Source organism: Pelophylax lessonae (genome assembly GCF_965119305.1).
Source record: "Pelophylax lessonae genome assembly, chromosome: 2".
In the NCBI taxonomy this organism is placed as follows: domain Eukaryota; kingdom Metazoa; phylum Chordata; class Amphibia; order Anura; family Ranidae; genus Pelophylax; species Pelophylax lessonae.
Genome location: NC_138769.1, coordinates 241,279,372 through 241,560,560, shown reverse-complemented (window position 1 = coordinate 241,560,560; position 281,189 = coordinate 241,279,372). Strand labels below are relative to the sequence as shown.

Here is a 281,189-nt window from a genome sequence, read left to right as displayed (position 1 = left end):
AAATTCATCAATTGTTAAACATAAAATGCATCCAAAATCTATACAATCAAAAGTGCATAAGTCTCTCTCTTTCTCTCTCTCTCTCTCTCTCTCTCTCTCTCTCTCTCTCGTCAAAAAACAAGCTGCATCCACTTAAAGTGGGACTAAACTCCCATCTATGACCATCACGGACTTTTACCCATAGGTCAGCCTATAATAAGGCTTATCTATAGGTACTGTAAATATCTCCTAAACGTGAACCATTTAGGAGATATTTACTGTACATGCAGGTGGTGACATCACAGGCGCATGCGTTCTGAAGGAACGATGGCTACCGTGCGCATTATGACATTACCTTTTATGGTAGTAAAAAACCCCAGAGGTTTACTACCACTTTAGGACCTCCAATAATGGTGATTCCAGTGCAGTAGATGATATGTAATGCATCTAGTGTGTAAAACCTCCCCCACTATGCACTCACCAGAAAGCTAATGAGTAGGGTTGAGCGAACACGGACTGTATTATTCGGGTCCGTACCGGATAATTGGATTTTTGTTACCTGGACATGGACCCGAAAACTTTACTGTATATTCGGGTTTAAAATCCGTGTTCGGTAATTTTATTTCCTGTTTTTTATGTAATGGCGCGGTTTTAATGGCGCGGTTTCAACAGCCAATCAACAAGCGTTTAACTGGTGTGCCATAGAAGCCATCACAGCCGTGCCTACTAATGGCATGGCTGTGATTGGCCAGCTGAAGCATGTGACCCAGGTCTTTATAAGCTAGAGACACAGCGCGGTGCGTGTCAGTCTGTTCTAGTGTAGGAAGAGAGCACACACAACGGTGCTGGCTGCTGCTGATTAGGGACAGAGACAGGAAAAAAAACAATTGTGGCTGTTAGAAAAGAATGTAGGGACAGGTCGGAGTGTAGGCAGGGAAAGATAGAAAAGCATTTTAGGGACAGGCTGGAGAGAGTAGGCAGGGAGAGATTAGGAGACACAGGACAGAACAATCGTCCGTTAGCGATCTACATTGATTTTGCTGTGTGGGGGGTGGTGCAGTGAACAATCTTTTTGCCCTCACTTGAGCCCACTGAGGAGGAGGAGGGAGAAAAAAAAATATTTTTATCAGTCTGTTGTGTGCAGCATTCAGCGATATTTTACTACACAGTGCTGTTCTAATCTGCTATTTAAAAATTACAAATTTAAAGGGGAATTTTTTTTTTCCTTCATAGCCTGCTGCTGACCGTAACATAAAACATAAGACACTGCTGTGTTCACATCTGCTATTGAAAAATCACCAATTAAAGTGAAAAATATTTATTCATTTTTTCATTCATACGTTACTGTGACATACAGCCTTTACACACAGTGCTGTTCTAATCTGCTATTTAAAAATTACAAATTTAAAGGGGAATTTTTTTTTTTTTTTTTTTTACATTTTTTCCTTCATAGCCTGCTGACCGTGAGATAAAACATAAGACACTGCTGTGTTCACATCTGCTATTCAAAAATCAACAATTTAAGTGAAAAATAAAAAATATTTAATTCATACGTTCCTGTGAGATACACCGGTTGTATACTGTTGTTCTATTCCGCTATTTAATAAACACCCTTTTGGGGGTAAAAAAAATTAAATTGCGGCATAGTCTGTATCGGTACGTGTGAGATAAACCTTTTAAATTTGTTAGGCGCATCTCCTTCCACCGCCGAGGATTGCAGGGCGCTTCAGTTTGCCTCCTGTTCCGAACTCCTCCTACTTTTACTCCTCTTCCTTATCCTCATCCTCCCTTTAGGGTACAAAAAATTGTAATCGGGGCCTAGTCTGTGTTTGTACGTGTGAGATACACCGTTTTATATACTTTTTTCTATTCCGCTATTCAATATACACCCTTTTGGGGTGAAAAAAATTAAATTTCGGCATAGTCTGTATCGGTACGTGTGAGATACACCTTTTAAATTTGTTTGGCGCATCTCCTTCCACCGCCGAGGATTGCAGGGCGCTTCAGTTTGCCTCCTGTTCCGAACTCCTCCTACTTTTACTCCTCTTCCTTATCCTCATCCTCCCTTTAGGGTACTAAAAATTGTAATCGGGGCCTAGTCTGTGTTTGTACGTGTGAGATACACCGTTTTATATACTTTTTTCTATTCCGCTATTCAATATACACCCTTTTGGGGTGAAAAAAATTAAATTGCGGCATAGTCTGTATCGGTACGTGTGAGATACACCTTTTAAATTTGTTTGGCGCATCTCCTTCCACCGCTGAGGATTGCAGGGCGCTTCAGTTTGCCTCCTGTTACGAACTCCTCCTACTTTTACTCCTCTTCCTCATCCTCATCCTCATCCTCCCTTTAGGGTACAAAAAATTGTAATCGGGGCCTAGTCTGTGTTTGTACGTGTGAGATACACCATTTTATATACTTTTTTCTATTCTGCTATTCAATATACACCCTTTTGGGGGTGAAAAAAATTTAATTGCGGCATACTTTGCATATTTGACTGTGAGATACCCCCGTGGGATACTGTTGTTGTTTTGTTCTGCTATTCAATTAACACCTTTCTAGGGCAAGATCATAAATTACAGAAATATGAGGAGAACGTCAAATAGGGGGCCGTGGCCTGGGTCATGGTGCTGCTGGTAGAGCTCCTGTTGCAAGGAGAGGATGTGGTCGATCTGTGCCAGCTACTCGCACAAGTGAAACACCTTCCTCAAGTGTGAGTAGGCGACAGGACCTGCAGCAGTATTTGGTAGGGCATCATGCGCCTCTACAAGTGTTGAGCCAAGAACAAGTACAGGCTATAGTAGATTGGGTTGCTGACAGTGCCTCCAGTTCCTTCACATTGTCTCCCACCCAGTCTACTGCAGAAAGGTCAGAGTTGGCACCTGCAGCCGATGTCCAACCGTCTTTCATCTCACCCCCTTGCAAATCAGGCAAGCAGTCTGAGCCCCAAGTCATGCAGCAGTCTCTTCTTCTTTTTGATGACTCTGTCAGCAGGGTTTCCCAGGGCCATCCACCTAGCCCTGCCCCAGAAGTGGAAGAGATTGAGTGCAGTGATGCCCAACCACTTATTTCTCAAGATGAGTACATGGAAGGACCATCGCAGCACGTCTCCGATGATGACGAAACGCAGGTGCCAACTGCAGCAGCACTCAGAATTGTGGAGACCGACAAGGAGGGCAGGGGTGAAGACTGGGTGGAAGATGATGTGGAGGACGATGAGGTCCTCGACCCCACATGAAATGAAGGTCATGCAGGTTACCTGAGTAGTTTGGAGGAAGAGGCGGTGGTCGCACAGGGCCACCAGCACAGCAGAAGAGGGAGCAGGGTGCAGAAGCGGAGCGGCCGTGCCCTAGACACTACGCCTGCTACTGCCCAATGCAGCAAGGGACCGAGCGCACCAAAGCCAGGTCAAAGGAGTTCTCTAGCGTTGAAGTTCTTCAGACAATGTGCTGATGACAGGACACGAGTGGTTTGCACGCTGTGCAATCAGAGCCTGAAGCGAGGCAAAGACCTTCTCAACCTGAGCACAACCTGCATGATCAGGCATCTCAGTGCAAAGCACGAGCTGTAGTGGAGTAGACACCTTCAAAACCAAGAAAGGTCTCTGGCTCTTCCTGCTTCCACTTCTGCTGCAGTCTCTGCCTCTTTCATCCACCTCTGTAGTGATACCAGCACCTGCCACCCCGCCAAACAGAGGATCTGTCAGCAACACCACCACCTGGGTCACCAACAATCTCCACAATGTCCCGTGGAAGCGTTCAGCTTTCCGTCTCCCAAACACTTCAGAGAAGTACCCCCCTACCCACCCGCGATCCCTGGCCCTGAATGACAGCATTTCAAAATTCTTGGCCTTTGAAATGCTGTCATTACGTCTGGTGGAGACGCACAGTTTTAAAAGCCTTGTGTCGGTGGCTGTCCCACAGTACGTCGTGCCCAGCCGCCACTACTTTTCCAGGCAAGCCATCCCTTCCCTGCACAACCAAGTGGGGGAAAAAATCAGGTGTGCACTGCGCAACGCCATCTCTGGCAAGGTCCACCTAACTACCGATACGTGGACCAGTAAGCACGGTCAGGGGCGTTATATCTCCCTAACGGCACACTGGGTAAATGCAGTGGGTGGCTGGGCCTGAGGCGGATAGCAATTTGGCGCATGTCCTTCCACCACCGAGGATTGCAGGGCGCTTCAGTTTGCCTCCTGTTCCTAACTCCTCCTACTCCGCTTCCTCATCCTCTACCGCCTCCTCATCCGGTCAGCGTAACACCTTCACCACCAACTTCAGCACAGCCAGGGGTAAACGACAGCAGGCAGTTTTAAAACTTGACTGTTTGGGGGAAAAAAACACACAACGCGCAGGAGTTGTGGAGGAGCATGAAACAGCAGACCGATGAGTGGTTGCTACCAGCGAGCCTCAAGCCCGGCCTGGTGGTGTGCGATAACGGGCGAAATCTCATAGCAGCTCTGGGCCTAGCCGGTTTGACGCACATCCCTTGCCTGGCACATGTGCTGAATTTGGTGGTGCAGAGGTTCCTTAAAAATTACCCCGATATGTCAGTGCTGCTGCAGAAAGTGCGGGCCGTCTGTGCGCAATTTAAGCGTTTTCACCCTGCTGCTGCTCGCCTGTCAGCGCTGCAGCGTAACTTCGGCCTTCCCGCTCACCGCCTCATATGTGACGTGCCCACAAGGTGAAACTCCACCTTGCACATGCTGGAAAGACTGTGCGAGCAGCAGCAGGCCATAGTGGAGTTTCAGGTGCAGCACGCACGCGTGAGTCGCTCTGCGGAACAGCACCACTTCACCACCAATAACTGGGCCTCCATGCGAGACCTGTGTGCCTTGTTGCGCTGTTTTGAGTGCTCCACCAACATGGCCAGTGCCGATGACGCCGTTGTCAGCTTAACTATCCCACTTCTATGCCTCCTTGAAAAAACGATTCGGGCGATGATGGAAGAGGATGTGGCACAGGAGGAGGAGGAGGAAGAGGGATCATTTCCAAGGCTTTCAGGGCAGTCATTCACAAGTGGCTCCGAGGGTGGGTTCCTGCACCCACAAACGCCAGGTACACAATTGTCCAGCAGGGGCACAGTTCTGGAGGATGAGGAGGAGGAGATGGAGGAGGAGATGGAACCATGTTCACAGCAGGGTGGCACCCAGGCCAGCTCATGGCCATCACTGGTGCGTGGCTGGGGGGATACAGAGGACACAGACAATACACCTCCCACAGAGGACAGCCTTTCATTGCCTCTGGGCAGCCTGGCACACATGAGCGATTACATGCTGCAGTGTCTCCACAACGACCGCCGAGTTGCCCACATTCTAACTTGTGCTGATTACTGGGTGGCCACGCTGCTGGATCCCCGTTACAAGGACAACGTACCGTCCTTAATTCACTCACAGGAGCGTGATCGCAAGATGCGTGAGTACAAGCGCACGCTGGTAGACGCGATGCTGCTGGCATTCCCACCTAACAGCAGGGCCACAGTGGAAGCACAAGGCCAAGGCAGAGGAGGAGGAGGAGGAGGAAGAGGTCGCCAACGCAACCAGGGCACCGCCAGTACCTCAGAAGGCAGGGTTAGCATGGCCGAAATGTGGAAAAGCTTTGTCAGCACGCCACAACAAACAGCAGCACCAGCAGCTCATATGGAATGTCTTAGCAGGAGGCAGCATTTCACCAACATGGTGGAGCAGTATGTGTGCACACGCCTACATGTAGTGAATGACGGGTCTGCCCCCTTCAACTTCTGGGTCTCCAAATTGGGCACATGGCCTGAGCTTGCCCTTTACGCCTTGGAGGTGCTGGCGTGCCCTGCAGCCAGTTTATTATTTGAACGTGTATTTAGCACGGCTGGGGGCGTTATCACAGACAAGCGCAGCCGCCTGTCCAGAGCCAATGTGGACAAGCTCACATTCATTAAAATGAACCAGGCATGGATCCCACAGGACTTGTCCGTACCTTGTGCAGAATAGAGATGGATACCGGCCTTACCCAGCCATTGTTATATTTTTGATCTTTCTCACTCTTTTGGGGTGTACCCTAATTTAAAATGACTAAAAAAAAGCAGTGTTGGCTACCTCGTCCCCCTCCACCGCCACTTCCACCTACACCGCCACATCCACCGCCACCTCAACCTCCCTCCTACTCCATATGGGCCTCGTCCTTCACAGATGTAAGAAAATTGTTTTATTTTTCAGTTTTTTTTGTTGTTTTAAGTTATTTCCCTATCCACATTTGTTTGCAGAGCACTTGCCATGCTCTTAACTACATTTTGCTGCCATTTGCAGCACTCTAGCCCTTTCCATTGGTTTTTTAGAGCCATTTTAGTGACTGAAAGTTCGGGTCCCCATTGACTTCAATGGGGTTCGATGTCCGGGTCAAGTTCGGAAAAAGTCCGGATCACGGACCCGGACTTTTTTTTCAAGTTCGGCCGGACCCACCGAACACGGACATCCAGGTGTCCGCTCAACTCTACTAATGAGCGTTAGCATATCATGTCACATCAACCTCACAGAGTCTCCAGGCTTGATCCTCAATATAGAAAATATGAATCCAAAGCGGAGTCCTGTGTAAAGAATGCTCACCACATGGAGCCCAAGGATTAGGTACATAGTGTAGTATTTATTTGCTCAAAGGATCAGCTGAAAAACAAGCATTAACTTCCTCATGGAACAGACAAAGAAATGCGGCCAGACTTTATAAAATGACCGCCAATCTGGGACCCAGAAACAGCAGCATGATGTCAGCACATAAGGCTCCACCCAACACATTTCATACGCATGCACGTCCTCAGTTCTTAATGCTCTTTATTTTATGTGCTGCACTGTTTCTGATTTACTTAACCACTTGCCTACAGTGCACTTTCACCCCCTTCCTGCCCAGACCGATTTTCAGCTTTCAGCGCTCTCACACTTTGAATGACAAGTACTCAGTCATGCAACACTGTACCCATAAAAAAATTTGTGTCCTTTTCTTCACACAAATAGAGCTTTCTTTTGATAGTATTTAATCACTACTGGGGTTTTTTTTGTGCTATAAATAAAAAAAGACTGAAAATATTATGAAAAAAATTTTTTCTTTGTTTCTGTCATAAAATTTTGCAAATTAGTAATTTTTCTTCACAAATTTTGGCCAAAATTTATACTGCTACTTATCTTTGGTAAAAATAACCCAAATTAGTATATCTCAAACTTCCCAGTACGAGGTACTCAATGGGAAGGGGAAAAGAGATAAAGGGATTTTGCTCTGGATTTAGGATACCCGGATATATTGGTTACGAATAAACATCAAATATAAGTAAAATAGTTTTTATTCCATAAAAAATTAATTACATGAACAAAACACCATGCACAAAACAGACAAATACAGTAAACATTACGACAAATTGACTGGGATACATTTAACGTGATTGAAACTGTGGAATGTAGTTGGCGTATTTCCACAGTGGAGTCTCTACATGTTTCGCGGACTATGCCGCTTCTTCAGGAGAAACAATACAAGGTAAAAACCGATTCTATATAAATAGAACAAAAGAACATGAGTCATGATAAAACAACAAAACAAAAATATTGTGATTTTTAAGACAGAAAATATGTTGAACAAAATATATTGGGGAGCATAGAATTCTACCTGCGGTCACCATGGGGCGAGATAAACCAATGGGGGCGGCAAATATTATATATATATATTTTCAGGAAGAAGGAAAAATATAATCAAATTCTTGGTGCAGAGCTGAAGGGAAGAGGGGTAGGGAAAGGGGGAAGGGAAAGGAAAAACTGGGGGGAAAAAAGGGGGGAGGGGAGAAAAAGGGGAGGGGGGAGAGGGAGGGGGAAAGAAGAAGGGGGGGGGGGAAGGGGGGAAGGAGAAGGGGGGGAGAGGGAAAAAGGAGGGAAAGGGAAAGGGGAAAGGGGGAGGGAGAAGGACAATAGGTAATGTACGAAGAGAAGACAAAAACTGAGGGGGGAGGGGGGGGGAAATGTTTTTCATACACATGTTTAAGTCTCCCATATCCGCCGGTGAGACATTGTTGATGATCCTGCCGCCCCCATTGGTTTATCTCGCCCCATGGTGACCGCAGGTAAAATTCTATGCTCCCCAATATATTTTGTTCAACATATTTTCTGTCTTAAAAATCACAATATTTTTGTTTTGTTGTTTTATCATGACTCATGTTCTTTTGTTCTATTTATATAGAATCGGTTTTTACCTTGTATTGTTTCTCCTGAAGAAGCGGCATAGTCCGCGAAACATGTAGAGACTCCACTGTGGAAATACGCCAACTACATTCCACAGTTTCAATCACGTTAAATGTATCCCAGTCAATTTGTCGTAATGTTTACTGTATTTGTCTGTTTTGTGCATGGTGTTTTGTTCATGTAATTAATTTTTTATGGAATAAAAACTATTTTACTTATATTTGATGTTTATTCGTAACCAATATAACCGGGTATCCTAAATCCAGAGCAAAATCCCTTTATCCCTTTTCCCCTTCCCATTGAGTACCTCGTACTGGGGAGTTTGAGGTCTCTCTTACCCCCTTTTCCCCATTTCTTGATATAGTCTAACATCTGGAAGTTGATACCAATACTGTTCTATTTATAACAGGCTTTTTCAAAAAACCAAATAAGTATATATTATTTGGTCTTTGTGAAAGTTATAGAGTCCACAAGTTATGGCACTAATCATTGAAAATTGATCACACTTGACCACACCTGATGTACTGAAGGCCTATCTCATTTCTTGAGACATTAAAAAGTCAGGAAAGTACAAATACCTCCCAAATGACCCCTTTTTGGAAAGTAGACATTCCAAGGTATTTAATAAGGGGCATGGTGAGTTTTTTGAAGTTGTAATTTTTTCCCACAATTCTTTGCAAAATGAAGATTTTTTTTTTTTTTTTTTTTTTTTTACAAATTGACGTATTAACAGGTTATTTCTCTCACACAGCATATGTATACTTGCAACTACACCCCAAAACACATTCTACTACTCCTCCTGAGTATAGCGATACCTCATTTTGTGAGACTTTTTCACAGCCTAGCCACATACAGAGACCTAATATCCAAAAATCACCATGCAGCATTCTAGGAGCATAAATTACACATATAATTTCCTGACAACCTATCGCAATTTTGAAGGCCCTGGAGCACCAGGACAATGGAAACTCCCATAAAATTACCCCATTTTGGAAAGCAAACACCCCAACCTTTAATTTTTGAGGCATTGTGAAAGGGTCATTTTTTTCCACAAGTTTTTGGAAACCATGGAAAGAAAATTAAAATGCATTTTCTTTACACAAAGTTGTCCATTTATGAAATATATTTCCAACACATAGCATGTACATAGCAAAAATTGCACCCCAAATGCATTCTGCTACTTCTCTTGATTATGTCAATACCACATGTGTGACACTTTTTCACAGCCTGGCCACATACAGAGGCCTAACATCCAAGTAGCACTGTCCGGCATTCTAGGAGCACAAATTACACATATAATTTCCTGACAACCTATCGCACTTTTGAAGGCCCTGGAGCACCAGGACAATGGAAATGTATGCAATATTTCTAAAACATAGCATGTACAAAAAATTGCACCCCAAAATACATTCTGCTATTCCTCCTGAGTATGGCGATACCACATGTGTAACACTTTTACACAGCTTAGCCACATACAGAGGCCCAACATCCAAGTAGCACTTTACACAAAGTTGTCCATTTATCCACTTTAAGACTGGGCCTATTTTTGACACTTGGTGTTTACAAGCTAAAATCATTTTTTTTTTGCTAGAAAACTAGAACCCCCCAACATAATATAGTTTTTTTTTTAGCAGAGACCCTAGGGAATAAAATGGAGATCGTTGCAATATTTTTATTATCACACCATATTTGCGCAGCAGTCTTCAAAAATGCAATTTTTTTGGAAAAAAACACTTTTTTTAATTAAAAAATAAGAAAACAGTAAATTTAGCCCAATATTTTTCCAGAATGTGAAAGATAATGTTACGCCGAGTAATTAGATACCCAACATGTCATGCTTCAAAATTGCGCACGCTCACAGAATGGCGCCAAATATTGGTACTTAAAAATCCCCATAGACAACATTTTAAAAATGTCTACAGGTTACCAGTTTAGAGTTACAGAGGAGGTCTAGCACTCAAATTATTGCTCTCGCTCTAACGATCGCGGCGATACCTCACATGTGTGGTTTGAACACCGTTTACATATGTGGGTGGGACTTGCGTATGCTTCGCTTCTGCGCGCGAGCTAACGGGGACAGGGCGCTTTAATTTTTTTTTCCTCCTATTTATTTTATTTATTATTTTTTTATTTTTACACAGTTTTTAAAAAAAAATATTTTGATCATTTTTATTCCTATTACAAGGAATGTAAACATCCCTTGTAATAGAAATAGGCATGACAGGTCCTCTTTATTGTGAGATCTGGGGTCAAAAAGACCTCACACCTCACAACTACACTAAAAAAGAAAAAAAAAATGTTGAAAAAGAGAAAAAAAAAAAGCGGCCCTTTAAACTGGTTGCTAGGCAACGACTTTTGACGTAGCTCCAGTCCTCCAAGACCATAGAGTCGAGTGAGGGCCATCTTGCCCTCACTCGACTGCCTGTCTCTGAGGATCCGGGACCGGATAGTTTTCCCCACTGCCGGCACCTCTTCCCCTGCACCATAAGGGTAATTCCGCGGCGAATCTGCCACTGGAACCACCCTTATCTGAAAGCCGACCGCCCGCCGTTTAAAAAAATACCGGGGTTATGGCAGCTATCTGCTGCCATAACCCCAGTATTTAGCTTTTACCGAGTCCATCTCCGATCCGCTACTATTAGCGATTTCAAATTCTGAAATCGGATTCAGAATTGGATTCGGATACTGATGAAAGCTCCCCGGTGCTCTCATTAGTCATGGAGAGGACCTGAAGGGCCTCCTCGCTGCTGTACATCCTTTTTGACATGCTGGTTGTGATGGGCTGTGCGACGGGTGACGGTTGACTGCGTATGATCACTGATGGGTGGCAGGTGACTGATAGGTGGCAGGTGACGGTCACTGATAGGGTGACAGGTGACGATGACTGATGGGTTGACAGGTGACGATGACTGATGGGTTGACAGGTGACGAGGACTGATGGGGTGACAGAGGACAAAGACTGATAGGGTGACAGAGGACGATGACTGATGGGGTGACAGGTGACGATCACTGATGGGGTGACAGATGACGATGACTGATAGGTTGACAGATGACGATGACTGATGGGTTGACAGGTGACGAGGACTGATGGGGTGACAGGTGACGATGACTGATGGGGTGACAGAGGACGATGACTGATGGGGTGACAGGTGACGATCACTGATGGGGTGGCAGGTGACGATGATTGATGGGGTGACAGATGACGATCACTGATGGGGTGACAAGTGACGATGATTGATGGGGTGACAGATGACGATCACTGATGGGGTGACAAGTGACGGTGATTGATAGGGTGACAGATGTTGATGACTGATGGGGTGACAGGTGACAGTGATTGATGGGGTGACAGGTGACGGGCGATGGTCACCGATGGGTGACAGGTGACGGGCGATGGTGCACGGCGGTACTGATGGCAGTCTCTGGTGACAGGTGCACTTTAGGCTACGTTCACATGTGAGCGTAGCGATCATGGGTAGAATCACCGTGATTCTGCCTGCGATCTGGAAATCATTGCAAATCGCGGGGCGCCTGTGCGTTGCCCATGATTTGCAATAGCACCCCAAGCGCTGTGCGATGTTGCCGCGATTTCCGCCTGCCGAATCGCGGTAACATCGCGCAAACAATGCATGACGCCCCAAAGAAGCTCTTGTACCTTTTTTGGGCATCATGCGCTGTTTGCGCGATGTTACCGCGATTCGGCAGGTGGAAATCGCGGCAACATCGCACAGCGTTTGGGATGCTATTGCAAATCACGGGCAACGCACAGGCGCCCCGCGATTTGCAATGATTTCCGGATCGCGGGCAGAATCGCGGTGATTCTGCCCGCGATTGCTACGCTCACATGTGAACGTAGCCTTATGGGTGGCAATTTCTGGGCACTGATGAGGTGACTGTTGGGTGACAGGTGCAATTGGGGGGGGCTGAGGACTGTGTGGGGACCTTTATTGCTGTGATTTTACTTTTACAGGTGTACAGAGCACTAACTCACTGTTTCTGGCTCTGCTCTCCTCACACTTGAAACTGTGTGAGGGGAGAAGAGCTAGTAACAGTGAGTTACTGCTCTGTGTTTACATTTGTGATAGGCTGTGAATTGATTCACAGCCGATCACATAGTAAACAGCCACTGTCAGTGACTGTTTACTACCGCCGGTGACTAGCTATGTTCCTAGGGAACACAGAACCACCGACATGACCGCGATGCGCGCTCCCGATCGCGCATGCGCGGTCCCCTCCTGGGCTCCTCTATTGTGATCGGCTGTGTGATTAGATCACAGCCGATCACGTGGGAAACAGCCATGCCCATTGGCTGTTTCCCCCCTGCCGGTGCCCAGAACAATGGTCACACCGCTCCGCCGTCATTTGACGGTGGGCGGGCGTAAAGTGGTTAAAAAAATACTATATAACTGCCATACAATTATCACACAGATCTTCATCTCTTTGTTTTAGAAAAACATTTTATGAGTTTTCTAACTAAAAGTATACAGTAAATCCACCTGAAATTTGACAGTACTCTTTGTGACTAAAGCATCTCTATGCGTTGTGCAATACACTTATGGAATTTGCCACATATTCATGTTAAGTGTTTAGCAAATTAGCAGTACACTGTAATTGGAGTTTACAAAACTCTCTTTTAATCCTAGAACCAGTGCCAGCCAGGGTTCCTCATGCACAAGTCATCTCTGACTAGTAGATTTTTGGAAAATATGAAGGCAAACCTAATATAGTATGAGCAGGAATTTATGACGAAAGGAAATCTGATGGTCCTATCATATGATTGCAGTGTACTGGCAATGGAAACGACTGCAACCACACCATTATACTAACCACAGTAATGGAAAACATGGCCAAGAAGGTTAATCCATATTTCCAAGATGTGCAACCATTAACTCTTTCTTTCTAATAACCTTCATTATCACTTTATAAAGACCATAAACTATTTTATGAAATACTAAATACATTTTAAATTATATCACCTAGCTAGTTCATGGTTCCAGAGACTCCTTGTTGACCATTATTATTAGGAACGAGCAAATCTGTCTAGGTTTGATTAACAAAGAGTTCAGCAAATACTGTTTGACATTCCATGAACCCAAACTCAGCAATGTCTATGGTAGGTGAATCCTGTCCATTTTTAAGGCTATTAGACAAACTGCTATCTAAAAGGCATAGGGAGCAAGGCACTACCATGGGGGACATGACTTTGAGGATAACATTGAAAATACACAATTTCTTCAAATAGCATGTTGGGGGTTAATTTACCACTTGACCCCTGGAAGATCTACTCCCCCCCCCCTCCTTTAATGACCAAGCCATTATTTGCGATATGGCACTGCTTTACTTTAAAGGAGTTGTAAAGGCAGAAGGTTTTGATCTTCGTGCAAAGAATGCATGATAAAAAGCCTACTGTTTTTGCCTAGCAGCCACCCCAGCACCCCTAATACTTACCTGAGCCCCATCCCTATCTAGCAATGTCCACAAGTCTCTTGGGTGTCCAGGGCTCACCCTCTTGATAGGCTAAGACACTATTGGGACCCGCTGATGTCAATCAAAGTCAGTTAGCGATTCAGCAAAGAGGGGGTGGAGCCAAATGGCAGATCCGTGTCTAAATGGACACATGGAGCTTCAGCAAGACTCGGGTGCCCCCATAGCAAGTTGCTTGCTGTGGGGGCACTCTACATGAGGGAGGGGCCAGGAGCAGCGAAGAGGGACCTGATAAGAGGAGGATCAGAGCTGCTCTGTGCAAAACCAACTGCACAGAGCAGTTAAGTATACCATATTTATTATTTAAAAAAAAAGAAAAAACAAGACTTTACAATCACTTTAACTGACAATTGTGCAGTTGTACGACGCTGTATCCCAATAAAATGCATGTCCTTTTTTTCCCACAAAAGCACAGAGTTTTCTTTTGGTGGTAGTTGATTACCTCTGTGGTTTTTAACCACAAGTTTTTAAGGCAATTTAAAAAAAAAATGTACTTCCTGCTTTAAAACATATCAAATAAAATGTAAAAACTCCTATTTTTCTTTTTTCAATCAATTTAGGCTAATATGTATTCTACTACATATCCCAATAAGCATATATAGATTGGTTTGTGCAAAATTTACAGCATCTACAAACTATAGGATATATTTATGGAATTTTTCATTATTTATTTATTTTACTAGTAATGGCAGTGATCAGCGACTTATAGCAGTACTGCGATATTGCGGTGAACGAATCGGACACTAACTGACACTTTTGACACTTTTTGGGACCAGTGACACTAATACAGTGATCAGTGCTAAAAATATGCACTGTCACTGTACTAATGACAATTGCTGGGAAGGGGTTAACATCAGGGGCGATCAAAGGGGTATGTACTGTGTGGGAGGTGCTTTTACTAGGGGAAGGCATTGATTCATGTTCCTGCTTTGCAGGAACACAGGGCCCATGCGTTCCGTACTGCCTTGTACATAGGGTACATAGGGTGCAATGAATGTGAGTAATATAATTTGAGGTGTTTTAGGTGAACACTGATCTTGCACTTTTTTCTTTCAAACAATGCATATCCCAGAAAAGAAAATCAGGAACAAGTAAATGTTGCCCTATCATCATGAAATAAAAATCAAGAGATCCTAAAATAAATTTAAAAAAAAAATTGACACCTTTTTATAGGAAATAATTGCAGAAAAAATACAGTATACCCTAAAAAAATAACCTAACCACAAAAGTCCACTTTTTTAAGGGAAGCTTGCCTACAAAAGAAAGCAGCACCTAAAATACTCCCAAAATACCACCCCTTGAAACAAAGACCCATTTTTTTAAAACACCTAGAGCAAAATAATATTGCTATGGACAGGACAGCAACTAAAAGTGACTGCTACCTCAAATCAACCACAAAATAATTTGATTTCTCAAGAAATTAGCAATCAAAATAAAAGGACAGTTTTTCCCAAAAAAGATAATTGAGTGCTAGTGCTCCTCCAGTGAAGGGGTTAGCCACTTGTCGTCTACTGCTATTTTTGTGGGAAGAATACCCTTTTTCTCAATGATTCAAACAGTAAAAAAAAAAACGGAGACATTAAACATATATAACTGTTGCATTAAAATCCAGGAGATGAAATAATTGTTAGTCATTAAAAAAGTCAGTGACACCACCGACGGTATTCTTCACAATTTATCATAGAAAAACACGCTGTCGCAAAAAATACAAGTCTTTCTAGGCCATGCAAGGCCTTTACGATAGTGATAGGGTTGTTTCTTTCGTTTCAACATGCTTCTATAACAAATTGTAAAAAACATGCTTTTTGGAGTGTTGGTGACTAGGGATGATCGAACGGTTCGGGTCGACCATCGGTTCGACCCGAACATTGACTGTTCGAAATTCGGCCGAATTCCGAACTTTTTGCGGAAAAAGTTCGGAATTCAACAACCAGAACCGACCAAAATGCAATGGGACAGGAACTGGGCTTTAAAAGCCCGTGATTGGACCAGAACCATCAGTAAAAGCCAATTGAGGGGGCAGGAGAATGCTAGGAATGGATTGGAGTGACTAGGGGGTCCAGAGGCCAATCATTAGTGAATACGCCCCCCAGTATATAAGATAGCCCCTCCAAATCTCTAGCATTTTAATACAGGGCTGTGGAAGAGAGTGGAAGCAGTTCTGTTACTTCTGCTCTCAAAGTGTCATTTAGCAATTATTAGTGTGAGGAAAGGGATATCTAGTGTAGTTAGGGTACTATTTTCCACTATAGTTAGATTTAATAATCTAGTTTCTGTAGGGAAAGTGTTAAGTGCCAGGGTGACCGTAGTGTAGTGTAGGGTTAACTGACTCTGACTGCTATGGCAGGGTGACAAAACCCTTCCATGTCAGGGTGACTGCTATAGAGAAAAGATTGTTTCTCTTAGAACACTTACAGAACAGGATGGTGGCTTCGCCCCTGTCACCCGACTTTTTGTTGCAGGCGTTTATAGGGCTTTTTTGAGGACATGTTTGGAGTCAGGCATGACATCTGAACTTCTGTGTAGGGGTATATATACACACACACATGTATGTATATATACACATACACATATATAGGTGTGAAAATATCAGAAACCTATGCTTGCGCTAATGAAATAATTAACAGGCATATGTCTCCGTTCCTATAACACCTATATATGTGTATGTGTATAAATACATATAAGTGTTTGTGTATATATACCCCTATACAGAATTTCAGATGTTTTGCCTGCCTCCAAAGACCCCCCAAAAATGCCCAAAAAAAACCGGCTGCTGCAAAAACACACCTGGGCGTTTTTTTGGGCTTTTTTTGGGCGTCTTTGGAGGCAGGCATAACATCAGAACTTCTGTGTAGGGGTATATACACACACACACACATGTATGTATATATACACATACACATATATAGGTGTGAAAGTAGCAGAAACCTATGCTTGCGCTAATGAAATAATTAACAGGCATATGGCTTCTCTGCTATAACACCTATATGTGTGTATGTGTATACATATAAGTGTGTGTGTATATATACCCCTATACAGAAGTTCAGATGTTATGCCTGCCTCCAAAGACCCCCAAAAAATGCCCAAAAAAACACCTGCAAAAACACACCTTTTTGGCGCAGGCGTTTTTTTGGGCGTCTTTGGAGGCAGGCATAACATCTGAACTTCTGTATAGGGGTATATATACACACACACTTATATGTATTTATACACATACACACATATAGGTGTGATAGGAGCGGAGACATATGCCTGTTAATTATTTCATTAGCGCAAGCATAGGTTTCTGCTACTTTCACACCTATTTATGTGTATGTGTATATATACATACATGTGTGTGTGTATATATACCCCTACACAGAAGTTCTGATGTTATGCCTGCCTCCAAAGACGCCCAAAAAATGCCCAAAAAAAACACCTGCTACAAAAAGGCCCAGGTGTGTTTTTTGCAGCAGGCGTTTTTTTTGGGCATTTTTTGGGGGTCTTTGGAGGCAGGCATAACATCTTAACTTTTGTATAGGGGTATATATACACACACACTTATATGTATTTATACACATACACACATATAGGTATTATAGCAGAGAAGCCATATGCATGTTAATTATTTCATTAGCGCAGGCATAGGTTTCTGCTACTTTCACACCTATATATGTGTATGTGTATGTGTATATATACATACATGTGTGTGTGTATATATACCCCTACACAGAAGTTCTGATGTCATGCCTGACTCCAAACATGTCCTCAAAAAAGCCTAATAAAATGCCTGCAACAAAAAGCCGGGTGTAAAAGTAGCGAAGCTACTAACCTGTTCTATATTAATTCTAATACAAACAAACTCTTTTTTTTTCTGGTTCTGGACATGCTACAGAGCTGAAACTTCACAGGTACACTTTTTAGACCCCCCCAGACACTAAATCCAAAGAAATCTCTTTTTTTTCAATATTTTTTTTTAATAATTGGCTCTCTATCAAAAATGACAAATTTTAAGAACTTTTTTTTGTGTGATTAATAGACCCTGGGGCATGCCCCAGAACTCTAGGCACTTTTTAGGGGCATTTATTGGGTTTTAGGGCTTCAAAATGGTGTTTTTTTATTACCGAAGTTCGTGTCCCATTGATTTCAATGGGGTTCTGAAATCCCGGCCGAACATTCGGGAAGTTTGGGTGTTCTGGTCGAACCGAACTTTTGAAAAGTTCGATCATCCCTATTGGTGACCTATAAATGACTAATGCATAATAATTAGTTAGGTAGCCTCGTTGAAAAAAAGGCACAAGTTCATCAAATTTAACCATTAAAATGTAAAAAAAAATTGAAAACCTTCATAAACACAATCCTATACAAAAAATAAAAATTTCTACACCCAATTAGTAAAAATATTGAATTTAGCTATCTGTTTGGTCATTGCAAGTTGTTGGTAAAACAATGTTGAATGGATGAAAAAAAAAAAACAATGGATGGTAATTTGTTTACCTAGAGGTATTAGTCTTTGGATCAACCTCCTAGGGTTGTAACAAGGTGCAAGGCTGTAAGGGTTGGACCTGTTGCCCAAACATAAGTTGTTTTCTCCTTTACCTGTCAACTACATGCGCATATTATATTCTGTACTGAATACAATAACATTTCACTTTTGCCTCCTAGATAGATAGATAGATAGATAGATAGATAGATAGATAGATAGATAGATAGATAGATAGATAGATAGATAGATAGATAGATAGATAGATAGATAGATAGATAGAAAGTTGGGAGCATGAAATTGTTCCAAATGTCTTGGTATGCTGACGCCTTAAGAATTCCCTTCACTGGAGCTAAGGGGCCAAGCCCAGTCCCTGGGAAAAAAAAAAAAAAAAAGCTAGATAGACAGGTGGATAGATAGACAGACAGATAGACAGACAGACAAAAAGTATTGGGAAGCCTGCCATTACACGCACATGAAATTTAATGGCATCCCAGTCTTAGTCCGTAGGGTTCAATATTAGGTTGGCCCACCCTTTGCAGCTATAACAGCTTCATCTCTTCTGAGAAGGCTGTCCACAAGGTTCAGGAGTGTGTCTATGGGAATGTTTGACCATTCTTCCAGAAGGGCATTATTGAGGTCAGGCATTGATGTGGATGTGAAGGCTTGGCTCGAAGTCTCTGCTCTAATTCATCCCAAAGGTGTTCTATCGGGTTGAGGTCAGGCCAGTCAAGTTCCTCCACCCCAAACTCACTCAGCCATGTCTTCATGGACCTTGCTTTTTGCACTGGTCCAAATAATTTGGTGGGGGGGGGGGGGTTCCCAGGGACTGGGCTTGGCCCCTTAGTTCCAGTGAAGGGAACTCTTAAGGCGTCAGCATACCAAGACATTTTGAACAATTTCATGCTCCCAACTTTGTGGAAACAGTTTGGGGATGGCCCCTTCCTGTTCCAACATGACTGCGCACCAGTGCAAATACAAGGTCCATAAAGACAAGGATGAGCGAGTTTGAGGTGAAGGAAGTTGATTAGCCTGCACCTCAAATCTATAGAACACCTTTGGGATGAATTAGAGCAGAGACTGTGAGCCAGGCCTTCTCGTCCAACATCAGGGCCTTACCTCACAAATGCGTTTCTGGAAGGATGGTCAAACATTTCCATAGACACGCTCCTAAACCTTGTGGATAAGCATCCCAGAAGAGTTGAAGCTGTTATAGCTTCAAAGGGTGGGCCAACTCAATATTGAACCATATGGACCAAGACTGGGATGCCATTAAGGGTCATGTGCGTGTGAAGGCAGGTGTCCCAATACTTTTGACCAGTGCTTTTTTTTCAGATGTAACTTGGTAGAGCTCTGTTCCACCACCTCTGGCTCAGGCCCTCTGCTCCCTGCTCACCATTATAATGGTAAACACAGCAGTCTGGCTTCTGTGTTTACAAGTGACAGCTTGTCTCCCAATGGCTCTCACAGATCTGATCTCCTGAGTGGACAAGGGAGATGCAGGTGCAGAGCAGATCGCGACTCTCTCCCCCGCAATTAAGAGAGGCAGAGTCACCTACAGTGTGTGGGGAGGTACAAGAACTGGCTGGATGCTTCAATTTAATACAGCAACACAAGTAAGATATGTGGAATAAGGAAATTTAGTTGCCTATTTAAGAATACATAATCAGGGTACCTACGTCCTACAGGATATAGAGAGAGAAAGTGTTGAGGCATATATGGACTTTCATGCTTCTCACAAATATTATATTAAAGGTTTTTATTTAAAAACATATTTAAAAAATATATACATATTAGTCTAAAAACATCAGCACTAACATTTTTTCATGTATATTTGCTCAATGAAAGTTAATTCACATATGGGATGACCAAAAGTCATATCCATTAACCACTTAAGCCCCGGAAGATTTTACCCCCTTCCTGACCAGGGCCTATTTTGCGATTCGGCACTGCGTGACTTTAACGGACAATTGCGCGGTCGTGCGACGCTGTACCCAAATGAAATTGACGTCCTTTTTTTTCCCACAAACAGAGCTTTCTTTTGGTGGTATTTGATTACCTGTGCCATCATGCGCTATAAACAAAAAAAGAGCGACAATTTTGCAAAAATAACAATATTTTTCACATTTTTTTTATATGAAATTCCCCAAAAAAAATGTAAAAATCAAAATGTTTTAACATTTTAGGCCAATTTGTTTTCTGCTACATATGTTTGGTAAACTATTGATTGTGGGAAATATTCCCAAAGTGTATAATAAACTTTTTTAGTTTTTATAAACATTTTTTCTTTTTGTTCTATCTGGTACCTAAAAAATCCCATCAGCCCTCAACACCTTTTTTCCCACTTCTCTTGTTTCCCTTCTCTCTTTCCTTCTTTCCCAGTTTTCATTTTTTTCCCCTCTCTTCCCTTCCCTTTCCCCCCCCCCTCCTCCCTCTCTTTTTCTTCTCCCCTTTCTCTCCCCTTTCTCCCTTCCCTCTCTCTCCCCCATTTTTGTTCCCCTTCCCTCTCCCCTCCCCCTTTTTCTTTCCTAGTTTCTTTTTTCCTTGTTCCTCATCTATTTTTCCGTCTACATTCTTGTTTCCATCCAAACCCATGCCCTCACACCTTGGGCTTGTGCTTTGGATACACTTTGGGAATATTTCCCACAATCAATAGTATACATTCTAGGGATGTGGTACCTTCTCTCCTTTTTTTGATTTATTACAAACATATTCTCGATATGTTTGGTAAAAAAAAATCGCAAAAAGCGTATTTTTATTGGTTTGCGCAAAAGTTATTGCGTTTACTAACTAAGGGAAAGATTTTTGTCATTTTTGTTGTTTTTTTTTTTAACGAGTAATGGCGGCGATCTGCGATTTTTTTTTTTTTTTTAGCGGGACTGCGACATTGCGGTGGACAGATTGGACCCTTGACTGACATTTTTGACACTTTTGCATAGCAGGACCGTATGATCTCTGCACTTACACAGGGGAGAATGACAGGTGGCTTTGTTTACATTAGCCGCCTGCCTTTCTCCCGCTGTACCAGACGATTGCTAGTGAGCGGTGGACATCGGGTCCGCCGCTTACACGCGCAGGGGGGTCTGTGAACGAGCGGGGGCGGGAGCGCACCTCCAGCAGCGCACGCTCGCCCCCTAGAGCCTCACAGGCTATCCTGTGAGGGGCTGACTGCCGAAGTAAATAGTCGTGCGGCGGTCGGCAAGAGGTTAACAATTGGGGTTGATACCATCTAGATGCTGAACGGTAAAAAATGTTTTGCGGAACAAGATTCACCGCTTCTTCAGGAGCTTATCACATACATATATAGATATACAATATAGAATTCTAGATGGTATATGGGATGACCAAAAGTCATATCCATCAGCAATTGTGGTTGATACCATCTAGAATTCTATATTGCAGCATTATGATGTCAATCTGTGCTCTCTTTATGTGTGATATAAGCTCCTGAAGAAGATGTGAATCTTGTTCCATGAAACATGTTGAGTGTCCAACATCCAGATGGTATCAACCACAATTGCTAATGGATATGACTTTTGGTCATCCTATGTGAACTAACTTTCATTGAGCAAATAGACACGAAAACATGTTTGTGCTGATGTTTTTAGACTAATATGTATACGTTTTTTTTAAATATAATATTGAATAAAAACCTTTTTATACAATATTTGTGTGAAGCTTGTGCTCGGTACCATGAATGTCCATATATGCCTCAACACATACTCTCTCTAAGATATGTGGAAGATGGTGGAGCTTTTAAGGAGGTAGGGAGAAGATGGTGGCAGAGGAAGAGGGGTTGCATGCAGAAGTCAGAGCTGAAGAGGGGTAAAAGTGAGATGTGGATAGGGGATACACAAATAAGCAACTGCGGAAGAAGGCTAAACTCTGCACTTTATGTGTAGTACACCCCTAATTTCTGCACTCTGTATGTGTCAGGAACGCACTAGACATTCTTCTATGACATTGCAGAGGCACACTGGAGTGCGCAGGTGTGAACTCTCTTATGCCCATTTAGCGGCAAACAAGCGTTCGCCAGTGCGCATGTGTATGCGCGACAGCCCGTGCCCACGGCCACACGGCCATGCGCATGCAATAACCATTATGTTTGGTGCCCAAGTGGCCTATTTAAGGGTAGCAGATACAGTTGTTCTTTGTTGGCTTGTCTGCAGCTTCCCCTGTATTCCTGATCCTGAAACCTGCTGTATCACGATTATCTCCTTATTGACCTCCTGGCTTGTCTCTTACTACGCTTGTCTGCTGCCCGCCCTGACCTCAGCTAGTCCTATGACTACTCACCTGCCTTATCCTTATCTGCTTATCCTCCATCGAATATGGACTTGCTCACCTCCTGGTGGGGCGGCACTGAGGACCATGACCTGGTGTCATACACGCAGCAAAATACATCCTCACCATCAAAGGCTCTGGTGAAAACTGGTTGGCACTTAGATTCCGCACCTCAGGCTAGCCTGTGTCTTCTGCCAAGGAAACTTGTCTGTGTTCCTTCCTCTGGATCCTGTGAGGCCACCCTCTGCACGTCAGGCTTGCTACCAGCTCCCTGACAGTATGCAGCGCACCCCTGAACTCTGCACTGTGTACGCAGCGCACCCCTGAACTCTGCACTGTGTACGCAGCGCACCCCTGAACTCTGCACTCTGTACGTAATGGTATTTAAAGCCTCTTCAAGACCCTTGCACAGTTAATGAGATTTCCCCACATCCACAATTTGATGCAGTTTTGAGAGTGTGTGTCTGGGGGGAAGGTTGGTTTTCGGGTCGTGATTGAGTTCCTGCACCGATTTTCTAAGAAAAGAAAAATGCCCTGCTTTTGGCAATATAGTGTAGATAGATAGATAGATAATATTTTCTGACATTGTTACAAATAAACTACTGTAAAATAATTTGCATAATAAAAGCCCACTGGAAGGTGATATTACTAAAATCCATGTTACTCATACTTTGGCAATCACAATGCTATTCTATAATTCTTTGGCACTTTTCTGAATGATTTGAACACTACTACTTACAGGTCTGGGGAAAGCCCCAAGTTCCAGACATACTGACATGTATTCCCCCCGTGTATAACTGTCTGGAGAAAACAGGTCATCATAATTCAGCATGCCAAGAGACATAGAGGTGGATTTACTAAGGCATCTTTTTTTTTTTTTTTTTTAAGAGAGCTGAGAAGATGAGAGAAGCAGGAGCTAGGCTGATTAATAGGCCTAATCCTATTTTTGTCTGTCACTGAAATAAAATAAAGATATCTAACTATTAGCTTGAAGAATCTTCGGCACATTATTGAAAGAAGCCATTGTTTTCAGTTTGTGTAAATTACAATTAGTACAAAAACAATGAAAAAAAAGCCATGATCCTGAATGGTATCCTTCTAAACAGTATAATGCTACAAAAAAGTGCTCTTCATGTGTAAAAATGAACCAAATAAATTAGAGTCTTTGATCCATTCTAACCCATTAAATTCCAGCTGTCTTGCTAAGTGCACAAACCACTTAAAGCGGAGTTCCATCCAAGAGTGGAACTTAAGCTCTTTTCCTTCCTCCCCCCCTCTGGTGCCACATTTGGCACCTTTCAGGGAGGATGGGGGAACGGGTACCTGTTTTTGACAGGTACCCTTCACCACTTCCGGGATATGGCGGCGCTGTCCCTCGGAAGTTTGGCCCCCTCCTCCATCCCCCGCCACCGAGCCAATAGGAATGCACAGTATGTGTAGCTGCTGACTTTTAATTTTTGAAAGGGGTGGAGGGGAGGGCGGAACTCCACTTTAAGGTCTGCCCTATGACAGTTTTACTGCTACTGGACAGCACCGTCTGCGACAGATCCCGTATATACGTGATCTGGCTCTGCCGAGAAGCAGCCACGATTGCCCACCGCCGGCAGTTCGCTTGTGCTGTGATTATACAGAGCGGGAGGTGATCGGCGGGTTCCCGCAGACTCAATGTCCGCCGGCACCCGTTGATTGTCAGGACAGAGGTAGAACGGCGATCTGCCTAAGTAAATAAGATAGGTCACCATTTTGTCAGGAGGGAAGGCATGGATCCTGTGCCTCTGCAAAGCAGGGACATGGATCCATGCCTTTCCCTAGTAAAAGCACCTCCAACAGTACACAGAAACACTGGCTAGGCATACAGTTGACCCTTTTATCGCCCCTGATGTTAACCCCTTCCCAGCCAGTGGTATTAATACAGTGACATTGTATATTTTTTAGCACTGATCACTGTGTTAGTGTCACTGGTCCCCAAAAAGTTTCAAAAGTACCTGTCAGTGTCAAAATGTCTGCCGCAATATTGCAGCCCTGCTATAAGTCGCTAATCGCTGCCATTACTAGTAAAAAAAATGAATAAATAAATAAATAAAAATATCCCCTAGTTGTAGGTGTTATAACTTTTGCGCAAACCAATCAATATACGCTTATCCCCTCCTTTTTACTTTTTTTTTTCATTACCACTACCAATCAATTTTTTTTTGTCCCGCAACCCACACCATCCCTGGAGTTGTTGTTTAATGTGTAAGACATATGTATTATGGATCATAACTTTTACCTGTTTTAGGAGGTTGTGGGTTCCCACTTCCCTCTCAAGCCTAATATTTGGTGCTTTTTCGTATACTATCTACTTTTATGTATAGCTATTTTCCTGTACCGGCCCATTATTTTTACTAGCCTGGTCTCTACTATATACGTGCTATGTCCCCTGTAGGGTGTTTATTTATCATATGCACGTTTACACTTGGTAGCTTACCATAGTTTTTTTTTAATTGTTTTTTTTTTTTTTGTTTGTTTTTGCCATCTTTGCTGGTACGTGAGTACCAATTTTGTATTACTATTTTATATGTTAAAAATTGTTTGCAATGAATTTAGATTGAACACAAAAAGAATGCAGCAAAAAGTGTGTATTTCTCCTGTGTTGATTCCCACTAGGCTATTGAAAAAATAAAGAAAAAACGGAGTGGCCCCGCCCAAGTCCATACCAGACTCTTTAGGTCTGGTATAGATTTGGAGGGGAACTCCATGCCAAAATTTTAAATAAAAACGGCGTAGGGTCCCCCCCAAAATCCATACAGGCCCTTATATGGGCATGCAGCCCTGCAGGTCAGGGAAGGGGGGGTGGACAAGAGAGCGAGCTCTGCCCCCCCCACCCCAAAGCACCTTGTCCCCATATTGATGGGGATAAGGGTCTCTCCCTGACAACCCTAAACTATGGATGTCAGGGCCTGCGGGCATGGGGCTTATCAGAATTTAACAAGGGGGTCCCCAGATCCCACCCCCCCTAAAGTCTATGGGTATCGGATACATAGTCCCCCTACCCATTCACCCAAAAAGTGTCAAAAAGTAATAAACACAAGAGACAGTTTTTGTCTAATCCTTTATTAAAAAATTAAAAAATAGTGTCCCTCGATGTAAATCTATCCTCAATCACGCCGCCCGTCAGATCCGAAAAATAAAAAACATTCTCGCCTTTTGGGAGGCCTCCCGCTGAATGCCTCCTCTGTGCTTTGACATTTCTTATATAGGTATGAGAGGGGGCCACCTGGCCACATCACCCAGTGGCACCACCCCCTTCTGACATCACATGCCCAACATGCGCCACTACGTGACGTCCCCTGTCCCAAAGCACCCACCCCACCATATTGAGGGCATGTGGACTGGTATATTTCAGGAGGGGGATGGGTGCTAGCTCGACCCCCCCTTTCCTGACTTCTCAGGCTGCATGCCCGGATAAGGGTCTCGTATGGGTTTTGGGGGGACCCTACTCCACTTTTTTTTTTTTTTTTTGGCGTGGGGTTACCCTCCAAATACATACCAGACCCGAAGCGGGGAAACCCATTGACAGCTGATGACTCATTGGTTGTTCTCGGCCCCACTCCTTAACAACCAACTTACACTGCACCCTGATTGGGCAAAGCTTTGCCCAATCAGGGCACAGAATGCAACACCCGGCAAAACAAGTGAACACCCGGCAAACACCCTGCAAATTTGGGTGTTCGGCGAACGGTTCTTCATTAGGGAAGTACCACAATCATACATCTGTGGATTGACATAGGATCCCCAGAAGACATCCACTAAGGCCCTTTAAATGGCTAGGAGAGAGAATGATAACTGCACCCAAAATGTAACGAAGCCAAACGGAGACATACATCAAATCAATTACTTGAAAAATATGTGGACAGATCTCTCTCTCAGACAGCGCCAATGGCACTTCAGAGGAAGTACCCCTAGAATATTTAATTGAATGACAAACACATCATTTGTTGCAAAGGCATGCTATTTTAGAGATAAGTAAAAGCACAAAACTTTCCCCGAGATAATTCTTTGCCCTCTTTTATTAATATATTAATACAATCAGGGCTTTTTTCCAGCAGGAATGCGGGGGAACTCAGTTTTGTTACCTTCAGCACTGAATGTATTTTATGGCATGGAGTGCTGGGGGGTCTATTTATGCTGCCTTCTGGGAGATATATTGTTGCTGGTGGGGATCTATTTTTGTGTGGTCTATTGTTTCTGGGTAGGTCTATTACTGCTGGCGGGGGGTATCATGTTGCTGGGGGGGTCAAGTGTTGCTGGGAGGGATCTACCATTGAGGTCAATTGCTGTTGGCTACTGGTTAGTCTATTGATGCTTGCTGCTGGGAGATCTGTTTTTTACTTCTGGGGGTCTATTGTTGCTTGGGTGGTAACTTGTTGCGAGGGGGGTCTATTGTTGCTGGGATGGAGTCTGTAAAATTCCATAAAAATTACTTAGTAGCACAAAATAATACTTAGTTTTGTATTCACTAAAAGGGGTGGTACAGGCAGGTGGGTAGGGGGTGGAACCATGGAGCAGTGTTCAGACATGGGTAGGGAGCAGAGATTAGGGATGAGTCAAAAGGGGGGAGTTCCTGCACCTATTCTCTGAAAAAAATAGCCCTGGATATAATGGAGATTTATAGGACTTCACCACTGTGGTTTCTATGCAGGGTATGTCAGTGTACATTAATATTTTCCCTTTTAGCATCTTCCATAGTTCAACGAATATGAGACATGTGTGCTGAAGACATTTCCTTATAAGTATCCCAGAAAACCAGTGAATCTCACTATCAGCCAAAATTAACAGCAATTTACAAGTCAAATAGAAATTTATAAATTACTTCCAGCGAAACCACAGTTATGTTTATTTTGTGAAAACTTCAAATCTGCTCGTAAAGAAAATGATCACTCACCCAATGTAAGTGAACACACATGCATGATGATAATAAACAAAATACTGTGCAGAGCAGCAAAAATAAAACATAACTGTTTTTCAAGCACCATCTCTCAAAGCAGTAAGAGGTAGGATGTACATATACTAATGAACTGGCTGAAATTTGCTTGGTGTGTGGTCCCGTAGGCACTCCCCCCCCCCCGACATTTGAAAAATCTCAGGATCAAGATAGAAAATTGTTGGCCAAGTAAGTTTAGATGCAGTCACTGTTTGGGTGTTCTGACAGCTGCCGGCTCTGGCTTTTAAAATAAAATAGCCACAGAGGGAGATTTGTCCATCTGTGAATATGCAGGCTGAATGAAAAAAATCTATTTGTGTATGGCCAGACTTACTGCTATTTAAATATTCTAAATTACCGGAGCAGAAGAAACATTCAACTTTTGGCCATAGCAACCAATCATGCTTTTAATGTTGTATTATTATCTGAACTTTAGGAATGGCAACTGGAATCTAATGGCATGATTGTGCGCTGTGAGCCCCCAAAACATGTTCATTGTTTTATTGTGATATTACTAAAGAGCCAATAAAACTTTTTTGGCTTTTTACACCGTTGGCCTTCTGTATTTTTATGCTGCGGTTGCAATTACTTTAAGCTGCCTTGGGTTGGTTTAGTCCCTATAACATGCTAATCCGGTTGTTTTTTTTTTTTAATTCTATCTTGCATTAGTTTGGATATTCATAGTGAACAGAGCTTCACCGTATTAACTAACATTCACTAGCAGGTGAACAGCCTCCACTACTTTAGCAAACTGATCCCAATGTTCCATTTGCTGGCATAGAAAATGGAGTAATTTCTTATAGCAACTCATTAAGATAATTTCCTCTCTTGTATAAATGAGCCCCACTGTAATAAAAAATAAAAATATACATGCAGTGTAATGGCAAAAAAAAAATTCACTTAGAAAATTTAATTTTGAATGAAAGGAACAGTCAATCCAAAAATGATAGTTCAGTTGTATGTATAGTCTTAATTAAATTCCTGCAAGTTTCCCCCTTGGAAACCCCAACAACAGATCCTCCAACAGATCACAACAACATATGTGATCCTGTAAGTAGTTGTGAGATGACTGCTTCTCTGATCTATGACCTTCGGGTGCACCCTTTGTCATAATCGGGGGCACAGCTACATACCTTTTTAGCAGTGGGTATGCTTGCTGATCCATGACCCTATTCTCTTGACAGTCCATCATCCACTCCTGTGCCACATGGCCCATGGTCTCCATTTCTCCCCTAATCTTTACCGCATGGGGTTACCTGCACAAGAATAAATAAGTAGTTTATGTATTATTTAACCACTTGCCGACTGCACTAGAGCAAAATGATGGCTACAGCGTGGTAAGCCAGTTATGGGAGGGCATTTTATGACATCCTTCCCTGATCACGGGTGGCGAGCTCTGTGATCGCTGGGTCCGGAGGATCGGGGTAAAGAGCCAATCACAGTGGATTTTTTTAAAACCTGATCAGCTGTGTCCAATTACAGCTGATAATGATGTAAACACACTTGCCGTTTATTGACATTCCTTTCCTCATGCTGTAACAGCGTGAGGAGAGGAGAAAGCCAGTAACCAGCTAGTGTGAAAGGGGACAGCTACACTAATAATCAGGGCACTGATAATCAGTGCAGCCACAACAGTGCCCACCAGTGCTGCCTATCAGTGCCAAACAGTGCCCATCAGTGATGCCAATTGATGCTGCAAATTAGTTTTGCCTATCAGTGCAGCCTATCAGTGCCACCTATTAGTGCCCATCAGTGCCCTTCAGTGCTGCCTATTAGTGCCCATCAGTGCTGCCTATCAGCGCAGCCTCATCAGTGCCCACCAGTCCTGCTCGACAGTGCAGAAAAATTACCTGCCCAGTAAGGATACGATCATCGGCATCCGCATCCTAGAACACAGTGAGAAAAGCTGATGTTGTTCCTCCCATTGTTTAATGTTAGAAACTGAAAGTGACAAGGGTTTTGTCACTCCCGATTTCGGTCTCATGTAAACAAGCCATTATCAGCTTGTGAAAGCATCTCATCAAACTGATCTTGGTTTGCTCAGATGCTCTGGAGGGCAGAGGAGAGATCTGCAGTCTAATAGACTCCAGACCAGAGATGTATAGTAACTAAGTAGAACTAACTCACTACTGTACTTAAGTACCGAAAGGCGGTATCTGTACTTTCCTAGAGTAGAATTTTTTTTCTCCTACTTCCACTTTTACTTCACTACATTTTTTCGATGATTTCAATACTTCTACTCCGATATTTTTTTTTTTGTGCTGCATAGTTACTCGTTACTATTATAAAAATTACTACTGCCAGAACAGTAGATGACAGGTTTCATGAAGCTCAAAACATGTGTATTATCAGTGCATAAGAAAATAAAAGCTACTGTATGTATAAATAAAAGCTGCATTTGAAATAATAAAAAACAATATGATGTTCAAACTTTTGACTTCTTTCTTTAATAACTACATAACACAGTACTTGTACTTCTACTTTCAGTACTTGAGTAGCATTTTTTTTTTCAAAACTACTTGTACTTTTACTTTCAGTACTTGAGTAGCAAATTTTTTTAAAAAACTACTTGCAATACTTAAGTACAAAAAATGGTAAATACTTTAGTACTTCTACTCAAGTCACTTTTTGATCAAGCACTTGTACTTTTACTCAAGTATGGGTTTTGAGTACTTTATACAACACTGCTCCAGACTGCTCCATAAAAGAGACCTGTCATGTCCCTTACTATCACAAGGGATATTTTTATAATATTTAAGAAAATAAAAATGAAAGAAAATAAAAAAAGATACAGTGTAAACATGTTTCAATAAAATAAATAATAAAATAAACTAAAAAATTAGAGCTCCCCTGTGCTAACGCGCAAATGCGAATGGGCACGTACGTCCCACACGCATATGTACACGGTGATCGCATCACACATGTGAGGTATTACTGTGATCCTTTGAACGAGGGAAAAAATTTTCTGTGTAGCTCTAAAGTGATAACCTGTAAGGCATCATCTATTGAGATTTTTAGGTACTGTAAAAAACAGAATATACTGCGCTTAATCAGACGAACAAAATCAGACCACGATAACAGCTGCCAGCATAAAGAAGTTGTTGTACCCCAACCTCAGACAGAATTAAAACAAAGTATGCAGCGCTTGATACAGTGATCATAAAAATCAATCAATGTTACTACTGATGATATTACATAATTATAGAGAGTCCATAGAAGAAAGGAGTCCAATAGGAGGTCCAAGATGCGGGTGAGAAGATCAGAATGGATAGCCTCCACCAAACACCAGTAACAGTGGCCTCTTACCAGAAATGTGTGATCCCCATTACAGGGATCTCAGTACACATTGACAGGAAGTCATCTCTTTTCACACTAGGTCAGACCAAATATCACCTCCACAGGAAATGCCTCTAGGTGTATAAAGCCAATCCTCTCATGGACATATTAATATCACCATCGGCACATGTAAGAAGAAAAAACTCCTCATGGTGCAGTATAGCTTAACACAGGTAATATTTAATGGAAAAAGCCAATAAAACACTCACATTTAAGGTATATAAGCCAGGCATCAAGGTAAATATCCTGAGGGGATCTTGCAAGTAGAATGTGTGATAGCTATAGCCAGATGTAATCCTAGTCTCCCAGCAAAGGAAGGAGGACGCTGCAAGGATGTTACAGGGCAAACGAGGCCAGTCCCCAACCAGTTTCGTCAGAGCATGACTGATGATGTAATAACAATATTTTTCACATTTTTTTATATGAAATTCCCCCCAAAAAAAAGTAAAAATCAAAATTTTTTAACATTTTTGGCCAATTTGTTTTATGCTACATATGTTTGGTATGTATGTATCGCAAAAAGCGTATTTTGATTGGTTTGCACAAAAGTTATCGCGTTTACTAAAGGGAAAGATTTTTGTTGTTTTTTTTTTTAACGCGTAATGGCGGCGATCTGTGATTTTTTTTGTGGTACGTCCTACGTCGCTCTGCCTGTGAGGGGCTGACCGCCGACGTAAATAGTCGTGCGGCTGTCGGCAAGAGGTTAAACAAAGTATAGCATCAAGTCAAATAAACTCCTGAGATATTGATATGGTCAGTTAAGTAGCACAGGGGCTTGTTAATCAGTTTCAACTGCTTTGGTGTTGATGAAATGCAAAACAGGTGCATTAGATGGGCAACAATGAGATGACCCCCAAAACAAGAATGGTTTTACAGGTGTAGGCCAATGACATTTTTTTCCCTACTCATCTTTTCCGACTGTTTTTTACTAGTTTTGCATTTGGTTAGGGTCAGTGTCACTACTGGTAGCACGGGGTGATACCTGGACCCTATAGAGGTTGCACAGGCAGTCCAACTCCTCTAGGATGGCGCATCAATATGTGCCATTGCCAGAAGGTTTGCTGTGTCTCCCAGCACACTCTCAAGAGCATGAAGAAGATTCCAGGAGACAGGCAGTTACTCTAAGAGAGCTGAACAGGACTGTAGAGGGTCCTTAATCCATCAGCAGGACCGGTATCTGCTCCTTCATGCAAGGAGGAACAGGATGAGCACTGCCAGAGCCCTACAAAATTACCTCTAGCAAGTCACTGGTGTAAATGTCTCTGACCAAACAATCAGAAACAGACTTCATGAGGGTGGCCTGAGGGCACCGATGCCCTCTAGTGGGCCCTGTACTCACTGCCCAGCACTATGGAGCTCGAATGGCATTTGACTCTGAACACCAGAATTGGCAGGTGTACCACTGGCGCCCTGTGCTTTTCACAGATGAGCGCAGGTTCACCCTGAGCATGTGATAGACATGAAAGGGTCTGCAGAAGCCGTGGAGAACATTATGCTGCCTGTAACATTGTTTAGCATAACCGGTTTGGTGGTGGGTCAGTGATGGTCTGGAGAGGCATATCCATGGCGAGATGCACAGGCCTCTACAGGCTAGACAATGCCACCCTTACAGCCATTAGGTATCAGGATGAAATCCTTGAACCCAATGTCAGACCCTACACTGGTGCAGGGGGTTCTTGGTTCCTCCTCATGCACGACAATGCCTGGCTTCATGTGGCGTGAGAATGCAGCCAGTTCCTGGAAGATGAAGGAATTAATACCATTAATGGCCCCCATGCTCACCTGACCTAAATCCAATAGAACACCCCTGGGACATTATGTTTTAGTCCATCCAATGCCACCAAATCGCACCTCGGTCTGTTCAGGAGCTCAATGATGCCCTGGTACAGATCTGGGAGGAAATACCCCAAGACACCATCCGTCGTCTCATTAGGAGCATGCCGCAATGTTGCCAGGCATGCATACAAGCATGGGGGCCATACAAACTACTGAGGACCATTTTGAGTTGCTGCAATAAAATTTCAGCAAAATAGACTAGCTTGCTGCATAATTTTTTCATTTTGATTCTCGGGGTGTCTTTGAACTCAGCCCACTGTAGGTTGATCATTTTCATTTCCATCAAACGATGAGGCATCCTTTCATTCCTAACTCATTACCCAATCTATATCAGTATAGATATCCAGGATGATATTTTTCCCTATTGAGATCTGATGTGTTCTCAAAGTGTTCCTTTCATTTTTTGGAGCAGTGTGTAAAGCCTTTATCTCCAAGGGAAAAAAATGTTGCTGTAACTGTTTATAAAGGGTTAGCTGAAGTTTGCCTTTAATATGTTAGTCAAATCCGTCTAAATCTTCTAGTGTATTTAACAATACCCTTTCCAGAAATGAACAAAGCTGCTGTTCGAGGGTGTCTCCATTGCTCCTCCATCCACCCTAAGACAAGAAGCAGTTGATTTAACCACTTAAGCCCCGGAGGATTTGGCTGCCCAAAGACCAGGCCCTATTTTGTGATTCGGCACTGTGTGGCTTTAACGGACAATTGCGCGGTCGTGCAATGCTGTACCCAAATTAAATTGACGTCCTTTTTTTCCCACAAACAGAGCTTTCTTTTGGTGGTATTTGATCACCTGTGCGATTTTTACTTTTTGCGCTATAAACAAAAAAAAGAGTGACAATTTTGAAAAAATAACAATATTTTTCAAATTTTTTTTATATGAAATTCCAAAAAAAAAAAAAAAGTAAAAATCTAAATTTTTTATTTTAGGCCAATTTGTTTTCTGCTACATATGTTTGGTAAAAATTGCAATAAGCGTATTTTGATTGGTTTGTGCAAAAGTTATTGCGTTTACTAACTAAGGGAAAGATTTTTGTCATTTTTGGTGCTTTTTTTTTTAACGAGTAATGGTGGCGACCTGCGATTTTTTTTGTGAGACTGCGACATTGCGGCGGACAGATCGGACCCTTGACTGACATTTTTGACACTTTTGGGGGTACCAGTGACATTACTACAGTAATCAGTGCTATACATATGCACTGTTACTGTAAAAATGACACTGGCAGGGAAGGGGTTAACTTTATTGGTGATGCAGGGGTTAAGTGTGTCCCTAGGGGTGTGCGTCTAACTGTAAAGGGGTGTGGCTAGTGATGTAACCACAGAGCCATACGATCCTACATAGCAGGATCGTATGATCTCTGCAGTCAGAGCAGGGAGAATGACAGGCGGCTTTGTTTACATCAGCCTCCTACCTTTCTCCCTCTCCACGGGGAGATCGCGAGTGACCGGCAGACATCGGGTCCACCGGTCACACACGCGGACTTGTTAGGGAACGAGCGGGAGCGGAAGCGCGCCTCCAGCGGCATGCACTCGCTCCCTAGAGGCTCTCAGGCTAGCGGCGTAGTACTACGGCACTTTGCCTGTACGGGGCTGACCGCCGCAGTAAATAGTCGTGCGGCGGTTGGCAAGTGCTTAATAAAACTGGAGAGTGCACAATCTGGCACAGCTCTGCATAGTAACCAATCAGCTTCCAGATTATTTTGTCAAAGCTTAATTTGAACAACCTGAAATTGGAAGCTGATTGGCTGCCCTGCACAGCTGCACCAGATTTTGCACTCTCCATTTTTATTAAATCAACCCCGAAGTGTGTTATTGGCTGGATCACCAAGTGAAAAGAGAATAAAAAAAACATAAACATTAAAAGGAATGCAGCCACCACATTTAGAGTGATACTAAACTCTGGTTTTAGAAAAAGTCTATTTAAATAAACTGTATATTCTTAACTCAAAAAGTCAACTTCTATCGCTTTCAGCCTCCTTCAAATCTCCGTATTTCTTTCTTTTTTTGCTGCTGTCATGCGACTTCCTGTTAGAGCATGGATGCTCAACCTGCGGTTCTCTAGCTGTTGAGGAACTACAAGTCCCATTGTGTCTCTGCCTTTGGGGTTTATGGTAGTAACTGTCTGCCTTGCAATGCCTCATGGGAATCATAGTTTCGCAACAGCTGGAGGGCCACAGGTTGTTCACCCATGTGTTAGAGGTAGCTAAGTTCATTCTTCATGGTCCCACTGGATGTAGGAATGTAGCCATCCTCTCTTGCTCACACCCCAAGATGAACTAGGGACTACGTGATTTGTGGTGTGCATAGAGTAGTGCACATGACCACAACTAACATGTACTGCTTGTTCCAAACAAATAAAAGTATGGGGGAAAGGAGAACTTCTGGAACTCACAGAGAACATTACAAGCAGGCAGACAAGCAAAGAAATTATTTCAAGAAAAATAGATTACAGGGCCATTAACCGCTTCTGGCCGCCTACTGCATATATACTACAGCAGGGAGGCCCGACTGCGCAAAACTACGTACATGTACGTGATTTTGTGCATGAGGTCTGGGACGCTCACACGTGCCGCCGGCGACCCGCTTCTGCTGTGATTGGGCACAGCGGGAGTCAATCAGCGGGTTCAGTGACCGGAATGGCCACCAGGACCCACAGATCATTCAGAGGAGAAGCAGATCGCCTTTCTGTGAGAGAGGAAAATGGAGATTTTGTGTTTCTGCTAAGCAGAAACAGATCTCTGTTTTCCTCCAGTCACAGCATTCCCCACACAGTTAGAAAGCATTCCCTAGGAGCACACTTAACCCTTTGATCACCCCTGATGTTAACCCCTTCCCTGCCACTGTTATTTATACAGTGACAGTGCATTTTTTAGCACTGTCACTGGTCCCCAAAAAGTGTCACTTAGATCAGACTTGTCTGCTACAATGTTGCAGTCCTTGCTAAAAATCGCTGATCACCACCATTACTAGTAAAAAAAATAAATAAATCAATAAAAATTCCATAAATCTATCCCATAGATTGTAGACGTAATAACTTTTGTGCAAACCAATCAATATACGCTAACTGGGATTTTATTTGACTAAAAACATGTAGAAGAATACATATCGGCCTTAATTGAGAAAGAAATTCATTTTTTTTACATTTACATTTATTGGATGCGTTTTATAGCAGAAAGTAAAAAATATTGTTTCTCTTTTGTTCACTGATGGACACAGCTTCATGTCTTCTAGACCCTTGGGCTTATCCTGCTCTCTCTTCAGGAGTAGAACTAGCAGAAAGTAAAAAATATTGTTTTTCTTTTCAAAATTGTCAGTCATTTTTTTGATTATAGGGCAAATAATTAAAACCGCAGAGTTGATCAAATACCACCAAAAGAAAGCTCTATTTGTGGAGGAAAAAAGGACAACAATTTTATTTGGGTAAAGAGTCCCGTGCCTGCACAATTGTCAGTAAAGGAACGCAGTGCCGTATCACAAAAAATGGCCTGGTCATGAAGGGAGTAGAACCTTCTGAAGCCGTGGTTAAGTACTGGATGCATATAGATTTTTTTTTAAGCAAAGGTATATTGTTTAATGTCACTTTAAAGGGATTTTAAAGGTAAATAAAAAAAAAAATATATATATATATAAGAAACATGTCTATACTTACCTGGAATAGCACAGAGCAACCCCAAACCTCTATCTTTTGGGTCCCCCATTGGCGTTCCTAGCCCCTCCCCTCTGTTCAGTGCCCCCATGGAAAGCTGATGATCGGTCAACTGAAATATATATATATTTTTCTATATTTTTATATTTTTGTGGGGGGGTGGCAATAATACTGAATTAACCATTTCCGGACCACTCCGCCGCAGTTTTACTACAGCGGGGCGGCCCTCCTGCGCAAAACGAAGTAGACCTGCGTCGCCTGCAGCTAGGGGGTGAGCGTGCGCTGCCGCCAGTGTGCTCCCGCCCCCGGCGCGCTCCCTCCCCCACTCGGCAGCGGGGACCCCGATACAAGCGGAAGATGGCTCAAATTGCCGCCTGACACCCGCAATCGTTCCCTGCTAAGAGAGAAGAATGGTCAGCTGTTGTAAACACAGCCGATAGTTCTTCTCCCCGAAATGATCATAGAGCCCCTGTGATCCTTCTATATAGGATTACAGGTCTCTATGATCATTTCACAAGCCCCCCCCCCCCCCCCCCCCCCCCACAGTTAGAATCACTCCCCTAGGCTCACATTTAACCCCTTGATCACCCACAATGCCTGCCAGTGTCATTATTACAGTAACAGTGCATACTTTTAGCACTGATTACTGTAGTAATGTTACTGGTCCCCCCAAAAGTGTCAAACAAATGTCAGTCAGTCAATTTGCAGATCGCCGCCATTACTAGTAAAAAAAAAAAAAACAATAAAAAATGACATAAATCTCTCCCGTAGTTAGTAGACGTGATAACTTTTGTGCAAACCAATCAAAAAACGCTTATTGCTATCTTTGCTTACCAAAAATCTGTAGCAGAATACAAATTGGCCTAAAATGGGAAAAAAATTTGATTTTCTTTTTTTTTTTTTTTTTGGGGAATGTTTTATAGCAGAATGTGAAATATATATATATATATATATATATATATATATATATATATATATATATATATATTCAGAATTGTCACAATTTTTGTTTATAGCGAAAAAAAATTAAAATCGTACAGGTGATCAAATGCCACCAAAAGAAAGCTCTATTTGTGGGGAAAAAAGGACATCACTTTTATTTGGGTACAGCTTCGCATGACCACACACTTATCAGTTAAAGTAACACAGGGCCAAATCGCAAAAAATTGCCCGGTCATTAAGGGGGGAAATCTTCCGGTCCAGAAATGGTTAAAGCAACGCAGTGCCGTATCACAAGAAATGGCCTGGTCAGGGCGGGAGGTAAAACCTTCCAAAGCTGAAGTGGTTAAGTAGCGGATGCATATATATATTTTTTTTTTTTTGAAGCAAAGATATTATTTACTTTAAAGTGATTTTAAAGGTAAATAAAAAATAAATAAATAAGAAACATGTCTATAGTTACCTGCTCTGTGCAATGGAATTGCACAGAGCAGCTGTGGGTACCCCGCCGTAGCTCCTGGCCCCTCCCCTCTGTTCAGAAATATTTTTTTGGGGTGGGGGGCGGCATTAATACTGAATTAATGATGTCATAAACAGATCATGCACCGTTTAAAAGCTGGATCAATAATGTATTTGCATGTTAACAGCACTACAAATCAATATTAAAGTAGTCCCTTCTTTTAAACTCTACTATATGTAAAAATAGATTTAGAATGTAGTCAACGCCCACTAATTGTCAGAAAGAAAACTCTGAGCATATCAAAGTTTGCTGGATTTTTTTAGGCAGTTAAAGCAGCTTTCAGTAATCTAGCTGTTAGTAAAGGGAAGGATTTTTTCTTTTTTTTTTCTTTTTAGCAATGTTCATGTCAAATAGGAAGGCACTAAGACCATGTAGACAGTGGCAGCGTAAAATCTGAGCACTGACTATAACTGAATGCATGTGTCTTCCTCTTACTATCTGTGTGTCTGTATCACAGCAGCAGGTGGTAGTATACGTCTGCAACCCTTTGCAAAGGTAGCTCAGCCTATCCTCACCCATTGCAGAGGCACTTTTTTTTTTTTTTTTTAAGGGGGGAGTTTCAGCAAAGCTTGGGATCTGCTACCTCTCAAGTCAATTCAGGAATTCATCAAACTTTACCCTGTCCAGCAAGACACAGAGAAGCAACTCAGACCATCCTTTTCTCTCCTCTTCATCCCAAGCTCCGCAAGGCAGATATCCTCAGCATCATCCTTCTCAACCTCTGGGTTTCCCTTCTGCGTCAGCCAGCTAAGTTCTCTTCACTTTAAGAATTTTTTTGCATCATTTAGAACTTTTTTTTTGCTACTGTCTTTGCAGCACTATTTCCCAGATCTACCTATATATTGTATTTCTTTGATGCATAGTTGCAAAAAAAAAGGAAAGTGAAAAAAAAAAATGATATGTTAAAGAAAAATATGTAAAGGTATAAAGATTTTGGGGATTATTTTTTTTTTAGAAAGCAAACTTTTTGAAATCATTTCATGGAGTAAAGCACTTACCTGCATGATACTCTGGATTATTAAGTGACCTAGACTCCTTTCTGCAAAGCAAGTTGGGGGAGACATAGTAACTATGATGGGTTTAACTCACCCAGGACAAAACCATAGGAGTCACGCTAAATCTTCCTTAACTTCCAACTTGAAGCATTGTCATAGAACTGTGACTTCATCAGAAAATGTCCAAACGAACTATCGGATGTATATTGCATATCTTCTCATTCTACTTATTCTGACCCCAAGAGTGGACTCTTCCTGGTGGTAAGTCATCTGCTTATTACCTTCCTGCGTCTGTCATTTACCCAATGTATTTATACCTTTCTGCGTCTGTCATTTACCCAATGTATTTATACCTTTCTGCGTCTGTCATTTAACCAATGTATTTAAACAGTTAAAAGGCACGCAAGAAAAAGAGATTCCTTCTCTTTCGTTGTTTTTTTTAAAATACCTCGAAGGGATTAGATTTTAAAGATTACAGTTTTTTTTTTTTTCTTCAGTTTCCCTGAATAAACTTTCTCCTTAGATTTGCCACAGTTTAAATGCAGTACCTGCAATCAATCTCTTATACTCAGCAATCCGGCACATTGACAAGCGAGCCTTTGTAGTTTTAGAAAATTATCACATTGTTTTATTTTCACAGATGTCCTACCCCCAAGTACAATTACTACAGAGAGTCGGATGCTGCTTTCTATCATCCACTCTAGCAAATAACTGCGCTGAGATCACAGAAATGTGGCCAGGGAGATATTGTGTGGTGTGAAAGGCTTTGCAAGTATATTTTGGCTGTAACAATGATGTGGTGTAGATATTTGGTAAGGCAGCTGTTTGTTTTAAAGTTGATCTACTGGCATTCTTCGACAACGTGTGACTTGTAATAAGGTATTCAAGACATGCTGTAAAGGAGTTAAACTGATACACTGCAATTTGTATATTGAACCCACTGATCTGCGGGCAAGATAAAAGCTAGACAATAAGGTTGACCCCCTCAGGGCTTAGCAAATTCCTTAAGTCCAGACATTAAAATATTCATGCTACATTCTGAACATAGCTGATTCGCATGGCCATTTCTGGCACAGTCATGGCGTAAGACGTGAACTTGCAAAATAAGTATGTTTTTTTTTTTTTGCACGAATAGAGATTTTACTTAAAAATTAATAAAAATGACATTAACCCTCAACTTTGCAGAATACAACAGTCTAATTTGTGCATTGCACAATTGTTTCTAAAATTCATTTTTCATCTATTTATCATCCCGTTGTGTGTGTGTTTTATGTATATATACCCAATATTTTTTTATGTTCTTATGTTAAAGGTTAATTACTAAAGTATTTATATACTTTATTCTTTTTTTTTTTTTTTTAATTTTCTTATGTTATAGGTAAATTTCTAAAGAAGTAGTTTATTCTGGTTTAGCCATCTTGAAAGATCCAATCAAGTGGAGAGGAATGTCTTATCTATTACATTCCTTGCATGTGATTGGCTGTTTGAAATGAATGAATATAGGTTCATTGGCAGTATAGAAAAAAAAAACCCTTAATACATCCTCAGTTTATTTAGTTTGAGTTGCTTTTCAATGAGGATTGTAAGTTAATGTGTGAGCAATGGTGGCCATGCACACTTTAATTTTATTATCCAACTGATGTGTGATTCCATCAATATTGATGGAATCACACATCAGTTGTGTGATTCCATCAATATTGACAAATGTTCAAAAAGGCATAACTTCCCTTCCAATCAGATTCGATCAAACGATTGATCAGCCAGGGCAAAAAATGATCAATCACGTTGCATCAATAGCAGCACTAAGATGCTTTATTTATGAATTTCAGACATATTTTAATTGATCAGGTTATCAGATTATCGATGACATTGATAGATTACAAAAGTCAGTTATCAATGTAATCGATAACTTATGATCGTTTCTTCCTATCGATGGAAATCTACTTCCCAACGTTTACCAACTGAGAGGATTATCAGCTAGAAATAGATTATTCCTATCAGAAGAGATTGATCAGAAATTAAATCAATCTATCATCAAGGAGTGTATGGCCACCTTAAGTGAAAAAGACTATCTTCCTAATTTCTATGTCCATAACACAAACTTGTGATTTCTTCTTTTTTTTTTTTTATTGTTTCCGTCATGCTTATTGAGAAAACAGTTGTCAAGCTGGTGATTTTTTTTCTTGCTGAAGATCCGAAAATATTTAAAAAGTCAGCAGTAAGAATAAAAGTAAACATGTAGCCTAAAACATTCAGATGACTTGAGTCACAGCGAGTCAGATGTAGGCAGCTGTAAATCAGAGCAGAAGAAGAAACTATAGGTCAGAGAAAAGCTACTTTAGTCAGCTGCACAAAAATATATTGTGCATTCGTTTTTGGGTGAAAATGTATGATGTTCCTTTTAAAGCTCTTTGCATTGGTTGATTAATTAAAAATTTCTTAATTTAAGATAAATCATAAACTGTAAAGGTGACTCCTCTGTATGGCGCCAGCATCTTCTGCAGCTCTTTTATAATATATACCTGTCCAATATCTAAAAAACACATAAAAAAAAATGAAACAATAAAAATGTGCACCCAGCTCCATAGAGTTTACAATAAAGTAAAACAATATAAAACATGATAGGCAGGCACATGTTCCATAAAGTGATTTGGTTGTCAATTAGTATGTAACAATTGCATCTGCCATTTGCTTAGCCTGCTGATCCTACCTAAATCATTTCTGCAAAAAAGACAAAAAAAGTTAGTAAAGAACAAATTTCCCTTAAAATTGAAATATACACATTTGTCAAAATATGTCATCTCTTTTTAGGGGCTAGGATGATGCTTTAAATGTTTTCCAAAATGTTAAAAGGAACAACTTTATATGTCAGATTTTACATAACACAAACCCACTTAAAAAGTCTAATGTATTGTTTCTCTTTATTAGACTCTAGATGAACAATCCACATATTTAATATTAGAGGTCGTAAAATATAATACCAGAATACTGCCGGAGACTCATAGCCAAGAGCTTATACAAATCCTAGTCTGCCCTGTGCTGCACAATCCACAGTATGAATGTTTAGCTGCTATTGTGTATGCACAGCTAATAATAACATATATTAATTGACATCAGATAAGAATGTTCCTCCCATACTTAGTAAATAAATGTTCTATGGCTGGGATCTTTTTTTTTCTTCCCAAAGCTTGTACATGACTTTGGCATTCTCAGTTACCGATTTTGAATGCCAAGGTGTGCAGAAAACCTTTTAATATAACAAATGGTTGGGTTAGGTAATTGTTACTAGGAAAATATAAGTTTTTATTGTTGAATATTGTGTGCTTTGGTAAGTTTCAGCAAAAACTTCATCTATGTAGTATTATTACTATTATAGGAAATATCATTAGAGAAAGAATAGAGGTTACTAAGATATAGCAAGAATTTCATACCTATACAGTAAACAGGAAAGGACATCAGACCCAAATGGTTAACGCACTGATTTACAATATCTATGGGCTATTTAATAATAGAATTGCAGCGAAACAGGGCTTGCATTTCATTGTTATAACCAAACTGAAAGCTGATTCGTCCCTATGGGTTACTACATTAGACATCACCCAGGCTCCTGGAACTAACTTATTGAGTAAGATGGATCATTTTTCTTTACATTTTGAGATGTTTGTCAGCATGAGCAACATAGTTAAAAGATTTTTAATCCACCATGTTAAATGTCTAAATATATGGCCATTACCTAAACAATTCCTGTACTACATGTACAGACAATATTGTATTGTGCAGGCAAGAAGATAAAGTCATACTTGTCTAGTCACACCATCAACCGTAAGAGGAAGATTTACTAAAACTGGAGCACTCAGAATCTGTTGCAGCTATGCATGGTAGCCAATCAGCTTCTAACTTCAGCTTGTTCAATTAAACTTTGACAATAAAACCTAGAAGCTGATGCATAGCTGCACCATTTTTGCACCCTCCAGTTTTAGTAAATCAACCCCATAGTGTCATCGAACTGTGGATTTGGCAAATGCACATACAGCCATCAAATAGTTGTCTTAACTGAGTGGCTTAGAGCCAAATTAAACATTTTAAAACTTGTTGCTATACAACCCAAGCGCTCACTCTATCGGGAATTGTAGGCGTGCTGCTCTCCTCAGATGGGGAAACTCCAAATACTAAAAGCAAAAAAGAAAGGAGGCGCAAACATCTAGTGCATTACCCTTTGACACCTTTTGGAAAATGTAGTATATATATATATATATATATATATATATATATATAAAACTTGGGGTTGCATGTGGCCCCTGAAAGCAAGTCTAGTGAAAATTGCAATTACTGTGCCTTCTTGCGACACAACAACACTAGAAGAGGTCTTCCAACATGTTCCAACAAGATTTGTTGAAATCTACAAACTTTTATTGCTAAAGATAGCCATAAATGGTATGCTATCTCACTTAATAGGAAATCAGCTTTTAGCTTAAGCTAGAGGTTCCTTAGCCTTTGCTTCACGAAGCATGTTGTGAGATACACCATGATATGTCAGAAAAAAAACTACAATGGCTATTGGTTAGCATTTATTTGGCCTAACCTGCTAGGAAAATGAAACTAATCCACAAATTTAAGTGCCAACTGGTTATCTCCCAAGTACAGGAATACCTTATTTCTGATTTGCCAATTTAGCGTTCCTTCTAGATAAGGAAATCACTGGAATCACTATTGACCATTTAGCAGGACCTTGTTCGACCCCCCCGCAAATGTGTATAGAATTAAATAGACATGCAAGAGCAGAGTAGCATCTTTACCACTAGTAAGAGGAGTTGAACTTCACATATTTTGGTGAAGTTTAATATGTTTGAAACTGCCCACAAAAAGCTCAATGAAATCTGTGCCATTGTGGTCATTGGCACTGTGCTCAAGTTCCTTTTTCTCCTGGCAGATCCAGCACTATTGGTGGCTATAATGGCACAGATCTCATACATTCTTTGTGTAGTTGTTCATGCCTCTATCAGAGCCAAAAAAAGTGTGAATTACAGTTTTCTTTAAATGAGTTTCCTGTATTTTTTTTAATCTTACATAGTTGTCAAGAAATGCAAAAATTTGGAAAACATTAAACCGCAATGACATGCGTATATAACAAAAATGTTTTTCCTTGAGTAAATAAAATGAGGGAAATTAGCACTGCATTTGTTACCCAAGGAAGTTAAAGTAACAAGCCTAAAATTAGCTGTAATTGGTTTATCTACACTGTGCGGTTACAAGTTACTTAGCTGACCATGCATGGCCCAATAAACATCCAATGATGTAACTGATCTGACCAGAGGATCGGGGGAAGGATTGGGTCATGCATAGGTTTTAAAACTGGAATAATAAATGATTACCAAATATAAAGTTGCTTGTTATTTCACATAGAGATTTTTCAACAATTTGCACCTCCCTATAAAGAAAAGTGGACGGGACAGGTGCACCATTTGCAGATGTACATCAGCTACGTGTGGAAATATGTGTTGGGTTCCAGTATATGGATTATACAAGAGAAGGCAGGCAGATGTTTCAACTCTTGTTGCTATTGGTAAAACAGCTCTCCTCCGAACTTTGAATTATGTCCAGTATGTGTTGAACGCACTCATTAGCTAAATACCTGTATATAGACATTTTTTGTTGACAGGTTCAGGCCTAATTATATCTGTCACATAATTATAATATTGATTGACAAGAAAAAAAAGGAAAATGATTCATATAAAACAGTTTGTAGTTTAATCATGCTATTAATATTTCAATACTTTGATGCTGTTTTCACAAACACACAGGGGATTTGCCAGTTTTGATAACCCAAACGCGTTAGTCAGACTCTTTGGCAACTTTCTTTTAATAGATTACCACTCTTGCGTGACTTTGTTCTACAAACTCATTTATATGCTAAGACATAGGATTTGACATAGCTACAGTATACTTTACATTTGCTTGGGATTTTATTATGAACTGAAAATGTTAGTGACAAAGATCAGGAATACTTTTCATAAAAATATGATTTACCTTGTACTAACATGTACACAGAAGGTATGTAAAGATGAAAAACCTTTAAAGCGCCATTCCCCTCAGTTTATTTGGATGTAAGCCTGTGAATGCTGCTGGATTTTCTTTGTCACTTACTTATCATAATAAGGAATGAGCTTAAGGTTCGGGTTGAATGTGAGTTTGATCCAAACCCAGCCTGTCTGCAGTAGACTGGCCAGAGTTCGTCAATTTGCCCACCCAAACCTCCAGCTGAATGTTTGTGAATAATTATCAGCAGAAAGTCTTTCATAAGGCAGATGAAGTACTACCACTGCTTAATTACATGACAGATCCCCAAGCACCGCTGAAATATAAACAGCATCAGGGATCCTATGTGACATCACTGACCAAATATGGTTTGACAATACGTGGTCAATGACTTCACATGGGATCCCTGCTACTGAGTTTACATTGCAAGAGCATTGGGGATCAGTCTTTGCAAAGGAAGTAATGGCAGGGCAGCATCTTCATCTGTATGTTGTTGCGGCAGAGTGTCTACAACATAGGGCATTGCCCATCATGATTGACATGAATCTACCTCACTGGACAAAGTCATTGATATTGGATTGTTGTTTTTTTTGTTTTGTTTTGTTTTTTATAAAGGACTTTTTTTGCGCTGTGGTTGTTCTTAATTAATCCTTCAAACTTTTGTACCCATTCATGTTGGGGAGGCAGATATATAGGGGCCCCCCTGATTTAAAGGGGGCCTTGAGATTCCAAAACTTTCCCTCTTCAGATCATTACATCTCTTTTGGGAATCAAAATGTGGGGATGGTGCCCAATATGGGTATACCATGCCTTGCAAAGAGGAAAGACTCTGCTGCCCTCCAGTGTTGTTCTTAAGTACTCCTGTGGTTGTTCTTAATTACTCCTTCAAACATTTGTACCCATTCATGATGGGGAAACAGATAAAGAGGGACCCCCTTGTTTTAAAGGGGGCCTTGAGATTCCAAAACTTTCCTTCTTCAGATCTTTAAATTCCTTTTGGAGACAAAATGTGGGGATGGTGCCCAATATGGGTATACCATGCCTTGCAAAAAGGAAAGACTCTGCTGCCTTCCAATGTTGAGGTCATGTAGTCTATATAGTTCAGGTAAGCTCCCCTCCCCCTGTATCTGGCCCAGTATCTGGCCATCCAGGCTTCATGCTTGGATAGGAATCTTTTGAGAATTGTTAGGGGGACCACCATGCCATTTTTGTGAAAGGACAGTAAACATTGTTTGCAAAACAATCCTACTGCCCCCTAAGAACAAAATGGCTTTGACCCACATACAATTCAAAACAGAAACTTATCCAGGCGTGCAGCCTGGATGTCCAGGTAAGAACAGGGAGCATGAAATTTAAATCCAACCCTAACCTCATGGCATATTCCTGGTGCTGCTAGAATGTAAACACAGCTGTGAGGTTCTTGGGTGACGTCATTGGCCAAATATAGCCATAACTATATTTGGTCCGTGACATCACCCAGAATCTCCACCTATTTGTTTACAAACAGAAGCCAGCAGGAACCTGTCATTTAGAGGTGGTAGAGATAATAAATGACAGATCCCCTAGTTTGTTGGCAAACAGCAATGCTAAAGTACATCCTACTGCAGCTGCAATTTCATGTACAGATTTAGGGCATCCCCAAAGCTGTGTTTTTTTTAAGTGTACTTTTAATGTTGCTCTTTAAGCACATTTCAAGTCTTCAATATTTAAATTTTTGCCATGGTACATGTCATCCTTGGCATTGCCCATCTATCCATGCAATATTGTAACAAAAGCTGGCAAAATGGCAGTGAAACAGGCCAGAAAAAAAAAAACAAGGTTTAGTTTCTATAAACTTCGATTGAGTTTTGCTCTGTATTTGGGTATAGCAGACTTATTGCTGGGTTCCTCAAATCTCTTGCAAACTGAACTTTGTCCAGTTCGCTCATCCCTAATTATAAGATATAAGAAGGCGAGCGTAGCAGGAAATTTTCATACTTCAGGTCTTTCTAAAAATTGTAAAGCTAAGCCAAACAGGCATAGATTTATATATGAATTAGTATTTTGGTTTGAGTATTACTTGCAGAAATCATACTATACAGGGGTTAATGTTTGAGCAATATAATTATCATAGACTTTCCAGCATGGAGAGCTGAGGCATTTCTAACCCCTGGCACTGAAGGTGCATGCCCCACTCTTCTGTCAAGTGCCCCGGGCATGGGACTTGCACCTTGCATAATTATATATGCAGACTACAAAACATAATAATTAAAGCCCAAGAACACTGTTTTGGTATCTTTAGCGCTTGCATGATTTCATTCTAATGTTTGTTCCCGAAACCAACACTAGAGGTCTTGCTATTTCACAAGGTTACCAAAACAGAGCTCTGTGATCTACAAAGTTGGGAGGAAATGATGACATGGGGGAGCAAGTGTGGGATGAGGTAGACTGTCAGTTATGTGTGATTGGAGCCAGAATAGAGTGTGGCTTGTCGTTTTTTTTTTGGCACAGTAGTTGATTAATATTCATCTACACATAATTACATATGGAGATTCAGTTTTTGAGTTGTTAAAATGTATATGTAGTATAATAGGCTTAGATTTTGTGGCTTCAGAGACTATTATTGAGTATTATTATTTGTCATTTAACTATGAGCAACCATAAATGTTAAAATTTAACGGGGGGCTCCAATTAGTTTTATAATCAGAAAGGATTGCAAGAGGTAGGTTTATTGTGATAATTACCCTTGCCTTCCACAATAAACTGAATAAGTGGTCCTCATAGATGTCCATTGCGCTGATTACTTTAGTTTAAATAATGTATAGACACTGGAAGCAGTCAGCTAATGGTACTGTTGAACTTTGGATTTTCATAGTACTATATTTTATCTCAGAAAAACAAAGATTATTGAACATTTTAAAATCCCTCAGTCCTTTCCATTGATAGGTCCTTTAGTTCTCCTTCAAATGTATTTTTTTTAAAGAAATATTGCTCATATTTCTGGTTTAAAGACATTATTAATGAATGGTAGTGTTGGCAATTTGCCAGTTGTCAATTTATGATAAGTTGGCAATTTGTCAAGCTGGTAATACACATTAAAAATTTTCTTGTTCAACCTTGTGGACTGTACAAGAAAAATTACTTATTTTCCCCATCTGTGCTTAACAACATGGATGGAGGAATCTGCAGTTCGGGCTATTGTTTTCGGGCAGCCAGCACTCGTGACTGTCAGAACACCCAAACAGTGCCTACATCATTTAGCCCAAAGCATGTAGATAAATAGGGATCACTTAGAAGCTATGGTATAGAGTTCTTTGGCTATGTGTGTAGAGTAAGTGTCCTGTGCATTCCACACCTTGTTAGGATTTTAGCAATTATATAGTCTGAGCAAAAATGGTTAATGTCTAACAGTCCATTATTGTTAATTTGATCTGTTTGTGTGTATGTGTGAAACCAACCTTTAAGAATGCGAATATGATCAAGATTAAAATCAGAATGAGACTTAAAGCCCAATTCTTCCTAATTTTTTGACAGGGTGTGAGGAATCATAAAAACTTCTTATACTGTACATATATTTTCATTGTTGTCTATAAACCAACTGGACAAATTTCTCTCATATGATCAGGGAAGTGATATTTAAGTCTGAAAATCAAGATGCCACACCAAAGTGTATACTATATCACACATTTGGAATAAAACATCATTTTGGACACTATCACTTTGGTGTGATGTTTAAAATGTAAGACCTATTCCAAGGTTACTGTACCAGTTCCTTGGTTTATGAAAGCAGTCCACTTATTACCTAGACACCCTGTTGGGATATCAATAGCACATTTTTGTCAATAATCCTAAAGTAGAGCACCATCAATCTATCACTTCAAGCATATGACCAGGGTACACTGGGCTAGGGGGCATTTGCCCCTCGGGCCAGTACAAATAATGTATGTTGGGCTGGTGGTCTTAAGTGAACATTCTCCTCCAGTCAGATGCCAATTAGAGTAGGGCTTGTAATCAGTGGCAGCTACTGGGCATTATAAAACTATCGGATAATTCTTTTTTTTTTGTTCAACCAGCGGGTTATACCAAAAAAAATAAAAAATTACACGATTCCCCAAGCCACACATTCAATACCAATGGGAAAATGATCAGTAGATCAACTTGTGTAAAACCAGCTAACCCATACCTGGATCGACATTCGGCTAACCTCTGCTGAACTGGATGAATTTAGGTCCATGTATGGTCAACTTTATTCAGGCCTTCAATCAAAGCTACCAGAAGAAATTTCCCATTACTGCCTGCCACCCTGTGAGTACGACAGAAAGTGAGGAGAATCTCTGTATCATGAGTATAGCTCACAGCTAGAGAAGGTTTTCACTAGAGTTTAAAGGCTTAAAGTGAATCTGTCAGGTCTGAGAGAAGATTAATGTTGTAGAGCATGCTGAGCCACTGCAGGAGTTCCTTTCACTTTTTAAAGTTGTGCTGCCATTGCTGAGCAATCAGCAACAGGAATAACAGCAGTTTTGAAAACTTTTACTTACAGTCTAAGTCCAGGCAGAAACACACTAACTCTAAAATGCAAATATCTCTGTACTTACCTATTCTGCAGCTGATCTGGTCTGGTTTCCAGCGACAGAAGCTGTGTGCAGGAGAGGACTGACAACAGCTGTGAAATAGCTGGGAAGTGACGTCACCCAGAGTTACTATGGGGCTTACATTGTCGGCTGCCTCTCCTGCACCCGCCTCCATGCTGAAGCCGCCGCCGCTAAGAGCTGATGCTGGGACCTGATCAGATTGGCTGCAGAATAGGTAAGTACAGAGATGTTTGCTTTACAGGACAGGGTTAGATAGATTAGGTTTAGAATGTGGCAGAGAGCAGGTTTAGCGTTAGTTAGGGTTTGCCTGAACTTCCACTTTAAAGTTTTTTTAAAGGCTCAAGGTTTTTTACCTTCATGTATTCTATGCATGAAGGTAAAAAACCTTAAATGTGTAGCAGCGCCCCAATACTTACCTGAACCCCATCAATGTGCACAAGAACCTCAGCTCTCTAGAGACTCTCCCTCCTCATTAGTTGACGCAGCAGCGGGAGCCATTGACTTCTGCTGTTGTCAATCACATCCAGTGAGCCAATAAGGAGAGAGAGAGGGTGGGGCCAAGCTATGTGTGTGAATGGACATGCAGATCAGCAGCTCGGAAGCAAACCTGCTTGGGTGCACCCAGAGCAAGCTGCTTGCTGTGGGGGCACTCGGCAGGAGAGGAAGCCAGGAGCACCGGCAGGGAAACCCCAGAAGAGGACAATCCGAGCTGCTCTGTGCAAAACCACTGCACAGAGCAGGTAAGTATGACAAATTTGTTATTTAAAAAAAAAAAACAAGCCTCTCATATCACTTTAAGGCTGAATTCATGCCTTTGCATTGCAGTAAAGTAGTTTTTTTATGAAAGCATTGCAAGTTATGGTGCGTTACCTTGTAAAAATAATACAGCTGTATTTTTTATGCCTTTTGGCAGGAGAACATGAGCATTAAGAGACGTGTGTTAACACACACATAGGTGTGAATGGGCCCTAAATGTTTAGCTATTTTAAAAGAACAACCAATCTAATCCATAGTACCCACGTACAGGCTGCTTTTAGGTGAGACCAGTTCATGCTGCACTTTGCATTTGTTTGTAGTACATATTTATTATAACTCACACTAAATACAGACAATTTCATGTTTACAACCTTTCTTTACAATAGTGGAGCAGCTTATATCCTGTCCAACAGCAGACACTCTCAGAAATGACATTTCTGTACTTACCCTTTTCAATGACAGCATGCAGTGACAGCACAGCTTACAAAGAACAGAATGGAAGAATAGAAAAAACGTCCCATTGTATCCTAGAAACAGAGCTGTTTAGTCAAGTATCAGACATGCCTAAAGAGGATCTTCACTTTACAAAAATAAAATTTAGAAACTACAAATGCACATTTAACAACTTCTGGACAGAAGGATTTTCCCCCTTAATGACCAGGCCATTTTCTGCCATTTAGCACTGCATTACTTTAAGGGACAATTGTGCAGTTGTGCGACGCTGTACCCAAATAAAATGAATGTCCTTTTTTCCCACAAATAGAGCTTTCTTTTGGTGGCACTTGATCCTCTGTGCGATTTTTATTTTTTGCGCTATAAACAAAAAAAGACCGACAATTCTGTGAAAAAAAAAAAACAATATTTTTCACTTTCTGCTATAAAACATTCCCAATAAAAAAAAAATAAAAATCAAACGTTTTCATCAATTTGTATTCTGCTACATATTTTTGGTAAAAAAAATCCCAATAAGTGTATTTTGATTGGTTTGCGCAAAAGTTATTGTGTCTACAAACTAGGGGAAAGATTTGTGTCATTTTTCTTTTTCTTTTTTCACTAGTAATGGCGGCGATCAGCAATTTTTAGCAGATCGAACAAATCGGACCCCTAACTGACGTTTTTGACACTTTTGGGGGGACCAGTGACATTACTACAGTAATCAGTGCTAAAAATATGCACTGTTATTGTAATATTGATACTGGCAGGGAAGGAATGAACCCAGGGGCGATCAAAGGGTTAAATGTGGCCTAGGGGGTGTTTTCTAACTGTGGGGGGATGGGCTTGTGAAATCAACACAGAGACCTGTGTTCCTAAATAGGAGAATCATAGGAGCCCTGTATTAATTTCCCAAGAGAACAACGGTCTGCTGTGTTTACAACATCCATTCTCTCTTCACGGGGATCGATCGCGGGTGCCTGGTGGCCCCCGTGGATCAGCTTCCCCGCTGGTGAGTGGGTGTGTTCCCGTGAACCGCCATACAGGTACAGCGATTTGCGGGAACCTGCCTCCCTATAACTGCTGCAGCTGGTCAGCCAGTCCATTCGATCCAGCGCTGTCTTACTAGCACCCGAAAACATCACCACTCATGAGGCTCCCACACAGCCATCTTAGATTTGGGAGGCGGCTGTCACTTCCTAATGATTCACCGCCAACTCCCCATTACAAGTGTGTGAGATGTGTAACGTAATAGAGGGGGGACTGTTTGAAGGAGGCTATGGGAAAATTGTGAGTGAAGATCTACTCTAAACCCAATATCAAAAATGTAATATATTGCAGTGTTCTTGGATGTGATGGCTGCTTTAGTTCTCTTCCGGCTTTTGTTCTTTTTTTTTTTCGGTCATCCTGTTAATAACACATTTATGTCCTAGGGTGACAAGGCTTATTTACTGTACTGTATGTATGGAGAAGCAGCATTGTTACCATGGAATAGTTTGTTGGAACTACAGAACAACTCCCCCCCCCCCTTTCCCATGTCCTCTTTTCCATAACAAAGTTGGTGGTGTTCTGCACTGGTTTTTAGATTTCAGACAAGATCAAGAGTTGATCAAGATCAAGATCAAGAGTTATTTTTGGCACTTGTTGAATTACAGCACAGTAAGTATACACTTATAGAATAACCAGTGAAGGGATTTCCTGAGGACGTCATTGATGTCCGCCTGTCTACACTTCCTTGCTAGCCAGTGATGTCACTTCCGGCGACTCTGGGGAACGCACGCTGGCCAGCTTCTGGGAGCGTTCGGAGAGGGTTGAGCTTACCACTTGGTTGAGGAAAGGGGATGCAATCTGTAACGTGGTCTGAGCTGGTGCCAGCCAGGGCACTCTCTAAGTAAGCACAACCATTGATGTGTGTGTGGTGGCATATATATGATTTAATAAAACAGTGTTGCACTATTATCAGGTGTTTCTGTTTTGCCTCCATATAATTAACATCGGCCATCCGAGAGGTGATAGAGAGGTACAGACCTATCCAGGTGTTCAGACTGCTGATAAGGCTGTATGGTCCCTGGGGCTTCTGGTGAGCAGATTTATGAGCTATATCACGAGGTGGAGCACTTGAATGAAAATAAGAAGGCACGGTGTGGGTGGCAGCATCTATAGAGCACTATTTCATCTAACCAATTATTTTTTCTTCTGTATATGGACTGTTACTTTTCACATTTATTATTAATATTTTTGATGCTGGTCATACAGCAATAGTGGATTGTTTTAATTGTGTTCACTTGATTGGCAGATTTGCATGATATTTATTTTACGGTACACTTGGCTTAGTCACTACCTAACAGCGCCCACTTTAAATTTATTTTTCAAGTATACACTTATAGCCAGTAATACTGTATACAGGCAGTCCCCAGGTTACAAACATCCGACAGAGGGAGACAACAGGAAGTGAGAGGAAATCTACATCTAGGAAGGGAAATTCCCTCCTGTAAGTGTTCTCATGAGAAAAAGGTGTCTCCACTGAAGCTTTATCACCAGTCCATGTTTCCACAATAATCCAAAATTTTCGAAATCCAATTGTAATAGGTAAAATCTTCTGAACAGACAGCAACATAAACATCACAGGGGTGGTAATCCTTCCCTATGCTATCCAAAAAATGTAAAAAAACATTTTTTGCCTGGAGCTACACTTAAAAAATGTACCTGTTCTGACTTACAAACAAATTCAACTTAAAGCAGAGTTCCACCCAAAAGTGGAACTTCCGCTCTTTTGCTTCCTCCCCCCCTCCGGTGCCACATTTGGCACCTTTCAAGGGGGAGGGGGGAATGGGTACCTGTTTTTGACAAGTACCCTTCCCCACTTCCGGGGGGGCCGAGGGGCCGTGGCGCCGTCCCTCGGAAGTTTGGCCCCCTCCTCCTCCCCCCGCCGCCGGGCCAATCCAAATGCGCAGCGCGCTTCGCGCATGCACAGTAGGGACCTGCCCATGAAGCTGCAAGGCTTCACTGCCAGGTCCCCTTACTGGCAATGGCGGCGGCAGCACCCGACAGCCAATGGAAACATCGAAACTGGACTCCATGACAGGTAAGTGTCCTAATATTAAAAGTTAGCATCTATAGTATGTGTAGTTGCTGACTTTTAATTTTTGGAGGGGGTGGAGGGGGAGGCGGAACTCTGCTTTAAGAACAAACCTACAGACCCTATCTTGTTTGCAACCCGGGGACTGCCTGTAGTAATATAGCACTTTTGGGATTCCCTGTCCTTTATAGTTACCAATCTGCACCATGCAGTTTAAACTGAGAAATTAATATTCAGGTGCAAATAGCTACATATATACAACTCATGTGAAACCAGGAAAGTGTTGCTACTTATTAACCCTTTCCTATTGCAAACTGTTGCTTATAACATGGGGATTCATAGTCGGTAACTATGTTTACCCACTGGTGCTGTCCACTCTCCTAAACACAATGATTTCAATGCTATTTAACAGACATAAAGAAAGCCTATAAAAGATGAAAGTTAGGTTTACATACACTTTAATTAAAACTTCCTGCAGTGGAGGACTGGCCATTTACACAGGAGCTGATGTTTGAATACTTCCACATGTGCCTGATTGCAGAGGTATTTTTTATGAATTACAGTGAATGTTTTTTTGTGTGGATATGCAAACATTGCCTAATGAAAATCTTTTTTGATCTTACTTTTAAAAAATATTATGGTTATTACCTGATGCACATGATTGGATAATGTAGGCAAACAGTATTATTCTATCAACAGTTACACTTATTTCTTGATTAAAACACTCTGCTTTAAAGTGGTTGTAAAGCCAGAAGGTTTTTTTATGTTAATGCATTCTGTGCATTAAGTTAAAAAGCCTTCTGTGTGCAGCAGCCCCCCCCCCCCCCCTCAGCCTCCCCAAAACTTACCTGAGGTCCCTCTAGATCCAGCAATGTTGCAGGAGTGTCTCAGCTGCGCTATGTATTGTGGTAATAGGTGTGAGTCAGAATGTTTTGCAAGAAACCAGCCCTGTATATACATATGAAAGACCAAAAGAGAGGGGGGAAGAAGTTATTCTAGCCCTACATAAATTGGACTTTTAAATGGTGACTCTCAAATGAAATAACAACCATTAAAAAGTACAAAAATGCATTTATTTAATATCCACAATCATGTACAAAAAACCTCATAGCATGTAAGGCCATAAACAAACAAGAGCATTATACATACAGTGACATCAATAATGTATAACGGATAAAAGTGCATGATGTGCCAACATGTTTCGCGGCATAAATATTCTGCTTCCTCAGGGCTCCTGCCATCCGTATACACTTCACAAACATCTAATATGTATATATAGAAAGAAACAAAAAAATAATACACATATACAGTAAAGAAAATATACACACTATATATGCATAGAAATAAATCAAAATAAATTAAACAATTCGATATGTACATGGGAGGTGGAGAGAAAAAAAAGGGGGGGGGAATGTAAAAATTAAAAAATTAAATTAGTGTCTCAGTTGCCCGGGACTCCCCTCATCATTGGCTGAGACAGCAGCGAGGCGCCAATGGCTCCCGCTGCTGTCAATCAATGTCAGTCAGCCAATGAGGAGGGAAAGGGGGCGGGGCTGCGGCTCTGTGTCTGAATGGACACACAAAGCTGTGGCCTGGCTCGGGTGACCCCTTAGTAAGCGGCTTGCTGTGGGGGCAGGAGGGAGGAGCCAAGAGCACCGAAGAGGGACCCGAATAAAGGAGGATTTGGGCTGCCCTGTGGAAAACCCCTGCACAGAGCAGGTAAGTATAACATGTTTATTATTATTTTTAACTAAAAATCAAGACTTTAGTATCGCTTTAGGACTCTACCATACCATGCAATCTGGATTACTGCTGTTTATAAACCAGAACAAGCAGTATAATATCTTGACTGAAGAGAAAAAAAATTGTGAAAATATAGAAAAGAATGATATGGACATGAGGAGTTTATGGCCTGAAGTGCTTTTTGACCTTCTTAGTATTAAGAGGTCAGCATATTCTGGTGAGTCATCCATTCTTATGGGCACCAGCACTGGAGTACAAGCATTCTTTTTTTACACTAATGCACATAGAGGAACATATTTATTTTGAACAAACGTTTATTGATTTATATAGATCTTTGGACTTGTGATTTAGTTTGCACAACATATGAGGCTTATAATGAATGCTTAAAGCAAAAGCACAAGGTGGCACTTTATCAAGTTTTTTTTTTTTTTATTGCACAGGAATATTATAATATGTTTTTTAGTTGTATTTATTGCACAGTGCACTTTAGAGTGTTCTAAGTACATGGGGTTTTTCATATAATTCATTTAACACATTATTTAGCATTGCTTTATCTATCTTTGCTAGTTAAATAAAATGAGCATCCACATGTAAGCTAAATTCCCATAGAACTGCTAAACAGAGTTGAAAAAGCCATCTTAAAGCAGAACTAAACCCACCAATTTAACTTTTTCCCAAAACAGTTACATTCAAGTCAGCTCTCAATTGAACTGTAAAGCCATCGAATGGCTGGTGTCAGAGCAGATCACATGTGCAGTACCATGGCAAATTGAGAACAAACAGAGGCTAAGATGGCAGCTACCTTGGCTGTAAATGATAGAAGGGTTTAGTTCAGCCTTTCCTGCCAAAGAACTTTTTCAGCCACGCAGCCAGACAACCAGGTCATAAAATTTGATGACCACACTTTTCTTCTCATATTTATCAGAAATCTTGGCTAGTGACCTCCACCACCACCTGGTAATTGGATTGTGAATAAGCATCAGCACATTGTTGAAGACATTAGTCTGCCTACTCTGCTCTCTCCTCTTATGAGCAAGCTATGATTGCACCATGAAATACAGTAGAATCTGATTAGTTCAGGCTTCTGGAACTGCCTCTCCCAGCTTATGTCATATGGTGCAGGGGATTTCAGTACACTGATACTAAAGATAGATTTAAGTACTTAAATCAACTGTAATAAAATATACAGTATATTTACTTTTTACGAATGAATACATAGCCGGAAAAAGCTAAGTAAGTGCTTCTGTTGTCTTGTTATCATTCTTATATAATCCATTGAAGAGAAAGGGTTATACTTTCCCTTCATTGCCTAGCTTCATTGGCCATCGGTAGACTGGAGCTCTTTTGTGTGGTGTGGTGTGGTGTGGCTTGTGAAGGTCAAGGATCTTGCTGTGTTGTCTGGCAGAGGTATCAGATTTGGAAACTATAATTTGTTTTAGCAGCTAGCCTGAAGTGCAGCTGTAAAAAATAATTTGTTTAAAATTTGTCAGCAATAAGCTTTAAACCAAACCTGACAGCGGTTTAGACATTAATGGCTGTGTGTTGAGTTATTTTGAGGGTACAGCAAATTTACACTGTTATACAAACTGTACACTCACTACTTTATATTGTAGCAAAGTGTCATTTCTTCAGTGTTGTCACATGAAAAGATAGAATAAAATATTTACAAAAATGTGAGGGGTGTACTCACTTTGTGAGATACTGTACATTACACTAATCTAATTGGGTGCTGTCAGCCCATAGCAGGCATATCTAGGTGTCTTTATCAATATAGGTACCCTAGCTGTCAGTACTGGATTAGGTAAGCATCAAAAAAATTCTAGTTTGCTTTGAAGCAATCCTGTGTGTAGGCAGGCGCAGTCTATTTTCTCCACTGTAGGTGGCACTCTTCCATAGTGGCAATGCACATAGGGGAGGAAGTCGAGAGGAGCCTCACTCATCTATGATCTCCTTGGTCACAGAGAGGCATCATCCCATTGGACGCTGGTGTCCTATGTGGCTTTGGTGGCCATTTTGGGTCAGGCAAAGTCTATTTAGGTCCCTGGCTCCTGGGATTTGCGCACATTTCACATGTGGATAGAGTAGGGACCGGTCACCTGTCTGTCAGGGACAGTTCTTAGCATCAGGGGGAGGTTCCAGATGAGTAGGGAAAGTGCAGGGACATGCCATTCTTCCTGGAAGCCTCCCCAATTGGGTACAGACCAGCGAGGCCACATTCTTCCCCTTAAGACAGAGGCTGTCGGCACACCTAAGACTTACTGCTACTACTCATCGCTGTACATCCTGTGATTGTGCTCAGCATGGTTATCTTTCTGCAAGGCTTGTTGTGCATTACTGAACTTCAACTTCAATACAGTTTTGTTTTCTGCAACTGGGCTCTAAATGTGTTCACTGCCGCCGCACCATGCTGCACCTGCCCACAAGTGCTCTTACCATGTAGGGCAAAATACTGGTTCATTTTAATGTCCCCAAAAGTGCATATTTATCTTTCCTTTACTCCCCCACTACTCCTGTTGGACCACTGGGAGTAAAGAAAATACCATGTACTTTCAGATATAGAGTAGTATGAGACTAATTCTCTTTCCTCTCACTATACAGCCTCCGAGAACAAGGAAATTAATATCTGTGTAAGCTCATAATCTAGGACTTGGGCTCTCCAGCTTTTGTGGAGCTACATGTTCCATAAGGCATTGCAAGGTAATCATTGCATGCATGACCCCCAGAGGTGTGATGGATGGGAAAACTGGCAGTTACTACCAGAGACAGAGGCATGATGGGACTTGTAGTTTCACAACAGCTGAAGAGCCACCGTTGCCCACCCCTTTCCTAATCTTCCTAGTTGGGGTTTACCCCCTCCCCCATATGACAGCACAAGGTCAATTACTAAGCCCCAGCACCAAGGAAAGTGAGTAAGTCATATGTTCCTCCATACCTGGAGGTAGCAACTATTTTCTTCTCCCCTAGTGGCTGAATGGAGTAGCAGAGGATTTAAGCAAAGGTGAGTATTTTCTGCTGGGGAGTAGGACAGTAAAGCAAACCTTAGCTTTCAATAACTTCCACATAATGAAGAATTCCAGGTACAGATACTTTTACGTGGTTAAATTGGTCAAGCTTGGGTAAATGTGATTTTGCATATTCTGAATTGCAATTTGTTTCAAATTTGCCAGCAATTAGGCTTTAAACCAAACCTGACATGCATTACACTAATCTAATTTGGTGCTATCATGTGGGATCCCTGTAGATCCTGGAAATCACCAAAGTAGATTCTTCTATGACAGTGATCTCCACTAGGTTTCAGGTTCCCTTGCCGAGCAGCTGCCTTGCTATTGTGAACATAGGTCAGCCACTCAGCACTATTCAGAGATCGTTTTGCACTTTCTCAGTGAATGCAAGCCATTCTCTGATTAGAGGATGTGGAAAGGTGGGGCAGTGATTTCAGGCTCTCCTCCTCGTCCAATTATAGAATGTTTTGTATTCATTGATAAAACGAGAAGCATGTTCTGAGTTGCGCCTGTGCCAAGCAGCCAACCTCCTGTGTTCATAATGCAGCAGGGCAGCTGCTCGGTACGGGACCTGGATACAAGTGGAGATCACTGTAATGGTGTCCACTACAGTGATTTCCAACTTCTAGAGGGATCCCACATAGTATATGTATAGTTATAGTACATTGGTTCAGGATGGATCAATATAATTACTTAAAGATATCCATACCTGAAATTCTTCTTTAACGTTCATTAATAGGAATCTAAGTAATTTTGTTGTAACCTCTTCTAGTGTCCTTTTAGAGTCAAAACAGTCAATATTGTAGCTTGAAGAATTAACTTTTGTGACGCAGTATGAAATGATATGTAGAAAATGTTGTTTTGGAATGTAGATGGGAAACTGTCATTAGATAATGAGTCACTGGGAGGAATTCATCAGGCAAACAACACTTCCAGTTTGTGTATACATACACATTTTTCATATTTCTTGGTTTCCTTTTTAATTGTGCCATACGCCAACTTTTGATTTTGTCTGAAAATCTGTCCTCCCACGCTCTGTTCCAGGATGTATCTTCCTTACTACGTCTGTGTAATAGTGTCCCTTGCCCAAACCCTATGTTACACAAGTGCACATGGAACTGTTTAAAAGGTCAAATCCTTTTAGAAGCTAAGTAGTATTGTAATAATGTTGACATGACATATTTAAGGGTTCAGTGCTTTAAAGGCAAAATAAGGCATGGTTCATGAACTTGTTTTCTGAACACAAGTGTATTTGCCCAATTATTTAAACTATGCTTTTTTGGAGTTAATTTGCACAGTTAAATAAACACTTTAAAACTACAATACATTAATTAACTCACAGCCTAATTGTTCAGTAAATGTAATAACAGCTGAACAGATTGCACAATTTTCCCACTTAAAGGCCTCCGATAAACACTGTTTGTAGCCAAAACAGCCTTCTAACATAACCCCATTTTAGGGTCAAAATCTACAACCCTTTCCATGAAAACAAACATGTTCTTTGAGCTCTAACTGTTATTCACACATGCAGAGATTTGACTCTTTCCTTGTGAATGATATTCCCTACTTCCTACCTGTTATATGATGTAAAAGAAGCATCTCCCATTCTGCTATACTGTACACTCATGATGTATTCATGGGGAAGACAAATGCACAAAATTGCTATAGATTTTGGGTACCAGACTGCAAATTTGATATGCGTTGGAGTCCTTCTTTATGACATCTATACACATAAGCTGCTTGTCATTAGATATTTAACTGCTTGCCAACTGGGGTAATTTTTAATTCCACAAACACTTTATTTGAAGGAAAGTGCAGATACATGGGCCCAAGAGTATACAAAGGTGCAGCAAATACAGTCATCAGTAACATCCATTTGTGAAAATAACACTCCTCATAATAAAAGCATGTAAAGTTCTTTAATTTTCAAAAGGGGTGAACACTGAACACCTCACCTCTATGGCCAGGATTTTGAAGGTAATGGAAGAAACCAAGACCAGGCAGAACCATAGACTGTGTGAATTGAGCTGAAGTCTTGAAACAAGTGGGAGAGGCAGAAAGAAGCATAGAAGCTAAGGTTGGAGTGGCTCACAAGTGGGGAGAACAAAAGTATGTATCCTCATTGATGGATACGTGCATCTAAAGGGCTGACAAGCCAACTGTCGGCCTGGGTAGGACTATTAACTTGACCCTAGAAGGAAAGGGGGAAGAAGAGAGAGAGAAAAAAGAAAAAGGGGAGGTAAGGGGAAAAAGGGAGAGGAGTAGGGAAAGAAGCCTGGCCAGGAGATGGAGACTCGCCCCCATCCCACACCAGTACCAGTAGCTGTCCCTGCAAGAGTCTGAAAACCCTGGAGCGAGACATGTTGGTGCGGAAAGAACAGGCTCCATAGCCTATACAAGCTAGTTAGTTAGTGTCCATTATACTTAGGGCAATTTTTACATTTTTTTGGACACATAATAAAATCTGCATTTTTTTGCTAGAAAATTACTTAGATTTCCCCATACTTGCTGTTAGTCTACAAATGTGAAGGACAAAATGTGAATGAAGGAAAAAAAGCAGCTGTCTCTGTATTCCCCTAAATAGAGTTAGTATATCATATGATAAAGGAAAAGGAATTGGAAGCACTCCAGGCTGAGTCAAAATCCAGATTTATTTACTGGACATACAAATATGACAATCGTGACAAGGTAGATGCGTTTCACACACTGACTGTGTGCTTAATCATTACTTAGTATATCATATACCTAGGTTTTTTGTAATTTGGTCTTTAACCCTTTCAGGGCAGAGGGTAAAACAAATCCCAACGTCTGAACACAATTTTGCAACTTTGACACATGTTAGTAAAACTGTACATATCATTGCAACTACTTTGTGTATCCAGGTAGATTCAACCTTGTTTTTCCATGACAAGTTGGGCTTTCATTTGGTGGTAAATGGTAACAGATATCTCCCAATTTTTTATTTATTTTTTATCAAAGGACTATCGGCCCAAAATATTTTTTTTTTTTTATTTAGCGGTATATTTCTTACTATTACAATAACTTCCACCAAAGCACAACCTCAAATACATTCTCCTGCTCCTGAGGATCACAGCAATACCACATATGTGTGATTTTTTTTTTTTTTTTTTGTACCTGTAGAAGGGCTCAGAAACAATAGTGCATATTTTGCTGTGTTTTTTTTTTTTTTAAATTTACCTAAAACACCCTAACACTAAGTGACACTGATACTAGCTTTAGAAATGCATTTTTTTAAAATCGTACCCAAAATATACTGACCCTAACCTTTGACCCTGATTTCAACCTTTGAAATTTACCTTGACCCTAACACTACCCCGACACTGACCTAGATAAAACCTTGACACAAACACAGGTATGCATATATGCTGTCTCACAGAAGAAGAACCACTTCAGTGAGGCCGCATATATGTGTACAGTCGACGGCAAGGCTATAATCTAAAAGGACTATTAGGTTAAAATAGGCCTTTACCCATTTACATGGCTTATTATGGGAGCTTCAATCAACATTTGTTCATGCAATGTCAATAAACAAAATATACATGTATTTAACTACTTCAGCTCCGGAAGATTTTACCCCCTTTATGACCAGGCCATTTTATGCTATCCGGCACTGCTCTACTTTAACTTGGGATTGTGCGGTCATGCAACGCTGTACCCAAACAAAATGTATATCATTTTTTTCACACAAATAGAGCTTTCTTTTGGTGGTATTTTTCACCACTGGGTTTTTTATTGTTTGTGCTAGAAACAAAAAAATACTGAAAATTTTGAAAAATAAACAATATATTTTACTTTCTATATTTTACTTTCTGCTTTAAAATATATCCAATAAAAAAAAAGATTTGTTCATAAATTTTGGCTAAAATGTATTTTGATTTGAATAAATCCAGGTAAGTATATCCTGATTGGTTTCCGTGAAAGTTATTGTGCCTAAAAAACTATGGTGTATATATATATATTGGAATATATATATTTTTTTATAATGGAGGTGATCAATTACTTATAATGGGACTGCAATATTGCAGCAGACAATCTGACATTAACTGACGCGGGGGGGGGGGGGCTGGCTTTACCAGTGCCAGTATTACAGTGATCAGTGCCAAAAATATACATTAGCGCTGTACTAATGACACTGGCTGGGAAGGGGCTAACATCTAGGGAGATCAAGGGGTAAATATGTGCCAAACTATGTGTAATGTGTGTAACAGGGCCACTGATAGGGGGGGACCACCAGCCCTCTTGTAGGGGGCCCGACCACACAGGGGGGCCCACACAGAGAGGGGGATTAGTGATGGACAACAAATACAGAAATCTTCCTCCAGCACCTGAATCTGATCTGTCCCTCTCCCTGCTATCAGCTTTTATCTGTTGAAAAAGAGACAGTTGTCCCTCACTAATCCCCCTCCCTTGTGTGTGCCCCCCCTCCCAGCATTTGTCTCTGCTCAGGAGTTTATTTGTAAATTGTAACTTTGTTTCTCTCTCTCTGTCTCTCTGATCACTGAGCTCCAACTACCCAGCCTGTATATTTTTCTCATCTCATCTTTTTTATTTAACATAGATTTTTTTTTTAGATTTAGCAGGAATTATGCGAGTTATGTTATATTTGTGTCTGTTAATAGTGATTTTGTTGTAATTTTAGCTAAATATATCTTTAATATTTTCTTGGGGGGGGCCCTGCCAGGTAGTCTGTACAAGGTAGTCTGTAAAAGGCTGATTTATAACAGCAGCCCTGGTGTGTAACATACAAGGCGGGTGGCAAATGGTAAAATCAGGTGTGACAATGCGGGGCCCTGCCACTGTGAAATTGGTTGTAGAAAAGACACAGGGTTTGCATGTATGCTGAGTGCAGAGTATGAAATATGGATTATGAGGAGAGAAAACTGTTCTTACTACTTCCTCTGAATTTTGGTATTCCTGGACTGAGCTCCATAATTTAGAGATTCTGAAGTGCTTTGGGAGGGAAGAAATCTCCAACTCAGTGACCTGGTCTTGATGAAGACCAGCAGGGTCCAGATGCACAAATCATTATAATGATAGGTTTAGGCATAGTTCAGGGCTCCCAATAGGAAACAGGTGTGAACACAGTGCGAACACAGTGGTATTGTGTAGGGTGGTCTGGGGGACCAGTCAAGAACCAAGGTTAGGGCCTAGGCAGCAGGGCTGCTAAAGGGGGAGTCGGGTGGCTTGGCATTTTTTGTTACTTGTGTCTGCTGGTAAAATCCCCTGCATAGGCAACCATTTTATGGCTCTTACTTTAAGTTTGTTTAAAAAAACTGGGCTGGCAAGCCTTAAAACCACAGTTTAGACTGGCATAGACTTACTACAAAATGCTACTACCACTAAGCTACACAACCCCCAATATCACACAAGTCATATTATTATAAATATATGTTTAGGAAGCCAACTTTAGGACTGGTTCTCCCTCTGCAACAGGAACAGTACAGACTGGTGTAGTCTAAAAATAAGAGGCCATTAGTTATCATTTGCAAATGCTGACAAATCTGTATTAAATACATTTGCCTTTTTGGATCTTTTTTGATAGCCTGACTGAGTATTTGGCTTCAATATTTTTTTCAGGACAATATTATGAGGTTTTCAAATTGGGAAGTTCAGTTATAAGTCCTTATCCACTGTCCGAGCCTCATACCAACTAAATTTAATAACTTAAATTTTCCTTCTGGAGTCCATGCCTTCAGAATTCTTAGTCTGACAATCAGCAGTCATCACCTAGAAGAGGGGGGGTTCCCATTGTATTATTTACAAAATAATCCCCCCAAAAAATCCAGTGTTGTAAATTCAGTGTCGATCACAATGAAATCATGAGGATGGCCATCAAAAGAAAAAAACGTTCAATGTGCCAACCTCACTGCTCATGCCACACATGACAGTTCTCGGGAACTGTCATAGGGTATATATACAAGGGGTAGGGATGTGGTGACATCACTGACCAAATATGAGGATTTTCAGCCATGTGATTGTAAATAAAGTCGGTGATGTCACTAGTCGTAAGGACTTAGAGTGTCTGCACCCGCCAACATCCTTAACCTGCTAACATTCTTAACCATTGACAGCTGGAAGCTGTCATGTATATTAGCAATACTAACACCGCTACTTCAGCTACTTCCACTACTTCCACTTTCTCCAAATGCCCGAACAGCCAAGGTTGGGTCTGAACTTGTGTTTAGAGCAAACCTTAGGCTCATCCCTATTTATAAATATATGTTGTCAATGATGTCAGCCAGCATCTCCAACTAGTATGTTGCCATTCAGCAGCTGGGTTATTGTGTCTGTGGGTATTCAAGACATATTGCTCAACATGATTGATGATGTATCTACGTTGCTGGATAGCATGATTGATGTTGGATCGTATCAAACTTTTAAAAGTGTCTGTGTGTTTATTTATTTACTGATTAATATATCACATTTGTGTGTTTTTCTAAATGGTCAAGCTGAAAGTTTGTGTTTTTTGTTAGACGAGCCCTGTATACATGATCCCTTGTGTCAAGCAGCGATGGCTGCAAGGGAGAAAAGAAAGTGAAAGACAATAGCAGAAAATTCCAGGAGCAGTGATATCACCCATAGGCTCCCATGTCCCAGCCATTGTCAGGGCTCCCTTGTCTCCCCTGCAGCCATCGTTGGTTGACACAGAGGAACTGAATAATATGACCAAAGCAGAGCAGGCTGAAAGGTAATTATGTACATATTTTTTTACACAGGTTAGTCAGCATGGGTTTAAGCAGGGGAGGAGACATTTTTGAGACTAGTTAGGTTTAGGCCAGAATTCTACTTTAACCACCTCCTGACGGCCATATTGTAAAATGATGAGTGAAAGGTGGCTCTCTAGTTCTGAGAAGAAGTCATATGACATCGTCCCACTCTTGCCATGCTTGGGGGTGTGCAGCTCAGTGATCAGTGGTGCGCTTTGTCCCTGGGACACAGCACATCACCGTTCTCGATAAAGAGCCGATGAAGAGGCTCTTTACCCATGTGATCAGTTGTGTCCAATCACAGCTGATTACATGTAAACAAGGAAACACTGACAGTGTGTTGTGAGAAGAGAGCCGATCAGCAGCAATTCCTCACAGGGGAGATCTTCACAGATCAGGGTACTGATCACAAGTGCTCTGATTATCAGTGCAGCCCCAACAGTGCCCAACAGTGATACCAGTCAGTGCCCAGCAGTGATGCCAATCAGTGCTCAGCAGTGATTTTAGTCAGCGCTTCCTTTCAGTGTCCATCAGTGCCTGCCTATCAGTGCCACCAATCAGTGCCCATCAGTGCCGCCTATCTGTGCCACTTATCAGTGCCCATAAATGCCACCTATGAGTGCCCATCAGTGCCACTTATCAGTGCAGCATATCAGTGTAGCCTAGCAGTTTCCATCAGTGCTGCATATTAGTGCCACTTCATCAGTGCCCATTAGAGCCATGTCATCAGCCCACATCAGTGAAGGAGAAAAATTACTTATTTTCAAAATGATATAACAGATACTAAGAAAGACTTTTTTTATTTAGAATTTTTGGCTTTTTCATTTTTTTAACAAAAAATAAAGAACCCAGTTGTGATTAAATACCACCAAAAGAAAGCTCTGTCTGTCTCAAAAAAATGAGAAAAGCTTTGTTTGGGTACAGTGTTGCATGACTGCGCAATTGTCATTCAAAAAGCAACAGCGCTGAAAGCTGAAAATTGGTCTGGGCAGGAAGGGGGTAAAAGTGTCCAGTAGGCAAGTAGTTAAATAAATATAGATTGTCCCCTGATCCAATGTCAATCCAATGTCAATCATGTTATCCAGTGAAGTAGATCCATCATACAATGAACAACCATCCACAGGCATGGCAATCCATGCCACAACAATCTTCTCACTAGGCCCTCCCATCGCAAATGACAGTTCCTTGTCTGGCTGCTGAATGTCTAATTGGCTGGGGATGCTAGTTGACGTGATTGACCAAAATGGTCATGACCATATTTAGTCAATGATGTCTTCTGGAATACCTGGTCACTAAATGAATAACCTCTAGGTGAAGCAGTAAGAGATTCAGGTGGGTGTGTGAAGTGGCCAAATCTAGCCCTGGTTTGCTAAACTTCAAATAGCTAGAGTTTGGTCCGAATTAGTTTGTCATTTTATGCTCAGCTGGCACACCCTTAATGACAACTATCCTGTGTACAGCTCTATTTCCATATGGCATGGTTTCACAATCTGATAACCAACATAATATTTAACAGGAAGTAATTAAAATTTGTTTGTTATACCAAATATTATATAGATCAGAGCTATTCCATATATGAGGTCTAATGTGTCTTATTAGCCTAAAGCATGTAGGCAGACACATGTGAGAGTGGATAAATCACTTCTGGTTCCATAAAGATGCACTCGAAGCTGGATGCTCAGTAATGTGTCACCCCCCTCCCTGCACTCTTTTTTGTAGAGCCAAATGCTAGGTATTCAGTCTTTACAGTGCAGTAATGATATATCAATCTAGTTCCTGTGCAGTACTGAATGCTCTGTAGTGGCAAAACAAAGTGACAACAAAAGAAGAGAACACCCAGGATAAAGTGTGGTCCACATAAATCTCCATATCTTTGACATATTTCATCACATTGATGCAATTTTTTCAAACGGTCTGTGGTGACTCTTTCATTGGCTGAACTGTTTTTTGGATATTTTGGAGAATTTGTTTATGCTTTGACATTGCTTGAATACATGTATGTGGGAACAACTATTCTTGCAAAGGATATATTCTATTAGTCACTGCTTTAAGTGGCCTATATATTATAGCCTATAAATTTTGTCGCCCTCTCCCCCCCACCCCACATCAGGGTCCCCACAGAGCACCCCCCCCCCCCTGGCCTGGGCTGGGACTCCGGAGCAGGGGGACTCACTGGTGGTGACTGGTCTGGCTCTGAAGTGGGAAATATTCTTGGGGGGGGGGGGCAATTGAGGGCGCAGATGTCCAAAAAGAGCGTACTGGTATGCTAAGGTGCACGGAGAGGGGACGGTATGCTCAAGAGCCATATTTGGAAGTGGCGGTACTGAGTACCAGTGCATACCGGCCCACTTAAAGCACTGCTATTAGTGATTATATTCTTGAAAAACTATACATAATGGTACTTAAATAGATGTGGACTTCATTGACAAGAGTAGACTAGTTCACAATTGCTTTTATAAGGCGGTCCATACAAAGGACTGCTTTCCAATTTGCCATTCTTTAGTAAAAACTTTTTGTACCTTTTTGCCAAAATGTTAGCAGTACATGTGAAGTTTATTCCTTACATATCCCAAGTATTGGGACGCCTACCTTTACCTGCACATGAACTTTATTGGCATACCAGTCTTAGTCCGTAGGGTTTATTAGTTAGTTGGCCCACCCTTTGCAGCTATAACAGCTTTAACTCTTCTGGGAAGGCTGTTCACAAGGTTTAGGTTTATGTCTATGGAAATGTTTGACCATTGTTCCAGAAGATTTGTAAGGTCAGGCACTGATGTTGGATGAGAAGGCCTGGCTCGCAGTCCTTGCTCTAATTCATCTCAAAGGTGTTCTATCGGGTTGAGGTCAGGACTTTGTACAGCCCAGTCAAACTCCAAACTCACTCATCCATGTCTTTATGGACCTTGTTTTGTGCATTGGTCAAAATTTTTTGGTGGAGAGAGGATTATGATGTGGGGTTGTTTTTTAGGGGTTGGGCTTGGCCCCTTAGTTCCAGTGAAGGGAACTCTCAAGGCGTCAACATACCAAGACATTTTGGGCAATTTCATGCTCCCAACTTTGTGGAAACAGTGTGGGGATGTCCCCTTCTTGTTCCAACATGACTACACACCAGTGCACAAAGCAAGGTCCATAAAGACATGGAGGAGTGAGTTTTGGAGGAACTTGACTAGCCTGCACAGAGTCCTGACCTCAACCCGACAGAACACCTTTGGGATTAACTAGAGCTGAGACCTTCTCATTCACATCAGTGCCTGACCTCACAAATGTGCTACTGGAAGAATGGTCAAACATTTCCTTAGAAACACTCCTAAACCTTGTGGACAGTCTTCCCAGAGAAGTTGAAGCTGTTATAGCTGCAATGGGTGGGCCAACTCGATAATGAACTTTATGGACTAAGATACGGATGCCATTAAAGGTTATGTGCATGTAAAGGCAGGTGTCCCAATTCTTTTGGTAATATAGTGAGTGTGTATATATATATATATATATATATATATATATTTGGCTATTTTTGTTGCCTTAAAATCCCATTAGGTACTATATTTGGTTCAATCTAAAATAAAGTACTGTATATAGATTTGTCCCAGTGCTAAGTCCAAATGATTCACTTGGTTTAATATGAAAAGATCGCTCGTGTTATTAGTGTGTGCATAGAAATATGTTCTTTAATTAATGGTTATTGAGAAACGATTGACAAACACTGCATTGTTATAAAATTCTTTAAGGAAGATAAATGCCATTCAGAGAAAACGTTGTATTTTCTTAATGATTGCGTCACTTCCCTGCTATTTCACCTTGTCTAATCAGGGAGCGTTTGCATTCATTGAGCAAAGTGTTCTCTGAATGGCACCCAGGACCCGAATCCTACTGGCAATGACTTTAGCAGTGATTTCCAGCTTGGTCAGGTATGGCACAAAGCTCCAAGCTGGACCAATATAACATTGCAAAAAATCCATACATAAACTTTTAAGATTTAGGACTGCTAGTAAAAATATACACAATTAGTTAAAATATTGTTCAATTTTAAAATGGAAACAAGGAACAATTTTAAGTGCATGTATGGCCAAAAACATTGAGCGAGGCAAGAATTAAAACCCAAATTGGTTAATTTTTTGCTTTATCTTTTACACTGTGGAGATTTCCCTTTGCTTTCTGTCCTTGAAACGCAACGAAAATTAAAAAAAAACCTTACCTTATCTTAAGTGTATTCCCATCTTAGACAGCTGACACCAATTTTGTCTACATCATTTGTCCTCTCCTCTTGCTCTGATGACTACTCTACCATTTTGGATTTCCCTTTACTTTCTGTTTCAATGGCAGTGGTCACCAGGACAAATAGAGGCATGAATTTCCACAGCAGGGACACAAACAGCAACTAAATCTTAACAGAAGTTTAATCACTTCTGGACCGGAAGGTTTTACCCCCTTAATGACCAGGCCATTTTTTCGTGATACGGCACTGCGTTACTTAATTTTTTCATCATTTTAGGCCAATATGTATTCTGCTACGTATTTTTGGTAAAAAAAAATCCCAATAAGTGTATATTGATTGGTTTGGCAAAAGTTATCGCGTCTACAAACTAGGGAAAATGTAATTTTTTATGTCATTTTTTTTTTTATTTTTATTTTTTTTTACTAATAATGGCAGCGATCAACTGCGACATTGTGGCAGACAGATCGGACACCTAACTGACATTTTTGACACTTTTGGGAGGACCAGTGACATTACTACAGTAATCAGTGCTAAAAATATCCACTGTTTCTATACTAATAACATTGGCAGGAAAGGGGTTAACACCAGGGGCAATCAAAGAGTTAAATGTGTCCCTAGGGGGTGCTTTCTAACTGTGTGGGGGTGGACTTGCTGGATGAACACAGAGACCAGTGTTCCTAAATAGGAGGAACACAGGATCCCTGTGTCCATCACTGACAGAACAGCGGTTTGCCATGTTTACATCGGCAGACCACCATTCTGTCTCCACAGGGAGTGATCGCAGGTGTGTCCGCTGGACCCGCTGATTGGCTCCCCCTCTGGCCAATCGGCACGTGCCCACCCCCAGTAGCTATCTTATGAAGCGACGTACAGGTACGTCGTTTCGCTGAACAGAGCCGACCTGCCGCTGTATAACAAGTGGTTAAACTCAATCTATCCAAAACTAAAATAAAATTGTGGCGGTATCACTATATCTCACTGCCTTGTAATTCCTAATCCCCAATAGTTGAAGAATCCCCAATTTGCCAAATAAGAAATCGCTGGTATCGCTGAATAGTTCCACACATGAGCCAAAGCTGAATGCTGGAACAAGACTTTACTGGAAGCAACAATAGCCGTTCAAAAGAAAAACAATTTCTTTTATGCCCTGCTCCCATGCAAGGGAGACACCCACAACAAATATACATTAACCAATAACACAAAGGTTACAACCCACATAAAATCCTCCCCTCTGCCTGTGATATAATTATGATACACAATGGTTAACATAATTATCACAGGCAGGAAAAATGCAGTTTACCCACATGCTGTAACTTTAAAAATATACATCCAATCTTTATACAAATACATATTTACCAACAATCCATTCAGGGGAACGACATATTAAAAAAATGGCACGAATCAGACCAGGGGTTCAAAAGTTAGTAAAAGTCTCTTTGGCCTGGCTGTACTCATGGCTTTTCTGCCCAAAACCGGTTCTACGCAGTCTTTTGTCCTGGAGACAATTGAGAAGTGATCCACTTATCTCCCAAGGACAGAGGCAAGACTCCAGTAGCCACATGGTAGCAAAAGACAGCAAAATACATGAAACTATATAACTATGCAGCTATTGCATAAAACAGGTACATTCAACATATCCCCAGATAGCTTAGATCTGAGCGCACATTATTACTGAATGGCGTTCAGATCACATGCATACAGATTCAACAGCAGGGGAAAAACAAGTGTTTCAACATGGGACCATAATCACATGGTAAGAGGCTGGCAAGTAGTCCTCTCCAAGTACTCGTGGCAAACTCAAAAGAGGGGAGTTTGTCACAGACATATAAACGAATACTCAATATAGTCTTTTAAGCAGGGAGAGGAAACATGCAAACAGACATAGAAGGGCATCCTTCACAAAAATGTTTAGACATTAAGAGCCGGTTCACACTACCACGACTCAAAGTCGCCCCGACTTTGGGCGACTTCGAAGTCGCCCCTGCAGCACAACTTCATCGTGGCTTGCAAACGACTTCTCACAATAGAAGTCAATGCAAGACGCTTCGACTTCGCCCAAAAGTAGTGCAGAAACCATTTTCTAAGTCGGAGCGACTTGAGTCGCTCTGATTAGAACTGTTCCATTGCACAGCATGGAGCGCTACTTGTCAGATGACCAAGTCGCCTGACAAGTCGGAGTAGTGTGAACCGGCTCTAAGACTATCAGTGATTTTGGTCAAATGGCTTTTATTGCTTATTTTTCTATTTACATAAATTGTAGGAGTCTGTGTTCTTGAAAGTGGAAGAGTAAAACACATTTCTAGTACAAAGCAGTGCAACACTGTTTTGACAAGTGATTAATGTGAACAATTACTACCAAGGAGTCAATGTGTTTTGCCCCTTGAACCACTGGGACAATGACTTTTAGACTGGGCTCTTCAAATACTCATTGCACATAAATGTGCACAAATGTGACATAACCAAGAATAATTTAAGCCTATCATTTAGATCAGGCATGTCCAACCTGCGGCCCGGTACCGCAGACAATGCGGCCCACCCAAGGCCGGCGCTACCACTAGGCAGCGCACCTCATCCTCTACCCGGCTGTCTAGCTGTCTGTGGGGGCGCAGCCGCAATCGGCCCCATGTAGGCAGCGTGAGAGCCAGGGACTCAGGAGAAGAGCTGCACCATGGCACCACCTCCTTGACCCCGCCCCCCTGAAGAGACGAGAAAGAGCGGGCGCAGCATACCCTGCGCTTCCAGAGCATGGACTGCTCCAGCTTTCCCTTTGCTCTCAAACGTGAGGCCTGGAGCCGGAGGACAGGCTGACTGGGGGCACAAAGGTGTGATACAAGATGAGCAGGAGGCGCAGGCTACTGCGGGAGCTGCTGGAAGTGGAAGAAAAACAAGAAGACAGACTGGCATCATGGCATGGAAGGTACTGTCTGTCATCATACACAGACCTGGCCGGCAGATCTGCAAACAGACACTCTGGGACAATGGGGAGGGACTGCAGCTAGGAACAGGGCTAGGGGTCTCTGACATCTCCCCCTCACTCCCCTCTCTCAGCCCTCCCTCTCCCAGCCCCCCCCCCCACTCTCAGCCCCCCTCTCGCAGCCTCCCCCCCCTCTGCCCCCTGCTGTCCCCTCCTCTGCCCCACCTCTTTTCCCCCTCTCTGCCCCCCCTCTGTCCCCCCCTCTCTGCCCCCCCTCTCTCAGCCCTCCCCTCTCTCTCAGCCCTCCCTTTCTCTAAACCCCCCACTTCCCCCCTCCTCTTTCAGCCCTCTCTATCAGCCCTCAACCCCCTCCCCCTCTCAGTTCTCCCTCTCTCTCTCTCTCTCTCTCTCTCTCGGGCCTCTCTCTCTCTCAGCAGTACCCACCAACATTACCTGGCAGAAGAAACTGGCAGCATTACCCACCAGCAGTAACCGCCAGCACTACCTGCCAGCAGTAACCCCCAGCACTACCCACCAGCGGTAACCGCCAGCAGTACCCGCCAGCACTACCTGCCAGCAGTAACCGCCAGCACAACCCACCAGCTTTACCCACCAGCGGTAACCACCAGCATTACCCGCCAGCATTACCCGCCAGCAGTAACCGTCAGCATTACCCACCAGCACTACCTGCCAGCAGTAACGGCCAGCACTATCCACCAGCATTACTCACCAGCAGTACCCAAAAGCACTACCCACCAGCTTTACCCACCAGCAGTAACCACCAGCAGTAACCACCAGCAGTAACCGTCAGCATTAACCGCCAGCAGTCTGCAAAATAAGTAGAGAGGTATGTGCATTAGGGTGTGTGAATTGTTGCAATATGCTTTTTAATAACTAGTTGTGTTTTTTCATAATATGTCATGTCCTTGTTCATACATGTATGAATAAGAACATTACATTTTCTGGCTGCCTATGTCACATGTGCTAGGGGTGCAACTAGCCCCCAGCACATAACTGTGACTATCCCAGCATGTGCAGTGTTTCTGACTCCTACCACCATGACCACTTCAAATCACTGAAGTGCTCATGGTGGCTGGAGTGTAAACTTCTGTATACTGATTCCATTTTATTTGATCATCCTCTAGTGGTGTCAAATTAGTGCGGGGGGGGGGAGGGGGTGGTGCAGGAAGGGCGCTGCAGCATTTTATTACATATATACCTTAACTATAGTATATATTTTATATGCGGCCCGAGAAAATTTCTCTACGCTCAATGTGGCCCAGAGAAGCCAAAAGGTTGGACACCCATAATTTAGATGGAGACCGGAGACATCACTACAAGGCATTCTGTGATTGGATGAGGGAATGGGCATATGAAGGGGTGCAATGTTCCCCCATCCAATCACAGAATGCCCTCTATTCCATATAAATAAAGAATACTTTCCCCTTGGAACAGGGAGGTTTGAATGAGAAGATGTATTCTTAAATGTTATGGATTACTACGGTTTGCAGTAAAATTAAGAATTCTTGATTGAATAAGGCATTATATGCTTTCAAATAAAATCAAGGTCACACAGGATGACCATTAACGTCACAGGGGTAAATGACATACAGAATCGAGGCGCCACAGTTATATTTCATTAGATGTAAAACAGATAACGTCAGTCGTATCACATCCGTCCCTAGGAAAATGCCACATAGAATGCCCATGATTCACAAGAGAAAACACCATGGAGAATTCCATCAGTCACAGGACACATAACTGAGATAATTCCATTAGTCACAGAGAATGCCACTACTCACAGGCTAAAAAAGCCACACAGAATGTCATCTGTCTCAAGAGAGAAGGCCACACCAAATATCATTTGTCACAGGGGAAAAAGCCACATAGAATGCCATTTATTCACATTAGGAGCATCAAATATGGCAGTTGACTGTTTTTCTGTACACCAGTTATGATAGCAAAGAAATTCCATTCCCTTAATGCATTTTACATTCAACAACAATAACAAATACCATTCAATTTGTTGTAAACCACAAAATATAAATACTATTATATTTAATGTCATTGGAAGAGGCCTTAAAACATGATACCAGAAGAACTTCGTAAGAAGGGCTGAAATATAAATGTGTTCCTGGGACATGTTTTACAGCAGAGCTGCCTTTAAACAAATAATTTATTTCATAGCGGAAGGGAAGTAAAAACAGCTGGCAGATGGAATCCATCACGTCAGATAGAACGGTGCTGCTGCCAAGCTCATCGTACGTAGGTTGCGTGATACAACACTACCAAGGTAGAGTCAACAGTCATTTTGATAATACATTGTTGATCTCTGGGGAACTTAATACAGATAGAAATTGGAAAAAAGATATCTGCCAAACTAAACCTACAATAAATAGCTATGGAGTGTGTAAATTTTTCAGAGCTACATAATTCTGCTAGTTGACAGAGTTTTTGTGATTATTTTACGTGCATACAAAAATAGATTGTTTATTCAATTGTAGGAAATATTTTAAGGTATTACGTTTGCGTCACTGAATATCAGACTGCATTGTTAGGCTTTATGAAAAGCTGTATGATTTACCCACGCAGACATATTTGCCAACATAGTTAGAATTTTCCACTGAAGGTTTTCCATTCCTCTGGAACTTCACTAGTGATTCAGGATGACAAAGTTAAATAATTGTAACACTCAATTCGTAAATACCAGTAATTGCTTATTACAGGTATGGCACCAATGAAACCAAAATGTCTTCTAAAGGTGTTCTTTTATCTGCAGGTTACTTTGATAGTTTTTTTTTTTATGTCCTCATTGATTTTAAATGTAATTTACGCATATATTATGAATAAAAACACTTATGGGGTCTCAGGTCACAGTAGTGAGAATAACTATAGCCATCTCCCATATGGCAACAAGGATACTTTCTCTAACTTAAAATGGTACTTGAACCAAAAATTGTTTTCCCCCCTCCAGTCTATACCTGAAATGCAACCTTTTTTTGGGGGGGATGGGAGTGAATTGGTACCTTTTTTTCCTTTTTTAATGGCACCCACTTTCACTTCCTTAATCCTTGTATAGGAGCAAATTACGGGCACCTTGGGCAGCCCCTCACCTCCCGCGCCAGGTCATATGCCAGCTCCCACATCCAAGATAGTGGATCCAAAGCCTGGTGAAGAATCGGCTCTGTAGGTAGGTCTTGTTTATTAACCACTTCCCGACCACCCGCCGCCATTTTACTGCGCGAGGGTGGCTCTCCTGCGCACACCGACGTAGGTCTACGTCGGTCATGCGTGGGAAGCTAGGGGGCCCACTCGGCAGTGGGGAAGCCGATGCAAGGGTCAGGTGGCTCCGATTGCCTCTTGACACCCGCGATCACTTCCCGCTGAGAGAGTAGGACGGTCGGTTGTTGTAAACACAGCTGACCGTCCTTCTCTCTGAAATGATCACAGAGCTCATTTGATCCTTCTATATAGGATTACATTGCATAAGCCACGCCCCCCCATAGTTAGAATCACTCCCCTAGACTCACATTTAACCCATTAATGACCCATAGGGTTAACCCCTTCCCTGCCAGTGTCATTATTACAGTTATCATATTTTTAGCACTGATTACTGTAGTAATGTCACTGGTACCCCCAAAAGTGTAAAAAATGTCAGTTAGGGGTCCGATCTGTCCGCCGCAATGTCGCAGTACCACAAAAAAACGCAGATCGCTGCCATTACTAGTAAAAAAAAACAATGAAAATGACATAAATCTTTCCCGTAGTTGGTAGACGCGATAACTTTTGCGCAAACCAATCAAAGTATGCTTATTGCGATTTTTTTTTACCAAAAATATGTAGCAGAAAATAAATTGACCTAAAATGTTAAAAAATGTTGTTTTTTAATTTTTTTTTTTATTTTTGAGAATATCATATAGCAGAATGTGAAAAATATTGTTTTTTAATTAATATATGTAGTGTGCATTGCCGCAACGCAATAGTGTGAATGGTCCCCAACTGAATTACATTTGGTTTGCTCTAGCACTACGTACCATAAAATGTTTTTTCTCTTTAATAAAATACTTGTTTTCTCCTTTTATTTTATTTTTTTCATCCTTGGCTTCATACCAGTGATTCTGATTTCCTACTGCCTCTGGGCAACCACCTTCTGTCTTCAAGCGTGCACTTATCTTATGGCTGCACAGCATTTCTTGGGGTGGGTTTTCTGATGGTGACAACAGTGCACGATGACTGCATATTATGTGTTGTATGGCCACATGTAGTCTCCATCAGAAGCACTTGTGGCAGGGTGACAAAAAAGGAGCACAACTGGTAGACAGGGACAGAGTGTTGTCAACCTATATCAGAGAGTGCTTAATCAAGGTACCTTCATAGCAGGATCACCAGGTATTATTTTAATAAAAGCTGAGATATTTAAAACATTTCCATAATTATTCTCATTTTGTTCGTATTTATCCATCTACAGTCAGGTACATGAATATTGGGACATCAACACAACTCTCTTTTTGCTCTATACACAACCACAATGGATTTGAAATGAAACAAACAAGATGTGCTTTAACTGCAGACTTTCAGCTTTAATTTGAGGGTATTTACATCCAAATCAGGTGAAAGTTGTAGGAATTACAACAGTTTGTATATGTGCCTCCCACTTTTTAACCACTTGCCGACCGGTCACGTTGACCGTACTGCGGCAAAGTGGTTCGTTATCGTCCAGCGACGTAATACTACGTCGCTGGACTCCTCCCCCTGTAGGCGTTTTCATTCACAGCGGGAGTCGGGCCAGGGGAGGAGCGGCGGCGATTGCGATTGCCGCTGCTCTTCCCCGGTCGTCGGGGAATCTAGTTTGGAGATCCGCCCGCCTGTGTAAACAGAGCGGGCGGATCTCCTCAGTGACAGGGAGTGACAGATCGCATTGTTCAGCATTGCTGAACATCCGATCTGTCCCAGACTCACTCAGTCACCTCCCCCCACACACGTCAGTAAGCACCAGGCATACATTAACCCCTCCCTCTCCAATAAAATTAACCCCTTCCCTGCCAGTGTCATTTTTACAGTAACAGTGCATATATATAGCACTGATTACTGCAGTAATGTCACTGGTAACCCCAAAAGTGTCAAAAATGTCAGTCAAGGGTCCGATCTGTCCGCTGCAATGTCGCAGTTCCACAAAAAAATCGCAGATCGCCGCCATTACTCGTTAAAAAAAAAACACCAAAAATGACAGAAATCTTTCCCTTAGTTAGTAAACGCAATAACTTTTGTGCAAACCAATCAAAATACACTTATTGTGATTTTTTTTTTACCAAACATAGGTAGCAGAAAACAAATTGGCCAAAAATGTAAAAAAATTTTGATTTTTACATTTTTTGGGGGGGAATTTCATATAATAAAATGTTAAAAATATTGTTATTTTTTTCAAAACTAAAAAAAAAAAAAAAATAACACTCTTTTTTTGTTTATAGCGCAAAAAGTAAAAATCGCACAGGTGATCAAATACCACCAAAAGAAAGCTCTGTTTGTGGGACATAATTTTCGTTTGGGTACGGCGTCGCACGACCGCGCAATTGTCAGTTAAATTCGCACAGCGCCGAATCGCAAAAAGTGGCCTGGACGTAAGACAGCAAAATCCTCCGGTGGTAAAGTGGTTAAGGGGCCAAAAGTAATGGGACAATTGGCTGCTCAGCTGTTCCATGGCCAGGTGTATGTTATTCCCTCATTATCCCATTTACAAGGAGCAGATCAAAGGTCCAGAGTTAATTTCAATTGTGCATTTTGCATTTGGGATCTGTTGCTGTCAACTCTCAATATGAGATCCAAAGAGCTGTCACTATCAGTGAAGCAAGCCATCATTAGGCTGAAAAAAACAAAACTAACCCATCAGAGATTATAGCAAAAACATTATGTGTGGCAAAATCAACTGTTTGGAACATCCTTAAAAAAAAAAGAACGCAGCTCAGCAACACCAAGAGACCCGGAAGACCACGGAAAACAACTGTGGTGGATGACTGAAGAATTCTTTCCCTGGTGAAGAAAACACCCTTCACAACAGTTGACCAGATCAAAAACACTCTCCAGGAGGTAGGTGTATGTGTGTCAAAGTCAACAATCAACAGAAGACTTCACCAGAGTGAATACAGAGGGTTCACCACAAGATGTAAACCATTGGTGAGTCTCAAAAACAGGAAGGCCAGATTAGAGTTTGCCAAACAACATCTAAAAAAGCCTTCACAGTTCTGGAACAACATCCTATGGACAGATGAGACCAAGATCAACTTGTACCAGAGTGATGGGAAGAGAAGAGCATGGAGAAGGAAAGGAATCGCTCGTGATCCAAAGCATACCACCTCATCAGTGAAGCATGGTGGTGGTAGTGTCATAGCGTGGGCATGTATGGCTGCCAATGGAACTGGTTCTCTTGTATTTATTGATGATGTGAATTCTGACAAAAGCAGCAGTATGAATTCTGAAGTGTTTCTGGCAATATTATCTGCTCATATTCAGCGAAATGCTTCAGAACTCATTGGACGGCGCTTCACAGTGCAGATGGACAATGACCCGAAGCATACTGCGAAAGCAACCAAAGAGTTTTTTAAGGGAAAGAAGTGGAATGTTATGCAATGGCCAAGTCAATCACCTGATCTGAATCCAATTGAGCATGCATTTCACTTGCTGAAGACAAAACTGAAGGGAAAATGCCCTAAGAACAAGCAGGAACTGAAGACAGTTGCAGTAGAGGCCTGGCAGAGCATCACAAGGGATGAAACCCAGCGTCTGGTGATGTCTATGCATTCCAGACTTCAGGCTGTAATTGACTGCAAAGGATTTGCAACTAAGTATTAAAAAGTGAAAGTTTGATTTATGATTGTTAATCTTTCCCATTACTTTTGGTCCCTTAAAAAGTGGGAGGCACATATACAAACGGTTGTAATTCCTACACCGCTCACCTGATTTGGATGTAAATACCCTCAAATTAAAGCTGAAAGTCTGCAGTTAAAGTGCATATTGTTTGTTTCATTTCAAATCCATTGTGGTGGTGTATAGAGCCAAAAAGCTCTAAAAGAATTGTGTCGATGGCCCAATATTTATGGACCTGACTGTATAGTCATGTCATTCAATACTTTTGGCCCTTTTTACTTTGAATTCCTTTAAAAATAGATAGGACTATGCAGAAATAGGTGAATACCTGTACCTGTTTCTTTACTGGTGGACATTGGTGTAAATGTCAACTTAATGAATAAAGAGTATGAGGGAAGAGCGTAAGGGGTATATTATGCTGATATGTAGGTTAACCTATTAGGGACCTGCCACTATAAAATGTATATATGGCCAGTCTGCTTCCCTATGTCCCTGCAGGACATATAAGTACATACTCTGGGAACTAAGCTCTTGCGTGTACAGTACCTACATGTGCACAGTCTTGTGACTGCACTGTCATTTCCAAAAAAGTGGCAAAAAAATCAGACCTCTTTGAGGTGTCTACTTTCCAAAAAAGGCTTATCTCAGAGGTTTTCGTAATGTCCTGACATTTTTATTTGCTCATTTTTAATACAGAGTGTTGGGGGAAATTGTGTGGTCTTCTTACCATTATAAAGTAAACTATAAAGTAAATAAAAAATAAATAAAAATAATATAATTTATAATAATTAATTTAATAATAATGAACAATTCATTTGGATACCATGTTGCATGAATTGTCAGTCAAATTATCACAGCACTGAAAAGTGAAAAATGAGCTGGTAATGAAAGAGCTGAAACATGCCGGTACTAAGGCAATTAAGGAACCTTGTAAAAAAATGTCTATAGCAAGGGTCAGGACACCTGATATGCACATGTTTGTTTTAGTAATATGTTATGTCCTTACGCTGGTGCGTTATCGCTGTGTCTTTTGGCACAGGGAAAGCAGAAACGTTTCTCTAGTTTGAGCCAAATGGATATAGACAACATGCAGGCTTACTTCTTATATTAGTGGCCTCTGCATTTAAATGTCACAGGACTAGTCTAAAATGAGGCACATTCCTTATCTCTGTACCCAAATATAATATTTCCTTGTTTTTGATGAATGAATCAAGGATAAGTATGACAGCTATTACCTACTCACATTCATGACCAAGTCACCAATGGCAGCTGTGCACAGCCCATATACCATGTGATCAATGTGCCACAGTAAACAATAGTCATAAATGGAATCCATTCATGACATCAATATTTACTTGTGTGCGTGATATGTGATTGGTCACCAGGGATCAAATGATACCTGGGCCAATTACAGCACCATGTACCAAGTGGCAGCTGTTGGCCAATCGCAGCATCACAGTAATAAATAATGAGTCATGGTCATGGATAAAAGCCATTCATGACAGTTCAAATGATTGCTGTTACAGTGATCATTACTGTAACAAGCAATCATAGTAAAAAAAAAAAAAAAATCCCTAATCACTACGGTCACACTGAACTGGAAAAAAAGAAAAACAAGACAGTATCTTTGATCACCGCCACACCAATCATATGGTGACGCTGTACTGCACTGGTGGAATGTAAAAAGAATTGTGAAAAGAAAACAAATTTCATTTAAAGTGGTTCTAAGGGCTCAAGGTTTTTTTAAGTATGAAGGTAAAAAACCTCCTCTGTGTAGACCTGAATTTCCGGTCTACGCCTTAGCAACACGTCACTTCCGGTGCGGTGGAACGCACGCCGTAACCACGGAGCGTCCAAGCGGCACCAAACAACTAGGAAGGACGAGACCTTTGTACTACATGCCTTACTATTAGCTACGAAATGTGAGTTTGTATTTTAGAATTTGCACAATAAACACTTTCTTAATCGGATTTACACTATTGTGAGCATCCTTTCTCCATTACATGCATCGGGGTATTTGCATCTTTGGAGACATACCTGGCTTGGAGAAGTGTGGCAGTTGGTTCCTTACTAGGACATAAGCTCTGTCGACCTTTATAGCTGTACAGCATAGGGGTCATTTTTGTCCGGTAAGTGAATACCCAAAGGGGGAGGACCGGCACTTGCTCACTGCACCGAAACGATTGCATGATTGTGCACTTTCTTCCGGGCACTCCAGCACTTTCGTGGGACCAATTTGGGACTGTTTACATCTAACCATCTATTGAGATCTTAATGAACTATTTTATCTGGACTGGCATCTTATCTATTATTGTCTTTATCTATATGCTTTCTACATATCAGCTTTTTTGCACATTTTTGCAATATTGCACGGTGCACTTTAAGAGTTTTATATTGTAGAAAATTATTTTTTGTGTATTATTCACATTCAATACTGTTTTGCGCTGTGTATATATATATTTTTTTGCACTTGAGAATTTTGGGTTCACCATAATTTATGAACAGCTGCATTTTGGTTTTTACCATTGCTATTATGTAATTTTAGCATACCACTTATCTTTGCGCTGTATTTGCACTGCACTCTGTGTGTAAATAGACACTCAGAGCTGCGGCTCAGGAACAAGCCGGCTTGGGCAGGAGGGTGGAGCCAGGAGTGCCGGTGAGGGACCCGAGAAGAGGATATGGGCTGCTCTGTGCAAAACCACTGCACAGAGCAGGTAATTTTAACATGTTTGTTATTTAAACAAAAAAGAAACATTGCCCAAAAGACTTCAATGAGAGGCACACCAGCATAAAAAAGGGGAAAATGTGTGTATAAAATATACAAAAAGGTTTTATTTATCTAGACCAATGGTTCTCTCACTCTTTTTTTTTATCGTTTTGCTTTTTAATTTACCTGTTATATCTAGATCCTTCTCTGTGCATCCCCTGAAGAAGTGAACTGTGACCTCATGAAACGCGTAGAGAAACTTTCTGCACAGAGCTTTACTTCTTGATGGTAAATGTCTTATTTCTCTGTTCTGTTGTCGTCTACTCTTGCATTCTACATGACTTGGCAATAGTAAATGACTTTGTTTTTAAATGTTTGTTACACCGTTGGTCTAGATAAATAAAACCTTTTTGTATATTTTATATACACATTTGCCCTTTTTTAATTTGTGTGCCTCTTATTAAAGTCCCTTGGGCAATGTTTCTTTTTGTTTTCGTACAATACTGGACTGAGAAACACCCCTTCCCCCCTTACATGCCAGCTCTCTTCTTTGTATGTTTTTTTTTTTTTTTAAGAAAGCCTTTAGAATCAGTTTCCTCATGTTATTTCTAAATTTTCCAAATAATAGTGACAAAAAAATGACAACTTCAAAAAACATGCCATGCCTCTTACTAACTTGGACTGTCTACTTTCCAAAAAGGAATCATTTGGGGGTTATTTATACTGTCCTCGCATTTTAGGGCATCAAGAAATGAGATAGGCAGTTAGTACATCAGGACTGATCAATTTTCAATATATATATATATATATATATATATATATATATATATATATATATATATATATATATATATATCATAGTTTGTAGACAATACCTTTCACACAGACTAAATAATATACATTGATTTGGGTTATTTTTACCAAAGAAATGTAGCAGAGGACATTTTGACCTACATTTATGAATATGTCAAGAAAGGAGTTCCCCTGAGATTGTGGGACTATATGGGTGACCTTAACATCCAATAAGTGGTACAACCGTATATAAAAACATATAATTTTATTGAATCAACAGCATATAAAAAACAATGTCATGATGAGACATACATATATACAAAATGAAAAACATAGCATGATAAAAAGAGAAATCACGGCTAACGACAATAAGTCAAAATTCAAAGTGACTGTATGAATACATGAATTCCAGAAGAGACCCAACGCTTTTCAAGCATACCCTTCTTCAGGGGTCTGCTGGAACCACTTCATTCCTGTCACCAGGGTCACTTTATAATGACAAAGGATGGCGAGAACAAAAATGTCACTCTGTATGTGACAAGGCATAGAAGAATACCGAAAGAGGCAAGGAAGTGGTAGAATATTTGTGTGTATATACGATTTCTCTGGTGTTAATGGTGTTTCACCAGAAAGGTGGACAATGTTGCCAAATTGGTCCCACAAGGATCCGAGAAAGAGGAACCAACACTGGATCTTTAGTATAGTAGTGCATAGATCTCCATATGATAGGAGAGTATGGGCAGCTTTATCCACTTATGCGGTGCTGAGGTGGAATATGTTCTCGGATACTCTCTCTGTAAGTATGGAAGACGGAGTCCTGCTTCTACCGGCATGGCAAGCTGAATAAAGATTATTTGTTTACAACAATTTATAAAAGAAACATGGGTTTTTTTCAACATTTTTGTTATTTTTTTTATTTATATAGCAAAAAATAAAAAAACCCGGTGGTGATCAAATATCACCAAAAGATAGCTCTATTTGTGTGAAAGAAAATGATAAAAATGTAATTTGGGTACAGCGTATCAGGACCAAGTCACACAGTGTTGAATAGCAAAAAATGCCCTGGTTAAGAAGGGGGTAAAACCTTCCAGAGTGCGACGTAATGTTTTATGTAAACTTTAGCAGCCAATAGTGTCTCTACAGTTACCAGATTTTAACTTTATTTTTTTTTTTTTTGTCTTGATACTTTTTAAACTTTATAGTTTTTTTTATTATTCAGATCAAAAATGATCAAAAATTATAGTTTACTGGTTGCAATAAACAAAGTTCATTAAATAAATCTAATAATCCTTGAAATCTAAACTTTTAACTTTATTTATTTATTTGTTTTTTTGTCTTGATATTTTTTAAACTTTATAATTTTTTTATTATTCAGACCAAAAATGATAGTTTACTAGTTGCATTAAACAAAGTTCATTAAATAAATTTAATAATCCTTGAAATCTAAACTTTTAACTTTATTTATTTATTTATTTTTGTCTTGATACTTTTTAAACTTTATAGTTTTTTTATTATTCAGATCAAAAATTATAGTTTACTGGTTGCTATAAAAAAAGTTCATTAAATAAATCTAATAATCCTTGAAATCTAAACTTTTAACTTTATTTATTTATTTGTTTTTTTGTCTTGATATTTTTTAAACTTTATAATTTTTTTATTATTCAGTATTCAGACCAAAAATGATAGTTTACTGGTTGCATTAAACAAAGTTCATTAAATAAATCTAATAATCCTTGAAATCTAAAATCTTGAAGCTCGTAAAAATCATATCTTGTTGACAAATACGTGAAGACTGAGCATGTTTAGTAGTCTTGCAGCCCTTAAAAAAAAAAAAAAAAACAATGCACTGAATTGCTGTAGACAGTTGGATCACAGATAAACACGTTCACACTTTGCTTTTTCACTGCCTTATAAAATAGGCCTGAATGCAACCTAATGGCCGGATGCCAATGGGAAATCCTCTTAACCACAGCTCTTGTAGTCTTGGCCAAGAAGTTCATCATGAATCCATGTAATAATGATCATAATGAATGCAGCCCAGTGGAGTGGCGTTAGTTTTGCAGTTGAGCTACTGGCTTAAATGCCAAGGCTTCCTATTTTTAATTGAGCTTTAGAAAAGTATGAATCATTTGATCATTGCTTCATGCCTTTAGAGCCAAAAGACAGGGACAGCAGGGTTCAGCCACCCACAAAGTAAACTGAGATTCTAACTCAGCCTATTCCTGTATTAGGAAAGTGTGCCAAAGTAGTTATCTGTTTAGTATTATTCCAGCAGTCAGAATTACTCAACTAGAAACTCACACATCTAGGGGATTAATATACCAGTCTCTTTCCAGCTAATGTTCAGCTATTTATCTCAGCATGATGATATTGGCAGGACATGCTGGGACTTGTTGTTAACAGCAAATCAGGACATGTACTGCATGACATACACCACAAGAGTCATAAATATATCATCGCCTGTTGCATGCACTAAAACGCAATAGTTAGTGTACGTTTGTGAATGATTCTCTAGTGATTACCAACTGTAGATAAGAGGGAATTGTAATGGTTAAAGGGCTTTTAAGCATTTATGTAGGATTGGAAACCTGTTTTATGACCCATTTACACAAGCATAGTATCATGGATGGGTCACCCCTCCACCACCACAATCTTTATTTCTCCACAACCATTAAATCTCCATACCCTGCAATGCTGCTACAGGTTAAGGTAAAGAAATATAGCAAGCTAATAGTAAGCTGGAAGAATTCTTTCTGAAAATTCTAGTTGCCGTAGTGCACTTTTAGACAGGCAGTAATGCTTAGTGATTCACAGTGAATTGTCTTTCAGAGGGCAGCACAGCAGAATTATAGCAGCAATTTTTTTTAATTGTCGAAAAGCAATTTTAAATTGTAGAACAGTGCTGCAGTGGGCTTGCAGCTGTGGCGTGACCCCATTGGTCGCAACGAGTGAGTTTGACAGACGGTGCCACCTGTCAAACATTTGCAGCCTTAGTTAAAAGTGCCTGAGCATTTGCACAGCCCTGTCAGGCAATAATGATATAATTCCGGTGGGCAGGTGGGGGGGGGGGGGCATGACAGTAAAACCATTGCTTACAGTGGTGATCGAAAGTTTGGGCACCCCAGGTAAAAGTTTGTATTAATGTGCATAAAGAAACCAAGGAAAGATGGAAAAATCTCCAAAAGGCATCAAATTACAGATTAGACATTCTTATAATATGTCAACAAAAGTTAGATTTTATTTCCATCATTGTCACTTTAAAAATTACAGAAAACAAAAAAAAAATTGTGTATGCAAAAGTTTGGGCACCCTGCAGAATTTATAGCCTGCACTGCCCCCTTTGCAAGGCAGAGACCTGCCAGTGTCATGGATTGTTCTCAATCATCGTCTGGGAAGACCAGGTGATGTCAATCTCAAAGGTTTTAAATGCCCAGACTCATCTGACCTTGCCCCAACAATCAGCACCATGGGATCTTCTAAGCAGTTGTCTAGAAAACTGAAACTGAAAATAGTTGACGCTCACAAAGCTAGAGAAGGCTATAAGAAGATAGCAAAGCATTTTCAGATGTCAATATCCTCTGTTCGGAATGTAATTAAGAAATGGCAGTCATCAGGAACAGTGGAAGTTAAAGCAAGATCTGGAAGACCAAGAAGAATATCAAACCAGGACTGTTTTCTGTTATTTTGAAAGTGTAAATGATGGAAATAAAATCTAACTTTTGTTGACATATTATAAGAATGTCTAATCTGTAATTTGAAGCCTTTTGGAGATTTTTCCATCTTTCCTTGGCTTCTTTATGTACATTAATACAAATTTTTGCCTGGGGTGCCCAAACTTTCAATCACCACTGTAGCTGCCTGTTTTTACTGCCTACCGGCTGCCAGTGTGAAAGAGCCCTTATGCATAAGACACACAGGCTGAATGTCAGATGGCATCAGCTGGTTCAATAGAAACCAGCTAATATTTGGCCCGAGTACACTGCAGTGAGTCCAACAGAAGCCGGCCATTACGCCGGCTTCTGTTGAAGGGGCATGACCAGAAAAGGTCTGCCGACCAGCTCCCCGTCAGCGCTCTCAGCCAATGACTGAGAGCGCTGACCGGAGTTCTGGCGGGGGGGGGGGGTGTCCCCCTGACAGAACACGGTAGAACAGCAGGGTAGATCGCTGTACTAACGTTGGATAGTTAGTACAGTGACTCCTCCTGAGCTGTCAGTTTTTTCCCTCCTGGGTTGAACAATAAAAAAAAAAACTAAGAGTGTGTACTAGGCTTAACTGTTATGCTGAAGCTCTGTCTTCCGCTAAATCTGGGGGGAATTTACTAAAACTGGAGCAGATAGAAATTGGTGCACAGAAACCAATCGGCTTCCAGCTTCAGCTTTTTCGTTTAAGATTTGAAAATTAAATCTAGAAGCTGATTGGTTGTCATGCACAACTGCTCCATATTCTGTCTATTCCAGTCTTAGTAAATTCCCTGCGCTGAATCAAAAACAAGCTTGCAAACCAGGAAAGGCAGGGAAAATTTAGAAATCGTCATCTGCAAACTTATCCTGGCTCACACACTTGAAATATTGAAGCCACTGCGATAGCCTGACAGTAGCATTCTCAAGAGTGGTAACCGTCATTCTCTCATGACAGGCTTCCCTAACATTTGAGATCTTAGTTTTCTATGATAGCACTAGACCAGACTTACCTAATACTTCATTTGCAATGTTATCCAATAACTTATAGCAAACAATGAGATATTATTAATGATTTGCAAGGTTACTTACAAAAAAAATCCAATCGAAAAGCCTTTTTCACTTACCTAAATCCATGGTCTCATTATGCTCTGGGTCCTGAGTCTTCTGTCATCTGTATTAAAGAGAGGGAGGATCCTCCTCCGGGTGTCCATGTCATTGCCTGGTTGACATGACACTTCCTTTTGAGTATCAAAGAAATATGGCAACTGGCCAGCATAGACAGCAGCACTGGATCACCTGTCATCATGACTTAAATGAGTAGAAGGTATTTCTTTTTTTTTAAGCTGTTAAATTAGTATTAAAAAAATTAATTACAAAACAAATATTTAAAAAAATGGGATATTAAAATGTTGGGGTCAAGAAAGAATTGTTGGGGCAAACTGGTGAAAGCCCATAATGCTTGCTGTGCATTCCTTTTTTTGTTTTAAGCGTTGTCGTTTCCAAAGCACATTACAGAAACATAGAAGAGTGGCAGCAGAAAAAAGATCAAGTGGTCCATCAAGTCTGACAATTTTTTTTTTTTATTTATACATGTTTCTGTTTTTGTGGGGGTTTTCTTATTAACTTTTTTTTTCTGAGTATAGATCTATGTTTGTACCAAGCACGTTTGAATCCACTTAGTGTTGACTGACTCACTACCTCTGCTGGAAGTCTATTCCAAGCATCAACTACTCTTACAGTTATATAATACTTTCTAAGATTAGTTTTGAACTTTCCTTTTGCTAGTTTGAAGTCATGTCCCCGTGTTCTTGATCTTGGATTTATATAGGAAATACTGCCCTTGATGACCTTATTCACCTCCTTGATGTATAGGTTTCAAATATGTCTCCCCTTTCCCTTCTTTTCTCCACATGTTAACATACTAAGTTCCTGAAGTTTCTCCTGATATGTTTTATGCCTCAGACCTTTCACCTTTTTTCTTACCTGTCTCTGGACCCGTTCTATCTTATCAATATATTTTTCTAAGTTAGGTCTCCAGAACTGGACACAGTATTCTAAATGAGGTCTCACTAAAGATCTATATAGGGGAATCAGGACCTCCTTTCTCCTGCTGATGACCTCTCTAGTGAGTCTCTTCTAGACTTCTATTCACTTTTCCCACTGCCTGACCACACTCTTTGCTTATTTTGCAATCATCTGAAGTTCTGGCCTACTGTACCCCCAATATTGTACTCTGCAGGGGAAATAATTTTTCCCTAGGTGCATCATTTTACATTTAGAAACACAGAATTTCCGTTTTCACTGTTTTGACCAATTTTCCCGCATTGCCAAATCATTTTCCATGTTACAAACACCTCCAGGGATATCAGCCTTATTGCACACCTTTGTGTCAATTGGAAAAGACATAGCTTACACATCAACCTTTTAGTTCTATCACTTACATATAGATTAACCACTTAAGCCCCGGAAGATTTTATCCCCTTCCTGACCAGGGCCTATTTTGCGATTCGGCACTGCGTTATTTTAACCGACAATTGCGCGGTCGTGCCACGCTGTACCTAAACGAATTTGACATCCTTTTTTTCCCACAAACAGAGCTTTGCTTTGGTGGTATTTGATCACCTGCGCGATTTTTTGATCATGCACTATAAACAAAAAAAGAGCGTCAATTTTGCAAAAATAACAATATTTTTCACATTTTTTTATATGAAATTCCCCCCATAAAAATGTAAAAATCAACATTTTTTAACATTTTAGGCCAATTTGTTTTATGCTACATATGTTTGGTAAAAAAAATCGCAAAAAACGTGTTTTGATTGGTTTGCGCAAAAGTTATTGCATTTACTAACTAAGGGAAAGATTTTTGTCATTTTTGTTGTTTTTTTTTTTAACGAGTAATGGCGGCGATCTGCGATTTTTTTTGCGGGACTGCGACATTGCGGCGGACAGATCGGACCCTTGACTGACATTTTTGACACTTTTGGGGTTGCCAGTGACATTACTACAGTAATCAGTGCTATACATATGCACTGTTACTGTAAAAATGACACTGGCAGGGAAGGAGTTTAGAAAGAGTTGAGAAACTTTATTTGAGAAGGAGGGGTTAAGTGTGTCCCTAGGGGCGTGCTTCTAACTGTGATTGGATGTGGCTTGAGGTGTAAGAACAGAGATCAACGGTCCTACATAGCAGAACCTTATGATCTCCATTCTTACACAGGGGAGAATGACAGGCGGCTGTGTTTACATTAGCCGCCTGCCTTTCTCCCGCTGTAATGAACAATCGCGAGTGCCCGGCGGACATCGGGTCCGCCGGGCACACCCGCGGGGGGGTCCGTGAGGGAGCGGGAGGGCGCCTCCCTAGAGACTCACAGGCTAGCGACGTAGACTTGCGTCGCTTTGCCTGTGAGGGGCTGACTGCCGACGTAAATCGTCGTTAGGCAGTCGGCAAGTGGTTAAATAGAACAGAACCTAGTACAAAGCCTTGTGGTACACCACTAGTGACTGGCCTCTGTTCCAAATGAACCCCATTCCCAAACAAACTCTGTCTATTCTTTAGCCAACTGCACATTCTCTAAACCACCCAAGGGTTACATCCTTGTTTCTACAAATTTTTATTAGATTATTATGTGGAACTGTTTCAGATTATTTGCTAAAATCTAGATAGGCAATGTCCACAGAACCATCCTGGTCCAAAACCTTAGTGATATAGTTATTCAAATTTCAATTAGAATAATCTGACATCAGTGAAGCCATGCTGCTTTAGGTCCAGCAAGTTGTGTGTTTTTAAGTGAGCAATGACTCTTCTTTTTAGGAGTGATTCTATTAACTTCTCTACAACAGATGTTGTTGGTTAAACTGGATGTACTTATGTCTTTTTTTTTCAACTAGAATAACTATCTATGTATCAGATGTTAAGCTCACTGACCTGTAATTGCCAGCATCTACCTTGCTACCCTTACAAGGTACAATGTTAGCTGTCTGCCAGTCATGGGGAACTCACCCTTTGAGGATCAATGGATTAAAAAGTTCCACTAATGGCCAAACGACTATACCTTGAAGTTCTCTTAGAACTCTAGGATGAATACTATCAGGACCCCATGCTTTATTAAGCTTTAACAAAGCCAGTTCCTCTGCTACCTCTGTCTCCAGAAATCCTAAAATGTTCCTATCCTTACTAGACTATGGGAAGAAAGTGGATGACCTTGAGGAAACCTACACAATACATGGGGAATATATAAACTCCATGCAGAACCCAGGACGTCAGTGCATCAAGGCAGGGTTTCTAACCCCAAAGCCACTCTTTCATATGTAAGGCTGCAGCACAGTTGAGTACTGTCTATGATATTTTTTTCTTATAGTTCACTGTTTAGGATAATACAAACAAACAGAATATTTCCCAGCACACTTGCCTGCTACCAACTGGGATAAGCCTTAATGTGCAACTTCACTTTTGTAAACTTTGCAGGGAACATAACACATTTTGTTGCAGATAACTACTTTTTTCTGCTCTAAAGTAATAGCAGTTTATTTCACTTTGCAGGTTGAGTCTGAATTTTTTTTGAGGGGGGGGGTCCACATAACCCCCTGGTGTAATCTTAGTGTTCTGATGAGAAAACATGCAGTGTCAGCATTCCTTTAGAAATACTTACTATTGGGGAGTGACTCAACAAAAACCAAAATATTCCTGTTGCAAGGGGTGCCTAAAATTTGATTTATATCTTAAAGCAGACTTCTGGGAAAATCAATGAGCCAATCAAACAAGTAGGGAACCATGCTTCTGGAGGAATTTTGTACATCAGCAGAACACCTCCAGGTCGCTGTATTGCATTACATTTTACAGAAAAGTATGGCGACCAGGGATTGAAATTGGAATGTAATTTTATTAACTTTACATTTCAATGCAATTGTATATGCCTTATTTTTTTTTATTTGCTATATTTTTTCACGAAAGTGGAGTAATTAATTTAGGCAAATTTACTAAAGGATTTTGGAATCATCACTCAATAAACTGAGTAATATAATCATGTGAAAAGGTATTTTTTATTTTTTTTTTTTTTGGGTCTATACATGACTGGGTATTTAACCGCTTGCTGACCGCCGCGTGACTATTTACGTCGGCAGTCAGCCCCTCAAAGGCAAAGCGACGTAGGGCTACGTCGCTAGCCTGTGAGGGTCTAGGGAGCGAGCGCGCCGCCGGAGGCGCACTCCCGCTCCCGCGCGGTCATGGACCCCCCCGCGCGTGTGCCCACGTGTCACTCGCGATAGTCCGTTAGAGCAGGAGAAAGGCAGGCGGCTAATGTAAACAAGCCGCCTGTCATTCTCCCCTGTGTAAGAATAGTGATCATACGGTTCTACTATGTAGGACCGTTGATCACTGTTCCTACACCTCAAGCCACAGCCAATCACAGTTAGAATCGCGCCCCTAGGGACACACATAACCCCTCCCTCTCAAAAAAAGTTAACCCCTTCACTGCCAGTGTCATTTTACAGTAACAGCGCATATGTATAGCACTGATTACTGTAGTAATGTCACTGGTAACCCCAGAAGTGTCAAAAATGTCAGTCAAGGGTCCGATCTGTCCGCCGCAATGTCACAGTCCCGTAACAAAAATCGCAGATCGCCGCCATTACGCGTTAAAAAAAAAACAACAAAAATGACAAAAATCTTTCCCTTAGTTAGTAAATGCAATAACTTTTGCGCAAACCAATAAAAATACGCTTTTTGCGAATTTTTTTTACCAAACATAGGTAGCATAAAACAAATTGGCCTAAAATGTTAAAACATTTAGATTTTTACTTATTTTGGGGGGGGGAATTTCATATAAAAAATGTGAAAAATATTGTTATTTTTGCAAAATTTATGCTCTTTTTATTTGTTAATAGAGCAAAAAGTAAAAATCGCACAGGTCATCAAATACCACCAAAAGAAAGCTCTGTTTGTGGGGGAAAAAAAGCCGTCAAATTTGTTTAGGTACAGCGTTGCACGCCCACGCAATTGTCCGTTAAATTCACGCAGTGTCGAATCGCAAAATAGGCCCTGGTCAGGAAGGGGGTAAAATCTTCCGGGGCTTAAGTGATTAAAGAAAACATGGTTTAAAATGTATTTACTGGATTCACTGGACTTATTCAGTACAGTAGCCAAGCATTTTTGCAATGTAACTCTGAAGTGGTTATTAAAAATTTAAAATTCAAGATGGTTAATACTGTAATAAAACTAAGTATAAAACCTGCATCTTCAAGAAAAAGGTGTCTGCCATATAGATTGTATAAGTACAGACTTGTAAAATCTTAATTGCTGTATGGCATAGCTTTCTTTCAAAATATAATGCTACCTTTCCTCTCACTACTTCTTCTACTCCCATGTCCCCATCCTTACACTCCATTCCTGTTTTCTCATGCTGCTGCTTTCTAGCTCACTTGCTTATCACATGTAATGCCAGGATTATCTAGTTCTCATGGTTAGCAAATTGAATTCTTGGCTTCTTCAGGTATAATAAATAAAATATCTGTCTTTAGAAAACATGCCATACCCTACAAAGATTTATTTTCTTACCAAGATGTCATAGTTCTTAGCTTGGACTTATTTGATAGCCAAGCATCTTGGCAATTTATCTCTTGAGTAGTTGCTAATAATGGAGCCAAGATGGTTAATAATGTATTAAAACAATGTGTAAAACCTGTATATTCATGACCTGTGTCTTCCATACATACGGGTAGAGACTTGTGAAATCATGAATGCAATTTTTGGCATATTGAACTTTTTTTTCAATATTCATCTCTACCTTTTCTTTCACTAATTCTACTACTCCCATGTCCGAGTACTACACTCCCTTCCTGTTTTTTCATGCTGATGCTTTCTAGCTCACATACTCATAAAATGTCAGGATGATCTTTTTGTAAAGGTTAGCAAACAGAATTCTTGGCTTTTTCGGGTATAATAAATACATATAATATTTTTAATTAATAAAAATGTTTTATTGTACATTGAGAGACACAGGAATATACTGATTTTTAAATATGTTTCTATATTCAGCTGTCTACAGGAGGTGGGCACTAACAACAGAAACAAATGTTGTAAGCCCACTATAATTTCCACCCCTAACCGTCATGTCTCCATTTTTTTTTGCAACTGTCTTAGGACGTTGGACACTTTTTCCTCAGATCTGCTAAGGAAAAATCAAAATAAATGTTGCAATTTTTCTACTGATTTAGTTTCATCTATCAATCTGCATAGTTCTCTGCAGTTGTTTATTATGCTGCTTGAGTTGGTCTCTACACAGCACCCAGACTGGCTAATCTTTGGCCCTGCCTTTAAGACTATCTCTGAACCTTCTTAGACCAAAGATTTGGAGCCTGCCTAGAATGTGAGCTTTGGAGGATGGGCTCTGCATGTGGCATTCTCTGAACCATGGTTCCCATGTCAGTTAGCTGCAGAGCTCTCTCCGGGTTCAGAGCAGTTAGCACAGACTCTGAAGTCACCAGGTCTCTAAAGACTCTATAGAGAGTGCACAAATATACTGGAATGTGACCTTCAGGTGTTGGGCTCTGCCGCAGAGTGCTCTCCAGTGTTTCAGCAGTGGTACAACCCCTCAGTTGTACCCAATATCCACCTCACTCTGATACTTTGGTAAGTGGCATCTGTGCTATAAACTCTATATTGCGCTTTTTCCAGACCTGTGTGTATTAGTCAGTTCGTTGCAGAATACTATCATATATACTCGAGTATAAGCCGAGATTTTCAGTATGTTTTTTCATGCTGAAAGTGCCCCCCTCGGCTTATACTCGAGTCACTGTCTTTTTTGTCTTTTTAAAAATGGCGCCGCCCGGCGCCAACGTGCCACATGCCCGGGAATAACCGATTGTGTTCGAGCTTTCCCGAGCATCGGCGGCGCATTTGCGGTGACGTAGTATTGGTGCCGGGCGGTGTGATTTTTAAATCCAAGGCACCTCACCGAAAGGTAAGGGAGACTCCTCCGCAGCCCCTGCATTTCCTCATGCAGTGCTGCAGGCATGGAACAGGACATTCTGCTGTACCATGCCCGCAGCACTGCATCTCCTGTGCCATGCCTGTACATTCTGTGCCATGCCTTTACCTACTGTTCCATGCCTGTACATACTGTGCCATGCCTGTACATACTGTGCCATGCCTATACCATCACCTGTGCTATGCCTATACCATCTCCTGTATCATGACCTGTGCCATGCCTGTACCATGACCTGTACCATGCCTGTACCATGACCTGTGCAATGCCTGTACCATGACCTGTGCCATGCCTGTGCCATGACCTGTACCATGCCTGTACCATGACCTGTACCATGCCTGTACCATGACCTGTGCAATGCCTGTACCATGACCTGTGCCATGCCTGTGCCATGACCTGTACCATGCCTGTACCATGACCTGTACCATGCCTGAACTATGACCTGTGCAATGCCTGTACCATGACCTGTGCCATGCCTGTGCCATGACCTGTGCCATGCCTATACCATGACCTGTGCCATCTCCTGTACCATGCCCGCAGTCCCTGTTTTGTGTCTCGTGGTTGTCCAGTTGGGTCCAGTAGCTGCTGCATTTCCCACCCTAGGCTTATACTCGAGTCAATACGTTTTCCCACTTTTTTGTGGTAAAATTAGGAGCCTCGGCTTATATTCGGGTCGACTTATACTAGAGTATATACGGTATATAAAATTTGAAACTACTGGACAACCTACAGTGTAACCCAGCACACACAAGCACGCTGTGAGTCATGTGAAACACATCTACCCTCCATTTGCTGTACCTTGCATCCTATTTTTCAATAAAGCCTTTCATCATGAAGCCATCGTTTGGTGTGTGGCCACTTTTCTTGTATTCCTGTTTGGGGTGGCGATCCGAGGTCCTGCACCCATGGTTGGCTGTGGAGTTCCAACTGCCTGAGTGGTGTGCATCTTTTCTTCTATGATCTTTTGTATGCCTGCTTACCCTAACTTGAAAAGAAAAGTTAGTTGTATGTGTCAAGAAATTGAACCCTGCTGGCAAAGTATTGCAAAGTTAATTTTGCTGCTTTCAAATATGTTTTTCAATGCCATAATCAGTTACACGGTATAGTAAGTGTCACTCACATAATCACAGTGTATTCAGGGCTGTCTCTTTGACACCTTCATTATCATACCCTTGATCTCTCTTGTTTTTGCTATTTACCAGTACCCAATAGTAGTTGCCAATAATTCCTTACACTTCTTCCCACTCTTTGTGCAACCAACACTCAATGTCCCAGAGCTGATAGCTTGCCAGAAACCTACAGGAAAGCAGCAAAAGTCAGCTAGGGTCAGGTCAGGCAAGGACATCATAACCATGTTAGTGATTGAAGGTCAATGCTCTGTAACTGTTCATGTTCAAGAGACAAATACCAACTGGCGTGTATTTTTTCCTGATGAAAGTGTCTATCCACACTTATGTCCTTTGACTTTCCGGCAACATTGAAAAAAATATTTCAATGTCACTTGATCAAGTATTTAAGGCATTCCCATTCCCACACATAGGGGTCTATTTATAAAGGAATCCTCATGCCAAAGGCACAGCCATTTGTATTGTATTGCTTTTTTTTTTAGAAGATTCATCCTATTTGTAATTCAGCAGAAGGATATTTATTGATGGGTGAAGCTTGTTAAAAATTATGGCTGCATTTTCTAATAATGATTGACTTTTAAATGGTAGCCTTTTCATTATCAAAAAGAGGTTACCCTGTTCAACTAACCAATTCAGAGAGGATCCACCCATCATTTTCAAAAAAGTTTTATCCATCTGCAGCCATATAAAATGTAATACAGAGATTCCAAAAACAAATAAGATTTACCCAACATATTTAAAGTCAAACAAAAGTTGCCCATTAGGGGGCCACATGTGACATAACAGAGAGATTCCAATAACAAGCAAGAGTCAACCACCACATTTGAATTCAAACAAGATTCTGCAAAATTACCCAAAGGGTGAATATTCTTTGAAAATGCCCAAAAATATGAATTTCCAGCACACATTCACTGTGCGAATCACACAACGAATCCTTTATAAATAAATACCATGATGTTACATGTTAACCTCCCTGGCGGTATTCCGAGTTTGGCTCGGGGTGGAATTTCACTGCCATTAACAGTAACCCTGAGCCACACTCGGGGTACCACCAGGGAGCATCACTGGATCCTTAAAGAGAGGGTACTTACCTTGTACTGGGATCCCGCGATGTGTCCCTGCAGCATACGGCGGCCAGATCTTCCGCCGATGCTGTGAGCCCCAGCTTCCGCCTCCTGTGAGCGTCATGTTGCAGGGGTGGAACTGGCGGCAAATTCAAAAAGTTAAAAACACAAACACACTGATATATTGTAATCCTATTAGATTAAATTACTAAAATAAAATAAATGGACCTTAGCTTGCCCCCAGGTGCTTTCCCCAGTGCCCTTCCTGCATTTTTCCTGTACTTTGTGTCTGGAAACTGCAGAGCGACCATGGCATCAAAAAAGCACACCGCCACCTCAAAAGCGGTATATGACCTGCTGGAAAACAGCGACAGCGATACAGAATTGCTTGCAGAATGGAGTGATAGTGATTCGTGGGGAAGTTTGTCATCGGACGCAGAAAGCGATTTCAGTGTTGATCCTGCGACTGTGCCCAGCGATGTGCGGACTTGGTGCTCGATTGACTGCGGTGCGGAGCACGTAGCGCCCCCAAGGTTCCCGTTTACTGTAGCACCTGGTATCAAAGGGGATGTTGAGGATGACAACCCCTTGGCATACCTCCAACTCTTTTTGACCGATGAGGTTATTGAAAAGATTGTTATGGAAACAAATCGGTACCAGGAGCAACAACCTACTGCGCATCGGCGGTTTTCAAGGAGCAGAATGTGGGAACCAGTGACCAAAGAGGACATATAGAAGTTTCTGGGCCTAATTATTCTGCAGGGAGTGGTGGGGAAACCCCTGCAGAAGTGGTATTGGACCACCAACAAATTACTGGCCACTCCTTTTTTTGGCACGGTCATGTCTGAATACAAATTTTCGCTCATTATGAAATATTTGCACTTTGCAAATAATGATGAATTTAATGAGACTTCTCATCCAGCTCCAAAACTCAAAAAGATTTGGGATGTTTCTCAAATTATTCTGAAAAATTTCCAGCAGTCCTATGTACCAGATAGAGACATTTGTATTGACGAAAGTCTAATGGCCTACAAAGGAAGAATCAGCTGGATACAGTATATAGCATCAAAGAGAGCACGATTTGGCATAAAATCATTCATGCTATGTGAATCCAGCACTGGTTACATATGGAATTCGGTCCTATACACCGGGAAAGGAACCAAATTCAACCAAGGATTCAGCACTTATGGGATGGCAACTGCTTCGGTTCTTACATTAATTGAGCCATTGCTGAATCAGGGGTACTGTGAAACCACAGACAATTTTTATACGTCTCCAGAACTCTACGAGTTCCTTCTTCAAAACAAGATGGATGCATATGGGACCGTTAAAACTAACCGGCGTGACATGCCGCCAACCTTTGCCAATAAAAAGCTCAAGGCAGGAGAAATAGTTGCCTGGTAGAAAGGCAAAATGATGGCACTGAGATGGCGCGACAAAAAAGATGTGTGCCTAATGAGTACCATTCACAACACCTCTACTCTCATGGTACACACAAAAGGTGGAAAAGAACTAATGAAACCACAACTGGTGATGGATTACAATAACACCATGGGAGGTGTGGACAGAGCTGACCAGGCCATGACTTTTTATCCGGCAATGCGGAAACAACAAAAAAAATATTACAAAAAAATCTTCAGGCATCTTCTTGAACAATGTTTGTGGAACGCATTCATTCTACTAAAAAAAAAAGAGTGACAGGCATGTGGTTCATGTTTGGCTGTAAATAGATCCGGACGTCGTGCTGCTATTGTTATGAACCCCGAACGCCTGGCTGGTCATCACTTTATGGACTACATTCCACCAACACAAAAGAAGTCTGCACCCACAAGGATGTGTGTGGTTTGCTGCTCCAAACGTGACGACACTGGAAGGAAAATCCATAAAGAAACGCAATACTATTGTCCTGATTGTGACGTTGGACTTTGTGCTGTACCCAGTTTTAAAATTTTCCATACCCGAGACGTTTACTGAAGCAATATGATGACTACTAATATTGCATCCTTGTTTGGCCAAAAAAAAATTCAGTGTTTTTGATTATGTTATTTACTATAATTTATTGAATTAAAAGTATTATTATTATTATATTATTATTTGTCATTATTTATAGTTATTTATTAGATTATAATTTATGGTTTTGTGTTTCAAACTTTATCATACCCGAGACGTTATAAAGAAGAACGCACAGTAAAAAAAAATCATATGTAAATAGTTGGTTTGGGCTGCTCATCCTAAAGAATTACATGCAAAATAATGGTACCGCTTTCAGCACCTAAAATCTGAAATAATCATGCCGCCAGGGAGGTTAAAGTAGGACTAAGGGCAAAACATTTTTTATTTTGGATAGAGTAAAGTAGAGTTATAACTCCTGACAGGTATTTTTTGCCATCTGTGTCCCATATGGGAGATTTCCCTTCACTTCCTATCCCATAGCCAAAACAAGAAGTAACAGGAAATCTCTCCAAATTGAGGACTCCCTTATTGTCATCGGAAATAGTGTCCAAATTTAAAGATTTCCTCTCTATTCCTGTCCTGGGGACAACCCAAAATGTGGGAATTTTTTTTTTACTTTTATGATAACGGTAAACAGGAAAAGTGAAGAGGATTAATCTCCCTAACACGAACACAGATGGCAATAAAATTCAGACAAGTGTGCTAGTCCTTCTCCACTCTAGGCAAAACTAAACAAAAAGTTTTGCCTATAGGTGTATTCTGTAGAACTGACTTTGTTGCTGTCCTGAAGGCAGGACTATGGTACCTTACTTTTTTTGCAGCTGCTTGGGGGGGGGGTACAAATAGTGGTGGCAAAGATTGGGAAAATAAACATAGAAAGTCTGTGTGCATGTAAAGATAATGCAAACCCAGTACCTTATTGCAGAAGTTGCTGTTAACACCAACCCTATACTCCCTGTGGCATTTCTAGTAAAAAATAACCAATGTCAAATACATGGGAAGAGACTGTAGAATTTTTGTTGCAAATCACAGGTCCCTCTTTGCAGGCTGTGCAATAAGTACCTGTCTGGGCAGTGTAAATGTATTGCCCTCAGAGTGTCTGGTCATACTAGCAAGCACTGAAATTAACCCTGTAACACATTTTTCCTCAGGCAATAATTTTAAAGAGTGTCTCCTCAACTAAAAACCTACAGCTGTTTGTATTTTTGCAATAAAAAATAAAACATACACAGTTTAAGGATACTTGTATTAGGTTTATAGAGTAATTGGGGTGAATTTACTAAAGGAAAATAGGTTTTCACTTTGCAAGGGAAGTTCCCCTTGCAGGACATATTACCCCAGAGCTTAGTTAATGTGGTAAAGGTTCACTTTGCAAAAAATACTCAATCATGTCCGAGGAGAATACAATATAGATATAGCACCCTACAAAGTTGGATGCAAGGTAAAGTATAGTGGGCCCTGGCTGCTTAAAAGTAGGGCCATGATTTTCAGCTAGGCTGTCATGTCTCTCAGGTGTAGCTGTTGAGACTGGGGAGTCTCCCCACTGTGCTCCATGAGAGGGTTCTCATTGGGCAGTGGAGGAAACCCAGCCAACGGTGCACTCAGGCCTGTATCTATCCCAGAAAGGCAAATTCTGCCGCACAGCATTCTGGGAGTGGGTATAGGTTTGAGGGGAACGCATGACGCAGCATCTTTGGTGGGAAGCAGAGTCCCAGGAGGGAGAGTACGGCTGTCTCTCCTCCTGTCAGTAGGATTGGGTGTCCCAGGTGGCTTGCCTGAGGTGACAGAGGGCTGAGCTGAGCTGCAGAGAGGATCCGGTCTGCTGAGGACCAGCGGAGTTGAGAGGGGTCCAGTTTCAGGAAAGCATTCCAAGTTTGTGAGTACTGCAAACTGCCCCCTGGGAGTCTGCCTAGAGAGAGAGGGGACCACTCCGGTGAAGGTCGTGGGGATCCAGGAGCTAGCTAGCTGGTGCAGAAGTAAAAGTAAAGGGGTGCCAGTGTTGACCCTGAAGAGAAGCAGAGAGGGTGCCAGTGTGTGGGCCCTGAAGTGCAGAGAGGGTGCCTAGTGAGAGGACCCTGAAGTGTACAGGGGGTGCCTAGTGAGAGGACCCTGAAGTGTAGAGGGGGTGCCTAGGGAGAGGACCCTGAAGTGTAAAGGGGGCGCCAGCGGTTGGGCACAGAAGTGTTAAAGTGTACAGCGTGCAGTGTACAGTGTTGAGAGTTGCAGCAACACAAGCAGTTACAGGAGCTACCTCAGTCAGGATGGACTGGAGGGAGCTGTATGCAGGACATTTGAGCTACCCAGAGTGTCAGAAGTCAAGTCTAAGTACAGTCCAGGACTTTTGAGCTGATCAGAGTGTCAGAAGTCAAGTTTAAGTACAGTTCAGCAAGTCAGTGTTTTTTCAAGTGCCAACAAGCGTTGGTCCGCATCCAGCCGGCGTCAAGACAGCCATGAAAGGCATTTTTCCACAAAGTGTCCCATTTGTACCTAGTTGAGCCAGAGGAATATCCCACTCATTCCCTTCTCCCATCCCCAATATCAAATAAACAAAACAAACCAAAGATGCCGGAATGGTCATTGTCTCCAATCTCACACTTGGGTAGTCAGCTTGAATGGGCTGAAGGTGTTACCGGTAACCATGGCAGACCCACATCAGGCCCAATGCCTGAAAAACCTGCTAAATTAAAATACAGCATTTTTGCACATGATTGAATGACTGCAGAGCTTCACCTCATTCACTAAGCTCTGGGGCATTTTTAATTTTTTTTATTTTTTGCAAAGTGCAGCTAAACTTGCAGACTTAACAGCCTTTGGTAAATCAACCCTGTTTGTTCAAGGGTACTACTAATTATGTCATAATGGCTGGTATTGCTACAACAACTTTTTTTTTTAACTTAGTAAGACTTTAGCACTTGCTTTCTTTCTGTAGTTATGGAGGGGGTGGGAAGGGCTTAGAATTTACTGATAAAAAGACTGGTGAGCTACTGAGGACAGAATAGTTAACTGGAAAGTGAAGGTTAAAAGGTAATTCCATGAACTGATGCCCCCCCTCCCCCTTACGGGACAACTTCTGTCCACAGATCTGGTCCTAGTATTGTAATGACTAGGCTGCCATACTTTATGTTAAGATCAATGACAGTAGGGAGGTGGGCTATCAAAATGTGTCTTTTGATCTGTAGCTAGATACAAAAATAGGGTTGATAAAGAAATATGCCAAACCCAGCCTGAAGTCCCTTCCCCAAATTAATTCATGGAAGAAAGAAAAACAGTGTCCCTGGGGAATTTTATTGGACCAGGCTGGAAAAAGTAGTATAGTAAGGAATTACAAAAGAAGTAGATAAAAAGTAGCATTTATTGATCAATTTAAAATAGACATATAATAACAATTCACATATATGATAAAAATACTAGAGAACATGATAATGTAAACACGTTCAAGTGGTATTACACATATCCCGGTGAGGGGTGTAGATCATAGGTTCTTGGAACAGGTGTGTGTATCCAACATGTTTCGGAATTTGAAAATTCCTTCTTCAGGGAAAATGTACACAGACCATACAATCACCACATCAACATCTAGAAAGTATATAGAACAAATATAAGTGTTACAGTGAAGTATGTACATGTGCTAGGGCCATCTTTCCATCAATATAGGGAATTCAATAATTCAAAAAATTCAAAACATTCATTTGATTCATTCAAAGGAATATATCCACAAAGGTTCACAGTAATTAAAGAGAGTGTGTATATATATGCAGAATGCATCAACTTACCCAAACGGCAGGATGCATGTACATAAATCTTTGCGCAAATGAGCCAAAAAATGGAGCGAGTATCTGTACAACCATTCAGCAAGACCCGTTAGTCTAGCCCACTTGTATTGCACCGGTGGAAGAGAAGAAGAAAATATATAGAGAGGGCCACTTGGTGTGTTACAGCGTACAAGGGAGCATAGGCCCCCACACGTCAAAGTGGTCCTAGGGATCCCCACTGTTAGTCTTGTCTCACTCAGGAAGCCGTATCCATGCAGTGGTCACAAGGAGCGCATAGAGGGGAATGGTTTAACACCTGGGGTATAATAATAAAAGGAAAAGAAATTACTATGGATCGCTGCAAATGAAAAATAGAGCGCATCCAGTTGTATGAGGGAAAGAAAAAGCGGTAGTTTTTGACTTACCCAAAGAAAGGGGGATATAGTCCTGTATAGACAGCACAGATTTCTTTATCCAACTGCAATGACCCAAAGGTAATGGGGCATGCTCCTCAGAGTGCATTTATATGCTACTCAAGGTGGTAGTTACCTAATTAGGAAAGTGGATATGTCTGTGTGGGGAGGTGTCGGTGGGTGTATCCACCGTCCATGTCCCCATAGGTCTTAAGTAGAGTGATATCCTGTTGTATCGATCCCGGGGTAAATCCCCCCTCTCTGTGGAAAACAGGGGGAGGATGGGTGAATCCATTCCGAGGAGCGCTCCCCCGATCAATCCGGCGTCGGGCGCCGCCGCGCATAGATGACGCAGCGACGTCCGATGTCACATGACCGCCGGCACGATGGAAGAATTCCCACGAGTGGGCGTGGACAAAGGGCGCGTAGCATCAATGAAGGCGCCAGAGTCCCTCCACGTCCCAGACAAGCCGCCCAAACTACAGGCCCCAGCATGCATTGCGGGGGCCTTTGCGTGCCAGGGAACACTGCGTGGCCGGCCAATGGGAGAGAAATCAACAAAAGTGGGTGTAAATAATAAAACATACGAAATAGACACACGGTATACTGAGTTCTTTTGGGGCCAGATACTGAGTTAAATGAATGGCTGTAAGTTTATTACTATACTGAATATCCCATGAAGAGGGATGGAAGGATGGACACCTATGACACAGGACAATAGTACAATGCTTCACAAATGATTGTATGCAAATACAAAGTATTTAGAAAATTCCTATATTGGATATACATAAATCAAAATATATATTCGATATCTACGATTGGTCATTCAGCATTTGCACATCTTAAGCATCTAGTTCATATTATATTACAGATCCAGGCAACACAATATATAAATATAACATTTCATGACGGAGAAAAGAAGAGGGAAAGATGAGGAAGAGCATAGAGGAGGATGTAATGTACATATAGAGGGAGCCAAGGGATTTTTAGTTTCAAACAGCAATGCGGCAAGATATGAAAAATCTAATATTTAGGGATTATCCTATAGATCCCATTCAAAGACACCCAAACTAAATCCAGGAAGAAAGGGTTTGAAATGAAAGGCTTCATTGAGCCCTGGAGGAAAAATCGCATTGAGGTCTGAAATCCACCGCAGCTCGCGTTGGAGGAGGACCTTGTTCAAGTCTCCACCACGGGGGCTAGGGTGTATTCTATCCAATGCCAGAAAGGTAACAAAAGGGGTGTTGGTCTTTTTGTTTAATGCCGAGGATGTGTCGGTTGATCCGTTTTCCAAATTTTTGGACGGTCTTCCCGACATAATAACATCCACAGTCACAGGATAATAAATATACAACCGCTGAGGTTTGACAATTAACATAGTGTCTTGGACGGAAATTCCATCCGTTGGGAAGTATTATCTTTTTCCTAATATCAATGTATCGACACTGGGCACAGGACCCACAAGGAAAGGTACCTAGATAGGTACAAGGATCACTCCTAGTCTGGCCCCGATATTCACTACTTACCAAAAAATCATTCAAAGAGGGAGCTCTTTTGAAAGTAATTTGGGGTGTTTCAGAGATAAAGGCGCTAATGGTGGGATCGGATGTGAGGACGTGCCAATATTTTTTGAGAATTTTTCTAATATGGTGTTGTCCCTGGGAGTACTTTGTAATGATCCTAGTGGTATCATTGGATCCCTTGTCCCTTTTGTGGAAAAGAAGGTCCTGGCGTGATCGGGATTTGGCCTTATTGAAGGCCCGTTTTAGACACTTAGGACTGTACCCCCTTAACAAGAGTCTCTGTTGTATGTTAGAGGCTTCCTTGAAAAAGGAGTTCTCATTAGTACATATGCGCCTTGCCCTTAGGTATTGCGTATGTGGGATTAAGTCCACAAGTGGCTTTGGATTCGAGCTAGATGCGTGTAGGATGGTATTGCCGGAGGTGGATTTCCGGAATAGTTCACACGACAGCATATCACTGTCCCCCCTGGATATCTTGACATCGAGGAAGGTCACAGAGATGCTGTCGTGTTCCATTGTAAACTCGAGATTTAGATCATTATGATTCATATAATCAAGGCATTCCAGTAAAAGGGAAAGTGGGCCATCCCATATCAAAAAGATATCATCGATGTAGCGGTACCACATGGGTATGTGGTCCGCATTCATCGAAAACTCCTCAGTTAAGAAGAGGTCACGCTCCCACTCCCCCAGGTACAGATTGGCATATGCCGGGGCACAACAAGTGCCCATGGCAACGCCCTGCACCTGGAGGTAGTGGGAGCCTGCAAAACTGAAAAATTGTGTTGTAAAATGAAATCCAATGAGGATGGAATGGAATGATCTGTTGTTATCATTGCTAAGACCCTCCGGATTGTTGCTAATCCTAATGTATGAGATATGGAGCTATAAAGCGCCTCTACATCTATAGTTACCAGGAAAGCATGTGGTGATATATGGATGTTTTCCAATATACGTAATAGATGGATAGTATCCTGGATGTAGGATGGGAGGTCAGTTACAAGGGGTCTCAAGTGTTGGTCTACGAGTCTGCTAAGGTTCTCGGTAATTGCTCCATTGCCTGAAATTATAGGTCTTCCTGTTGGGTTGGATACACTCTTGTGGACCTTAGGAAGGGCGTAGAACGTGGGAATACGTGGGTGGCTAGTTCTAACAAAGTCCCATGTCATCTTGGGGATGACATTATTATAATAGGCCTCATCTACTAAGGTGTAGAATGCCATGTTAAATCTTTCAACCACGGATTTACTGATTGGTCTATACCAATCCGCGTTTTTAAGAATACGTAAACACATAGAGATATATTGGCTATTATCCATGAGGACAATATTTCCACCTTTATCAGATGGTTTTATTGTCAACTCGTGATTATTACGAAGATTATTTAAAGCCTTTTTCTCTTCCGCGGAAAGATTACCATGGATTCTGATATACATAGGGTCAGATTTCAAGGTTCTTATCTCCCTGGATGTGAGTTTTAGAAACGTGGCTATGGCATGATTCGAACTAGGTGAAGGGTAGATATTAGAAGGTTTTTTGAGAAGTTTTTGTTCGACCACAAAAGGGGGTGTGGGAAGATCGGGGTCCTCCACCTGTGACAGTAGCATCTCTATGTCAATTCTGTCAATGAGATCTAGGGGTTCATTTTCCTCTAGGAAGGCCTCCAAGTTGGTCAGTGCCTGCCGTTCACTTGGAGTTTGTGCAGTGTCAAAGGTTTTCTTAGAGTAAATACTCTTGAGTAAGAGTTTACGAGTGAACAAGTGTATGTCCTTAATGGTCTCAAATTTGTCAAGACGTGAATCAGGACAAAAAGTGAGACCCTTTTGATCTGTAGCTATGTCCCAAATACATAACAGTATATGTGGATGCCAGAATCTTGTTTTCTTGTTTTTTGAGCAAAAAGGCTGCATCATTCACAGAGAAAACAGAATTAGGATATTGTAAAAAATATCAAATATTTGTGCAGCGCTACCCCCGCAGGAATATTGGGTCCCTTGCTCTTTCTCTTGCCCTAGGCGGAACCTCACTCCTGCTGACACCACCAGAATATTTTGACTGAAAACTGCCAGCAGTCTCGCAAAGAAGGCACACACTGACTTTTAGTAAATGAGCAGACTGCATTGGCAGACCAAGCAAAAAAGGGTTACACAGAAGATCAGTAGTTCAGTGTTAACGTATGGAAAACAGTGCAATACAAATGCAATGCACTAAACCCAGGTACCTTTAATGCTAGACTCAGCATGTACTGCAGTACCCAGAGCATAAACAAGAGCTCTCAGACTCAGAGATTATGCCCCAAGTGACTGTGGAGGACTAACAATAGGTACTACAGGCTAGTTCACTTGAGGGCTCTCAGGCAAGGGGGCTAGGCTTAGGCATGTGAGTTTAATAAACTGCCAGAAAACCCATTCTGCCCCCCAAGTATGTAGCCAGGTCGGAACAGTTCTTTAAAATTAGCTTCTGCCTGCACAGTTGGGGCCCTTTATCTCCTTTAAGAAGGCTAGCTGAAAGAGCAATGTGGGGGGAGGGATTGGGAGGAAATAGCACTGCGGGATTATTCAGCAAGTGGGAGTATACAAGTAGTAATCAAAGTTAGCAGTCTGGGGTATTGGCAGCTTTGGCATTCTGTTACTGGCATTAATAGCTGCTGCTCTCAGGCGAAAGTGACAACAAGTGTGTTTAGACTATAAGGACAGAAGTGTCAATAAAAGATAAGGGCCCTTCCTTGGGCTGGAGTTCAAAACAGGGATTAGCTGTTGGTTATGGTTGTTGCACAGGTTAGGGACTTATTCACCAGATCCCTCTGTGGCAGTCCACGTTCGACAATGAGCTGTCTGTTTGGTGGGAGGCCCCCTTAAGCAGCGATACAGCAACAGCACTCAGGATGACTGCAGCTTGATCAGCTACTCTGGATGATGGATGGTTTGTTTTTTTGATTGTCCCTTCCCCTTTTTGGTGCATGTGGGCCTTTTAGTTGTGACCCTAGCTCCACTGTGTTCAATGTCCTCCTTCGAGGCTACAATTCCCAGACTGCTCTGGGCACTTGTGTTAAATTACAGTTAGGCAAAGTAGCAGACACTGCCACCTTGTGGGCCAATAGAGTTCTGCATCTCCCTAACAGTACCCAATGTTACATTTGTATTTTGTGCTACTTTATCAAAGGCCCCCGGACTGAATGGTTGAGATGTTGCTGTTGAAAGTTTCTTATTCTGCAGTGGTGCTGCAAAGTGCTTGTGCATACTTATCTGACGTAAGAAGAATCATCTGGTTGTGCGATTGTGTTAAAAAACTGATTGAAAAAAAAGACATTTGGGGTCTCTTTATTAATGTTTTATAGGAAATAGTTGAGTCTTGGGTGAAAACATTGAAAAATAGACCCCAAAGTCTTTGATCGATTTTTTTTTAACAAAATCTCACCACCAAATGATATGTCTTACACCAGATAAGATGTAAATAGACCCCATCACATAAAAACAATTTCTAGATGTATGTATTTATCGTTCCAATTGCCTGTTCTTTGAAATATTCGGATCCACTGACCAACAAAATTTCTCTTTAATATGATATTCACATTTTTAATGCTTTGTAATTTAAAAATCAGAGCCGAGTCTACTTTCATGTAAAGAAGTTTATTTTATTACATTCAGGTCCATTAGAAACATTTTTTAAATGTTGCCTTTAGCTAATTCTATGAATAAAGTGGTTAAAGCTAGTTTGCTTTTCCCAGTTTTGTCAGAGGATCGCACAGGTCTCCTCTAAAGTGAGCTTTTTAGTAATCTGCACTTTCCATCCTCATCTGACCTTGTGTTTCTGCCAGCATTCCAAACACAGAAGAAATCACTGATGGACTGTTTAAGCAACTTAACTTATTTTAGAGTGTAATATTAAAGCAGAGCTTGAATTATATATATATCAAAATACATTTAATCACAATATGCATAAAAAAAAAAACACTTGCATCTAAATAGCCTCCTCTCTGTAGCTGAAATATCGCTTTAGGTTAAAAAATTTTTTTTTTGCGGTTTCTTCTTTCTGGCGAAAAAACAATAGTCTTTTAGCACACAAAATAATTATAACTATATGCTTGTTAATATTACAAAAATAACACAATGTTGTTATTTAATTGATTAAATGCATAGTACTCGTGTTTCCATTTTAAAAAGTTGCAGCTTACAGTGAAAAAACACGCCACGGTAATGGCCACATCTTCAGGATGCATACTGGTCTCATCTGGATAGTTTCCTTGAGATGATTTATATGATTTATTTATATTTATATGTGCTTCATATGAAGCAAAGCTATTAGTATATGATGACCAATTGAATAGGTGATGTATGGTAAATATCCTTGGGATAGCACTTCGATGTCAAGTAACATTATCAATTGCCATGGACCAGCTCTATAGAATCTAATATTAGGCCCTGTTCACACTAGTATGGTTTTGCCATGCTCAAAGACACCATTCTAGAGCAAAAAAGTACAGTGTTTTTAAAAGTCAAGTATACTGTATCTTCAAAAGTGCACAAAAATGACGTGGAAACGCACAAGAAATGCCCCCCAAAAGCACTGCAGTGTGTTTTTGGTGCATTGTATGAGTCGCGTGTCAATTTTTTCTCAGATGCTGATTGTTAAAGAGCCGGCACCCACCAGCATCATAACAACTAGTCACTCATCCCCAATGTCAGACATTTTTTAAAAAAAAATTTAATACAGAACTTTTCAAAAACTGTGTTTTTATTTACAACTGACTTTTTTTGTCATAGTAGTGGTTCTAAGAACTCCTTACTCATTCACATGTGGCGGGGGATATGGGGGCCCTCCCATTTTTAAAGGGCCTCCAGATTCTTATAAGCCCCCCAAACACCACAACCACTGGGCCAGGGTTGTGGGGAGGGGGCCCTTTTCCTCATCAACACGGGGACAAGGGGCTTTGCCAGGGGTTGTCCCCTGTCTCCTTTATTTTAAGAGCTTGTGGTCTGGTATGGTTTATGTTGGGGAGGGGGGGGTTGTCCTCCCCTTTCTAGCCTGCAAGGCTGCAATGCTCTTATTATAGTCTGTTTCGATTTTTGGGGGACCTTCTGCCATCCAATTTTTTTGATGCCTTGGCGTGGGGTCCCCCTTAAAATGCATACCAGAACCAAAGGAGCTTGTAAGCTTGTATGAATTATGGGGGGAAGGTTCACACCATTTTTTTTTTTTTATTATTTTACATGACAGTTCCTCTATTTACATTTTGCCGTCAGCCAGGAATCTCCGGCAAGTGCCGGCTCCTAACAATCAATGACCAGGGATGAAAACGCACACGAAATCTAAAACACATATGCGTTGCGTGTTAAAACATATGTGATTTTGAAAAACCCATAATGTGTTTTTAAGCGCACCATTGTGAACACGGCCTTATTGTTTATATGAATGAATCCAAGTCTGCTTATCTTGGACAAGGTCCTGAATCTGCCAGTATGTTTTGGAACAAACCGCTTGCTACTCAGCCATTTGAAGTTTTAAGGGTTTACAGTATATTTGCTTGAAGAGAGCTTTGCTATATGCATTATAGGTATTGGACCTTGTGACGTTGAACTGTGCTATTAAGCAAGAGGCAGTGAATATGTCATATTGCAAAAACCTAGCAGCTTCTCTGGCATCAGTGTTTAACTGCACAGTCATATGAACAATCTAAACAGGAGGATTGGCAGAACTGTTTGGCTTTATTCCCTGTGTTTGCCATATGTGATTGCATGCTTGCTTGCTTGCTTGATATTTTCAGTGGAATGTCACCCTTGCCTGCGGCATATATGCAAATTCTCTAAAGATTGGAATAATCTTTTTAGGGACTCTGTGCCTTGCTTTGCTTTTACATGTTAGCCACGTGGTATCCATTTAATTAGGAACACATCTATAATTACCAGCTTAAAATAGTCTCTAAACTTATAGCTTTTAATGAGTGACTTGAAACTATACTAGTTTATATAGGACAAGTGTAGTCAACCTCCAACACGGGTGCCACTAGTGGCATGCAAAGCCTCTTTTGCCAGCATGTGACCCCCTCCCCATCAGCAGAGCACAACAGGGAAGTGCCAGTGAGACAGCTTCTGCCGCACTAATGCATTCCAATTTCAGATTTCCCTGCACCACAGCTGCACTGAGGGGGAGGCACTGTGCCCCCACACATTGTACAAGATGGGAAGCACTGCTTGGTTCTCTAACTTTTCTGTAGCTGCGATCGTCAGCTCTTGTGAGGGAAAGGAGATTGGGTGAAGTTCTCCTAGGGGAGTGGTCCCTGTTTCAAGGAGGAAGAGGACTGTGATTGGCCAGTACTAAAGCCAATCACAGTCCTGCTAGCCTGCCTACCATCTGGAGAAAGATGACTTGCTTGGTTGCCACTACCAATCTCAGAAAGAAGGGATTTCACTGTGATTGAGAAAGCCACAATCAGGTGATAGTTTGTGGAATTACTGTCGAGCTTCAGGAATATTTGTTGAAATAAATGTGTGTGTGTGTGTGTGTGTGTGTGTAACTTAGTACTAACCCTTCAACTCTGCATCATCTACTACAACCGACCTCTGCATCACCTACTCCCAATCCCTGAACTCTGCCTCACTTACTCCTGAACTCTGCATCACTTGCTCCTGAACCTTTGCATCACTTACTACTGAGCTCCTGCGCTCTGTGTCCATTTAAGCCACAGCCAGTATTCCACACAATGAAAACCACACCCAATTTTTGCTGCAGCGCTGTGGGGGCCCAACTTATGATCTTGCACACAGGCTCACTGCTTTCAGAAAATGGCCCTGACCTAAACTCATCACTGGGCATCCATTTCAGATGCTTGTATGTGACATCACATACAAGCACCTGGGCCGGATGCAAGAGGCAGATCAGCGGGCATGAGCATGCAAGGACAGGTAGCTGTGTCTCATTTCTGCTTTCTTGCACCGCTCTGCATATCGCACATATCATAGATGAGATAAGGCTACAACAGTAGGGCAGATGAGCAGGTGGGTACAGCAGTGAGAACAGATGAGAGGGAGGTTTAGCAGGGGCACAGAAGAGCAGGGGGTGCTGTGGTGGGAAAGATGAGCAGGGGGTTACAGTGGTGGGACAAATGAACAGGGTGGTTCAATGTTGGGGCAAGTGAGAAGGGGGTTCAGCAGTGAGACAGAAGAGCATGGGGGAACAGCAATGGGGTAGAGGTGTAGGGGGGTATTTTGGTGGGGCAGATGAGAAAGGAGGAACATTCTTGGGACAGATGAGCAGGGGTTTACAGTGGCGGGGCAGAAGAGCAGGGGGGGGGTACAGAGGTAGGACAGATGTTCAGAAGGGCAGAGAAGAGGGTTACAATGGTGGGGCATATGAGCAGGGGGTTACAGTGGTGGGACAGATAAGCAGATGGGTTTAGTGTTAAGACAGATGAGAAGGGGTTCAGCGGTGAGACAGATAATCAGGGGGGTGCAGCAGTGGAGCAGATGTGCAAGGAGGTACAGTGGTGGGGCAGATGAGAAAGGGGGTATATTGATGGGGCCGATGAGCAGGAGGTTACAGTGGTGGGAAAAAAGAGTAAAGGGGTACAGAGGTGGGGCAGATGTTCAGAGGATTACAGTGGTGGGGCAGATGTGCAGGGCCGCTGATAGGGGGGACCACCAGCCCTCTTGTAGGGGGCCCGAGCACACAGGGGGGCCCACACAGAGAGGGGGATTAGTGATGGACAACAAATACAGAAATCTTCCTCCAGCACCTGAATCTGATCTGTCCCTCTCCCTGCTATCAGCTTTTATCTGTTGAGAAAGAGACAGTTGTCCCTCACTAATCCCCCCTCCCTTGTGTGCCCCCCCCCCCAGCACTTATCTCTGCTCAGGAGTTTATTTGTAAATTGTAACTTTGTTACTCTCTCTGTCTCTCTGATCACTGAGCTCCAACTGCCCAGCCTGTATATTTTTCTCATCTCATCTTCTATTTTATTTAACATAGTTTTTTTTTTTAGATTTAGGAGGAATTATGCGAGTTATGTTATAATTGTGTCTGATAATAGTGATTTTGTTGTAATTTTAGCTGAATATATCTGTAATATTTTCTTGGGGGGGGGGCTGCCAGGTAGTCTGTAGGGGGGTACAGTAGTAAAACATATGAGCAGGGCGGTATATTGATTTGAGGTGTGAAGGTGCGAGAATTGGAGCTGATCTGAGGACTAGAGGTGCAGGAATTGAGGCTGATCTGAGGCATGCAGGATGTTAATTTCTCACTTTTACCTCTGTTGGTTACAATATTTACTTTATAAAAAATTATTTTCGTGATTGAGAGTGTTGAGTTGACATTTTTTTTTTTATTAAAACCGGTACTCTCAATTTCTTTGAAAACATTTTTTGGCACACTGTGTTTAAAAGGTTGCCTACCCCTGATATAGGGACTGATACTATTAAATATTATTCTTGCTAAGCTTTATATATGAGGAGAGTTAATATCTCTTGGACTGGCAGAATTGAATGGGTACCCATGATTTAATATCATATTATGCTTTTCCTGGAAGATGTGTCAGAAATTGTTCCTTAAAAAATGTGTTTCATTTTTTGGCTTAACTGCTCTGAATTTGATCAATTTAATAAAGACGTATTTGGATTATTGGCAAGTTGTAATTGTTTTGTCTTCTAAGCAGTCTATATAGTTGTTCTGCTTTAGCTATTTAAAAGAACACCTAAAGCCTTTTGTATGTTCAATTCCTATTTAATCTATGTAGACTACTCTATCCAGAGTGGCTAACATTTCTGGCCAAATTGTCTTAGGAGAAAATCAATAGGCTGGAATGAATTTTACCCTTCTAACCAAGACTAATGGCACCCGCAGTACTAATACTTCTAACTCCTGCCACGAAATTGGAATCACAAGAGTGGCTGAAAAAATTAACTATAGAGTCAGGTAAACAGATCACTTATACAATGTCAGTCCGGGAAATAACTAGCCATTTAATATGAAAAATAGAAACATTTATTGAAGAAGATACAAGATTAAAAAAGCATTGTACATAGGACAATGATGCCTCAGTCCCCTTCAAATTAGGCACCTTTGGACCTTGCACAGTTCTCCCAGCCATAGCTGGAGTAACCCTATCATAGCTGTAGACCCACGATTCATCTCCAGTTATGACTTTCTTGAGGAAATATGGTTTATTGGTAGTGGTTTGAAGCAAGTCATGAGCAACTGCAGCACAATGTTTCTTCTACTCCGGTAGCAGAAGCAGCAGAATCAATTTTGCTACTACACATTTCAGCAGAAGCCGTGGAAGGAATTTTGCCGCAACACGTTTTTTGTCAAGATCCTGCGTCAAAATCTCAAACACAGTCGTTTTTGGAATCCCCAGATCAACTTCTAGTTCTCTTGCACTCTCAGTCACCGATCTTGGTTAATTGAAGCCCATACAGGTTAAACATTCTAAGGTGTTCTGCTTGTTGCAGGCCTTGCAGAGCAGATCACTTTCAACTGATTTTTAAGCATTTGTGCCACACTTTTATTTGTGCTGCACTAATTGCATTGTCCCTGAAAGCCTTCTGAATCATCCAAATAATTTCCATGGTGAAATGTTCAAGCTTAAAGTGGTTCTAAATATAGCACTGCCCCCGCAAGGACTGCTTGATATTCACTCTGTGGACTTCCCCTGGTTACCAGCACACGGCCATAAGCAAAGGCAATTCTATAGTTTTCTTGGCTCACACTCAAATAATCAGTCCAGGTGTATTTGGTTGTTTTGTTGTTTATTGTAGAATGGGGATAGGAAAAAGGAATAGTGGGATACTCCAATCTTAACTATTCACAGTGTTTGGGGACTCCAATCTTCTGTCTTCTGCTACTTTGCAAGAGGTAAGAAACAGCCAGGCTGTTAATTCATCCTGCCACTTTGGATGAATCTGAATTAAGTAACTTATCTTTAGGACAACTTGGTGAACAACTAGTTATCTTCAGGACACTCTCCCTAGTATCTGCTTGCTTCCACTGCTGACACTCGTCCACTGACTGTCCTACAAGCAGTAAGTCCCAGGGTCTCCGGTGTCAGTCAGCTTCCCTGGACCTCTGGGTTCAGTTCCTCTCCGCCGCACCTCTGGCCCTCAGGACGACCTCCTGCGACCACATGGCACCTCTACAGAGGAGGAGACAGCCGCCTCTCCAGCCAAAGTCCCCGCAGCACATGTACTCCTGGCCTTTGTACAGTATCCCAGAATGCACCGAGTCAACCTGCCCTCTGCCTATCCTCAGGACTGTATTAAAAGCCTATGCACCCATTCGTCAGGGTTCCTCCCACTGTTAAACATGCCTCCCTATTGGACCAGCATGAAACACTCTCCAGCCTGAATGAATGGCATACTGAGCACCATAAACAACTGTCATATCATTTTTTTTTTCCTAATACATTACAGTTTTTACTTTTGACACCTTTTTTGTGGATCTCAGTATTGCTGATCTTAGGTAGGCTTGGCCCTTTCCTGTCCACACATATTTGCTCCAGCATCAACTGTACATCACTGTGCCAAACAGCTTCTAATAGTGGCAACAGCACACCATTCCTGATCAATGTCGGCTGGCATGAAGTGCTTGAACAAATACATTCATAGCAAGATCACCTGGTATTCTTTTGAAGCCCAACTTTAAATGTGAAAACCTTTCCTGCAGTGGGACTGTCCCCATACTACAAGTGCTTGTTCAGCTCTAGGGGGCATTGACAAGATTATTTACTTAACTGATGCTCCACTCCTCCACACTGCTAGACCAGTCCCGCGGTGTCTTCTTTCCCATGCTCAAGTGGTCCAAGGTCCTGAAGTCATCAAGACCAATGCAGGCTCCACAGTCCTGTACTGGACATGACACAGAGGGAAAGTCCACCATTGGAGCATGGGGGAACAAAGAATCTGGTAAGTAAAGGTACTTTTACTCTCCCCTAGAATTAATATAGAAGTCGACTAGGGTAGCACCGATACCGGTATCGGTGTTGGTGCCAATATTAAGTATTTTCACGGGTACTCGTACTCATGCAAATGCTCCGACACCTAAAGCTAATACCTTTGCAGTGAGATTTGAGCCAATACAAAATGAATGGGCTCAAATCGCACTGCAAAGAATCGTATGTGATTTGAACAGGAATGCGGTGCAATTCTTGTCTGAATCACATGCGTTTTCCCACACCGCACCTGTGTGAACCCAGGCTTGTCATAGTGACCTCAGCCTGGGTTCATTCCTGTCTGCATGTGATTTGGACAGAAATTACACTGCATTCCTGTTCAAATCACATGTGATTCTTTGCAGTGTGATTTGCGCCCATTTATTTTGTGTGGGCTTAAATCGCACTGCGGTACTTAAGTGTAGAATAATCCAATTTTCCAGAGTTGGGCTTTAATGAAAGCTGCAAATGTAAAAATATTAAAATTAGATTTTGATATTACATGATTGTTAAGGCTTCTATGGAACAACAGAAAAAAAACCCCTAGAGATGAGACTTTTAAGGGCATAGAGTAATACAGTATAAAAAAAGGAAAAATATTTATTCACAAATATGCATAACAGACACAGTAAATATAATCACCATGCAGAAATACAAAGGACAATAGCAGTTGTACATGAGTATCCCAAAATCTGTTGGATAACATTGAAGAAACCACGCGTTTCGAGATATCGGAAAGTTTTCTCTTCATCAGGGGCGAAGGGTTATGGGTACAGTGGCATCTATTATTCAAAATATACATATATCTCATTAATTAACAATGTATCAAATAGTTTTATTGAGAACATCAGAAAAATATACATACTGCCCCGTAGGGGGTGTACAATCAAGTCAGAAACCACATGTAGTTAAAAACCATACATTGGACTGATTTATTCTGGTGCTTGTACACAGGAAGCCACCCAGGGGGAGGCCTGAATCAACACACGAGAAAATGCTCCCCCAAAAGGGCCAAGTTGGAACCTATGTGTAATTTGTGTTTAATAATTAGTAAAGGGCTATGTGCATGTTGTCTTGCAAGAAAAAAGGCTTCTATGAGACTTTAGTGATTGATTGTTAAAAAATCATTATATATTTTCACATTCTTCTGCAAAAGTTACATAATGCTTCCTATTTATGGGTCTAACTAAATCTGGTCGTAGATAATTTATTTTATTTTTTTTCATTCAGCCAACAGACTGACAAAAAAAAAAATATGCCTCCATCCACACAAACCAGTTGGATCCCGGGACATTTTATTCTGACAGCAGGACCTGGTGCTGTCAGAATATACTGATTAGTGGCTGCAGCCACTGATAGGCAAATGTTTTCCAACTTGTTTTCTCCACAAAAGCTAATCAAATGATCAACTTCTGTCGGACAGGAATGGCCACACACTGATCAAAATTCATCTGGAAGAATTTAAATCCATCTAACGCCACCATAGGAGATCTATCTTATGTGAAAGGGTGTAGGAGAGATGTGCTAGCTAGACACAAACTGCACTATTAGGTTTTGCTTGACCTTGGCAGTAACTATTTAGAAACCAGTGCTATAATGTTCACATGGTACCAGTTAGAACCCTGCTAAGTAATCAAAGTTTATTTAAATTTTGACCTAATTTTTCTAAAGGTCTTGTACTTGCATTTTGCTGTTCTGGCATTGAGCAGGTAGAAGCTCTAAGAGTAGTATTAGCAAACCTCTCCCAGTATCTATCCAACACTCCCACACTGCATATATTACAAGAAACACAGAGGTTGCTGGCTGTATCATCCTTATGACACGTGGAGCTTGCAGAGAAGAATACAGTTATTTCTTCCTAGATAACTGTGACTCCTGGCCAAGAACTCTTGACAGATATGGAAAATCTCACATCTGTTCCAAAAATTTTCTTCGGAAAATCATCTGCACTATTCTTTATAAATATTCATTCATGTCTGTGTTCCATTAGTTAGAGCTCATTAGCTGCTTAGAGGTTTTTCACATAAATAGAGGAGCAAACAAAATAGCATGAACTTGGACTCAAGCAAAATCACAACTGTATACTAATAGTCACACACTTTTGGTGGTTTTACCCAAAAAGTTTACACCATTTTTAAATTATCAAGACATTTGGCTAGCTTTCCTATTCTCTGTCTTGTATGTCTTGCCAGAACCTGTCTGGAAGAGTCTGTAGGGAACAGTGATCTCCATTTTCTGAGTGCATTCAGAACTGGACACTTTTTCTCAGTGTTCTTCAGTGTCCTCATCATTCACAGGCACTGACACTCACAATGTGCACTGGAGGCTCATCACCATCCTTACATCACAAATATATTACATTTGTTAGCTGTCATCATTCACCACAGCTGTCAATAATCCTTTTTTCACTTCTTACGCAATTCTAAAAATGAGGATGACCATCATCAGTCCTATTCGTGGTCAATATTGAAGTTGGCAACGTTCAATACATGCTGTCACTTATTCTCTTCTTTTTTTTTTTTTTGTTGGCATCACAGATAAAGTCATTTTTAATTCCTGTTAGCGGCCAAAGGTCACAGCTAGGAAACAAACATAGAGTTATAGGGACAGAGTTAGGATATACAAGATGAGTTTCCTAATGTTTCTGTGTGTGGCACCATGACTAAGCAAGAAGAGTCCATCACCAAATGATCCACCTGATTAATATTTCATTATTTTAGGGAGATGAACATTATTTGTGCATTTTTTTCTAAACATTCTAATAAGTCTCGGTTCACACTACCGCGACTTGTCAGGCGACTGGTCAGCCTGACAAGTCGCGGTCCATTCTGTGCTATGGGAACCATTCTAATAGGAGCGACTCAAGTCGCTCCGACTTATAAAATAGTTCCTGTACTACTTCGGGGCAACATCGGAGCAACTTGCATTGACTTCCATAATGTGAAGTCCGTGCAAGTCGCGCCAAAGTCGCGGTGCACGCGACTTCACAGGTCGCCCCCGAAGTCGGATCGCCATAGTGTGAACCGACACTAACTCTTCAAATCCATATGTATATGTTTTAACCCTAAACTGCTTTTCCAAAAAAGAAATAAAATAATTGCAGTGATACTAAACATTTCATTTACATAATCTATTCTATTTATGTATATAGATGATGTCACTGTATTTTTTTTATTTAAAAAAATATAAGTACCTTTTTTAATAAGCGATCTACACCGATCATGTGATGTTTCCCCAGCTCTTTCTCATTTGCAGGGAAAGATTGGAGGGAGGAACTTCTAGTCCTCTGTGTGAGCTGATCACATGACCAAAAAAATAAATAAATCAGCTTCTGAAATAAATATTAAAAGGAATAATTCATATCAATAAATTGCTTTAAATTGTCACACAATTATATATTTGAAATGTAAATCTTTATTTTTTATGGGTAATAATATAATGTGGGTGGAATTATATATGATTGACATTATCTCGCTCCCATTGTGTTTAGCAGATTAGAAGGCTTTAAGGAGAAGGGAGGGAGTGGGCTGTCATTTATATCATGTGTGTATGCCCACATGTATGACTTTATAATCACATGGGCTGTTCAGATGAGAACAGAAAGGAAATGGCCAGCATAGAAGCCCACTGATAATAGAGCATGCGCACTAGCTGTGGCAACCACCCTTTCATCGCATTGCAAGCTGCAGCGGGGACACAGAAAGGAGGGAGCGACAGCATTGTGTTTAGCAGATTGGAAGGCATTAAGGAGAAGGGAGGGAGTGGGCTGTCATTTATCCAGTGTGTATAGGCCCACATGTATGACTTTATAATAATGTGGGCTGTTCAGATGAGAACAGAAAGGAAATGCCGAGCATAGAAGCCCACTGATAATAGAGCATGCGCACTAGCTGTGGCAACCACCCTTCCAGACAGAAGGGAGGGACAGCAATTGGCAAGATTAACCAGGTTTCTTGCAGAATACAAAAGACAAATCCTATAGTGGATGAGTGAATATGAACAGTATGTAATACAGCATATATTGACATTTTTTATTGATGTGGGTTTAACAACACGTTAAGCACACATATGGATGCCTATGGTCTAATTATGAAGCAGTATAAAATAATTTCACCAAACATTCACTGATAAGGAATGAATCAGTTTTATTTATAACACATGGGCATGGGGATTTACCTGCAGTGAATGTTTGGTGAATGTCAGATCCACTGCTTTAAAAAGTGCTCCTGCTGAACTGGCCAAGATTTGAACCATGTATAGGCAGGCTGAGTATACCAAGTTGATTGATCGATCTGCTATAGCCGCTAGCAACAATCACTGTCTTCTCCCAGCAGAAACAGCTTCCCCTGCCCTCAACCCCACTCCTGCCCGAATAATACAGCAGGAGGGATTCCCCTGTCAGCACTGTCTGTGTTGATGGGGTAATCCTGGTTGCAGGAAAGAAATTTGCACCGTCCATGTCCTGCCTAAATCTGGTCAGATCTGTTTTAATTTGGAGCATGGGTGCTCAACCTGTGGCCCTCCAGCTTTCGTGGAACTACAAGTTCCATCATTTGGAAGTCATGCTTGTAGCTGTCAGCCTTGCAATGCCTCATGGGACGTGTAGTTCAGCAACAGCTGGAGGGCCACAGGTTGAACACCCATGATTTAGAGCAAACAGAGTATAGTATTCAGTTACACTTTGCAAGGTCATATGACTGGGCTCTTTCCACATTTTTTATTTTTGTAAGAAAATTTATTTATTTTTCCACCATTTTATGAGCATATGGCATGACTGTTCTTGATAAATGTGCAAGGTATGTTTTTTTTTTTCTTTATTGAGCAGTGGTATGACCATAATATAGCTGCTTTTCAAATGTGCTCTTGTGAATCTCTTTGGTTGAATTCCCCCTTAGGATGCATGAATGGAGTAACTAAATACCAAATGTTTGTTTGTCCATGAGATGGCAACAAACCTTGGTACCCAAAATTGTCCATAATTAACATTCTAAAGGGCTTTACAGGACATCAGTTTAGAGTTAACTATGAATGATGGCCTTAAAATTAGTGCTCTCACTCTGGCATGTACAGCGATACCTAATGCGTAACTCAATCATCATTTTCATATATAGATGCATCCGGCACGTGTTTACATTTGTATGTGCTTGTACTTTGGGCCTGGGCTTTAAATATTTTTGGTGCTTTTCCTATTAATTTAGTGTACCTTTAATTTTTTAGACCCCTAATGTCACCTCCGCAAACCAATTAAGCTAATCAATCAGTTTCCTAGACCATAGCAGGCAGGGAATGAAAGCTCTGAAATGGGAATCGACAAGAAGCTTATTGCTTTTGGCTTCATTTAGTGCAGGAATGATCCAGTAGCAGCTGTCAGAACACAGCAGTCCAGCAGAGGGATTCATCCATCCTTAATGTATAGCATGGATGGAGGAACCTGTTATATTTCTTTTGTTCAGGCTGTGTAATGCCAGCTTTTGTACAGCAAGTTTATAGCACAAAACAAACACAAAAATCTGCTTTATGAGCCACTAACTAAACATATTTTAGTTGCTGGTTAATAGGGTGCCCCCCTATTGGGTTTCACAAACAAACAGCAAATGTACCTTTTTTTAGTATACTTTCAGATTAAAAGGCCTTTGGATGGCTGAGACTAGTTAGTGAGCTCTGGTAACCGATAAGCCATGGACCCAGAACTGAAGGCCCACTCAAAACTCTACAAAGCCTCCAGGCTCCAGAACCCACGATAACTTAGAAGATATGAGAAAACAAAAAATGTGTTTTCTACTTACCAGATGAAGATTCTGGTGCCTGCCACATGTGCAGCTGAGAAACATATATTCAATCCACAACCCCGTCAGCCAGTGCCTTACATGCCCTCCCTCTCTATTTAGACCCGTGGGAAGGAGCCCATTTTTCCAACCAACTCTGGATGTGTAGCACTCCAAAAGCAACTTCTTTCTAGGTCTCTGGCAACAATTTGTTGATGATTCCTGATGAGTAAACTGGGCAAAGTTCAGCAAATAACATGCCACGGGGATGCCTTACACCTGTATGAGAAGTGGCACACCTGTAGGAAGTACTCCTGTAAAAAAATCTGATTAAAAAAGACGTTTCCGATTCTTAGCCTGCTTATGCTTGTACAAAGGCGGCCAGGGGATCCTGGGTGATATCATTGACCAAACATGATCATAACAATATTCAGTCAATGATGTTTGCCAGGTTTCCCGGCACTGCCATATTCATTCTAACAGTGCCAGGCAACTGCCATTTACAAAGGGAGTCCAGTAAGAGAGGACAACAGTGGTGCAAGGCTTTTTTGTGACTGTAAAAGGATCATTATTACTGGACAAAGTAATTGAAAAAGTCACGGGAAAAGTCATGTCCTATGATATATATCTGACATCAATGACTTTTTAAAGCTGTTTTTGTTTTTTTTTTACTATTTAACTGCAGTACACTATATTCAGTCACGTAGGGGGGGGGGGGGGGGGGGCAGATATCTTAGGTCCATTTGTTTTCAAGAGTGTTTTCAAATATCTTTAGATCCTTAGGCCCTCCTAGGCTGAACCCTACATTACCAGGGACAGGGTAGCTTGCAGGGGACCTCCCAATGTGGCCTGGTATGATTTAGTAAAAGAGAACCTCCAGAGGTCTGCCCCCACACTACTTAAATGAGCAAGGGGTACAGTGTACCCATTGTGATTCCTCAACCTCAACAGATGGGGGGGCTATAAAAAGTAGGGGGGGCATTACACTCACCTCCTCCCTGATCTAGCTCAAGTTCACAGTCACTAGCCCTTCCAAGTTCAGTTTGGAATGCTAGCATGGCCTTAAAGAGCTAGGTGATGTGTTGCTCGGCCTTTGAGTAATGTGTCACTATGCCTAAGCTAGGCTTCCCAGCTATTAGTCTTCATCATGCCTGCAGTGTTCAGAATCCTCCAGTGTTCAGTGTTTTCCAGTGGACATGTAACAAGCCAAAAAAAATTCTGTTCAGCAGGGGTAGGGTCTTAAAATACAAAATATTTTTAAAAACATGCTTGGGTATGCTTTCAACCACCACACGAAGCTGTACAATAGTACAAAGTGCTCCTTAAATAAGTCCGATAAAAAAATCAGATAAATGCAATAGAAAAAGTTACCACCTCTAAATGACAGTTCCCCACTGGCATCATTCTGACCATATTTGGTCAAGAACATCACCCAGGATCCCCTGCTGCTCTGTTTACATCACTGCAGCAGCCAGAGAACTGTCATTGAGTGGAGGGGCAACATTGTTGTTGCTGTGGGTTGTCATGTCAGTGGACATTGCTCACTGTGATTGACAATGGATCTACAGTGCCTTGCAAAATTATTCACACCCCTTGAAATGTTCCCCTTTTTGTCATGTTACAACCAAAAACATTCTTTTAAAACATTCTTTACAAATACATTTGTGAAAAGTGTGGTGTGCATTTGTATTCATCCCCCCCCCCCTTTACTCTGATCCCCCTAACTAAAATCTAGTGGAACCAATTGCCTTCAGAAGTCACTTAATTAGTAAATAGAATTCACCTGTGTGTAATGTAATCTCAATATAAATAGAGCTGTTCTGTGAAGCCCTCAGATGTTTGTTGGAGAACCTTAGCGAACAAACAGCATCATGAAGGCCAAAGAAAACACACCAGACAGGTCAGGGATAATGTTGTAGAGAAGTTTAAAGCAGGGTTGATTATAAAAAAAATATCCCAAGCTTTGAACATCTCACGGAGCACTGTTCAATCCAACATCCGAAAATGGAAAGAGTATGACACAACTGCAAACCTACCAAGACATGGCCATCCCCCTAAACTGACAGGCTGGACAAGGAGAGCATTTATCAGAGAAGCAGCCAAGAGTTCCATGGTAACTCTGGAGGAGCTGCAGAGATCCACAGCTCAGGTGGGAGAATCTGTGCTCAGGACAACTATTAGTTGTGCACTCCACAAATCTAGCCTTTATGAAAGAGTGGCAAGAAGAAAGCCATTGTTGAAAGAAAGCCATAAGAAGTCCCATTTGCAGTTTGAGAGAAGCCATGTGGGGGACACAGCAAACATGCGAAAGAAGGTGCTCTGGTCAGATGAGGGCAAAATTTACGTTTTTTTGGCCTAAAAAGAAAACGCTATGTGTGGAGAAAAACTAACATTGCACATCACCCTGAACACACCATCCCCACCGTGAAACATGGTGGTGGCAGCATCATGTTATTGGGATGCTTTTCTTCAGCAGGGACAGGGAAGCTGGTCAGAGTTGATGGGAAGAGGGATGGAACCAAATACAGTGCAATCTTAGAAGAAAACCTGTTAGAGTATGCAAAAGACTTGAAACTAGGGCGGAGGTTCACCTTCCAGCAGGACAACGACCCTAAACATACAGCCATAGCTACATTGGAATGGGTTAGATCAAAGCATATTCATGCGTTAGAATGGCCTAGTCAAAATCCAGACCTAAATCCAATTGAGAATCTGTATCAAGTCTTGCAAATTGCTGTTCACAGATGCTCTTCATCCAAATCTGACAGAGCTTGAGCTATTTTCCAAAGAAGAATGGGCAAAAATGTCACTCTCTGGATGTGCAAAGCTAGTAGAGACATCCCCAAAAAGACTTGCAGCTGTAATTGCAGTGAAAGGTGGTTCTACAAAGTATTAACTCAGGGGGGTGAATACAAATGCACGCCACACCTTTCACATATTTATTTGTAAAACATTTTGAAACCCATTTATCATTTTCCTTCCACTTCACAATTATGTGCCATTTTGTGTTGGTCTATAACATAAAATCCCAATAAAATACATTTACGCTTTTGGTTGTAACATGACAAAATGTGGGAAATTTCAAGGGGTATGAATACTTTTTCAAGGCACTGTATATTGATGGATGATGTGATTGACATTGGATATACATCGGCGGACAATATAAAAAAAATAAATAAATAAACGAATAACTTTCTCTATGGTTTTCTGTTGTTTTTTATACTATCTATATTTTTTAGTGAATGATAATTAGGGGTACTATATACCCTTTGCTTATTCACATGGGGTCAGGGGTGGATAATATCTAATTATATCCCAATCAAACATTAAAAAATGGGTTCACCTTCTGGAGTATGTTGCACATTTCACCTAGGTCTGTCCCTGATACCCCTTTGACCCCCCCCCCCCCTTATAACAGTGGGAAGAGGATCTTCATCCCATACCCACTGTTGCTTTTCAAAAACATTGCAGCTGTTTGGGGCTCCACCCACACAGTCACGCCATTTGTTCACAGCAGTCTGTGAATGAATTAACTACAAGCCCCATTTTCCACAGTGGCACCAACGCTGTATCTAGGCCCAGGCCTAGGGCGGCACTTTCCAGGGAGGGCATCACCAAAAGATGCCCCTGGGTCTTATAAGGGTGGACTGGGTCGGGAGTAAAATCTGTCTGGCGCAAAAGCTCCATATCATACATGGGAGGTCAGTGTATATATAATATTTGGGGGTCACTGTATATATAATACAATGGGGGTCAATGTATATATAATACAATGAGGGTCAGTGTGTATATATAATACATGGGGGTCAGTGTGTATATATAATACATGGGGGTCAGTGTATATATAATATATGGGGGGTCAGTGTATATATAATACATGGGGTGGTGGGGAGGCAGTGAATAATAAATGGGGGGTCAGGGGGCCGTCCACCAGTCTGCCTGGCTGCAAGGAGAACTGGGGGCTTCAATAATAATAACAGATGAAGGGGTGTATCTTAAACAGGAAGGGGTGAGACAAATTTAGATGGGGGGCGCCCAATTTTAGTCTTGCTTAGGGCAGCACAAAACCAAAATACACCACTGAGTGGCACAATGAACTGCAATGGGGCTGATGAGTGCATTTGTAGTTAACCGCTTGCCGACTGCTCACAGTATATTTACTGCGGCAGTCAGCCCCTCACAGGCAGAGTGACGTAGGTCTACGTCGCTCGCCTGTGAGGCTCTGAGGAGCGAGCGCGGGCCCGCGGAGGCGCGCTCCCGCGCGGTCACGGACCCCCCCGCGCGTGTGAACAGCGGACCCGATGTCCGCCGGTCACACGGCGATCAGCGGGGGAGAGGGAGAATGTCAGGCAGCTTGTGTAAACAAGCCACCTGTCATTCTCCTCGCTGTAAAAACACTGATCACATGGATCTACTATGTAGATCCGTTGATCAGTGTCCTTACAGCTGCAGCCACAGCCAATCACAGTAGAAAGCACGCCCCTAGGAACACACACAGCCCCTCCCTCCCAAATAAAGTTAACCCCTTCACTACCAGTGTATTTTTACAGTAACAGTGCATATATATAGCACTGATTACTGTAGAAATGTCACTGGTAACCCCAAAAGTGTCAAAAATGTCAGTCAAGGGTCCGATCTGTCCGTCCCAATGTCGCAGTACCGCAAAAAAAATCGCAGATCGCCGCCATTACACGTTAAAAAAAAAAAAACACCAAAAATGACAGAAATCTTTCCCTTTGTTAGTAAACGCGATAACTTTTGCGCAAACCAATCAAAATACGCTTTTTGCGATTTTTTTTACCAAACATAGGTAGCATAAAACAAATTGGCCGAAAATTTTAAAAAATTTTGATTTTTACATTTTTTTTGGGGGAATTTCATATAAAAAAATGTGAAAAATATTGTTATTTTTGCAAAATGTACGCTCTTTTTTTGTTTATAGCGCAAAAAGTAAAAATCGCACGGGTGATCAAATACCACCAAAAGAAAGCTCTGTTTGTGGGAAAAAAAGGACGCCAAATTCGTTTAGATACAGCGTCGCACGACCGCACAATTGTCTGTTAAAGTCACGCAGTGCCGAATCGCAAAATACCCCCTGGTCGTTTAGCAGGAAAATCCTCCGGGGCTTAAGTGGTTAAATGACACTTCCTCCAACTTTCTAACTGTCTGCCCATATGGAGGTACAGGCAGCCAAGCTGGAGGCTGATATTGCACTATGGATCTACTGGTCTACAGGTGCATTGCTTTGCAGGCTCATCATTTAAAATATATATTTTTTTTTAAGGATGAACTTATCCTTTAATCAATATAATTGACACCTTTGACAACCCACAGATGCTATAACTTAAGTCGCACTGATGTTTCTTTGTTGCTATTTCCAACACAACTGACAGGCTGGTGGGTAAATCAACCCCAATAAGTAACAATTGACTTTATGCATTTTGAAATTCACTGAAGATCTGTAACGCTCTTATCCGAGAAAATCAGGTTATCATGATTTGCTTGCAAGTATATGATTCATCTGATCCAACATGTTGCAGCAATTTACAAATCAGCACATAAAGCATTCTTCCATAAATACAACCACTTTGAGGTCACAGCAGAAAATGTTCAAGTAGTTCTGCAGCATGCTTCCAATTTGTTAAGTGCAAATTTTAGAAAGACCCTTCGTTTAAGGTTTAAAAAATCAGACAACCCTTGCTCACAAATAAAACAAGAGAAATATGTAAGTTGCAATGTTTTTTGTAATACATCATGTTTTTGACTAAACATTGCCACCATGTTGTATGTTTTCCAAAGACTTTGCACAGAACTACAGAAGTATGCTTTCTACTTTATGTCTTTTTATTTCCACTGTTTGCGAGTGGTACACAGAAGTAACCTTACCAGTGCTGCAACTGTTTTTTTAACCCTGCTAGTTACATTGTTACATTGTACCTCTTCCGCAGGTGGTTGTAAAAAGCGAGAGCCGATACACACTACTCCTCACTCATCTAGCTCAGGTTCACCATATATAATTCTGTGAAAAAAATAAATTAATTAATAATAAACTTAATATACAGAATATAAATATAAAGTGCAGCTGCAATAAACTCCTGCCCAACAAAAGGTGGGTAAAATGTATGTAAAGAAAAGAGGGGGTATAACAGAATAACCTCCCACGTTTAGTGCGCTTGCAATAATCTATGAATAAATAAATAAATATGTGTATATAGTATCACCTCAAACTTGTACAAACAACCAACTAGGTATAATTATACAAAGGTATTACAACCAACCAATAGAGGTATAAATCCAAAAATAAATAAATAAATATTAAAATAACAAATATTGGGTAGTGTCCACAATCGGTCAATCTATGTGGGATGTAGACCATGCATATAAAAATAAGGTAAGTCCAAGGCTCCCAATGTTACTAATACAAACAGAAAACAGGAAGGAAGCAGTGAAAGTTCATAAGGGGTCACCACAGTGCTCAGGGGCTTTGTCAGGAGGCTCACCAGATATGTTGGATCCCCTCTAACCTTACGGTAGGGGGATCATTCAGGCTTGTAAGAAAGTGGAATTTCAGGAGCAGCGTGAGGACCAGCTATATTGTTTCAAGTCCTGGAAAGAGAAATTCCACTTTCTTACAGGCCTGAATGATCCCCCTACCGTAAGGTTAGAGGGGATCCAACATATCTGGTGAGCCTCCTGACAAACACCCTGAGCACTGTGGTGACCCCTTATGAACTTTCATACCACTGCTTCCTTCCTGTTTTCTGTTTGGATTAGTAACATTGGGAGCCTTGGACTTACCTTATTTTTATAAGCATGGTCTACATCCCACATAGATTGACCGATTGTGGACACTACCCAATATTTGTTATTTTAATATTTATTTATTTATTTATTTTTGGATTTATACCTCTATTGGTTGGTTGTAATACCTTTGTATAATTATACCTAGTTGGTTGTTTGTACAAGTTTGAGGTGATACTATATACACATATTTATTTATTTATAGATTATTGCAAGCGCACTAAACGTGGGAGGTTATTCTATTATACCCCCTCTTTTCTTTACATACATTTTACCCGCCTTTTGTTGGGCAGGAGTTTTTTGCAGCTGCACTTTATATTTATATTTATATACTGTATATTAAGTTTATTATTAATTTATTTATTTATTTTCACAGAATTATATATGGTGCACATATCTATATAATTTTATTTATCACTAAGTATCCATTGGCGCAGGTGAACCCCCTTGTTTATTCACAGTCAGACCCCGTTAACACTGGGGCGACGCTACTTGCCGGGGCGACCTCACAGGTCACGGTGCGCAGCTCGCACCGCGACCTCGGAGCGGCCGGCACAGACTTCATATCATTGAAGTCAATGCAGGTCGCTCCAAAGAAACTCCGGACCCTTTTTCTAAGTCGGAGCGACTTCTGTCGCTCCTATTAGAAAGGGTCCACAGCTTCTCTATGGCAGGCGACCTACGGCGACCTGTCAGGCAACCAGGTCGCCTGACAGGTCGCCCCAGTGTGAACGGGGTCTCACTGTAACCTTGTTATTAAATATAAGTTTACAAATGAATTCAAGTGATTACCTCTAAACATCTAAAAAAAAATGGAGTGATTGTGATAGAATGTATTTTTTATTATTTACAACCCACATATTAATAATACAGTTTGTTAACATGACATATTATATATGGTGTTTTCTTCTTAATTGCCTGATGGTCATCTGTCAGTTATTAAGCTAAAATCGCAAGCATACCCTGAAGGCAAATTTCTGTTTTTTTGTAAGGTCAGTTTGCTCTTTAATTTTTGGGAACAGCTTATTTTACTTCTTCTTCTTACTTCTTCGTTCTTCTAAGAGTCTATGCATTACCTCAATCAACATCGGTGGTGTTCTACAAAGTTCTACAGTCTACTTCAGGAAAAGTCACAAATTTGGTGGATACCCTATACCTACTTCCACTTCTTAGCCTGTACAAGCTATCAAATAAGGGTGGACGTGATTCTCTACTGCCACTAATATTAGCACATCCCAAAATATAGATTTTGAAAATAGCTAGGGACCCCTAGGGAAAACAGTCTGTTAACTACATTTTGAAAAACATTGCTCTACCGCATAAACATTAATGGCCTCTGTGCCCTATAAAATTGTGAACATTTTTTTTTCTTTTTGTGATCGTCCTTAAGCCACAGTAGTCATTGAAATTATCATAATGGTTTTAATGACCTTTATAGTCTACACCAGTGATGGCAAAACTTGGCACCCCAGATGTTTTGGGACTACATTTCCCATGATGCTCCTGTACTCTGTAGTTGAGCATCATGGGAAATTTAGTTCCAAAACATCTGGGGTGCCAAAGTTCGCCATCACTGATTTACACTGTTTACATGTACACTATATTACCAAACGTATTGGGACGCCTGCCTTTACATGTACATGAAATTTAATGGCATCCCAGTCTTAGCCGTAGGGTTCAATATTGAGTTGGCCCACCCTTTGCAGCTATAACAGCTTAATTCTTCTGGGAAGGCTGTCCACAAGGTTTCGGAGTGTGTCTATGGGAATGTTTGACCTTTCTTCCAGATGCACATTTGTCAGGTCAGACACTGATGTTGTACAAGAAGGCCTGGCTTGCAGCCGCTGCTCTAATTCATCCCAAAGGTGTTTTGTCGGGTTGAGGTCAGGACTCTGTGCAGCCCAGTCAAATTTCTCCACCCCAAACTCACTCATCCATGTCTTTATGGACCTTGCTTTGTGCACTGGTCCAATTAATTTGGTGGAGGGGGGATTATGGTGTGGGGTTGCTTTTTAGGGGTTGGGCTTGGCCCTATAGTTCCAGTGAAGGAAACTCTTAAGGTGTCAGCATACCAAGACATTTTGGACAATGTCATGCTCCCAACTTTGTGGGAACAGTTTAGGGATGGCCCCTTCCTGTTCTAACATGATTGCACACCAGTGAACAAAGCAAGGTTTATAACACATTATACCTTTTTAACCTTAATTTTTATTTTTATTTTTAACCTTAAATGTTGTAGGTAAAAGTGTGTTTTTAGTTTTGTACTGTTAACAATGGTTATGCCTGGTGGGACAGCAGCTGCATCAGAGTGGCACAACAGGGATGCCAGCAGTGGAAAAAAATAAAAATACAGCATATTCCAGCAAAAGCTAGTGTTCATGGATGAGAATTGGGAAGTAAAAGTTTAAGCTCTTCTTTTTGTTTTTGTACATCTAATTACCCAAAGCACTGCAAGCTATGTAACTAATGGCATTATATTGTGACAATATCAATTACCAATTGCCCTCTTAGTAAACAATGATGATCGGTAAGGCCACTGACAGAGGAAACTTTGTAATAAACTGTAGTGAACACTGCCAATTAACAAAAGAACTGCAACTGTAAAGTTGATGACATAGTAGCCCCCGATGCATGATGTCACTGTGAAGCACTGTAATTGCTGTACATGACTGTAAACAGAGGATCTATTTATCTTTTGCTACTGCACCTAAAGAAACAATTAAGGCCCCTTTCACACTAGTGCGACTTGTCGCAGGATTTTGGACGCAAAATCGCATGACAAGTCGTTTTCCATTACTTTCAATGAGCCCCATTCATATCTGTGCGTTTTGAAGTCGCACCGACTTCAAAGTAGTTCCTGCACTACTTTGGCACGATTTTAATGCGCTTTGAGCTATAAAGCCATAGCAATTGCTTTCAAAATCGCGTCAAAAATCGTGGTAAAATCGCGTCACATAAGTGTGAAAGGGGCCTTAAGAAACTATTATTAATCTAGGTCTTTTTTTCCAAAGTTACATGAAAATGCCACAGTAATAAGCCCCAGTGAATGTATAATATAATGCTTTACTTGACATTGTTTTCATATTTTCAGTTTGTCCTTACTGTATTATTATTTTTAATTATTAATATTACTACTATTTTGATTGACTTTTCTCATCTTATCTTGGGTACAAATAAAGCTGGGTCAAACAGACGCATTGTAATGATTTTTAGAAAGCATAAGCAGTAAACATGAAAATCAAAGAACATACAGTATAGTACAATCCAAATAAAATTCTAACCCCCAAGTTTTGTGGATGAACAATACAATAATTCATATTAACACAGAATCTTACAAACAGCAACATATGGAAAAATAATTAAAGCTCTCATGCAAGATAACAGTATGTTTTGCTGTAACTTAGATCTATTTATGTTATATAAGATATATTATATCATCATTTTTAAAAATATAACCATATGTGTTTGCTTCTCTTCTATAGGTACATTGGTGCACTTGGAGCACGCGTAATATGTAATAACATTCCAGGACTTGTGACCAAGCAGAGGCAACTCTGTCAAAAGCACCCTGACATAATGCAAGCCATTGGTGAGGGAGCCAAGGAGTGGATTAGAGAGTGCCAGCATCAGTTCAGACATCATCGCTGGAATTGCAGCACCCTGGACAGAGACCACACAGTCTTTGGGAGAGTCATGCTAAGAAGTATGTTGTTCTGAAAAATAAACCCACATAAGTGACCGTTAAAAAACTCTGCTAAAAGCTTTAATGTCATATAGTGTTGACTACCATTTTGTTGCTTTAATCAAGTTAATATATATATTTAATTTAATACAAAGCAATACATTTTATTATATCAAATCTACATATACAGTATATAGTGTATACACTACTGTGCAAAAGTTTTAGGCAGGTGTGAAAAAATGCTATAAATTAAGAATGCTTTCAGAAATAGAAGTGTTATTAGCTTGTTTTAATTAATTACCAAAATTGAAAGTTATGGAACAGAAGAAAATCAAAATCAACTCAATATTATATGACCACCCCTTGCCTTCAAAACAGCATCAATTCTTGTAGGTACACTTGCACACAGTTTTTGAAGGCACTCGGCAAGCAGGTTGTTCCAAACATCTTGGAAAACTAACCGCAGATCTCCTGTGGATGTTGACTGCCTCAAATTCTTCTGGCTCTTCGCATAATTCCATACAGACTCGATGATGTTGAGATCAGAGCTCTGTAGGGCCCAAACAGTGGCGGTTTTAGGCATGGGCGAACGGGGCAGCCGCCCGGGGTGGCATTTTTTCATGACACGTGGGGGGTGGCATGACAGTGTTCCCCAACCCCGGGCCGCGGACCGGTATCGGTCCGTGGATCAAATGGAACCGGGCCGGCCGGCCGCCCGAGGAGCTTTGAATAATTTCACTGTGGAGGCCGAGCCGAGGCGCAGAGCATTGCTCCCCCCCGAGCCCGCCCATTGTGTGACAATAGCGAATGAAAATTCACTATTGTCACACTGATCCTCCTCCTGGCCAATCAGGGAGCAGGTCCTCCCGCTTCCTGATTGGCCGAAAGGCAAACCCCACGCCATTGGCTGAGGAGGAGGCGCCGCGGGAGGACTGAGGAGACGCGGGGAATCCGGGGACTGAACTGAACAGAAGTGAGGTAAGTGCACGGACGGGTCTCGCGGGGGGAACGCTGGCGCTCTGCATTGAAAGGTGGCACGTGGGCATCTCTACATTGAAAAGGGGAAATGCTGTGGCACTCTGCATTTATTGGGGGCATTGCTGTGGCACTCTGCATTTATTGGGGGCAATGCTGTGGCACTCTGCATTTATTGGGGGCAATGCTGTGGCACTCTGCATTTATTGTTATGTTGTCATGTTATTTTTTTTGGGGGGGGGGCGCTGGGAGGGAGTCTTGCCCGGGGAGCAATTTAATGTAGAACCGCCACTGGGCCCAAACTATCACTTCCAGGACTCCTTGTTTTTCTATACGCTGAAGACAGTTCTTGATAGCAGGGCTGTATGTATGGGGTCATTGTCCTGCTGCAGAATACATTTGGGGCCAATCACATGCCTCCCTGATGGTATTGCATGATGGATAAATATCTGCCTGTATTTCTCAGAATTGAGGACATCATTGCCCCTGACCGAATCTCCAGTGACATTTGCAGAAATGCCAATGCTTCACTCTTGCCTGCAGACTCATTATTGTGCCACTCTCCAGCACTTCAGCACACAAACTGTCTCCTGCTACAGCCAAATATTTCACATTTTGGCTCATCAGTCTAGAGCACCTGCTGCCATTTTGTGCACCCCAGTTTTTATGCATAGTTGAGTAGCCTTGTATCCACATCAGAGGTATGGCTTTTTGGCAGCAATTCTTCCATGAAAGCCACTTCTGGTCAGACTTCTCCAGACAGTAGATGGGTGAACCTGGGTTCCACTGGTTTTTGCCAGTTCTGTGCTGATGGCACTGCTGGACATCTTCATATTTCAAAGAGTAAGCATGATGTGTCTTTCATCTGCTATGTTAATTGTCTTTGTGCTTCTTCAAAAGAGCTTGAACAGCACATCTCCATAGTATACATTGTATGAATACATCTTTTGACCTGTGTAAAAAAAAATATATTATGCTGTAAGTATATGCCTTGGGAGAACGTTACATAGAAAGTCTGTCTTTCTCTGATGCCCCAAGTTTTCCTAGAATGCTGGCTTCCTATAGACAATGATCAGCAGTCCAGTACCAAACTTTTTTGATTGTATATGTACAGTATGCATTTAGTGTGACCATATGAATGTAAGGATCCCTCTCAGTGGTTTGTAGTTTGTGCCATGTTGACTCTAGACCTGTCCTACTTCTTCTTGGATGACACAGTCACCTGCCTGTTGTTTAGAGATATTCTCTCAAATTGTGTCACACTTCATGGCCAGAAGCCCACTTTCTCACATTCCCGGTCTAAGAACTTTTACAAAGTCCAAAAGGCTTGTCAATGTTTTACTGCATAAAGTCACTACAGCACAATTATTATGGTCACAGGCACTTTTCAGTACATTTAGCAGCCCGTGATTCACTGACAGAAGTCCACAGTGCAGAACACTTCCCTCGTCCCCATGACTTTTCATGCAGTGGTCCCACAATTGCAGAGCACATCAATATCTCACAAAACATTTACTGCCATCTTTCCTAGATGTTACAGTCTCTTATCACAGGTGTAACTCATCCAGGGTGTACCTCCCTCTCACACAAGGGAGATCCTCCACAGGCCTAGAAGCCGCTCTAAAGCCATGGAACCTGCTAGGTGAGCGTCAAGGCAGTCAAGGATTCTCAGTCTGCTTCCTAGTGTCCTCACTCACCACCTTGACAGTTTAGCCCTCCAGAGGGCTCTCTATTGCAGATCCAGCACAGAACTACATCTTTGGTGACCAGGAGTGTCCTGCTCCCATACCCCAAGTACACTGGGCCCCATCCACAGCTGGCATATAAAGGGCTCCCATCACTATGTGAGGGGCAACATTTAAAAGACCTAACATCTGCCAACATGTATCCCAACATTTATAAGCAATGCAGAAGTTTTGAGCATTGTATATGATGATCAGGTTGTGTATACATTACATAAAAATAACGCATTTTGGGTTTAATGACAAATGTAACCGCTTTCTGCCAAATCCATTACCTACAGTTTTGTGTCTGTTGGCTCTGTGAAATATAGTTACAGAATGGTCAGTATAAAAAGGTACAGAACTCTCCACCATTTTGTATATGGTGGTCTGAAATTGTTTACCCCTTTTTTTTTTTTGGTGGTGATTTTTCTTAAGTATTTCTTTATTTCACCCCCACACTGTGGCTAAGTATAATATCATGCTGAGTTGTATTTTAAGGCAACAACACACGTTGAATCATAGCAGTAGAATTAATTGCTATTAAATTATATTTAAAAATACAGTCAGGTCCATAAATATTGGGACATCAACACAATTCTAATCTTTTTGGCTCTATATACCACCACAATGGATTAGAAATGAAACAAACAAAATGTGCTTTAACTGCAGACTGGCAGCTTTAATTTGAGGGTATTTACATCCACATCAGGTGAACGGTGTAGGAATTACAACAGTTTGTTTATGTGTCTCACACCTTTTAAGGGACCAAAAGTAATGGGACAGATTAACAATCATAAATCAAGCTTTCACTTTTTAATACTTGGTTGCAAATCCTTTGCAGTCAATTACAGCCTGAAGTCTGGAACGCATAGACATCACCAGACGCTGGGTTTCATCCCTGGTGATGCTCTGCCAGGCCTCTACTGCAACTGTCTTCAGTTCCTGCTTGTTCTTTGGGCATTTTCCCTTCAGTTTTGTCTTCAGCAAGTGAAATGCATAGTCATTCGGATTCAGGTCAGGTGATTGACTTGGCCATTGCATAACATTCCACTTCTTTCCCTTAAAAAACTCTTTGGTTGCTTTCGCAGTATGTTTCGGGTCATTGTAAATCTGCACTGTGAAGCGCCGTCTAATGAGTTCTGAAGCATTTGGCTGAATATGAGCAGATAATATTGCCCGAAACACTTCAGAATTCATCCTGCTGCTTTTGTCAGCAGTTACATCATCAATAAATACAAGAGAACCAGTTCCATTGGCAACCATACATGCCCACGCCATGACACTATCACCACCATGCTTCACTGGTGAGGTGGTATGCTTTGGATCATGAGCAGTTCCTTTCCTTCTCCATACTCTTCTCTTCCCATCACTCTGGTACAAGTTGATCTTGGTCTCATCTGTCCACAGGATGTTGTTCCAGAACAGGCATTTGATACAGTTCCCCACAAGCACTTCATTTATAAAATAAGGTCTGCAGGCATCAACCGCAAGGTTTGCTCTTGGATATGGAACTGGCTAAAAGGGCGTGTCCAAAGGGTGGTAATAAATAACGCATACTCAGACTGGTCTGAGGTGGTAAGTGGGGTCCCCCAAGGCTAAGTCCTGGAACCAACCTTGTTCAATTTATTCATAAACAGCATTGAGGACGGGATCAGTAGTTCTATATCAGTTTTTGCAGATGACACAAAATTGGGCAGGGCAATAACTGCACAGCATGAAGCAGATATCCTACAGAATGACCTGAACAAAATAACAAAGTGGGCACCGACATGGCAAATGAGGTTTAATGTGGAGAAGTGTAAGGTTTTGCACTTGGGGACTAAAAACATAAAAGCACAAAACACTTTAGGGGGGGGGGGGCTTTGGGGAATCAAAAATGGAGAAAGATCTGGGAGTCTTGGTAGAGAATAGACTAGGCAACAGCATGCAATTTCAAGCGGCAGCTGCCAAAGCCGGCAGAATATTAGCATGCATAAAGAAAGGGATGTATTCCAGAGATAAAACTATAATCCTTCCACTTTATAAAACTCTGTTCCGACCACATCTGGAGTATTCTGTACAGTTCTGGTCGCCAGTCCTCAGGAGGGATGTATTGGAGCTGGAGAGAGTCCAGAGAAGGGCAACTAAACTGATTAGGGGATTGGAGGACCTTGATTATGAAGAGCGTCTACATCGCTTGATTTATTCTCCCTGGAGAAGAGACGCCTGAGAGGGGACATGATAACAATTTATAAATATCTCAATGGTGATCTCAGCATAGAAAAAAGCTATTCAGTCAAAAGGATTGCATGAGGACTCGAGGGCATACAATGCGATTAGAGGAGAAGTGTTTTAACCTCAGGCAACGTGGGGGGTTCTTTACTGTTAGGGCTACAAGATTGTGGAACACCTCTACCACAAGAGGTGGTTTCTGTGGGAAGTAGGGTGGCTTTCAAAAGACTCTTAGACATACATCTCAAGGATCAGAACATTCAGAGGTATGAGAGATGATTACCTCCACACACATCTACACAGGTTGAACTGAATGGACTATTGTCTTTATTCAACCTCACCTACTATGTAACTATGTAACTGTGAAGGCTTTTTTAGATGTTGTTTGGCAAACTCTAATCTGGCCTTTCTGTCTGGAGAGTGTTCTTGATCTGGCCAACTGTTGTGAAGGGGGTTTTCTTCACCAGGGAAAGAATTCTTCGGTCATCCACCACAGTTGTTTTCCGTGGTCTTCCGGGTCTTTTGGTGTTGCTGAGCTCACCGGTGCGTTCTTTTTGAGGATGTTCCAAACAGTTGATGTGGCCACACCTAATGTTTTTGCTATATCTCCGATGGGTTTGTTTTGTTTTTTCAGCCTAATGATGGCTTGCTTCACTGATAGTGACAGCTCTTTGGATCTCATATTGAGAGTTGACAGCAAAAGATTCCAAATGCAAATAGCACACTTGAAATGAACTCTGGACCTTTTATCTGCTCCTTGTAAATGGGATAATGAGGGAATAACACACACCTGGCCATGGAACAGCTGAGCAGCCAATTGTCCCATTACATTTGGTCCCTTAAAAAGTGGGAGGCACATATACAAACTGTTGTAATTCCTACACCTTTCACCTGATTTGGATGTAAATACCCTCAAATTAAAGCTGAAATTCTGCAGTTAAAGCACATTTTGTTTGTTTCATTTCAAATCCATTGTGGTGGTGTATAGAGCCAAAAAGATTAGAATTGTGTTGATGTCCCAATATTTATGGACCTGACTGTATATTGCAGCTATATTGCATATAGCCCAATAGACAAATTTAATTAACCAGTTACAGTATTTGAATCCTGGAAAAATTGTATATCAATGTCTAATATATAAATTAGAGATACTGTAGATTTACATTGTTTAGCAAGGTGTATGTCTCTTGGTAGGTCAAAGAATAATGTTCATAGCCCACCTTAAGTTTCTTTATCATGAGTCGTGCTACAAATATAATGTATCCTGGCTAATAAAGAGAGCAAACATTATTTAAAGAAGTCTGTGGTACTAGGGGTTTAACAGGAAAACACAATTGCACAAGCTGGTAAGTCCCAAATATTCAAAATGTGAAAGGGTAACTCCACTTTTGTGAAAAATATAGCAATAAATAAATAAACAAAATATTATGGCATTTACAATTCCTAAACAAGCTACTTTGTAACTTAATATGATTAAAAATTACCTTTTCTTTTTAACCTGCTTTACTGCAATTTTCTGCAAAATTCAGTGCAATCTGGCAACTTGGAGTCATTCTGTACATAGTTGGTACAGAGCACCACACACCTCCAAAATGTAATTTCCTGCTTGTGTGAAGACCTCTGCACTAAGATACAAGTCAGGTTTAAAGCGGTAGTAAAGCACGCTTTTTTTTTAACTCTGCAAGACAATGGTATAACATGCTAATGTACATCGCATACTAGCACATAATGAAATATTTATCTTAGAACTAAGCCCCCAGCAGCAAGCTGTCACCCCTGACAGGGCTTCCATCATCACCTAGTCTTCCTTCCAAGTTCATGTGCTCTGGCCGTCTGATTGGCCGAGCCACGATGACGTCACTCCCGCGCATGCATGTAGGAGTCACGGAGCTCTGAAGGGACAGCTCGGGTTTGCCGTCCCTTCAGAGCGCATGGGTCGGTGACATCACCGGCTGCATGTAGTGTGAATATCTCCTAAACTGTGTAAAAAATTATGTCAGGCAGTTGAAAATTGCCCTAATAAAGACGGTGTCACATCCCTAAAGGATATGAAGAGTGAAAATTGCTGGTGGGGTTTTATAGGCACCAAAGAAAAAAAATATATAACCATGTAAAATATGAGAAGTTTTCTATGCATCAAGTAAAAGACAGAAAAAGACTTAGGCCCCTTTCATACGGGCGTTCCGTATGTCCGTATATCATCCCATCCGTTTGCGGGTGATATAATGCATGTCAATGGGATTGCGGATGTAAGTGGATGACCATCCGCTGACATCCGATTTGCGTCCTTTCAGTTCTGTTCCATTTTTTGTAACGGAACAGAACCCTATTTTTTCTTCCGTTTAAAAAACGGAAAGGACGCAAAATCGGATGTCAGCGGTGTCATCCGCTGACATCCGCAATCCAATAGACATGCATTATGTCCGTATATAATCCACAAACGGATGGGATGGTATGTGGACATATGGACCGGATGACACAAATGTCATCCGTGTCCGTGAAAAAAAAAAAAGTGCCGGAGCAGATCGCAATACGGTCCGCTCCGTGTGAAAGGGGCCTTAAAAACATAGATCTCTGTACAACTTCAAACACATATGTGAATACAGAATACCCCAAGGATCACTTAAAAGATGCTAGATGTAGGGTGTTTTTTGTGTGCACAGTTTTGTAATTATATTTGTATATCACTGTGTTAATACATTGATCTCTTGTAGAATCTGCCCCTTTTGTATTATCCCTGAAGAAGACAATGAATGTCGAAACGCGTTGGGGTACTTTTGGGATACACACAAAAAACACCCCCAATCTAGCATCTTTTATGTGATCCTTGAAGTATTCTGTATTCACATATGTGATTGAAGTTGTACAAGAGGTCTATGTTTTTAAGTCTTTTTCGGTCGTGATATATAATAAACTTCTCATATTTACATGGTTATATATATTTTTTTCTTTGGTGCCTATAAAAAAGTATTGTTCTGTCTTGTACTTGTTGTATATAAACTTCTCATATTTTGCATTGTTATTTATTTCTTTCCTTTGGTGCCTGCACGTTTCGGAGATATTCACTGTACCTACAGGTAAGCCTTATTATAAAAAAAGAGTTTACTACCACTTTAAGGCATCCTCTGCAACAAAAATTACATTGTTGGTAAGATACTCCCTAAGTGTTAATAATTTCTATAGAGATGCAAACACTGCCACTCTCTTAACAGAACAATCACAGTGCATGAGCTGAATCAAACAAATTAGTCAGCCTCATTCAGAACCACTATGCATGGGATATTAACTGCTTGCTGACCAGCCGTCGTAGTTTTACTGCGGCAGGTCGCCTCTGTCCCGTGAAACAGCATACCTGTACGTCGCTTCCCGGGACCGCTAGCGGGGGCGCGCGCACATTGGCCACAGGGGGAGCCAATCAGCGGGTTCGGTGGCTGCAATTGCCGCCGGGCACCTGCAATCGCTCCCCCCTGGAGACAGAACAGTGGTCTGCCATTGTAAACATTTGCAGGCTGCTGTTCTGTCAGTTATGAACACAGGGATCCAGGATCCAGGATGGCATAAGGGAAGAAATACCCAACATAGTGTAATTCTGACAATTTATTTAAACAAGCAAGCATAAAAATGGCCTCTTACATGAATCCAAGGCTTTGTACAGCATAGACCAGTGCTCTGGCAGGGACAGCGAGACTGACTCGGTCCTAGTCGGTCTCTTCCGTATCAGCGGGTGACGTCAGACGCTTCCTCCTCCCTTGCTTGTTTAAATAAATTGTCAGAATTACACTATGTTGGGTATTTCTTCCCTTATGCCATCCTGGATACCGGAGTGAAGTACACAGGAGTGTTATGCATGTATGAGACTTGGAGGTGTCTAAGCATACTCGGGGGATGATTTAATTGCCGGTATTTGATGCATAGAAGGAGCTATTTAGAGGCTGGAGTTTTTGCTGTATGCCCATGAGATGTGTTTGCAGTGCCTGTATCTAAGAGAATTGAGGTGAGAGGCCACTTTGGAAGGTGGAGGGTGTGTGTCACTTCTATCTGCACCTGGCTCCTCTGGATTCTTTCATCGGGATTTATTGCACTGATTATGGACTACTACTCCTAGACCTCCTTATCATACTGTTTTAGGACTCTTTTAGCGCTGCACTGTCTATATATTTTACTTTGTCTGTTTGAGATTTTGTAACTGAACCTTGTAGTGTCCAGTTGCTTTTAGTTAGGTTTGAGCGCTGATATTTTTCTCTATTTTTGAATCTTTCATAGCAGAATGTAAAAAAATATTGGGTTTTTTTTCTCAGAATTGTTGCTCTTTTTTTGTTTTTAGTGCAAACAAAAAAGATTGCAGAGGTGCTCAAATACCACCAAAGAAAGCTCTATTTGTGGGAAAAAAAAGGACATTCATTTCATTTGGGTACAGCATCGCACGGCTGCGCAATTGTCAGTTAAAGTAACGCAAAAATGGCCTGGTCATTAGGGGGTAAAACCTTCTGGTCCACAAGTGGTTAACTAATAAATAGCTATTCTTTCAGGGCAGAAACAGGTAGGAAAAAAGTTTTTTAAAAATCTGACAAAATACATTGATCACCCGGAGGGGATTGTTTTTTTTTTTTCCTCAACAGAAGTGGAGTTACTCTTTAAGGAAGGCAGCATGTTAGCAAGTAGCATTAAGATGTGAAATCCCACCAAGACAGCATATCTCTTGGATACATGTGCATCCAAACAAAGAACTATATGGATGAAATGTATGTAGACTTAAGAACGCATTTGTTATTATAAAAAATGTGCTGTTTACTGCCAGAAAGACGTAAGAAAGTAAAACGTCAGGCAAACAGCTAAATACACAGTTCAAGCACTTCCGATGCCTGGATTGTTTACAATGCACAATTCGGTGCAGGCTGTCACTGATTGTGTGCAGACAAGATCCCATTTAGATTTCACAAGGCTTCCCCGGCAGCTGGTGACATCAGGACTGGAAGTGGGAGCTGATGAGACTAACGGCGCAGAAAGCCTCTGACAATCCCAGACTTTTAGAAGGTGGGAAAAAAAAAGAAAACTACCAGCAACCGCTCAGCACCTACATTAAACAGATATGATGAATCTGAGCCCTGCATATTCTGGTGGCAGGATAAAATACAGTAAAACACTTGTTCACACTACCCACAAAGATAAATTATCCATGTTCCTATGTGTTCTGGATTTGGGAGGATGAGGGGGTACCTTGTGTTTGACAATGCACGCCACTGTTTTGTTTTTTTTTAACTTTGGAGTTTATTTACTTAACCACTTTACCACCGGAGGATTTTGCTGTTTTACGTCCAGGCCACTTTTTGCGATTCAGCACTGTGCGACTTTAACGAACAATTGCGCGGTCGTGCAACGCTGTACCTAAATGAATTTGACGTCCTTTTTTTCCCACAAACAGAGCTTTCTTTTGGTGGTATTTGATCACCTGTGCAATTTTTTGATCATGCGCTATAAACAAAAAAAGAGCGTCAATTTTGCAAAAATAACAATATTTTTCACATTTTTTTATTTGAAATTCCCCAAAAAAAATGTAAAAATCAAAATTTCAAAATTTTTTAACATTGTCTGCCAATTTGTTTTATGCTACATATGTTTGGTAAAAAAAAATCGCAAAAAGCGTATTTTTATTGGTTTGCACAACTAACAAAGGGAAAGATTTTTGTCATTTTTGTTGTTTTTTTTTTAACGCGTAATGGCGGCGATCTGCGATTTTTTTTGCGGTACTGCGACATTGCAGCGGACAGATCGGACCCTTGACTGACATTTTTGACACTTTTGGGGTTACCAGTGACATTTCTACAGTAATCAGTGCTATACATATGTACTGTTACTGTAAAAATACACTGGTAGTGAAGGGGTTAACTTTATTGGAGAGGGAGGGGCTGTGTGTGTCCCTAGGGGCGTGATTCTTACTGTGATTGGCTGTGGCTTGTGCTGTAGGAACACTGATCAACGGTCCTACATTGTAGAACCGTGTGATCAGTGTTTCTTCCCCCGGGGAGAATGACAGGTGGCTCGTTTACATAAGCCACCTGACTTTCTCCCTCTCCCCCGACGATCGCCGAGTGACCGGAGGACATCGGGTCTGCCGGTCACACGCGCGGGGGAGTCCGTGACCGCGCGGGAGAGGGAGCGTGCCTCCGGCGGCGCGCGGGAGCTCCCCAGAGCCTCACAGGCTAGAGACGTAGACCTACGTCGCTCTGCCTGTGAGGGGCTGACTGCCGCAGTAAATATACTGTGAGCAGTCGGCAAGCGGTTAATTGAACGAGCTGAAGCTGATCAGACAGTGCTGACAGCCCACCACCTTCATAACCATTCACAGGAAAGTTCAGTGTTGTGCTGTTTCTCCTCCCCTAGCTCTCTAAGCTCCTTATGCAGTTAAAAACGGAGGGTATGTGATTATAAAAAATGTGGTTAACTTTTTTTTTTTTTATACCTCTAAACAAATGTTTTGCCTTTGATTTCTGGGTCCACATATACTTTTTACCACCCTCTAGTGTGCTAGATGTAGATTGTTTTTAGAGTAAGCTGTAGTGTAGGTAGATTTGGCTTGGCTGAGAGCCAGGCCTGGGTTGAATCTGGGTCAGGGCTGAGTGACTCAGGGAGGCTGGATGACTCAGCAAGCAGCTTCTGTGGTGACTCCCCCTGCTTTTTGGAACCTTAAAGAAGCTTCCAGAAATAGTGGGTGAAGTCTAAGAGGAGCTGCTTGAAGTATTGATGAGGGCCCCAGCCAATCCTCAGCAAAATGGGATGGCAGGGTGCAGACCACCTCATAAATACTCATGACTCATGCCAGCTCAGGTGGAAGATAGAGATGGAGTGCTGAGGAGGCTGTCGGTGGACCTTGAGGGTGCCCCCTAGCCTGGGGGGGGGGGGTGACCTCAGGCCAGAGGTTTGGGTGCTGGAGGGACCCCCTACAACACATGGAGGAGATCTTCCTGGAGGCACAGGAACAAGGAAAGGACAGCGGGAGCAGGTCAGCACATCCAGGAGTTCTCCTGAGAAGTCAGACTGGTGAGTTATCATGGGATGAGATAGGCTAGTGTCTTTGGCAAACGTGAAAATGGTGGGCAATAATTAATTATTTGCAGAAAAACACTATAGTCTTCTATGGGACTGGGAGATGGTCCCGTCTCCTAGCCCTATAAAAGTCTTTGAAGTTCTGCTGTACACAGAGATAGTGGGAAGGACAGGACAGACTGGTGGCAGGTAAACATTGCAGAGGAATCCTGGTGGAATAGGAAAGAGAGTGGTTAAGATCAGGGGTGGCTCAGGGTGAAGAAGCCCTAACAAATATAGTTTTAGTTTACACATCATAAAACTAGAGGTGCAGAAGAAAGCATTAAGGTCCCCTTTACAGTATGTCATTCCATTTTGATGTGTTACGGCATACCCGTATTTTTGCATATTAATGTGTTGAACTATGGAGCCATTTCATCAAGAATAGCCTGGCAATGTAAGAAAAACCCGACCTGCACCTTTTTTTAATGCAGCACACCATAACCCAAGGCATGTGGGATGCAGTGCAGGTCTGTTGGCACCTAATGTCATTTTTCACTTGAACCACACAGAGTCCCACATCTTAGGATACACTGAGGTAATGTGCAGTTACGCACATTACTGCAATGCATAGGTCTAATGGAGGCCTAAAGGATTACTATCCTTTCCAATAATTTAACTCTAATAACCTCTTCCCACAATAACTAAGCCACCTTACACTTTTACCTTAGGTTGATGGGTGATCCAGGCACCTACACCATATTGGGTGGAGGTTGGTTGGAGGAACCCCCCTGCAAGCTAAAAAATAGATAACTTCTGCATTCAGACCCATGAAGAACCCTGTACCCCAAGCACTCTGCACCCTAGCATTGCATCTCTCTCTCACCCATTAACTCTACTACTGAACTTCTGACATTGAAGCGGTCTCCCAGAACCCCTAACACTGCACTGCAGTGCCCCAGACACTGCACCTTTCTGCAAGCCAGCACCCCCTTGCCAACCAGCAAATTAACCACTTCCCCTTCTGTCCCTGTAATTCCCTGTCACTGCTTCCCCTTTGTCACCTTTTCTGGGAGATGCAAAAAGGAGGTAATGCTAAATCTGGAGTTTCTGGTCTCTCTGCCATATTTTCTCCTCCCTCTGGTGGCATCACCTCCTCCTCCTCCTCAGTGTTGCTTGTAGATGCAGATCATCTCCCAGAGACTCCAAAGCTTTGCTTGTTTAAGAGACCTGGGAGAGGACCCTCAAAACTGGGTGTCTCTCGAGGTTCCTTGGAACCTGAGAAGAAGTCCAAGAAGGAGTGCTCTGACCTCAGGGGATGCAGTGCACAAAGTGTGTGTGTTACCACAGAAGATAGAAGCCAAAAACTAAGATGCTATTATAAACCTGCCCACAGCCTCCATTACTACAGGAGCCTTCCAATGCTGCAGTCATCATGCTGAAGTCCACTATTCACATTTATTCTTTATATATCTTACTGTTTAAGGTAAGCGTTTTATTTGAAACCACTATTTATCATTCCTCCCTCTTAAACAATTTAACCATCTATATTAATATTTGGAATATGCAATCTACTGTATATATCATGATAGAACTAAGTGGGAAACTAAAACTACATTTAGAACATTTACTGAGATTTAGAGAATATGTAAACATTTTACAGTGGGGATCGAAAGTTTGGGCACCCCAGGTAAAAATTTGTATTAATGTGCATAAAGAAGCCAAGGAAAGATGGAAAAATCTCCAAAAGGCATCAAATTACAGATTAGACATTCTTATAATATGTCAAAAAAAAGTTAGATTTTATTCCCATCGTTGACACTTTCAGAATTACAGAAAAAAAAAAATGGTGTCTGCAAAAGTTTGGGCACCCTGCGGAATTTATAGCATGCACTGCCCCCTTTGCAAGGCTGAGACATGCCAGTGTCATGGATTGTTCTCAATCAACTTCTGGGAAGACCAGGTGATGTCAATCTCAAAGGTTTTAAATGCCCAGACTCATCTGACCTTGCCCCAACAATCAGCACCATGGGATCTTCTAAGCAGTTGTCTAGAAAACTGAAACTGAAAATAGCTGACGCTCACAAAGCTGGAGAAGGCTATAAGAAGATAGCAAAGCGTTTTCAGGTGTCAATATCCTCTGTTCGGAATGTAATTAAGAAATGGCAGTCATCAGGAACAGTGGAAGTTAAAGCAAGATCTGGAAGACCAAGAAAAATATTAGACAGAACAGCTCGCAGGATTGCGAGAAAAACAATTCAAAACCCACGTTTGACTGCACGATCCCTCCAGAAAGATCTGACAGACACTGGAGTTGTGGTACACTATTCCACTATAAAGAGATACTTGTACAAATATGGTCTTCATGGAAGAGTCATCAGAAGAAAACCTCTTCTACGTCCTCACCACAAAAATCAGCGTTTGAACTTTGCAAATGAACATATAGACAAGCCTGATGCATTTTGGAAACAAGTTCTGTGGACCGATGAGGTTAAAATTAAACTTTTTGGCCTGGAATGAGCAAAGGTACGTTTGGAGAAGAAGGGGCACAGAATTTAATGAAAAGAACCTCTGTCCAACTGTTAAGCATGGGGGTGGATCAATCATGTTTGAGGTTGTATTGCAGCCAGTGGCACAGGGAACATCTCACGAGTCACGAGTAGAAGGAAAAATTGATTCAATAAAATTTAGCAAATTTTGGATGGTAATTTGATGCCATCTGTGAAAAAGCTGAAGTTAAAGAGAGGATGGCTTCTACAAATGGATAATGATCCTAAACACACCTCGAAATCCTGACCTCAACATAATTGAAAATCTATGGATAGACCTTAAAAGAGCAGTGCGTGGCAGACAGCCCAGAAATCTCAGACTTTTGTAAGGAAGAATGGGCAAAGATACCTCAAACAAGAATTGAAAGACTCTTGTCTGGCTACAAAAAGCGTTTACAAGCTGTGATACTTGCCAAAGGGGGCAGTACAAGATATTAACTCTGCAGGGTGCCCAAACTTTTGCAGACACCACTTTTTTGTTTTCTGTAATTTTGAAAGTGTAAATGATGGAAATAAAATCTAACTTTTGTTGACATATTATAAGAATGTCTAATCTGTACTTTTATGCCTTTTGGAGATTTTTCCATCTTTCCTTGGCTTCTTTATGCACATTAATACAAATTTTTACCTGGGGTGCCCAACCTTTTGATCCCCACTGTATATTCCTAATATGTGCCTGCTGTACCATGTACTTGTGTTAAAAAGTATCCAGTTCTCTCTGTATTGCTTACTTTGTGTGAAATCCCTGGTGTTCCTGCCAACCTCTCTGCTTTCTTATTAAAACTGACTACACTAGGCATGAGAGTACAGTGTGGTCAGTTTTCTGGCTGTGCTAAGAATTCAGCCTGTTCTCCTTCAATGACCAGACTTCTTCTGAAGTCTGCTGATGTCCCTTTAATAGGGAAGAATAGGTGATCGTGTGACCTTTGTGATCGGCTGTCGCATGATCAAGATCCATCCCACTGGCTACTGTTCTTTAGCAGCGAGCGTGCTTTCAGCACAGGAATGTGGTTCTCCAATGATGCATATGTGCAGCGTGTGATCATTTCCACCCTTTTTCTAGTGCGCCTATGTGTTATGCAGGCTGCAACGGGTTAGGAAAGGTAGATCAACAATTGCCACTGTAGATCAAGGTATCTCTAGATCACATGGTCTTCAGAGGTTGAATCTTTTTGATACTAAGCCATGTTAGTACTTAACCACTTAAGCCCCGGAGGATTTGGCTGCTGAATACCAAGGGGTATTTCGCGATTCGGCACTGCGTGACTTTAACGGACAATTGCGCGGCCGTGCGACGCTGTACCCAAATGAAATTGATATCCTTTTTTTTCCCACAAACAGGGCTTTCATTTGGTGGTATTTGATCACCTGTGCAATTTTTTCTTTTTGCGCTATAAACAAAAAAAGAGTGACAATTTTGAAAAAATAACAATATTTTTCACATTTTTATATATGAAATTCCCAAAAAAAATGTAAAAATATATTTTTTTTAACATTTTAGGCCAATTTGTTTTCTGCTACATATGTTTGGTAAAAAAAAAATTGGTTTGCGCAAAAGTTATTGCATTTACTAACTAAGGGAAAGATTTCTGTCATTTTTGGTGTTTTTTTTTTTTAAGGAGTAATGGCGGCGATCTGTGATTTGTTTTGCGGAACTGCGACATTGCGGCGGACAGATCGGACCCTTGACTGACATTTTTGACACTTTTGGGGGTACCAGTGACATTACTACAGTAATCAGTGCTATACATATGCACTGTTACTGTAAAAATGACACTGGCAGGGAAGGGGTTAACTTTATTGGTGATGCAGGGGTTAAGTGTGTCCCTAGGGGCGTGCTTCTAACTGTAAAGGGGTGTGTGGCTAGTGATGTAACCACAGAGACATACGATCCTACATAGCAGGATCGTATGATCTCTGCAGTTAGATCAGGGAGAATGACAGGCGGCTTTGTTTACATCAGCCACCTGTCTTTCTCCCTCTCCACGGGGAGATCGCGAGTGACCGGCGGACATCAGGTCTGCCGGTCGCACGCGGGAACTTGTTAGGGAACGAGCGGGGGCGGGAGCGCGCCTCTGGCGGCGCGCACTCGCCCCCGGCGGCACGCGCTCGCCCCCTAGAGGCTCTCAGGCTAGCGATGTAGTACTACGTCACTTTGCCTTTACGGGGCTGACCACCGCAGTAAGTAGTCGTGCGGTGGTCGGCAAGTGGTTAACCACTTGCCTACTGTGCACTTAAACACCCTTCCCATCCAGGCCAATTTTCAGCTTTCAGCGCTGTCACACTTTGACTGACAATTGCGCGGTCATGCTACACTGTACCCATATGAAATTTTTATCATTTTTTTCACACAAATAGAGCTTTCTTTTGGTGGTATGTAATCACCTCTGGGTTTTTTATTTCTTACAAAAAAAAAGAATAAAGACAGAAAATTTTGAAAAAAAAAAAGTTTTTCTTATTTTCTGCGAGTAAATTTTGAAAAAAAAAATTTTCTCCTTCACTGATGTGCACTGATGAGGCGGCACTGATGGGCACTGATAGGCTGCACTGATGGGCACTGATGAGGTGGCACTTATGGGCACTGATGAGGTGGCACTTATGGGCACTGATGAGGAGGTACTAATATGCCGCACTGATGAGCACTGATAGGCGGCACTGATAGGCGGCACTGATGACCACTGATAGGCGGCACTGCTGGGCACTGAGAGGTGGCACTGCTGGGCACTGAGAGGTGGCACTGAGAGGTGGCACTGCTGGGCACTGAGAGGCGGCACTGACGGGCGGCACTGATGGGCACTGATAGGCGGCACTGATGGGCACTGGCGGATGGCACTGGACACTGACGGGTGGCACTGATGAGCGGCACTGATGGGCAGCACCATCAGTACCCACACTCAGTGCCCATAGTGCTGCCAGTCAGTGCTCATCAGTGCCTAGATGAGCAGGCATTGATGGGGGCACTGATGGCGGCACTGTGGGCACTGATGGGGGGGCACTGTGTGTATGTTTTTACCTTTTAGTAATCAGGGCACTGGTGATCAGTGCCCTGATTACATCGCTGTGTGTCCCCGGCGCTGTGAGGCTCCCCCTCCTTCCTCACACTGCAGGCTCTGTGTGAGGAAGGAGTGCCGGCGATGAGAGATGATCTCATATGTTTACATATGAGATCATCGCTCATTGGACGGCCCGATCACGTGGTGAATGGCCGCTGTGATTGGCCATTCACCACGATCTGAGATCGCGGGAGCGCGCGGGGGGGCGTGTCACTGGAGGCCGTTTAAAAACGGCCTCCCGAAAATTCGAGTCCGCGCTGCAGCCGTATATAGGCTGTAGCGCGGATGGCAGCAGGTTAATATCTCTTTTGAACTTCGTAAAATCTCTCTTTAAAAACTTGTCATTTGAGCCTAGAGTTTGCTGTTGGGTTTGGTAAGCATTGGGTTGTGTGTTTGTACATGCATATTGTCTATAAATACCATTTTAATTTCTTGAAAATGGCCTAAAGTGAGATGAATAATGACTGCTACTGAGACTGACACTACCCCAGCTTCAAAGCACAGTACCTGTGTTTCCTTAACCAGACTTCGAATGACTTACTATCTGCTAAAACCAATGGTCACTACTAGGGTTGAGCGGACACCTAGATGTCCGTGTTCGACGGGTTCGGCCGAACTTTAAAAAAAAGTCCGGGTCCGTGTCCCGGACTTTTACCGAACTTTTCCCGGACACCGAACCCCATTGAAGTCAATGGGGACCCGAACTTTAAGGCACTAAAATGGCTCTAAAACACCAAAGGAAAGGGCTAGAGTGCTGCAAATGGCAGCAAAACGTAATTAAGAGCATGGCAAGTGCTCTGCAAACAAATGTGGATAGGGAAATAACTTAAAACAACAAAAAAAACAGAAAAATAAAACAATGTTCTTCTTCATCTCTGAAGGACGAGGCCCATATGGAGTAGGAGGGAGGTTGAGGTGGTGGTGGATGTGGCGGTGACATAGGCGTGCGCACAGGGTGTGCTGGGTGTGCCTGGGCACACCCTAATCACCTAGGGCACATAGCATTGCCAGTGAGGAGATGGGAAAGATCTCCCTGGGACCTGCTCTGCTCTATTTCTCCTTGCCTACAGGTACATGGCCCCGATACATTACTCTCCCTGCTGGCAAACACATGCATGTGTATTTCAACTTTGGGGTGCACACCTTAATGCAATAGGCTGCGCACACCTATGGGCGGTGTAGGTGGAAGCGGCGGTGGAGGAGGACCAGGGCCGGATTAACAGCATCATGGGCTTGGTGCTGAGGATTTTGAAGGGCCTTAGGGCCGTGCCTTGCCATGCACCCAGAGGAGGAAGGGTGCAGCCATGCATGCCTAATTCAACATGGGATGCTGTCTCTGAAGCCCATAAACACATCCATGCATCGCCAACTGTCCCTCCTTGTCCGGCCTTCACGCTGTGTGGGGAGGTTCTGAGGGTGCTGCCTGGGGAAGCGAGCATAGAAGCCAGACTTCTGTGTTTACAAGTGACAGAAGAGCGGTAACAGTGAATATGGCCAACCCGGGGCCTATATAAAAGGTAGGGGCCTGGAGCTGCAGCTCCAATAGCCCCTACATTAATCTGGCCCTGAGGAGGAGGACGAGGTAGCCAACACTGCTTCTTTTCACAAATTTTAAATGAGGGTACACCCCAAAAGAGTGAGAAAGAGCAAAAATGGAACAATGGGTGGGTAAGGTCGGTATCCATTGCTATTCTGCACAAGGTACGGAAAAGTCCCGTGGGATCCATGCCTGGTTCATTTTAATGAACGTGAGCTTGTCCACATTGTCTCTGGACAGGCGGCTGCGCTTGTCTGTTATAACGCCCCCAGCCGTGCTAAATACCCGTTCAGATAATACACTGGCTGCAGGGCACGCCAGCACCTCCAAGGCGTAAAGGGCAAGCTCAGGCCATGTGCCCAATTTGGAGACCCAGAAGTTGAAGGGGGCAGACCCGTCATTCACTACATGTAGGCGTGTGCACACATACTGCTCCACCATGTTGGTAAAATGCTGCCTCCTGCTAAGACGTTCCATCTGAGCTGCTGGTGCTGCTGTTTGTTGTGGCGTGCTGACAAAGCTTTTCCACATTTCGGCCATGCTAACCCTGCCTTCTGAGGTGCTGGCGGTGCCCTGGTTGCGTTGGCGACCTCCTCCTCCTCCTCCTCTGCCTTGTGCTTCCACTGTGGCCCCGCTGTCAGATGGGAATGCCAGCAGCATGGCGTCTACCAGCGTGCGCTTGTACTCGCGCATCTTGCGATCGCGCTCCAGTGAGTGAATTAAGGACGGTACGTTGTCCTTGTAACGGGGATCCAGCAGCGTGGCCACCCAGTAATCAGCACAAGTTAGAATGTGGGCAACTCGGCGGTCGTTGTGGAGACACTGCAGCATGTAATCGCTCATGTGTGCCAGGCTGCCCAGAGGCAACGAAAGGCTGTCCTCTGTGGGAGGTGTATGGTCCGTGTCCTCTGTATCCCCCCAGCCATGCACCAGTGATGGCCATGAGCTGGCCTGGGTGCCACCCTGCTGTGAACATGGTTCCATCTCCTCCTCCAGCTCCTCCTCCTCCTCATCCTCCTCATCCTCCAGAACTGTGCCCCTGCTGGACAATTGCGTCCCTGGCGTTTGCGTGTGCAGGAACCCACCCTCGGAGCCCCTTGCGAATGACTGCCCTGAAAGCCTTGGAAATGTTACCTCTTCATCCTCCTCCTCCTCCTCATCCTGTGCCACATCCTCTTCCATCATCGCCCGAATTGTTTTTTCAAGGAGGCATAGAAGTGGGATAGTTAAGCTGAGAACGGCGTCATTGCCACTGGCCATGTTGGTGGAGTACTCAAAACAGCGCAACAAGGCACACAGGTCTCGCATGGAGGCCCAGTTATTGGTGGTGAAGTGGTGCTGTTCCGCAGAGCGACTCACGCGTGCGTGCTGCAGCTGAAACTCCACTATGGCCTGCTGCTGCTCGCACAGTCTTTCCAGCATGTGCAAGGTGGAGTTCCACCTTGTGGGCACGTCACATATGAGGCGGTGAGCGGGAAGGCCGAAGTTACGCTGCAGCGCTGCCAGGCGAGCAGCAGCAGGGTGAGAACGCCGAAAGTGCGCACAAACGGCCCGCACTTTCTGCAGCAGCTCTGACATATCGGGGTAGTTTTTAAGGAACCTCTGCACCACCAAATTCAGCACATGCGCCAGGCAAGGGATGTGCGTCAAACCGGCTAGGCCCAGAGCTGCTATGAGATTTCGCCCGTTATCGCACACCACCAGGCCGGGCTTGAGGCTCGCTGGCAGCAACCACTCATTTGTCTGCTGTTCCATGCTCCTCCACAACTCCTGCGCGGTGTGTGGTTTGTCCCCCAAACAGGCAAGTTGTAAAACTGCCTGCTGTCGTTTACCCCTGGCCGTGCTGAAGTTGGTGGTGAAGGTGTTACGCTGTCCGGATGAGGAGGCGGTAGAGGATGAGGAAGCGGAGTAGGAGGAGTTAGGAACAGGAGGCAAACTGAAGCGCCCTGCAATCCTCGGTGGTGGAAGGACATGCGCCAAATTGCTATCCGCCTCAGGCCCATCCGCCACTGCATTTACCCAGTGTGCCGTTAGGGAGATATAACGCCCCTGACCGTGCTTACTGGTCCACGTATCCGTAGTTAGGTGGACCTTGGCACAGATGGCGTTGCGCAGTGCACACCTGATTTTTTCCCCCACTTGGTTGTGCAGGGAAGGGATGGCTTGCCTGGAAAAGTAGTGGCGGCTGGGCACGACGTACTGTGGGACAGCCACCGACATAAGGTTTTTAAAACTGTGCGTCTCCACCAGACGGAATGACAGCATTTCAAAGGCCAATAATTTTGAAATGCTGGCATTCAGGGCCAGGGATCGCGGGTGGGTAGGGGGGTACTTCCTCTTCCTCTCAAGTGTTTGGGAGATGGAAAGCTGAACGCTTCCACGGGACATTGTGGAGATGGTTGTTGGTGACCCAGGTGGTGGTGTTGCTGACAGATCGTCTGTTTGCGGGGTGGCAGGTGCCGGTATCACTACAGATGTGGCTGGAGCGGCCGAGACTGCAGCAGAAGAGGAAGCAGGATGAGCCAGAGACGTTTCTTGGTTTTGAAGGTGTGTACTCCACTGCAGCTCGTGCTTTGCACTTAGATGCCTGATCATGCAGGTTGTGCTCAGGTTGAGAAGGTTCATGCCTCGCTTCAAGCTCTGATTGCACAGGGTGCAAACCACTCGTGTCCTGTCATCAGCACATTTTCTAAAGAACTTCCACGCTAGAGAACTCCTTTGAGCTGACTTTGGTGCGCTCGTTCCCTTGCTGCGTTGGGCAGTAGCGGGCGTAGTGTCTAGGGCACGGCCGCTCCGCTTCTGCACCCTGCTCCCTCTTCTGCTGTGCTGGTGGCTCTGTGCGACCACCGCCTCTTCCTCCAAACTACTCAGTTCACCTGCATGACGTTCATTCCATGTGGGGTCGAGGACCTCATCGTCCTCCACATCATCTTCCACCCAGTCTTCACCCCTGCCCTCCTTGTCGGTCTCCACAATGCTGAACGCCGCAGCAGTTGGCACCTGCGTTTCGTCATCATCGGAGACGTGCTGCGATGATCCTTGCATGTACTCATCTTGAGAAATAAGTGGTTGGGCATCGCTGCACTCAATCTCTTCCACTTCTGGGGCAGGGCTAGGTGGATGGCCCTGGGAAACCCTGCTGACAGAGTCCTCAAAAAGAATAAGAGACTGCTGTATGGCTTGGGGCTCAGACTGCTGGCCTGATTTGCAAGGGGGTGAGGTGAAAGACGGTTGGACATTGGCTGCAGGTGCCAACTCTGACCTTTCTGCAGTAGACTGGGTGGGAGACAATGTGAAGGAACTGGAGGCACTGTCAGCAGCAAACCAATCTACTATCGCCTCAACTTGTTCTGGCCTCATCACTTCTAGGGGCGTTTGATGCCCTACCAAATACTGATGCAGGTTCTGTCGCCTACTCACACTTGAGGAAGGTGTTTCACTTGTGCGTGTAGCTGGCACAGATCGACCATGTCCTCTCCTTGCAACAGGAGCTCTACCAGCAGCACCACGACCCAGGCCACGGCCCTTATTTGACGGTCTCCTCATATTTCTGTAATTTAAGATCTTGCCCTAGAAAGGTTTTTATTGAATAGCGGAATAGAAAATATGATCCAAAAAAAGTGTATGTATATCACACGTACACAACCACACTAGGCCCCAATTACTATTGTTTGTACCCCTAAAAGGCTAGATGAGGAGTAGGGGGAGTATGGAACAGGCAGCACCCTCAAACCTTCAGAAGTATGAGATGAACCCCAACAACTTGGAAAGGTGGATCTCTCTCACACGTACCGACACAGACTATCCCGCAATTCAATTGATCCTCAAAGGTTTTTATTGAATAGCGGAATAGGAAATATGATCAAAAAAAGTGTATGTATCTCGCACGTACACAACCACACTAGGCCCCAATTACTATTGTTTGTACCCCTAAAAGGCTAGATGAGGAGTAGGGGGGGTATGGAACAGGCAGCACCCTCAAACCTTCAGAAGTATGAGATGAACCCCAACAACTTGGAAAGGTGGATCTCTCTCACACGTACCGACACAGACTATCCCGCAATTCAATTGATCCTCAAAGGTTTTTATTGAATAGCGGAATAGGAAATATGATCAAAAAAGTGTATGTATCTCGCACGTACACAACCACACTAGGCCCCAATTACTATTGTTTGTACCCCTAAAAGGCTAGATGAGGAGTAGGGGGGGTATGGAACAGGCAGCACCCTCAAACCTTCAGAAGTATGAGATGAACCCCAACAACTTGGAAAGGTGGATCTCTCTCACACGTACCGACACAGACTATCCCGCAATTCAATTGATCCTCAAAGGTTTTTATTGAATAGCGGAATAGGAAATATGATCAAAAAAAGTGTATGTATCTCGCACGTACACAACCACACTAGGCCCCAATTACTATTGTTTGTACCCCTAAAAGGCTAGATGAGGAGTAGGGGGGGTATGGAACAGGCAGCACCCTCAAACCTTCAGAAGTATGAGATGAACCCCAACAACTTGGAAAGGTGGATCTCTCTCACACGTACCGACACAGACTATCCCGCAATTCAATTGATCCTCAAAGGTTTTTATTGAATAGCGGAATAGGAAATATGATCAAAAAAAGTGTATGTATCTCGCACGTACACAACCACACTAGGCCCCAATTACTATTGTTTGTACCCCTAAAAGGCTAGATGAGGAGTAGGGGGGGTATGGAACAGGCAGCACCCTCAAACCTTCAGAAGTATGAGATGAACCCCAACAACTTGGAAAGGTGGATCTCTCTCACACGTACCGACACAGACTATCCCGCAATTCAATTGATCCTCAAAGGTTTTTATTGAATAGCGGAATAGGAAATATGATCAAAAAAAGTGTATGTATCTCGCACGTACACAACCACACTAGGCCCCAATTACTATTGTTTGTACCCCTAAAAGGCTAGATGAGGAGTAGGGGGGGTATGGAACAGGCAGCACCCTCAAACCTTCAGAAGTATGAGATGAACCCCAACAACTTGGAAAGGTGGATCTCTCTCACACGTACCGACACAGACTATCCCGCAATTCAATTGATCCTCAAAGGTTTTTATTGAATAGCGGAATAGGAAATATGATCAAAAAAAGTGTATGTATCTCGCACGTACACAACCACACTAGGCCCCAATTACTATTGTTTGTACCCCTAAAAGGCTAGATGAGGAGTAGGGGGGGTATGGAACAGGCAGCACCCTCAAACCTTCAGAAGTATGAGATGAACCCCAACAACTTGGAAAGGTGGATCTCTCTCACACGTACCAACACAGACTATCCCCCAATTTAACTGATCCCCAAAGGTTTTTGATTAAATAGCGGAATAGAAAATATGATCCCAAAAAAGTGTATGTATATCACACGTACACAACCACACTAGGCCCCAATTACTATTGTTTGTACCCCTAAAAGGCTAGGAGTAGGGGGGGTATGGAACAGGCAGCACCCTCAAACCTTCAGAAGTATGAGATGAACCCCAACAACTTGGAAAGGTGGATCTCTCTCACACGTACCAACACAGACTATCCCCCAATTTAACTGATCCCCAAAGGTTTTTGATTAAATAGCGGAATAGAAAATATGATCCCAAAAAAGTGTATGTATATCACACGTACACAACCACACTAGGCCCCAATTACTATTGTTTGTACCCCTAAAAGGCTAGGAGTAGGGGGGGTATGGAACAGGCAGCACCCTCAAACCTTCAGAAGTATGAGATGAACCCCAACAACTTGGAAAGGTGGATCTCTCTCACACGTACCAACACAGACTATCCCCCAATTTAACTGATCCCCAAAGGTTTTTGATTAAATAGCGGAATAGAAAATATGATCCCAAAAAAGTGTATGTATATCACACGTACACAACCACACTAGGCCCCAATTACTATTGTTTGTACCCCTAAAAGGCTAGGAGTAGGGGGAGTATGGAACAGGCAGCACCCTCAAACCTTCAGAAGTATGAGATGAACCCCAACAACTTGGAAAGGTGGATCTCTCTCACACGTACCAACACAGACTATCCCCCAATTTAACTGATCCCCAAAGGTTTTTGATTAAATAGCGGAATAGAAAATATGATCCCAAAAAAGTGTATGTATATCACACGTACACAACCACACTAGGCCCCAATTACTATTGTTTGTACCCCTAAAAGGCTAGGAGTAGGGGGGGTATGGAACAGGCAGCACCCTCAAACCTTCAGAAGTATGAGATGAACCCCAACAACTTGGAAAGGTGGATCTCTCTCACACGTACCAACACAGACTATCCCCCAATTTAACTGATCCCCAAAGGTTTTTGATTAAATAGCGGAATAGAAAATATGATCCCAAAAAAGTGTATGTATATCACACGTACACAACCACACTAGGCCCCAATTACTATTGTTTGTACCCCTAAAAGGCTAGGAGTAGGGGGAGTATGGAACAGGCAGCACCCTCAAACCTTCAGAAGTATGAGATGAACCCCAACAACTTGGAAAGGTGGATCTCTCTCACACGTACCAACACAGACTATCCCCCAATTTAACTGATCCCCAAAGGTTTTTGATTAAATAGCGGAATAGAAAATATGATCCCAAAAAAGTGTATGTATATCACACGTACACAACCACACTAGGCCCCAATTACTATTGTTTGTACCCCTAAAAGGCTAGGAGTAGGGGGAGTATGGAACAGGCAGCACCCTCAAACCTTCAGAAGTATGAGATGAACCTCAACAACTTGGAAAGGTGGATCTCTCTCACACGTACCAACACAGACTATCCCCCAATTTAACTGATCCCCAAAGGTTTTTGATTAAATAGCGGAATAGAAAATATGATCCCAAAAAAGTGTATGTATATCACACGTACACAACCACACTAGGCCCCAATTACTATTGTTTGTACCCCTAAAAGGCTAGGAGTAGGGGGAGTATGGAACAGGCAGCACCCTCAAACCTTCAGAAGTATGAGATGAAACCCAACAACTTGGAAAGGTGGATCTCTCTCACACGTACCAACACAGACTATCCCCCAATTTAACTGATCCCCAAAGGTTTTTGATTAAATAGCGGAATAGAAAATATGATCCCAAAAAAGTGTATGTATATCACACGTACACAACCACACTAGGCCCCAATTACTATTGTTTGTACCCCTAAAAGGCTAGGAGTAGGGGGAGTATGGAACAGGCAGCACCCTCAAACCTTCAGAAGTATGAGATGAACCCCAACAACTTGGAAAGGTGGATCTCTCTCACACGTACCAACACAGACTATCCCCCAATTTAACTGATCCCCAAAGGTTTTTGATTAAATAGCGGAATAGAAAATATGATCCCAAAAAAGTGTATGTATATCACACGTACACAACCACACTAGGCCCCAATTACTATTGTTTGTACCCCTAAAAGGCTAGGAGTAGGGGGAGTATGGAACAGGCAGCACCCTCAAACCTTCAGAAGTATGAGATGAACCCCAACAACTTGGAAAGGTGGATCTCTCTCACACGTACCAACACAGACTATCCCCCAATTTAACTGATCCCCAAAGGTTTTTGATTAAATAGCGGAATAGAAAATATGATCCCAAAAAAGTGTATGTATATCACACGTACACAACCACACTAGGCCCCAATTACTATTGTTTGTACCCCTAAAAGGCTAGATGAGGAGTAGGGGGAGTATGGAACAGGCAGCACCCTCAAACCTTCAGTATGAGATTGTGTTCACTGTACCCCACAAAGATTGAGTTCACTGCACCCCACAATGATTGTGTTCACTGCACCCCACAAAGATTGTGTTCACTGCACCTCACAAAGATTGTGTTCACTGTACCCCCCAAAGATTGTGTTCACTGCACCCCACAAAGATTCTGTTCACTGTACCCCACAAAGATTGTGTTCACTGCACCCCAAAAAGATTGTGTTCACTGCACCCCAAAAAGGATGTTGTTCACTGCACCCCAAAAAGGATGTTGTTCACTCCACCCCAAAAAGATTGTGTTCACTGCACCCCACAAAGATTGTGTTCACTGCACCCCAAAAAGATTGTGTTCACTGCACCCCAAAAATGATTTTGTTCACTGCACCCCAAAAAGGATTTTGTTCACTGCACCCCAAAAAGGATGTTGTTCACTCCACCCCAAAAAGATTGTGTTCACTGCACCCCAAAAAGATTGTGTTCACTGCACCCCACAAAGGATTTTGTTCACTGCACCCCAAAAAGATTGTGTTCACTGCACCCCAAAAAGGATGTTGTTCACTGCACCCCAAAAAGGATTTTGTTCACTGCACCCCAAAAAGATTGTGTTCACTGCACCCCACAAAGGATTTTGTTCACTGCACCCCACAAAGATTGTGTTCACTGCACACCAAAAAGGATTGTGTTCACTGCACCCCAAAAAGATTTTGTTCACTGCACCCCAAAAAGATTGTGTTCACTGCAGCCCAAAAAGATTGTGTTCACTGCAGCCCAAAAAGATTGTGTTCACTGCAGCCCAAAAAGATTGTGTTCACTGCAGCCCAAAAAGATTGTGTTCACTGCAGCCCAAAAAGATTGTGTTCACTGCAGCTCACACACAGAAAAATGGATGTGGATCACTGACACCTGCCTATCTCCAATCCCACACCACACAGCAATATCGATTGTAGTTTGTAGAACACAGTTTCCCTAAAATTCAGCAGACTCTGTCCCTAACAGGATTGAGAAGAGATCGTAGATCAGGATTGAGTGCAGACCCCACCCCCCACACAGCAATATCGATTGTAGTTTGTAGAAGACACTGACCCTATATAATTCAGCAGACTCTATCCCTAAAATGCCTACAACTCGCCCTGCCTAAACACTCCGACCTGTCCCTCAATTCTATCCGGACACAAATGGTTTTTTCCTGCCTATCTTTCCCTAATCAGCAGCCAGCACGTTGATGTGTGCTCTGTCCCTGAATCTAAGCAGCATAATGACGCCGCTGCGGCTGCCTCGAACTTATAAAGACTTGGTCACATGCTTCAGACGGCCAATCACAGCTACTGAGACATTTGCAGGCATGGCTGGGATGGCTTAAGGCACACCAGTTAAACGATTGTTGATTGGCTGTTGAAAGCCCGCCATGAAAAGAGCGCCAAAGCATGCAAAACCCGGAAATAAAACGACCGAACACGGATTTTTACCCGAACATACAGTAAAGTGTCCGTGTCCGTGTTCGGGTACAAAAAATCCAATTATTCGGTACGAACACGAATAATACAGTCCGTGTTCGCTCAACACTAGTCACTACGTCGCACTCCTACTTTTAGACCTCTCTACTGCCTTTGATACAATTGACCACTCAGTCTTCTTTAAAAAAAAAAAAAATGTCAGTCACTTGGCCTGCCTGCAGTGTTAATTTGGCACCAAATTTTGATTTTGTTTTAGTTATAGTCTTTTGACTAAAATGCCATTTTAGTTTTAGTCCTATTTTAGTCATCTGAAATAGTTATAGTTTTAGTTGTATTTTAGTCAACTGAAATTTCTAGTACATTTTAGTTAAATAAAATCATTTTGGCCAACTAAAATCGAATGTGTTTAGCTAAATTGTAATGCATTATTTAGAAATTTCTATAGAATTTCCAAACTTATTATATACTCCTGGAGTAAAGAAATCTAATATGTTATTATTTATGGTATTATGGATTGAACAAACTCAGATACAGATTTAGCCACTCAGTCTGAGGAGGCCTGTAATGCTGCACAGTGCTCTGGACAGAGGTCTGTCTGAAGAGGCCTGTATGGCTGCAGAGTGCTCTGGACAGTTGTCTGTCTGAGGAGGCCTGTAATGCTGTACAGTGCTCTGGACGGTGGTCTGAGGAGGCCTGTAATGCACACAGTCCTTTGGATGGTGGTCTGAGGAGGTCTGTAATGCTGTGCACAGTGCTCTGGACGGTGGCTGTAATGCTACACAGTGCTCTGGTCGGTGGTCTGGGAAGGGCAGTAATGCTGCACAGTGGTCTAGACAATGGTCTGAGGAGGCCTGTAATTCTGTATAGTGCTCTGGACGGTGGTCTGAGGAGGACTGTAATGCTGCGCATAGTCCTCTGGATGGTGGCTGTAATTCTACACACTGCTCTGGACAGTGGTCTGAGGAGGCCTGAAATACTGCACAGTGCTGTAGACGGTGGCTGTATTGCTACACAGTGCTCCTTATCACTCCTTGGTTATCTCTGGCCTATACTATTGCAACGCCCTCCTCATTGGCCTACTTTTACTTAGGCTTTCCCCCCTTCAGCCCATCCTTAATGCTGATGTTATACACACCCACCTTACTACCACTCAGTGTCCACTGCCCCTCTTTGCCAATCCCTCCATTGGCTTCTAATATAAGAAATAGGGTGCTCAAGTCTATAATGGGGATAGCATTAACATAGCCCCAAAAGAACGTCAATGGTCCAGATATATTTAGACAAAATAAAGCACCTGGGCAAGATGGCTTACTTCCACATATCCTCAACGAATTGGGTTCTGTTATTTCAAAGCAATTGTTTCTAATTTTTAGAGACTGGGTCATTACCACTAAGCTGAAGTTAAGAGAATGTGGTGCCTGCATTTAAAAAGCGATCAAAGTCTTTACCAAGTAACTGCAGTCCGGTTAGTTTAGGTTCTGTAGTCGGAAAGACAGCATTGGTTCACGAAAAACCAAAGTTGTCAAACAAATCTGCTTCCTTTTTTTTTTGAGGCGGAGAGCAAAATCTTAGATAAATGAGTGGCGGTGGATATAGTATACTTGGATTTTTCAATCAATAATCACTACTGAAAACGGTCTTTCAGTTAGTTTTCTATCCATTTACAAAATTAATTTCTAAATCCTATAGACTTTAACTATAGACTTGGACTTTGCAAAAGTATTTGACACAGTTCCCCCACATGGCTATTGTGCAAGTTAAAGTCTGTTAGTTCTAAGTAAGTCTAGTAAGAGCTATGAAAACTGGGAATAGACTTCCTCAAGAACTAGTTCTGGCCTGCTCAGTGGATTGTTTTACAAAAGAGCTGAGTGCATTTCCATATATCACCAGGGTTTATTGATCCAGGGAATATCCAATTGCTTCGAGGGATCTAGATGGCATTTATTTTTCCACTGCTGGAGCAAACTGGACCATGGGTTTTTGTTGCTTTCCTCTGGATCAACTGTGGGTAACTGCAGGTATAGGAGTCCATATACAGAGGTTGTCTATGTTATTTATTTATTCATGTATTTTTACATTAGTTGACTTGTCTCTTTTTTCAACCTGACTAACTATATGACTACTGTATATACAAAGCCATCCACAATTCTGCCCCAAGCTACATCACCAACCTCATCCACACATATCAACCACATCATCCCCTTCACTCCTCCTAAGACCTCCTGCTATTTAGCTCCTTTGTCACCTCCTCCCATACTTGCCTCCAGGATTTCTCCTGAACCTATCCCATCCTCTAGAACAGTGGTCCTCAACTCCGGTCCTCAGGGCCCACTAACAGGCCAGATTTTAAGTATTGCCTTGGAGAGATGCAGACTAGAATACTGCAATCACTGAGCAGCAAATTATATCACGTGGGATGTATTTCAGTTATCTTGCAAACCTGGCCTGTTAGTGGGCCCTGAGGACCAGGGTTGAGGACCACTGGTCTAGAACCCCTTAACCCAATCTGTCTGGCTATCTCCTACTCTGTCCACCTTTAGGCAATCTTTAAAAACTCACCCCTTCAGGAAGGCCTTCCACCTTATAAACTGTCCTTTTCTTTTCTCCATTAGCTCACCCCTCACAGTTTTTAACTTTTGTTTTACTTGACCCTCTGATCCGAGCAGGGTTCTGTGTTCCCTCTTTTATTGAATTATATTGTAACTGTACTGTCTCGCTTTATTTTGTAAAGTGCTGCACAAACTGTTGGCGCTATATAAATCCAGTATAATATATTTATAAAAACAAACTATGGGTGCCAACCTTACCCTTAGTATACATGTACTTTTTCTGCAACTGGCATGGGAGATGGTTTAAAGCACCTGAAAGTGTTGCATGTTATCGGTTGCTGCTTTTCAACTAAGCATTAATCGGGGAATTTTAGTGGACACTTTGCTAAGAAAGATTGACGCTGTCAGTTGAGAGTGGTCTGTTTCCTGTAAATAACGTGCCTGTTGTGGCCTGCTTCTCTGCTATGCACTCCTTATCCTATTATACATTTACTTGTAACATAAATGAATCAAGTGACCATGCCTGCCTATTACAGTGCAGAGAAGTAGTGTACATTGAAGATGTCCTAACCCAACAGTGAAATATCTAAACAGTAATTGGATACGTAAATATTTGGACAGAAACTTGGGGAAAGCATCTGGCATTTGTATGGTAGAGGAACTGCCTCTAAGAAAATATGTTGGAATCTCAGACTCCAAGGAACTGCAGAGAGCGTTCTCAAAAAATCAAAAAACAAGTTTGTTTTACAATTGGCTAAATAGAATTAAGACTACATTTTGGAATTTATGTAACATTCACATATGAATTTAGTAAATGAAATGTACAGTGATCATGAACATATTTTCTATCTTCATTGAAAATGGGCATTCGGTAAAAAATGTGTTTTTGAGTTTTTTATTTCTCAGTTAAATATGAATTATTGCATGTTAGGTAGTCTTTTAAATTTTAGCCAGAAAGTTGAACCCTGGTGCTTCTTGTAAACTCTGTTTTGTGAAAAAGCATGTTGTTTACAGAGATTAATAGCTCAAGCTGAATCAGTCAAATGAGTAAACCGTGAGTGAAGTGTTTTATTAGAAGCTTCAGTCTGAAGGATCCCCTTGCAATGCTAGCATGAAAGGCTGTGACTGCTGTCTGTTTAGCAAGCCACAGTAATCAATAAGTCTTTTGCCTCAAGGTAAACTTATAAGGTAAATATATTGGTAGAAAACCATTATAGTCCACTTAGAAAGGTGAAGCTCCCATCTGGCCATTTATGTACATTGGCCGTGTGAGAAGCAGTTAAAGTAGAATTGTGGTCAGGATAGATACCATTTGATGGGCGGCACTGATGGGCACTGATGGACGGCACAAATGGGCACTGATGGGCAGCACTGACGGGCGGCACTGATAGGCACTGACGGGCAGCACTGATGGACACTGTTGGGCAGCACAGATGAGCAGACACTGATGGGCAGTTAAAGTAGAATTGTAGTCAGGATAGAGACCATTTGATGGCGGCACTGATGGGCACTGATGGACGGCACAAATGGGCACTGATGGGCAGCACTGACGGGTGGCACTGATGGGCACTGACGGGCAGCACTGATGGACACTGTTGGGCAGCACAGATGAGCAGGCACTGATAGGCACTGACTGGCAGCACCACGGGCACTAATTTTTGGCGCTGTGGGCACTGATGGTGGGCACTGATGGCATTGGTTGGGGGGACTTATGGGCACATTTTTTACTTCACAGTACCTGTATTATGCTCTCCTTTGAGGAGATAAAAAGAAACAAGGCTCATCACACTGTGAAATAATATTGGCAGCACACCATTCTAGTGTGTGGGAACTATCTCGCCACATTTGCAGTCCTTGTGGTACCACATCACTTCCAGTCAGCGCGTTTATGTCACTTTCGGTCGCCGTATAGTCCCGCCCTGACATGTTTCATCATTACGGCTTCGTATGAGGGTGTTTACCCTGACCCTACTTTGCCAATCAGTAAAATGAGAGGCAAATATAGCTAGTGAGTGTGGAGCCATAAGGGGAGTGGATTTAACTGTGCACAACATGGTGAAAGGGCCTTGCAGATTAAAGAGGGATTGTAAATACTGAAGGTTTTTGTATCATAATGCATTCTATGCATATAGATCAAAAAAACCTTCTGCGTGCAGAAGTCCCCCTCACACCTCGTAATACTTACCTGAGCCCATCTTTATCCAGAAATGTTGCAGGAGTTTCTCAGCTCCCCGGGACTTCCCTCCTCATTGGCTGAGACAGCAGCACGACGTAATTGGCTCCCACTGCTGTCAATCAAAGTAATTTAGTCAATCAGGGGAGGGAGTGGCTGGGGTGGGGCCAGGTCGCAGCTCCGTGTCTGAATGGACCCAGGGAGCTGTGACTCGGCTCGGTTGCCCCCACAGCAATCTGCTTGCTATGGGGGCACTCAACAGAAGTGAAGAGCCAGGAGCACAGAAGAGGGACCTGAGAAGAGGACCACTCTGGGCAAAACCAACTGCACAGGACATTACATTACATGTTTGTTATTTAAAAAAAAAAAAAAAACTAGATTTTACAATCACTTTAGGAAAGCAATGGGGAAGTAGATTCTATCTACACAGTTATCTTATCTAAGAGAGACATTTTCCTGTGGACTGTTTTTGAACTTAAAAAAAAAAGGATTAACTTAAGAGTGGATTGCTAATGTCACTTTCTCACTGGGTGATTTAAAACATTGTATGTTGAAAATGATGCCTTGAGGAAATATAATTTATATACAATGTATTTTCTTAAATTGATGTTTTAACATTATGGCTATATGGTAGCAGCTTTTAAACTATTGGTTATCATAGAATTTTTTCTCTTGAAGTGCGGTAGCACTGGTTGAATATTAATTGAATACATACAGTTTATACAGCACATCCAGCAGCTTTACATGGTAGTGAGGGACATACGATTGTAAAGTATATCAAAAGATAGAGTTCAGCTTTAAGTATATGGGGGTTCAAAGATATTTTCCTGGACTGCATAAAAAGATTACATCAAATTTAATTCCCCGGTGTCAACAGATATACCCCTGAGCAGGTAATGTTATTTTTGGAGTAAGATATGGATGTTATTTTTCTCCTTTAATATTTATTTATTGCAAAAACCTTGAACTTCATGTATTTATTTATTGGGAAAAAACCTTGAACTTCATGTATTTCCTTTGTGGGCTTTTATATCTATTTAGGCAAGACCAAATTCCTACTGCTGTCATGAAGGATTGATTTAGCCCTGGATGTAACTGGTTGGGTAATTTTAGATTTATGTACATAAGGTTCAAATGTCTTTCATAAAATATTCAATTTAAAGTATAATCCAGCTATCAAGTCAGTTTTAAGAACGTTAAAACTGTGAGAGGGATTTCCCTGATCAGTTAGGGTATATTTCTTATAATCTAACATACTGCAGAGGTTGATGTACGATGGTTGATGTTGAAAGAAAGAAGGCTTTGAATAGCTAGAATAATAAATAATTCAAGCACAGGGGATTTGAAATTGCCATTTTTTTTCAGGTACATGACATGGTTCCCCAAATCATCACAGACTGTGGAAAATTTTGCATTTCATTTGGAAATCAAGGTCCCGGAGTCTGGGGAGGCACAGAATCCAAGTTGCATGGGGTCCAGTGTGAAGTTTCCACAGCCAGTGATTATTTGGGGAGCCATGCCATCTGCTGGTGTTGGTCCACTGTGTTTTATCAAGTCCAAAGTCAGCGCAACCCTCTACCAGGAAATTCTAGAGTACTTCATGCTTCCCTCTGCTGACCAGCTTTGTAGAGATGCTGATTTCTTTTTCCAGCAGGACTTGGCACTTGCCAACAAATTGCCAAAAGTACCAATACCTGGTTTATTGATCATAGTATCACTGTGCTTGATTGGCCATAAAACTACCCTGATCTAAACCCCATAGAGAATCTGTGGGATATTGTTGGGAGGAAGATGAGAGACACCAGACCCAACAATGCAGACAAGCTGAAAGCCAGTATCAAAGTAACCTGAGCTTCCAAAACACCCCAGCAGTGCCACAGGCTGATTGTCTCCATGCCACACTGCATTGATGCAGTAATTCATGCAAAAAGGAGTCCAGACCAAGTATTGAGTGCATACTATACTATACGTATTCTCCTGTCGTTCCCGACAGGACAAGACTGTGATTATTGCTAGTTGCTATAGCAACCACTTGTGATAATCGGAAGCAAATCCAGGCATGCTGGTTGTACCCACGTTTATCAATCGATCAACTGTCCATTAATGGTTCTAATCTTGACCGGTTTCTGCTGAACCAATTGAAATTCAAACCATGTATGGCCAGCCTAAGAGACCTTGTTGCAATGTCTTCAAAGCTTAGTATGAGCCTTTTTGTTTATTATTGTTCAAACTTCAAGATTGGGGTTCCTCTTGTTATTGGAAGTGCCAGGTTAATTGAATGGATCTGAGCAAGTTACAAAAGACATTGGCAAGCTGCAGTTTATGGAATTAATGAAGCACACGATCAGGCTATTTGTGTATTATGTGTATTATGAGATCTTGCTTGGATTTTTGGCTCATCTGGGTGAGGTTGTGGTACCTTATTTTTTGAAATGAGGTTTATGTATATATATATATATATATATATATATATATATATATATATACATATATATATATATATATACACACATTTACACACACACCTGTATATATTTTATATAATCATTAAAGCATTGTCCAAACTTATATTCAATTTTTCTATTTATATATTTTTTTTCTTTTCTTCTCGGGGGGGGGGGGGGGCTATTTTTTAAAAAGGTTGTAAAGTCTAGGGAAAAAAACCTTCCCCCTGCAAGTTAAGGGCATAATGTGATTGTATGCATTGCATACTAGCACATTAATAAAGACTTACCTTAAAACAAAGCCCTCCAAGCAGCTTGTTGTCACTGCTGATAGGGCTTCCTTCTTCACCCGGTCTTCCTTCAGGGATTGCAGGCATGTCACGATGACATCACTCCCACATATGCGGCACAGCGATCTGAAGGGAAGGCATACTCTATATGTCATCCCCTCAGAGCGTTGTGCGTGATGTCACCAGTTGCAGAAATAGTAAATAGGTGCATGTTCAGAAGATATTTCTTGTATATACAGGTACATTTTATTATAAGCTTACCTGTAGACCTGTAGATACAAGTGACCAACCAGTGTTTACTACTGCGTTAAGGTTAGTTCCAGTACAAAAAAAAAAAAAACGGACACTTTGAAAGTTCCACTTTAACTAAATTCTAGCATTTACGTTATATCTTTACGAACTTAGGGATGTCTAGTAGTTTATGACTATTATAAGCAGGATGAATTAAGACTGAACTACAGTCTCGCTTTAAGTCATTCACAGTTGTACAGGTTCCTCTTCTGTACTAAAACTGCTTACTATGATTCCAACTTCTCACAGTGTACTTTGGAAGCTGCAGGAAATCAGACTGAGCATACCTTATTTCTTAGCTGGAGATCATCAAACACAATCTAGTCCTTTTCTCCCCAGTCTTACTGTCTCTGATCTGCCCTCATTTATTGAATGTTATTTCTTTTAATTAAGGAGGCTATTTAAGAGCCTAGTCCCTCAGGCACAGAGGATCCTGAGCTCACTCTAAGGGAAATATTAACTGCTGTTACCTCCTGTAATGTCGCACTCACTTCCCTAACCTCAGAAATTAAGGGGGTTAAAATGGAATTGTCCCTAGTAAGACAGGATATGCAGAAGCTGAGAGACCGCACTGCGGCCTTGGGAGATTGCATGAGTAATATTAAGGATGACGTGGTGCCATTACAAAGTGGCAAGCACAATTCCTAACTAACAGCCACTCCGTAAGGTTGGAAGATATGGAAAACTGGCTCAGGAGGAATAACATGAGAGCGGTGGGTATCCCTGAAAGAGCAGAGGGGAAAAACCCAGTTGCATTTATGGAATGCTGGCTTACGGAAACTTTTGGTTGAGAATCCTTTTCTCCTATGTTTGCGGTAGAGAGGGCCCACAGAGTTCCTGCTAGGCCCCCACACCCTGGCGAACCACCGAGATCATGCCTGTTTAAACTGCTAATTTTTAAGGATAGGGATGCTATCTTATATCAAGCCAGAACCAAACGGGAAGCTATGGTCATGGATCATGTCCAGATCTTGTTTTATCCTGATTTTTTCTGCTGAATTACAACGGCAGTGGGCAAAGTTTACAGAGGTTATGAAGGATTTACGAAGATTTGATGTTACCTATGCTATATCCAGCCCAGCTCTGGATGGCGACAAACCACGAAACCCACTTCTTTGAAAATCCGTCTGAGGCTTCAGATTGGCTGGATCAAATGGAACATACTCTGAGGAAGTCGGCAGCTACTTGACGTGGGTGGTATGCAACATACTCATTGACTGCACTAATGGTCGTTTCTCCTTCAAGGCGGTGAATGATTTAAGTTTCAGTGCTCGGTTTATTAACACTGTTCTGTGTGAACTCAGCAATCCCAGGGTTCTCCTGAGATGTTGGGGTCCCCCCTTTTCACATTTGTTCTGCGAGGACGATAAGTTTTTGTTCTTCCCTTTTTTTTCAGGGAATCATGTTTTCATATTATTGTTTTGTTGAATTTTACCCCCTACAAGGTGTGCCACATGAATCTCCATTGGTACTATACGTGGCTCTTCATGGTGTATGCAATCTGATCCCTTACTCAGACTGCCTATCTGTGTGACACTATGCTTACCTATATGTCCTACTTATGGACATCTACTGTATATGGCCTCCCACTAGCTATTTGAATTTTATGGTCACATGACTGCTCATGCTATTTTTGCTCTTTTGTTGTTTTTTTCTTTTTGCTATTGATACCTTTTATCATTTTTGCCTCTTACATGAGACATATGCTCCTTGCACAGTTGATATTGTCTGCCCATGGCTATGACAGGTGAACATAACTTGCTATCCTGGAATGTGAGGGGGTTAGGTGATGAATTGAGTGAATTTCGAAATGCGGTAGTGTGCTTACAGGAGACACGCCTCCAATCCAATACGTTATCTTTAATAAAGCACAGGGGTTATCAGACACAGTTTCAATCCACACATACCGCTTATTCCAAGGGAGTTAGAATACTAATTGAGTTTCATTTCACCTGCTACAATCACGCATGGACGATCAGGGTAGATACATTTTTTTATTGGGCACACTAGCTGGGATGGTATGTGTGGTGGCAAATATTTATGTCCCTCCACCCTTCTTTCCGGATACTTTGAAATGTGTAGCTCAATTTATGGCTCCGTATTCTAATGTACCTATATGGGTCATTGGTGACTTTAATAATCTTATTGACGAAAACATAGATACATTTTCACCTCTTGGTGTACGGAGTTCTGGCCCTAGTGGTCCCACTCCATTTGCTAGATTGATTTCGGAGCTTGGTTTGAGAGATGTGTGGAGGGTCAAATATCAAGAAAAGAAATGCTATTTGTGTTACTCTGCTAAATATAGGGGTCTCTCACATATAGATCTGTGTTTATGCAATCCAATAGCTCTGCCTCAAGTAACTCTGGTTGAATATGTCCCGTGTAATATCTCAGATCATTCACTTCTTAGAGTACAAGTTCCTATCCAGGGTGTAACTGGGAACAGATTATGGAAGGTTAATCCCTTTTGGTTTAATCTTTTCCCGACTAATGACGCCATACCTAAAGCAATTTCAATCTTCATGCAACATAATAGGGATTCAGCTACACCAGGGGTGATTTGGGATACCCTTAAAGCACATTTACGCGGCCTTATCATTAGGCAAATCTCTATAATTAAATCTACTACTAAAGAATGGGAGACATGTGTACTTAATGGGGCTAAAAAAGCATGGGAAAGTTATATTACTAATCCCTCACCTACATCGGGACATAGTTGGTTGGCAGCGCAGTCCTTATACCAACAGGTTACCCTTACTGCTGCCAAAAAGAAAAACATTTTTATGCAGCAATGATACTTTGAAGAAGGAGAGAACACTGAACATTTGTTGTCGGTGATTTCTCATTCGCAACAAGGACCACATCACATAGATGCCATTCAGAGTCCTTCCGGGGACCTAACACAGATTATAGATCGCATTTCCTCTTTGTTATTTTAGAGCTGTTTGTATGTCTAAGGTCCACCCTACGGAGGAGGCAGATTTTGGACCAGAGCACCCTCCCATCGCTGTCCACAGACGGTCGTAAGCTGTTGAATGCACCTATTATGATCAAGAAACTTACTACAGCAGTAGCTGCTATGGTCAACAGTAAATCCCTGGGTACTGATGGACTGCCAGCAGAGGTATACAAGTGATACAGTGAACCTCTATTGCCTATACTTTTGGCTACACTGAATGATGCCGCCCGAAAGGGAACTTTGCCTTCTATGAATGAGGCAGTCATTGTGGTGTTGCCAAAACCTGGTAAAGACCCATTGTCACTTGATTCTTACAGGCCTATTTTGTTACTTAATACCGATATTAGGTTGCTGGCCAGAGTACTTGCTACAAAATTGGCGGGGGGTGGTGACTGGATTGGTACATCTTGACCAGTCTGGTTTCATACCCGCTAGGTCTACAGCATTGAATATATGTTGGTTGTTTTTGAATATCCAATTGCCGGTAGATAACCCAGGTAACAGAGCTGTTTTCTCCCTTGACACTGCCAAAGCCTTTGACAGCATGGAGTGGAATTACCAATGGGCGGTCTTACATAAATTTAAACTGGGTAACTCTTTTATATCCTGGATTTAACTACTTTATACAGCCCCCCAGTGTGAGGATTCGGATATATGGTACACTTTCGGACTCCTTTCCTCTCCACAGGGGGACCAGACAAGGGGGCCCATTATCACCTTTACTTTTCGCCTTGGTGTTGGAGCCATTGGTGGCAATGGTGAGAGCATCCCATGACATTATTGAATTTTGTAGAGGCGAGAGGGATGATAGACTTTCTCTTTAGGCAGATGATACGCTAAAATACGTGGGAGATACGGTTGGCTCACTGGTGGTAGTTATGCAACATATAAAACGGTTTGGACAACATTCTGGATTTTTCATCAACTGGTATAAGTCTCTCTATTGCCATTCAATCCGTTGCACATGGCTCCACCGCAGGCAACCTCACAGGTAGAGGTGCTCCAGATCACTGATGTGTAAGGTAACATTATTAGTTTCATTCATGCTGAAAAATACAGCCAGTACTGTATTTCTGTCACTGTGGCTATCTAGCTATGAGACCTGTGGCTCTCATACAATGAAGGGATCCTGTCATTAATTCTCCCTTTCCTCCATCTCTATTCACGACTGGAATTTGTGAATGAACATGAGGGGAGAAAAGAGAGTGTGTACTACAGGATCCTTTTACTATATGAGAGCCACCGCTGTCATAGCTCTCATATCCACAGAGGCAGGAGTACAGCGCTCACTGTACTTTCTGACATGAATGAAACTACACTATATTGCCAAAAGTATTGGGACGCCTACCTTTACACACACATTTACTTTATTTGCACCTCAGTCTTTGTCCGTAGGGTTCAATATTGAGTTGGCCCTCCCTTTGCAGCTATGACCGCTTCAACTCTTCTGGGAAGGCTGTCCACAAGGCTTAGGAGTGTGTTCATGGGAATGTTTGACCATTCTTCCATAAGCACATTTGTGAGGTCAGGCACTGATGTTGGATGAGAAGGTCTCCGCTCTAATTCATTCCCAAGGTGTTCTGTCAGGTTGAGGTCAAGTTCCTCCACCCCAAGCTCACTCATCCATGTCTTTATGAACCTTACTTTGTGCACTGTTCCAAATTATTTGGTGGGAGGGGGGTAGGGTTATGATGTGGGGTTGTTTTTCCGGGGGTTAGGCTTGGCCCTTAGTTCCAGTGAAGGGAACTCTTAAGGCGTCAGCATACCAATACATTTTGGACAATTTCATGCTCCCAACTTTGTGGGAACAGTTTGGGGATGGCCCCCTCCTGTTCCAACATGACTGCACACCAGTGCACAAAGCAAGGTCCATAAAGACATGGATGAGTGAGTTTGGGATAGAGGAACTTAACTGGCCTGCATAGGGTTCAGACCTTGACCTGATGGAACACCTTTGGGATGAATTAGAGAGGAGACTGCAAGCCAGGCCTTCTCCTCTAACATCAGTGCCTGACATCACAAATGCGCTTCTGGAAGAATGGTCAAACTTCCCTAAACCTTGTGGACAGCCTTCCCAGAAGAGTTGAAGCTGTTATAGCTGCAAAGGGTGGGCCAACTCAATATTGAACCCTACGGACTAATGGGCCATACACACTATCAAATTATCTGAAGACTTTTGTCTGCAGACTTACCAAAACCATATAATATGAGGTCAAACCTAAACACTTTCAATTTGTATGCAATCCGGCAGACCCTTGCACTACATAGAAAAGGTAAATCTGAAGGAAAAAGTCTTCAGATAATCTGATAGTGTGTATGGCCCTTTAGACTGGGATGCCATTAAAGTTCATGTGCGTGTAAAGGCAGGCGTCCCAATACTTTTAATGATATAGGCTTGTATAGATATCAAGTTCTAATTGTCAATTGACTTATCTGCACAGTGATATAAAATAGACTTATTCTATAATATGAGGAGCAAAATGCAAAAGTGAGTAACCCATAGGAACTAATCAGACTTTACTGATCATACTTAAAATGAAATTGATTTGGTTGCTGTGAGTTACAGATCTTTACACTTCAGAATTGCTGGGATTTTTTCTATATGTATGTTTTACAAATAGGAGACCGAGATTAATTTCTACATATTTAGGTGCCATGGCCTATGAGTGCTAGAGGCAGCACATAGCCATCCATACATCATATTGCTGACTGTCTGCGCAACATTTCTGTGCATAATATGCTCCAAACTGCCTACCATTCTACCAAGACTATCTGACTCAGTCTGTAATGTTGTTATCCCTCTATAGCCAGTACATTCTTTTTACTGTGAATAGTGTACAGTCCATCAAATTTGACATAACCTTTTATGAGAGGAATATGAGATTATCTTTTGCTGACTTCCCTCTAAAATGCTAGCTGCCTCGTTATTATGCTGACCCTCTGATGCCAATATTTTTTTTTTACTTTTACACCTAGACCAAACATATATGTCAAGAAAACTGAAGAACATTCATATTTAATTATCTGTATGCCTACTTAGTATTAAAAACAGACATAAACAACAGTTTAAATACGTGTAAAAAATGAAATAGTTCCAAAAGCATTATTGATTCCCTTTAAAAAAGGAGCTTCAGTCAATTCTGTAAAAATTATAGATTACAGCTGCTGACTATAGATTACTGCTGCTGACATTCACCTGTCCAAGGATTTAGTGTCGCCCTCACTTGAGCTGGTTCTTCGCCGTTTTTTGGGTCCCCAGCGCCGGCATTTTAACTGTGAGCAGCTAACTGTGATTCCTTGCAATTTCATAGTTGCCTTACCTTTGTGCATGTGCAAGGCATGCTGTGCTTTGTCAATGGTCCTACAGCCTTCTGGGACCTGTGACGTGTCCCAGAAGGTTGCAGGAAGTGAAGGGGGGACTTCCAGTTAAATCCGCTGCGGAAATCCAAACGGAAGTGGAAACGGTTACCTGTCAAAGCCGGGTACCTCCTCCCCCCACCTGAAAAAAATGTATTCTAAATGTGGCAGAGGAGGGTAAAGAGGAGGAAGAGCAGAACTTCCCTTTTTGGGTGAAGTTCCAGTTTAGGTACAAACCTATGATTTATACACTAACCTTGCGTATATAAATTTCTATAGTATACATACGGTATATGCTGACAACGACTCCATGTACAGGAAATTTCTCTGATCTCGTCACACAGGCTGGAAAAACCCCCATTAATTTAGATGTTTAGAACCAAAGAGCTCATGCTAAAAATAAGCTGTCAAACATATTCCATTTTATTTATAAAATGATGTGATAAAATCAGATATTTGCTCTTGCCCTATGCTCATGGTAAGTGCATTTAGAGTCTGTCTATCCAAGCTTTGAGTGCAATGAATCTGCTTTGGGCTTTGTTTGAAGCAAAGTGGAATTCTGTACAACTGCTTACTTGAGAACATTGACTAATGCAAGTGAATATGGGTGGGGGTTCTGTTCACTCAATCAGCCATATACTGCCACATAGGGTTCTGTTAATCCTGCAGAGGGCAGAAATGTTCTAAATGTCTGTCAACACAAACCCGAACAAGCTGTAAAATAAAATGACAATTTTTTTTTTTTTTTTTTCTTTCAAATTTGAATAATAGGGTTGCATTAAAATAAACATCCACTTTGCAGATGCATTGAAAGCAACAGGTTCACTTTAATGTATCTCTCCCCAGCAGCATATACTTACCATTCTTTCATTCCTCTGCTGTTCTATTCAGTAACCAATAGTGAAGGAAAATCCTGTGTAAGCTACAGTCTGGCAGAGTTGTAGCTTACATAGGGCTATAGACTCTCCATATGACAGCACTGATTGGTCCAAATTTATCGTACATATTGAGCCCATGACCCATCTTACTAAGAAGTACCAGGTGCTTGCTTCAGCTTATAGTGAGAGGTTGGGTAGCAACTCAAAGGTATATATTTGCAGGGTAAGGGTGAAGCATTAAAGCAGACCTGTTGCTTTGCCCTAAATGGATAAAACATGGGTTTAACTTAAGCCCTGCTTATTTATAGACAGGGTTGGAACAGGGAGGGGTAGAGGTACAGTGGTTGTGTGTGGAGTGCGCTGGGAACTCCAGTTGCTCCCTTCTTTCTGCCTCTCCCTGACAGTAGTGACTACAACATCACTCCTGTCAGCAGGAGTTGCTGAGATACTTGGTATCACCACTTCTGGCACTAGCCCTTTGCTCCCTGATGTCACTTGTTGGAAACACATGTAGCACTACCCCTGTAGGGGTTGCTGAAGTCAGGGTTCCCCACAGCTGCACAGCCAGCCACACAGCATTTCTTTCTTTCACCAGGACACAGAAGTCAGACTCTGGCTTGTTTTTTTTTTTTGTTGTTTTATTAGGGGATGATAACTTGGATGGGGTAAGGGATTATGGGATGCCCAGTGTGACAACAATACCTTAGGGACACTTCCACCCTATTTACTGGCTCCTCTTCTTCCTTCCTCTTGCACAAGCTTTGTTCCTCTTTGTACAGCTTCTGCTGGTTCACTTCTAGGGGAACTAATAGTCTACTGTTGGTTCAGCAATGGCCCATTACAGGCAGGAACTCTCAGTCCCTTAACAAAGTAGCACATAAGGAGTGAACAGAACAACACATCACCCTCTGTTTCCCTGTGGCCACTGATCCCAGTTTCACTGCTTGCAGAAGTTGCTAGCCCGCCTGGCTGTCAACAGCCGCACTTGGCTGCTTTCCTCTTCCCATTCCTCCTGACTGACATGTACATGGATATTCCCCAGGCCAAGGTTTGATAAAGACTGAGCACACAGTTGTCTTCATGAGAGCACTGCTACAGCTGGCAGTCTATCCCCTTGTCTTTCCCTGCTCCGTGCTGTTCCACTCACTGTCTCTCCTTACTCTTTCTGCCGCCTCTCTGGCTTAAATCTCTCCAACTGTATGCTGTAGTTGGATCCTTTCAGGCCTGATTTCTGAGCTTCAGTCCAAGGTAAACCCCTCCCCCTTGGTAAGTGGTCCCTCAAGGGCCACCAACAGCCACCCTCAGCACTGCTTCTCCATTTTCCACCTAACTCCGTTGCTGGCATGGCCCATGTCTATTTAAAGGCTCTTTAGTTCCTTGCCAGGCCCACAACCTGGGGATTGGCTAAAGGCCTCCAAATATTCAAGGTAATCCCCTCTAGCCTTTGCCCGTTTTTATCTAGAACGTTCTCCAACATTCTAGAAAGGGGGGGGCACCAGAGAGCTGCCAGAATGAATCATCCAGCTCTGGCCTCTAGCAACCCTGGCCCAGATTCAATGACTTTTAGAGGTTTAGAGCCCAACTATATTTTACCTATTCTCACTGCTAGTAGCACACACCAGAGGGTGCTACACACAGAAGTTGGCTTCCCATGCCGGCTTCTGTATTTGCAAGTGACAACATGCCTCAAGTGATAGTGTGTCTCATGTGCAGAAGCAGCACTTTTCAATGACACCACCGTATCAGGGGCACGTTTTCTTTTCAGTAACAACACCGATGCGGTGGAATTTTTTATTTTCGGTCACACCACCAACCCAGGGATGTTTTTTCTTTTGACACTGTTAGCCCCATATTTTTGCACCAATTTTAAACGTTTCACTGGAACTATTTAATTCCATGTGACGAACAATGATTTTGGCACTTGCCCCTATTGGTCCCGCCCCATTCTACCCCCAACCAGGGGGGAGGTAGGGGTTGCAGTTTCCCATTTTTTCCTTGGGCACTGGTTGACTTTATCCCGGAACTGTACAGAGAGATTGATTTTCACTTTACATAGTGAATTTTCACATACTGTAGCTTAGTGAATGAGGTGAAGCTAAGTGAAAATTGACTTTGGAAAGAATACCCAATCGTGAGCAAAAAAATGTAAAATAAAAGAAAATGGTTTTTGCACGCACATGATTGGATGATTGAAATTAGCACAGCTTCACCCTATTCACTAAGCTAAGTAAAAATTAACTTTACATAGTGAATTTTTGCATACTGTAGCTTAGTGAATGAGGTGAAGCTAAGTGAAAATTGACTTTGGAAAGAATACCCAATCGTGAGCAAAAAAATGTAAAATAAAAGAAAAGGGTTTTTGCACGCACATGATTGGATGATTGAAATTAGCACCGCTTCACCCTATTCACTAAGCTAAGTAAAAATTAACTTTGCAAGTAAAAATTAGCTTTGCAAGTTAAACATTTTGCAAACCCAAGCATGTCACTTGCTTTCCTGGTCATGTTAAGAAATAGAATAAAAGGGTTTTTAGACTCATGGCAAGTCAGTGCATACATGTGAACTCCACAGACTAGAAGCTATAACTTATTGTCCTTCTAATAAAGTACATGGGCTTAATGACATGGCATTGCTTTGGTTGTGAATGTTAAACATATAAATGGTGCTCTAATAAATAACTGTGTACATAATGTAAAGAACTGTACAATGGGAATATTGTTTATTTTTATAAATTTAAGTTAGTATGTTAAAATGATGTCACATGATTGTACATATTTTGCTGTTTCTGAGATGATTCATGTGCAGTAAAACCAATCTGTGCCAATGTGTCCCATATGCAAAGCCAACCCTTTTCTTCTCAGTGACATAATTGGGAATGCTTTATGGTATAATGGGAAAAATAAGTGGGTGGGTAATGGGAATCAATGTATCAGTTTTATAGGACTTGTCAACAAGCTCTCTCCTGTGGCTTATGTGTTTGGTATGTATTTGAGATTGTCTTAAAACATGCTGTTAAATGATCTCCCCTATCAGGCAGAATTTTAATTTCCCGGAGAAATATATAGTTCCAGAACCTGGGGTTTTAAATGCAGTTCTTAGTCTTGACAGGTAGGTTTGATACCTTCATGTTTCTCATTTATTGTGATTTCCCAACTCTTTGAAACTCTTTAAATATCTGTGAATTAAACAACATTTTATGTCATGTCCACAAGAGGCTTGGAATTTTCTTCCTTATTTGCATGGATTTATGGGGCGTTTGAGATCTGTGATTCCTGAGGATGTTCAGGGGTAGAAGATAAAAGCCAATCAGTTGAGGGAATCTCCCCAGGAGAAGATAGGAAGATGCTCCACAGCTGTAATGCATTATATTCAAGAAAGAAATACTGTGTATGACCACATATTTGAAAATTAATAAAATACATAAAGTGCTAACCAGTAGTATCCAGCTGCAAATGTTAATATCCTTATGGTCATTAGACAACTGTTCTGTCAGCAGAACATGTTTATGTGAAACCCATAATTCCAGACCAAATAGGACATATTACTACACTCAAGAGAGACCATTCCACATTTGTGTTGTGTGGACTCCTACTGAAAATTTACCCATTGCTGTTCTAGAGCATATATTTCCATCAGAGAGCAGATGTTTCCATTACCTGTTTCTAACCTCTCTTCTTTCCCTTCCCCTGAAAGGTTCCCTTTCCTTGAATTATACATTAGTACTGTTATATAAATATTACTGCTCCATTGGGCTTAGAATAGTTTATAGATGATGTGTGTTGGTAGGCTTGATATGCCAAGACAGCATTTTAATAATCACAGTTGGAATTTAGCCTTCATCTATAATTTGTTTTCCTAGGTATTAAGTGAAGGATTCTCGGCTTATACAGAAACAACATTTTGATAATGCTATATTTTTGTCCATGATCAGAGAGAGCCACAGAAGTATAAATGTGCCTTTTATTAATAGACATGCATAGTTAAACTTGCACAGCTGATTTTTATTAAACCTTCCTCCTTCGAACTGACATTAATTAAAAGTAAAGGAATAACCGCTGTCATCGCTGTGGCTGCCCAGGCTGATTAGAGAGTTATAGCCAATTCCCCAATTATTTTACATTGGTATTGTTTACATATACATGGGCAATAAGATGCAGAAGTGCATCTAGTGACTGATTAAAAAATACCTTGGTTGGCATCCACATCAGATGCTAGTCTTAAAAGGGGGCACACTCAAAGGAAAAATACAAGTCAATAGGACTGCATCACTAAATTGTTGAGTGCTGCTGCCCCAAAATACAATGGGGTTGGTTTACTTAAACTAGAGAAGGCAAAATGTGACGCAGCTGTGCATGGTAGCCAATCAGCCTCATAATTATAGCTTGTTCAATTAAGCTTTGAAAAAAAAAAAAAAAAGAATGGAAGTCGAATGGTTTCTATGGATTTTGCACTCTGCCGTTTTAGTAAATCAACCCCAAAGGGATAGTTTCTTTGTGGTTTATTTGGCAGATGCATTTGATGAAGGGAACTGTCCAAAGACATTGAGGCTGGTTTACTAAAGTAGTTAAAGCAGAGTTCCACCCAAAAGTGGAACTTTCACTGATGTGCTTCCTCCCCCCCTCCAGTGCCACCTTTGGCACCTTTCAGGGGGGAGGGGGGAACAGGTCCCTCAGAAGTTTGGCTCCCCTCCTCATGTGCAGTAGGGAACCAGCTGTGGAGCCGAAAGGCTTCACTGCTGGTTTCCCTTACAACGAATGGCGGCGACAGCACCCGGCAGCCGATCCAAAAATCGGCTGGGGTGCCAACATTGCGGGCTCCCTGGACAAGAAAGTGTCTATATATTAAAAGTCAGCAGCTACAGTATTAAATTTTTTTCCCCCAGCTGGAACACCGCTTTAATAATCATCATACCATAAATTGTTTGAATATTCTCTTCAATAATACAATCATGTTAAAAGCAAATTAATTTCTACCCTTTCATTTGCACATGATTGGGTATTCAAATTAACAACTTCTGGAACAGAAGGTTTTACTCCCTTAATGACCAGGCCATTTTTTGCAATACGGCACTGCGTTATTTAAACTGACAATTGTGCGGTCGTGCAATGCTGTACCCAAATAAAAATGATGTTCTTTTTTCCCACAAATGGAGTTTTCGTTTGGTTATATTTGATCACCTGTACGATTTTTATACTATAAACAAAAAAAGAGCGACAATTCTGAAAAAAAATATATATTTTTTTTTTACTTTCTGCTATATAACATTCATAATAAAAAAAAAAATTAAAAATCTAATTTTTTCATCATTTTAGGCCAATATGTATTCTGCTACATATCTTTGGTAAAAAAAAATCCAAATAAGTGTATATTGATTGGTTTATGCAAAAGTTATCACGTCTATTTATTTATTTTTAATGGCGGCGATAAGCTATTTATAACGGGACTGTGACATTGCGGCAGACAGATCGGACACCTAACTGATATTTTTGGCACTTTTGGGGGGACCAGTGATATTACTACAGTAATTAGTGCTAAAAATATGCACTGTTACGGTACTAATGACACTGGCAGGGAAGGGGTTAACACCAGGGGCAATCATAGGGTTAAATGTGTCCCTGGGGGTGCTCTCTAACTGTGGGGGGGGGGATGGGCTTGCTGCATGAACACAGAGACCTGTGTACCTAAATAAGAGGAACACAGGAGTGTTCATTGCTGACAGAACATCGGTCTGCCGTGTTTACAACAGCAGATCGCCGTTCTGTCTCCACAGGGTACATTGTGGCCGCCATACCCACTAATTGGTTCCCCCCTAGCCAATTAGCGTGTGCAAGCACCTCAGGTGGTGCGCGCCCCCCCACTAGCTGTCCCGCGAAGTGAGGTACAGGTATGTAGTTTCACGAGACAGAGCCAACCTGCCGCCATAAAACTACGGTGGCTGGTCAGGAAGTGGTTAAATAGGATTTTGCTGTTTATATGTCTGGATAAGTGAAATGACAATTCAATTTATAATTGGATGATTCTCAACTTCTATAAATCAGCCTCCTAATGTCTCAACTATTTAATTTCGGATTGCTAATTAAACCATAGGGAAAATAACCCTCTAAATGCAAGTAATCCTTTCCATTATTTGTTTTTTGGGTAGGTGGTGGCTTTGTGGAGTTATTAGAATATGTATGAATTAATTTTATTGTTCAATAAACCTTTTAGTGAAAAAGACAGGGGGTGCTCTTCAAGTACCAAGAAAGCATATGAAATTTCTATTTTTTGAAGTTTGTGTGTTCCAGCCTATATAATGCATATGCCGTTGACATGTGTTGACAACCCCCTTTAAAATGAATAGCCTGCCTAATACAAAGCACATTAACACCTGAAAACACACACATTGCATTTTTCTACATTGTCACATTAAAAACAAACTATGGCTGCCCACATCTACATAAATAGTCACAAACTATTCAAACATACAGGGTTTTTAAATGATTAAATCATATTGCTGAGATAACTTACATCAAACTGATCTTATTAGCATGTTTATCAGAAAAACTTAAAAAAAAAACATATTCCCATAAAATAAAAGGTAATGGTAGATTTAGAAATAACAAATATCAATCTGTGCAATTATCACAATCCCACTATGGAGCAAGCACTTGGACGTGATAGCTCTCCACCTCAACCTTCTGAAGAACTCCTGCTGTAGGACAATACACATAAAGGGCTAATAGGTGTTTGGGATCCATCAGAGAATTGGTAAGCTGTGCAATTGGTGCCATCCGTTTGGTTTGCATAAAATGGATTGGTCTTGCATGGGCTTTTACTACTCTGCCTGTGAATGTTTTAAATGCTTATTATTGCTGAATAAAGCATTCAGAGAACACTATGAGAGTTTTTTTTCTCTTTCATATGTGGTGATGAATAATATGCAGAGTAATTTTTGTTCTTGAAGACCTAAAAACAGCTTTTGATCTGGGTGACTGAGCAGCATAACGTCCCTTATATCTAATGAATATTTGACCTCATTTTCTTGTAGAGGTCATATTATAAAAGGTGAACAGGTTGAGGTGACACTGGCGATTGGGCTGCACTTCACAGCGTATAATTTCAAGGAGTACACACACATTGTGGACTCACCTGGTCTGGGACTTTTTGTTGTGGACATAAAATTGTGAATCTTGGTTATCTAACACTTTAAATGTGAACTTTGAGATGTGTTTACCTGTTGAATGTATTATTATTTTGTCTTAGTTTTCACACAGTGTCGTTTTGTTAGTGATACTTGCATTTGTTTTCACTATTATTTTAATATCACTCGATTATTGAAAGTTTTTTTCTGTGAATTGAGGTTAGTCAAGGCAGCGCTGCACTGCACATTTGGTTATTGGCAGGTTTCGGCAGGTTGGGGTTGGTTTTACAACATAATGACCACTGTTGAAATGAAATGCCTACTTATTTTCTTTAGGGCTCGTGTATACGTCAAAATAGATAAAATTATCCGTGCTAGACAGGTATAAAAACCCCTAAAGAACCATAAAAGTTCAAGCAGCCAGCTAAAATGTATAGACAATAACATAAACAGAATATAAAAGTTCATAAGCAGCGCTTGATAGGAGGAAGAGTCCACCACCTTCAGTGCATCTGATAGCACACACCACCACAATGTGATCTCCCAATCTCCTTACCAGAAGGAAGATGAAAAGAAGCAAGTAGCATGTGTAGGTAGGGCTTCATCCAAATAACAAATCAGTCCCAAAATCGGCTTGATATGATCATCAGGGATAATGTGCTCCAAAGTTAGCCTCCAGTTTGCAACTCAAATGGGAACCAAGAGGAACAAAGGAGATCTTATAGTGCGTATGTTCAATCATCGTCAAAAAATTTAATGCAAACATACTTACAGGAAGCAGGTAAAAATCAAGCATTAAAGCAATACAAAAGTCCCGGGTCATTCAGCATGTGCGTGTCAGCGTGCCCACCTGATGCGTTTCGGCCAATCAGCCGTCGCCTGAGGTGTCACCTCTGAGGTGCTATCAGATGCACTCAATGTGGTGGACTCTTCCTCCTATCAAGCACTGCTCATGTATACGTCAACCAGCTTTTACTGTCCATAACTGGTCTGCAGTGCAATATAAAAGAGGGAAATGAAGAATATTTTTGACTATTATGGACAATAAATAAAATAAAAAAAACGTCTTACTTTAGATTTTTATTCATAGGATCCATAACGCCATTTAAATGTTTTAAAAAACCTGTACAACTTACAAGGTATTGTATATATGGCCGTTTCAAAATCACAAGTTTTGTCTCTGCCTTTCTGTGACAGTCAACTTCCTCCTGACCCTTGTAAACCAATAAATGTACTTGAAAAAACAAAACTTTCCAGGAAAGATGTAGGTTCCACATTCAATTTTTAATTGATCAAACTGAAAATTTTCAGTGCATAAAAATAACCACACTTCCTGTTTTTTTTTTCTTTCTTTTTTTTTCAGGTAGTCGAGAAGCAGCATTTGTCTATGCCATTTCCTATGCTGGTGTTGTTTATGCCATTACTAGAGCTTGCAGCCAAGGTGAACTGAAATCCTGCAGCTGTGATCCAAAAAAGCGGGGGCGATCCAAGGACAAGAAAGGAGACTTTGACTGGGGAGGATGTAGTGACAACATCGATTTTGGAATTGAATTTGCCAAGGACTTTGTGGATGCCAGGGAAAGAAGAGTAAGGGATGCACGAGCCTTGATGAACTTGCACAATAACCGTGTTGGAAGGATGGTGAGTCCCTCTAAATCTTTATATTCTTTTACGTGAATATTAGATTCTCTAACTGAACAGTGATCAGGAATGTTTCACAAAGTCGATAAATCATCTTGTATGATCAATAAGGATGAATACTCTGTTTAGCAGATTTATCTAGGAATTAAACCAAATGGCTCATCAAGCTTATAATTTCTCTCCACTGACACCAATAAAAAAAAATATATATAGAAGTACAGAACAAAACATCGCCCCTTCCCTGTTCCAGATGTGTACATGTGTCCTATTCTGGGGAAAACAGATCTAAACTTTTCAAACTAGAAACGGTGTTTGGAAAGAAACCACTGGAGGTTAAAGCAGAAATATTTTGTGCCATAAATATATTTCGATGCTGGGTAATTTATGGTCCTCTAGCTCAAGGAGAATAAACAGTTATGGTTTCAAAGGGAGTCATAAGATAACATCTAAAGAGGAGAGAGGTTATGGGAGACATTAATCTGCCAAATTTCATATGCCCATATTGTAGTTTCAGCTGCAAATTGGATATTTTAGATTCCTGGCTTGCCTAATACAATAGCATTGTCATTCATAATTTCAATAATTATTAATGGTTACCAGAGCAATTCATAGTTTAAGTTAAAGTCATATTTATTACTTGTTTGCAATTCACTTTGTGGAAAGAACCATTATTATTATTTATTTTTTTTTTTGTGGCGCTAAATGGAGTGCTTTAGTTATCTTACCAACAAGCACAACATGGCATTTCAACGGATTGGAGTCTAATACTCTTCGAAAACATAAACATCACCCAACTATAACATCAATCCTTAAATATCAAGGTTTCAATAAATATTGCCTTTGTGGGCTAGTACATATTTAACAAAACTGGTTGACAGATGGATCCGACATAAGGGACAAAGCTAGCATACCCACTATTCACAGTTACTGTATGTCTCAATGGCACACTTAAAACTTACCCAGCTATTCCTACTACATGGGGTGTATTGGGCAACACTAGGGACTTCCCATCGTTCCCTAGATTGATTTCTGAAGAGGAGGATCTCATTCACATATTCTGGAAATGCCCCAATTTGGTCTGCTACTGGCAGGGAGTGTCTGATAGTATTAATTGTGCATTTCATCTTCAATCTTCCCCTGAACCAAAAATGTGAATCTTAGGCATTTTGGAACTCCCAGTTGAAGACCAACACTTGGAAATAGTAGTAACTAAAGTCCTGTACCTGGCCAGAAAAATGATAACACATTGGCTATCTTTCCAACTGCCCACAACATAACTTAGATAGAAAAAGTGAGCACTATCCTGTATTTAGAAAGCTTACCCTATACCCGCAGTGGTAGCTCTCAAGAATTTGAAAAGATTTCGAATAGATGGCTTTGCTAGTTGGTGTATGGGAGAAACACATCCTGGAGGAGTGAGCATCTGCGAGCCAGAGGTCAGAATTGCAGAGGTCTTTGGTGTGGGCTCATCTGTTGTGTGTACATGTTAGTGATTAACTTTATGCTCACCATTGTAATCTTCACCTTACATAAAAATGTTCACTTCAGTATAAGCATATTGTAACTTCTGGTTATAATTGAGGTCTTTATGATAGCTCTGCATGTGGAAATTCAACGACAGCATACATGTATGTTCTTGTGCTATAAGCCACTTTGCTCTGATCTGTTAAATGCTTGCAGTTCTCTTTTCTTTCTGTATGGTTAAAAACTTTGAAAAAAATATCCTATTAACAAGGATGAAAAAAACACGATTTTGAAGGGACTTTGAAGGGACTTCGATACAACTTGAAGCAATGCCTGTGTAATCTAGAGGTCTATGGACCTCAAGTCGCATCAAAGTTGGACCAAAGTAGTGCAGGGGCTACTTTGAAGTAACTGTGACTTGAAGTCACACAGATATCAATGGTACTCCTTGTAAATCAATGGGTATGAAAGTGTGAAAGTGCACAAGTTTGAAAGGGACCTTAAAGATTTAGCAGTAAAAGGGACCAATTAGCTAATTACTGACTTCAAATGAAATAAAAGGAAAAAGGTCTATTTCTTTTTATATAATAGGTCATCATGGAACTTGTGGGAGATTAGCTCATAGGGATCACCTTTTCCAGGAAAATAAGGCCAGTAAGCAGGTAATTTCTTTAAAGTCTGATGGGTTGCCAGCTTTATTCAGCAGAGGTTTGCAAATACAACAAAACAGTAAAATAATTCCTTGCCGCCCGGCGCTAAACTATACAGGAATTTTCCTCACAATACGGTGTGGGGCAGGTCCCCATCACCCACAAAACATATGGTAAAGCAAACCTTTTCTTTTTAATGTCCAAAAAGAGCTCCTCTCTCAGATTCCCTTCTGAGTCTCAGGCCAGAGCATTCCTGTGCTCTCTTCCTGTTCATTTAAAGTCCACCTGAGCATGGACCCAGGTGACCCACAATCTCTGGACCGGAACCCAGCCTGTCACAGAGGCTGGAAAAACCCGGGCCGGATTCCGGTTCAGTCTCTCACTACAGATTGTATGCGAGGTGAAATATAGCAATTATCTACTACCTCACCTTGCATACCATCACAAACTCCAATCTGAAATGTCTTAAATTAGTTTAATTATTTAAAGCATATATGCCGCTATTGCTACAAGTGGTAATAGCAAAAGTACAACCTAGTAATGGCCATTTTCTAGGCTAAAAGGCAAGTGGCATGAGGCCAAAACAAATAGCATATGAGGTCAGGAGACTGTCTTGGGGAACATATAAAAAAAATAAAATTAAAAATTCCTTTAAATAACATGCCTGGGGGGTGCCCTTATTTTCTCCAAGATCATTAAAGTTATAAGGAGAAAGGCAATCGATAAACATAAACATAGGACAACCCGTAGGTGAAATATATGAAATACTTAAAGATTCCATTTAATATAGATTCCAGTTCTACTTGAGCAGTAGAATTCAGAACAGTATATAAACAGCTTTACTAGGTAGCAATAAAAAAAATTTCATTTAGAAATAAAAATAAGAGAGTATTATGTCACAAAGACATAAAAAAGTACTATTAATTGATTTCACTTAAAAGACAACAAAATATTGTAGTGGCAAGGTGCACAATATTTAATTACTATTATTAGGCTTAATTTGGAACATACAATAGCCAGCTCCAAGGAGTAAGTTTGTTATTTTTTAACTTCTGATAAAGTGGATGTTAGCCTGCCCCCTTTTTTTTTCTCCTTACTGCTTAACTGGTTGTCCGTTATGCATATTTCCAATACTCACCCTCATAGGAGATCCAGAGTGTTGTCCCACTGAGATCCTCTTGTATTCTACCACCTCTCGGTCCCATGCCACCATATTGATTATGCTAGCTCATCCTGGTTTTAAGCGACGCACCTCCTGATGATGCGGCACTAATCAAGCCCCCCACCTCCTTTCTTAACCGGTTGCCGACCGCCGCACGACTATATACTGCGGCGGTCAGCCCCGGCCAGGCAGAGTGACGTAGCGGTACGTCACTAGCCTTCGCCGCTCTGGCGCGCGCGCGCGCGCACCCGCGGTCCCGCCGATGACTCGATTGGGTTCAGAACCGATCAGTCATCAGGTCCAGGCCAATCATTTTTGGTCTGGACCTGTTGATCGGTCCTGCCCAATCAGATCTCCCTCTAAGCCTGTGAAATGTAAACACAGGCTTAGAGGAGATGTGCCCTCCCCTCCCAACGGTCTTTTTGGATCCAGCGTGAGAGGAGAGCACATCTAATTGTAAGTACAGCACCAAGCACGTACATACACAGTTAGATAGGCACATTTCACCCCCGATCGCCCCCCCAATTAACCCCTACAGCACCTGACACAACACACACTATATACAGCATATAGCATATACCTATATACCTGTATAAGTGTGATTTGTGAACAGGTGTAGCCCTTGCGACTCCCCCTTTTCCACTCAAATTACCCCCCACCCCCCCCTAATAAAGATTTAACCCACTGATCTCCCCTGACCCCCCCCCTGATCACCGCCGTTAACCCCTACACCCTCTGTCACATCAGCACTAATACAAACGCAATATACGGTGTTATTGTATTTTTGTATTAGTGTGATTGTGATCAGAATTAGCGCAGGCGACTAAGTTTCTGTCCCAAGAAGGTTTAGGGTCCCCGCCACCCGCCCAATAAAGATTTAAGCCCCTGACCCCCCCCTGATCACCCCTACACCCCCTGCCATAACACACACCGTATACAGTATATAGCATTTTGCTATATACCCGTATAAGTGTGATTTGTGGTCAGGTCTAGCGCTTGCAACCCCCTTTTTTCCACTTGAATTACCCGCCAACCCCCCCTAATAAAGATTTGAGCCCCTGATCTCCCCTGACCCCCCCCCTGATCACCGCTAGTTAACCCCTACACCCTCTGTCACATCAGCACTAATACAAACGTAATATACAGTGTTTTTGTATTTTTGTATTAGTGTGATTGTGATCAGAATTAGCGCAGGCGACTAAGTTTGTGTCCCAAGGAGGTTTAGGGTCCCCGCCACCCGCCCAATAAAGATTTAATCCCCTGATCCCCCCCTGATCACCCCTACACCCCCTGCCACAACGCACACTGTATACAGTATATAGCATTTTCTATATACCCGTATAAGTGTGACTTGTGACCAGGTTTAGCGCTTGCCACCGTTCCTTTTATCCTTAGGATACCCGCCAGTCCCTTCCAATAAAGATTTAAACCCCTGATCCCCCCCTGATCACATCCCGTTAACCCCTACACCCTCTGTCACATTAGCACTAATACACACATAATATACTGTTTTTACTGTATTTTTGTATTGGTGTCATTGTGACTTGAGGTTGCTCTAGCTAGCTAGTTTCTTTCCCAAAGGAGGTTTAGGGTCCCCGCCACCCCCCCCCAGATCCCCGGCGCATAGTTTAGAAGTAACCCCTTGATCACCACACACGCACGCACGCACCTACACTTCCATTTCTAGTATAGTGTTTGAACAGATCAATATCTGATCTGATCAGAGCTATACTAGCGCCCCCATAGTTTAGGGTTCCCAAAACGCGGTGTTTGCACGATCAGCACTGATTCCGGCCAGCACCTGCGTTTAACCCTTTCACCCAGGTAAGTGTAGTAATCAATAGATTACTGTCACTTACAAAAAACACAAGACACAAAACCGCTGTGTTAGCAGAGTCAGGCCTGATCCCTGCTAGCATTAGCAGTTTTTTTGGTAGCGCTTGAAATAGTCTTCGACAACCAGGTGCTTTTATTACCTGTGAGTCGCATCACTGTACGGGTAAATTTAGTTACCAAAATGTCTAAACGTTCGTACAGTGATGAAGCTATTTACAGTATAATGTCCATGTCAGGTGAGAGCGATGGGGAAGCCTCACCGGCAGAATCAGGGTCAGTATACGAACCAGATGACAGCAGCGGCTCCCTGACAGACAGCTCCGACGACAGATGGGTCCCTGTTAGACCCAGGCGTACCCGACCCCATTCTGGTGTTGTTGAAATGCAGGAATCGCAGGGTGCTCGTATGGAGCAGAGTGTGGGTACTAGTGCCGCTCATCCTTCTGGCGACCTGGCAAGCGCCAGCGGCCTAGTACAACCTGGACCTAGCACAACCAGCACTGCAGTAAGACCTGGTGACGTGGCGAGTCCCCTAAGTGCAGTTGAAGCTGGTGCGGTGGCTAGCACAAGTAGTGGCCCGCAGCCACCGCGTATTCGAAGACAGGCCCGTAGAGCCCATAGTGCCCTCCCTGATGCGCTGGCATATCCCAATTGGCAACCCACTGATTCTACAGCGCCAGTACTTCCCCCATTCACCGCCCAACCTGGAATCCACGTGGAGACAGCTGGTTTTACGCCCCTGAACTTTTTTGAGCTGTTCTTCACGGAAGATCTTTTCAGATCTATTGTGGATCAATCAAATTTATATGCTCAACAATTTATCGCCGCCAACCCAAATTCGCACCTTGCCAGACGATTCGGCTGGAATCCTATAACGGTTTCCGAATTTAAGATCTTTCTGGGCCTTTCCCTCCACATGGGCATAACTAAACAAAGTGAATTGCGGCTATATTGGTCCACTAGCCCAGCTCACCATATGCGCATGTACTCTGCCTCCATGTCCAGGGGGAGATACGAGCAAATTCTGCGATTTATGCATTTCAGCGACAATGAAATCTGTCGTCCTCGGGGAGACCCTGCATACGATCGGCTCCACAAAATTCGGCCCCTCATAGACCACTTCAATCAGCGGTTTGCAGCCTTGTTTACCCCCGAACAAGTTGTCTGCATTGACGAGTCCCTGATTAAATTTACTGGCCATCTTGCTATCAAACAGTACCTCCCCAGCAAGCGTGCCAGATACGGGGTCAAGTTGTATAAGCTCTGTGACAGGGCCACAGGCTATACAGTTAATTTCCGTGTCTATGAGGGAAAAGATAGCACTGTGGAGCCCCCGAACTGCCCAGACTACATAGGGAGCAGCGGTAAGATTGTTTGGGACTTGGTGTCACCCTTATCCGGAAAGGGGTACCATTTGTACGTGGACAATTTTTACACAAGCGTGCCACTATTTAGTCACCTGCTTGATTTACAAATTGGCGCATGTGGCACCGTGCGACCTAATCGCCGGGGCTTCCCCCAACGGCTTGTAAATTCCCGTCTTAGTCGGGGGGCGAGAGCCTGCTTGAAAACGGACAAATTACTTACGGTGAAGTGGAAGGATACACGGGATGTTTATGTTCTGTCCTCCCTTCACGCAGACACGACAGTCCAAATCCCTACGGCAACTGGCGTTATGGAGAAACCCCTCTGTGTCCACGAATATAACCTTAACATGGGAGGGGTGGACCTTAACGACCAGCTTTTGGCGCCGTATTTAGTTGCCCGTAAAGCCAGACGCTGGTACAAAAAAGTGTCTGTTTACCTTTTCCAATTGGCTATGCTGAACGCCTTTGTCCTATACAGGGCGTCAGGACGAACTGGACCCTTCCGGGAATTCCAGGAAGCGGTCATCCTTGCCTACCTGTACCCAGGAGGCATGCCTGCCCAACTTCCCCTTCCAGATGCAGTGAGCCGGCTGCATGAGAGGCATTTTCCTTATGCCCTCCCGAGTACCCCTACCCAAATACGACCCCAAAGACGATGTCGTGTCTGTAGCAGGCGCGGATTTAGGCGTGACACCCGTTATTATTGTCCCAAATGTCCTGACCATCCTGGTCTCTGCATCGGGGAATGTTTTGAGCGCTACCATACACTAGTGGAGTATTAGTGTAGGGTACAGCACGACACAGTGTAGGGCACATAAACACAGGGTCTCGAAGGATGTTGGATGTCCATCGACATTTTGAGAGACCCAAGCTGGAAGAGAAGATCGCAGAAGATCGCACTCCCTCCCAAATCAAGAAATAAAGGAACAGTTAGAAAGTAAAATAAAAGGATCCAAAAACTGTTGTGGTGTCAGTAATTTTATATGTCCTTCTACTCCTTCCTACTATACTTTTTTCAATGTCCTTTGTTTGTTTTTTCATTCTTTTGTGACCTGTTTCTCTTGCAGGTAATTGTCGGCTACCACGCATTGATTTTATATATTCTAACACAAACAGCGTTTGCGCTCAGCATATATGGATACCTTTGCTGATAGCAGCTGTGGTGATTTTCTGATTTCAGCACTGCAGTTAAAATCTTATTTTGGTATACGTGGATAGCGCCGTGTATACCCATCATTAAATTCAGTGGGTGGTTGTTTGGGCGGTTAATGATGAGAATCCAAAAACTTTTGTTGTGTCAGTCATTTTATATGTCCTACTCTTCCTAATGTACTTTTTTTTAATGTACTTTGTTTGTTTTTTCATTCTTTTGTGACCTGTTTCTCTTGCAGGTCCCTCGTCGGCTACCACGCATTGATTTTATATATTCTGACACAAACAGTGTTTGCGCTCAGCATATATGGATACCTTTGCTGATAGCAGCTGTGGTGATTTTCTGATTTCAGCACTGCAGTTAAAATCCTATTTTGGTATACGTGGATAGTGTCGTGTATACCCATCATTAAATTCAGTGGGTGGTTGTTTGGGCGGTTAATGATGAGTAATACTACGCATTATTCCTGTGCTGATTTCTGATAGGTTCTCTTTTTTTCCGTTCAGCCCACAGGCTGCATGAAAAAAAAAAAACCTATATGCCAAACAAGGACCAGCAATGTACTGGTACGTTGCTGGACTTTGAGTGGTTGTACCAGGATGATGCCTGCAGATTTAGGCATCATCTTGGTATCGTTTTTTACAGCCAGCGGTCGGCTAACATGTAAAAGCAATCCTAGCAGGTAATTGGCCGCTAGACTGCTTTTACATGCAGTGGGAGGGGTCTCCCCCCCCCCACCGCCGCCTTCTGCAGCCTTCCGTGGTTTTTCTCGGGCTCTCCTGTCCCACCGGTTAACCCGAGAGTGCAGCCGGTGGTTCAGTTATCTAACCATAGAGCTAATTGAAGATTAGAATGGCTCCAATCATCTCTATGGCCTAAGATGCCGGAGGCTACGAGCATTTCATGACTTCTTTTTCGCCAGAAATAAACAGGGCCATTGGGAAATTGGGAAAGTATTTTATCACACCAATTTTGGCGTGGTCAGATACATTAAGGTCAGAGGAGAGATCTAGAGTATAAAAGACCCCAATTTTTTTAAAAAAGAGTACCTGTCACTACCGATTGCTATCATAGGGGATATCTAAATTCACTGTGATAACAATAAAAATGATTTAAAAAAAAAAAATTAAAGGAAAGGTGTCAAAATAACATAAAAAAGCAAAAAAAAAAAAAAATTGAGCCCCCCCCCAATGGCACACGCAAGCGTTGGTCTAGTGTCATATGTAAACCGCAATTTCAGCATGCATGTGAGGTATCGCCGCGATCGCCAGATCGAGTGCAGTAATTTTTGCAGTAGACCTCCTCTGTAAGTCTAAAGTGGTAACCTGTAGAGACTTTTAAAGTTTTTAAAAATGTACGTACGTTGTTGCCGCTGCGCAGGCGTGCGCAATTTTTAAAGCATGTCATGTCAGGTGTCTATGAACTCGGCATAAGATCATCTTTTAAATTTTACCAAAAAAATTGGAATTATATAGTGTATTTGTGAAATAAATTAAAAAAAAATGTATTTTTTTCGCAAAAATTGCGTTTGGAAAATCTGTGCGCAAATACCGTGTGACAAAAAAATTTGCAACATCCCCCATTTTATTCTATAGGGCCTCTGCTTTAAAGAAATATATAATGTTTGGGGGTTCAAAGTAATTTTCTAGTAAAAAAAAAATATTTTTTCATGTAAACAAAAAGGCACAGAAAAGGCTTGGTTTTCAAGTGGTTAGAAGAGTGGGTGATGTGTGGATAAGATTGAGCATAAAATGCCGGGACAGTTCAAACACCCCCCAAATGACCCCTTTTTGAAAAGTAGACACCCAAAGCTATTTGCTGAGAGGCATGGTGAGTCCATGGAATATTTTATATTTTGCTACAAGTGTCGGGAAAATTATTATTTCTTTTTTTTTTGTTGTTTTTTTACAGAAAGTTGTCACTAAATGATATATTGCTCACACATGCCATGTGTATATGTGAAATGACACCCCAAAATACATTCTGCTGCTTCTCCTGAGTACAGGGATACCCCATGTGTGAGACTTTTTGGCAGCGTAGCTGTGTACGCGCCCCCGAAAACCAATCCACATCTTCAGGTTTTCTAATGGCGTAAATTGCTGATTTTACCCCTGACTACCTGTCACAGTTTCAGAGGCCCTGAAATTTCAAGATAGCACAAAACCCCCCCAAATGACCCCATTTTGCAAAGTAGACACTCCAAGCTATTGGCTGAGAAGCATGGTGAGTCCATGGAATGGTTTATATTTTGCCACAAGTTTCGGGAAAATATATTTTTTTTTTTTTTTAACACAAAGTTGTCAGTAAATGATATAATGCTCACGCATGCCATGGGTATATGTGAAATGACACCCCAAAATACATTCTGCTGCTTCTCCTGAGTACAGGGATACCCCATGTGTGAGACTTTTTTGCAGTCTAGCCGAGTACAGGACCCCGAAAACCAACCTCCACTTTCAGGCTTTCCAAGGGCGTAAATTGTTGATTTCACTCCTGACTACCTATCACAGTTTCGGAGGCCCTAAAATTCCAAGATAGCACAAAACCCCCCCAAATGACCCAATTTTGCAAAGTAGACACTCCAATCTATTTGCTGAGAGGCATGGTGAGTATTTTGCAGCTCTCATTTTTTTTGGAAAATGAAGAAAAAACAGGAAAATGCATTTTTTTTCCTCTTTTTTCAATTTCCAAAACTTTGTGACAAAAAGTGAGATCTGCAAAACACTCAACATGCCTCTCTGCAAATAGCTCAGGGTGTCTACTTTCCAAAATGGGGTCATTTGGGGGGGTTTTGTGCTATCTTGGAATTTTAGGGCCTCCGAAACTGTGATAGGTAGTCAGGAGTGAAATCAACAATTTACGCCCTTGGAAAGCCTGAAAGTGGAGGTTGGTTTTCGGGGTCCTGTACTCGGCTAGACTGCAAAAAAGTCTCACACATGGGGTATCCCTGTACTCAGGAGAAGCAGCAGAATGTATTTTGGGGTGTCATTTCACATATACCCATGGCATGTGTGAGCAATATATCATTTACTGACAGCTTTGTGTAAAAAAAAAAAAAATATATATATATATATATATTTCCCGGAACTTGTGGCAAAATATAAAATATTCCATGGACTCACCATGCCTCTCAGCAAACAGCTTGGGGTGTCTACTTTCCAAAATGGGGTCATTTGGGGGGGTTTTGTGCTATCTTGGAATTTTAGGGCCTCCGAAACTGTGATAGGTAGTCAGGAGTGAAATCAACAATTTACGCCTTTGGAAAGCCTGAAAGTGGAGGTTGGTTTTCGGGGTCCTGTACTCGGCTAGACTGCAAAAAAGTCTCACACATGGGGTATCCCTGTACTCAGGAGAAGCAGCAGAATGTATTTTGGGGTGTCATTTCACATATACCCATGGCATGTGTGAGCAATATATCATTTACTGACAGCTTTGTGTAAAAAAAAAAAAAATATATATATATATATATATATATTTCCCGGAACTTGTGGCAAAATATAAAATATTCCATGGACTCACCATGCCTCTCAGCAAATAGCTTGGGGTGTCTACTTTCCAAAATGGGGTCATTTGGGGGGGTTTTGTGCTATCTTGGAATTTTAGGGCCTCCGAAACTGCGACAGGTAGTGCAGAGGTGACATGAACAATTTACGCCATTAGAAAACCTGAGAGTGTTGATTGGTTTTCGCGGTCCTGTACACAGCTAGGCTCCCAAAAAGTCTCACACATGGGGCATCCCCATACTCAGGAGAAGCGGCAGAATGTATTTTGGGGTGTCATTCCACATATACCCATGTCATGTGTGAGAAATTTATCTTTTAGTGACAACGTTGTGTAAAAAAAAAAAATTAAAAAAAAAAATTGTAATTTTCCCGAAACTTGTGGCAAAATATAAAATATTCCATGGACTCACCATGCCTCTCAGCAAACAGCTTGGGGTGTCTACTTTCCAAAATGGGGTCATTTGGGGGGGTTTTGTGGTATCTTGACATTTCAGGGCCTCCTAAACCGTTATAGGTAGTGAGAAAATGCAATGAAAAATGTACGCCCTTTGAAATTCTGATGGTGGTGATTTGTTTTCCGGCTCCTGTACACAGCTACGCTCCCAAAAAGTCTCACATATGTGGTATCCCTGTACTCAGGAGAAGCAGCAGAATATATTTTGGGGTGTAATTACACATATACCCATGGCATGTGTGAGCAATATATCATTTCAATGACAACTTTGTGTAAAAAAAAAAAAAAAAATTTTTTTAGTCATTTTTCAAACACCTGTGACAAAAAAATAAAATATTCAATGAGCTCAACATGCCTCTCAGAACATTCCTTAGGATGTCTACTTTCCAAAAAGTGGTAGTTTGGGGGGGTTTTGTACTGCCCCGCCATTTTAGCACTTCATGAAATGAGATAGGCAGTCAGAAATTAAAGCTTCGTAAATTTCAGTATTTACACCATAGTTTGTAGACGCTATAACTTTTGCGCAAACCAATAAAAATATGCTCATTGATTTTTTTTTTTGTCAAAGACATGTAGCTAAATATATTTTGGCCAAAAAAAATGACATAAATTGAGTATATTGGATATTTTTTAAAAGACAAAGTTGAAAATGTCATTTTTTTGCAAAATTTTCGCTCTTTTTTTATTAATATCGCAAAAAATAAAAAGCGCAGAGGTGATCAAATGCCACCAAAAGAAAGCTCTGTTTGTGGGAAAAAAAGGACGTAAATTTCGTTTAGGTACAGCATTGCATGACCGAGCAATTATCAGTTAAAGTCACGAAGTGCCAAGTTGAAAAAAGGGGTCTGGTCCTTTAGCAGCCAAATCCTCCGGGGCTTAAGTGGTTAATTAAGCACTATGGAGGGGGGAGGTTTTGAACAAATGGAGCGTCCCCTTTTGGGTGGAGCTCCGCTTTAAGCAGTTACAGCAATATATTTTAATTTTGGGTGAAGTTTTTACTTATCCAAGGACATAAATGGAGGATAGTGCACATCTTTCACCTAGGCTAATGACATGCAAGGGCGGCACCATTTTTTTTTTTTCTTTTTTACAAAAAAGTAAACAAAAAAAAAAATCGTGTTCTGGTACTGGAGGTGTGGATAGGAGGGAAGTCTTTCATGAGGATAAAGATCCACTTTAACACACCGAGCTGTCTAGCAAAAGTGACAGTTTGACAAACCTGTTACCACTGGCAGGGGTGCTTACAATGCTTAGCTTTTATTCGTATATTTAAAAACTTTACCCAAAATGAAAAAATGTTGCTGTAAATGCTTAAAGCGGAACTCCACCCAGAAGGGGATGCTCTGCTTGTTCACACCCTCCCCCTTCCATTGCCACATTTGGCACTTCCGGGTAAGATCCCCGATCTGCGATCTACAACATTTTCGGCCCCCTCCTCCTTCCCCCGCTACCTTCTGGGATACGCACAAGTCTCAAAAGATGGTGGGGCCATTCAGAAAGCACAGTACAACTTGCTCAGGCACAGTAGGAAACTGGCTGTGAAGCCTGAAGGCTTTACTGTCAGTTTCCCTTACAATACCAACACCTGCACCCGAAGCGGATTGATGAATTGGCTCGGGGTGCCGACATCGCAGGATCCCTGGACAGGTAGGTGTCCTTATATTTAAAGTCAGCAGCTACAGTATTTGTAGCTGCTGACTTTAATTTTTTTTTTTTTTTACAGACTTTAAAAAGTGTTAAGTGGACTTAAGCTTTCATTTGTTAGTCAAGTCCCTCCAAACTTGCTAGTGAATCTAACACTGTCCTCTCCCCAGATTGACAGTGCTGCTGTCCAAAGGTTTCTCTGTTGCTTCTAAATCCAAAATGGAGACACTCTAAGATAGGAAGCATGTTACTGGCTGGATATGTGAACTTTGTATAAGAAAAAAAATATAAAAAAGAAAAATAATGCATCCAACACATTTATGTAATGTAAGTAAGCTACAATATATTCCATTTTTGTTGTTGTTTTTAGGTACATTTTAATTTACTGTACTGAAAAAGAAAAAAACATATTGTAGTGACTCCATGCACAATGTTTAAGCACTTGTACTAGGTCTTATTTTGAACAGGAGAGACACTAGCCCACTTTTAGTTAAAAAAAATCAACATTATAAAGTATTTCACTGAAAAAGCCAGCAAAATAATGAGGTGACTCTGTGTACAGTGTTTAAAGGGTAACTCCACTTTCGTGGGGAAAAAATAGCAAATAAAAAAAATAATATAGCGCATACAATGGCTATTCAAGCCATATTGTAATTGAATGTTATTAAAAAATATATTTTCTTTTCAATCTGCAGCTCTTTAGTTCTCTGTAAAATGCTATGCAATATGTGCACAGAATGTGTACAGAAGGCCCCCAGAAGCATAATTTCCTGGTTGTGTGATTTGCTCACAGATTTTCCCACAAGTAAGATTTCAGGCATCCCCTGCACCAAAAATGTAATTTTTGGTGAGATACTCCCGGTAGGAAATTCCATCTAAAAGGATGCAGACCCTGCAAGTTTCCTCATTAGAGCCATGCAAGTGCAGCAGCTGATTGATAATTATGAAACCACTCCTATTAGATTAACTTTCCACATGGACACAGACAAGCAAACAGTGATTTCTTCAGAATAACAAAAGGTATGAATCTTCAACAATGTTATTCAAAATCTTTGTAATGTACAACGTAGATCACCCAGAGGGGAATTTTTTTCTCAACAAAAATAGAGTTACTCTTTAGGCATTTGTACGAGGCCTCATTTTAACCAGGAGAAATACCAGCCAGCTTTTAATTAAAAAAAAAAAACATTAATTTATTTCACTGAAAAAGCAACCAAAATATAGTGTCTAAGTACACAGCATTTAAGCAGTTGCACTAGGTTAAAGTTTGCCCAGGAGAAAAACTAGCCAGTTTTGAATCAAAAATCAACATTCGAGTGTAGTTATTTAGCTGTTAAAAAGACAGCAGAATTTTGTTGTGACTTCATGCACAGTATTTAGGAATTTTTACTGAACACCAAACCCCAACCTTTTTTTTTTAAACCTAACTGAAAAAACAAATATGAAATGAAAAAAAAAAAAAAATACAGCTCGCCATAAACTGTGTGAATTTAATCAGGAACCAGCTGAATTTCACTACATGTGTCACTCTGTTGGCCCCTTTCCCACCCAACATCCTTCGATTGACAAAATAGAGAAAACAGGATGAAAATTGGCAGCCCAAAAGCACATCCATCCAATCCCGTTGTTCGGTATGTCAGAATACAATATCTCACAGGGGGATTTATCCATCTAGGATATTATCGTGGACCGATCTGTTTTTGGTTTATCGAAAAAAATCGAACAGGGTATTATCCCCCCCCATCCCCGTCACAAACTATGTGAACCATCCCTATCTGCCCCAGAACAGTACAACAAATAGTTAGTGTCTGATTTAGTGTTAATATAGCAGTTTTCAGCAATCAGCAGGAAGAACTATCTCTCCCTGTACAGATTCTATGCTATATTCCTGTCTGATCTAGGACTGTCCAACGCAGTGCATCTGTAATAAATATAGCAGAATAAATATAGCAGCAGCAACTGATTTTCTCTATTTACTCCAGGACTTGTCAAAAAACAGTGAGTATGTCTGTGCCTCAATGTAAATATAGCCATTTTCACCAATCAGCAGCAGCAACTAGCTCTCCCTGATTTGTCCCTAACTACACCAAAGGCACAGTGACAAAAGACTGCTGTAAATCCTGACCTTTTTAAAAGGAGGGACTGGCAAAAAAGAATACCCCCATGAATGGCTCATCTAAGCCACCTGGATGCAGTTCAGGGGCTGGGATGGGCATTGTTAATTGCTTATTAAATATGTGGACGACAATTTGGGTGTTTGACCTGAACCCAAAGCTCATCCCTAATACATAGCATAGATCAGTGTTTCTCAACCTTATTTTCAGTCAAGGCACCCTTTAGAATCTGCACAATCTCAAGGCACCCAATTCTAAAATATAAAAAACGAAACTAATAGTTTTACGTAATGTAGCAGCATCCACACACGTAGGGAACCCAATGCTAGAGATGATTTATTCTTCCAAAGCAAACACACCTATGCACCTTGGTATTGACTAGTATTCCGATGTTTTTCTTCTCACTCAGTTTTTCTCCCTCACTTCGCTAATGTGACCCCAATGCTGATAGAGAGGTGAATAGGAGGGGCAAATAAGGATTCTGCGCAAACGTCCGACGTCTTATTTATCAACTGATGACATTATTGGTTGTTAGGATGTAGGTGGCTAGAAGGTTGTAATGATGCACAATAATAGCCTGTGGCTTTGGGTAACTATAAGTCGGCTTGATCCACCTGCTGCCTTGTACATAATTTATGGGCAATTATTAGACATTTTGCCAAGGCACCCTTGAAGAAAACCTGAAGGCCCCCTGGTTGAAAAGGCTGGCATAGATTTAGGAGACAGATGCTGGCAAACACATACAGTATACTTCAATCCAGTTAATTTGTAAATAGACTAGCTTTACCTTTACATCCAGATGTGTGGTTAATAATTCATACTCAAAATGGTATTTAGGGTTGCCCAAGGTTTCTTTTTGGGCTATTATTCTTTTAATGTTTAACTAAAATTGGGATTCAAAGTAAAAGTTTTGTTACAGCATATGATAAAGCTCAGTAGTAGAATATAGTCCTTGAATGTTGCAATCAATTCACAGACTCCCCTCAAAATAAGGTACAGTGTGGGCCAACGTTATGTGTTTGGGGGCTAAAAAAACAAGCATTTAACAAAGGGGAGATACCATTTAGAAAATAATGGTGGAGAAAGATCTGGTATCCTTGTAAATCATAGTCCTAATAAAAGCATTAAAACTTAATCTGCAGCTTCAAAAGCAAGCAGAAGTTTATGTAATACAAAAAAAAAGGAACAAAAAAAAAGAAAGGGTACAAAGAAGTGCAGCTATGGGAAATTATTAACATTAAGGTTACCCTGAAAAATACAAGGGCATTCTATGTACGTAATTAAAAGAAGACAGATTTAATCTCCATATATTGATAGGGTTTTTTACAATAGGAGTTATAAAAAAATTGAATATTTCACAGACTAACCCTCTCTAGGGTATCTACGTTTCTACAAGTGCAAAATAAAAATGATGACTTATATTTATAAGAAATGCTTAATAGAGCACTGATTTAGGATTATTATCGATTTTCTTTAAGACAATACTAAGGATTATTTTCTGCTAAGGGAAATTGGACCATGCTTTCTGAGTTTTTTTTCGACTACAAAGGTTTAAATCACAGATTAAGGTTTCAATGCCTTTGTTTTTGTACTTTAAAGATCACACTCAATGGTCTTTTCTGATGACATTATGAACGACATAGTACTGTATAGGTAATGAGTGCTCCGAAAGCTGTATTTCTATGTAAAAGTTACGCAGTAATCCCTATCTTCTTTCCTGCAGGCAGTAAAACGTTTTATGAAGCTTGAATGTAAGTGCCATGGGGTCAGTGGGTCATGCACATTAAGGACTTGTTGGCAAGCTATGTCAGATTTTCGAAAAACAGGGGACTATCTCAGACGGAAATACAATGGGGCAATCCAGGTCACCATGAATCAAGATGGTACTAGCTTCACAGTAGCCAATCAAGATTTCAGAAAACCCACAAAAAAGGACCTTGTCTACTTTGAGAATTCTCCTGATTACTGCTTGATGGACAAGTCTGCAGGTAAAGATCATTTGTCTTGCTTGGGTAAAGAAACAGTTTCATGAAGAGCTGTATATGCCCTCCAGCTAAACGCTACTGCAGTAACATGCAAAACATAGCAGTCTTGTTTGATCTTTTAGCAGCCAAAACATTAAGTTGTCTGAAGTTTCCTCTGTTGAAAGTAATCAGTTAAAACCTGCTTTGGTACATGAGGCATGAGATATATATCACTTTTATGTGTGTTTTATCACTTTTATGTGCTTTTGTTTACTGTTTCAACAATATCTCAAACGAGTCTTCTTTTTTCCCCAAAACAAATTAAAGCCCTTGGTTGCTAAAATGGAAAAAGTGATTTTAAAGAGGTTTTATATTGTATTTATAATAAAATGACAAGTTTAATGCGCTATAAACATTGGCAAAAATATGAATGCTCAGGAGGATGTTTTCAATTCAAAGGATAAATGCAATTTTAGTGCACTTTTTTATATATTGTCATCTCTTCTTGTTAAGCTGTGGTCAGGCAGAGATGTGGTTATCACTGTTCAGAATTCAGAAGATTTCAGGGCACATGATGTGTGGTGCTATGTTCCTTGGAGGAGTGAAACTGTATGAAAGTGTGACCTATTATGAAAGCTTGGGGGTTAGGGAGGAAGTGAAAAATAGGATAAATGTACTATAAGTATGCATAAGCAAAAGAAGACTGCTTCTTAACCTGGAAGCACTCATTATCATACCTTACCAAACTTTATTGTTTAAAGTGGATTTTTTGTTTTTTTGCATCATGTTTACTGATCCATATACTGTACAGCCATCCATATTGTAAGGGAATTTGGGGTTCAGTCATCCCAAACTGACTTCTAACCAGAGTCTATCCAATTTCCTTGGCAGTAAATTAGGAGAAAGAGCTAATTTTAAAGTTTGCCACGCTCTATACATTAGGAACCTGTCTAGTGAATTCAATTTTTTAATTGCCTAAAGCTATTTCTCACTATGTATACATCTTTACATTAGCAAATACATATTACATATGTCAGGGAGTGAGGAGGACTGAGGAGGAGATTGGACACTGGCAAAAATAAAGCTGCATTGACATCCTTTATATAACCCCTGTCCCTCACTCCCAGCAATCTACATTTTTTTGCCAGTGACCTTAGGTGAGAGAAGCTTAAAAAGAAGCGCATCCCTTTTATGTGAAAGGTTATTTCCTCAAGATTCTTATCAAGCTTCCTAGCTGTGAGGTAGTTAGTGCAGCTTCTATATGCAGCTTTCTAGATTAGCCGACTCATTGGCTAAGCCTTGAGAAACCATACCTGAATCCCACCTGGAAAAGATGCAGGGTCAGCCTTTAATGCTGTTTCTGGCACTATATCCACCTTGGCACATGGTGCATTGTGTTCTTTTAGCTGCGGGGTCCTATATACACCACAGTCCAGGGCAGTGGTCTGCCAAGATGGGGCTGGTTGTTTTGTATTCTGCCCAGAGTAGGAAGACCTCTGTCACAGTAAATGACATAGCTCAAGCCTTTTTCTGACCCAGGGTGCTGGTGCTGCAAGGCAATTTAGCTGTAGTAGAGCCCAGGCTGGAACATTTTAAACATTGAGACTCAGCAATGAAGCGGGAGCGCCAACTTTTAAGATTAATGCCAAGCCTGTCACAAGTATGTTGTGCTGCTGCTACTGTGCCTGTACTGCTTCAATTTGGTGTGAAGCAATTTTTCTTTCTCTGACATGCTTTCTCAGTCAGCACCTGGTCTCTTGCAAAGCACGGCATCCTGTGAACACTGCCTGGGTTCACAGCCTACAGTGCTTGGCACAGAACACTTCACACTTCCCACACAGCAGCAGTGAAGATGGTGAACAGGAGGGTCATACAAGAGGTAAGATGGCCTTGCTAGCACAGGCTCAGCTTAAAGCTTCTTTCTCAAGGGGTCATTTCCCCCAATCTCAAAGGAAGAATACATACAGAGCTTCTACATGGACCTGCTTACAGTTTTAAATTGAGACATTCAGGCCAATTCAGGGTCTGAAAACTCTCAACATTTTTTTTGTGGGTTTGAAAGATTTTTATGGAATCAGTGAGGTCAGTCATTGCCCCCCTCCTTCCTGGAGACCTTCTGGCCTCTATGGACATCAAGGATGCATACATACATATGCCCCATTTTCCTCCAAACCACTACTACCTGCTTTTTGCTGTGTGCTCTCAGCACTATCAGTTTGTTGTCCTTCCATCCACTGGTCTGCTACCAGGGAATTTATGTTGTGGGATACCTTGATGATCTTCTGTTAATGGACCAGTCCTCCCTAAGCCTGTCAGAAAATTTTTGGACAGTACGGAGATTCAGTTGGATTCTCAAACATTGGAAGTTGTTACTGGAACAGACTCACTGATTATTCTACCTAAACCTGACGTTGGACATGGCCGTGTCCAGGATCTTCCTATTTTAGGACAAACTTCTGTCCCTTGGCTCATGGGCCCTGAGTCATATATGTCACCAGATCAAGGACTCTTGTGTCTTTGTAGTGGATGGTCTGTTGACTACATGGGATCAGTTTAATCTGATTTATGCATGTTATCCTCTACAGTTTTTTCCTTGTCTGCTCTGCAAGATCAAGTTGGAGGATGTTCCAATGATTATTATTGCACTGAATGGGCCCAGAAAGACATGAAAACGGATATTGTCTGACTTCTGGTGGAGTCTCCATCGGTCAAATCATCTAGACCAGTGGTCCTCAACTCCAGTCCTCGGGGCCAGATTTTAAGTATTACCTTGGGGAGATGCAGACAAGAATACTGCAATCACTGAGCAGCAAATTAGATCACCTGTGATGTAATTTAGTTATCTTGCAAACCTGGCCTTTTAGTGGGCCCGAGGACCGGAGTTGAGGACCACTGATCTAGACCATTTGTCCCAAGGTCTGGTCCACCATCCTGCTTTTCAGTCACTGATTTTTACATCATAACTGCTGAAGCCCATGTCCTGAGGGACAGGGACCTATTATTTTCTGTCATCCCTACCCTGCTGAAGTTTACCACCAAACCTGGAGGGCATTCTTTGCATGGTGCAAGTCTAGGAGATTCCATCCTACGAAGTACTCAATGGTACACATCCTGTGCTTTCTCCAATCTGGTCTGGACCAGAATCTTTTTTTTAGTATCATCAGGAGTTAAATCTTGGACCCATGTCATTCTGTTTTAGAAACCATTGACCTCTCATTTATTAGTTAAGGCATATGTGCAGGGTGCAGCACACATTCCGTAACTAAAATGAAGGAGCCAATAAAAGATGTCCCAGCTGGGAAAATAGTAAATACTTATTTCTGCTACTGCCTGCACCACTGAACATGTATCTTATGAAGGTAAACCACCAATTGAAATCTCTTCAGTAACTGACACTTCAAGGAGTGTTGGATACCTGGTTTCTCACTGCGCTTAGTGGTTTTTTCAACCAACCCCCAAGTCACTACTGTGTCCTGTAGCGAAGTAGGGGTTTGCGAGATGAAACACTGAACTTAAGGGTGAAGGAGACGGGAAGATGATCACTCCAGAAGTGTTGGTTTCTGAAGACATGTCAGACCCAATTAGAGTGGCATCCGCAGGTGGAAGCAGTGGTAGAGGTAAACATTTTCTATCATCTTTGTAGGGACATTTTTTATTGACATTTTAATTTCAATGACAGAGTTGCTTTTTGCAACAGGAGGGTGTAGATTTATTTGTCAATTAAGTTAAAGATGTTTCAACCCCCAGTCATCAGTGTATGTGCAAATAACAGTAGCAGCCATGAACCTGACTTGGGCTAACTGATTTACCCAGTGATTAAGTGGCTATAGATTATTTTTATAGTCATACAGTTGTATCAGTTTGTATACCTAATTATAAAAATAACACCTGTACAGAGGCTTCCAAACAATCTAAAAATGTAATAAAAAGTAGGTTGTTTTACCACATTTGCTAGAAAATTAAAAAACATTAAATCCTTTATCAGCTGGGAGGACCTTTAAATAATTTTGTAAATGCCCAGAGTTAGGCTCCTATCACACTATAAATCCTGTAGTTTGCAATACCTTTTCAGCATCAGGATCATTTTGCATGACACAGTAGGGCAGTGAAACACCTACCTGTATGTATTGTTTCCTCTTCAGATGCATGAGCAAGGTGTTGCTCTCTTGCTGATGACTTAGCATTTTCATCAGTGATGGAGTGACACCTTACTCATCTAGCTGGCAAGGGAGGGACACATACAAGCAGGGGAGCTTTTATTATTATTATTATTATTATTATTATTATAATACAGGATTTATATAGCGCCAAAAGTTTGCGCAGCGCTTTACAATGTGAGGGAAGACAATACAGTTACAATACAATTCAAAACAGGAGGAACTAGAGGGCTTTTAACTGCACATCTTAGCTCCCTTGTTGCTTATAAGTTCTGATCTGCAACATGAGCACTTGTATGACTTAGACATTAAAGTGTCACTAAAGCCATCTACACCCCAATAGCCATATAGGTTGGATAGACTAACAAAAAGCATTTAATCCACAAATCACACTTTTCCTTATAGGAAATATACCTTTTTTTTAGCTTTTACATTTAGGTTATATAATTCTTCTCCGCTCTGCGTGTCTGTGTGGGCAGGGGTACACTGCAACACATCAGATGATCTGTTATGTTCGGATGTCCCTGCAGTCTCCTGTCCTCCAGCTATTGCACTTCTGGTCCCCCAAGTGAGTGGCTGCTTTGGAAAAAATGTTCTGCCACCCACGCTTTGGCCGCTGTTAGGCGAGGTGTTAAAATGCACAATGTGCTGGGAACTGGAGTTCAACCCTGCCTACTAGCATTGCTCCCTGTATTTCCATAGACCCAATAGCATACTACATTTTCAATGAGTGTGCTCTCAAGTAGAGAGTAATTGGCTTAGGTTGTCAACTGTAAGTGGCCAGGAGACTGGTGACCCAGGATTGGCAGGACTGCTGTGAAGTTATGTCATGTGGGTATGTTGGATGGGAGGGAAAAAGGAAACTCTGTGCAGAAATAGGCTTTTTGAGACACAGCAATAGAGCATGTGTAGACATGTGGCAACACTGTAGATGGAAGATCAGTCTGCAGAACGTTACCACTGGGAATGAAGAAGGGCAAGCTACAGGCAGGATCACCAGGTATTTTATATTTACTGGTATGGCTTTACATCAAATTAAGATTACACAGAAACTGACAATTTTACTTAGGAGTTTCTAATGAAGAAATACTTTTTGGGTTTAATGACACTTTAGTCCTTTGCATCAGCAAATAGCTAGACAACTAGTATTTTCGAAAGATCAATTAGGCAATGGTAAGTTTCTTTGCAAGTACAAATGCATCAAAATCTTGATAATATTTAATTACAATTACATTCACACGCCATACTTAGCAGTAGAGGACATGTGCAGTGTTGTCCTTCTTTGGATGCCTAAAGATATGCAAGTTGTAAGTTAAACTATAAGACCAGTTGTTCTGAAATGGCAGGATCAAGTATAACGTTGGACAGCAAAATGTTGAAGACAACAGTAAAGATCAACAAAAGATCTTTTTTGCTAAGGAGAAGTTGATTTTTCAATCCTCCTGCTTGTAGCATGTAGCCCTCAGGAACAGTTTTAATGGCCATTTAATCCTTTCAATCTTCCAATTGCTGGAGGGAGATAAGGTGGACCACAGAGAAAGATGAAAAAGAGTTTTCTATGAAAAGAATGTGATGCCATTCAGACATGACATGCAGTTCAGGGGAAATAAGTCATGTGGGTATCAGATCTCAGCTGTGAGGCTATCTGACTAACTAAGCCACAATTCTGCTGATACAGGTGTTTTACTAGGAAGTGACAATCAACTTTTATTCTTTTTACGTTAACCAAATATATTTCAAAGACATTTTTGTCATCTAAAACAGAATGTGACACAAAAAGGGTATGTCACAGCAAGTGTACCTAGAGAAATGCAAAATGAGATGACAAAGGCTAGATATCATGAAATCAATTATCTTTCACAAGTAGAGATTTTCCAGTTGAAATAACGGCTAATATATAATGCATCAATCAGACAGTATTCATTCTGTTGAGTCAACTGTGTTCCAGCAGGGATTTCCCCTTTGCTTTATCAGGAAGCAGTGATGTCATACACTAAATTATGTGAAAGCATGCAGCCCAAGGTTTTAAAAAAGCCTCTCAGACACATAAATAACTCACTCTCTCTATTTGTACCCATTCGGCTCGTCTGTACTACCAGTATTTCCCCAATTCATTTATGTATGTGTTGCCAACTTAGGATAAGGCTGTGGGCCAATCTGTGCACCACTGTAAATGCTAAACCAGTTCAGGCTCAAGAGTGAAATAATTAATAGTCACACTAAGGTTGGATTAAGCATCTTTCTAAGTACAGCATACAGTGGTAGTTTCAGAGAAGCTTTGGAGCCTTATCTTTTTTAAATATTCTAGAAAGTTAATTATCAATATCACATTTAAAATTAGACTAGCCACCAATGAGACATGGCTTACATACTGTATATCTATGGTAGACCTGGAGCAAGTTATGCAGTTTTTCAGCATTTACCATGGCCTTGTGTATAATTTAGGAAATAGGAACTGGCTTGCGTGTTAATCATGGTACCAGATGTTACTCTGCATACTACACCTTTTCAAATTTTTCAAATTAAGATGTAATTACTTTCTGTTTTAGCCTTGATAGTATTATAGTCGATAATAGAAGTTTTCCTTGATAGCAAATGTGGGGTTGTATACTACTTTTTATATCACATATGATTTACCATATTTATCGGCATATACCATGCACCTTAATTTTATGAGGGAGGTTTCAGGAGAAAAACAACAATTTTAAATAAATAACTTTGAAGCAAAATAAGGGTCAGTGCCCATCAATGAAGCCTTATCAGTGCTCATCTGCAGCCTCACCAGTTTCCATCAATGCAGCCTCACCATTGCCCATCATTGCAGCCTGATCTTTACCCATATACAGTCTGATCTGTGCCAATATGCAGCCTCAACATTGTCCATCATTGCAGTCTGATCTGTGCCCATTTGCAGCCCCACCATTGCCAATCATTGTAGTCTGATCCATCCTCATATGCAGCCTCACCATTGCCCATCAATGCAGCTTGATATGTGTCCATATGCAGCCTCACTATTACCTATCATTGCACCCTGATCTGATCCCACATGCAGCGTCACCATTGCCCATCAATGCAGCTTGATATGTGTCCATATGCAGCCTCATTATTACCTATCATTGCAGCCTGATCTGTGCACACATGCAGCCTCACCATTGCCCATCAATGCAGCTTGATATGTGTCCATATGCAGCCTCACTATTACCTATATTTGCATCCTGATCTGTGCCCACATGCAGCCTATCCATTGCCCATCATTTCAGCCTGATCTGTGCCGTATTACATAGAGGCATGTCCTCTTTAATCGGCGCTCGCAGCCACACACAGTCCCGCCTCCTTGGCCGGCTCTTATAATAGTCAGAACACTGGTCCAATGCTGGGACATGTAACATTTATCCTAAGAGCCTGTCCAGGAGGCGGGACTGTGTGCGACTGTGAGTGCTGAGTGCACAGGAGCTTTGTGTAATGCGGCGGCCGTCTCCTCTGAGGCAGTCAGGTACAGTATCGGCGTATAAGATGCACACGCGATTTGCCCCTTATTTTCAGGGGGGAAAAGTGTGTGTTATACACCGATAAATATGGTAACTTTTTGCCAGTGCTAAATGTGAATAGTCTTTAGCTACCAAATACAGCTCCATGTTATTGATTTACCAAAAGTAATGTGTTCTAGCTTAGAAGCTGGGAAGCAGTCATCAGCATGCATATTATACCTATTACCCCAATTATGGCTGCATTTATAAAAAGTGTATCCAAACCCAAAATGTAATGGGTTAATTTACTAAAACTGGAGAGCGCAAAATCTGGTGCAGCGGTACATAGTAGCCAATCAGCTTCTAACTTCATTTTTTTCAATTAAGCTTTGACCAAAAAAAAAATGGAAGCAGTTTAATTTCTTTGCAGAGGTACACCCAATTTTGCACTTTCCTACTTTGGTAAATCAACCCCAATATGCTGCTGGGCTGCTTACCAATCCTTTCTCGTGGTGGCTGCAATAGTTTTTTTTTACTTTTTTCCTTTATTTTCTCCTGGTGATCCGATCAGTAATTTTGTTATTTTTCAGCTTCCTTTCAAGACCAAACTGTCCTGTAAAGGTCAGTTAGAGGGCTGAGACAAACCATTTAACTTTGACAGAGGTACTTACAATGGTCGGCTTTCATTTATTTATAAAAAAAAAAAGTTTTATCCAGAAAGGAAAAATAATGCTGTAATGGCTTCAAAAGTATTAAAGAGGAAGTAAACTCTTAACTTTTTTTTCCTTTTTTTTTTCCCCTGCAAAGTAAATGCATAATGTGCTACTATGCATCGCATAGTAGCACATTATGTGACACTTACCTGCAACGAAGCCCGCGTTGTCCCTGCTGCCGGCCGCATCCATGTTCACCCATCTTCCTTCCCGGCCTGCGGACTCCGACTGTATTACTGGCCAGAGCCGCGTGACGTCACTCCAGCGCATGTGCGCTGGAGCTGCCAGTCACGGCACAGGGCTCTGAAGAAACGGCAAAGGCGGCCGTTTCTTCAGAGCGCATGCGCCGATGATGTCATCAGCTGCATGCAATGTAAATATCTCCTAAATGGTGCAAGTTTAGGAGATATTTACAGCACCTATAGATAATCCTTAACCACTTGCCTACAGTGCACTTTCACCTCCTTCCTGCCCAGGCCAATTTTCAGCTTTCAGCGCTCTCTCACTTTGAATGGCAATTGCGCAGTCATGCTACACTGTACCCATATTACAATTTTATCATTTTTTTCACACAAATAGAGCTTTCTTTTGGTGGTATTTAATCACCTCTGGGTTTTTTATTTCTTACAAAGAAAAAGAAAAAAGACAGAAAATCACTGATGTGCACTGATGAGGCGGCACTGATGGGCACTGATAAGCTGCACTGATGGGCACTGATGAGGTGGCACTTATGGGTACTGATGAGGTGGCACTGATGAGGAGGTACTAATATGCCGCACTGATGAGCACTGATAGGTGGCACTGATGAACACTGATAGGCGGCACTGATGAGCACTGATAGGTGGCACTGATGGGCACTGAGAGGTGGCACTGACAGGCGGCACTGATGGACACCGACGGGTGGCACTGATGGACACTGACGGGTGGCACTGATGAGCGCCCATAGTGCTGCCAGTCAGTGCCCATCAGTGCCTAGATGAGCAGGCACTGATGGGCACTGACTGGCAGCACTATGGGCACTGATTGTGGGCACTGATGGCGGGCACTTTGGGCACTGATGGTGGGCAGTTATGGCACTTTATTTCACTCTTGTGTAATCAGGGCACTGGTGATCAGTGCCCTGATTACATTTCCCTGTGTCGCTGATCGACTCTCCTCACCTCACAACACTGACAGTGTGAGCCGAGGAGAGCCGAATAATGGCACTTCCTCATTTACATGGGACCAGCTGTGATTGGACACAGCCGATCACATGGGTAAAGAGTCATGTCATTGAGTCTTTACCGAGATCGAGATCGCGCCGTGTCCTAGCAACACAGCGCAGTCACGATCGCCGCTCCGCGCGCCCCCGGGGTGGGTAGTAAGTGGTTAAATTAGGCTTACCTATAGGTAAAAGTCATTAAAGTGGGTTTACAACCACTTTAGCTGGGTATGGCTTTAACTTGTTAGTCAAGTCCATCTAAATCTGCTAGCCCATCTAACACAATCAGGTTGACAGTGCTGTTGTCCAAAGGTGGCTCTGTTGCTCCTCCAGTGGAGTGGAGACACCCTAAGGGTCCTTTCACATGGGCGTTCCACCTGGCGGACTCCGCCAACTGAGAAGGCGGATGAAAGGTCAGTCTCAGCTCACTGTGCAGAGACGGACCTGTCTGAGCCCTGCTCTCCTCTATAGGGGGATCCGATTAAAACTGACCACCTGTCCATTTCTATCCAATCCCATCCGATCCCCCAGACGGATGGAAAATAGGGTTACCATCCATCTGGATTTCATGGACAAGATTGAATCGGATAGCAGCGGGTGTCTGCGGACATGTTACCGCTGACATCCGCTGCCCCATAGGGGTGAATGGAGCGTCCGATCAGGTCCGCCTTAAAACTGACATGCGGACCTGACTGGAAAGCCCGTGTGAAAGGGGCCTGAGAAATAAAGGGTGCTACTAGCTGGATCACAAGGCAAAAATAAAGGAAACAAGTCTAAAAAAAATGCAGCCACCACATTTAAAGATTAGATAGCTGCAGTATATTACATTACTTTCTATTATAAAATAAGTACTATTACATTACTTTTTGGCTTTTTATATAATTTAACCTTGAAAGTGAACTACATACTGTACATTTCATGAATTTTAGCAAATTTATTTTGCAGGTCAAATCTTATTCTGTATTTAAGACTTTAATGCAGGCCCTCTCACACCTTTTCTCGATTTGGCTTCTAAGTGGGAAGGTCTGCCTTAATTACAAACACTATAGGTTAAATTCACAAATGTAACACATCAGGATAAATCTCAATTTTTTTTTTTTTTTTTGAGGAAGCCCAATTGTGATTGGTTCCCTGTAGATAGTTGCTTGACCTCATTTGTGGTTGGCTTTCTTTGTGTGCTTTACATACTGTGAATATAAACTGTATGAATAGCCAAAATGTTTCCTTTTAGTTTTGGATGGAGTGAGGATTGAAACTCTGTAGAGTTTTCATTGTTGTCTGCGAGCCCGCTGTGGAGATTCACTTTCTGTATTTGCACTAGTGACCATTGTTATTTAGTGGAAACTGATGGGAAATTGAGAATGTTAGAGTTGTCACTAAAACAGGAGGTGAATGGAAATCTTCTAAAAACCTGTTTTGGTGAAAGCTACTTGAGGGGCGAACTCTACTCACTTTGTAGCGATTTTCTCTCACTTTCTGTTTCACCTCCAGGACAGGAAAAATATCCCCAATGGCACAAAGATAGCAACAAATAATTTTACAGGGATTTTTACCATTTCATATTGTATCCAAACTTAAAATCAAGAGACAATGAGAAGTATTTTATTCCATAGCCAAAAGGCCATTTGGTTTAGAAACCTATTCAAAGCGCTCTTGTGTAGTACTCCACAATACAACCAGAGGTTTTCTACTAGGAATAACTACAGACCTGGCAATATAAGACAATAAGAACACAAATCAAACCACTGTAGACATATACTTTCTTGGCCTTGCTCCAAACCAAAGTCAGCTGGAGAAGCATTTTGGTTTCCTACCGAAGACTAACAGCTAGTAGTTTGGAGCAGTGTTGGCAATAAGAAAGGTTAAGAAGACAAAGAAGAAAGGGTAGGCTAATAAATAAGTCCTTGATTATCACTATAGAGAAAAATAAAATAAAAAAACTGCAAGCCTGGAGATTGGAAACTTTTGAGTTTGTCCTTGTACCTTTCCAAAGAAAATTATTTTGGTTAGGGACTACTGTTCAATGTTTCAATCTTGCATATTTTTTTATTTCAAATGTTTAGGTTGTTGTAACTTTTTATAACACATTGCACGATGATATTTTTCAGGTTCATTGGGCACTGCAGGAAGAGTGTGTGACAAAATCTCCAGAGGGACAGACGGCTGTGAAGTTATGTGCTGTGGTAGAGGTTATGACACCACTCGTGTTAACCGGACCACGAAATGCGAGTGTAAATTCCACTGGTGTTGTGCAGTGCGCTGTAAGGAATGCGAAGAGACAGTTGATGTGCATACATGTAAGGCTCCAAAACGGGCAGAATGGCTGGATCAGACTTGAACCGAACAGACGTCTACACTTTGGACAAGGAGTCGCAGGCCCCGCAAGATTCTGGGTATAAGTGTAGTACAGTTGCATGGCTTCTTATTTAAGTAATTCTGCAAGGCACTAAAGACAAGACTACACTTCCCAGGATGCAATGCGGACCCTCTGACAAAGGCCAGCAAAGAACCAGCCCTTTCTGTAAGAGAAGTTTGCAATAAAATAAGTGGTTTTCTAACTGCAATCCCCAATCTAGTGGTATACAACAGACCACTGCTTGACAGCTTTTTTCTGCTGTGTGGCTTTATATCATTAACGGAGACTGATTCTTATATGCAAGTGCTTTTTGCCAATATGCAACAAATATGCGGAGGAAAAAAAAGGAGAATACCTTGATTGTCATCAGAAAATGTTTTCCTGTAGATGCTTTCAAACTGTTAATTATTAGTGAATCCCGTGCAATAAGAGCCTGTTTAATACTACAAATGCATGGGACATTTTCCACTTACAGAGACAAGAAAATGGTTCACTGGAAAGAATATAGCTGTGCACACCATAATTTCATGCCTAGATTTCTCATTTAGCAGACTATGTTTCAAAATATTTTAAGAATATTTTCATAGTATAAATTCAAGAGCCTTTATGAAGCTGCTCAAAAGGCCATGTGGATTTTTACAGAAACTAAATTAAATTGTATGAAATACTCCCATGCTGACTGCACAAATTTAAAAAGGAGACTTGCAAATGATCTTTTGGATTTTGGAGGACTCTGGATATGACTGTGACACCCATATCTTGTTAGACTTGCTTCTATGATGTGTATACTGCTTTAATATTTTTTTTAAAATTTAAACTTATATTGCAAACCCATTTTGTTGTGCTCCTTGCCCATCACTGAAAATGGGTAAATATTCTTTTATTTATTCATATACATTATAAAGAGGAAAATAATAAAGTATTAGAGATGCAGTTACTGTATATTGTATACCTTTTTTGTTTACCATAAACCATAAAAGATCTGTTCTGCATCAAAAAGTTTGGGCACAAATTTGAGAATTGGTACTGCGTACCCCCCAATTGTTTAAGAATTATAAGGGCAAAAATTTGAATTCTGAGGAAGGTTAGCAGGCTCCACTTAGCTGTCCAACACCTTCTAGCCCAGGCAAGCTTCTTCAAATCAGTCTCACCTCATACAGTATATAGTACATTTTGCAGATTGTTCATACCTGGACACCACTTTAACCTCCCTGGCGGTATGATTATGTCAGGAATTATGTACCAAAAGCGGTACAATTTTTTGCATGGAAATTTGGCGTTATGTATTATAGGCCTACAATTCTTAGTAATTACTGACTTAAACCTGACCAAAACAAGACTCTAGTAGACATCCCAGATGTGATAAACTTGAAACACAAACGCATGAATTATAATCTAATCAATAATATAATTTTATTATATAATATAATATATAATATATATATATTATAGAATAAAATTATATTATTGATTAGATTATAATTCATGCGTTATATATCATATATATATATATATATATATATATATGTGTGTGTTATATATATATATATATATATATATATATATATATATATATATATACATACATGTGTGTGTGTGTGTATATATATATATATATATATATATATATATATATACAGTGGGTACGGAAAGTATTCAGACCCCCTTAAATTTTTCACTCTTTGTTATATTGCAGCCATTTTCTAAAATCATTTAGGTTCATTCTTCTTCCTCATGAATGTACACATAGCACCCCATACTGACAGAAAAACACAGAATTGTTGACATTGTTGCAGATTTATTAAAAAAGAAAAAACTGAAATATCACATGGTCCTAAGTATTCAGACCCTTTGCTCAGTATTTAGTAGAAGCCCCCTTTTGATCTAATACAGCCAGGAGTCTTTTTGGGAAAGATGCAACAAGTCTTTCACACCTGGATTTAGGGATCCTCTGCCATTCCTCCTTGCAGATCCTCTCCAGTTCTGTCAGGTTGGATGGTAAACGTTGGTGGACAGCCATTTTTAGGTCTCTCCAGAGATGCTCAATTGGGTTTAAGTCAGGGCTCTGGCTGGGCCATTCAAGAACAGTCACGGAGTTGTTGTGAAGCCACTCCTTCGTTATTTTAGCTGTGTGCTTAGGGTCATTGTCTTGTTGGAAGGTAAACCTTCGGCCCAGTCTGAGGTCCAGAGCACTCTGGAGAAGGTTTTTGTCATGGATATCCCTGTACTTGGCCGCATTCATCTTTCCCTCGATTGCAACCAGTCGTCTTGTCCCTGCAGCTGAAAAACACCCCCACAGCATGATGCTGCCACCACCATGCTTCACTGTTGGGACTGTATTGGACAGGTGATGAGCAGTGCCTGGTTTTCTCCACACATACCGCTTAGAATTAAGGCCAAAAAGTTCTATTTTGGTCTCATCAGACCAGAGAATCTTATTTCTCACCATCTTGGAGTCCTTCAGGTGTTTTTTAGCAAACTCCATGCGGGCTTTCATGTGTCACTGAGGAGAGGCTTCCGTTGGGCCACTCTGCCATAAAGCCCCGACTGGTGGAGGGCTGCAGTGATGGTTGACTTTCTAAAACTTTCTCCCATCTCCTGACTGCATCTCTGGAGCTCAGCCACAGTGATCTTTGGGTTCTTCTTTACCTCTCTCACCAAGGCTCTTCTCCCCCGATAGCTCAGTTTGGCCGGACGGCCAGCTCTAGGAAGGGTTCTGGTCGTCCCAAACGTCTTCCATTTGAGGATTATGGAGGCCACTGTGCTCTTAGGAACCTTAAGTGCAGCAGAAATCTTTTTGTAACCTTGGCCAGATCTGTGCCTTGCCACAATTCTGTCTCTGAGCTCTTCAGGCAGTTCCTTTGACCTCATGATTCTCATTTGCTCTGACATGCATTGTGATCTGGAAGGTCTTATATAGACAGGTGTGTGGCTTTCCTAATCAAGTCCAATCAGTATAATCAAACACAGCTGGACTCAAGTGAAGGTGTAGAACAATCTCAAGGATGATCAGAAGAAATGGAAAGCACCTGAGTTAAATATATGAGTGTCACAGCAAAGGGTCTGAATACTTAGGACCATGTGATATTTCAGTTTTTCTTTTTTAATAAATCTGCAACAATGTCAACAATTCTGTGTTTTTCCGTCAATATGGGGAGCTATGTGTACATTCATGAGGAAGAAGAATGAACTTAAATGATTTTAGCAAATGGCTGCAATATAACAAAGAGTGAAAAATTTAAGGGGGTCTGAATACTTTCCGTACCCACTGTATATATATATATATATATATATATATATATATATATATATAATATAAATGTTATGTGTTTGCGTTTTGTGCAACATTTGAATTTCCCTCCCAGTTCCGCTCCCATGCACCATTGCTGCTGCAGGGAACGGAACCAGGAAGTCATCATACCGACGGACGAGCGGCGGGGATCTCTGCTGGCGATCACAGCAATGGGAGATCATCGCTGGATCGCCAGGAGAAGGTAAGAGACACCGCTGCACGCTCTGCACATCCACCCCGAGCGTGACTCGGGGATACCGATAGTAGCATAAAAAATCCACCCCGAGTCACGCTCGGGGATACCGCTAAGGGGGTTAAGCTGGCTATACACTAGTAGAATTGTTTTTGAAGATTTTTGCTTTAAGAACATTTGTTCAATTCTCTAGTCAATAGTGGGTCAGGGTGCACAGGGTTTGTGTGTTCTCTCTGTGCCTCCTCCAAAGACATGCTGGTAGGATAATTGGCTAGTATCTAAATTGGCCCTAGTATGAATGTGACTTTACGGACTTTAGATTGAAAGCTCCTTGAGAGCTAGGACTGATGTGAATGTACAATATATATGTGAAGCGCTGGGTAAATTGATGGTGCTATATAAGTACTTGTAATAAATACAAATAATAAATTACAAAATCAAATGTTGAAAGCAGCAAAATTATGAAGCACTTTCGAACAACATTTGTCCAGTCATCAAAATTAAAATGAATTCACACAAAAATACATTTGTTCAAAAATCTACTAGTCTGTAGACAGCTTTAGAAGGTGTAACAGGACAAACTGCATTTGTGCATTATGATCTATGTTTCCACACTGATGTTTTGACACCTATATGATAAAGAATGTCTGCATTTCAAGCCTAGCTTGTTTCCTAATAATAATATATTTTGATTTGGTCCAACTTTCTGCTATGCATAAAAAAATAAAATAAAAGTTAGCCTCTGATTTGTTTTAATATTTTCCACCAAATGAATTACCATGAACACTAGTAAATAATATTGGTCCATTACCCTTAACTACCTTTAACTTAAGGGTTACAACATCTCATAATTTATAATACTGGTAACAGTAGCATACAAAATAAAGCATGTAAAAAAATACTCTGGCATACCGTCCTGTCAAAATACTGACATATCTGTTGTATTTATTGTCTCTAGGTGCAAAACTGTTTTTTTGTCAATACAATAGGTTAATTTATTGCAGGGAAAAAAAAAAAACCTTAACGACGACATAACAGACAACAAGGGACATAATTCCCTTTTGTGCATGTTTGTGAATAAAAAAATTTGTGCCCTTGATGTCTTTCTCCCCTAACCCTAATCCTATGATTATCTTTCTTCCTCCTACCTACCATATTTATTTTGTCTATTTGCCAACCTTTGGGTAGGTACATACTTTGATACCTATACAGTGGAGGGACATCTTGTCCATCTCCAATTCTATGCAATCCTGGTCCCTTTGTCCAAAGCCTTGGGACACCCTGATGCAGCCTTATTCATAAAAGCAAGCTATAAATAAATATGAGCTTTATGCATGTATTTCAAATGCTTGGTTGATAATTTATAGCATTTTGGGATCTGTTTTTTTGCCTTTGTTAAAAAAAAGCAAAAACCCTCAAACAAACAAAATAATGCCTTTCATTTTTAGGTAATGTCACCTTTGTAAACTTTACATGCATATTTGAGACAACAGCTTAGCCTAGAAGTAGAGGCACACAAAATGCAATTCTTTTAAAATGCAAAGTGTCTTTGTTTGTATTTGGAGCATTCAGAAGTCACTCACTGTCTTAAGGTTGTAGGTTTTTTTTTTTCAGTCATTTCCACAGCTGTACTGATTAGGTAATAAACACTACCAGCATAAGCAGCAGCACAATCCATTATCCTATAAAATACAAAACATCCAGTGAAAACCCCCATCATGCTTACAAACCCAAACCTTCTTGTATGCCGCCAGCTTTCTCACTCTTTAACCCCAACCTTCTTGCCCAGCCTTTGGCATGACTCAGAAAGACTCAAAGAGCAATGTGCAAAAATCAGCCACACTCATAGTTATGACCAGCACATACTGTGAATAAATAAAAAAACACATACAGTATACCTGTAAGCTACTTTGTACCTATAATATGTACGTACATATACAAACCCAATTCTAAAAAAGTTGGGACACTGTACAAATTGTGAGTAAAAAAGAATGGACTAATTTACAAATGTCTTAAACTTATATTTGATTCACAATATAATATAGATAACATATCAAATGTTGAAAGTGAGACATTTTGAAATGTCATGCCAAATATTGGCTTATTTTGGATTTCATGAGAGCTACACATTACAAAAAAGTTGGGACAGGTAGCAATAAGAGGCCGGAAAAGTTAAATGTACATGGAAGGAACAGCTGGAGGACCAATTTGGCAACATGATTGGGTATAAAAAGAGCCTCTCTGAGTGGCAGAGTCAAGATGAGCAGAGGATCACCAATGCCCCCAATTCTGTGGCAAAAAATAGTGCAGCATTATCAGAAAGGAGTTTCTCAGAGAAAAATTGCAAAGAGTTTGAAGTTATCATCATCTACAATGCATAATATCATCCAAAGATTAAGAGAATCTGGAACAATCTCTGTGCGTAAGGGTCAAGGCTGAAAAACAATACTGGATTCCCATGATATTTGGGCCCTTAGATGGCACTGCATCACATACAGGAATGCTACTGTAATGGAAATCACAACATGGGCTCAGGAATACTTCCAGAAAACATTGTCGGTGAAAATAATCCACCGTGCCATTCGCCGTTGCCGGCTAAAACTCTATAGGTCAAAAAAGAAGCCATATCTAAACATGATCCAGAAGCGCAGGCATTTTCTCTGGGCCAAGGCTCATTTAAAATGGACTGTGGCAAAGTGAAAAACTGTTCTGTGGTCAGACGAATCAAAATTTGAAGTTCTTTTTTGGAAAACTGGGACGCCATGTCATCTGGACTAAGGACAACCCAAGTTGTTTTCCGTGCTCAGTTCAGAAGTCTGCATCTCTGATGGTATGGGGTTGCATGAGTGCCTGTGGCATTGGCAGCTTACACATCTGGAAAGGCACCATCAATGCTGAAAGGTATATACAAGTTCTAGAACAACATATGCTCCCATCCAGACGTCGTCTCTTACAGGGAACACCTTGCATTTTCCAACATGACAATGCCAGACCACATACTGCATCAATTACAACATCATGGCTGTGTAGAAGAAGGATCCGGGAACTAAAATGGCCAGCCTGCAGTCCAGATCTTTCACCCATAGAAAACATTTGGCGCATCATAAAGAGGAAGATCAGACAAAGAAGACCTAAGACAGTTGAGCAACTAGAAGTCTGTATTAGAAGGGAATGGGACAACATTCCTATTCCTAAACTTGAGCAACTTGTCTCCTCAGTCCCCAGACGTTTGCAGACTGTTATAAAAAGAAGAGGGGATGCCACACAGTGGTAAACATGGCCTTGTCCCAACTTTTTGGAGATGTGTTGATGCCATGAAATTTAAAATCAACTTAGTTTTCCCTTAAAATGATACATTTTCTCAGTTTAAACATATGATATGTCATCTATGTTGTATTCTGAATAAAATATTGAAATTTGAAACTTACACATCATTGCATCTTGTTTTTATTCACAATTTGTACAGTGTCCCAACTTTTTGGAATCAGATTTGTACATAAGTTTGCACAGCTTGTAGATTACTAAATAGGGGGGCAGGGTGAGACTTTAACAGTACCAATGACCATAAAAGAAGGTTCTAAAAAATGTTTGATTTTGATTGACAAAGTTTAAAAGTTACCATACATCAAGAAATAAAAACCAAATGCAAATGCATCATGTTATCTGCATCATAGATGTGTTCCATCCATCAAGCTGTCTTTTAGATGGCAACTTGAAAATCTCAGCGCGTTTCAACTCATAAAGATCACAGTATGGGGGCTGGACGTGCTGGAGGGCATGCATCTACCTTTACAAGTTACAATCATTAGGGAAATACCCTAATTACACATGAAGTACTCACAATAATAAATGTATATTATTCACGGCTCCCACATTGTGATCGGTCATGACCGGCTGCTACACACCTGGGCCGAATGTTGGACAGCGAAAGCCAGGTCAAAAGAAACCAGCCGATGCCACCTGACATTTGACCCATGTGCATTATGCTGTACTCAAACTATTCATAACAAGGTTCCCTCCCCCTCCTCCAACCTATCTTGCATTTCTGTATAAAAAAAAAGGTATGTGTAATCTGGTCCAGTCACGTGATCTAGAAGCTCTGGCTTCCCTGTGCCATTGAGCAGCTGCTGCAGGGGAGAGGAGGGAGTGCTTACAATGGCTGAGCCATGGGAGTCTATAGGTGACATCAGGGATCCTGAAATACCCAGCCATTGTTAAGCGTCCCGTTACACAGGGGCACCAGAGCTGCTGAATAACATGACATAATCAGGCCAGAATAATAAAACATAAATATACAGGTCTTTTTTTTGCAGGGTATGCAGGAAAGGTAGGAATGGGGGGGGGGGGGCATTTTTAAGAATAATTAGAGTTAAGTTTTACTACCACTTTAAAGATCTCTGGGCTTGAGTTTTGCACTTAAAGTTTCCCTACTTCTGTCCTTTATCTTAACGTGGGCATCCTTTTAAACCAGAAGACACTGCTTATAGAGTCCTATTTATCAATCTGCTCCTAAGAAACAACTAAAAATGGAAAAAAAAAAATACTAGGTGGCCCGGAGCAGCAGTGGGAGCAGGCACCTATCAAAACTATAATAAATATAAAGTGCCAGCGCTTAGGATAAAATGTATGATCAATAAAAAACAACTACGATGGCTGCTGCTGATAAAAAGGGGGAATGCCTTTTAAAAACAGTAGAAAAATAATGTATCAGCGCTGCTCGGTGTAATATATTTTTTAATATTATCAAAGGGTATCTCAATCACACTATTAATATATTGTGCTAATAAATAATATGCTGGTGTTAAATTAACTCATAAGTAACTTTCATAAATTCATATCAAAAAGCAATACATCTCAAATCCATATAAATGTGATGCACTAAATGAGTGCAATAATATAATAAAGTGCTATAGTGATTGTGATTTAATAAATTATAAGAAGAATATCAAAATATAAAAAGTCCATATAATATTCCAAAGTGCTAAGTCTTTGTGCAAAAAACAAATCCACACAAATAAAGTGCTCAGTGCTTGCTTAGTCAAGATGAGATATCCAAAGTGCCGGTGCTCTCAAAATGTGAGTAGGTGCTCCCCTCACGGTCCCCTACTCACTACCTATCAAAACTAGGTACCCCCCCCCCCCCAAAAAAAAAAATGACATGTCAAATGTGGCAGGGGATGAGTGCTTAAAGTGGAACTTCCCCCTTTTGGGTGGAGCACTACTTTAAGGCAGGGCATAGATTATGTAATTTCCACCCACAGGTGGAAGGGAAAAAGATTGCTAGATTCCCCCGTCAACACAGTCAGTACTTTTGTGTTCTGCTGTCAGGGAGCCTTACCTGCCGGTGGAACACAATGGGGTTTATTTACTAAAGGCAAATCCACTGTGCACTCTAAATGCACTACAATTGCACTTAGAAGTGCAGTCACTGTAGATCTGAGGGGGACATGCAAGAAAAATAAAAAAACTGTGTTTTTGCTTGCACATGATTGGAAGATGGAAATCAGCAGAGCCTCCCCTCATTTCAGATCTTCCCCTCAGATCTACAGCGACTGCACTTCCAAGTGCACTTACACTGCACAGTGGATTTGCCTTTAGTAAACCAACCCCTCAATGATTAGAGTGGCCCGGCAATAGCCAGTGGCACTAATAATTTAGGAAAAACAAGCTTATTGAACACAAGTTGATTGATAGATCGACTTGTTTACAACCAGGGTGCCCATACACCAATTTAGCCAGTCATTGCTGAACCTGCCAAATTGTGATCCATGTATGTATAACTGTATTACTTGGTGCTTTTTAAAATCTGCCTGGAGTTAAATTCACTCATTAAATTCACTCATGCAGAGTTGAATAAATCTCCCTGTATATAATAGGTTGCTTGTAAAAAAAATCAAGATATTGCAGCAATACATGAAGATAAGGAGCTCTTGCAGCCTCACACCTGGTTGTCTGTTTCAGCACTGTGCATGGAGGTTGTGTGGGTAAATTGTTTAAAACTATGCGGTTTGTTGATATTTCCTTTGAAATATTAGTTATTAGTGTATTCTAACTCCCTCAAACAATACCAGACATTAGGCTTCCTTTTCTACCTATAACCCCTACAATTTCAGGAAGCTGAGGGTCTTCCTCTTCTGGGACAGACACATGGTCTTATTTTAAGAATTATTTGTGTAACATTTGCTTCTGGGAATTTCTTTTGGATGACTGCTACGTATATATTAATTCTAATAGATTAATTATAGATTAGCAACCTGACTGCTAGTGTAATGAATTTTAAATTGCCTTTGAAGTGAATCATAGTCCTACAGCATATGCATCAAACACAAGGCCCGTGGGCCAAATGCGGCCCTCCAGGCCAGTTCATGTAGCCCTCGCACCTCTCCTGCAGCTACCCCCTCATCTCTATCCCCACTTTGTTTCAGCATTTGGCAGCAGAGAGGAGGACAGAACTCCTCATACAGATTCTGTGACTCTCTGTGCAACTGCAGCACCACCCTTTCTCTGCCTCCCCTGGTCTCTCATTCAGAAAACTCCAGCCCTTCTCTGGTCCTCCTCCTGACCCTGCACTTTCTGTTTCCCAGCTCCTTCCCCAGCTTTTTCCAGGAAGCAGCACATGGTAAAGGGGGTGAACTGTGATGTAATGGAGGATGACTCCTGATAGAGTCTGGGCTCTTGACACCTGATGTAAGGGTGATGTAAAGGGTGCTCTGGACATCTAGTCTTACAGATACAACCGGTCTTTTGAGGACAACCATAATGCTGATATGGCCCGCGATGAAATTAAGTTTGATACCCCTGACCTACAGCATGGAAGGGGATTTGCAACACTCTGAATTCACATTATTGCAGATAAATGTACAGTCATACCATATGTGCATTACAGTGAGCATCCATTTTCTTGGAATGACACCCAACACACATACGTTAAGGTAATACAAATTTTTGTTTTCAAAAATAATCTATTCAAGTATGGATTCTTAACTAAAAAAAATGTACCTTCTATTGGTCAGAGCCTCCTCCAAATCTCCAAATTCCTATTTTTTTGGTGGACTTTTTTGGACTATAGGATTTCTAGTGTGCATCAAACAAAGTATGACCGCAACTAACATATACTTCTCATTCCAAACAAAAGGAATTGAAGAGGGAATTGAGAGGTTTGAGAGGTCATGCTACAAAGAGGCAGAAAAACACAGTAAGAAATTTTTTAATTAAAAATAGATTACAGGGCCATCAAGTAGTGAACATGTAAAGATTATGCAAAAAAATAGTAATGGGGAGTGGATGTGCCGCTGCTATTTATCCCACAAATGTGTATAAATTCAATTAATGTGCAATGAATCATCAAAAAAATACATAATAAATGCAGATGCCTTTTTTAACTTTATCCTGCTCTGCTTCAGAGGTAACATGTAAAAACAATAGGAGCCTTCATAGTGTGAATACCGTTAACAATTTTTTTTAAAAGGTACTTATTGCATTTACATTAAGAAACATGAAAATACAGCGTTTGTGTAAGATAAACCAGGAAATCCGGAACTCCCTGCGCTCCATAGACCGGATATGACAAAATTATGCTCTAGCTCCGCCTTAAGCGTTTCGTCATCAAGACGTCATCAAACGTGGCGCCATCTTACTACACCATCTGATATTTATAGCATACAGAACCTAAGGCATGCACTGACTCTGCCAGTGAACCAGACATAGACGGTGCAGCAGTTCAATGGGTAGGCAGGAGCACAGGTGGAGTAGGGTGTTTGCAGTTGGCAGAGAGCCCAGAGGCCACCAGAGATTCTTGCAGAGTGGCAATGGGGTACAGAGTGCTAGGAAGCTCTCTGCGCTTCTGAAATTAGCTAGAAAAATCTTTTTTCAGGCTGAGTGATCTCTTCCCAACAGGCGGTTGTTAGTCCTGGCCTCTAACGACATTCAGAGGCCAGGAGAGAGCAACTTCACAGGACTGGGTTGGAAGCAAGGTGTTCATATTCTGTTTATGCACTAAACTGATTAACTCCTTGGAAGGTGTGAGAGTTGTGATTGGGCAGATACAACCCTCACACCCTCCAAGGATCAGACCGTAAAAAAATTCAGTGGTCATGGAACTTTATGTGAGGCAAATCACAGTAGTAGACTTAATTATTAATTTCATTACATAGCGATACATTTCACATTTACAACAATTAAACAAGATAAAATTCCAATCATAAAAAGAGAGAAATTCTGAGCTGATCTGCAATTAATTGAGATGTAAATGAGCTGATCTGTGAAAAATAGTGTGAAATCATGATTATGAATGTACAAAACAGTGCCAAAGATGGGAAAAGACTAGCCCGAAAATAAAAATAAGAAATGGGAAAAGAATAAAAGCACAAGTAAAAAAGAGTGTACCAAAAGGGGTAACAAGACATGCAAGTTGTGAGAACACATGGTTGTGTATTCATGTCCTAAAAAAAGAACCTGTGGTCAGAGCATAGCAGGATAGTTGAAAAAATGCCAAACCTATGGTGAATAATATGGAGAAGTGAGAGTGAGCAGGGACTCAGATACTGAGCCCCAAAAGTGATTGGGTGAAAATATTCAGACCGGCTGACATATACACGGGCCGAATGTCGGCCGGTTTTTATTTAACAGGCTGATGACATTTGGCCCATATGTATTAGGTATTAAACAGCATAGACTCACCAGAAAGCAGGGACCTTCTTAAGGAAACAAAGGTCAAACAAAGGTCAAACTCGCTGTGATAGTTTTTGTAATCTTATCCTCCACTTTCCCAGACTTACAAGGCTACACTCAAAGGATAGAAAGCAAGAAACATAAAGAGTCTAATTGCATTAAAACATAAAAAATGTTTATAAAAATTATAAAACAACCATTGCATTCATATTTTTCATATTTTTTGGTGGTGGTACAGACTATCAAGCATAGTAATGTGTAAGGATTGCAGCCACTCCACTTATCACAAGAGCCAACAAGCATTCCACAGTATTTCTGCCTGGCTTTCGGCAGTCCAAAGTGTCCTTCTTTACGCATTTTACCAACAGGCTTCTTCAGGAGGTTGGTTTACCGGCACCAAGCCACTTGAGCATGACCTACTGATTTCTGTAAACAACATGATTTTCCAGCAAATCAGTTAAACTTAGTCTGATGAACATGACAAACATGCCCATAGCGATCTGTAAATGTTTTTTTTTAACCTAGGTTTTGGTATACTTAGTAGTAGGTCATATTTTAAAGCTCTGTGCAAACTGCTGGCACTATATAAATCCTATATAATAAAAATAATAATAATAGTTAATATAGAAATTTTGCCACCCATCTAAGTGGCTTTCTCAGTTAGAAAAAAAAAGCCTACAGCTCCAGTTTGCAAACTAGAAATGCAAATATGAAATATTCATATACAACATTTATTTCTTGTGTTTAAATGTACATTTTAGTTCTTAATATAATAAAGAATATGTATATATATATATATATATATATATATATATATATATATATATATATATATATATATAAAATGTCCTATACATACCTCTTTCAGGAGTAATCATTTTTAAACCAGTGCATAGACATTAGCTTACCTTTCAGAGTAAATCTATTGAATGCAGTCTAGAAAGCCAGTGAAATAAGGAAGCCTTTAGGACTATCTCTGTTAATCAGCAAGCTTTGAAGTATTTAAATGACCCCCAGGGCGTTAGTTTTAAACTTAACTATTACTTGAAAAGCTTTTGTTATCTCTTAGCCTGGACTGCACACAAAAACAGCAATATTATGATATTGTTGAGCTTGCTCAGTAGGAAACTTGGATTATACAAAATGTTGTGACACAAGGATCACTTTTACAATAGCTTTCCTAATCCCGCTAAAGTTAAAACCTTCACCAAATCAACATCTCAGTGGGGATTCCTAAACTTTGTAAAGTTCTCACTAAAGTATAAGGAGCTTTGCACATGATATCACAGAAGCAGAAAAATATTTGTGGGGATAATTTAAAAAAACTGGCTTACATAATCGTTCACCTACATTTTTAAAATGTTATACAGATTTATTGACTACTTATACAAAATAGCCATGATCTGAGATAAAACTTCAAGACAGGTTGGTAATTCATGCATTTCCTTTATGAAACCTTTTTGTTATGCCCTGACCTGTTCCTGGCTTTTAAAACTGGAAGTCAGGACTAGTGGTGGACGAACATCGGCCGGGCGGTTCGCGAACTTCCAGCAGCGAATTTTCTCAAAAGTCCGCGAACCACGAAGAAGTATTGCAATTGAAAAAGATGCCCTAAATTTTTATTTTTTTACAGCAAAAAATATATATTTTTTTTCATAAATGGCTGAAGGTACATTAGGCATTCACAGGATACAGAAGTAAGTGTCGGCCAGTATTGGCCCCAAAAATTAGCCCACATGGGTTTACCTGACAGCTAAGAATGTAGTATTCTGTGGCTGAAGGTACATTAGGCATTCACAGGATACAGAAGTAAGTGTTGGCCTGTATAGGCCCCAAAAATTAGCCCACATGGGTTTACCTGACAGCTAAGTACGTAGTATTCTGTGCCTAAAGGTACATTAGGCATTCACACAGTATACAGAAGTGAGTGTCGGCCTGTATAGGCTGCAAAAATTAGCTCACATGGGTTGAACTGACAGCAAAGAACTTAGTATTTGGTGGCTGGAGGTACATTAGGCATTCACAGAAAAATAATTGTCGGCCCTGAAAGGCCCCAAAAATGTGGCATTCAATGGACATGAAATGCCTTTTATGACGCTGTATGTAGCGAAGCCAAGGACCAGGAATTGTTGTGGGTGGAGGAATTTCAATGAAACCAGGTCTACTGGTCACATGTGTTGAATTCCTCAGAGATCCATGCCTCATTCATTTTTATAAATGTGAGGTAGTCTACACTGTCATGAGCTAGGCGAGTGCGCTTATCGGTCATGATCCCCCCTGCTGCGCTGAACGTCCTTTCGGACAGGACACTGGATGGGGGGCAAGCCAACATTTCCATTGCAAATTGTGCAAGCTCTGGTCAGAGGTCAAGCCTGCCCACTCAGTAGTCCAGGGGTTCATCACTTCTCAGAGCGTCCACATCGGCCATTAACCCGATGTAGTCGGACACCTGTCGGTCTAGGCGTTCCCTCATGCTGGATCCGGAGTACAGCTGTCGATGGCTCGGCTGAAAGAAGGATCTCATATCTGAAGTGACCAAGACATCTTCCAACCACCCTCTTCTTGCAGGCGCTGTTGGATTGCTACCCGCAACTGTCTCTCTGTGACTGGAAATTCCTCTGCCAGCGCACGGAAAAGCAGAATGCAGCATTTCCCACAGCAAGACCTGGAAGTGCTGCATTCTGACCGCCCTCTGTGATTGTGGTAACATTTCCGCCATTTTGTGTTTGTACCAGGGGTCTAAGTACATTGCCACCCAGTACTGGTCCTTGGCCTTTATGCGTTTTATACGGGGATCCCCCTTAAAACACTGCAGCATGTAGGCCCCCATCCCATTCCCACTAAACTGGAATCGGTAGTGGCCTGCTTCCAGCTCATCATCCAGGATAATGTGGTCCTCGTTCTCCTCTCCCCAACCGCAGATAACACCAGGGATCCCAGAAAGGTTTAAAGCATGCTCTTCTTGCTCCTCCTCATTCCCCCCCGCACCATCCTCCTCCTCTGACTCCTCTTCCGACTCCTGCTGTTGATTTGTCTCAGATGGAGTAGCACCCCCTGGGAATTCATCCAACATTGCGACTTCCTGATCTTCCTGATCCTGCTCCTCGACGGCTTGATCAATGACACGAAGCAATGCACGCTCCAGAAAGAAGGCGTAAGGTATGATGTCACTTATGGCGCCCTGGCCGTGACTGACCAGTTTGGTGATCTCATCGAATGGCCGCAGAAGTCTGCATGCGTCCCGCATGAGCAGCCACTGGCGAGGTGAAAAAAACCCAAACTACCCAGAACCTGTCCTGCCGCCGAGTTTGAACAGGTAGTCATTAACTGCACGTTTCTGCTGGAGCAGCCTATCGAGCATATGCAACATTGAGTTCCATCGCGTCGGGCAGTCACAAATAAGACCCCTGAGGGGCAGGTTGTGTCGCCGCTGAATCTCAGCAAGGCAAGCCATGGCTGTGTAAGATCTTCGGAAATGGCCCGAGATTTTCCCAGCCTGCCACAAGACGTCCTGGACCCCAGGGTATTTGCCAACGAATCGCTGCACCACCAATTTCAGGACATGTGCCATGCATGGCACGTGTGTTATTTTGCCCTGTTTCAGCGCACTCAGCAGATTGGCACCGTTGTCGCACACCACCTTACTAACTGACAAATTCAGCGGTCTCAGCCACTGATCTGCCTGTGAACGCAAAGCTGAAAGGAGTGCAGGACCAGTGTGGCTCTTGGCCTCCAGGCACAACAGACACAGCACAGCATGGCAACGTCTCACCTGGCATGTGGAATAAGTTCTGGGGATCTTGGGCGGCGCAGGAGAAGAGATGGTAGCGGCGGAAGAGGAGGAGTCAGCCGAGGAGGAGAGGGAGGATGGAGGAGGAGGAGAAGAAGAGACAGGCCTGCTTGCAATCCGTGGCGGTACAACTAAATCTACACGGGTGCCACGGGTTACATGCTTAACGGCCGTCAGAAGGTTCACCCCGTGGGCAGTAAAAGTGATATACCTTCCCTGCCCATGTTTGCTAGACCATGTGTCTGTGTAGATAACACCCCGCTTCAATGTGGGATTGGGGGGCCACAGGTTTTTCACACCAGTTCTACAAATAATTGGCCAGTATCTGTTGTCAATGTGTGTAGCACAGTTAACACAGCAAAAGAGGCCAAATTTTTGCAGGACTAAAATACAAGCTTAGAAAAGTATACTGTTAAATAACACCCCGCTTCAATATGTGCTATTGGGGGGCCACTGGTCTATCACACCAGTTGTTCAAAAATATGGCCAGTGAGTTTGGCACTGTGTGTATCAGACTTCACTCAGCAAAAGAGGCAATATTGTTGCAGGACACAAATACACTTGTAAAAGTATACTCAGATAACACCCCACGTCAATATGTGGTATTGGGGGGCCACTGGTTTATCACACCAGTTATTCAAAAAATTGGCCAGTGAGTTGGCACTGTGTGTATCAGACTTCACTCAGCAAAAGAGGCAATATTGTTGCAGGACACAAATACACTTGTAAAAGTATACTCAGATAACACCCCACTTCAATATGTGGTATTGGGGGGGCATTGGGTTATCACACCAGTTGTTAAAAAAATTGGCCAGTGAGTTTGGCGCTGTGTGTACCAGACTTCACTCCGCAAACTAGGCAATATTGTTGCATGACACAAATACACTTGTAAAAGTATACTCAGATAGGCTCCAAAAATTAGCTCACATGGTTTGAACTGACAGCAAAGAACGTAGTATATGATGGCTAGAGGTACAGTAGGCGTTCACAGTATGCAGAAGTAGGTGTCGGGCTGTATAGGCTGCAAAAATGAGCTCATATGGGTTGAACTGACAGCAAAGGACATAGCATATGATGGCTAGAGGTACAGTAGGCATTCACAGTATACAAAAGTAGGTGGCAGGCTGTATAGACCGCAAAAATGAGCTCACATGGGTTGAACTGACAGCAAAGAACATAGTATATGATGGCTAGAGGTACAGTAGGCGTTCACAGTATACACAAGTAGGTGGCGGCCTCTATAGGCCGCAAAAATGAACTCACATGGGTTGAACTGACAGCAAAGAACGTAGTATATGATGGCTAGAGGTACAGTAGGCATTCACAGTACAAAGAACAGTAAGTGTCGGCCTGTATAGGCTGCAAAAATTAGCCATTCAATGGACATGAAATGCCTTTTATGTCGCTGTATTTAGCGAAGCCAAGGACCAGGAATTGTTGTGGGTGTATGGCGGTCTTTCGGATATTTGTGGCCTGGCATGAGGAATTTCGATTAAACCTGGTCTACTGGTCACATGTGTTGAATTCCTCAGAGATCCATGCCTCACTCATTTTTATAAATGAGGTAGTCTACACTATCATGAGCTAGGCGAGTGCGCTTATTGGTCACGATGCCCCCTGCTGTGCTGAACGTCCTTTCGGACAGGACACTGGACGGGGGGCAAGCCAACAGTTCCATTGCAAATTGTGCAAGCTCTGGCCAGAGGTCAAGCCTGCCCACCCAGTAGTCCAGGGGTTAATCACTCCTCAGAGCGTCCACATCGGCCGTTAACCCGATGTAGTCGGACACCTGTCGGACACCTTTTTTTACGCTCCAACATTTAGCCACAGAAGCCTGCCTTTTTCCAGAACAACGTGACGATGGGATCATGGAAGGTTGAGTGTTGGACAACTGTGAGGAGACAGGAGAAGGAGAAGAGGCTGGACGGTGAGAGCATGGAGTGTGGCTTTGTGGGTTCTGACAGTTTTGCTCCCACTGGGCTTGGTGATGGGATTTCAGGTGCCTTCTTAAGGCGGTTGTCCCTAGGTGAGTGTTGGGCTTACCGCGACTTATGCGTTGACTGCAAAGGCTGCAGATGGCAACACTGGTGTCAGCAACGGACACATTAAAAAAAGCCCACACTGCGGAGCCATGTGCCGCCGTACTGGGAGCGCCAGATGTGACTGTACACGGTTAATGGCTCGCTCCTGATACATTTGTAGTCTGCTTTGTACCTCTTGTGCAATGCAAGTTCTGCCTGCCTCTCCTCCCTATCTGCCGGTCCGTCAGTCCGCCAGTTCTACAAATAATTGGCCAGTAACTGTTGTCACTGTGTGTAGCACAGTTAACACAGCAAATGAGGCCAAATGTTTGCAGGACTAAAATACAATCTTAGAAAATTATACTGTTAAATAACACCCACTTCAATATGTGGCATGGGGGGGGGGCACAGGTTTATTACACCAGTTCTACAAATAATTGGCCAGTAACTGTTGTCACTGTGTGTAGCACTGTTTACACAGCGAGAGGCCAAGTTTTTGCAGGACTAAAATACACTCTTAGAAAATTATACTGTTAAATAACACCCCACTTCAATATGTGGCATTGGGGGGGGGGGGGGGGCACAGGTTTATTCCACCAGTTCTACAAATAATTGGCCAGTAACTGTTGTCACTGTGTGTAGCACTGTTTACACAGCGAGAGGCCAAATTTTTGCAGGACTAAAATACGCTCTTAGGAAATTATACTGCTAAATAACACCCTACTTCAATATGTGGCATTGGGGGGGGGGGGCATTGGTGTAGCACACCAGTTCAAAAAATTGGCCTGTGAGTTTGGCGCTGTGTGTGCCAGACTTCACTCAGCAAACTAGGCAATATTGTTGCATGACACAAATACACTTGAAAAAGGTTTACTCAGATAACACCCCACTTCAATATGTGGCATTGGGGGGAGCATTGGATTAGCACACCAGTTCAAAAAATTGGCCAGTGAGTTTGGCGCTGTGTGTACCAGACTTCACTCAGCAAACTAGGCAATATTGTTGCATGACACAAATAAACTTGAAAAAGTTTACTCAGATAACACCCCACTTCAATATGTGGCATTGGGGGGAGCATTGGTGTAGCACACCAGTTCAAAAAATTGGCCAGTGAGTTTGGCGCTGTGTGTACCAGACTTCACTCGGCAAACTAGGCAATATTGTTGTATGACACAAATATACTTGAAAAATTTTACTCAGATAACACCCCACTTCAATATGTGGCATTGGGGGGGGGGGGGAGCATTGGTGTAGCACACCAGTTCAAAAAATTGGCTAGTGAGTTAGGCGCTGTGTGTACCAGACTTGACTCAGCAAACTAGGCAATATTGTTGCATGACACAAATACACTTGAAAAAGTTTACTCAGATAACACCCCACTTCAATATGTGGCATTGGGGGGCCACAGGTTTATTACACCAGTTCTACAAATAATTGGCCAGTAACTGTTGTCACTGTGTGTAGCACTGTTTACACAGCAAAAGGCCACATTTTTGCAGGACTAAAATACACTCTTAGAAAATTATACTGTTAAATAACACCCCACTTCAATATGTGGCATTGGGGGGCCACAGGTTTATTACACCAGTTTATTACACCACTTTGTAGCGCCACCTTTTGCTGCGATTACAGCTGTAAGTTGCTTGGGGTATGTCTCTATCGGTTTTTCACATCGAGAGACTGAAATTTTTGCCCATTCCTCCTTGCAAAACAGCTCGAGCTCAGTGAGGTTGGATGGAGAGCGTTTGTGAACAGCAGTTTTCAGTTCTTTCCACAGATTCTCGATTGGATTCAGGTCTGGACTTTGACTTGGCCATTCTATTCCATTGTAGATTTTGCTTTATGTTTTGGATCACTGTCTTATTGGAAGACAAATCTCTGTCCCAGTCTCAGGTCTTTTGCAGACTCCATCAGGTTTTCTTCCAGAATGGTCCTGTATTTGGCTCCATCCATCTTCACATCAATTTTAACCATCTTCCCTGTCTCTGCTGAAGAAAAGCAGGCCCAAACCATGATGCTACCACCACCATGTTTGACAGTGGGGATGGTGTGTTCAGGGTGATGAGCTGTGTTGCTTTTACGCCAAACATAACGTTTTGCATTGTTGCCAAAAAATCGGATTTTTGTAAGATCTTACCGTAAAATCCTTTTCTCTTAGCTCATTGACAGAGGTAGTCTTCTTGATTCACAAGAACTGGGTTATGTTGTCTCCGCAGGAGCAGGACTAGGCAGAAAGAAAAAACGTTCTGGTTCCACCTTAGGGGCAGTCCCTGAGGGTATATCCTCCCTCTCTCTGCTACAAGGCATCAGTTCTGTCACAAAGCAGCAACAGAGAATTTAACCCAACCCAACTCAATGACAGAGGGGCGGGTACTACGTCTGTCAATGAGCTAAGAGAAAAGGATTTTACGGTAAGATCTTACAAAAATCCGATTTTCTCTGTCGCTCATTGACAGACGTAGTCTTCTTGATTCACAAGAACTGGGACATCCAGAAGCAGTGCCACAAATGAGGGGTGGGATTGACCGAAATCAAAATCCAATCTAGAAGGCCCAACCGGTGCCAAACTAGAAGTTTTAAAGGCTCATTATAAACAAAGAATGAGACTCAAATGAAAATTTCCAACGGAAAAAAACCCTTGAGGCAGACCACTGGTCTCCTCAAATGGCGGCCTGCAAAACCTTGCGGCCAAACGAGGCATCAGACGATGCCATTACATCAACTTTATAATGTTTTGTAAAGGTATGCACCGACGACCAGGTAGCCGCCTTGCACACCTGAACCACTGACGCCTGATGGCGAAAGGCCCATGACGCACTAAGTGCCCGAGTGGAGTGCGCCTTAAACGGGAACGGGGGCTCCCGACCCTTAATAGAATAAGCCTGTACCACCGTCTGTCTGATCCATTTGGAAATGGTCGCGGCAGATGCAGGCAACCCCTTTTTGGGTCCATCCGGGATCACAAAAAGTGAATCCGTCTTGCGAAACGAGTCTGTCGTTTTCAAGTATACCCTGATCGCCCGGACCACATCCAAGGAGTGTAAAGCAAACTCCCGAGGATGACTGGGCTTAGGACACAGGGAAGGTAATACAATTTCTTCATTCAGATGAAATTCTGAAACCACTTTTGGTAGGAAGGATGGATTCGGACGAAGAACCACCTTATCTCTATGAACCACCAGATATGGGGAACGACAAGATAAAGCAGCCAGTTCTGACACCCTGCGTGCAGAAGTGATAGCCACCAAGAAGGCCACCTTCTGGGACAACGTAGGTAGAGGAATCTCCCTAATATCTTCAAAGGGAGGTTTCTGAAGAACCGACAATACTAAATTAAGATCCCAGGGTGGTAACGGCGCGCGCACTGGCGGAGCCAGATGTCGCACCCCCTGGATGAAATTCCGCACCAAGGAATGAGTAGCCAAAGGCTTCTGAAAGAAGATAGCTAATGCTGAGACCTGACCCTTGATAGTGCTCAAGGCCAGTTTCTGCTCAACCCCTTGTTGCAGAAAAGCTAATATTCGGCTAACCGAATAAGACCGTGGACGGAACCCCAGAGGTTCACGCCATGCAATGTAGGACTTCCATGTGCGATGATAAATCTTTCTGGAAGTCGCTTTCCTTGCTTTAACTAGAGTAGGAATAACTGAAGCTGACAATCCCTTGTCCTTCAGCACCTGGGTCTCAATAGCCAGGCCGTTAAGGCCAGCGATCGTAAAGCAGGATGGAAGATCGGTCCCTGAGACAGTAGGTCCTCCCTGAGAGGAAGTCTCCACGGGACGTCCGCCACCAGTCTGACCACGTCGGCGTACCAAGCTCGGCGAGGCCAGTCCGGAGCTACCAGGATTACTGGAATTCCTTCCTCCTCTATCCTGCGAAGAAGTCTTGGCAGTAACCCGAGAGGAGGGAAGGCATACATTAGCTGGTATTGCCCCCACGGGGCGATCAGTGCGTCTGCGGTCTCTGCTAGAGGATCGCGGGAGCGAGCCACGAATCTCTGTACTTTCCTGTTGAATCGTGATGCCAACAGATCCACATCCGGGGTGCCCCAACGTAGGCACAACTGGTGGAAAACTTCTGGATGGAGGGACCATTCCCCCTGATCCAGAGTCTGACGGCTGAGATAATCTGCCTGCCAATTTTCCACCCCCGGAATGAACACCGCAGAGATCGCTGGAACAAATCGTTCCGCCCAGCGAAGAATGCAAGCCACTTCCTTGGCCGCTCGGACACTCTTGGTGCCCCCCTGATGATTGACATAAGCCACGGCCGTGGCGTTGTCCGACTGGATCCGAACCGGGCTGCCCTGGAGCTGCTCGGTCCAGTGAATCAGACAAAGTTTGATCGCTCTCAGTTCCAATACATTTATCGGCAACCTGGATTCTTCCAGGGACCAAAGTCCCTGGACAGATAACTGACCGAGAATTCCTCCCCATCCGGATAGACTGGCATCCGTGGTCACTATCGTCCAATATATTGGCAGAAATGACTTTCCCTGGCTGAGCATCGGAGACCGAAGCCACCAGACCAGAGACTCTCTGGTCTGTTTGCTCAATCGGATCCGATTGTCCAGGGATTCCGGATTCCGATTCCATCTGAGAAGAATCTCTTGCTGAAGAATTCGGGTATGGGACTGGGCAAATGGGACTGCTTCGAAGGAAGCCACCATCAACCCCAGAACCCTCATGCAAGTTCGAAGAGAAGACCAGCTGTTGGATAGTAACAACTGGACTGCTGATTGAATCTTCCGGAGTTTCCCTACCGGAAGGAAAACTCTTGACCTGACTGTGTCTAGAATTAGACCCAGATATTCGAGCCTCTGGGTAGGAACCAGAAATGACTTTTGCTGGTTCACCAGCCACCCGAATTCCTGTAAAGAAATTATAGTAATTTCTATGTTTTGTAGCAGGGTCTGAGGAGACTCTGCATGAAGCAGGAGATCGTCTAGGTAACCTAGAATCGATATGCCTCTTTGGCGCAGTAGTGCCAACATTGGGGCCAACACCTTCGTGAAGACCCGAGGAGCCGTGGCGAGACCGAAAGGTAACGCCACAAACTGATAGTGGTTCTCTTCTACGGAAAAGCGTAGAAACCGCTGATGTCCTGCGAAAATGGGAATGTGAAGATAGGCGTCCTTGATGTCTATGGTCGCTAGGACATCCCCTGGATGCAGGAAGGCTGCTACTGTGCGAATGGATTCCATCTTGAATTTCCTTATGTTGAGAAAGGAATTGAGTGCCCTTAAGTCCAGAATTGGACGCACTTTGCCCTCTTTCCTGGGTATTGTAAATAGGTTTGAATAAAACCCTTGAAAACGTTCTGTCCAAGGAACGTGGACTACCACTCCTTGTTGTAGTAAATCCGTGACTGCTCTCCGCAGATCTTCTAGACGATCCGGGGATAGTCGGATATTGGAAGGGAAGAATCGCGCCGGTGGGAGAGATCGAAACTCGATCTTGTACCCTGACCTTATGACTTTGCAAACCCACTTGTCCGGGATTCTGGAAAGCCATGGATCCGGGAACCGGCGAAGACGTCCCCCCACCCCAATTATGGGTGGGGGCACACCTTCAGGCTTTGGACGATTTATCTTCAGGTCTGTAGGGGGCGGGCTTTTGCTTGCCCGACCAACGTCCCCTGAAGCCTCCTGAAGGAGCTTTGGAGGACTTCATTTTTTCACCCGCGGGACGAAAAAACTTTTTGTGAGCAGAGAAAGAAGGCCCTTTTTACCCTTAACATTTTGCGGTAAAAAGGTGCTCTTTCCACCCGTGAGATCCTTAATGATCTCATCTAAGTTGGCTCCAAATAGACGCTCTCCTAAAAAGGGCATATTAGCCAATGCTTTTTTGGAACCTTGGTCGGCTAACCAACCTTTTAGCCACAGTGTACACCTGAGAACCACTGCTGAAACAGATGCTCGCGCCAATAATGGAGTGGCGTCTAACGCCGCATCACACACAAACTGTAACCCCTGTATCATTTGTTCCAACAAATCTGATACCGCCTGAGGGACCTCTTCTAAGTCCCGGCGTAACCACTTGGTCCATTCAGTTACAGTCTGCGAAACCAGACCAATAGCAATTATTGGTCTGAAAGCTGATCCAATCAAGGAAAACATGGTGCGAGACATAGCTTCTATCTTGCGATCCACTGGATCTTTAAAAGATGGAGCGTCTTCTAAAGGAATAACCGTGGCTTTATTCAATCTAGCAATTGGTGAATCCACCACAGGTGGTTCTGTCCATTTCTTAATGAGGGTTTCCTCAAACGGATAACGCCTGTTAATGCGTTTAGAAATAGCAGAGGTGCATTTTGGCAGACTCCATTCTTCTTTGATTGGATTGCCAAAACATTTGGGCAATGGAAAAACCTTCGCCACTTTCATGCGTTTTTTAGTCCCAAAAGGGATTTCAGTTTCAGCTATTTCCGACGGAATACCCTGTAATCTTAAGGTTTCTTGAACAGATACAATGAGTGCGTTTACCAACGCTTCCTCTCGGGCTATGGCTGATGCCGAAACATCCTCCTCACTGTCTGAAGAGACAGTACCCGAGACACCAATCCCAGATGAAGTACCTGCAACTGCAGAAATAGGCTCAGAGTCTGAATCCGAAGTTTCAGATAATAAGGGGTTAGGTGGGGGTCGCTTTCTTGCGCCCTGTCCCTGACAAGCCACTTCCACCCGGGACACAAAAGTTTCCATAATAGCTGACAATGATTCAACCGTTAGTGGGGTGCTGGAGGATCCTGCAGACACCTCGAGGGGATCCGGTGGAGATACATGAGTGGCAGGGTCCATGTTAATTCAGGACACCTCTGCCAGAAAAACAAAAAACTTTTTTTTTTTAAATCAAAAAAATACCTCTTTTTTTTTTTTTTATGTGTCTCCCCCTAGCGCAATAGCGCCCCTCAGAGTACCTGCTTCTCGATCCCCACAGAGAGAGAGAGGGACCCCCAAGGCTCACCACCCGATGCAGAGAAGTTTCCAACCAACTGCAGTCAGCGTCTGTCTTTTACAGACTGGAAAGAGCTGTGTTCGTTTTCCCGGGTAGAAGGACGTGGCTCCGCCCCCTGTGTACGCCTTCCGGCGTTCCCAGCTCTCCACGAGGTAGCTGGGCTCATCAAACATGGCCGCCCCCATACAGGAGACAATAGACTCCAAAAACATGGCGGCCAGCGTGACCTGAGGACATACATGCACCTGGTCTACGGCAAAATGGCGGCGGACCGCCGAAATCGTTTTTCCCAGCACATCCACCTGCATCTCTGCTAAGTGGCGGTCTATCGATCTGCAGGAGGTACACTACAATTAAGGTAGGATTATACCTCCTATGTCTGCTGTAATACTACAGTCTGCTGGGTAGAGTGTTAGCTCTCAAACCAAGTCCACTTCCCACCAAACACATACTGTATTTACAAGGGGGACTTTTAGTGTCAGATATATACTGACCATGTATGGAGGGGCCCATAATTCATACTGCCTCATAACGAGGAAAAAAAGGGAACGTTTACTCACCATACCGAACCGACAGGCACCCTCTCTTCACAATACCCTCTCCACCGGGGTGGGGGGTTGTGGACCACTCCGGACGCCTCGACTCTCTGGTTCCTGGCGTCCAAGCGAGACTTTTAACTCGCAAGGTCAGTCCCTCCAATGGGACTCCGTCGCGGCCGACCCAGCGCGGAGCTCTGGTCTGCACGTGCTCGTAGGCAGAAACCGGGGTGACCACTGGATCTCAACATCCAGCCCGTCGCCCCGGCCCCGCATACTTACTTGAATGTGTCGCGGCCGACCAAGCGCAATGCAATGGTCTGCGCGCGCTCGTAGGCCGGCTGGGGTGACCACTAGTGTCGCCCAGTCCGGCGTTTTTGCTTGAAGATCTCACAGGAAAAAAAAACATGGGGGAAAACTACCTAAAAATATTTTTTCTAAAGAAAAAATCTTGCCAGGACCAAAAAGATCCCAGCAAGGAACTTAGGTCCTTACTCCTGACTAGACAGAAAAAAACTGATGCCTTGTTGCAGAGAGAGGGAGGATATACCCTCAGGGACTGCCCCTAAGGTGGAGCCAGAAGGTTTTTTCTTTCTGCCTAGTCCTGCTCCTGCGGAGACAACATAACCCAGTTCTTGTGAATCAAGAAGACTACGTCTGTCAATGAGCGACAGAGAAAGTTCGATTTTGGTTTCATCTGACCAGAGCACCTTCTTCCACATGTTTGGTGTGTCTCCCAGGTGGCTTGTGGCAAACTTTAAACGACACTTTTTATGGATACCTTTAAGAAATGGCTTTCTTCTTGCCACTCTTCCATAAAGGCCAGATTTGTGCAGTATACGACTGATTGTTGTCCTATGGACAGAGTCTCCCACCTCAGCTGTAGATCTCTGCAGTTCATCCAGAGTGATCATGGGCCTCTTGGCTGCATCTCTGATCAGTCTTCTCCTTGTATGAGCTGAAAGTTTAGAGGGACGGCCAGGTCTTCGTAGATTTGCAGTGGTCTGATACTACTTCCATTTCAATATTATTGCTTGCACAGTGCTCCTTGGGATGCTTAAAGCTTGGGAAATCTTTTTGTATCCAAATCCGGCTTTAAACTTCTCAGCAACAGTATCTCGGACCTGCCTGGTGTGTTCCTTGTTCTTCATGATGCTCTCTGCGCTTTAAACTGACCTCTGAAACTATCACAGTGCAGGTGCATTTATACGGAGACTTCAGAGATCCTCACTGAACTTCTGGAGAGAGTTTGCTGCACTGAAAGTAAGGGGGCTGAATAATTTTGCATGCCCAATTTGTCAGTTTTTTATTTGTTAACAAAGTTTGAAATATCCAATAAATTTCGTTCCACTTCATGATTGTGTCCCATTTGTTGATTCTTCACAAAAAATTACAGTTTTATATCTTTATGTTTGAAGCCTGAAATGTGGCAAAAGGTCGCAAAGTTCAAGGGGGCTGAATACTTTTGCAAGGCACTGTATGTATATATATATATATATATATATATATATATATATATATATACACACGCATATATATATATATATATATATATATAAAGTATCTCACAAAAGTGGGTACACACCTCACATTTTTGTAAATGTTTTATTTTATTGTTTCATGTGACAACACTGAAGAAATGACACTTTGCTACAATGTAAAGTAGTGGGTGTACAGCTTGTATAACAGTGTAAATTTGCGACCAAAGAAGTTGAGTGCACGTGCTCAGCGTCATATCCAGAAATTGTCATTGGGAAATAGATGTATGAATGCTGCCAGCATTGCTGCAGAAGTTTAAGGGGTGGGCGATCAGCCTGTCAGTGCTCAGACCATACCCTACACACTGCATCAAATTGGTCTGCATGGCTGTCATCCCAGAAGAAAGCCTCTTCTAAGGATGATGCACAAAAAAAGCCCACAAACAGTTTGCTGAAGACAAGCAGACTAAGGACATGGATTACTGGGACCATATCCTGCAGTCTGATGAGACCAAGATAAACTTATTTGGTTCAAATGGTGTCAAGCGTGTGTAGCGGCAACCAGGTGAGGAGTACAAAGACAAGTGTGTCTTGCCTACAGTCAAGCACGGTGGTGGGAGTGTCATGGTCTGGGGCTGCATAAGTGCTGCTGGCACTGGGGAGCTACAGTTTATTGAGGGAACCATGCATACCAACATGTAATGTGACATACTGAAGCAGAGCATGATCCCCTCCCTTCGGAGACTGGACCGCAGGGCAGTATTCCAACATGATAACGACCCCAAACACACCTCCAAGGTGACCACTGCCTTGCTAAAGAAGCTGAGGGTAAAGGTTATAGACTGGCCAAGCATGTCTCCAGACCTAAACCCTATTGAGCATCTGTGGGGCATCCTCAAACAAAAAGTGGAGGAGCGCAAGGTCTCTATCATCCACCATCTTCGTGATGTTGTATTGGAGGAGTGGAAGAGGACTCCAGTGGCAACCTGTGAAACTCTGGTGAAATCCATGCCCAAGATTGTTAAGGCAGTGCTGGAAAATAATGGTGGCCACACAAAATATTGACACTTTGGGCCCAATTTGGACATTTTCACTTAGGGGGTGTACTCATTTTTGTTGCCAGCGGTTTAGAAATGAATGGCTGTGTGTTGAGTTATTTTGAGGGGACAGCAAATTTACACTGTTATACAAGCTGTACACCCACTACTTTACATTGTAGCAAAGTACAATTTCTTCAGTGGGGGTTGTACTCACTTTTGTTAGATACTGTATATATATATATATATATATATATATATATATATATATATATATATATATATATATATATGTGTGTATTTATGTATGTATATATATATATATATATATATATATATATACACACACACACACACACACATTATATTGTCAAAATGATTAGGACACCTGCCTTTGCACACACATGAACTTAGTCTGTAGGGTTCAATGTTGAGTTGGCCCACCCTTTGCAGCTATAACAGCTTCGACTCTTCTGGGAAGGTTGTCCACAAGGTTTAGGAATATAAAGCACATTTGTGTGTTGAACAAGGAGGCCTGGCTCACATTCTCTGTTCTAATTCATCCCAAAGGTGTTTTATTGAGTTGAGGTCAAGACTCTGTGATGGCCAGTCAAGTTCCTCCACCCCAAACCCATTCATCCATGTCTTTATATACCTAGCTTTTTGCACCGGTGCGCAGTCATGTTGGAACAGGAAGAGCCATCCACAAAAGAGTTGAAGCTGTTATAGCTGTAAGGGGTGAGCCAACTCAATATTGAACCCTACAGACTAAGACTGGGATGCCATTAAAGTTCATGTGTGTGTAAAGGCAGACATCCCAATACTTTTGACAATATAGTGTATCTTGCTAGAATGCATTATACACCTGTTTGGCTAAATCTTTGCAGAAAACAATGTGCCGGGGCTAAAGCCTAGTACACAAGGGCTGAATGTCGGATAACATCGGCCAGTTCAATAGAAACCGGCGGATATTAAGCCCGTATGTACTGGAGTTGGTCTGTCGAAGGGGCATGACCGCAAAAAAAGCCAATGGCTGAAAGCGCTGACCGAAGTGTTCTGGCTGTCCCCCTGTCAGAACACAATAACACAGCAGGTGAGATCGCTGTACTAACGTCGGATAGTTAGTACAGTAGCTCCTCCTTAGCTATCAGGTTTTTTTTTTTCATTCAGCCCTGCTGGGTTGAACGAAAAAACAACTACTCGTGTGTACTAGGCTTAAGTATATTGGTTTTCTGAGATGCAAGATATGTCTGCTGACACATTCAATCCAAAAACTGTTAAGTATAACATATCAACCTGGAACAAAAGAGAGCGCCGCTCCAGGTGAGTAATTTATTTAGTGTGTAACTCCACGTGTGGTTGCAAGCCCTGACTTGCTTCTGAGAACAGGATCAGTGGAAAGATCGGCTGCACACCATGCTGGAGTCCAAGTCCATTCATTGACCAGAGAGTGATTCTCTTTTTGGCTTTATATGTTTTGACGGCTGTGTAGGTTTGGTATGGGAATTGCATGAATTTGTTTTCTGTTTTATCCTAAAGTTTTCTCTCAAATCTTGGTTGTTTTATATGAGTATTCAACAAAGCTGTATACTGTTTTAATACCTTTAGGTGGCCAGCAATAGAAGCCTTTTTGAGATACTATCTACAGACAGTATTAGGCCTCCAGGTGAGGGGAGTGAGCAGTCCTGTGATTGGCTGCATTGGTGGCCTCTGGAATACATCCCTGCTTCACCCGAGTAGAGGGAAATCCAATTTGAGCTGCCAGCAACTGGGGTAGAGAAAACTCAGGAGACAGGGAGCAGGGCATTATGGTGAGCAGGGAAAGGTGACCAGAACCCTGGGGAAGCAGGACAGGACAGTGGAGACAGGAGGTAGAGTGGTCTGGCAGCAGGGGAAAGGGCACCCACAAGGCAACTTACTAGGCCCCAGGAGCTGGACTATGCCATCAAATAGAGTGAAGCTTGAGGAAAAAATAGGACAGAGTTGCTCAATTTCACCTGAAAGGTGAACGTTTGAGCTGGAGAACCTCTAGAGACAGAGTCACCCACCTCTCCCCAACAATTATTCTCCAAGAGACGGTGTGGCCTAGTCTTCATCCACCTCTGTCCTGTCCAAAGGAGCAGCCGCCTAAAGTCAGACTGCACCCAGAAGGTCATCCTTCATACATCAGTGTAGAGAGTGACCTTTGGCCTCCCTGTCTGTGAGATACATTGTAAATATACTTGTTGCAGATACCACTGCTTAGGGGGGTATATTCTTCAAAGGGACCTCTACAAACTTTCATTGGTAATTATTTTGGGACATTTTGCAAAAATACCCTTTTACCTGTGGATTACAAATACTTTCTTGTTGGCCCCGTGGCCAGAAGACTGTATGCAAATGTATACACTGGCCAGATGTTAGCTAGGGTATAAATATAGCAGTTTTGCCCCAGTTATCCATATTTCTCTCACTCTGATTTAATGGGTTTGTGTTGATTGATGTTGTTTTTTTGCGGTATTGTTTGTCCCCCCCCCCCCCATTATGATTTCACAAGGCCCTTCACTGGCAATAAAGGAAAATGAATGACAACATTGTTTATCTCTCTCTTGTGCCATTTTGTTGTAGCTCTGTTATTGAACCACTGTATTTGAGTATTGCCAGTCTTGCTAACCACCTGTTTTCTTCAGAGCCTTATGTAAGTTTAATGAAAAAGCAATTTATCTGGTCCATCCTCGAGGTGGGTCACCACTGGAAATGGTGGAGGAAGGTATATTTACCAGCAGTTCCTGCAGGGCTGAGTGTTACATCAGTATATGAAAAACATGATGTAGTATAAACAAGAACTGGATTGAAAGTAGATACTTGCAACCTAGATTCTGTTTTGTAGTATTCAATATAAGTAAGGATAAGCATAGTAGAGAGCCATGGAATGTGTTTGTAAATTCTACTTTAAATTCAATAAGGTTTTTCATGCAGTTTCAAGGAAATGGAATTTTAGAGGTAAGAACACTAAAACAGATGAAAAATAAACAAAAATGAATGAAAAAAGCTGTGTTTTGTAGTATTGAATAGTTCAGTAGGGATAAGCATAGTAGAATGTAAGAGGCATGGAATGTGTTTGTAAATTCAACTTTAAATTCAATAAGGTTCTTCATGCTGTTTCCAACAAATGGAATTTTGGAGGTAAGAAACACTAAAACCAATGAACAATAAATATAAATGAATGGGATAAGTTGTATACAGATGTACTGAGGTGGCTATAATAGAAACTGTTGAGATTCTACTATGGGGAAGGAAGGTCCGGAAATGTGCTGGTTTATGTCTAAAAGCCAGGTTTAGATATGAGAAACATTAACTATCACTGTTTAGAGTTACAAATTTCAGCCTGCCATGAAAAGTAGTGATTGATCTGAACAACTATCATACAGCCCTCCATGCAGAAGGGAAGGTGTTGTGTAACATTCCTATGGGAGGTATTGGTAATGGTGTTCCATGGAATAAACACCAGTCTGAAAAAAAGCAACTCTGCTATTTCCTAAAGGTAAAGACAAGAATTTAGGATAGAAGTTTCACCCAGATACTTATATTCTTTAGACATCTGTCATGAATATATGAAAATATATTTTAAATATGGACTTATAATTTGTTACACTGTAAGTGATGACATCACTAGCAACAGAGTGGTTAATGGAACATGCCGTATATATAGATTGGAAAGCTGGAAAAAAGTACGTTCAGGTATTGCATATAACGATCTTACACAGTGCTAGTGTAATGCTGGGAACTTAGACACCTGCTATGCTAGGGTCACATTTTATTAGTGTAACCAAAGGCAAAACTTTTTTGGAAAGAGTACAGAGAGATTAGAATACCTGTAAGTTTTTATTGCCCCAATTAGAGAGATTAATGCTTTCTTTGTGTCCTATTTTTCATTATCAGCTAAAATGAAAATAAAGTAAAATACCAAATTTTGGGTTGACATCAGGCACTAATAGAGGGGAAATGTTCCAATGAGGACACTAATTCTGGTGACACCAGGATTCCCTCACTTTTAGAAATTTCTTTTCAATATTTTTTATTAAGTTTCAAAGATAACAAATAACAATCACAACAAACATGTGCACAAGTTTGAATCAATGACAGTCACATTAAACAGTGCATACTTGGCTTGGTTAGCAGTCAGCGCCACAGCAGTACCTGAGGGCAGAGCACCCCACAGGCCGGCCACCAGCCGCAAACACCCGCAGCGAGCCAGCAGGGAGGCCACACCAGACCACCCCTAAAGGGAACAACACTGTAATCCAGCACGGCCCCCCCCCCCAGCCCCCCGCAGAGACCGGGCGCCCACCCCCACTCCCCTGTCTCTAGCGGGCGCCCAATGCAGTAACCACAGTTGCATCTGGAAGCCCTTCAACCACTGTACAATTAATAGGCACACATCACTAATATAAAAGACTATCAACTGGACAGTCTAAAACAATAGCCTCTTGGTGAGATAAAAGTCATCATTCATAATTACTGCCACACTAAGTTAGAGAGGTAACCAAGGATAAGGCTTGCCCCTACCCCGGATACCGCAGTGACCAAAGGTTCCACTGTCGTTCAAACTGCAGCCCCCTCCCATTTACATTGGCAAAAAACTTTTCATAAGAACAATAGGATTGTACACGATTGACCACCTCCATTAATACCGGAGCAGCGTCAGATCTCCATGCTGCTGTAATAGTCATCCTAGCTGCAGTCAGAATAAGAGTAACTATAGTGCGATGTTGAGAGGGAATTTTGTGAATGCCTAGATTCAAAAGGGCCAGGGCCGGGGACATAGAAATTAACTCCCCAGTCACTGACCGAAGCAGGGCAAACACCGCCGCCCAGTATCCCTTAAGTTTCGTATATTGCCACAGAAGGTGAAACAGCGTTCCCTGGTCCCCGCAACCCATCCAACAGGTAGGGGCGGCATCTTTGAACATCCTCTTAAGACGCACCAGAGTCAGGTAGCTACGGTGGAGGATTTTAAGGGCCACCTCCCAATGATTAGTGCAGTGAGTAAATGAGTATCCGGAGCGAATGGCCAATCTCCATTCGTGCTCCATAAACTCCTCCTCTAGGTCCCTCTCCGAGGCCATCTCATTGGCCGATATTTTGTACCTATAATGGTGTTGCAATGCATGATAAAACCATGAAAGCCCCTTCGGTTTATTGTAATGTTTGAGCAGGTAGTCCCATATATCAGAGGGAACTTCCACCATAGGGTCAGAATGTTTAATGTGGTAGTGATGTAGTTGGGCCCAGAAAAAGGAAGGTGTAGTGCTAGGCTGAGAGCGCAATTCCCGATACGTGAGTGATCTAAGTAATGCCCCTGACGGTATCCTCAAAGAGGGTATGAGAAATTCATAGGTTGCTAACGTTAGTTCTGTCTTAGTTTTAGGGATCCCAGTTAAGGATTGCGCCACTCCCCAGGCTCCTAGGGTAGCCTGCAGAGAGGATAGGTTGGGGGTATGTATTTCCCGTTTTGTTAGTGAGGCCAGGAGCAAGGACGGGAGATCTTTTTGCACCACTAGTGCCCTCTCCAGGAGCACTTTTAGAAATTTCAAATAATTTCCTGTTTTGGCTATGAGACAGGAAGTGCAGGGAAATCTCCTGAAAGGAACACAGATAGCGGAAATAAAATGAGGATGGTTATAACTCCTCCCTCCACCCCCCACCCCTTCCTTGTGCTATCCAAAATGAAAACAAACAGTTTTGTTTTAAATATGGATTAGTCTATCTATCAGAGTGCAACAAATATTCAAGTTTATTTATTTTTTTAACCACTTAAGCCCCGGAGGATTTGGCTGCTCAAAGACCGGGCCCTATTTTGCGATTCGGCACTGCGTGAATTTAACGGACAATTGCGTGGTTGTGCAACACTGTACCCAAATGAAATTGATGTCCTTTTTTTCCCACAAACAGAGCTTTCTTTTGGTGGTATTTGATCACCTGTGCGATTTTTACTTTTTGCACTATAAACAAAAAAAGAGCGTCAATTTTGAAAAAATAACAATATTTTTCACATTTTTTTATATGAAATTCCCCCCCCCAAAAAAATGTAAAAATCAAAATTTTTTAACATTTCAGGCCAATTTGTTTTCTGCTACATATTTTTGGTAAAAAAAAAATCGCAATGGGCGTATTTTGATTGGTTTGCACAAAAGTTATTGCGTTTACTAACTAAGGGAAAGATTTATGTCATTTCTATTGGGTTTTTTTTTAACTAGTAATGGCGGCGATCTGCAATTTTTTTTGCGGGACTGCGGCGGACAGATCTTTTGGGAGTACCAGTGACATTGCTACAGTAATCATTGCTATACATATGCACTGTTACTGTAAAAATGACACTGGCAGGGAAGGGGTTAACTTTATTAGAGATCAAGTACTTACTTGGTGAACAGCAGCTGCAATATTCGTATTGTATTTTATTTTATTTTAGGGTGGCGCGGGTTTAATTTTTGTTTTTTCACACTTCTGCTTTTGCCCAGTTCACACAAAATGTAAAACTGTATCCTCCCACTGCAGTGAATGAATGCATCTTTTCTTTCATCACTTTGGACTCACTATCTCATCTTAAAAGGTCTTGTTTGAAGACTCCCTAACCGGAAGTAACATGAGTTACAGTATTTCTATGGGTACTGTCTCTTCCATGTTGTTGCTTTGCTGATTGTAGTCTTACAGAAAAAGCCTTAAAATGTTATTTTGATATACATCTTGAGAAATGTTAGGAGTGACAGTATGGGGTTGATTTACTAAAGGCAAATAGCCTGTGCACCTTGCAAAGTGCAATTGCTCCAGAGCTTAGTAAATGAGATGAAGGTTCACTTTGCAAAGATTACCCATTTAATACCCATTTTTATATTTAAAAAAATATTTTAGATGCTGTACATTCCTTTTCAGACTTTTCAGGTACAATGGGCCTTTGGTACAAACATTATCATTGGTTTGTGGACATGACATACTAATGCTGCTGCTATAGCAACCCACTACCAATACTGCGCTTCCTGGCCTTTCAACTTTTAACTTCTGTCAGGTGGCTTAGAAAGACCAAAAATGGTGACTTGCAAGCCCACTAATTATGATGTGTTACCAGCAGTCATTTGGCATTGTGTGTTGGAGCTTTTTGTGTGTTAGAGAGAGATAGCTGCTCCAAACAGTGCTATATAGTGCTATATACAGTGCTACACACAGTGCTGTAAATCACAACATTTTTTTCAGGGAGGGGTGCTTGCTACTATAGAGTGCTATCTTGTGCTACATTGCTGTGAATTACAGTAATATTTTATACCTTACCATCTCATTGTCACAGTGCATAGACACAATAGTCCATTAGAGCAGCCTTTTTCAACCAGGGTGCCTTGAGGTTTTTCCAGGGGTACCGTGGCATAATCCCTAAAAATTTCCCCAAAATTGAATGCAAGCCGGGCATGTGGATAAACCTTGCTGTTTAGTTACACAAAGCCACAGGTTTTCATTTTGCACCATTACAACCTTCTAGCCACTGGTGTCCTAATGACCAATGGCATCACCAGTTGATAAGGAGGATGTCAGTCACCTACATAGCATCCTTGTTTGACCCTCCCCTGCCCCTCTCCATCAGCATTGGGGGCACCTTAGCTGAGTGATGGAGAAAAACTGAGGGAGAAGAGAAACATCAGAATACTAGTCAGTACCAGTTTGCAAAAGTGTATTTGCTTTGGAAGAATAAATCACCTTTTACATTGGGTGTCCTACTTGTGTGTGTGTCTGCATTATGCAAAACTATTAGAATAGTTTTGACATTTTAGAATGGGGTGCCTCAAGACTGACCATAACTTTTAAAGGGTGCCTTGCAACTGTCCATATTTTTTAAAGGGTGTCTTGACTGAAAAAAGGTTGAGAAACACTGCTTTGGGGAACTACCTTTTTTGTGTGTCAGCAACAACTGCAGTTGCTGTTTAGCTGCTGCCCCTACAGATGAGGGAGCTGAGTGGCTCAAAAAGCCTTTCTTGTCTTCTCCCTCCCAAGAGCGGAGCAGCCACTTTTCTTATAATTTCTTATCAAGGTGAAGGCGCCTGGTTCTTTTTGTATATGGATTAACCCTATATGAATTCAGGATACCTGCTGCCCTTTTTATTTTTGTGGTGAGTCACCCCAAAAAATTACAGGTTAATATCAATGAAAAAATGGGCGCTGGCAATGGTATGGGTTAATGGGAATTAATTTATTAAGGCTCAAGATGTGTTTGGAAATCTGGATGGTTTTAAATGTGTTCTGGTAGTTATGTTAGTGTTCTTTATCCAATTTAAAGTGCAACCAGTGTGTAACTCAAATAAAATTATGATAATACCATTGAATGAACATTTTTGGTAAAATTCAAATAATTTAAAATATGTGGACACAGTGTGCATAATTGGTGACTTGTTGTGAAAATAAATAATAAATGAGTGACACTGGTGATAGTGATGTGAAATAATAATGGTAATGCTATTAATAAAAATTCATAAAATATTTATGAAACATATGCAATAAAAAGATGTATCCACAACGTTAATTGTGCAACAAGTGAGAATAGTCCGTGAAAATAAATGAGTTAAAGAACACTAACATAATTACCAGAACACATTTAAAACCATCCAGATTTCCAAACACATCTTGAACCTTAATGAATTAATTCCCATTAACCCATTAATTCCCATTAACCCGTACCATTGCCATCGGCCATTTTTTAATTGATATTAACTTTTCTTATACTGCTGCTAAAGCTCTTTTTCTCCTCTACTGCTAATTCTGCCATAGCCCTGCAAACAGACACAGAGGATCCAGCATGTTTATTTCAGCACACCCTCAGCCACTTGCATCAAGAAGATGTGCAACACTTCTTCCCATCAGATGCTGAGGATGAGTAAGACAGTGAGGGTAACAGAGAGGACAGAGACATCAGACAGGGAGCTGAAACAGGCAGTTATGTTTCTGAAGCTGGTGCTTACTGGCAAGTGGGTAGGTGGATGAGAATGGCAAAGAGTTTGCAGAGGAGGAAAGTGAGGGTGAGGCCAAAGAGCAGCGAGGGAGGATTTCATCCACGGGCAGGAGCAGCCTGTAGTGCACTGAAGGGAGTGGCCGTCTTGTTCCACCTGATGGCACTGCCACAGGTATCCCTAGGGCCACTCCACAGAGCTGTGCAGTCTAGATATTTTTTCACACATCTACAGATGACAGCATTTTGTGGTCTACAGTCTGTGGCTGTAGGATATCAACAATGGTAAAATTAAACATAATTTAGGTACCATATGCATGAGGAGACACATGAATCTGTACTTACCATCTCCTCACTCATCTGCATCCGCTGTAACATCTGTGACCTCAAGCAACAGGAATAGAAGTCTCACAAAGGGTTTCAGAGGCATATCTTTCAGCACATCAAATGAGAAGAAGGGTCAGCATTAGGCCACACCGAGTAGGGCCAAGAGTAGGTTTGAACTTCACCATAGGTCTCCTAACCTTACCCTCTGTCTCCATAGGCATCCTTGATGAGGCATTTCTAATCACAGCAGACAGGCTCAGCTACAGGTGTCATTCACCCAAATGATTGCCTACTACTCAAGGCTTAGGGCTGAGATGGACACTCGTCAAAGTGAAGACCCTGTGGACTATGGGGGGATTCAGGCTGGACTACTTAGGCCAAAGCTTGCACAGTATGCACTAGAGATTCGGACTCGCCCTATGGCCAGTGTGCTGTCAGAGAGAGCCACGACTGCAGCAGACAGTATTGTAACAGACTGTCAGAGAAGTCAGGTCCATAGGGTAGATGGAGTTCAACGGCGCACGAATATGCGCATGTGCAGACCAGCAACTGGCAAGACAGATATTCATGCTCAGGTAGCGTCCATGTGCATCAATGCGCACACTTGTTGCTAATGCTGACTCCAGGCAGGTCATTAAAACAGGCCTTCTGTGTGGATTCATTGCTGTTTGATCTGCAGCTTCTGTGTGTTGTTCCTGATTTCCGTGTGGCCTCTGATCTTGATCAGGCTTATCCCTAACCTGTGATCGTCTGCTTCATACCCTGCTTCTGCTTAACTGTTCTCCTGGTACCGACTTGGTTTGTAACCCGACCATCCTGCTGTCTGCCGTCTATGTCTATGCTGCCCGACCATTACCAACCCGGCTTGCTGACCCTACATCCTGCTCATCCGGCCTGCTACAACTGTCAGCCCAGCAAATCCTGCTTCCAGCTGCCTTCTACAGCCTGCCAAGGTCCATGCCAGCTCTTTTACTACTTGCCTGCATGCTGCACATCTACCTGCTGACTGCTGCCACGCAGACTACTGGACTGATTACAGGCACTCCTACGTCATCTTGCTCCTGTGGCTGCTGTCTCACTATCAGTGGCCCTCGAACCACAGCTGTACGAGAGGCCCTCCTCTACACATCAGGCTCACCGACCAGATACGTGACACAGACAAAACCACCTGTCCCATGACACTGTTGACTGGATCACATTCATAAAAATAAACCAGTGCTGGATCAGCACAGCCCCCACAGCTGATGCATTTTTTTGAGTGGAGGGCAGATAACAAAAAATTACTTTCCACCAATACCAACTGTTGACACCATTATCAGATCTTGCCACCTCTGCTGGCCTGCCTCCATTATTAGCTCCTAACAACTCTAGTGGCCTGCTGCTGCCAGCATTACCAACATCTTCCTCCTCTCCTAGCCTGCCGCCATTACCAGCTTTTTCCACAACTGCTAGCCTGTCACCAATACCAACTCTTGCCATCTCTTCTCATCCTGATACCATTACTAGCTCTTGCCTCCTCTGCTGGCCTGTCATCATTACAAGTTCCTGCCACCATTACCAGCTCCTGACACCTCTCCTGGCCTTCTCCTGCCAGCATTACCAGTTCCTTCATTACTAGGCCGGCAAATATTTCCATCACTTGCTACCACTACTGGCCTATTCCAGTGCACCTAAAAGTGGGGAAAAAAAGGGAAAATCATGCTCTATATCTCCAAGTTTGTGGCCACTTTCAGTGTCCCTGCACTCAAAAATGTTGTGGTTATTCTCTGCCCCTGTAAAATAATACACTCTAATTTTAAATTCAAAATAAAAAACTGCCTTGTCTCTCTATCTTTCTTACATTTCAGCCTAAAGAACCTGCTTACATAATGTCCATCCACTATACTGTCATGACTATTTTCTCTGAAATAATACACTCTCATTTTTAGCACACAATAAAAACGAACTTGTCTCTCCATCTTACACTGTCTCCTCATCATACTGCCCAGCCACAGAACAATATTTGTGACTATCTCAGATATATCTTGTGTATCTCAGATAATATACCCTAATTTACACTTTTCATTTACTGCTCGCTTATTCAAGTGTTGGCTAACTAATTACTACCAAACATTATTTTGGGCAAAACCGGGGGTACTGGGATGGGAAGGGGTTGGGGGAATCTGGAGTTTTGGTTTTGAAGTGTTTTTGGTCACTCAATTTTAAGGTTTTATTAAACTTTTAAGACAATATAGTGTGGTTACGGTACTGGAAAAACAAAAGAGTCCTGCAGACTACACTATGAAATTGTTTTGCCACTGGCCAATCTGAAATAAACTGATGGCTTTAGCCTTCTATTTTAAAGTACACTTTCTAGTAGCTCTTAGATTGGTTTTGGCTGCTACTTCAATGTGTGCTTGGTTCAGGCCTATTACGCATCTAAACATGCATCTACATTAAATGCGTCGAGCGATTGAGCGTTACTTCATTTCAATGGCTGGAATAAGCTATCATTCTGGCCAATGAAATACATTATTGCCCAAGTGCTTGATGTGCCTAACTGTGTCTAGCTCTGTTTACACGCATTTTCACATGTCAAGTGTTTTTTCCTGCCAAAGAGCCACTGTCAGGAGGAAAGGTATTTAGGAGAGCTGGGCAAATGTCCTGTGTGCATAGAGCTTTAGGGATGAGCTTTGGATTTGGGCCAGCTCTAGCAGATTGAGATTCGCTTAATACCACTTTCCCACCGGAGGATTTTGCTGTCTTACGTCCAGGCCACTTTTTGCGATTCGGCACTGTGCGACTTTAACTGACAATTGAGCGGTCTTGCGATGCCGTACCCAAACAAAATTTACGTCCTTTTTTTCCCACAAACAGAGCTTTCTTTTGGTGGTATTTGATCACCTGTGCGATTTTTACTTTTTGCACTATAAACAAAAAAAGAGCGTAAATTTTGAAAAAATAACAATATTTTTCACATTTGTTTATATGAAATTCCCCCCAAAAAAATGTAAAAATCAAAATATTTTTAAATTTTTGGCCAATTTGTTTTCTGCTACTGTTTTCTTTTTGTTTTTCTATGTTTGGTAAAAAAAAAATCACAATAAGCGTATTTTGATTGGTTTGTGCAAATGTTATTGCGTTTACTAACTAAGGGAAAGATTTTTGGTGTTTTTTTTTTTTTTAACGAGGAATGGCGGCGATCTGTGATTTTTTTTGCGGGACTGCGACATTGCGGCGGACAGATCGGACCCTTGACTGACATTTTTGACACTTTTGGGGGTACCAGTGACATTACTACAGTAATCCGTGCAAGACACTTGCAGGGAAGGGGTTAACAGTATAGGTGATCAAGGGGTTAAATGTGACCCTAGGGGAGTGATTCTAACTGTGGGGGGGGGGGGCGTAGCTTCTGAGATGACCATAGCGACACGTGATCCTATAAAGAAGGATCACATGAGCCATATGATCATTGCAGGGAGAAGGATGGTCACTGTGTTTACAACAGCCGACCGTCCTTCTCTCTCTGCGGGGAGCGGTCGCGGGTGTCAGGCGGCAATCGGAGCCGCCTGACACACGCATTGGCTTCCCCGCTGCCGAGTGGGGGCGGGAGCATGCAGCCAGCGGCGTTCGCTCGCCCCCTAGCTTCCAGCGTGCGACCGACGTAGACCTGGTTGGTTTGCACTGTTACTGTAAAAATGACACTGGGAGGGAAGGGGTTAATTTTATTGGAGAGGGAGGGGTTAATGTATGCCTGGTGCTTACTAACATGTGTGGGGGGAGGTGACTGAGTGACACAAGGACAGATCGCAGGTTCAGCTATGCTGAACCCTGCAATCTGACCCTGTCTGTCACTTAGGAGATCCACCGCTTTGTTTATACAAGCGGGCAGATCTCCAAACTCGATTCCCCGACGATCAGGGAAGAGCAGCGCTGGATGATAACTAACCACTTTGCTGCAGTAGAGCTCGAGTGAGCGATCAGCAAGTGGTTAACAGGTGAACAAAATAGCCAGATTTGGGCAGTTTACTAGGTCGAAATTCCAGCTGCTGCAGTTCAATGTCATTAATTTAGGGGCTGTATCACTTCTGCTACTAAATTAATAAACTCCCATCCACTGGGTTGTTTCACATTGTAAAAAATGTGGTAGGTAGGCATCCCATATCAGCACCATGCTTGATCAATACCTGCTCCCTGGGACTGCCATTTGCAAAGAGTTAACAGGGTGTTGCTCATCATGATTGACAATAGATCTACATCACTGGACGACATGATTGATGTTGGATTTACACCACGGAACATTTTTTTAAAAATTTTTTACTATTGGTGTCTGTGTATTTTTTTACAATTTCACTTTTTTGTCAATGTGTAAACAAGGGGTACTATATACCTTATTTTAAAGGGGACTTGCCGATTGCAAGGTTAGCTGCATGCTTTGATATAGGTTAGGTATGCATTTTGAAGGGGACGACCTTTAACTTACTTGTGCACATAGGATATTTTCTTAAAAAAAAGCGAATTTAGCCTTTGAAGTTTGCAATTCTGCCATTTGCACTTTTTGGAAATGCCATAATATTAAACTATCTCTTGAAGCTTTTTAACTGCTCAACCATTTATTCAGTGAATGTTTCTGTTAAATCCAAAGCATCCTACATGCTGTACTACCAGAATTTCACCATGGATAACATAGATGCCATAAAATTTGTGACCATTTTCCATTTTCCAAAATAGAAAAAACAATGACCGAAAAAACTGCCACAGGTACTGTCTTGATAATTGGAAAATGTGGGTTACAGTTTTGGCAAATAAAACAAAAAGAGGTATAAAGATTAGGGAAGCAGGGAATGAATGTGTTCTCTATAGATATATAAATGTCCAGACCGACATCATTCACTAGATGATTCCTAGCCCCTCCACCTTTGCCCTCCTTCCATACTCTGAGTTCAGTTGCTCCCATCCTTGGTTTCTATCTGCTTTACCATTTGCCTTGAGCTATGGCTGGAGAATCATCTTTATCTACTGTGACAGAGGGAGGCCCTGTCACTGTAAGAATATGGGAAAATGTGACACAGGATTTGCATTTAGGATTAGGTTCAGAACTATGCGAGGTTCAGAACTATCATTTCTGAGTGGAGAAAGCTGTGTTTTTGGCTTTCTCTAGGTTCTGTAGTTCTGGATTGGAACATTCAATTCTGTGTCTGGGTTTTGCTAGACGTAAGCAACCTGGCTGACTGCACAGATGTGCAGAGTCATTATATACTCAGGTCTAAGAAAACCTCAGAGCTCCCAGTTTGGGGGGTCATTATCTACTCAATAGCTCAAAGCTCCCAGTTTGGAGACAGCTTCTAGTTTGGAAACCGCTCCCAGTGTGAAAGACGGAAGGCCTCATCCAGGGTCAGGGGGCCCCAGCCAGAAACCACGAGACAGAGATCTCATCAAGGAGTCAGAAGGCCCAGTCAGAAGCCAAGAGACAAAGGGTCTCACCGAGGGGTCAGAGGAGCCCAGATACAGTAGGTCTTAGTTCCAGGAGTCAGGTCGGCTCCTATTGGGTGTCAGGAGAACCTTAATCCATAGATCAGAGGTGGGACGTGCAGCAGGGCACTGCGACGAAAGGCTAGAGAGCCAAGTGTTACAGGAGAGCTGGACAACACAGTCAAAAGGACTAGTAAGTGGAGCAGCAGTGCAGCCAACAAGTGAGCCAGAAGGCTCAGTATTTTAGTTTGTGCACATTTTGTGGAAAAAAAACCCATGTGGGCAACTGATGTACATGTGAACTTTCAGTTTATTTAATAAAAGTGAGCTGCCATGCCCTAAAATACAGTTTTAGACTGGCGCAACTCATTGCAAATGCTCCAACTGCTTGAGTTTAGTCACCCCAATCACACACTACTTCTTTGATCCATTTGATCCTTTTCATTTTATGTGCAAGCATTAGTTCAATATATCTTGATGTTACTACAAGCGGTTGTTTAAATGTGGCCAATTTGGCATTGTATCTGATATCTGTTGTCCTTCCCTCCATCACATGGGCACCATCAAAAATCTGACATTTTTGTTTTAATGCATTCATATTGAGCTTTCAGTTTTACATGATCTTTGTATTCTTTTTATTTCCTTTACTAGCAGTAGTTACGGTCTATAGATATTCAAGGCGGTGTACTGCTTCAACAAAGTTTTATCAAAATTTAGTAATCGCTTAAGTAAATAAGTGCCAGACAGTGAAGGCTCCGGAAGAAAACTAGAGAACATAAACTTAAAATGCTAAATAACAGTTACATAATGTACATTTGGTACAGAAGTTAAAACCTCTAAAAGATTGCTAGCTTGCTAATATAAATACAAGAGTATATTCACCCCCAACAATTCATTTCTGTGTTTTTTTCTTGAAGAGGAAGTAAACCCTCCTCTGCAACTTTTACCTATAGGTAAGAATATAATAAGGCTTACCTATAGGTACTGTAAATATCTCCTAAACATGTGCCGTTTAGGAGATATTTACCTTACATGCAGCCAGTGACATCACTGGCGCATGAGCTCTGAAGGAACGGCCCCGTGCCGTGACAATTGGCTCCCGCACGCGTGTGCGGAAGGGACGTCACCGTGGCTCTGGCCAATTAGATGGCCGGGTGCCGCGATCCCGGTAGACGGGCGACTGAACATGTCGCCCGTCATAGAGGTAAGCGGGCGGCACGGCGAGGGCTCGTTCTAAGGTATTTCATAATAAAGCTAGTATGCTAGCTCATTATGTTTTTCTCTTTCAGGTTGAAAAAATAAAAATTGGGTTTACAACCTCTTTAATTTTGAATATGTTAGAGCACTCACAACAAAGAGTTTAAATTAATATATTGAGTCCTTACCAGCAGAAACTGAATATCTTAAGCCTTGATGAAAGGGACAATGTAAGGTTCCCAAAATGCATTGGCTGTAGCCAAACGTTTGGAATAAAACCAAATTTTGGACTCTAACACTTTAGTGTGGTGCCTTGATTTTCAAATCGCAGGTTTTTACTACTATCCCGGACTGTGTCAGAGAGATTTTAAATTGCATACCGTCCCTGTGACAATGGTTTCACCAGGCAAAAAGTAAGCAGACAATTGCCAACAGCAACACTGACAGAATTTTTTTTCATTATTGTGGGAGAAAGCTAGTCAGCTTTTTATTTATTTCTGTGTCTCTGTTGAAGATTTTCCTTATAGTGTGGTTAAACCATTGTCGTCGTGATTTCTAATCCTTTCCCATCCTATTCAAAATATTTGACCAGACGTATATTTCAATGCCATTGCTCTTCTCTCCTGGCGTTGATTGTGCGCAACTGGCTCATACTGTAGTCAGACCTCATAGTGCCTGTTTTTTCAACAACAGCTAGTATATAACTAGTTGGTCCCTGTAGTTAATGACCATTTTATTAGCGGCTTGCTATGGGGCACTTGACCGGGAGAAGGAGCCAGGAGCACCGACGGGGAACCCGAGAAGAGGAAGATCGGGGCTGCTCTGTGCAAAACCAACTGCACAAAGCAGGCAAGTATAACACGATTGTTATTTTATTCAAAAAAACCAAGAGGTTTTACAATCACTTTAAATCAAAGAGGTTATATCTGCTTTAAGAGAGAAAGCTAGAATAATTGCACTTAGCCACTTAACCACTTCCTGACCACTCACCACCTTTTTACTGCGGCAGGGTGGCTTTCCTGCGCAAACCAACGTAGGTCTACGTCGGTCGCGCGCTTAAAGCTAGGGGGCGAGCGCGTACTGCTGGCTGCTTGCTTCCGCCCCCACTCGGCAGCGGGGAAGCCAATGCGTGTGTCAGGCAGCTCCGATTGCCGCCTGACACCCGCGATCGTTCCCCGCAGAGAGAGAAGGACGGTCGGCTGTTGTAAACACAGTGACTGTCCTTCTCCCTGCAATGATTATGTGATCCTTCTATATAGGATTACATGTCTCTATGGTCATCTCAGAAGCCACGCCCCCCCCCCACAGTTAGAATCACTCCCCTAGGGTCACATTTAACCCCTTGGTCACCTATACTGTTAACCCCTTCCCTGCAAGTGTCATTATTACAGTAACAGTGCATATTTTTTTTGCACTGATTACTTTAGTAATGTCACTGGTACCCCCAAAAGTGTCAAAAATGTCCGCCGCAATGTCGCAGTCCAGCAAAAAAACTCAGATAAAAAAAAAAACAGTAAAAAAAACAAAAAAACTATAAAAATGACATAAATCTTTCCCATAGTTAGTAGACGCGATAACATTTGCGCAAACCAATCAAAATACACTTATTGCGATTTTTTTTACCAAAAATATGTAGCAGAAAACAAATTGGCTTAAAATGTTAAAAAATTTTGATTTTTAAAAATTTTTTTTTGGAAATGTTATATAGCGGAATGTGAAAAATATTCTTTTTTATTTTTCAAAATTGTTGCTCTTTTTTTGTTTATAGCGCAAAAAATAAAAATTGCACAGGTGATCAACTACCACCAAAAGAAAGCTCTATTTGTGGGAAAAAAAAGGATGTCAATTTTATTTGGGTACAGTGTCACACGACCGCGCAATTGTCCGTTAAAGTAACACAGAGCCGAATCGCAAAATAGGGCCTGGTCATTAAGGGGGAAAATCCTTCCGATCTTAAAGTGGTTAAAGGTCCCTGTAATGGGAAAGTTGATGCCAGAGTTAAGCGTTAAAGCCAGGAAACTAGCATTTTTTTTAGAAGGAAGCCAGCATTGGTAGCATATTTTTCTTAAAAAGGTTTACTTTAAATGAGCTGTTCTATGACAAACACTTGTATACATTTTACTGCAAAGTGACTTAGAAAATCAAGACTCATATAAACACACAAACCACAGCATGTCACTTGCACTGTGTGGATAAAAGATGTGTGGTCTATTTGTGTGTCCTCACTTAACCTCAGGAAAAGAATCTAAAAACAGTGTTATATATATTTAATTTATTACATTTATATGGCCATATAATCGATTATGTGCTCATCCATAGTGCAAAACACGCATTATTATTTTAGCATAATCTTGTCAGTATTGAAAAATGAAAATGCTTGTCATACAACTTAAGGAGCTAAAGTACGTATGTTATAAAAATACAGTACACTGAAGAGGCAGAGTTTTAAGGTCCAGCAACCCAATTAATAGCCACAGATCAGCTGATTCCTAAAGCTGTAGAATGGTTGCTCAATTCATTTCCTGCTGGTAACGAGCGTAGGAATCTGCTGCCCTCTACTGTTTGCTGCTAATATCACAGTGTTATGTATAATTATGTTTTAGCACTTCCTGTCTCTGGAAGGCTGGCTTTTAAAAAAACCCCAGAATGAGGAAGTGGAGAGAGGAGCCATGTACTGGAACAGACCATCTGTAGTTCCCACCTGCAGCAGCTGAAATCTGGCTTCTCCTCCTCTTCCTCCCACTGGCTTTCAGCTGCTGTAGAGAGAGCTGCACGGTCGCTTGGTTACTGTATTTACCCTCTCTGCCTCACAGATCACCCCTCTGTCCACTGTCTGATTCTCCCAACTGCCTGGGGCCCCCATGTGTGCCCATATCTCCTGCAGCGCCGCTGGGTTCCTTCCTCTCCCTCCTGCCTGCTGCTAAAGGGGACATGGGGGATCTTTTCAGGATGGAGAACTGGTCATGATCAGTGCCTCACTGCATTCATAACTAACTGAATCATAGTAAATTATGTTTACTATGTTTCAGTTTATGAATGAACAGGAGCCTCTGTACAGAGCGCTTTCTTTTCATTCACTGTCCAGTGCAGCTGAGGAAGCACAAAAAGGGATTTAAGAATCTATGTCCTCAGTCCCTTTCTCTGTATAAAAAGTGAGACATCATGGATCTGTTTAGACCGCTGATATTTTCACCAAATCCTGATGCTCAGCAGCGTACAAAAAAATTAAAAAATTGTAAAAAAAACAATTTTTTTGTCAATTAATTTATATTCACATGGGTTTGCATGTTCATACAGTGTAACTAAGCAGTTTGTGCATCTGGAGCAGCCTATTATTCTATAAGGGTGCAGTGGCTGTAGAAACAGAGCTGCAGGTCCTAATATGACAGGTGAGGCGAGCTATATGGGGCTGTGATTTCTAACAGCAGCCATTACTGTACGAATGTAGTGGTCATCTTCCAGTATATTAGATGAACCTGTTTTTTGCAATAGCGTTTATATACAGCTGCTGTTATTTTAGTTAACCCTGTCTCTACTGATCGTACATGGTATAGCTAGTTTTAGCTCAGGGTTCAAATCCCAGATAGGCTAGAGCCAGTTTAGGCATCCAACAGACACTTCTGGTAGTTAGAAGTCCACTTGCAAGACAGATTAGAAACTACTAGGTACTAAGAAGCAGAGTAGATAAGCGGCTCTGAGTTCCAGTGCCACACCACCGTTTCTGCTGCTGAGAAACTGTGTTCCAGGCTGGTTGGACAACAGCTGGAGGATCACCCCATTACTGCCGATCTTGTTTTCAGGTCACCAATACACTCCAGTTGCATGACAGATTAGAAACTCCTAGGTACTAAGAAACAGAGTAGATAGGCGACGAGATCCAGTGCCACACCACAGTTTCTGCTGCTGAGAAACTGTGTTCCAGGCTGGTTGGACAACAGCTAGATGATCTCCCCCATTACTGCTGATATTTTTTTCAGGTCACTGGTGCAAAGACAGGCATTGCACCATAATCATCCTCAGGGACTCCAGCAACTGAACTTTGCTGCAACATCCTTCTGGATATATCCTTATTCCTAACTATACATGCTCAGATATATGTGCATAATTCCACCAGGACTCATGTTGTGCCCCTTACTGTTAATAATAGTAAAATACATCCAATGTACAAATTAGTATTATTTATTTTCTTATATAACACTTGTATTTCCATACTGGTGTGTATCTATATACTTTTGGTTAATGTTATAATGCTGGTTGTAGTAGTTCCTCTGCTTCCAATTACTTTGATTGGATTAGTGGTTCATTTCCCAGAAACGGAATCCCCTCTGTTTACAGAGACTCTGTCCTTGTTGAACGCACTGCCAACTTTTTAGAAAATCAGAGCTACAGGAGAATACAGAAACATTCTGGTACATGCAAGCATTGGTTATGAGGGTTCCACTAGAATTTCCAGTTGTCCTTTGACAGTTAGGAGAGTATACAGTAGGTCAACTCTGATTGACTCTTATTTGCTAAAGTTGGTCTGGTAAATACTGTATACCAATGAAATTGTTTTCTTATATCTGTCTGATAAGTGCAACAAAATACCTGTTGGTCACGTAAAATTCTGAGCTGTCCTGTGCAAACTTCTTGGTGTCTTAATAGTCCTCCTAGTTTAAGGCTAGCCATAAATGTTTTGTTTTTTTTAATCAGCCAATGGGCTGATTGAAAAAAAAAATAAAAATTACCAGCTTTTTTAATTCACACAAGGGAGGTATGTTATTGTATTCCACTGTCAGAATACGCTGATAAATGCTGCAGCCGCTGATGGAAGGAAATGTGGGTGGTCCACGCTATACTGAATTTTGATTCATCAATGGCCAGCTTAAGGTTAATATTCATCCCCATCCATTACAGGCATCCTCGGATTCATTCCCAGGAGCCAGGCATTATAGAGTAAGCATTGCAGGGTGCAGGCTTCAACTGAAGTCTGTAAGTGTCAAAATGGCACAGCTAGAGAGGCTTGCGCATGCATGGTGATCCATGTCACTGTGCACAAGCAGGTCGCCCTATTTTGGATCAACACATGCGCACTGCGACTAGAGTTAAAGGCTGCACATTGCAATGTTTACACACTGCCCAGCGGCCCAGGACGATGCTGGGGATGACCAGAACAAGAGGCGTAATCTGTGAGTTACTTGCTACTAAGCTAACCACTAAAAGCAGTATTAAACTCAAAATCAAACATGTATTATATTATAGCATATCAGATGTGATGGCTGTATTTTTTTTTTTTTTTTTTTAGGCTTTCTTCTATTTTCACCTAGTAATCCAGCCAGTAAGTCTGTTGTTTTTCAAAAGCACAAGCTCTTGTAAAGGTTTATCACTTTACAGGGATGAAATAAACCATTTAACACTGGTATGGTTTCTTACAAGAATCAGCTTTTATTTATTTATGTAAAACTTTTATCCCAAAATGAAGAAAACTCTTTTAGGGTAACTGATTATAAACTATGAGCTGGAATTTAGCTTCAATTTGTTAGATGTACTAGCAGATAAAAATACAATAACATCCCCCCGACTGACAATGCTGTGCCTCCTGTGCTCCTCCATCCAGAGTGGGGGAACTCTAATACAGGAGGCGTGTTACTGGTCAGATCACCAGGTGAAAACAGAGGGGGGGAAAAGCTTACAAAAGAAAAGTAATGCAGCCACCACATCTAATAATTGGTAAGCTGCAATATATGACATTTTTGGTTTTGGGTTTAATACTATTTGAAGTCTGTACATTACTTAATCCTGACTCTTTGCTCTGGGCGTTAATTACTTCTCACCCCTGAACCCTCTGGGTTACTTAATCTTGACCCTTGAACTCTGTGCATCACTTAATCCTGACCCATGAACTTGGTGTGTTACTTACTTTTGACTCCTTAACTCTGAGTGTTTCTTAAAGCAGAGTTCCACCCAAAAATGGCATTCCGCTATTTTGCTTCCCCCCCCCCTTCGGTGCCATATTTGGCACCTTTCAGGGGGGAGGGAGGAACGGGTACCTGTTTTTGACAGGTACCCTTCCCCTCTTCTGGGACACGGGCCGCGGCGCAGTGTCCTGAAAGTTCGGCCCCTTCCTCCTTCCCTCTGCCGCCGAGCCAATAGGAATGTGCAGCGCACTTCGCACATGCGCAGTAGGGACCTGGCTGTGAAGCCGCAAGGCTTCACTGCCGGGTTCCCTTTCCCAGAATGGCGGCGGCAGCACCCGAGAGCGGATACCAAAATCGGCTCCGGGTGCCGACATCGCTGGACTCCAGGACAGGTAAGTGTCCTAATTTTAAAAGTCAGCAGCTACAGTATGTGTAGCTGCTGACTTTTAATTTTTTTAGGGGAAGGCGGAACTCCTCTTTAATCTTGACTCCTGAACTCTGTGAGGTACTTAATCTTGACCCTGATCTTTGTGTGGGACTTACTCCTGACCCCTGTGTTTCAGGGTATGTTAAAAATTGGAGCGTGATTTTGTAAGCGTGACTACAAATGAGGGTGTGGTTTTGTGGATGTGGTTAAAAGTGGGTGTGGTCAGTAGGGTGTCCTCAGATTTTTGATTTTGATTTAATTTGATTTTGAAAATCTGATAATTTTATCCTAGTTCTTAGTTTGGAACTACAGAATGGAGATAAAAGAGTGGGACAAATTGACTAGTTTGCCAAACAACCAATTGGGCAGGAATGACACCACAAAAATGCTGTGTGTTGTCAGCACTCAATGCGGCTTAGGAGCTGAATGCATTTCTGGCAGTTCAACTGGTATTGTTCTGTACTTGCAGATACTTTTAGGCCTCATTCACACCTGAGAAAGTTGTCGCTCAAAGCTAAAAAAATGCTCAGCATCCAAAACCCCATAGTTCTCAATGTGCCTGTTCACACCTGAGCAGTGTTGCTTGAAGCTTGTAGCTCAAATACATGAGTTTCTTCTGAGATTGAAGCTTGAAGCTATTTTGGCCTCAATAGACCTCAATGGGAACACCTGAGAAACGCATGGAAATGCATATATCGCACATTTTTTTGTCTAGTAACTTGAAAAAAAAAACAAAAAACGCTCAAGTAAATAGCCTGACAAACCACCAAAGACCCTCAACGCATGGGAATTGAGCCTAAAGGGATAAAACATGCCGAAATATGCATATATTGCAGACACGTACTGCATATGTTGTTTTTTTTTTTAACTTTGCCTTGAGATACTTTAATAGAAAGATACTGATGAACACTGAGAAGGTAGGGAAAGTCCTGTTGCATACCAAGTGAATCAGAGAAGCTATTGATATTTGCTATTTATGTATTAAAGTGTTTGTTAAGCCACTATGTGATCTTTACACCATCCCCTCTGTTAGATTACAAACTGTATCCTAGTTCCTGTGCTTTATAAACAAAAAGCCGATTTCTACCTGTTTTCACAGCTCCTATTGATGCTCACATGACTCCCGGCTCTCTCCTCTTTCCATCTGACATCTTGGGCGGGCCTGAGAACTTCCTCTGAAATCAGCCGGGGAGGAAAGGAGGAAAGAGCCGGGAGTCACGTGAGCACCGCTAGGCGCTGTGAAAACAGGTAGAAATCTGTGTTTTTTTAATAAAGCACAGGAACTAGGTGCAGGTTGCTATCTCACAGACTGAAAAGTGTAAAAATAACATGGTTTTGTAGAAGCTGGGAGGGGAGCAGACCGGCACTTGTGAGAGCTGGCAGGCAGGGAGGGGAGGGGAGGGGGAGGAGGACAGAGGTGAGCTGGAGATAGCTGCAGGTGATGGAGGCACGTACACTGACCACGGTGTCAGGGATCAGCAGCCATGATATACCGTGGTCAGTGTACAGGGGGGAGGGTAGAAACTGGCAGGATCAGCCAGGTTTTTTTAAATGGTACAGTGGGCCAAATTACACTGCACAAGCACTGTGTTGTATATCATGCTTTAAGGGAACAAGATCCTTTTTTCTTTTAGGGTAACAAATGCTTTAATCATCATTCCTAAAACCCGTCAGTTCTAGTTAAAGCCTAACTCCAGGAATTTGAAGAAATTAAAAACCCTTGCAATGGGAAACCCCCCACCCCAGGAACACTGCAAAGGTTAAATGAATGTTATGTCTGGAAATGCCAGAATAAGGAGAAATACCTTATTTTGTGCTCTAGCAGGATCTCTCCAGCGGTGTGAACTCATACCTCCCAATTTTTTGGGATGGGAAACGAGAGACACCAATTAGCAAACGTTTGTAGGCAAAGGACATGCCTCCTTTAAAGCGGAAGTAAACCCATCGATTTAACGTTTTCAGAAAACAGTTAAATTTCAGTACGTGCCGGGAATGTAACTGTCACTTTGGTTGTACTCTCAACCAAACTGTCAAATCATCCAATGGCTGGTGTCATAACTGATCACATGTGCAGCACCATGGCAGTTGAAGATTAAACATAGGCCAAGATGGCAGCTTCCTTGGCTGAAAACGATAGGAGGGTTTACTTGTACTTTAAAGGAGAATTAAAAAGGAGAATTAAAAAAAAATAAATAGTTGAACCCACAATGTTTTTTTTTTTTTTTTTTTTTTTTACCACTACTACCTTCAATACTGATTTTTCAAATTTACAAATGCAACAATTTAGAAATTGAATGAAAGGTTTAGCATAGGTAAATACTTTTTCAAATATAAACAGTGCGGTTTATATACTATATATATCTATCGATCTATAGTATCTCACAAAAGTGAGTACACCCCTCACATTTTTATAAATATTTTATTATACCTTTTCATGTGACAACACTGAAGAAATGACACTTTGCTACAATGTAAAGTAGTGAGTGTACAGCTTGAATAACAGTGTAAATTTGCTGTCCCCTCAAAATAACTCAACACACTGCCATCAATGTCTAAACTGCTAGCAACAAAAGTGAGTACACGCCTAAGTTAAAATTTAAAAATTGGACCCAAATTGTCAATATTTTGTGTGGCCACCATTATTTTCCATCACTGCCTCAAATCTCTTGGGTATGGAGTTCCCCAGAGCTTCACAGGTTGCCACTGGAGCTCTGCTTTAGGTATTGCCCTCTATTAGATCCCCCTAAACAAAATGAGCATTCTATTTTGCATATGCTGGATGAGGTAAGGGCTATATCATTTCTTTTTTGTCTATCCCAGAGTTTAGCAAAAAAAAAAAAGTTTTCATTGTCACCCTATCTGCTAATAGTTGGCTCCTAGGGCATCTTCTGGTTTATCCCTGTGCCTATTGAAACAGTGGGGTTCATCTAGAGTGCAAACTCTGGAACTCCCGAAACCAATCAGCTTCCAGATTTTTTTTGTCAAGGCTTAATTGAACAAGCTGAAGTTGGAAGCTGATTGGCTACCATGCACAGATGCACCAGATTTTGCACTCTCCAGTTTTAGTAAATCAACCCCAGTGTAACGATCAGTATGGGTAGAAAATGTCATCTCTGTGTCCATTTAGACAAGTCAAGAAAAAAAAAAAACAGAAAAGCCCCAGCTGTATGCATACAAGCAGCTCCCACAGTTATAACCCCACACGATTTTTTGGAAGGTGTTCAAGTCTAAAAAGCATTACAGTGGACTGCACACCACATGGGCCCCTGAGGAAAATGGGCTGAAAAGAAAAGCCTACCACATATCTATTAATCACTGAAACAATTTCATGGTCAGAAACTGTACTTGCGGTTTATATTTATTTGGCACAGGAACAATACTGAGTACCTGATGTTCAGTTTACATAGAAGAATTCATGATTCAGGGATTTCTTAATCGTAATCAAGCTACTTTTGGGATTTTTTTCTTTACAATTATATATAACAGCATGTTTACCAGTATGTAAGTTTATGTATGTACGCATGTATAGATGTTAAATCATTTACTTTGCTTACTTTTGTCACAAGAGTAAAAACGTAGTTACTATTGCAGATTAAAGTGAAGCTAAACAATGCCCTAATTCTTCAAAATAATCCAAACACATCCACTATTTAATAGTCCTGTATACTATTTTTTATGAAATTATTTCTTAATGTGTCTCTCTGTCTCGTTGGCAAAAGACTTTGGTGCTGACGTCACGCGGCTTTCTATGGGAGTTACAGCGGTTTTGCATTTATATATTAGTCTGTTTGGGGTGCTATGTATATGATTCTTATGGTGCAATAAATACAACACTATTAACAGCTTTGCTAGCTTTATTTGCTGCAACTTGGATCAGTACTGGGAACTGGAGAGGAGAGCACTGTGGATGGATGTATAAGTTACCCGGGATGTCACCTACCTATGATGACATGCTAAACTTGCTACACATTTTATAGCACATTTTCTGGTGAGTGCTAATTTTATGAGGTGGTGGCTGGAAAGAGTTTGGCAACAATCCGAGTCATTGGTGGAGGAATTTTAATACATATGCTTTTTGGACTTTTTCAAGACTTTTTTTGCACTTTATACACTTTTATACATACAGTATATACTTTATATTTATTGTGATATTATACTGCACTTTAGGTTTGATATATTTATGATTTTTTTTCACTTTATATACAATAGATATGTGACTAATTGTTGCACTTTGTGATTCATTTTTGCACTGATTGTGTGGCGCTAGTTCCTTAGGGTTTTTGTATATCAACCTTTCTGCTAGCAGCCTCCTTTATCAAAGAGTGAACCTCGCTAAACAAAAATAGGATTTTTGTATTCATCATAAAATTATTTCTTGGTGTCCATTGGACAGCACAGGAAGTCATTTATCTTTGGGTTATGCTGCTGCCCATAGGGGTTTAGACAACCTTAAACAATAACTGCAAAGAGAACTGTAGGCCTGCCTAAAAAAAACTCCTCCTACGATCAGCATGCCTCATTTTTGTAGCAAGCAGTGTGGAGACTATAAATATAAACACAGGGTGAAACCTACTGTATGTCCCTCAATGCAGAAGTTTACAGTATTTGTTTGAGGGAGTTGGAGCTCCAAGCCTTGCAGGTAGACTAACAGTCAAGCTTGGGTTTGAACAGGAGACCCGTGCAGGAAATAAAAAAGAAAACATCCAGCAGCCTATCAGAACTGTAGCCTAAAGCTACAACCTTTTGCCCCAAACATTCTATCCATTGATTGAGAAATCCAACCTTATAAATGACCAGATCCCTTCTAATAGACTACTTTGTCAAACTGACTTGCTGGTCAAAGTCAGAGTTAAGACAGATGAAGACCAGGACCTGCTTTAGGGAGGGCCTCCAACTGCCTAATGGTATAGTGTTGGCTTAGTGGAATATTGGGGCTTTGTTGAGATAGACACTGCCCAATCCAAAAAGATTTAATAAAGTCCTCTTCAACTGGGTACAAGACTAATAAGTGCTTACTAAAAAGGCACAGTGCTCTTGCAAAATGGCACAGTAGCTGGCTACACCTGACAGAGCTAGGGACTCTAGCAGGGCCGAGTAGACCCGAGCTGGTACTTGCAGTGGAAAAGTGCCATAGGAGCACAGGACACAATTCCTGGCTGTAGATGTCAGCCATATCAAGGTACACACTGCAAGCAGCCGTTAGTAGAAAGTGAGCTGTGGGCACCTGGGGCAGTGGGACTATACACTCTTTTGGAATTTAGACATGTTGCAACTGTGTGGAGGAATGCAAGGTAAGTTTAAGATATGGTCACTTATGAAACTCAAATGCTGGTGGCAGGTGAAGGTCTGAAGGCCAGAGACTTCAGTAAGGGCAGCAAGAACAGACCGAAGATCAGAGTGGCTTTTCACAATGCAGAAGCAGCGATGGGGAGATGTTTCCTCAATGCTGAATGTCAGGAAACTCTACCCAGCTGACATCAGCACTATGGATGAGTTCTAAGTTCAGTTCGAATACAAAATATTTTAACAAGTACAATATACAGGTGCGACAAGTTCCTATCGGTCAATATTTGCTAAGGATATGGCAGGTGCCGGCAACTATTGCTTTCTTTGGTAATATTTGGTCAATCATGTCACCTGGAGGACCTCGCTCCTTTGTTTACTTTTAGTGGCATAGCCCCGGAATGTTGACCTGCAACAGGATTAGACGTGTCTGCCAGTCAGCTGTATTTTTTTATGGCAAGTGTTGGTTGCTGTTCATCTTGATGGTTGTGAATCTGCATAACTGGATGTTGTGATTCATAATGTACGTATGTCCTTTAAAAAAATATAACACGTGTGAAAACTGTGTCTTTATTTACGGTTTACTTTTTTTTGCATGCGCATGAATTTGTTGGGTTTCATGTACTCCTCACTCATTCACATGGGGAAGAGGAGAAGCTAGTATCTTGTTACCCCCTTTTCTGATAAGTCCCCAGCTCGCAGACCCCCCAACCAATGTGCCAGGGTTCTGGGGAAGTAAATCTTGTCCTCATCAACACCAGGACAAGGGGCTTTCCCAGGATGGTGTCCCCCAGAAAAGGTACCCCACCATTTTTTTATTTGTAGATGTCAGTATTACTGCAGTAGGCTGTATACATTATACAGATGTGCCACTTCACATGCTGATTAAGGGCAACCCGATTGTATTAATTTAAATTTTGCATTTGTAATGTTAATGTTGTAGTGATTTTTGAAATTGCTGCTCCCCACCAAACATATATTTTTTTAAACATTGTTTTGTTTTGGTACATGTCCCCCAGGGCAGTGCCCAGTCCCCCATATCATTTCTTTGACAATCCAATGCCTATTAGTTTGGAAAATGGTCATTACCATTTTTTAACATTTGTCCTACATGGACTTCAATGGCATTTGGATTCAACATCTGGACTTTAGTTATTCTTCAAACCAAACTCCAGTATAGTCAGCTTATTCCAAGTAGGCACAGTAGTTAATCTCCTCCATGGCTGAAAATCACCTACAGTGGGAACGTTAAGGAAGCCCAGTGATCCAGAGTTAATACAGTGCCTTGAAAAAGTATTCATACCCCTTGAAATATTCCACATTATGTCATGTAACAACCAAAAAATGTAAATGTATTTTATTGATTTTTTTTGTGATAGACCAACACAAAGTTGCACATAATTGTGAAGTGGAGGGAAAATGATAAATGGTTTTCAACATTTTTACAAATAAATATCTGAAAAGTGTGGCCTGCATTTGTATTCAGCCCCCCCGAGTCAATAATTTGTAGAACCACCTTTTGCTGCAATTACAGCTGCTTGGCACATCTCGCTTGGCAGATTCTCAATTGGATTTAGGTCTGGACTTTGACTGGGCCATTCTAACACATAAATATGCTTTAATCTAAACCATTCCATTCTAGCTCTGGCTGTATTTTTAGGGTCGTTGTTCTGCTGCAAGGTGAACCTTCACCCCAGTCTCAAGTCTTTTGCAGACTCTAACAGGTTTTGTTCTAAGATTGCCCTGTACTTGGCTCCATTCATCTTCCCATCAACTCTGACCAGCTTTCCTGTCCCTGTTGAAGAAAAGCATCCCCATGGTGCATTCAGTGTGATGTGCAGTGTTAATTTTCCGTCACACATAGTGTTTTGCGTCTAGGCCAAAAAATCGGATTTTTGTAAGATCTTACCGTAAAATCCTTTTCTCTTAGCTCATTGACAGACGTAGTCTTCTTGATTCACAAGAACTGGGTTATGTTGTCTCCGCAGGAGTAGGACTAGGCCGAAAGAAAAAACGTTCTGGCTCCACCCTAGGGGCAGTCCCAGAGGGTATATCCTCTTCCTGTCTGCTACAGAGAATCAGTTCTGTCACAAAGGAGCAACAGAGAATTTAACCCAACCCAACTCAATGATAGAGGGGCGGGTACTACGTCTGTCAATGAGCTAAGAGAAAAGGATTTTACGGTAAGATCTTACAAAAATCCGATTTTCTCTGTCGCTCATTGACAGACGTAGTCTTCTTGATTCACAAGAACTGGGACATCCAGAAGCAGTGCCACAAATGAGGGGTGGGATTGACAGAAATCAAAATCCAATCTAGAAGGCCCAACCGGAGCCAACCAGAAGTATCAAAGGACTCATCGAGTAAACAGATGAGACCTACCCTACAAATCCTCGAGGTAGACCAACAGTCTCCTCAAACAGTGGCCTGCAGGAACCTTGCGGCCAGAAGAGGCATCTGACGATGCCATCACATAAACCTTATACAATATTGTAAAGGTATGAACCGACGACTAAACAGTCGCCTTGAAAACCTGAACCACTGACGCCTGATGGCGGAAGGTCCAGGAAACTCTAAGCGCCCGAGTAGAATGCGCCTTAACAGGGAACGGGGGATCCCGACCCTTAGATAAAATAAGCCTATACCACCGTCTGTCTGATCCATCTAAAGATGCTTGCAGCAGAACAGGCAACCCCTTCTTAGGGCCATCCGTGATCACAAACAGTGAATCCGTCTTACAAATTGAATCCGTAGTATTTAAATATATCCTGATCGCCCGAACTACATCCAAGGAATGCCATGCAAATTCTCGAGGATGATTGAGCTAAGGACATAGGAAGGACAATACACTGTCCTCATTCAATGAAACTTTGAAACCACCTTAGGAAGGAAGGATGGATGGATTCGGATGAAGAACAACCTTATCCCTATGAACCACCAGATCTGGGGAACAACAGGATAATGCAGCCAGTTCTGACACCCTGCGTGCAGAAGTGATAGCCACCAAGAAGGCCACCTTCTGGGATAAAGTAAGCAAGGGAATCTCCCTGATATTTTCAAAGGGAGGTGTCTGAAGAACCGACAGCACCAAATTAAGATCCCAGGATGGTAACGGCGCGTGCACTGGCGGAGCCAGGTGTCGCACCCCCTGGATGAAATTCCGCACCAAGGAATGAGTAGCCAAAGGCTTCTGAAAGAAGATAGCAAATGCTGAAACCAGACCCTTGATAACACTCAAGGCCAACTTCTGCTCAACTCCCTGTTGCAGAAAAGCCAATATTCCGGCTACCGAATAAAGATGTAGATGGAACCCAAGGGATTCACACCACACAATATAAGACTTCCATGTACGATGATAATCTTTCTGGAAGTCGCTTTCCTTGTTTTAACTAGAGTAGGAATAACTGAAGCTGACAATCCCTTGTCCTTCAGCACCTGGGTCTCAATAACCAGGCCGTTTAAAACCAGCGATCGTAAAGCAGGATGGAAGATCGGTCCCTGAGAGAGTAGATCCTCCCTGAGAGGAAGTCTCCACGGGACGTCCGCCACCAGTCTGACCAAGTCGGCGTATCAAGCTCGACTAGGCCAGTCCGGAGCTACCAGGATTACTGGAATTCCTTCCTCCTCTATCCTGCGAAGAAGTCTAGTAACCCAAGAGGAGGGAAGGCATACATTAGCTGGTATTGCCCCCACGGGGTGACCAGTGCGTCTGCGGTCTCTGCTAGAGGATCGCGGGAGCGAGCCACGAATCTCTGTACTTTTCTGTTGAATCGTGATGCCAACAGATCCACATCCAGGGTGCCCCAACGTAGGCACAACTGGTGGAAAACTTCTGGATGGAGGGACCATTCCCCCTGATTCGGAGTCTGACGGCTGAGATAATCTGCCTGCCAATTTTCCACCCCCGGAATGAACACCGCAGAGATAGCTGGAACAAATAGTTCCGCCCAGCGAAGAATGCAAGCCACTTCCTTGGCCGCTCGGACACTCTTGGTGCCCCCCTGGTGATTGACATAAGCCACGGCCGTGGTGTTGTCCAACTGGATCCGAACCGGGCTGCCCTGGAGCTGCTCGGTCCAATGAATCAGACAAAGTCTGATCGCTCTCAGTTCCAACACATTTATCGGTAACCTGGATTCTTCCGGGGACCAAAGTCCCTGAACGGATAACAGACCGAGAATTCCTCCCTATCTGGATAGGCTGGCATCCGTGGTCACTATCGTCCAATATATTGGCAGAAATGACTTTCCCTGGCTGAGTATCGGAGACTGAAGCCACCAGACCAGAGACTCTCTGGTCTGTTTGCTCAATCGGATCCGATAGTCCAGAGATTCCGGATTCCGATTCCATCTGAGAAGAATCTCTTGCTGAAGAATTCGGGTATGGGACTGGGCAAATGGGACTGCTTCGAAGGAAGCCACCATCAACCCCAGAACCCTCATGCAAGTCCGAAGGGAAGACCAGCTGTTGGATAGTAACAACTGGACTGCTGATTGAATCTTCCGGAGTTTCCCTACCGGAAGGAAAACTCTTGTCCTGAACGTGTCTAGAATTAGACCCTGATATTTGAGCCTCTGGGTGGGAACCAGAAATTACTTTTGCTGGTTCACCAGCCACCCGAATTCCTGTAAAGAAATTATAGTAATTTCTAGGTTTTGTAGCAGGGTCTGAGGAGACTCTGCATGAAGCAGGAGATCGTCTAGGTAACCTAGAATCGATATGCCTCTTTGGCGCAGTAGTGCCAACATTGGGGCCAACACCTTCGTGAAGACCCGAGGAGCCGTGGCGAGACCAAAAGGTAACGCCACAAACTGATAGTGGTTCTCTTCTACGGAAAAACGTAGAAACCGCTGATGTCCTGCGAAAAATGGGAATGTGAAGATAGGCGTCCTAGATTCTATGGACGCTAGGACATCCCCTGAATGGAGGAAGGCTGCTACTGTGCGAATGGATTCCATTTTGAATTTTCTTATGTTGAGAAAGGAATTGAGTGCCCTTAAGTCCAGAATTGGACGCACTTTGCCCTCTTTCCTGAGTATTGTAAATAGGTTTGAATAAAACCCTTGAAAAAAACGTTCTGTCCAAGGAACGTGGACTACCACTCCTTGTTGTAGTAAATCCGTGACTGCTCTCCGCAGATCTTCTAAACGATCCGGGGATAGTCGGATATTGGAAGGGAAGAATCGCGCCGGTGGGAGAGATCGAAACTCGATCTTGTACCCTGATCTTATGATTTCGCAAACCCACTTATCCGGGATTCTGGAAAGCCATGGATCCGGGAACCGGCGAAGACGCCCCCCCACCCCAATTATGGGTGGGGGCGCACCTTCAGGCTTTGGTCGACTTATCTTCAGGTCTGGAGGGGGCGGGCTTTTGCTTGCCCGACCAACGTCCCCTGAAGCCTCCTGAAGGAGCTTAAGAGGACTTAATTTTTTCACCCGCGGGGCGAAAAAAACTTTTTGTGAGCAGAGAAAGAAGGCCCTCGTCTTTCACGAATTCCTTTACCCTTAGCATTTTGCGGTAAAAAGGTGCTCTTTCCACCCGTGAGATCCTTAATGATCTCATCTAAGTTGGCTCCAAATAAACGCTCTCCTGAAAAGGGGATATTAGCCAATGCTTTTTTGGAACCTTGGTCAGCTAACCAACCTTTTAGCCACAGTGTACGCCTGAGAACCACTGCTGAAACTGATGCTCGCGCAAAAAATGGAGAGGCGTCTAACGCCGCATCCCACACAAACTGTAACCCCTGTATCATCTGTTCCAACAAATCTGATACCGCCTGGGGGACCTCTTCTAAGTCCCGGCGTAACCATTTGGTCCATTCGGTTACAGTCTGCAAAACCAGCCCAATAGCAATTATTGGTCTGAAAGCTGATCCAATCAAGGAAAACGTGGTGCGAGACATAGTTTCTATCTTGCGATCCACCGGATCTTTTAAAAGACGGAGCGTCTTCTAATGAAATAACCGTGGCTTTATTCAATCTAGCAATTGGGGAATCCACCACAGGTGGTTCTGTCCATTTCTTAATGAGGGTTTCCTCAAACGGATAACGTCTGTTAATTCGTTTAGAAATAGCAGAAGTGCGTTTTGGCAGACTCCATTCTTCTTTGATTGGATTGCCCAAACTTTGGGCAATGGAAAAACCTTCGCCACTTTGATGCGTTTTTTAGTCCCAAAAGGGGATTACAGTTTCAGCTATTTCCGATGGAGTACCCTGTAATCTTAAGGTTTCTTGAACAGATACAATGAGTGCGTTTACCAACGCTTCCTCTCGGGCTATGGCTGATGCCGAAACATCCTCCTCACTGTCTGAAGAGACAGTACCCGAGACACCAATCCCAGATGAGGTACCTGCAACTGCAGAAATAGGCTCAGATTCTGAATCCGAAGTTTCAGATAATATGGGGTTAGGCGGGGGCTTGCGCCCTGTCCCTGACAAGCCACTTCCACCCGGGACACAAAAGTTTCCATAATAGCTGACAATGATTCAATTGTCAGTGGGGTGCTGGAGGATCCTGCAGACCCCTCGAAGGGATCTGGTGGAGATACATGAGTGGCAGGGTCCATGTTAATCCAGGACACTTTGCCAGTAAAAAAGAAAAAACATCTTTTTTTTTTTTTTTTTATGTGTATCCCCCTAGCGCAATAGCGCCCCTCAGAGTACCTGCTTCTTGATCCCCACAGAGAGAGAGAGGGACCCTCAAGGCTCACCACCCGATGCAGAGAAGTTTCCAACCAACTGCAGTCAGCGTTTGTCTTTACAGACTGGAAAGAGCAGTGTTCGTTTTCCCGGGTAGAAAGGAAGTGGCTCCGCCCCCTGTGTACGCCTTCCGGCGTTCCCAGCTCTCCACGAGGTTAGCTGGGCTATTCAAACATGGCCGCCCCCATACAGGAGACAATAGACTCCAAAAACATGGCGGCCGGCGTGACCTGAGGACATTCATGCACCTGGTCTACAGCAAAATGGCGGCGGTTTGCCGAAATATCGTTTTTCCCAGCACATCCACCTGCATTCTGCTAAATGGCGGTTTATCGATCTGCAGGAGGTCTACTACAATTAAGGTAGGATTATACCTCCTATGTCTGCTGCAATACTGCAGTCTGCTGGGTAGAGTGTTAACTCCCAAACCAAGTCCACTTCCCACCAAACACATGCTGTATTTACAAGGGGGGACTTATAGTGTCAGACAGATACTGACCATGTATGGAGGGGCCCATATTCCAAACTGCCTCATAACGAGGAAAAAGGAAACATTTACTCACCATACCGAACCGACAGGCACCCTCTCTTCACAATACCCTCTCCACCAGGGTGGGGGGTTGTGGACCACTCCGGACGCCTCGACTCTCTGGTTCCTGGCGTCCAAGCGAGACTTTTAACTCGCAAGGTCAGTCCCTCCAATGGGACTCCGTCGCGGCCGACCCAGCGCGGAGCTCTGGTCTGCACGCGCTCGTAGGCAGAAACCGGGGTGACCACTGGATTTCAACATCCAGCCCGTCGCCCGGCCCCGCATACTTACTTGAATGTGTCGCGGCCGACCAAGCGCAATGCAATGGTCTGCGCGCGCTCGTAGGCCGGCTGGGGTGACCACTAGTGTCGCCCAGTCTGGCATATTTGCTTGAAGATCTCACAGGAAAAAACACTGGAGAAAACTACCTAAAAAAATATTTTTTCTAAAAAAAAATCTTGCCAGGACCAGAGATCCCAGCAAGGAACTTAGGTCCTTACTCCTGACTAGACAGAAAAAAACTGATTCTCTGTAGCAGACAGGAAGAGGATATACCCTCTGGGACTGCCCCTAGGGTGGAGCCAGAACGTTTTTTCTTTCTGCCTAGTCCTACTCCTGCGGAGACAACATAACCCAGTTCTTGTGAATCAAGAAGACTACGTCTGTCAATGAGCGACAGAGAAATATAAATTTTGGTCTCATTTGACCAGAGCACCTTCTTCCATGTTTGCTGTGTTCCCCACATGACTTCTCCCAAACTGCAAAAGGGACTTCTTATGGCTTTCAACAATGGCTTTCCTCTTGCCACTCTTCCATAAAGGCTAGATTTGTGGAGTGCATGACTAATGGTTGTCCTGTGGACAGATTCTTCCACATGTGGATCTCTGCAACTCCTCCAGAGTTACCATGGGCCTCTTGGTTGCTTCTCTTATTAATGCTTTCCTTGCTCGGCCTGTCAGTTTAGGTGATTGGCCATGTCTTGGTAGGTTTGCAGTTGTGCTATACTCTTTCCATTTTCATATGATGAAATGGACAGTGCTCCTTGTTCAAAGCTTTTATTTTTTTTTTTAATACCCTAACCCTGCTTTAAAATTCTCCACAACCTGTCTGTTGTGTTCCTTGGCCTTCATGATGTTGTTTGTTCACTGAGGTTCTCTAACAAACCCCTGAGGGCTTCACAGAACATATGTATTTATACTGAGATTAAATAACACACAGGTGGACTCTACTAATTAGGTTACTTCTGAAGGCAATTGGTTCCACCAGGTTTTAGTTAGAAGTATAGAGTAAAGCTGGATACACATTTCAGAATTTTTATTGTTCAATTTCCTTTAGATTTACCTTCAACTATGTAATGCAAGGGCTTGCCTGATAGCATACACATTGAAAGTGGTTTGACCTCATTTTATATGGTTTTGGTAAACCTAAAGGAAAGTTGTACAAGAAAATTGTATAGTGTGTAGCCAGCTTGCAGGAGGCTGAATACAAATACACGCCACACTTTTCAGATATTTATTTGTAAAACATTCTGAAGACCATTTATCATTTTTCTTCTGTTTCACAATTATGTGCCACTTTGTTTTTGTCTATCACATAAAATTCCAATAAAATACATTTACTGTATGTTTTTGTTTGTAACATGACAGAATCTGGAAAATATCAGGGGGTATGAATACATTTTCAATGAGTATGAGTAGCTTTTTGGTTGCTCAACTAACACTGGTCAAAGAAAAAAAAAAATGATTTATATACAGTATCTCACAAAAGTGACTACACCCCTCACATTTTTGAAAATATTTTATTATATCTTTTCATGTGACAACACTGAAGAAATGACACGTTGCTACAATGTAAAGGAGTGTACAGTTTGTATAACAGTGTAAAATTGCTGTTCCCTCAAAATAACAACACACAGCCATTTATGTTTAAACCGCTGGCAACAAAAGTGAGTTCACCCCTAAGTGAAAATGTCCAAATCTGGCATAATTAGCCATTTTCCCTCCCCAGTGCCATGTGACTCATTAGTTACAATGTCTCAGGTGTGAATGGGGCACATGTGGGTTAAATTTGGTGTTATCACTCTCTCATACTGGTCAGTTCAACATGGCACCTCATGGCAAAGAACTCTGAGGATCTGAAAAAAGTATGGTTTCTCTACATAAAGATGGCCTAAGCTATGAGAAGATTGCCAAGGCCCTGAAACTGAGCTGCAGCACGGTGGCCAAGACCATACAGCGGTTTAACAGGACAGGTGCCAATCAGAAACAGGCCTCGCCTTGGTCTACTAAAGAAGTTAAGTGCACGTGCTCAGCATCATATCCAGAGGTTGTCTTTGGGAAATAGACATATGAGTGCTGCCAGCATTGCTGCAGAGGTTGAAGAGGTGGGGGGTCAGCCTGCCACTGCTCAAACCATACGCCGCACACTGCATCAAATTAGTCTGCATGGCTGTCATCCTAGAAGGAAGCCTCTTCTAAAGATGATGCACAAGAAAGCCCACAAAGTTTGCTGAAGACAAGCATGTCCCATGGTCCTTGGAGACAAAGATAAAATGATTTGGTTCTGATTGTGTCAAGCATGTGTGGTGACAACCAGTGACAACCAGGTGAGTAGTACAAAGACAAGTGTGTCTTGCCTACAGTCAAGCATGGTGGTGGAGTGTCATGGTCTGGGGCTGCATGAGTGCTGCCAGGCACTTGGGTGCTACAGTTCATTGAGGGAATCATGAATGCCAACATGTACTGTGACATACTGAAGCAGAGCATGATCCCCTCCCTTTGGAGACTGGGCTGCAGGGCAGTAATCCAACATGATAACGACCCCAATCACACCTCCAAGACGACCACTGCCGTGTTAAAAAAGCTGAAGGTAAATGTGATGAACTGGCCAAGCAAGTCTCCAGACCTAAACCCTATTGAGCATCTGTGGGGCATCCTCAAACAGAAGGTGGAGGAACGCAAGGTCTCTAACATCCACCAGCTCCGTGATGTCGTCATTGAGGAGTGAAAGAGGACTCCAGTGGCAACCTGTGATGCTCTAGTGAACTCCATGCCCAAGAGGGTTACGCCAGTGCTGGAAAATAATGGTGGCCACACAAAGTATTGACACTTTGGGCCCAATTTGGACATTTTCACTTAGGGTTGTACTCACTTTTGTTGCCAGCAGTTTAGATATGAATGGCCGTGTATTGAGTTATTTTTAGGGGACAGCAAATTTGCACTGTTGTACAAGCTGTACACTCACTACTTTACATTGTAGCAAAGTGTAATTTCTTCAGTGTTGTCACATGAAAAGATATAATAAAATATTTACAAAAATGTGAGGGGTGTACTCATTTTTGTGAGATACTGTAGTTGAAGTGATCCCATGGTCTACTGCAAATACCCAACCTGGTCACAAACCTGTCTAGCTTGTTGAATCTGGACACCAGAAGATATACATTCAGCATCCCTAGCTGTGACAAAGGGGTTGAAAGACCTCTGGATGGAGAGCCCATTCTCCTCGATCCAGGTGCTGATGCCTGGGAAAGTTCACTTGACAATATGCCAATTACCAACTTGGCAGTCTCCATGCAGAACCTTTGAACCCACAGGAACAAGTTGAGTGTTGAGATCCAGAATGGGCTGGACCATGCCAATTGGCTTGGGAAGCATAAAGAGGTTCAAGAAAAAGCCTTGAAAGTGTTTTTCTGTTGGTAAACGGTAATGGCCCATTGAGGCAAGAGTTGCTGGATAGCAGCAAGAAGATCTACTCATTGTTCCAGGAAACAGGCTATTTTGAAAGCAGCCTCTGCAAATGATGCTTTGGACCCAGGTGTTGGAGATTTTCTGGGACCAGAAGGTCAACAGACATCCCCATTCACTGAAAAGAAGCCTTAAACAAGTCTTAGCTGGCTTTGAGGGCCATGTGTTCTTACAAAAGTTTGTACTTGCCCAAGATTTGAAGACTGAGGGGGTAAAAAGAACATTTTCTAACTTCAGGGGTAGAACTCCTACTGGTGGGGGTGCAAGACTTCTTTCTCTGAGGGAGGAAAGTACTCTTACCTTCTGTAAGCTACTTGATGTACTCATCTAAGGACTTACCAAACAGGTGCTTGCCTTCAAAAGGTAACTGTTCAAAATGTTTCTTGAATGAAAGCTCAACTGACCAGCATTTAAAGTGTTACTAAACCCACAACAGTAAAATCAGTCTGTATATGCAGTAACACATGCTTGGTATACTCACTGTGGAACTTTAGGGGTTAATCCTGTGCATTGTGTAAAAAGGCTGCTTGATCCTGTCTTCTCTGATCTTCCCCTTCTTCCAAAGTACCCAATACATGTACTGATAGTACAGAGCCCCAGGAGGCACTCTGCACATGCTCAGTTTAGTGTGTATTGCTAGAGAGCTTTTTTTTTTTTTTTTGGGAAGGTGCATGTGTTTAGTACAGGGCCAATAAGCACTGTCCAGACAAAGGGTCAGGGGTCATGCAGCCTCATGGGACAGTCAGAGGAGATTGAAAACTCCTCCTATAAGCTTTAACCAGTGCTCGGCTGGACACTGATAGAAGTCACAAGACTGCTATATACTGCTGATGAGAAAAGGTATTTAGCAGTTTACATTTACTAAAATAATTGCATTTCCATGTTCTGTGTACTGTGGGAGACAAGATATAGTGAATGCAGGATCCTGCGTTTCGTAACACTTTAAGCCAAAAGATCCTGCACATATGGATAGAGAGGAGACTGGATATCGAACGATCCACTAAGCCATTCATGCATTAGCATTAGGCCATAGGTTAAACAGTCCGACTGTGGGCTAAGGCATCTTGAGCCATGCATTTAGCCCAGATTGATCTGGCAGACGTCCATAGAAACAACCACAGGGTGCATGGTGGGGCTCCTTATTGAAAAAGGGAGGCATCCAACCTCTTCTCTACTGGGTTCTTGAACAGAAAAGTATCCACCATGGGGGCTGTGAGGACCTTGGAAGGATGGCAGGATCTACCACAGGAAGTGCCCACATTTGCTGGAAACTTCCCTTTATGATATTCCTGAGAGAAGTATATCAGAATAATTAAAATCTTCTCTAGATGAGCCCAATTTCGCAGTATATGACAGGCTCCACTAGTGGGTGAACCAGGAAAATCTTAACTGGTTTTGGCAATTTAAGAGACTTTGGGAGTGTGCAAACTCATGATGCTCTAATGAAGCATACAACATAATTAGGGTATCAATGGTTACATAGTTAGTCAGGCTGAAAAACACAAGTCCATCTAATTAAACTAATAGAAAAAAAAATAGATAGAAACCCCAATATAAAGAATCCTTTTCTCACGGCTGATCCATGGTATGGTTCATCTGTGGTATTTTAAAGCTTGGATTAAATCTCCGCCCAAGATGTGCCATCCAATCTGCTTCCTCTGCAGGAGAGGATCATCCTCACCTAATGTGTCTGGCTCAAGGGCAATTTCAAAGACTGATATTGGAGGGGAGGCCGAAGGGGCACAGTTTTGACCCCTGCCATCAATGGTCTCTATAAGGCTTGTGATTCTGCCCATTAAATGTGACATTGTGGTAGAAAATGTCTTTGGATAAGAAAGCAGAGACTTATGTGGCAGGAGGGACAGCAGAGTAGCCAGAAGTAGGCGAGGTGATAGTTTGGAAGCGACTATTAAAACTATCAAAATAATATGTACTAGGAGCCTGTGTAGATAAACTAACATTCTTGTTGGAGCTATGTGCTAAGTCTTAGCTTGAAAACTCAACTGATCCTTTTTCCTTGATCTGTCATGATCTGTGAATTATCCCCATTACCTCAGCTGCTGTAAACCCAGGTATCACAGTGAGGCCACTGTACTCTGCCAATGGAGGAAGGGCAGGAGCTGTTGCTGATCAGAAAGAATGCCCAGAGAGAGGAAGAAGCTGGGTGAACAGACTCTGTAACCCACATGAGAACGAGAACAGTGCAGGTGAAGTGCATGCTAGGGCAGCTCAGGTGTTCTAGGGCAGTGGTCCTCAACCCTGGCCTATTGGGCCCACTAACAGGCCAGATTTGCAAGATAACTGAAATACATCCCAGGTGATATCATTTGCTGCTCAGTGATTGCAGTACTCTAGTCTGCATCTCCCCAAGGTAATACTTAAAATCTGGCCTGTTAGTGGGCCCTGAGGACCGG

At 42.0% G+C, this 281,189-nt stretch overlaps 1 protein-coding gene across 1 annotated transcript; it reads left to right on the top strand.

The window, feature by feature from the left end:
• The first annotated feature begins 38,602 nt into the window (after positions 1-38,602).
• Positions 38,603-213,474, top strand: WNT2B (Wnt family member 2B). Its single transcript, XM_082248429.1, has 5 exons — positions 38,603-38,888; positions 130,925-131,145; positions 182,806-183,074; positions 200,145-200,409; positions 212,032-213,474. Exons 1-5 carry the CDS (start codon positions 38,704-38,706, stop codon positions 212,259-212,261), a joined length of 1,170 nt encoding a protein of 389 aa, XP_082104555.1. The 5' UTR covers positions 38,603-38,703; the 3' UTR covers positions 212,262-213,474.
• The last annotated feature ends 67,715 nt before the right edge of the window (positions 213,475-281,189 follow it).

Coding starts and splice junctions, on each gene's coding strand:
- WNT2B (XM_082248429.1), top strand. CDS start 38,704: ATGATGGGTTTAACTCACCCAGGACAAAACCATAGGAGTCACGCTAAA. Junction 38,889..130,924: donor AGAGTGGACTCTTCCTGGTG/GTAAGTCATCTG, acceptor TCTCTTCTATAG/GTACATTGGTGCACTTGGAG. Junction 200,410..212,031: donor CTTGATGGACAAGTCTGCAG/GTAAAGATCATT, acceptor GATATTTTTCAG/GTTCATTGGGCACTGCAGGA.